The sequence below is a fragment of the Myodes glareolus genome, chromosome 10, assembly GCF_982192425.1.
Source record: "Myodes glareolus chromosome 10, mMyoGla1.1, whole genome shotgun sequence".
NCBI classification, from domain to species: domain Eukaryota; kingdom Metazoa; phylum Chordata; class Mammalia; order Rodentia; family Cricetidae; genus Myodes; species Myodes glareolus.
Window position 1 is genome coordinate 25,288,790 of NC_142035.1, and position 212,382 is coordinate 25,501,171.

General features: G+C 47.2%; 6 protein-coding genes across 11 annotated transcripts; 1 reads left to right on the forward strand and 5 right to left on the reverse strand.

Moving 5' to 3' along the window:
- Positions 1–5,280: 5,280 nt before the first annotated feature.
- Bpifb6 (BPI fold containing family B member 6) lies at positions 5,281–15,998 on the reverse strand. Its single transcript, XM_085696262.2, has 15 exons — positions 15,715–15,998; positions 14,419–14,518; positions 13,427–13,531; positions 12,817–12,966; positions 12,601–12,655; positions 12,139–12,199; positions 11,417–11,508; positions 11,113–11,286; positions 9,926–9,976; positions 9,399–9,572; positions 8,849–8,916; positions 7,229–7,274; positions 6,478–6,541; positions 6,094–6,170; positions 5,281–5,486 (listed from the first exon to the last, which is right to left on the reverse strand). The coding sequence occupies exons 1-15, from the start codon at positions 15,812–15,814 to the stop codon at positions 5,454–5,456; spliced, it is 1,350 nt and encodes a 449-aa protein (XP_085552388.1). The 5' UTR covers positions 15,815–15,998; the 3' UTR covers positions 5,281–5,453.
- A 5,887-nt stretch (positions 15,999–21,885) lies between these two features.
- Positions 21,886–39,307, reverse strand: Bpifb2 (BPI fold containing family B member 2). Its single transcript, XM_048445517.3, has 15 exons — positions 39,199–39,307; positions 36,614–36,707; positions 35,037–35,141; positions 33,848–33,994; positions 32,483–32,543; positions 31,557–31,617; positions 27,353–27,444; positions 26,955–27,143; positions 26,678–26,731; positions 25,992–26,162; positions 25,409–25,476; positions 25,257–25,302; positions 24,578–24,641; positions 24,183–24,259; positions 21,886–22,143 (listed from the first exon to the last, which is right to left on the reverse strand). The coding sequence occupies exons 1-15, from the start codon at positions 39,305–39,307 to the stop codon at positions 22,102–22,104; spliced, it is 1,380 nt and encodes a 459-aa protein (XP_048301474.3). The 3' UTR covers positions 21,886–22,101.
- A 5,050-nt stretch (positions 39,308–44,357) lies between these two features.
- Sun5 (Sad1 and UNC84 domain containing 5) lies at positions 44,358–59,556 on the forward strand. Its single transcript, XM_085697190.2, has 13 exons — positions 44,358–44,559; positions 46,081–46,136; positions 46,288–46,362; positions 47,793–47,859; positions 48,990–49,051; positions 49,544–49,593; positions 50,711–50,745; positions 51,306–51,414; positions 55,051–55,129; positions 56,008–56,123; positions 57,554–57,721; positions 58,183–58,269; positions 59,387–59,556. Exons 1-13 carry the CDS (start codon positions 44,486–44,488, stop codon positions 59,528–59,530), a joined length of 1,122 nt encoding a protein of 373 aa, XP_085553316.1. The 5' UTR covers positions 44,358–44,485; the 3' UTR covers positions 59,531–59,556.
- A 12,714-nt stretch (positions 59,557–72,270) lies between these two features.
- On the reverse strand, positions 72,271–135,357 carry Efcab8 (EF-hand calcium binding domain 8). Of its 4 annotated transcripts, XM_087911090.1 has the most exons (28): positions 135,239–135,357; positions 134,932–135,022; positions 133,329–133,380; positions 130,780–130,945; positions 127,062–127,180; positions 125,538–125,641; positions 121,319–121,454; positions 119,834–119,939; positions 117,025–117,109; positions 116,065–116,189; positions 113,498–113,571; positions 110,868–110,998; positions 106,087–106,154; positions 105,631–105,782; positions 104,991–105,125; positions 102,788–102,898; positions 100,935–101,162; positions 99,241–99,311; positions 95,444–95,648; positions 94,047–94,229; positions 92,241–92,387; positions 83,409–83,630; positions 82,721–82,879; positions 79,728–79,896; positions 75,450–75,586; positions 74,096–74,305; positions 73,929–74,027; positions 72,271–72,944 (listed from the first exon to the last, which is right to left on the reverse strand). In XM_087911090.1, exons 3-28 carry the CDS (start codon positions 133,368–133,370, stop codon positions 72,492–72,494), a joined length of 3,837 nt encoding a protein of 1,278 aa, XP_087767216.1. In that variant the 5' UTR covers positions 133,371–133,380; positions 134,932–135,022; positions 135,239–135,357; the 3' UTR covers positions 72,271–72,491. The 4 variants fall into 4 exon arrangements, with proteins under 4 accessions (XP_087767216.1, XP_087767214.1, XP_087767215.1 ...); XM_087911088.1 differs by lacking the exon at positions 135,239–135,357 and having other exon boundaries at positions 74,096–74,291; positions 75,454–75,586; positions 134,932–135,019; XM_087911089.1 differs by lacking the exons at positions 82,721–82,879; positions 135,239–135,357 and having other exon boundaries at positions 134,932–135,019.
- An 11,868-nt stretch (positions 135,358–147,225) lies between these two features.
- Mapre1 (microtubule associated protein RP/EB family member 1) lies at positions 147,226–174,030 on the reverse strand. 3 transcript variants are annotated; one of them, XM_085697192.2, is made up of 8 exons: positions 173,880–173,948; positions 172,467–172,523; positions 168,950–169,073; positions 161,480–161,625; positions 157,290–157,497; positions 153,770–153,891; positions 150,616–150,768; positions 147,226–148,903 (listed from the first exon to the last, which is right to left on the reverse strand). In XM_085697192.2, the coding sequence occupies exons 3-8, from the start codon at positions 169,068–169,070 to the stop codon at positions 148,847–148,849; spliced, it is 807 nt and encodes a 268-aa protein (XP_085553318.1). In that variant the 5' UTR covers positions 169,071–169,073; positions 172,467–172,523; positions 173,880–173,948; the 3' UTR covers positions 147,226–148,846. The 3 variants fall into 3 exon arrangements, with proteins under 3 accessions (XP_085553318.1, XP_085553317.1, XP_048301503.1); XM_085697191.2 differs by lacking the exon at positions 172,467–172,523 and having other exon boundaries at positions 173,880–174,030; XM_048445546.3 differs by lacking the exons at positions 172,467–172,523; positions 173,880–173,948 and adding an exon at positions 173,631–173,652.
- Positions 174,031–182,021: 7,991 nt separating this feature from the next.
- LOC146892790 (DNA (cytosine-5)-methyltransferase 3C-like) lies at positions 182,022–212,125 on the reverse strand. The gene is made up of 20 exons (XM_087910861.1): positions 211,969–212,125; positions 211,045–211,106; positions 204,595–204,714; positions 203,312–203,521; positions 202,242–202,321; positions 200,491–200,557; positions 198,948–199,092; positions 197,455–197,577; positions 197,274–197,318; positions 195,577–195,656; positions 195,222–195,334; positions 194,645–194,831; positions 193,809–193,893; positions 192,922–193,067; positions 192,256–192,346; positions 191,749–191,897; positions 188,100–188,185; positions 185,693–185,762; positions 184,948–185,066; positions 182,022–182,645 (listed from the first exon to the last, which is right to left on the reverse strand). Exons 1-20 carry the CDS (start codon positions 212,123–212,125, stop codon positions 182,504–182,506), a joined length of 2,277 nt encoding a protein of 758 aa, XP_087766987.1. The 3' UTR covers positions 182,022–182,503.
- Between the last annotated feature and the right edge of the window lie 257 nt (positions 212,126–212,382).

Sequence of the window (212,382 nt, forward strand, 5' to 3'; positions counted from 1 at the left end):
TCTCCTTGGCACAAAGGTGTCTCATGAGCACCGTGTGATCCAACAACAAACTTGACTGTACACCTTGTTTACTAAGACGTGGTCCTGAGTGGCCTTGTCACCCTAGAGTCTCTCGTGGAGGGAACACAGGATCGTAGGAGGCCAGTCGGGTCCCATCATTTAGAGAAAGAAAGGCTAGCCTGGAACTCTATCCATGGGCGACTTAGGCCCTTGTCCATCCAGCCTTGCCATGGTCTTAAATAGCAAGGACCCCAGACCTATATGGGGGGGAGGATTCCCTCCTGCTGCCCTCCAGGTGCTCCCAGGCCCCTCTTGCCTCTGAGAGAGATTCACTCTATACCCATTATTCAGATGGAACAGCAAGAGTCACTGGGTCTGTGGAGGGGATTAGGATGGGGCCAGGCCACCTGAGGCCACCTTACCAGCCTGTTCCTCCTGCTCTGCGGGTGGGTTTCCAGCCACCTGTCAACTCCTTCACTCTTGAGCCCAGGGGCAGCCCTTATATATCCACAGCCGTTCGGGGACACAAAGGGGACACAGCCGCCAGAAACCCGTCAATATGTCATGTCAGGAGCAAATTGCGGTTTTCCCCGAGGGCCTGAACTAAGCCTTCCTTCTGTGCAGAAAGCCAGGGGCTGGGGTCAGCGCCCAGGGGCAGGAAGAAATGCATAGAAGCCAGAGGGACCAGCCCCTCTCCCCAACTAGGGTGTGTGGGGCTCTGGCAGCCCCACGGAGTTCTCATTTGGTCCCTAACAGTCACCCCAATGGCACAAGGTCCACCTCGCTTCCCTTGCCCCCCGTTTAAAATGGCCAGGAGGGAAGAAGGAAGCTGCTTAAAGCAACTGGACCCTCTTGATCTGTAATCCAGCCGCAGGCCTAGCATGGAGAAATCCAGGCCTTGGGAAAGCAACTGGGGCTACTTGGGGAAGGGTCACCAACTCCAACCACCCCCAAGGCTTAAGGTGTCCAGTACTCCAGAGCAGGCAGTTTCGAGAGAATGGTGCAGAGACATTCATTCATTCAGTCAGTCAGTCAGTCAGTCCTTCTACAGCAGGTCTTTTGTGGGGTGCCTACTGTTTACCTGATGTGAGGTGTCCCTAGGAACAGAAGATCAGCCTTGATCCCCAGGGCTGCCACACCCTTTAGCATTTCAGCAGTCATGAATTAAAAATGACAGAGGTTGATAAAATTAATCTTCATAGTATGATCCATTTAACCACACACAGATAGCTAGCATGTTCCCATTTAATGTGTTCTCAGAATACTAGGATGAGTGGCTTTTCCTTTTTAAGGAATGGCAGCCTGTGGGCACACAGTTCTGAAGGGAACACACACACACACACACACACACACACACCAGTCAACAACCACGGGCAGAACTAAAACTTTGGTGGGCCATGATTCGGAGGGGACACTAGGGACCTTAGTTCTGCAGGGATCTGTCCCAGCATCACCTCCTCCAAGAAGTCTTCTGGAACTCTATACTGAATGAGGCACCACCTCTGAGCCCAGTTCTGTCCCCTGGACCTTCCAGTCTGAGAGCCTGTGACAGCCCAGGTGACCACCATGTGTCTGTGGTGTCTCCTTCAGGGCCCTCCAGGGAGATGAGCAAGAGCCACAGCCCTAACCTGGCTGCTCACAGCAATGCTAAGCCAGGATCCACCTTCTTTCTGATGCAGGCCTGGTCCATTTCCCCACCACAGCTCTCTGAACAGGAAGCATCTGGAAATATGGAACCCAAGCAGAAAGGGGCCCTGGGTTTCAAGTGGGTAGCTTGTTGAACTTTTAAACTGGGCACTTCCAAAGTCCCCTAGTGTCCCTCCAAATCACGGCCCACCAAAGCTGACCACTGTCCTGACACAGTGGATGGGGATAGCGTACAAATGGTGTCGGTGTCCTGTGAGCTCCCTCCTACTACGCTCCATGTCCACATAACTGCTTCACGTGGTCATGTGAGGAGCAGTGTTTCTTCACCAGGGGCTACTCCACACACGGATGCTCCATGGTTCGGTTGCTTTTGCCATCTTCCGTCTAGAAGCATTGATGAACTATATAGACAATAGGGGATGTGAGGGTCCAGGCAGCCTCAGAGAAGGACGCAGGCACTATTGCCTTGTAGGGCCCTTATTCACCATGTCACAATAATTGCTATGAATCTGAGGCCAACCTAGGCTGTCTAGAGAGACCTTGTCTCAAAAACAAAACAAAAATAAAAATCCTGGGAGAAAACAACAGCAACACACCTGACCTCTCTCACTCCACACTGACCCTGCTCACCTGCCTGGCTCAGGCACCTTGCCCTCTTGAAGGGCAAGAAAATGCTGCTGGTTCCTTGCTTGCTTTCTCTATTTTTCCTCCAGGTCTACATTCCCCTCCCAAGGTCTCCATCTCTACTTGCATCTCAGGCATCCCCCACCACCTCATGCAGGATCAGGGAGTGGATCTGTCCGTGGAGGAGACTCACGAAAATGCTATCTCAGGGTCCTACTTTTCACAGACCCCACCCAGACTAAGGACAGAGGGCTGTGACCTGCATGTTTAAGAAGGTGGTATGCAGGCCTGGTGGTAGTTATAGAAACCATGGAAGGGATCAGGGCAGAGGAGGTAAAAGATACCCCCCACACCCCGGCATTGACTCCTGTGCAGTCCTAGGTCCTAGGCCTTGTAGAGCCATTTTCACCATCTGCAATGGGCTCATCTCCTGTGATTGCTCCTACTTCAGACTGACGTCCGACAAGGACATTGGGGGATGGGGGACAAGGGTGCTAGAGAGGCTCTGATGATGGTAACATTCTGGGAGGCACCTGAGCAAACAGTGGACAGAGGATGGAGAGGCAGGGTGGGTGGGGAGACGCTGCTTTGAGGAGCATCACCGTGTCCTTTCCAGGCCGGCTACCCTGGCGTGTCCCTGGGGATTGATAGTCATGGATCTGCACTGAAGACCTAGCTCAGCTCCCTGCCTGCTCTGGGGCCTTGTATCTCAGGTTCTTTACATGATCTAGTCAGTGCTCAGTGCTCAGAGAGGAGTGAGAAGGAGACTGGATGAGACTCAGGCAGATGAGTTCAAGGCCAGCCTCATATATGTGTGTGGGCCATCAGGGAAGTTGCCTCATTCCTCTGAGCCTCCCTTACATCTGCTGGAGTTAGCAGAGTCTTGAAAGGCAAGAGAGTCCAGGGTCAGGGGACATCCGTTACGGAGCCAAGTGAGGGCACCAAGCTCCCTTGCCTGGTCTTGTCCTTCCCAGAGCCAACCTGAAAGGGTCTGAGCACACAGCAAGCATGCAGACCTTGCCCAAAGAAACAGAGACTCAGGCAGGAACTGCCAAGTGTGAGCAGCTACACTGTGTCTGGGGTCCCAGTGGACCCAGGACTTCCCTCTAACACACTGTGCCTTGGTTTCCCAGCTGCACACTGGGAAAACCTGGGAAGGTGACTATAAGTCTGTAAGCGGCTGTGAGTCTGTTCCTGAACACACAGGGACAGAGAAATCTCTAACACCGTGTCAAGTGTCACCGCCCATGGATTACCTAGACACCGGGACCTGCCAGTACGGCTTCAAGGTTGCTATTGTTCCACAGCCCAGGGGATGATGGCTGATGGGATTAGGTGACGGTGAGGGACAAGGGCATGGCCCTGGCATCCGGACCTTCCTCCTCTGTGGTATGGATCTATGCCAGGTTGGAAGAGAGCCACCTGTCAGGCTCCACGGGCTTGAGGAGCACTGGTATCCTAGCCAGTCTGTGGGCAGGTGCCAGACTTAGGCTCCTCACATTCACATCTGTCCCCAACTTACACCAGAGCCTTGCCCTGTGCAGACACAGTGTTGTGACACATGTACACACCAATGGATGCACAGATGCTCAGCCACCACCCTGATGCTCTCCAGGGCTGATCATAGGAAGAGTCCAACATACATATTTTTCAAAGATATGGCTGGTTTTGTATGAATTTTATATTCTAGCATGTCATACTTATTTTCAGCATTGACTTAAAACATACATATTTATTAGCTATGTGTAAATGGGCATATAGATTAAAAAGAGTCTATTTAAAGCTGGGCAGTGGTGGTTCATGCCTTTAATCCCAGCACTCAGGAGGCAGAGGCACACAGATTTCTGTGAGTTAGAGGCCAACCTGGTCTATAAGAGCTAGCTCCAGTATAGCTAGGACTGTAACACAGAAACCCTGTCTCAAAATATAAAAAAATAAAAAAAGACTCAGTTAAAAATCATGAAACTAGAAATTTGCTCAATGGTAGAACACTTGCCCAGCTTAGGTGAGGCCCTAGGTTCCAGCCCTAGGCCTATATATTAATTCCTAATATATATATTAGGAATCCCAAGAAAAGTGCAGGGGGCAGATGGGAGGCACAGGAACATTCTGGCCAGGTTATGTGTAAATGGAGGGCCATGTTCAGACACAGGCAAATACTGCAGACACTCAGGCCTCTCTTACACATGACCTTCTAGTGCTTATGGTGGCCCCAGATCCCAAACCTGCTATACATGACCAGAAGCTCATACACTCCATGGTGCTCAGTCATACCCTGGCTCAGAGACACCTGCTCACTTGAGGCCTCAGAACCTCATCTGAGCTAGCACTGTTTCCTCTGTCTGAGCACTACCCACGATGCCAGTCATATAAACTTTACAACGGCCCTGCTGGGATTGGCACTGGTAAAGATAAGGAAAAATGAGGTTCCCGTTGGTACCATAATTCACCCAAAACACACAGCAGAGAAAGAGGCAGGGTTGAGTCAAGCCAAGGCAGGCTAGCTGCAGAGCCCAAGTTCTAATCCCAGCCCTGTGCCCTGATGTGCCCTGATGAGCCAGTCAGGCCACTCTGAGCTTCAACTGTCTGTGAAATGTTGACAGTCACCTCCTCGGCCATAAGGACTAAAGGAGGTAACATGGAGAGATTCCTTGGGCACAGGCTCCATGTGAATAGAGACATCTTCAGATTACCAAGACTTGGGGCACAGAGTTGAAGCAGGAAGGCTCTAGACAGAAAGTGAGCCACTCCGGGCTTCCACCATCTGCTCAGTGAATAGGGGTGACCCCACTTGTCTTTCCCGTGGGTTCTGGATAATCGAAGGCAAAGAAAGAATGGAGAGTAACTATTAGCAGATGCTTGACACATACCTAACCCACCCGAAATCTGGGACGGCTTTCCTTCAGATCCCAGGCTGGTTTTAGACCCTAAACCCATCAAAGGCAACCAAAAACAAAAACAAAAAACCACACATGTTTGTTAGCTACAAAAAGAGACAGAAACACTGAATTGTGTGAGAGTCTCCTTCCTGTTTATTTCTGAGGCCCACCAGGCCTCTTACTTTCTCCTATTACAGGAAGTAACCACTGCTGTCAGGGCCAGGCACATCTGGCTCACATTTGGGTTCCTTTGCTGGTGCAGAACCACGGCAGTTGAAGGCAGCTGACAGAGTCTTGCCATGGTCATTCCATCTTCAAGCCCAACACCAGGGCACCCTGGTAGGAGAAGAGAGCTGAGTGCAGAGGGGTCAGGAGTGATGAAAAGAGACGCCAGGCTCAGGAACAGATGGAGCCAGCCATGGCCAGGAGATGAGAGGCAACACCTTATAAGCAAAGGCCTTGTGACCTGGAAGCTACCTTTGCCCCTCTGAACCTTCACTTTTTCAGCTGTCAAATAGGAATATACCCTGTCACCTCCTAGAGTAGAGAGACACCATGAGAGAAACGTCCATTTAACGCTCAAGGCTCAAAGCCCACACAATGAGAAGCTTGTATTTACTGAGAGCTTCTATATGCCTTCAGGTTCGTTGTATTAGGAAATCAGGATGGCTCTCTGAGGTTGATGTCCACATTCTCACCCCCATTTCAACCCAGAAATGGGGAGGGACATAGAGAGATTGAGGTGACAGAGCAAGAGAGTGGTAAAATGGAGAATCCTTCTGTGCAGTCCTGGCCAAGGCCCTTGTTCTGGGACTGGAGAGATTACAGGGATGGCCTTCCCCTTCCCCTACCCTTCCCCTTCAGTTGGCCAGAGACAGGCTCTTCCTGATCTCCCATTGGCCAAAGTGTTAATTGGCATGGCCTCCCCCAGCCCCTCCCTCACCTCTACTATGTCCAACTCAGCCAGGTTGTAATTGATAGCCAGAAGGTCTGGGAGTGGAAGCCCAACATGGAGGACGCCTGAGAAACAAACACAGGAAAACTGCTTGGCGATTAATAAGATGCTGCCTGGAGCTGCGTGGTGGGAGTCAGTGTCATGGTGGATTCCTGATATCTGCTGGTCACACAGGCAGAGAGCACCTATCTGCCTTGTCTTTATATCACATTCATGATAGGAGGTCAAGGGGTCAGAGCCCAAATTATGAAATGGGCTTTTGCCTCCAAGAAGGTAACATTAAGCCTACTTTGGCCTCTCCCAAAACTTTGAGACCACACAGGTGAAAGCTCCCTTTGGTGATGTGCATTCTCATTCTCGGAGAAACCTCACCGTTCACCACAGGGATGTAGGTCTTCTGGAGGTAATCAGTGATGAAATCAGTTAACTTCGTCTCCTAGAAGAGAAAGACAGGGAAACCCCCCAAGGCAGCTCAGCATCCCTCCTCAGCCTACTCTCACTGGGAAACACAAAAGAGGACATTACAGACAGCACACAGCTTGTCTAAGCAGCCTCAGGCCTGGGGGCTGAGCCCTGCCCTGCTCCTAATCCCTGTTCAGGTGACGTGTAGGGCCATGGGTCTCGGTGTAGGAATAGGGACACTCAGGAGGAAGGAGGGGTGCGTGGCCAGCACTTCTGATCTAACAGAAAACTCAGAGCTCATATTGGCCATGCTCCTTGGGCCCATGAGTGTGAGTTATGGCCATGCCTACTCCCAGGTTCCCAGGAAGGCTCACATGTCCACACGGATAGAGGCAGATGTCTATTAGTGCCTACTCAATTGGGTGCAGGCGGCCCTGTGACTAGAGACTAATTTGAAATAACAGCCTGGCCAATGAAGGCCAGTCAAGCCACTACCATAGTAATGCTTTTAGAATGAATCCACAGCATTGTCCAAGTTCTATATGGGAAAGGGAACAAGGACTCGGAAGGGTTACGGGCCTTCACTAAGGTCAGATAGTGTCAGGAACCCCAAAGAATGTGAGTGGCCTTGCTCTCTTTACTCTGCTTCCATTGTAGGGCCCATCCCATGTACACTCATGTTACCTTCAGAAGGCCAGGCGAAAGCACGTGGGACACTTACATTGAAGTTGCCAATTGAGGAAGACACTCGGGACAGGCTCAGTAAACTACAAAGCAGAGGGAAGGATATTGAGAAAGCATGGTCAGAGCGAGTCACCGAGAGAGGGGCTCTTCAGTGTCACAGCCGCCTGCAGGTGTTCCCTCTGCCGCCTGCTGACATGTAATCTGTGATGGGATGGTGACCACCACTCGTCCCCTCCCATTCTGTCCTCATGGCTCACAGTCCTCCTGAATGGCCTCTCATGAACCCTGCTCTTCCAAACTCTGGGTCCTTGATCATGTATGCAGCTCCATTTACAACCCAGCAGACCAGACCCAGATCCTTGAAGGACACAAGGGAAGTCCTTCCTTTCCCCTCCCCAGCATAGCTCCCAGGAGACACACACCAGCATCAGGACAGGACATTGGGCAGACATCTGGATTCTGCCTGGGCATGCCCCATCTTAGCAAAACACCCTACATCCCTACAGTCATTTTAAGGCAACCATGTGGGCAAACAATCCCCAGCAGAGACAACAGCCCAGGACCAGGCCACCCATGAGCACTCCATTTCTTGCTAACTGTGATTGTTCTAACCTTGTCCATGTGACCCAAACAAGACTCCAAGCTTTGGTGACTATGAGAACTACTAGACCAGGGCACCCTTTTCTGTTGGGGTCACCTCTTTCTGTTGGGGTCACCTCTTTCTGTTGGGGTCACCTCTTTCTGTTGGGGTCACCTCTTTCTGTTGGGGTCACCTCTTTCTGTTGGGGTCACCTCTTTCTGTTGGGGTCACCTCTTTCTGTTGGGGTGCCTTTACTACCTGCTGGTGGGGAGAGGCTGCCTGAGAATTTAGGCAACAAAGAGCTCAGCAGAGGGAGGGAAGGAGGGAGCCAGAGTCTTGAGAACTTTGAGTGCCTGGATCCCAATGGCTCGTGAGCCAAAAGATTCCCTATCAGGCCGCAAAGCAGCTCCAGCTGGACTCTGACTGAAAGATGAATTGCTGATGTGAGCAGAGGAGTCAGCAAGTGGCTGGGTGTAAAACCTGGTGTAAGGAATCCTTTCCCTGAGAGTATAAGAACCAAGCAGGATAGTGGGAATGAGGTGTGTGGCCAGTGCTTCACTAGAGGAAAGCATAGAGCGAAAGATGCCCTGGAGGAAGTAGCAATTGAGATGGGCCCCGGTTCATTTGGAAGAAATGGCAAAGGCCTATGAATGAAGGAGGCTAAAAGACCAAATCCAAACTCACTACAGAAGAGCAAAGTGGAAGAGTAAGGGCGGAAGGAGATTTTAGAAAGCTTCGGAGTGGCGAGCTAAGATTTAAGATAAGACCGCGTAGGCAATGCGGAGCTAGTGTGGGTTCTAAAGCAGGCTAAATGACTAGAGCATCCTGGTAGTGTGGGTTATGGTGGACGGATCTGGGTGAGTGAGTAAGAACCTGGAGTTGAAAGCCAAGAGGTGTCACCGGAAGGGACAAGAGCAAGAGTAGACAATGGCCGGAAGCACGTGGTGACAGTGGCATAGAGATGCACTTGTCCACCAGTCTGTGGTAGGTAATGGTGACGGCGAGATAGAAGGGTGTGAAGTGGGGAATAGAGCCAGGGCTGCTACAGGGATGTCACCATGGTACCAGAGCTCCTACCTGTCCATAGAGGTGGCCATCTGCAGCCGATTCTCATTCACTGAGTAGTGGGTTTCCAGACCAAGGTGCTGGCATAGGGGAGGGAGCAGAGAAGGCAGTGGGTCCTCCATTGGCATCTTGGACAGGCTTCCTGTCCTGTCCTGGGACTGAACCCAGAAGCCTCTCCACACCCCTCTCCCAGGATCCTTCTCTCTCCTCATCCTGAATCAGCATGAACTTTCTTAAGCACCTGACCCATGGCTAATGTCTGCACATGGTGGTAATAGATGTTTCTCAACATCAGCTCCTCCCCTGCACAGCTCCTGCTCAACCCTTCAAACATCTCCCAGCAAGCACTGGGTGTGGGGTTTCTTTAGCCTTCCACAGTTCTGGAGCAGGCTTTACTATCCTTGGGGGTTGAGGAGCATTGGAGGGAGAGAGGAGACACTAAACCACCATGTAGCAGGTTGTAATGCCTAAGGTCAGGTCACTCCATCTGTGTCTTGACTCCTAACTAAAATCCTAGCACCCCCAGCCTGGGTGAGAGTAGCTACCGATGGACCCCACTCACAGTCTCCAGGAGGAAGAGGGATTTCGGGTGTTTGCCGTGTCGACGTGCTACAAACATCTCCAGGCTGCCATGAAGGTGCACCAGGCTCTTTCCAGCCTTCATGGTGACCTTGGGGGCTTTGTTTATCTTGACTTTGATCAGCAAGGGCTTTGGTTTGTGGTAGGTCTTGGCCACCTGCAAAGTCCAAGGCATACTCTCAAAGCCAACCCTTGGACTTCAGCCCAAAGGTGTCTCAGGAAGTAGCTGGTTTCTGTTGGAAGCTCAGCATGCAAAGGCCCGGCTGTGCCTCTTAGGAAAGGAAAGAGGCAAAACATGACATTTTAACTATTTCTGTGATGAACGCATGACTCACAAGATACTAGAGCTGAGCTGTCTGTAGGCTGAGCCCAGAGAGTGCTCTGTGGAAAGGTTGGGCTGTTTCCACATTGGGCAAAGGGCAGGCACATTGAGCAGCTGCCTCCCAAGTCAGTCTCCTTTGCCTGGAGGACAAAATGAGCGTAGTGGCCACAGGGAACTGGGGCACTCACCTTCGGAATGAAGCCAGCCAGTGTCCTAGTGGTGTGTGACAGCTTACCAACCTACAGATCAAAGTCAAAGTGGGCACTGTGTAAAGTCATTATCCGATAGCCACCACTCTGCTTCAGGAAGCTGGGGCCTCAGAGCCTCTTCCTTCATCTCACATACAACTCTGTGCTCAACCTCAGGAGTACCCTCCGGCCCCCAACCATTACTTACACACCCCAACTCCCATTACTCCTGACCCAAGGTCAAATACTGAGAAAATGTTGAATGGGAAAGCAGGGAGATCGATGGGAGAATGGCCAGGTGTGAGGGACGAGAGGGCAAGGCAAGTATATAGACAGACAGGCAAATGAAAGGGGCAGAGAACAACATGAGCGATGGGTTGGAATGGGGGCCGGTGGGTAGATGAGTAGATGGAAGTGGGGGGAAGGGCCCAGTGTGGGTGGTAAGGGGTGGGATGGATGCTGAGTAGCTGGGTGGAAAACAGATGGTGCCTGGGAAGAAAATAGATGGACCAATTGATGAAAAGACGGATGGGTGGCGGTAAGATGGGTGGTAAGATGGTGTGTTGGAGCAACAGAGGAGGGGGAAAGATGTGCAGGTGGTTACCCAGCTGGATGAACAGGTGGGTGACAGAAAGGACAATAGTGAGACATGTTTGGTAATATGACGTAGAGGCGCACTTATCCACAGTCTGTGGTGTGGATGGTGTGCAGTGACAGAAGAATGTGAGGTGGGGAATAGAACCAGGTCATGAAGACACAGCGGGTGGATGATGATTTGGGTCAAAGGAGATAGTGGTTGCCAGGGTATGAGAAATGTAGGGAGAAGGGTGCTGGGGTGGCACAGAGGATGAAACCTCCTGCCACACAAGCCTTGACCTGATCCCAGTGCATGGAACCCACCGCAGAAGGAGAGAACCAACTTCAGAAAGTTGCCCTCTGACCTCCACATGTACATTTATTTTTTTCCTTTAAAAAAATTGTAGGTAGGTCGCTAAATGGTTGGTTGTGAGGACAGTCAGATGTGCAGACGGGTAGACACAGGTCACATGGGCAGAGGAGTGAGCAGTAGGCAGGGACAACTGCCTTCGGAGTCCCAATCAGCCTCACTTCTATGCTGGTCCTGCATCTGACCCTGGACCATTTCCAGGTACAGGGGCGAAAGCAGTGGCAGTGAGATGGTGGCTCACCCTCTTGTCATTGAGGTTCACTTCCAAGGACTTCTGCAGAAGGGCCAGCTCGGCTGTGAGGAAGGAGGCTGAGAGCAGCAGCTGTGACCCCTTGGCTGCGTCCTCGGGGAACTCCGGGGCTGACCCATTGGTGGCGAGCTGGATAACTTGGCTTTCCTGAAGCTGCACTACAGGCTGGGGTACAGCAGGAGGGACACTCAGCCATGTGGGAATGAGACCAGGGGAGTCTTGGTCCTCCAAGCACTGGGACTCGGGTCAGACCTCCAAGCCTGAGCTCAGCACCCTGGGGACCCTCACGACTTACACTAAAGTCCACCTGGATGTGGCTAGCTGTGGTGACTGGTGGGGCTGTCAAGGCATATTTGACAGTGCCCATCTGGTCCACGGGCATGGGTTCTGTGGAGAAGAGCTTCCGTTCAGTTGGGCACCAGCCCCAGGAGCAGATTAAAAAAACCAGAAGCAGCCACCACTCCTGAGCCAGCCTGTCCCTCTGTGTGACCCAGGAAGTAGCTTAGATCTTGGTAACCTGTTGTCCTGCTGGCCCAGGGCTCTTGCAATCATGATAATACATCTGAGGTTGGAATCATGGGCTGTTCACATGTGGGGAAACTGAGGCTGAGGGAAAAGAAATGAGTTCTCCCAGACCTCACTGCTGAGGACATGAAGGCAGGGAGAGATCTTCAGGCTCAGTCATTGGATTTCCTTTCTCCCTCCTTGGGGGACACTGTGGACCCCAAATGGTAGAGACAGCAGACCTCTTTAACAAAATATTCAGGAACGTCCAGTCAAGACAACTCATTAGGTCTTGAGTCATTAGAGGTTTTCTGCAGAGCAGCTGCCATGGAATTCAGGTAGAGAAATGAAAGGACCCAGGCACCCTGTGGGGTTTCAGACTTCTCATCTAGACAGTATGGGAACACCATGGCCTCAGCCCTCCTCTTGTCCTAGAGACAGGCTGGAAAGAGAGGGCATGGGCATTGAAATCCGGCTAATGTGACATCCTGTGTGGACGAGGGATGTGCTCACCTGTCAACTTGGTCCATTTCTTGTTCACATACACCAGGACAGCATCGATGGCCGGACACATCTACAAGTAAAGAAGGCACCAGCTTGAGTGAGCTAAACACACAAAAGCTGGGTGGGGGGAGAGGCACTGAGGCCCCGGTTATGAGACTATCAACAGCAGAGCCTGGACTAGAATCCAGATGATTGCACACCATGCAGAACTACCAAGGATTCCTTTTGCTGGGGCTGGTCATCTGAGCAGGGTGGTCAAGCTAGAACATGCCCTGGTGCTGCCTCTACCTGTGCTCATGGCAGACATCACTAGGTGATCACTGCACTTCCCTCCAGAGCCGGTCACAGACTCTGAACACTTCTTAGCCACTATCCACCCATCAAGGTTCCCGCCTAAGGGCAAATTCCCTGGCTGCCCTGGCCACAGGCATCGCACCGAGAAGGGCTGGAGACTTGTTCAGGGTCACTCACCAGGCCAGGAAGGACCTTGCGCAGGGTGCTGTCCACAAACTTGCTGATGGCCTTGCTGAGACACAGGCATGGGGGAGCGCGTGAACAGAGCACCAATGACATCAGGTTGGACAGAGGACACAGAGGGACATGGTTAGAGTTCAGCGGCTCAGGAAGAGGAATGAGGGGGAGGAACAGCACGGTCCACCATGCTTCCCAGACACAGGACCCCCTTACTTGTTAGGCAGATTGGTTTTCACGCTGACCAGGATGACCTCACAGCCCTCGCTCCTGAACATGGGAGTTCCCGTCTCCTCATCCTGCAGAAGCCGATTGGTGGCTGTGATGTTCTGGACCACATTGATCTCCATGTTCCCTCCTGTGAAGCTGGAAGAGCAGGCAGGCAGGCAGGCACTGTTGGTGTCTCTGCTACTGGGGCTACTATCCCTACCTTCTTTGCCCACAACCTCAGCATCTGAGGATGGAGAGGGCAGGATCTAACCCTACATGATGAAACACAGGATGGGGCCTTCTCACAGTCCCACAACTGGCCCTCCCACTCCTCTCTTACTTTGACGAACCCTGACGCACCTGAAACACTGCTCCACTGTAATCACCTCCACAGAGCCTCCCTGACCTCTCTGACACTGCTCAGTTCTTTCCCCGTCTACCAATGATTCTGTCTGTGGCTCTGCTTCACCTGGTTCCCAACAAAATAGCAGCCAAGTCTACAGTCACCTCAGATCCCAGCAGCCACATAATGAACAGTCAATCCACCGTGCATGAGCATGGGAGAGTGAGGCCAGAGGACAGTCTCCTTCCCCCACTTCTCCCTTCCCACACCAACCTCTTGCCGGTGATGGTCATGCCTGTGGACACACACTGGAAGATGCCCACTCCAGGTACAAAGTTCAGTGTGATGACAGGTTCTAAGACATCCTTTACCTTCATACTGAGAGGGAACAGACACAGGCGAAGATGAGAAAAGAGAAGACAAGACCCACACCCTCCACTTGTTCCGCCACCACCTCACTGGGAGGTCTTAGGAAACCTCTATCCCAAGTCTACTAGGGCCATCCAAAATGTAAACCATAGACTTGGACAGGAACTAATCTATGTACAGAAAACCCTCATGTGTGAAGGGAGGCACACGTCTGGTTCTATGTGATCTTGGGCTAGTCTCTTTCCCTCTTTTGTCCCCAAATTCTCCAACAACAAATTAGGGAGGTTAGATTGGAAGCAGGTTTTCCAGCAATGTCACCTTTGATATTTGGGGCTTAGTACTAGCTCTGATCTCAGCCCATGTATACTAATAGCACCGTCCCGTTCCTTCGCAAGTTGAGACAACCTAAAGTGACTCTAGGCAAATATGCCCCCTGGAGATACTGCCACCTCTGGCTCAGAAACAATCATTTGAGAATCAGGTTTACAAGGATGTGGTACACATACCTCCGCCTGCCCATCCTGAGCTCTTGATAGACATTGCTAATCTACCCAATTCTGCTATTCCAGATAGTACCCTACAACCAGATAGTGCCTCAGAACACTCCCCAGGACAGCAGTCCGGACAGCCCCAACCAGCCACGATGGGGCTTGCACGGAGCCCTTTCCTCCCGTTACTGGAAGACTGCCAATACCTTTCCAGCCCCACCATTTGAAGACTGGCTTCCATTTGATTTTATGTATACTTAGTAAGCTCACTTTCTCCTCTAAATGACTTCGGGAAGGAATGGTTCTCAGGGTATGACTGAGAAGTCCCAGGCCAAAGCAGGAAAACACCTGCCTGCACCAGGTTCCTACCCACCGCATTCCTTGTTTCCACATAGACCCCCTGCTTACTTGCTGAGGCCTTTAATGGCCTTTGCCCCTGGCTGTGGATTGCTAGCCTCAGCAGCCATCTTCTCCAGGATGTGACTCTCTTCCATGGCACTCTGGACCTCTGGAGAGGAAAAGATATCAACTGACTCTCAACCAGAAGGGGATAGTTGCCAGGAGGAGGGGGCAAATATCACCTGGTCCTTAGAGCAAGACTGGGACTTTCCACTGGAAGTGAGGAGACAGGGCAAACAGGTCAGGCAGAGGAAAAGATGGGGGAAGTGGGTGGGTATTGAGGCAGGGCTGGGTGAGGAGAGAAAGGAAGGAAGGGAAAAAAAGAAGAAGGAGGAGGGGGAAGAAGGAAGAAGAAGGAGGAGGAGGAGGGGGAAGAAGGAAGAAGAAGGAGGAGGAGGAAGAAGAGAAGGAAGGAAGGAAGGCAGGCAGGCAGGAAGGAAGGAAGGGAGGAAGGAAGGAAGGAGAGAGAGGGGCTGAGAATATTCCAGGGGTAAGGGCAGCAAGAGTGCAGTTAGGAATCTAGCTAACAGGTGAAGAAGCATATACAGAATACAGTCATGGGGACCCGGACCAACATCATGGTAAGTGACCAAAGCACTCCTCTGGGAACTGGTTACAGCTTTGAGCTCAGCACCAAGAGGGACTGATTTCCCAGGACTGGGGTGTCCAACCCTCAGATGATACCCTGTTAGACAGGAGTGGGGTGTCCAACTCTCAGATGATAACCCTGTTAGAAACCCAGGGAGAGCCACCAGCTAATTACCAGAGAAGAGGCAAATACTGAGTAAGATGCCACTGACCTCTCGCACCTGACCTCAACTGTTTTGTGGAGCTGGGCATGGGGTGGAAAATGAGGCACGATTCCTAGAGGAGGTTGCTCCCACATATCACTCAACCCTGCCAGGGAAGAGCTGGTCACATTGTTTGTATTTCTCTACACAAACAATACAGACAGGGCACAGGACTTACCCAGGGTCACAAAGCAAGTTGACAGAGCTGGGATTTGACCCCCACTTGTCACCTCCACAGCCCACACAATAGCACCAGCCCCTTCCGTTAGAGAGGAGGAGGAACTGGAAGGGAGCAGGATTTCTGACTACATCCACTTGAGGGAGTTTGGGAGGTTGGCTCATTTTCTCTGGGCCTCCACTTCCCCTTCTGTAGAATGGAAGGGCTAAGAGGAGCTTGATGCTTCTAGACCGGCTTTGCAGACTGGAGATGCTCAAGGCCTGCACACTTGGGAAATCATTACCTATCCATCTACTCCATGTCCCCCTGACGCCAGCCCAGGGCCTACCCACTCACCGTGGTTCATAATGTCCATGCCCAACCTCAGAAGAGCCCCAGGGTCAGCTCGAGTGCCAGCCAGCAGGCCGCAGAGGACCAGGCACAGGATCCACAGCATGCCTGAACCTGTACAGAGGGCATGGAGTCACACCAGGGAGCGTACTCTCCAGAAATCCCCTTTTCCCATGGGCACAAAGCAATGCCCAGCTTGCCATACAGGCAGTGTGGGGGGATAAGCTGTAGTTCTGCAAGAGTTCAAATGCAGCTCAGTGCCCACGGTGCTGGACTCACAGGGGAGCTCCAACCCATCTGCATCCAGGAGCTCGACCTGCAGTGTGCACATGTCCACCAGGTCCCTCACTTACTCCAGCCCAGCCTCACTTACCGCTGGAATCCAGCACTCCAACTCAGCCCCTGGAGGTTCCCTGAAACATAGTCTTGCCAATGGGGGAACTGAGAGACATAAGAGGCCTGATAGCCAGAGAATGGCAAATTGAGCAATGAGCTCCTATCTCGGACTCTCACTTCCCAAGAAAGCCATGCTCTACCCTGGCCCTCCAGGAATCCTGTCCTCTACTTACCAACTCCTGAAGTTCTCCCAGAAGAGGCCAAGTGCGTAGTTCTGGCTTGAGCTATGACTGAAAGGAATCAAGGAGGGGCCACGCAGCTAGCCTGTGTCTGCCTGGAGAGGGAGTACCAGTCGGACTCACTACAGCACCCTCAACCCACGACTCTTCAACCCCGAGTCAAACCTCCCTGTGCATACCTTCCCAGTCCAGATATGAGCTTGTATCCATTCACTCATTCATTTGTTCACTTGTTTGTTCATTAATTCATCCATCCATTCATCAGTTCATCTTTTCACTCCTATGCTCATTTGCTTACTCATCCATTCATTCATACATTTATTCATAGATTTATTTGCTTATCTAGCCACTCATCAACTCATTCACTCCTCTATCTATTCCTTTATTCACCCGTGAGCTCACACATTCACTCATTTATTCATCCACCCCCTCATCTGTTCACCCATTCATCCATCCAGTTATTCATCTGCCCATTCATCTGTTCATTCATACCTTCGTTCAGACATTCACTCATGCAGCTCCTGCTTAATACTGCCGGAGATGACCCCAGAAGACAGACCTACCACTCCCGGATCTGAAAGCCAGGAGGGCAAGCTGATATAAAGAGTTAGAATGACAAAGTGATCAGAAGGGCAACTAAAGAGCCTGGGCCCTAGGGGATGAAAAGAAGCAGTTCCAAAGAGCAGCCCTATAGTCACAAAGTGAACGTGAGATCTATCAAGCTCTCAAACCAAGGAGTTCCCCGGCCCCTGTGAATCGCATGTGTGTGCTCCAAGCAAGCGCTCGTGGTTGGAACTCCTGGCAAAGCTCTCTGAAAGTTGCCACAAGGCTCTGTGCAAGGACAAAGGAGTCCAAAAGGTCCCTTCCAATGTTACCCATCCCACAGATGGCCAGACAGCCCTGCCAGAAGACTTCCCATGCCCAGGTGAAAGCCGATGGCATATTTCACTGCTGGCTCAGGCAGTTTTTACCATTTAAACTAAAAGGCCATGCTGTGTTCCCAGGAGACATGGAGATACCCGGATTCTGGTGGCACTTTTGTCTGAGTTCTGCCTCCCTTCTACAGGCCCTGCCCTCCATCTACCTACCCTCTGGCCGCCAGCCCTCACTCCACCATCAGCAAGCTTCCTCTCCTACTCGCAGTCTCAAAGACCTCAAAACCAGTAGGAACTAACCACCATGCTTCCCCTGCTCCCCACCCTAGCCCTTGAGGCCCAGGTGAGCTCTCAGCTCCCATAGCTAACACTAGACTTCCCTGGTTCCTCTCCCAGGGCCCCAGGATTGAGCCACAGAGACCTGACGATTCTGCTGTCCACTTGGTTACCCTAAGCCCTGTGTTTGAAGACAGCAGTGTTCAGGGGTTACCTGTGAATGAGAACATCGGACAGGGGACAAGGACAGACACACCCCCTCTTCACTGAACAACTGCATATAAGTTCCTTCTCCTTCTGCTGCCTCGGCTTTCTCGTTTATAAAATGTCAGTTCTGGGTGAGGCACTCAGAAAAGCCACAGGTGGGAGACTGTCCTTACCTTGCCAAGCTTGGGGAAGTTCTACAGCTGACTGCCCCCTGCCTCCAATCCTATGAGGAGGAAACCCTTATATTCTGGAGCCTGATTAGCTGCTTGGATAATTAAGGGCTTAATAAGGGGCAGATAATTATCTAGAGTCACAGAGAACAGGAGACCCAGAGCTCACATGAGCATTTACTTTGTTCCAACATAAATAGCACAGAAGATGAGGGTGGCTGGGGAACCCAAGGGCTATATTAGGACCAGTATCAGAGACAGATGTGAGTGTCCAGAGGACATCAGTGCCCCTGGTGGTCCCTCTCTCTAACTCATACCTTCCCCAAGGCTAAACACACACTAGGTACTTTAGCCAACACTTATTGAGCACCTACCGTGTTCCAGGCCTAAGCAGGGCATTGGGATGACCACAGTGAACAAGACAGCTGGGGTTCCTGTCCCAAAATCGGCACTGTGTAAGTTACCTGTACAAGTTCACATCATTTCTGGGGGGAGGTAAGGCAGGTAGGAGCCACTAAGCCAGGGAGATAGGACAGATGGAACTACAGGATACAGCAAACATGTCTCTGTCCCCCACCACATACACAGAGGTCAGCTGGGAAACACCCACTGTCCCTTGGCCAGACTGGGCACTTGGGAAGGTAGAGGAGGGCAAAGGAAGGACGTCGGTGTGGGAAGACACAAGAAGCCCCTTAGAGGGTTGAGGGATCTGAAGGTCAATCCCAGCCACTGTCCTCCCAAGTCATGTTGCCCTGGCAGCTCTCCCATCTCCTTAAGTTATGATTTCCTCCAGTCTAAGTGCAGAATTATATAATTCGGACAATGATAAGTGACTGTCTGCTGTTCAGCTGAGCTGGACAAGAGTCAAAACGACCCAGGGAGATAAACATTTTGACAATCTCCCCCTTTTCGCACATGGAGAAACTGGGCCTCAGATAGGACAAGCCATTTGCCCAAAATCACACAGGAAGTGAGTGTCCTGGCTAGGGTTCGCCTCTACATCCAAGAGCTCCAGAACCCAGCCAAGACACACCCAGTGGGCTCCTGCCCACCTTTCCAACACCCTTCACTGTGTTCTCTGCCAGGAACCTTACAACTTGTCCATCACTGCTCCAAGTTCAGTCACCCTTCTCAGTCAGAGGGACTTCCTCCTCCAGAGAGCTTTCTGTAGCTTACCCTCCCTCCTCTCAGACTTCTGAGGCTCCGGACCCTCTTTCCTTCCCCTCAGGCCCTCACGGACCCAGCAAGGGCGGTTCAAGCCCAGCAGCCTCCATCCACCCTAGATGACTCCCATACATGACTCCAGCGTGACACATACAAGCAATTCACCCCTTGGAAACTTATGATGCACCTGCTGTATGCTGAGCTCTGGGAGGGGTCAGAGTGGAGAATCAAGTGTGAAAGAAGCTCCTGCTATCTAGCTCAGCTTCTCCAGTGACCACAGACTGCAGATGAAGGACGTCAGAATGACCTGGAAAGAAGCCTGAGGACTAACGAACAATGCACTTCAGGACCCATCCTCTGTGGCTAGGTGAGGCCATATTAGAGCTGGTGACCAGATAGCCACAGAGGGCACAGAGACAGCAAAGGCCTCAGAGGAGCTGTGCAGGCTCCAGGTTGAAAGCTGAAAGCGGACCATGCAGGGGGACAATGCTGGCCAAGGAGCCACCTGAGCTGCCCTCTGCTCCATGGTATCATGCAGCGATTTGCCACTACTCCGCTCTGAGGCACCCATCTGCTCGCAGCTGTGGACCCCTCAGTCTCCACACTGTGGTGAGGCTCTCACTGCGGGGAGTGCCTATTGCTGTGCTCTGCGGTTCTCTCTTCCACCTGGCTCCTCACCACCACACTCACCACACCTCTCAGAAGCCAGTGCCCAGTAGGCACCTGCGGAATGCTTTGATGGGGCCACTTGGAGATCAGGCCAGTTCCTTTCGGGGAGGTCATGAGCATCTTTCTGGGTGGGAGAGTTTGACTAGTTTTATCTTACTCCTCTCAAAAGAACATGGTATAGAACTAGGTGCACCATGACTACAAAGTCTGGTGGGGAGGAAGGATAAATGGATAAATGGATTGATAAATTGATAAGAAGGAAGATGATGGATAGGGAAGGGAGGAAAGGGTATCTAGGTGGATGGATTATGGGCAGTGTGTGGATGGATGGATGGATGGATGGACGGACAGATGGACAGACGGACGGACAAATTAATGTAAGCATATATGAATTGATAGGTGAATGAATGGACAAATGAATGGGAGTGCGTATGAACTGAAAGGTGGGAAAGACGGATGGATAGTTGTATTAGTGGATTGATTGGACTGGGCAAGGTGGCATGCACCTGTAATGCCAGCACTTGGGAAGGTAAGGCAAGAGGAAGCTCGTAAATTCAGTGCCAACCTAGACTAAATATCATTTTAAGACCCTTTCTTTAAAACAACAAAAATACAGGCAGGTGGATAGACAAAAGGATAAATAAATGAGAGGAAGAGAAAAGAATGGTGGGCAGGTTGGAGCCTGCGTGTTGGGTGCATGATCTTTCTCTATGTCATTAGCTTCCTTATGGGCTTGGCCTATGTTGTGGCTTGACTGTGAACTTCCTAATTGTTCCCCACTCTCAACACCCATAGGCCCTTGTGTTTGAACACTTGTCCCCAACTGGTGCTGTTTGGGAGGGTATGCAACCTTTGGGTCACGGTGCCTGAGTCACTAGGAGAATGCCTTGAAGATTACGCCTGCCTTCAGCTCCGATTAGCTCTCTGTTCCTTCTCAGCCACATTGTAAAGAAGTGACAGCTCCAAGCTTTTGTCAAAACAGGAGCTGTGTCCCTGCCATGATGGACAAAGTCCCATGAAAGCAGAAGCAGAAACAAACCCTCTTCCTGTAAGTTGCCTTTGTCACTTCCTGCCTTGCAGTGAGGAGAAGAGTCATCAACACAGTCAGATCTCAGAGTTTTGTCTCTCTAAACCCCAAACACCTAGCATAAGGTGGAGCCTACACAGTAAATGTAAATTGATCAATCAATTAACTGAGCAACCCCCAAAACTAAAAGGCACGCTGTCCTGGGTGAAATCGCAAGAAGGATTTTCTAACCTGTCCTTTTTACTCTTTCATCCTGACTTCCTCTCATTACCAAGGTGGAGCAGAGTCTGCTCGCTCCCTGCCACAGGTGACCTTGCAAGAGGCAGGTGGGTGGAGTGGCACCACCCTGTCCTGAGGCTTTGCTGGCTGAGGTGGTTGAAAATCCAGGCACCTTCTACTTCCCCTAAAGAAACACAGCGAATGTGAGCCCTGTGTTCAGCCAGGAAGCAGTCCGTGGCTTAGAGATTAGCCTATCAGGGAGAAAGATCACCAGGCTTTAGCTCACTGAGCCCCCTTGCTTGGCCCAGCCCACGCTGTGAGGTGTCACTACTAGTCTCAGAAGCTCTCCACTGAAGGAGAGTTAGACACGTGCCTGAGGGCAGAGCCCAGGAGCAGTTCTTGTTCCTAGAACAAAAACAGTTGCTTGTGATGAGAAGCTAAAGACGCAAAAGGGTACCTGAAAAGGTCATGGAAATGTCACCTGAAAGTTTGGAAACAGGGACAAAAATGGGCATAGGGGAGGCAAATAAATGGGGGCAGGAACTGACCAAACTCTTCAGATGCTAGAAGTCCTGGATCTGTTCAGCTCTGGGACTCTGGGTGTGTCCCTCTCTTCACTGGACATTAGTAGCTGCATCCCTCAGAAGAAACTCAGAGCCTGCCTGCCTGCCTGCCTGCCTGCCTGCCTGTCTCACAGGGCTCGTCTGACCTAATTACAAGGCAGGGAATGCCACCAGGCAGAGGGCGTAGTACCTGAACGTGTGCTACTCATAACCTTAGCTCATCCTTGCCACCCTCCAGGGTCCTCTTTCAGAATAGGAACTTCCTGGGCAAGGAGTGAAAGCCGACAGGCATGGTCAGCAGAAATGGGCTCCCACCCTCCTCCTCTCTGGAGCAGTTTGGGTGGCTCAGGACCCAGGGGCTGCACAGAGAGCTGGCTCAGGTACACAGAGTCAGTTGGGAGTTGCAACTCAAGAAAAACATTTAATGCTGAAGTGAGCAGGTCTTCACAGCTTGCAGCCAGCAGCCTCCTTTCCAGGAGGGACCCAAGAAGGAGGAAGGAAGCAAGAGACAGACTCAGGTGTCTTAAGATTAAGGAGCCCAGACAGGAATCTGGCTTGCTGATGATGACTCTACACGGCTCTGCCTCAGTGTCCCCAGGCTTGGGGAAAGAAAGTTCCTGAATAGCCGGCTCTCTTCATGATCCTGGCTCAGCGTTGGTAGGCGAGTCCACTGGATATCACAACATAACCCTGGAAGACCAAAACAAGCTATGGCTAACTCAGAGGCCTATGGGGGAACCCCTGGTTGCCACCTTCAACCTGTTTTTGGGTAGTGTTCTTATCAGGAGTGGCCATCAATTCACTGGCCTTCAATCTCCTACTCTGTCACTTAAGTAGTAGCACTTGCAGGGAGGGCAGTGGTGGTGCCTGCCTTTAATCCCAGTACTCATAAGGCAGAGTCAGGCAGATCTCTGTGAGTTCAAGGCCAGCCTGGTCTACAGAGAGAGTTCCAGGACAGTCAAGGCTATTACATAGAGAAACCCTGTCTCAAAAAAAAAAAAATGTAGCAGCACTCACCTTACAAAGCTATGGAGGTGCCCTCAAAAGGGGGAGCCTAACAAAGGGGGAGCCCTCAAAAGGTGAGTCAGCATGAGACCGGCACATGCTCTATGCTCCAGGCATAGGAGTGCAGAACCACTTGGCTCCTTCTCCAAGCTTCAGCTTCCTTAGCAGAGCCAGGCACTCCCTGTCCCTCACATGCTCCACACTGCGCTACTGAAGTGAACACTCCTGAGGGCTGCTAACCATTCACCATCGTTTATCATCCAGCCGTTTGTTTATTTGTCAAGCCTCTACTGAGCCTCTAGCACTTGCCAAACCCTATGGAAGATGCTGAGGACTCAACAGAGAACAAATGAGACCCGGTCCCTGTCCATAGGTAGCTCAGAGTCGAGAATAGTCTAGTCTAGCAACCATTAGCTTCGTGTGACTAATGCGACTATTTATTTTTAATTAAAAGAGGGGCGAAGAGGCCTCAGATTAGCCTCCAGCTCTCTACATAGCCAAGGATGACCTTCCTGAGTCCTCTGTGTTTTGAATGTCCCTCCTTTTTAGCCTTTATTTATATCCATGTGCGTGTGATATACACAATTGCCTACATTCATGTTCACATGTACGGAGGCTGGAGGTTCACATCTGATGTCTTCTTCAATTGCTCTCTGTTTCATTTACCATGCAGGGCTTCTCGTTGAACCTGGAGTTCACATCCGATTAGTCTTGCTAGTCAACTCACCCTAGAAAGCCCTGCCTCTGACGCCTGGGTGCTGGGATTACAACTGGGCACCACATCTAACCAGTGTGAATCCTGGGACTCTAAACCTGAGTCTTCTCACTTGTAAGCACGTATCTACTGAGCCATTTCTTCTGCACCTAAACTATCCATCTTCATGAGAGTGGTCATCAGAGCCTTGAGGCCAGCATTCTTAAAGAACCAAGGTGAGCATCCTCCCTGAACTGTTAAGCCCCACTTTGGACTGTTGTCCCATTTCCTATCCTTGCTCAGCCTGCTGAAGGAATTTGTTCTGAGTTCCCAGATGAGACAGGAAGAGATCATAGGGAGTCATTCTCTCTAAGTCAGAATGAATTTCATCCTGGGCCTATGATTCCTGACCCAGGGGCAGTAATCACAGAAAGTTCAGGAAGTTACCCACCCAGCTGCAGAGTTATCTGCCAGGCTGCAAAAAAAAAAAAAAAAAAAAAAAAAAAAATCCCTCTACCATTTGCTGCGGGAGTATCTCCCACTGCCTCAGCCAATAGTCGCTGAAGCACGAGCCCACAGTGCGGCGGGGAGCGCCTTCCACTCCGTCAGCCAATAGCCGCTGAAATACCAGCCCACTGGGGCGTAGTATATCTCTCTTTTAAAAAGAGACACAGATCCCGGATCAGGCCTCTTGGTTCCGGCGCTTGGTCCCGGCTCCTGCTCCAGCGACTAGGCTCCCTTCCTGACGGTTTATGGTGTATGTAAGTTTTACCCCCCAAAATAAATAACCCCTTAAAACATAACTGGTGTGGGATTGATTCGCCGATAACCATTCACCTTAGACACCAAGAGGCCAAGCCCGTCTCAGGACTCAGAATCCTGAAACAGTTGAAGACCTGAAGTCTCTGGTGTGAGGTGTGGTGAGAAGGGAGGGTTTTCTGTGTGGTCTTGGAAGATGTAGGATGAGCTCCCAGAGGGGTGACACTTCCCCCTCTATAAAGAGGCTCCCCAGTCACTCAACAGCTCTCACCTCACAGATGGAGACCTCAGAGTGGACATAATGGAGATTGAGCACGCTTGGGAGAGCAATTCCCATGCCCAGGAGAGCTGCAGCGAGACAGAAGTGTCCAAGTTAGTCAGAAGGGAGAGTACACCTGCAGCCAGCCCTCTGCTGGCAGTTTGGGGACACCGTGTGACCTAGAGTGGGAGGTGGGATCATCCTCACAGCACAGAAGGGAAATTGAGACAGGATAGGAGACCATCTATTGGTTATACAAATATGTACCAAGAGGCAGAGGCAGCTGGCCTCTGAAAACCACCCCCTTAATCTTTGAGCCTGAGAGGGCTTGGGGACTTGGACAGGCACTGAGGGTGTGGGCTCAAGAGGGCACCAGAGGGGCCAGAGCAGTGGAGAGTAGGACTCACCATTGAGATGATCCAGCAGGGGCTTCTGGAATACAGTGCTTATGAGTGTGTACACTTGATCCATCTGCAGCAACACCCAAGGGTTGGGTGGGGTGGAGGGACCAGCCCCAGGAAAGACCAAGAGAATGCAGTTAAACATACAGATGGACAGGCATCCGAGACACAGGATGAGGGGGAGGGTAGCTCTCCCACCTCAGCTGACCCTAATCAACTCCCCAGCCGGATCAGCCTTGAGGTCAGGCAGCCCAGGGATAACTCTAACCCTCATCCCAGAGTTACCAATAGGAGGACTAGCCAACAGATGCCTGATGACAGATGGAAGTTAGGCTGGCAGACTGGCAACTGGATGGACGACTTATGTATACTAACTCACATCCCATGAATGCATGGGGATAAAGGAATGTGTGCATGGTGGCAAGCGCCTGATCACGTGACATGATGAAGGACCAGCCGGTGCCAGATGTTCCACTGATCAATGAGCTCTGACTGAGGGCTGAGCTGATGAATCAATCCTTGCCCACAGGCAAAGAAACAGGCAAAGAAGTGAGGACAAAGGGAGGCAAGTAGGTCCCTGTCCCCAGCCATCCCAGGGAAGCTATGGTGGCACTGAGATGTGTGTGTCAGTCTCACACTCCCACAGCCCTTCCCAAGGCTTAAGGCAGCCCAGTGCTCCACTCACATCAATGGAGCCCACATTGGAGGTGACCACAGAGAGCTGGAGCCCCCTGAAAGAAAAGCAGGGGTGGGCTCAGCATATGCCAGCTTCCCCTGAAGCGCGCATTATTACATCCGAGAGCACACTGGGGGTCCAAGGTTAGAGGGGTCACTTACCCTAGCATAGACGTGGTCCCACGAAGCTTCGCCTTAAACACGGAGAGCTGAAGGTTCAGGTTCACCATCTGGGTGTAGGAGGGGAGCAAGTCAGAAGGTGCGTTGTAGAGCCTTCCGACCCTCCCTGACCAAGGCAGACCACACATGTCTATGGAGCTGGCTAAATGTCAGGTTGTAGCCTGCACTTTATGAGCAACAACAATATAAAGAACACAGGTGGGGTCCCTTCCCTTCCCTGTGGGGACCTTCCAGAAGCAACCAGACAGGGGCTTTCACAAAAGCAGAGGCTGTCACAAAGGCTGAGAGTGATGGGGACCTTCTTACGCAGGGTGGCCCAAGAAGGCTGCTCTGAGCAAGGCTTCAACACTTAAGCTAAGAACTGAAAAATGAAGAAAAAGCAGCCAAAAGGAAAGGGAAAGGGTGCCAGGCAGAGGGTTCCACGTGAACCGCAGTCCGGAGGCAGAATGTCCTGGCATGTTCAGGAGAGAGACGTGAATCAAAGCAAATGAGAAGAGCACAGAGCATGTAAGGTCCCAAGGAGCATCACCCCAGCTCCACCTGTCCCGTGTGGCCTGTCACTCACCACATCCAGGGAGAAAAGGAACTGCAGGGCTGAGCTGGAGGACACAGCAAGGACCTCTACAACGGGCCGCAGCTGCAGAGCGGAGGAGTTGGTGCGGAGTGTGACCATGGGTGTGGCCCCCAGCTGCACCTTGAGGACCACGGGCATGGGTTCAGGGAACTGGCTGGCCACCTGGGACATCGGAGAAGGAGAAGGAGAGGGTTGAACACGCTCCTGACTGGCAGTCTTCCGTCTTGGAGGTTGATAAGCCATCACCCTCTATTCCTAACTGAGCTCAGAAGTGGGTCCAGCCCAGGCTTCTGGGCCAGACTTGAGCTCCTCGGAGGGGATTCTTGTGTTGCTGCTTTGCTTTCATGTTAAGGCAAGATTTTGCTGTACACCCCAGCTGGCTTTGAGCTGGTGATCTTCCCGCCTCCCAAGTGCTAGGAGTACAGGTGTGTGTCACCCACTCTGAGCTAGATCTTACAGGCAGGCAGGGATTAGAAAAGAGAGGGAAATGGACCATCAGACTCATAACAGGCAGAGACAGAGAGAAGAAAGTGCAGCTGTCTGGGATGGGCAGTCCCTAAGCTCAGGAGAGAGGGCTAAAGACAGGTGCTGACCCCCCACTTGGGGTAGAGAAAGACCATAAAGGCCCCACCCAATCCCTGAGCCTCTGGCTTGCTATGAGCAGAAGTGTCACTCACCTCAGGGATGAGCTGGCCCAGCGTGGAGGTGTTCAGAGGGTTGTTCTTTGAATTCTGAAATCAGTCCCCATCATAACAGAGTTTAAGGAAGTTTCACTGTCAAGGCCACCGCTTGGCCTCACGGGTAAAGTTCCTTATCCACGGGTTCCTTCCAAGGGCCATCCTGTAACCCCAACTCTAGCTGCCCACTGCCCACGACTCCACATCTACAGGCTATCACCAGAATGGGCCACGAGGCACCCTGCCACAGGACCTGGGTGACAGATCTAGCCCTCACCAGCTGCCCCGTGATCTCCAGGTTGAGGGATCCAGCCTTCTGCAGCATCAGGAGGGCACAGTCGAACAGGTGCTGGGAGAGCCCCACTGTTGCCATGGCATCTTCGTCACCCAAAGGCCGTGGCAACACAAAGGGGTGAGCACCATGCAGAGGCAGGAGGATGGGCTTGCCGAGCAGGAAGAGAATGGCCTGAATAAAGGCAGGGGCACACATGCAGGACAACAGGAACGGTAGGCCTGTAACAGACCCAGGACCTCCAGGGACTAGCCCAGCCATGAAGACGTGGCCCACACTCCCACCTGGAGTACCAGCCACCTCCTTCCCTTTACCCTCTACCCTCTTAGGCCACTTCCAGGACACCAAGGATGCCAGTACCAGAATGACTGGGAGGTACTCACTCTGACATCCATAGACATATAGTTACTGGTGATAGTGGGTGTGCTGGTCACCGAGTAGCGGATCTGGGACTCAGGGCCCACAGGACTGAGTCCTTCATGAAAACAGAAAAACATTGAGCACCAGGCCCTCACGGAGCCAGCAAACAGTTACCAAAGGCCTTTCTGAGCTCCAGCCAGGTCACAAACTCAGCAGCCCAGCTAGGCCTCCTTTGAAGGTGGGCACCCAAACTGCTACATGCACCCAGCTTGTTGACTGACTGGGATGCAATGCTAACAGGTCTGTTTGCTAACATTCCCCACCAGCTAAAGACTACTGAGCTCAGATTACAGAAGGAGAAGGCTCAGTCCAGGCCCAATCCATCTAATGGAGGCAAGAAGGACACACGGGAAGAAGAGGGTTCCCACTGGTCAGCCAGACCAGTGACTTCCTCTGTCTCTTCTCATCACCACAGAGTAAGTCTCTCTGCACGCAGTGTGGTCAGTTTATTCTTGCCCAAGGCGGCACACACAAGTCAGTCTGCTCCCAAAGCTTTGGCCTCTCTTCCTGACCAGAATCTCCTTCAGGAATTCAAACACCAGAGCAAGGACCCCCAGATCTCACTTCATCCGAAGCCTCAAGCAGCTCTCAGGAAGCACAGCACAGAGGCCTGGGTGTGAGTGGACTCCCAGGTTAGAATAGTCTGCCTATGAAGATTGCACAGGTGAAGGTCAGCGGATCCCCAGAGATGACAACAGGTGCGACAGGCCAGAATTCAGGGCTTAGGAAGGCCTAGCTCAGCCCACAGTTCTATCGTCAAAGCCCCAGATAGCCCAGAGTTTTTCATTGTTTTATTTTTTATATGTATGGGTGTTTTGCCTGCTTATATATCTGTGTGCCACATGTTTGCCTGGTGCCTGTAGAGGCCAGAAGAGGGTGTCGTGTTGAATTCCCTGGAACTGAAGTTGCAGACAATTATAAACTTCCATGTGATTGCTGGTCACTGAACCCACATCCTCTAGAAGGGCAGTCAGTGCTCTTAACTGCTAAGCCATTCCTCTGGTCCCAGTAGCCTGGTGATGGATGATGTACTTATATGTGGTCATATTTTGAATACCTATTCATATATATTTATCTATCCATTCATTTTAAAATATCAGTTATGGGTCTATCTTATGTGCTTTGCATAATTTTGTTATATTTAAGCATGTAAATATTTATTTAATATTGTATATGAAAATAGATTATGTATTAAAGTATATAAAAGCATATTGGTAAGTATATATCTCCTTTCAGCTTTCTGTTTTTCTGTTGGCTCAGCTGGATTTAATTTCATTTTCTCTAATACTTTTAAGATTTTTCTTTTGTAAAAGCAACACAGTGTGATTCCCTTCCTTGTATGTCAGTCACATGGTTTGGAGGCAGGAGGAAGGGATGGCAGGAAGGGATGTGGAGATTGGTAGACTGCCCTGTCTCCTGAGTCACCTATTGCTGCACTTGTCAACACTCTGGACACTACAAAGGTGAAATTGCTGCATGTTTAAAAATGAATAAAACTTTAATGTCGTGTCGTGGTGTATATTTAAAAAAATATAGCCAGGTGATGGTGGCACATGCCTTTAGCACTAGCACTCCAGAGGCAGAGACAGGTGGAGGATTTCTGTGAGTTCAAGGTCAGCCTGGCCTACAAAGTGAATTCTAGGACAACCAGGGCTACACGGAGAAACCCTGTATCAAAAAAAAAAAAAAAAAAAGCCAAAAGAAAACAAAAAAAAGGAAGGAAGGAAGGAAGAAAGGAAGGAAGGAAATATAAGAGAGGTGGAAGATAGAGCCCTGGATCCCAGATGAACTCCTTTTTCAATGTTTTCTTACATCACAGTAAAAGACATGTGGCTAGCTGACACACCCCTTTGATCTGTGCTTTTTAATGGACTCTAAATATTTGAGATGATGGAAATGTTAATGTACTTGATTTAACTCTTCCACTTTATATCCATTCTATTAGGAATATATATATATGTGTGTGTATATATATACATTATATATAGGACATTACTTTATATACTGTAAGTACATACAGTCCTACATCACCAATTTACAATACAAATCTTTTGTCAATAGAGTAAAGAAATCCCACTTCTCCTATTTCACACTCTGGTTGTGCAAGACTCACATAATCGTCCTCCAGGGCTGGTGCCATGGAGTCCCTTTATTAGATTTTTTTTTATTATTATTCCTCAAGACAAAGACAAGAGCTGATCTTTGGGATAAACCCAAACCCGGGGCACCCTGCTGAAGGTAAGCTCGCTGAGGAAGGAGGAATGCACACTTGCTTCTTAAGCCTGCCAGGCCCCAGGCCCTTAACCCATGCTGTTTCATAAAACCAACAAATTCAAGAAGTGGGAATTTTCATCCCTAATTTCTGGATAGAATGGTGTGGATGAGTGACTTCCCTAAGGTCACACAGCATGGGAACAATGTTACTATAATTCCAATGTGTGCCCTTTCATTCCAGTCCAGTGGCCTCAGCTTATTGCCACCTCCTATTTAAGGTCATATGGAGATTGAGTGGAGAAGGGAACCAGGAAATCAAGAAGACAAGATAATCCGGAACTGGCCAGAGTGGGGGAGTGGATGCGTGAGGAGGGAAAAGCAATATGGGCCTGTCCCTACATAGCTCCAGTCCTCTGCCTTCCCGTGGTAACCTGGGACTGATGGCCGCAGAGCCTGGCTACTGAAGAACCCACTGCGGGTAAAGTCAGGCTCTGCCCTGTCCCTGGGATAAGCCCAGGCTCTGGGTCTTCGTCCTCTGATCTCCCCACACCCACCCCTCACACTGTCCCAGCTTGGCTCTAATCATTAGCATCCCCGGGGCAGGTCCAGACAGACAAGGCCAGTCGCAGTACCCTGAAAAGGACACCAGTGACAAGACAAAGCTAGTAGGCCCCAAGCAAGTGTAGTTTCAAAATTGCTGGTAAGGAATGTGAAAAAGTCCTTGGTAAACCTCAGACCAAATGGATTCCATGACAGGAGAGGCTGTGTGGGATCTGAGGCAAATAAGATGGCCCCGAGGTATCATGTAATGTCTTCTGAACTAGTCCTTAGGTACTGAGGCCTATGGCTAAGAAGATGCGACAGGCCTGCTCTCCAGCCTTCAGCTACTACCACAGCTAGTCTAGGAAGACACATGGATACTTCCCAGTGTTCTCAAACAATAGTGCAGATCAGTGTGGGGACAGCGGAGAATATTGGGACATGACCCATGACAATTGGGGTTTGTGGGTGAGCACTCAGCTTCTTGCATGCCAAGGCATTTCCACCCAGTCTCAAAAAGTGCCCCAGTGAGAGAGAGACTGGGTCCCAGCTGTACAGAGTTCAGCAACAACAATAATAGCAACATCGTCGTTGTCATCGTCTCCTTCTCCTCCTCCTCCTCCTCCTCCTCCTCCTTCTACTCCTTCTCCTTCTCCTCCTCCTCTCCTCCTCCTTCTTTCTCTTCCTCCTCCTCTTCTTCTCTTTTCTTCTTTTTTTATTCCTCTTCCTTCTCTTCCTCTCTCTCCTTCCCTTACTTCTTCCTTTCTCCTTCTTCCTTTCTGTCATTGTCAAGACTCAGAAACCAGAACTAATGATCATGCGGTCCCGGGGGGAATGGACATTTATGTGTCCTTTTTGAGAGGGCTGCAGAGCCATTGTCCCCATATCCAGGTAAGGAGCATACATCTTCACACCCACAGCCACCACATGATAGCCAAAGCAAGCCTTAGGCCCAGCACCTCCAGTGATATACACACCCCTCACCATAGTGGCCAGCCTCCCTGTGATGGTACAGGAGTTCCCTGACTCTGAGGATCTGTTTCCAAAACCTCCGAGACTCTAGATCCTAACAGCCAATACAGCTTAGTTTTTCCAACAGTAACATTCGTTGCTTAAACATTCAGCTTTATTTTGATTCTTGGCAATTTGACCTAAAATAGGTAGATTTTAGGATCAAAGAATTCATTCTGGAATCTAGAGATTGCCAGGTTCTGTAAACAGCCATGTGCTTTGGGGAGTCCTGGGTGACCTTCCCAAGGGCCTCCTTTTTCTCAGGTTAATTGAAAAGAGAACACTATTTATAAATCAGAAGCCAGCAATGAAGACCATACCACCAGGTCCAAGGGAGACATCTTTACAGGTTCTTAAGACCCACAGGCCCCACCCTCCCATCCACTGGGCTCCAGGTCTTACCAATTAAAGTGCCCAAATGGACATTGAGGTCCTGAACCAGGCCAGAGACTTGCAAGCACAGCTGTAGCAAAAGAGAGGCAGCTGTGGTGAGGGCGGTTTGGAGTTGTGGGTGAGGGACAGTCAGGCTGCAGGCCCCCAAAGCCTCCCAGGCACATAGCAAGCCTGGAGTTCTTTCCTTTTCCACCTGGAAATGGTTGGCGTCCACCCCTCTTAGGGTGCTGAGGAGGCAAAAGAAGCTGCCAAAGGATGGAGAGGAGGACACAGGTACTTGGCAAGGAGGGGACTGCAAGGCCAGGGTGCTCCTAGCCTGTGGATATTGCCATCACCTCTGGGGAGGAGATGACACACACTAGGTAGACACATAAATTTTTGCTGGCTCTGCAGTCCCCAGTTCTGAATTCCTTTCCTACCTTAGTACCCTCACCCCAGGCTGGCCTGTCCATTGCGCAGCCTGGGAGAGGGGGCATCAGGTTTGCCTTACTTTGTTCATTCCGAATTTATCTCCCCCAAAACGTTTCCCCTACCCCCACCTTCTGACATGGGATCAGGACTACTCTGGGAAGATTTGTCACTGTCTCCCAAGTTCCTGAAAGTCCACCCGTGCCTGAGTGTCCCCACTCCTCCTCAGCACTGAACATGAGCCTCTTTCTTGTTCTCATGAAGAAATTGGAAGCATCCCATGAAGGGCCTTCTATTTAAAATAATATAATATCACAGACTGAGTAAAGTCTTAGTGAAAGATTATATATATATCACATTACATGGGCACACATGCACACAACACACATGTACAGTACACCTACATGCATTGAAGCCCGTGCACATACATACGCACATCAAGATACAATGCCCCTCCCCCAAGGCTTGCAGCCCACTGCTCATGCCTCAGGCCTTCTAAGCTACGCCATCTGCCGAAAGCCCCTTACCGTATTGCTCAGGTCAGCTCGAATGTGCTCCTGCACCAGGTCCAGCAGCTCCTGGGAGGTGCTGAGGAAGTGGTACAGAAAGTGGCCCTGAGTTCCCTGGGTGGGGCTCTTAGCAGAACCACACAGACAGCTGGGACAGAAGTCTATCCTCAGCCAGCAACCCAGAGATCCCATCTGAGGCCTCACCAGGTTCCTGACAGTGTTAGAACGGTGGTCTCGCCTCCACAGAGGAGGAGCTTGAGTCTCAGAGAAAGGACCCTGCCTCTCAAGGTTTGGAAGTAGCCAAGATGGTGGTAGTGGGGGCCCGGCTCAGGAGAGACAGATACGAACACTGGACCTTGGAAAAGCCCCACGTGGCCATGTTCTCAGCCAGCTGGTTCTAGAGCTACTAGGGTGAGAAGGCATGGGGAGTGGAGCTGGGGTCCCCGGTCCCCTTGTCACTTTGGCTTCAGTGCCCTGTGATGCTCAGCAGAGTGTCTGCGTAGCACTGGACTTCAGGCTCCCCTCTGAACTAGGGTGTAAATCGGTATTTCTCAACAGCGGCCCAGAGGAATTCACACATCTTCTGTTTGATCTCAGCCACAGCCTGCTTCACTCTGGGAGGAAAAGCTATATCTGTGCATTTATAGCTCCTGGCTGCTCCTGCAGCCAGGAGGGGTCCAGCATGGCTGGATTTCTGCACGCTCACAGCTCTCTGGGGAAAAGGTCAAGCATTGTGGGACACTTCTTTTAGGGCTTCCTGGTGCTCAGCCACCTCAGAGTGGACAAAGCCAAGGAAAGAGCAGGCATAGTAAGGAGGCTCCCAGGCAATGGGATGGTGAAGTCTGCCTTGAGTCTCCTGTACTCTGGGGCCTCCAATTTCTTCCTGTGGTACGGGGACCCACCCTGGCACGCCCCGTCAGACATTGTGAAGCTCAAGGAGAAGACTCCTGTGAAGAGCCAAGAGTGGCATCCACGGAGCAGGTGCCAGGGGCAGCTGCTGCTAGCCTTGCATGTTGACTTGAACAGCCACCTGCTATAGAGCTTGACTGGTCCTACCCCACCTCCCATCCCTGGACTGTCCACCTCTGCAGAGCGGGATGGCCTGTAAGGGCCCCAGCACCTAGACTGATTGGCTTTATCCTTACTAGTAAGTGTGCCCTGGTAGCTGACAGAGGGAAGTGGTCAAGACACAGGCTGTGTGGCATCAGCCAGGTCCCTAGTCCTCTCTGGGCCTCTCTGGGCTAAGTGATAGAACAGGTGTGATTATGGAGCCTCCTTGATCCTTTGTGGCCACTGGATGCAGACTTGAGTGAGAAACTTGAGTAGTGGTCCCATAGCCTTGGTTTCGGGAACCCCTGAGACCCAGTGCCCTCAGGAACCCACCTGTTGCTGCCGTCCAGCGTGCTGGCTGGGCTGAAGAGTGAAGAGCAGGCGGAGATGCTGAGCACAAGGGTCCCAATGGAATCCCGGGCCACGTGCACATCAGCCAGCAAGGCCACAGGCAGCACCAGCTCCGTGGGCTCTGGGACTCTGCAGGAGGTCAGACCTTAGCCCATCCTGGTATATGAAGACCGTGCAGACCCCAGGCCTGGGCCAGACTCCACAGTACAGCTGTCAAGTATGACTCGGGCTTCCTGTGGCTCCTGCGACAGGGCTCTGGGCCACACACTGGCTAGAGTGAGTCTCAGCTCTCCCTTCTGTTAAACTGACATGAGAATGGATGGATGTGCCTGCTTCTTAGCTCTGTGCTGAGCTCTCCAAGACCTCACCCTGTGAGAACGTCAGCTCTATGTCCAGTCACAGAGAGCACCCATAAAACAATATCTCAGCACTCACCATCACAGCACTAAGGAGCACTCACCACCACAGCACTAAGGAGCACTTGCCATTAGAGCACTAAGGAGCACTCATCATCACACACTAAAGAACACTCACCACTAGCACTAAGGAGCACTCATCATCAGCACTAAGGAGCACTCACTATCACAGCACTAAGGAGCACTCACCATCAGCACTAAGGAGCACTCACCATTGGCACTAAGGAGCACTCACCATCACAGCACTAAGGAGCACTCGCCACCAGCACTAAGGCGCACTCATCATCACAGCACTAAGGAGTACCCATAACATCACAGTGCTAGGGCAAAGCAATAAAGATAGTGGATTTCTTGAAATGTCAACATACAACTTGAACATTAAATGCAGTTACACAGGAAACTGCCTGACATAGAGAAATAATGATGATAACACAATTTATTAAGCATCTACTCTGTGCTTTGTACTGTAGAAGAGGCAGATGCCATAATCAAAACACCAAATCCATTCAATTCAACCCTCACAGATCCCTGCAAGGTTCATCTCACCTCAGATAAAGACCCTGAGGGTTGGAGACGTTGAAGCAACTCCACCGGCTGCACAGTTATTGGGGCTGGACTAAGGTCTCCAAGGTTCTCCCCTGTCTCACTCCCCCAGGGGGTAGGAAGGGGCATGGAGATATTGTTAGCCCCCTCCCCTCACTCTTCCCTGGGAGAGACCCTGGAACTCCTGCCCTCCAACAAGGACTCTCACTCACCGAAAGACTTTGATCGTGAAATTGGCTGCTGCTGATAAGTGTATCCCAAAACCAGCAATGAATTTCAAGTGGAGGCTGGGCAAGTGGACATCCAGAATCTGGACTCTGTTGGGTTGGAATCCAAGGGACAAGGGAACTCCCATTAAACACAGAATCAGCTCCGGGGAGGCTTCCCTGAGCCACCCCCACATGCTGATGTTATAAAGAAGGGCTTTCTGGTGGGTGAGAGAGGTGGTAAGCACTCCAACACAGGAGGCTTGTGACACACCCAGCTGGTACAAAGGCAAACAGAGGGGCCTGGCTTCAGCAAGATAATCGTGTGGGGTTCTAACAGCTTCTGACGATTTCCCAGGAAGGCAAAGAAAAGACACTGAAATCCCCCACAATATTCTAGCATCACCTTTGGCCCCAGCAACAGGAAACACCCAGTGAGTACTCCGTGACTTCCTTTTTGCCTAAGTGAAAAGTCATTTTCTCCCTGGTAGGGGTAGGCTTGGGACAATTCAGACATCCGTAAATGGCCCCACTTTCAAATGCCTCATTTTAGCCTGGGGTGACATGGACCCACGACTCATCACTACACAAGCCAATCTTAAGCCTACAGCATTCAGCCACATCCATCCTGGATACTCTCCTGCTGAAAGCAGGGGTCTTCAGGTCCAGGTGGTTCTGTACTTACCTAGAGCATTGTTAAGGTCATTCATAGCCATTACCATATAAACAGCACTCACACCAGCCCTGCCTCAGAGGTCTCAAACTGTTGGCCCCAAGCTGCCTGTCCATCGACCTATACACTGTTCTGGTGTCTAAGTTTTTGTATTAGTTTCCACCATTTAAGATTCTAGATAAGTTAGGCCCAGTATTTCAAGGCCCTGATCACCATGTTTTAGGAAGCTGAGACAGGAAGATTTCAAGTGTAAGGCTAACCTCAGCTACTTAGTGAGGCCCCATCTCAAACAAAACAGGAACAAAAAAAAAAAAGAAAATTATAGCTGACAGATAGGTGAGTAGGTAGGTAAGCACATAGAAAGCAGCAGATTTTTCGAGTGTCCAAAACTCTGACAGTAGCCAGTTGGTATTCCTGTAGGGATAGGTACAATGGCTACTGTATTTGTTTGGGTATCTCCATCCCTTTGTGTCTTTATGAATTAATGGACAATCATGTAGTTAAGATTGTCCTTGTGTCTAAATTTGGTGTCCAACATTTGGAGAAAGAAACTGACAGCCTTACCAGATCTGTGGACCCCAGGGCCAGTCTGAGCCCCTTAGTGCAGGCTTACCAAGTAACTCAATCAACCAAGACTCCTTATAACCTCACCTGCTGGTGGGAGCCTCTAACCTGGGGAGTTTTATTCACCTATGGACCCGTATGCCCATCTGATAGTCCAGAGCACTACGTCCAGTAGATGGGAGCACTTTATTAGGCAGAGTATCTATCTACCTGACGGTTGGAGCATTCTTGAAAGACTCAGGATCTCCCTCCTACTGAGTCAAAGCACCACTCCCTTGGCCATCAGAACATTCCAGCTAGCAGCAGGAGGACTACAACACTCTCTCTGGAGGATGGAAACACTCACCTGATAGGCTGAAGCACCGCATCACTCCGATCCGGGAAGTCAGAGACAGTGACCTGCAGGGCCCGCTGGAGAGGGACTTTCCCGATGTCTGACACTGTGGGTCCAGGGCATGGTGAGTTCAAGTGCTTGGATCCACCAAGCATGATGAATACACCACCTGTCACTTGTCCTGCCCTTTGGGTGAAGGCACTCAGATACCAGATGGAGCATGGGGAGAATGCTGCTCCAGGCAAGCCCATGAGGTGTGCCCTACTATCATGCCCTCCATTTCCCGACTCTTCTTTATCCCATTCCTCCAAGACCATACAATCCTTAGCCCTCTCACAAATCTCCATCTGAGCCCCAATTGTCCCTAGTGCTTTCCCAAGTCACCAAGCTGAAGGAGCCACCCACCAATCCTGGTTTCTGAAAAAGCATCCCCTGGGAGGAGAGAGGAGGAGGTAGCTTCATCCTGATCACAAGTGCCCCAGGTGCTGGACCCAAATCCCAACTCTGCTGTCCACAGCCTGTGTGGCTGCTGCAGCCATGCTTTCTCCATCTCTCTATGTGCACTAACTACAACGCTCATCTCTCAGGGCCATTGTAAACAATCAGTGCACAGGCACGCTCTTCGTGCTGAGGCTGTGGACCTTTTCACTAACACACTAGCGGTAGCTGTCACCACAGAGTCCTCCGGGTGTGCCACGTGCTGTTTTGAGCATTTTCTTCTATTCTTATGCCTACTTTACAAGTGGGTGAAGACACCTGACTGAGAGAAAGGCAGACCTGGATAAAGCAGCACAGCTGTGAACCTGCTGATTTTCCCTTCGCCTGTACTATCAGGCCCCAGCTAAGTAGATAGTGAAATCAAAAAGAGAGACAATGGTTCTAGAAGGAAGCCTGAATTTAAGCCAAGAGGCTAGAACTTGACTCAGACTCACTAGCATAGTAAATGTTTTTGACCCTATCTGAGCCTCAGTTTCCCCGAGCAAGAAGAAAGGTCACGGTCTCTGTGTTCCTGATGCCCACCCATGTCTGGCCATCTGTGGCTGAACTGAGACTCCATCCACAGTGCTCCCCGACACAGGGCCTGCACTCTGGGGAGGGAGGACTCCAGAAGCCACTCCTCCAGACTTGGAAGCACTGCATAAGCCTCCTGCCAGGTTTCCACCCACAGAGAATAAACACAGGAGGATGAGCCAGGGAGGCCTGGGACAAAGGAGCCCTGCACAGAACAAGCAGAGGGCAGGGCAGACACCTCAGGGGGCCATCCTCAGGACTCTTTCCCAGGGAACCATTCCTGCTGTGTGTGAATCGTCCTTCTACACGGATCACTGACCACTTTCCTTGTCTGTCCATCTGCCCTGATGCAAGGTCCTAAAGAGTTGTGTGCCCTGGGGGAAGCTGCTGACTGATAGCCTCGTGTTCTGGCCATTAAGTCCTTTCTCTGGTCTGGACAGAGTCCCTCACATGCTAATCGAGTTGAATTTGACCTTTGGGAAAGCATCTCCAGACCCCATTTTGGTGGAACAGTTTCCTGAGAGGCAGCTGAGGGGAAATGAAGGACTCCATGCTGGGACCTCGGGTTTTTGTGACCTTGTTCTTCCCTGTGGGGCCTCAGTTTCCTCATTGGGCCTTTCCTGTGGGAGAGGGCAGGACTCAAAAGTACCTAGCAGTAAAGCCACAGGGAGAGACCTGTGCCCCCTCCCTTACTTCCCACCTCTCCCCAACCCCCACCACTACCTCCCAAGCAGCACAGAGCAACTGGCTCTCTGCCGCTGAGCCCTGCAGAGATACAACTCCAGGATGCTTCCTGCCTTGCTGTCCTTGATGCCCGTCTCCTGGGTCCCTGTGTGAGCACAGACACTACACATGTACATGTGTGCACTTTGGGTGCAAGGCACACCTGTGCACACACACGTTCAGACACATGCCTCAGACACACACCCTCCCTGGTGTTCAAATCACATCTCCTTGACACTCCAAACTCACAAAAACTCTTAGGTACAAAGTCAGTCACTCAAGTTAGTTAGCCCAGGTCCAGGGGTAGCTCATACCTGTAATCCCAGCAATTAGGGAGACTGGGGCAGGAGGATCGAGAGTTTGAGAATAGTCTAGGCTACCTACGGAGACTCTGCCTCACATACACATCAAAAAAAAAGTTTAATGATTAAAAATAAGTCCTTTTGTTTGGGAGGCTTTTGTTTGCTTATGTGTTGGGGAACATGTTTTTGTTTTTAAGAATATGCCTACCTACACAAGGCACAAGGGCACAGCTGTGTGTGCGCCTGTGCATGGTCACACTACTTGCTCACCCCAGACTCCCTAATTAGTCACTGAGCAGCAGGACACAGTGACACATACAAACCCAGATCCTCTGCTGGTACACACCTCAATCCTAGCATCACAGGTTCTAGGCCAGCTGGGATGCAGTTCTAGGCTGGGATTCCACTCAATGGTGGAGCAGTTGCCCAGCATGCATTGGGTTCTGGGTCCCATCCCAAGCACCACAAAAATAAGCAACATATGGGTCCTCTGAGACACCTGTGTCCATTCAGATCCGATTCTCGCCTACACACTGGGTGGCAAGTTGGCAGGTCTCTTACCATAATCCAGCATTGCCTTGTTGAGTCGGACCACAGTGACAGGCAAGGAGACACTGACCACGGCCCACAGCAGCACCAGCAGTGGTCCCAGACTGCGCGCCCCAGCCATAATTCTTCCAGCCACTACACCAGGATCTGTGGGCCAGGGTAGGGACAAGCATCAGGGAGCCTGAGCAGATATCCATCCACCCTTGGGCACTCATGTCTCATCCCAGCTTGTATTCAGGCTGAATGGTGGTCAGAGCCCTGCTCCAAACCTCAATACATCCATTTTTACATTTCTATGTTAGGAATTACCTACTTTGTAAGACACCACAAGAGTGTCTAAAAATAGCCAAGACCCTCAAGTAAATGTGCCCTTTCCTGAAGTGACACAGCAGGCAGGGTTTGGGGGAGCAGTGCAGAGGGTCAAGACCCGAGACCGGCAAGGTCGCTGATGGGGATGCAGAAGGCAGTTGCCTGTCCTGTGAAGAGCACTCGGCCCTAGCATCCTACAGCCCAGTCACTTGGAGTCAGGTGCCCGGTCCATTTGTGCCAGATTAGCCTGGTGTTCAGTTGTCTAGATCTTACCAGGGATGACCCATCTCCATGAGCCAATTGAGGAATATCTTAAGAGTGGCCCAAGACCCCCAAGAAAACCCAGCTCTGAAAGAGGGGGTCTCGCCCCGGCTGCAGAAATAAGAAGCCAATGCTCTAATGAGCTACCTGAAACCCAGCAAGATGGCACTTGCCAATGTTCTTTGCAAGGCCAGGGACAGGTGGTGCCTGTTGCGAGGAGATGACTGGAGGTAGCACCCCCACGGACCAGAGGGAGAAGTGGCCACCCAGCTCATTCCTACCTCAGAGGTTCTCAGAGCAGATGGACACTCCGTCTTGGGATGCTTCGCCTGGAGAACAAGGGCGCAGGCTGCTTTTTGAGGCTCCCCCACTGCAGCCTGCAGACCACAAGGAAGTGGCAGGTTTGTGTGTGGTTGCAAGTGTTTTCTCTGCAAACACGGCCTTGTCAAGTGTCTCCCGTCCCCATGTGATGGGTCTGCCACGTACGCAAGCATGGCTTCCAGCTGCTGGCTATCTGCACATAGAACTGTTCAACTGTGTCTGGAGCTGGGCCGTTTCAGCTCAAGGATATGTAGCTCTCTGAAGGAGGACTCTTCCCTGGAGTGTTCCCAGCTATCCCAGGCAAGCCCAATCAAGGTTCAGAAGCAAGGGTGCCCAGAGGGCAGAGGGATAGCCTTGTGTCTCATGCTCTTCCAGAAATATGATTCTTGGAAGGAGGGCAGGAGGCTGTCTGAGCCCTGATCCCCAACAATGAGCCCTGATCTTGGTCACACGTTGGTCCTTCATGCAAAAGGGAACAGAAGACAGTGAGGCTGACCCAGTGTCCCCTGTCACACCCATCACTCTCCAAACACACATCTGTCACAGTGGTCAGGAGAGTCCCATCGTGTGTGGGAGAAGAGAGGGCATGTATGTGAGCATGAGGTTGCATATGCACCATTACATATACACACACACAAGGTCACAGGGACTGGTGTCAGAGGGAAATGGGTGTCTGAGGATGAAGAGATGGCATGGCATGGTGACATCTTGGTTAATGTTGTCACTTCTTGGACACAGGTATGAACAGTTCTATGCACAGATATGCTGAGCTACCAGATGATAGGACTGTGGGCCTAGGATAGTGATTTGAGGTACGTTCATATACACATGTTCAATAGCCTGGCTGCAGGAACACCCATCCATCCTGAGTGATTCACCTGGGCCACAGACACAAATGACCGGGAGGATATTCTACTCTGGAGCCTCATGTGACTCCTGCTGCCCTCACCAGCTCAAATACCAGGCTTAGAGCCCAGAGCCTCCTGGGGCTAGATCCTCACTGGCACCTATGGAATTAACTGCAGACACCATCAAGTGTTCCTGGAATAGCCCTGCCTCCCAGCCAGGGCTCCCAGCCTGGTTCTCCAAGGTAAAAAGAACAAAGCATCAAAGGTAGCTAACATCCCACTCCCGGCAGCGGTTTGCCCCCCCCCCAGTTGCCCAAACCAGCTCCTTTTGCTCACTCATCAGACACAGTGAAGAGATGTACTAATATTGACCAGTGCCCTTCTCCGTGTTTGCTTTTGACATGAATACTTCCTCTTCTTCAGTTCTTTGAGCACAAGGGACACTTGGGTAACATCCAGGTGACATAAAGGGAGAGTCTTCACCAGCACCTTCTCCAGAACCTGCAGACTCGATGCAGCAACCCAAGTCCTGTTCACCAAACACTTCCTACCTGCAAGGTACTCTGCCCACAGATCCAACCCTATGCCCTATGCTGGAACATACTGAGGGCTAAATTACGTTAAAAGGCCTTGTAAGAATTAGTACCAGGATTTGAGTTTCCCCTTCACTGGGCATTCTCAAGGGCTTGCTATGACAAATCACCACACATTTAGAAACTCAAAGATTTATCACCTTCTTTTAAGATGATGTCTCATTATAGCCCAGGTTAGCCTCCAATTGGCCAATAGTCAAGAATAACCTTGAACGTCTGATCATCCTGCCTCCACACCTCCCAAGTGCTGCAGTTACAGGCACACATCCCATTTTGTTGGGCACTGAGGATAGAAGCCAGAGCTTCATGAGTGTCAAACAAGCAGTTTACCAACTGGGCTGCATTCTCGACACCCAGTATACAGCTCTGGAGGTCAGGAGTTCAAGCAATTCTTCCTAGGAGACATCACTGAGGTGCTGGCAGAGCTGTTGTCCTTTGCTAAGTCTTCTGGAGAGGGCTGTTTCTTGCCCCGGGTTCTGAAGAGAAAACACAGCCCTGCCCAGTGCCATGTTCAATTACCCACATGCATGCCTGGGGCAGTCCACCCTGGGTGCTGAGGACAAAACCGAGGTACCTCTGGCACCTTCTGGCACCAGGCAGTCAAGCCCCATTATAGTGAGCAAAAGTATGGTGTTGTGTGGGAGAGAGAGACAGAATGGTTCGTGTCCTGTGGACAGAGGTGAAAGCAGTGAGGAGAGGACTGAGGTGGATGCCTTTATTGCCACCCAGGGCCATGGTGATGTCTAGGCCTGGGGCTGCTGCCAGTGCCCATGTCTGGGTTCATAGCCCTATTGCAGTTGTGGTCCATGTTGCTGTCCACCGAAGGACGAGAAGACAGGGCTGTACAGAGCTGACCCTGCCCCTCACTGAGTGTAGCACTAGGGGGACGGTCCTGCCCCTCACCAGCTGCAGCACTCAGGAGAGCGGGTCCTGCACCGCACCTGGGCAGCACAGTAGCGCTGTCGCTGTAGACAGGGGCAGGGGTGGGCAGGCCCTGAGGGCTAGAGAGTGAGACAGCTGGTACCGCCCTCCTTGTCAGCGGTGTGGTGGTGAGGGCAAGGGAAAGATGTTGGTCCGCCGCTTTACCAGCCGCGGCACTCAAGAACGCAGGTCCCGCATCTTGTCTGGGCAACACAGTAGAGCTGACCCTGTCCATGGGGGCACAGGGAAGCCGGGACCATCAACATGAGGGCGTTAGCCCCTTTGCTCACGATATCATTCCTCCTTCTTTATGGCTGGACTCCTGGAGTTCGGCCCAGTGCTCAGCTGTGGATCTCTGCATCTGCTTCCAGAAGGTTCTATGATGATAATCAAGGTAGTCATCAATCTGATTACAGAAACAGCTGACTCAAGCTCATGGAAGCTCACTGGCCTGGGACTGACAGCTGGGGAACCAGCATAAGACCAAAGTAGGCCCTCGAATGTGGGTGACAGTTGTGTGGCATGGGGCAGTGGAACCAATATGTATCCCTCGTGCATGAACTGGCTCTTTGGAGCCGATTCCCTATGGAGAAATACCTTGCTCAGTCTAGATACAGGGGGGAGGGCATTGGTCCTGCCTCAAGTGATGTGACAGACTTTGTTGACTCCCCATGGGAGACCTCACCCTTTCTGAGGAGTGGATGGGAGTGGGGTGGGGGGAAGGAGGAGGGAGTGGGAAGATGGGAGGGAGAGGAAACTGGGATTGGTATATAAAATAAGGCTGTTTTAAAAAATTTAAAAAAGAACATGAGGGTGGGAAATCTGGCTCTGCCCTACACATGCCATATGGTGGCATGGGCAAGGGAGAGATCCCCCCCCCGGCCCTCGCCACCTGTGTCAGGTAGGAGAGCTGACCCTGGGGTCATAAGAGGAGGAGAGTTGTCCCTATCCCTTAACAGCTGCAGCACTCGGGAGAGTGGCCCTTGCACCTCGCTTGGACAACACAGTAGAGCTGACCCTGGTGGTGTAGGTGTTGGTGAGCTGGTCCTGAGGGCGTGAAACTGGTCCAGGCCTTTTTCACTGCTACATAGGGTGAACTGGTCAGGGCAATGACCAGAGAGAACTCACCCTGGTGGTGAGGACGGAAGAGAGCTGGCGGGCTGACCAAGTTGAAACTACCCAGGCCTGGAACGAGGGTTATGAGTTGGTCTACCCCAATACCCACTCCATCTACGACCTTCTGGAGCACACGAAAGGATATGTCCTGTAGATCTAAAGCTGCAGGATCTCCACAACACAGGGCAACAATAGGCTATCCAAGAAGAGTCTCAGTGAGGGCCCAGTATTGGCGGTGTAGCCGAAACCAGATGCTGTTATACCAGACCAATGACTCTTTGCAATGGACACTTGCAAGAAAAATACATGAACTAAAGGATATACTATACTGTATGAGTCACTGAGCCACAGCACAGCTTCCACAACAAAAGTTTTCTCTTTATTTTCTCTTAAAATTTATTTTAAGAGGGGGTTGCAAGGTCAGGGGGGTGGTTACGAAGGGGCGGGGAGACGAATGGGATCAAGATGCATGATGTGAAAGACACAAAGAATACATGAAAAGAACATTTAAAAAAGCAAAGAAAATCAACTCACATGCAGCCTGAAAAGGCAGTAAGCCCAGGAAGCTTAGGGCAGCAAAAAGTCTTAAGAGCAGGGAGGGAGACTTGATAATGGGCACCTGCATTCTTACCTCTGCCCAACCTCTGCCCTGGCATGGCCCTCCCTGGCTTACAGCTTCAACCTTCACATCTTCAAAATGGAAAGCCAGTCACTATGGAGTCCTCTGAGGGGAAGTTCTGGAGCTGGAGGATGGGTCCTCCATCCAAGCGGTCTGTGAAGTCACAGAGCTGACAGTTCCACCTGACCCAATAAATTCCATGTCGCCTTCCAGGGGATACTCAGAGGTGGTGGTGGCAGTGGTAGCCACTTCTTCCTCATTGACTCCCTTAGATCTCCATCCTCATACTTCATCCTTAAAAAAGGAAATCAATGCCCCGGTCAAGGAACACTGGGGACTCATGTACCCAACCTGAAGACACGAGCCGCTGCACCAGGCCCAGGAGGTGAGGCCAATAACTCCTGCCTTTTCCCAGCCCATTCATTCTTGGGGATAAGCAGATCTTGTCAACCTGTCCTTACAGAAGTCGCTGCTGAGGACAGAGAGGCTCAAAGTAGCTTCCCAAGGTCTCCTGGCTACAGCGGAGCACAAAGCACTTATTTCAACATGTATTTACTGAGGAGTGTTTGCAAGCTCACTGTCCTAATGCACCTCAGGCTAGTGTTGAGGACAAGGAGACAAATATCTCTACCTCCCTTGTCAAGAGTCATCTGGTCGCAGGTGACAGGAATTCCAACTTGAAATTATGCCTAGGACATACAAAACAACCCATGAAGGAAGGAAGGCATTCTTTAAAACTACAGCATTTTAGTTCATTATTCTGTGTAATTATCTCATCCCTTGAGTTTAAGTTGGCACATAGTAATGGTGTGTTTATCGGGTGCAATATGGTAATGTGGTACGTGTAGCGCATGTGTGATGGTGAAGTCAGGGTAATGAGTTGGCCTTTGTATTGGGAACCTTTAAACTCCTGTCTTCTGGTTATTTTGTGATACACTGGTCACCCTGCCAAGGCCACGTAGACCTCAGGAATGTGTGTATCTTGTATTTTTGGGAGGGCCAATAATATGTCCACACAAGCAGCCACTGTGTGAGACTACATTCTCTCACTCTACCAAAGCGCCAGTGATAGCTGTAAGGAGAAGAGGTTTGACTCATGGTTTGGAAATTCTAGCCCAGTGGTCTTTGTGGCAAGAGAACACAACGAGAGAGCGGGAAGAAGGACAGTCACTTCATGAGTCAAGAAGCAGAGAGGGGAGGGGGAGAGATTGGGAACCCACAATCCCTTTCCAGGCTATATGTTCTCCCACGATAAAAAACCTCCTACTAGGCCCCATCCCTTAAAGGCCCACAGCACCTCTAAAAACCAACACTCTGGAAACCAATTCTTTAACCTAGCTGGAGACATTTAGTATCCAAAATACAACAGCTTGATGTGTGATTTCTTAGTAAATACACACAAATAGAGAGAGTGTTCAATAAAAAAATGTTTAGGAATTTCTATCTTACAGAATAAAAATGTTTCTATTTTCCCTAACCAAGAGGAGCCAAGGTGGGGATAGTGTCAGAGTGAGTGATCTTGAGAGTTCACTGATGCTCCCCAATTTCAGGCTCCCTCCTGTGGTGGGTCACCAGGCTACCTGGGTCCAGTGTCATGGAGAAGCATGGCTGTCTAGGGAGGCAGGAGAGTGGCCCTGGCCTCCTATGGGGCTCATTTCAGCAAAGAGAAGGTTTTATCATTCCCACAGCCTCAGAGCCACCCACCCCCCTTCCCCATGGGAAGACCATGACAGGCTTTGATCAGTACTATGATGGCCACAGTACCCACACACCTTGTCTCAAAAGAGACCCAGATTTGAGGTCAATCAGACCTCATCTGTCCCTGATTCATGGCTTCTCAATCTGAAACGTGTTGGCACCATGAACCTTGTAGGATGTAAAATGTGGTGAACCTTGTCATCCTCAGGGTCGTCCAAAGAGGCCACATCAGCAGAACGACAGAGGCATCCTCAGCAAACATGAGTGAGCAAGAACAGAGTCCTGGGGCTTCACTGGCACCTGGCGCAGAGTTGGGGGTAGATCAACCAAGAGGCACACACCAAGCCCGGGACCCCCAGGTCTCTGCAAGCCCATGTCTTGAGGTCTATGTTCTTGTGGTCTGTCTTCTCTGCAGATGACGCTTCCCTGTTGCTTTCCGGCATCAACACCCCAGGTCCCAGTCTAACCCAGTTCATACTGGGATATATGTGTATGTATATATATATATGGGATATATATGTATGTATATATATGGAATATATGCGTATGTGTATATATGGGATATATGCATTTGTAAATATATGGGATATGTGCGTGTGTATATATATGGGATATGTGTGTATGTATATATATGGGATATGTATATATATACGGGATATATGCATATGTATGTATATGGGATATGTGTGTATGTATATATATGGGATATGTGCGTGTGTATACATATAGGATATATGTGTATGTATATATATGGGATATGTGTGTATATATGGGATATGTGTGTGTGTATATATGGGATATATATGTGTGTGTATATATGGGATATGTGTGTGTGTATATATGGGATATATGTGTATGTATATATATGGGATATGTGTGTGTATATATGGGATATATGTGTGTGTATATATGGGATATATGTGTGTGTATATATGGGATATATGTGTGTGCATATATGGGATATGTGTGTATGCATATGTATGGGATATATGCATATGTATATATATGGAATATATGCATATGTATATATGGGATATATGCGTGTGTATATATGGTATATATGTGTGTATATATATGGGATATATGCGTATGTATATATATATGAGATATATGTGTATGTGTATATATATATGGAAGAACTAGCTTGAGTAGCAGTAGCCAGGGAAGGGGAGCAGCTTCAGACCACCCTGGGGTGGCAGTGTATGCAAGGAGCTACAGGATGACCGACCCATTCCAGGCAGGGTCTCCCTGGACGGGAAAGTAAAAGGAAAGCTTGCTGGCATAGGAGGAACTGTCCCCAAGTCCTTCTCTACTTTGGCTCCATTAATCCACCCACCAATCATCCAATATCCATCAACACACCCATCCATGCATCCACTATCTGTCTACCCGCTCACCATTGGGCCATTCATCACTTGCCCCTTATTTTCATTTGTTAATACAGTCATCCCTCTGTCCAGTCATCAGCCCTCTGGCGCTCCACGGTCCCATTCTACTATCTTCCAATCTTCCAACCCAAGAATTCACCCTCTTTTTCCTTCTCCCTTCCCCCATGCATACACCCACCTTCTCGTCTATCCTGAACCCCTACTTACTAACCTAAGCCATGTTATACTCCAGAGATGAACCCCAGAAGGACACAGCCCTGGCCAGGCTCCTGGCGTCCAGGGATGGCATTAGCACACACCATCCTTTGTGCTGCCAAGTGTCGACAGTGCCAGGCTCTGTTAATTGCCATCTCCAAGTAAGGCTTGCCCGTAGGCCTTGAACTTACAGCTATTTACATAAGCTGAGATGGGCTATCCTGGGCTCAACCATCAAATCAAGAGGGTCTTGCAGCTCCAAGGACAGTCAGTGAGTACTTCCAATGGGACCGAGATGAGGGTACAAATCCTTGTTGCTATCCTGTCTCCTCTTCAGCCTGGCTCACCTGCCTGGCCTGCTTCCTGAGGACTCAGGCCCAGCAAGTTCTACTTAACACCTGCAGGTAAACAGGAGAGGGGGAGGATGGCAGGGAGGGGGGGACAGTGACAGCGCCCTCATTAGTTTGGTTCTCCCCCTGCTGTCAGACCAGATGAGCCATCCTCAATCTGGCTTGTCACATCCCCCATCTCAGACCTTCTGTGGCTTCCCATTGCTCAGCTCCCCAGCATGTACCTTGCCTGACCCTTCTTTTCCTAGAATGCCCTCATTCTGCTTCGCTCTATGGAACCACAGGGCCTGCGAGGTTGCGGTGCTCACTCCCTGAACATCCTACCCAGTTTCCCACGTCTCTCTTTTGCCAGTGTTCTTCCTGGCCAGAATAACCTCACCCCACACCCACTTCTCTCCCTATGCTTACTTAGTCTATCTATATACATCCCCCTTCTGAGGTGCCCACCTCATTCATTAATTTAAACTTTACATTTTAAATATTACCTAAAGGCTAAGTATTACCCAGCCTTGCACCGCCTCTACCACCACCACGGGCTTCCAGCCAGGTGGGAAAACAATACCAGGCTAAGATTGCAGGGTGGCACAGAGACAGCTGACCTGAGCTCGTGGGAGCTCACGGACTCGGGACTGACAGCTAAGGAGCCTACATGGGGCCAACCCAGGGCTTCTGCATGTGGGTTACAGTTGTGTAACATGGTCTGTTTGTCGGGTTCCTAGCAGTGAGATCAAGAGCTGTCCCTGATACAAGCTGGCTTTTGGGAACCTATTCCCTACACTGGGATGTCTCGCCCAGTCTTGATGCAGGGCAAGGAGTTTGGTCCTGCCACAGGTTGATTTGCCAGGCTTTTTAGTCTCCCATTAGAGGCCTTCCCCTTTCAGAATGGAGGAGTGGATGAGGGGGTAGATGGGAGGTGGGGGAAGGGAACAGGAGAAGAAGAGGGAGGAGAAACTGTGATTGGTATGTAAAACAAACGAAAAAATTTTAATAAAAAAAAAAAAGATTGCAGGGTGAGGTGACTTTGGGGGTTCTAGAAGGAGGGAGCATTAGAGATGGTCCCTGAAGGACAAATTCGATAAGGAGGGGAATAGAAAGGGACAAGGGACAGATGGAACAATGGAGCGAGGGCAAGGGGAGCCTGCCAGACTGCAGCTGACCTTGACAGCGGCCTCTCTGCTTCTCAGGTGCAAGCTGCTCTGCCAGAAACTCATGGAGAAGATGGGTCTTCTGGTCCTCTGTGCTTTTGGTGCGTCTCCAGGGCCCTGCCTAGGGGAGGCAACCCCAGACTCAGGCCCATTTTGGGAGAGGGAGAGGTGACCCTGTCTTTGATGCTATCAGTGGGTGCTGCCCTGCAGCGCAAGAGCAATGGACAGTCGTAGAAGCCAGCCAGTGCTTTGAAAACATTTTAGAGTCAAGAACAGTGACTGTGTTTTAAGTACTTTTAAATAATAGTTTCAAACCAGCCTGGAGCTCATAAAATGCAGGAGAGTGCATGTTACCTTCTCTCAGTCCACTATGCAGCAGAAGGAGGTGTGTCATTTAGCTTATGTGGCAGACATCTCACAGAGGACTTGGTTTGAGCATGAGGTAGAAATCTCTCTATTCCCATCTTATAGAGGGGGACCCTAAGCTCCAGAAAGATGAAGTTACACAACCCTAACTTAAATGCCTTAATTCCAGAATCCAAGCTTTCAGCCTTTTGAGTTAAGTGGGTCATTCTTGTTCTCCTGGCCCACAGGCTTCTGGATGTTTTCCATGCATTTACCATCAAAAATGGAAGTCTGGCAGGTGAGTGTGAGCCCCCCACAGGCCCCATGGCTGACGGACCTACCCAAGCCATCAATATCCCTCTGTAGTTCCTCCTCCTCTCACCGAATCTGAATGATGCTCCGTTCTTGACTCATCCCAGATCCAAATCCCTACCTTTGTCACCCCACCCACCCGAACCCCCTCTCCTGTAAGTGACTCTCACAGACCACACAGTCATCCCTCCACCATCATGGGGCTTTCCTGTCATTCACCCTGCAGTGGCCCATCTCCTTCCTCTAGACCACGCCTAAAATAAGGCATGAGGAGGAACCACACTGCTCTTTCTGCCCTCTCCGCTTCAGTTAGTTGAGACTCACCACCAGGTTTGGTTTTCTGAGGAAGAAGAAAGAGGAACCCGGTGACAAGAGCTACTAATAAGGTCACAGAGACCCATAGAGAGCGGATGGAGGGCGTTGGAGGACAGGTCTCTTTTCTGCCTCTCACCCTGTGCAAACCGTTGTATTCTTCGAGGTCTAGTTGAAGGATCACAGCCTCTAGGCACACCAAAGCAAAGGAAGTCACATTTTTCCTTTTCCTCCAACTTCTGTAACCATGACCACCTCTCCAACTGTACCGGCCACCCCTTATTGGAAGCAGGCAGGTCTGATTCATATAAGCAACAGCCATTTCAGTGCTAAGCACAGGGGACCGACTTTATCAGCGCTGGGTGGCTGGTTACCAGGCGGGAGTGTGAACAGAGAAAGCATGGATAGAAGATAGGATGGACAGATGGATGGATAATCATGGAGGGGAAGAAAAGCTCTGAATTTGGATAGATGGCATTCAGGTGGCTAGATGGGAGATTAAATATGAAGGCAGAAGACTGGGCAGTGGTGGCACTCGCCTTTAATCCCAACACGCAGAGAGAGGCATGCAGATCTCTGTGAGTTCAAGGCCAGTCTGGTCTACAGCTAGCTCCAGGACAGCCAAGGATACATAGAAAAACTCCTGTCTCAAAAAAATTTAAAAAAAATTAAATATGAAAGTAGATGAATGAATGGATTAACGGCTATGAGAGAGCAGAGAGATGAAGCTCTTATCGGGCTCAGATTAGGTCACCTGACAGAGATCCCTGCTTTCTTCAACTCTCCATCAGGATGACAGCATAAGCAGCCCACTGCAGAGCCTGAGGTAAGCAAACTACTCATTAGTCCTATAGCTGGAATCTGGGGTATATCCTTAGCCAAAACTATGGGCCCACACTCAGACCACCCTGGACGTGAATCCTAGCTCCTGTGAATTCTATGTGACTGAGCGTATACAAGTCATCTCTTTTTTTCTGGACTTTTGATTTCTCATTTGTGAGATGAGACATAGCTTTCATGTTGTTCCGGGTAAATAAGCATTTAAAAAAAGGCATCAAACATCCTGAATAGTTACTGACTCATAACCGGTGCTCAGCAAATGATAGCTGAGAAGAAATAAGTCACTGCCGGTGACAGCAGTACACAGACAAAAAATACTCATGAACATTTTGGGAGGGTTGAGCTGGACTTACAGATGTTCCAAGCAGAAGGAAGAGAAGGAGTAAAGCTTTAGGGTTAAGAACCTGAGGGTGATGTGTGAGAGGCAGACCCAGGAGAGTGGAAGGTTTTAAAGGTCATTCATTAAGACTCACTCACAGAAAGATAGCAAGGGCAGCATCCACACCATAAAGCAGTCAATTCTTGCTTTACCTCCTTGTTGATAAGGATGTACCAGGAGAAGGTACGACATCACACTGGGGAAATCCAGGACCTACGAGGTAGCATGAACCAGCTCATTGCCAAACTCCAGGAGATGGAAGCCATGTCCGATGAGGTGAGATGCTGCCTTTGGACCCTTCACCACCCAGGGTCTTCTTGATGCCCTGTTTTTTTATATCTTCTATAAAAATAAGCTATCTTCTCCCTTTGTCTCACCCTCATTTTGGTGGAGCATATCTTCCCCCAACCCTCGCCAATAACTTCATGAAAAAGAGTGAAAGAAGAGAGTTATATGGCTTTTCCGAGCCTTTTTAGAATGTGCATGCTTTAAAATATCCACATCCTATACTTAGCATCTAATTGATAGTTTTGCTAGGTATAGAAGTCTAGAAAGTCTCTCCTGAAAATTGTGAAGGAAGCCCATCATATTCTAGTTTTACCATTGCTACTGAAAATTGCACCATTTTGAACTTTCACCCTTGGGGTCTAATCTGGTGTTTGTTTTGGCTTTATTTTTATTCTCAGAAACTATAATGTTCCTTTTGTGTCCAGCATAACCTGTCTGGGAGTTTGATATTATTGAATATATACATTGGTGTTCTTCAAAACTTCTTAAAAGTCTTCATTTTTAATCTCTGAAAATATTCTTTCTTATCCATAAACTCTTTGCTCTCTTGTATTCTGATTATATCTATGCTAGACCTATGAAGTGGGTTCCAAGTTTTTCCCACCTGATTTATTTCTTGTTCTTCATTCTTTTTCTCTATGACCTAAGTTTTGACAGTTTTGTCTCAGTTTTCTTCAGACTCACTTGCAATCCTGTATTCTGTATATAAACTCAACCATTCATTTCATATATTGCATTATTTCATTTTATAATTTATATTCAATATGTTTTCATTTCATAGACTTAATTCTACCATCACTTCAACATTTGTCTGTGTTTTCTTTTCTCCTTTAAGATATTAGTCATGGTTATTTTTTAAATCTTTGCCGGCTAACTTCAATATTGTTCCTGTTTTACTTTTCTCACTTTGCATTATCTTTTGATCTTACCTATTAATGTCTACTAATTTGGCGTGTTTTGGGACATGATATAAAAGAATTTACATAATTGCAAATATCACTGTGGAAATATTCTTTGCTTCATAGGAAAGATGAAGTAACCATGCCACTTCTTCCTTGGTGAGTACTAAGCTGGCTTAGATAAATAGACACAGACTGAAATTTTTATAAGATTTTTTAGGGGTTTTTGACTGATTTGAATTCCTGCCCAGTTATCTTCAAAACTTTGTCAAATGCCTAACCACACGCTTGAGGGTTCTTAAGCTTTCTGGTTTGTCTTTTAGCCCCACATGAATATAAAATCCCTGGCCCCAGTGGCACCTTCCTTACCAGTGGCAAATTCCATCCTCCTGGCACGTCTGTCTTCCGAGGCTCTTCACTGCTGCCCAAGCTTCCATCTTACAGCTTCACACATCAGCCTGGGGATTCTGATCCCTATTTACCTAGTCTCCAGGTCCTTCTTTAAAATCAGGGTGAAACCTCTGTGATTCTGTAATTCTTGCATTCTTTACAAAATCAGCATCATATGGGTGGTGCCAAGGTCTGCTACAAGCTCAAGGAGAAGCTAGGTCTCCCTGGACCAGGGCTGTTGTGGCTTCTGAATGCCTAAGTGGCTGACACGGTGAAACCAATCTTGGATAAACACTGTCTTACACAATCCTTTGCGAGCAGGGTACCCAGAGGCACTTTCTTCTCAAGGATAAATCTTGAAAATGAATTTGTTCTTTCATACCCTTGTACCTGCTGTGGTGGGGTATGGACAGGTCTTGAGATACCATTAAGACCCCACTCCTCTTGTCCTGATGAAAAGCACTTGGTTTCTTTTTAAGAACCAGAACCACCCTTCCTCACTACTTTAAGTGTGCCCTTTTTCTGGCCAAATCAAGTATTTCTGCTCTGTTTTTTGCTCCCAATTCTTGCTGTAACCCTAGCTGAAAAGCAGCCAGTAATAGTTATGTCATTGACTATATACTCTACTGTCTTAGAACTTCCCCCGAATAAGTTGGGTAGCCCATCACATTTAAACTCAGCCTTCCATAAAGAGGAAGGAAGTTCCATACAGTGGAACATGGAAAAGGTAATAGATACATTCTTTACCAGAACATAACAAGAATACTCCTTGGTCCGAATCCTGGTAGAGTCCTCAGTCTCATCTGAAACTCCATGACCGTGACCTGAACTTCCCAGATGCTTGTCTTCAATATGATTAAGCTCTGTAAGCCTTAGAACATTCTAGGACTTCTCTAGCCCATTTTGACAAACTCTTCCAAATTCCTCCCACAAATCGATTTCAAAAGCTTAAGAACCGCATGGTCAGGTTTAGCCACAACATCAACCTCATTCTTCTGGTACCAATTTTCTGTGTTTATTTTATTGTCATTGTGACTAAAATATAGTGTAACAACTTAAAGGGAGGGACCATTATTTTTGGCTCAGGGTTTCAGAGAACTCCATCAATTCTCGCTTGGCACAGTGTACTAGACAGAACATTATGGTAGTTGGAGTGTATGACATAGGCTGTTTAATTACCTCATGGCCAACAGGAAACAGAGCAGAGCAGCAACAGGAAGGGGACAGAGCAAAACAAAGTCCCCAGGGACACATCTCAGTGACTTATTTTTTCCAGTTAGACTCAACTCCTGAAGTTTCTAGAACCTCCAAAAACAGTGTCACCGCTTATGAACCTTGTGTGGAGAACACATAGTCAAATCATAAACACCATTAATCAAAGCACCCGCAAATGACCTGTCACATGACCTGGCTCCCTCACAACGTGACTTTGAGACCCCAGAGGTACAAGCAACACTATTGGAAGCCCTTTGGACCCAGTCACAAAGCATCTTTTCTGCCCTAGTCCACACTGATGGGCAGGGGACCCTGGACAACTCCCCACAACACATACCTCTTTGAGAAGCTATCAGTGTCAGATTGAAAAATTAGAGCGTGGAACAGGGAACCTTGTTGCAGCCATTGTTGGACAACAGAACTGGCCTCCACTGGAGGTGTTTACGCAGAATAGCTGACTGTAACTGAGCATTGGCTGTGCACAGAGCTTTGCAGTCTTCCTCTGCCAGGCCAGGGGGGAGCGTAGGAGCCCAGAACCTGCAAGATGCTGGCTCTGCTCTTACAGCTGGGTGAGTACCAAAGCTTTATTCCTGTAGGCTACAGTATTCTTACCTCAAAGGTGGTGTGACAATTGCCCAAATCTCCCAGGAAGGCCATAGGGGATGACAGAGAACAGGATGGATGGAGAACAGGTCTGCACATAGTGGGGCTTCACACAGCTCTCTAATACCTAACAACATTCCACAGCCATGGTGGCAGACAGGAATTTTGCCCCATCTTACAGACTTAGAAAATCTAGATTCAGAGGCACCATATTGCCCAAGACCCACAGCGGTAAGGTCTGTCTTCTTCCCAAGGCCCTACCTTTGACCTCCCTAAGTCTCTAGGACCTCCATGTGACATCTTGCAAAATGAACTTGAAAGGTCATAAGAGACCCAGAGAATAAGGGTGACTTCGTTTCTCAGAGTTTCCTCACAGTATTGCAATTGGATCATCCTACTAGGGGTCATCCCCAGCCTCTGAAGGTGGGAGAGGTGTCCATCTGTCAAGGACACACAGATGAGGCTCGCAATTCTTAAGAATATAACAGGACATGGCCTTCGTTTTCTGCCTTCTCAGCAAAAAATGGCACAGAAGATAATGAAGATGATACACGGTGACTACATTGAAAAGCCAGACTTTGCCCTGAAGTCCATAGGTACGTGACCTGCCTCCCCCATCAGCCCACCACAGACCTGCCTCCCCCATCAGCCCACCACAGACCTACCTCAGAAACCCTTTATGAGGTGCCTGCCCGTGCTGCTGCTACCGTGAGGTCCAGCCTCGGAGCTATGCTCTGCTCCCACCTGGATTCTTGCTGCAGTTTCCCTTCTCTGATAAGGGTGGGCAACAGAAACCCACGGCCCTCAACTCTACCCACACCCCTCCACCACCCCTTACCCCTTGTATTCCCCAAACCTGGGGCTTGGTGCATGGAGACCCTGTGGTAGAAAGGCTGACTTTGGAAACAAGCAAGTGGACCCAAGGGCAGTCAGGGAGTGAACTTAGGGAGACGAGAGCAGCTGTCTAGGGAAGAGGAAACCCCTCACCTTGGGAGACATTTGGCTTGAGACCTAGAGAGGAAGGAAGGACATTCCAGCCAGGAGGATTAATGTATAAGTTGTCCATGGGATGAGGCCACAAGAGAGAGTTCAGGTTGCTTGAAGGTGGGAGTGGGGCCCCACCAGCCAATACCAGTTGATCCAGGCACCTCAGACCTCAAGGAAATGTGGGATCAGATGCAAGAGCCCCTCTCCAGAACCAGCCCAGGCCTCCCTCCACTTTTCAAGCCCAGCCCCCTCTGTACCCTGCACATACATGCAGTTGTTTCCAGCACACCCAACCAATAGCTGGGAAACACCAATGCATTCGTTCCTTTGGCACACAGCCTGGGCAAGCCACTCTTATACTACTAACTACAGTGTTCATCCCATCGCCTAGAGGGTCACACTGAGCTCCAGGGATGGCAGGGATCCAGCCCAAGCAGAAGCATACCAGCCAACAGAGGCTAAGACACACACACACCCCTCCATACAGGAGCCAGCATCGACTTTGAGCACACGTCAGCCACATACAACCACGACAAGGCCCGCTCCTACTGGAACTGGATCCGGCTGTGGAACTACGCGCAGCCCCCGGACGTGATCCTTGAGGCAGGGAGCAGGGTGGGGGAAGCAGGAGGGCCAGGGGAGGGCTAACAACAGAAGCCGGCAGCAGAGGGAGGGCAAAATTGAGGGCAACAGCAGGAAGGAGAGATGAGGCAAAGACAAGGGAGGGGGCAAGGGACATGATGAACGCTGTGGGGGGGGGAGGACAAGAATGGAGTCACAGGGAGGCTTCTGGCAGGAGGACACAGTGACCCCCACCCAGTCCTGACACTCTGGGGTTTGAGAACTCTCGAGCCATCTTGGGGGTAGGGGACACGAGATGTACTTCCTTTGCAAAGAAGCCAGATCACTTGCTCATGCGGTATGAAACAGAGTCAACATTCAAACACTCAGCCCTCTGAAAATTCTGCCTTACAGATGGGGGACCTGAAGCCCAGAGAGGGAAATGGGCCTGTCCAAGTCCAAGAGCAACTACAAACCACTGAGATCTCATCAGCTTGGGGCAGCACCACAACCACAGGCCACCTGTCTATGGGTCTCACCCTGAAGGAACTCTCAGAGTCCACTTAGGACAGTGGCCTCCCAGGGGTAGAGAAGCCTCCTGTTGGGGTGGATGGAGACAGAAGGTCCATTGTGCAATGAGTTGCTAGTGAGGACCTGGGACATGGGGAAGGAACCACAGAACATAGCAAGCACTGACCAGGGAGACAGGTGGTGCAGCCCAGGCAATAGAGGAGCCAAATCTGGCTGCAAAACACTGGCTTCGGTCAGGTCTGGGGCAAAGTCTCTGCCACCCAGGCTTCTGCACCTCCAAGCCTGGCTAACCAGCACCAGTGTCCCAAGCCACCAGACATACTTGACTTCCCTTGGGTTGGCATGCCTCTCCCTTGTCCCAGCTCCTGCAGGAATCCTTCCTAGATTCCCCTCCCCCAACCTAACCCCACAGCTCCAGATTAGGATGGAGCATACTGTGTCTTCAAAAAGCCCAGCACCTACTGGATGAGCAGCTTCCCTGTGTGCTGTGAGGCCAACCCTCTTTCCATCCTGGGCTTCTAGGTGTCATTTTATGGGTCAGACCATGGTGGTTACCAGCAAGCCAGTTCCAGGGCCCAATTGTCAGGTTACACTTACAGCTCTGACAATCCTGGGCCATTCACTTCCCTGCTCTGAGCCTCAGTTTCCTCCTCTGCATAGGGAGAACACGTTCATGTCTGAGCCCCAGGGTGACAGTGGAAAAAGCATGCAAAGAATGTTGGGAGTGTGGGATGGCTGGATGAGGAAGTGAATGGACAGATGGGCAGGACCGGAGAACAGGACTGGGAGGACCCAAGCAGGCCCTGCTCTCCCTGAACTGCTCGAGCCAAGCTCTGTAGGCAGAGAGGATGGTCACCTTCAGGAGGTCAAGGAAATGCTAGGAGTAGGGAAAGAGGGATTCCATCCATCCAACCCAGGCCCCTCACACCTGCCTCTTCCAGCCCAACGTGACACCTGGCAACTGCTGGGCCTTCGCTGGCGACCGTGGCCAGGTGACCATCCGTTTGGCCCAGAAAGTCTACCTGTCCAATCTTACACTGCAGCACATCCCTAAGACCATCTCACTGTCGGGTAGCCTGGACACCGCGCCGAAGGACTTTGTCATCTATGTGAGCACACGACAGAGGGCCAGGCTGGGCTGAAGGGACCACCTTGGAAGGTGGTAGTCCAAACCTTGAGAGAACCCATCCACATAGCCGAGGGGATGTGGCTTAGCTAGGTTGGGAATGGCCAGAGTGGGGCACGTCTCAGTCTTCCAGGACCAACAGGGACACCTGTCTAATTCACTCAAGGCTTCCCTGAGTTGAGAGAGACCATTGGGCTTTATTCTTGCTGAGCCAGCCCATAGAGTTATCAGTAGAATCCAGAGAAGGACTCAGAAGCAACCTGACCCTTACTTTACAGAAGCTGGAAGTAGACCTCAGCGTCTGACTCCTCATGCAGTGTTCCTTCCTGTCCCAGACACCAGGCTGTAACACTGCCTGCATTGATGAGGAGACCCCTCCCCAACCCCAGGAGTTGCGCAAGTCTTAGCCTGCTGGATTTCACACCTCATTATCTGCTTCCACAGGGCATGGAGAGCCCCCCCAGGGAGGAAGTGTTCCTGGGGGCATTCCAGTTTCAGCCAGAAAACACCATCCAGATGTTCCCACTCCAGGTACCTGGGGAAACCACAAAAGGGCATCTGCAGAGTGTACCCCATGTGCAGCTCTCCCCGGTCCCCTACAGCCCTGAGAGGTGCATAGTCATGCTAGCCCACTTGACACATGAGGAGACTGAAGAGACATGGAGCTGCTGCCTGGGGCCCCGAGTAGCACCCAAGGGGAGCCCTCTGGCTCCGGTTAGTCTTCCCCAGGAAGTCTCTTGCTGCATCTTTTTCCTGGATAACAAATGCTGAACACAAAGTGCCCATCAAGTATGACTCCTGGCTCCAAACTTAAAGCCTCTATGCTAGGAGCCCCTAGTCGGCACCTGATCTGGCTATAAGAGAGGAAACTGAGGCCTGGAGAGGAGGAAGTTGGGGACAGACAGAAGCAGGACTGGATGAGCTGGCAATGTGACTGTCCAAGTTTGGGATTTGCTGATCCAAATCTAAACCTCATCAGACCTGGGCTCCAGGCTTCAGGATCTCTTCTGCAAATCCCTAGGAGGCTAAAACACGTACTGAGTGTTAGTTTGAGTTTTATAGCTGAACTGAGTGGTGAACCTAGGGTCTCACAAGTGTTCTGCCGCTCAACTACATCCCCAACCCTCTTTTTTAACTTTGAGACAGAATCTCACTATGTGGCTCAGGCTGGCCTCACTAGCAGTTGGGATTAATGGCCTGAGCCACCAGTCCTGCTTTGCCTTTTCCACAGTGGGCAGGGGGCTTGATAGGCATCATCTCCAACCACTGTAGGCACTGGGAACGGAGGGGCTAAGTTTGCAGAGAAGCCATGACATGGCAGGCGCTGATGAGTCAAGAGCTCCTTTCATGTCCACAGTAATCCTGGAGAATAACTATTAGAAACTGAGGCCTAGAGAGGCACAGTAGCTTGGTGAGGACCCCACAGCATCATACTGCCAAGTTCCATGACTGAGCATCTTCCCTACGGCGCTGAGTCTGTGCTTCTGGCCTCAGCACCTTCCATCCTAGCCCCCAAGTGCTGAGTCCATTCCCCTCTCGAACTCCATTGTCACACCTGTAAAATGGGAAAGTTCCCTTCTTCCAAGGCTCTTCTGCCGGGTGGAGCAGAGGCCTATGGGGGAGCTACCACTGTCTGTCTCTGTTCCAGAACCAGCCGCCCAGGGGCTTTGCTGCAGTCAAAGTGAAGATCTCCAGCAACTGGGGGAACCCCCGCTTCACCTGCCTGTACCGTGTGCGTGTGCACGGCTCCGTTACCCCTCCCAGAGACTCGCACCTAGGACCGCTGTCCTAGACAGTAAAGTATCTCCTTTGGTCCCAGCCAAGTCTGAGTGTCTTTGAGCCATGATGTAGTACAGTAGACTGGCTTGGGAACACCGTGGGTCACTGCCTGCCAGGCATCTGGGTATCTTCCTAACAGTCCCAACTGTCCCCTTTCCACATCGGAGGACAATGACAGCTCTGAGTAATCAGGTGACTTATGAGAATTCACAGCCAGCAAATGGCAGTCCCTGGAACACACCCTAAGCAATCTAACTCCTGCACAAAGACACTTCTCTAGACTCAAATAGACCTCTGTCTCCCTCTATGGGTTACCTTCAACAAGAGCCCACCCTCCTAGGGCCTCAGTCTCCACATCTGTACAATAGGAACAGTATGAAGGAAGGCTATTACAACATAGTAACAGATGAGCAGTCCCAACTCTGCCCACCCTGTGGTGTTTCAACATCTTTTAAACTATTTGCTGTGAAATGCTGGGTAAAATACATACCCACTCTGAACCTCACTTTTTCCAGGTACACATCCACCTGAACCTCAGGCTCCATATTTTGCCCATATCCTTGCCATGGCTGTTTAATCTGCGCCTGTGCTAATATTTACTTGAGAGCACACAGAAGTACTAGAATCAGTGCCTGCTATTGCTGTCAACTGTAGCTCGGGCCATACGAGTCCCAGCCCGCACCACAGCACACAGCAGATGCTAGGTGGTCACTGAAATTACCATCAACTTCTGGCTACAGTGATTCTCTCAGAAGGACCCTGTCCTAGATAGAACAGGGCCTCAGCAGGATAGGAGCCATGGCAACTGGAGCCTGCGGGCAAGGACAGGGAGGAAAAGGCTGCAAGGGCCCAACTGGGCATTGGAAGGGTAAAGAAACCGGAAATGGGTTTGTCTCCAGGGAAGGCGCCCTGGGCAGCCCTGCCCTGCTGTAGAATCTGCCCTTGGGTCATGTCCCAGACCTCCAGACAATCTGGTTCCTCCAGCACCAGCTTTGGGGCCCTTTGGGTCTCCACAGTGGAAGGGGCTTCTAGAGAAAACTCAACTCCCACTGCCCTGCCCAGCAGTCAGCCTAGAAGCCAAACTTTGTGGAACGTTTCTCTGACTCTTCTGTGTTTTCCTGAGGCAAGAAGTTCTGATGCCCTTAGTGCTGTCTCTTGAGTTCTGAGGTTACAGGCACTCCTGGTTTATGTGGTTCTGGGAATAGAACCCAGAGCTGTGTGTGTGTGTGTGTGTGTGTGTGTGTGTGTGTGTGTGTGTGTGTGCTGGGCAAGCACTCTAATAACTGAGCTACAGCCTCAGCCTGTGTAAACTGCTCTTGTACGACAAACACCCCACTCTGAGCGGCTGTCACCTAGAAATGTGTCCCACCCGTGCTCTAGTGAGCAGCCCAATCCTTCTAGCATCTTCTTGGCTGTCCCCTTGTGCCCTTTCCAGACAAAACAGTGTTGGCTTGCAGCACTGCTCACTGGATTTTCAGCATCTTCTAGTGAGGGTCACCTCTTTCTCCATATGTACTCTGCGCTTTTCTTGGCAGGTTGAGTCCTGGCTGTCTTAGACATTCAGGACTGTCGCAAGCGGGGTCTTTACCCTCGGGGACATATCCCATGGATCAATTCCTGCTGCTTGTCACTCCTGCATTTGGCTCACCTTGGTTTCCACCCTCCTGGGGTTCAAGTTCATGCTCTGAGACACTCACATGATCCACAAAGAAGCATAATTCACTGTGTGCTCACATCCTGACGAGGCACTTGTCAGGGTCCAGAGAGTTGAGGTGCAGGTATCAGTCAGCTGGGCCCTGCCCTGGCCTGGGGTACCTGGGGACACTTCCATAGCCACTCATAGTTACAGAAGATTCCGGGGCAATTGTGCATGGGGATGACAGTGGCTTTGCCTGCTCTACCCTGGAGAAGAGTGCTTTGACCCCTCCCACAATGGGAGGACACAGGTCATGGCTGGCAGACCCTCTGCAAATGCGATTCCCACTACACCTGTGAGAAGCACCCAGCACTGCCCTCAGCCCTGCCAAACCTGCTGATTTGTCACCCTCTGAATCACTCCCTATCATCTGCCAAGACTAATGGCCCTAGGGCAGAAGATACAGGTCCCGGTGCACCTGGTGTGCCCAGCAAGGCACAGAGATCAACTTATTTTGGGAAAAGTCTCTGTCAGAAACCAAAGGTGGTCCCTAAGGTGCCTCCTGCCCACCTCATCCCAGGTCCTCACCACTCAGCCCCATCAGCATGAATCAGACCTGTGGGCTATGAGCCAAGGTAGGAGTCAAGTGTCCCAAGCCACTGAGACAGACCCGGAGGTATAGGATGCCAAGGCACCCCAAGGCCCCCAGAGTGGCGCCTCTGATAAACCCAGCTCGAGTGCCAGGATTTAGCTAATCCCCTTAATCTCTGAAGCCAAGGCAGCATGGCAAACTGAGAAGCAGACTTCTGGAGAGAGAGGAGGCCCCTGGTTCCACCCTTGCCCTGTCCTCCCTCACTGGGTCACCCTGTGATCTTCAATTTCTCTGGCTGAACCAGGAGACGCTAGCTTTCTCCACTTTGAGAAGTGAGGCCCTGGGTATGGTGTGAAAGGTCCCTGACAACTGAGGTGGTGAGCGAGCCGCCTGGCAAGCACACCTATAATCCCAGAATTTGGGAGGTGGAGGGAGGATTAGAGAGTTCAAGGTCATCATCAGCTACGTAGATCGAGGTCATCCTGGATTGCAGGAGACTATGTTGAGAGAGAGAGACAGAGAGAGAGAGAGGCAGGGAAAGAGAGAGAGAGAGAGAATGAACTGCTTGGAGCACAGTGAGGAAGAATCTTGTTCCTCCAAATGAAGTCTGCATCTGAGCCTGTACACACCAGCAACAGCAGGAAGCCCCATTGTCACCATTTCCCAGGTCTCTGGCCCCTCCCATGTCAGCTCTGGACAGTAACCCTGAGACTCTGGTTATTTATCCATCATTCTAAGATGGTCTCCACGCTCCCCTTTCTCAACATGGGGCCCCAAGGTTCACAGGAAACTCTAAGCTCCAAGCTCCCCCAGGGCCTGTGGTCACATGGGACAACAGCTCCTGCTCCCAGCAGTCTGTGGGATCTGCCCTGTTCTGGGGAGGAGACAACTGTGACCAAGAGAGGGAATTAGACAAGCTTTCTGTCTCTGAGGCCTTCCGTAGGAGAGGCCAAAGAATCCCCCAGTTTAAGTGCCCTTCTAGCAGAGCTGGCCTAGACAGGGAAACAGAATAGGGTGGCACCTAAGAAAGGACATTGTGATTATGCTACTGTGGGGGGCTGGGGCCCCCATCCCAGAAATGTGTGTGCCCAGGAAGACAAGCCACTTAAGAATGTGGGGGTCTGTGGATATTCTTTCCTGGTTCTGAGCTAGCCACCTCTCCTTTTGGAGGGATTCTGGGCCCAAGTCTGGCTAAGAGTATCACCCTTGGAGGGTGATGTTTCTGAACCACTAGGAGGGGCTGCCTCATTTTCTAGATGAAACTGGGAGAGATAAAAAAAAACACCAGCCCAGTGTTACCCAGCTAGTGTGGAGAGCCAGGAGGACACCTGGTGAGTATAACGGCAGAGATGAGACAAGTTCAAAGACATGCCTGGCCTGGAAGGTCATCTGCTCTGGGTTCTGCATGTGTAGCCTTAGATATGTTCCTTTTTCTATGTGAGCCTCTCTGTTTCTCTCCTATAGAACAAAAGAGAGTCAGGCCACCCTCTGATATCCACAGCAGAATAACAATATCCCACCAGACACCACAGACTAACAAATATAAAATGCAGAACCAGGAATGGGTTACCTCTTTGGGAAGTCATTGGCCAATGAGGTCCCATAGAACCCTAACACTACAGGCTATTGCCAGTGCTCTTGGTTACCCTCCAAGAGTTGACCTAAGACCCTATTGCTTAAGACAAAGCTTACATAAGTTGTAGAACACAGAGAAATCAAGTTGGTATTCGCCCAGAAGCTTCATTCCCACTGGCTTTATAGTGGAATCTCTGTACACACTACCAGAGGTGAAAAGCAATCACCAGTCTTACCCCATCTAGAAACCTTGTAAGCTATCATAATGACTGGCTAGCCAAGACACGCCCACTGGTACAAAAGTAGTATGAATGTCATAAGAGTAGCCAACCACTTTCAGATCGGATTTAAGGTCCACTCTATATGTTGAAATCCACATGGAGTCAAAAATCCACATGTAGCTAGACAAGTTATAAACCCTAAGGGAGAGCCTGATAATATTACTCTGCTAAATGTGCCTAGTACTGACTAATGATTTCCCATCAAACACATAGATTGGTGCATCTCTCAGCTTTCATTAGAGAACATTTTTTTTTGTAGTAGATGGTGATTAACAGAACCACAGCTGAACAACATTCAGAGAATAAGAAACTACAAAGTGCTTAATCCTATATCACACACCTTCTCCAAAGCTCAGGGATCCTTGCAAAATAGAGGGCAGAAAGATTGTAAGAGCCGCCAATAGGGGGCTGGAGAGATGGCTCAGTGGTTAAGAGCACTGACTGCTCTTCCAAAGGTCCCTAGTTCAATTCCCAGCAACCACATGGTGGCTCACAACCATCTGTAATGGGGTCTGGTGCCCTCTTCGGGCCTGCAGGCATACACACAGACAGAATATTGTATACTAAATAAATAAATATTTAAAAAAAAAGAGCTGCCAATAGCAGATGACTACAAGGAAATGGTGCTTTCAGGACACAGCAGTACAAGAACACATAGGTACTCACAGTGGTTGTGTGTGCATAACTCATGCCAAGCCATAGAATGATCCAGAGCTTCCCAGCCCCCCAACAAAGAGTATCAAGTCATGACCCTCTATCCCCACAAAGGTTGTGCCTTTCTGTACATGGAGAACCCTTATCCCAGAGAAGTCTCCTCCCACCCCTCTCTCAAGTAGTGAACATCAGAGCTATTTTTAAAGAAACATGGCTGAGGAGATAGTGCTTGTTGTGCAAACATGGAAGACTTGAGTTTGATCCCCAGATCCAGCCAGGTGTTGTAGTGTGTGCTTGTAATTCTGACGGTTGGAAAGTGGACACAGATAGATCCTTAAGGTGGTTTCCAAGCCAATCTAGACTATTTGGTAAGTTCCAGACCAATAAGAGATCATGTCTCACAAAACAAGGTGAACATCATCTGAGGAACATCAAATGTTTACCTCTAGCCTGTACAATTATGCATACACATGCATGTGTCACCTGAACACACACACACACACACACACACACACACACACACACACACAATTATCAGCACCAAACAGAATTTCTCTTTGGTTTCATCAGAAGAATTTTTAGAAAATTGAGCATTGATGATTCTAGCTTTTATGATCAAAAAAGATGCAATTACTAATAACAAATTAAAAGGGAACATCACTACAGATCCTACAGACAGCAACTAAAGATGAAAATTTGTGCAGAGCTTTATGCCAATAAATTAAAATGTTTCTTAGTGAAATAAATAGATTTTTTTAAAAGCGTGAATGACACAGCTGACTGTAGAAGAGCCAGCAGCTAAGCAGACATGGCAGTGTAGCCATCATCCCAGCCACTCAGGAGTCTGAAGCAGGAGAATGGCAAGATTAATGCTCAGCTAGATAACTGTCTTAGGGTTCCCATGGCTATGAAGAGACACCATGACCATGCCAACTCTTTTTTTTTTGCCAACTCTTACAAAGGAAAACATTCCATTGAGGTGGCTTACTTACAGTTCAGAGGTTCATCATCGTGGGAAGCATGGCAGCTGGGAGTATGGCAGCATGCAGGCAGACATGGTGCTGACTATATCTTGATCAGAAAGCAACAGGAAGTACACTAAAACACTGGGCAGTCTCTTGAGCATAGGAAACCTCAAAACTCACCCCCACAGTAATACACTTCCTCCACAAGACCATACTTACTCCAATGAAGTCACACCTCCTAATAGTGCCACTCCCTATGAGTTTATGGGGACCAATTACATTCAAACTACCACAATTACATAGAGTCTGTCTCATTAAAAAAATGTAAAAATGACAAAATAGAGACTATTAAAACAAATTTCAAGGCCAGATTTTTTTCACTTATAGAAGCTATGGAGACCTCCTTGAGACTCCTTTTCATGCAATACCACTGCTCAGCGAAGTTGAGTATACCACAGTGGGTTACTGCAAAGGGCATGTTTGACCTCTCAGCATCCCTGATATCTGAATCCAGAGTGAGCTGTGGATCTCAGCATCCCTGACATCTGAATCCAGAGTGAGCTGTGGATCTCAGCATCCCTGACGTCTGAATCCAGAGTGAGCTGTGGATCTCAGCATCCCTGACATCTGAATCCAGAGTGAGCTGCGGATCTCAGCATCCCTGATGTCTAAATCCAGAGTGAGCTGTGGATCTCAGAATCCCTGACATCTAAATCCAGAGTGAGCTGTGGATCTCAGAATCCCTGACATCTGAATCCAGAGTGAGCTATGGATCTCAGCATCCCTGACATCTGAATCCAGAGTAAGCTGTGGATCTCAGCATCCCTTACATCTGAATCCAGAGTGAGCTGTGTGCTGAATCACAGGTGTCCTCTGAGCTTGTTTCCTAAATCAAAAAAATGATCTATTGGGAAAGTAGCCCAACAGTGACTGAGCCCTCACCTACCTTGGAATCCATGGGGGTGAAATGTTCTCAGAGGGGTAGCAGGACATTGCCCTACAGAGCAGAACAGCCACCAGATGACCTGAGACTGACCCACTCCTCCAGGATGAACCACGAATGAGGCTAAGGGAACTCCAGGAGTGCCCTACTCTCACATACAGCTGCAGTGTCCCATGGGGCCTTGAGCCTAACACATCAACTCCCAGTCAGCTTGGGTTTGTTTCCCAGCACCATAAAAAAAAATGTAGTTGCCATCCTGCCTGTCAGAGGGCATTTTAAGGTAGGAGAGGTCACAATGATTTGGCTATGCAAAGAGGCACAGAACCATCAGTAGACACCAGAAAGCTACCGTAGGCAACCCTGTGTGGTACTTGTCTCATCTCTGGTCTGACTTACTATAATTCTTCCAGAAAGAATATAGCTCCCTCTTTTGGCCATGGGGAAGAACTGCAAAAGTCTTGACCTGTTGATCACAGAGCATCAACCTTGGCATCAAAGTTCTGTCCTGAGTGCAACTGCTCCCAGAAGTCATGTGCCCTTCCCTGCTGCTTGTTACCTGTTAGAATGTCATCGCAACAGCCCACAGATGCTGGAGATCTGTTCGTCCATCTCCTCACCCCGCCCCCAGTCAGACAAGACAAAGACATGAACTGTTTGGGAGTTGTATGTTTTTGTTTTGTTTTGTTTAAGACTCAGAGGGCTTGAGAGATGGTTCATTGGTTAAAAGCACTGTCTGCTCCTCCAGAGGATTGGGGTTTGATTCCCAGCACCCACATGGCAGCTAACAACTGTCTGTAACTCCTGTTCCAAAGGATCCATTGCCCTCTTCTGACCTTTGCAGCACTACAGACATATGGTATGTAGACATATAGGCAAAACATCCATACACATAACATTTTGAAGATTATTTTTTCAGACAGGGTTTCTCTGTAGTGTGACCCTAACTGTCCTGGAACTCTATGTAGACCAGGCTGACCTTGAGCTCGGAGATCTATCTGCCTACCTCTGCCTCCCAAGTGCTAGAACTAAATGCATACACTACCACACCTGGCTAAGAATTTTTTAATAGGTTCTGCAATCACTCTCCTTCCTGAGTTCAAATCCCAGGTTTACCTAGAACCAGTTATGTGACCTTAGGGCAAGAAACTTGACCTCTCTATGCCTTGGTTTCATCATCTGGTAGAGTTAAATAACAGAACTTATGTCTTAGAATGGTTTCACAGTAAGCACCATTATCATCATTACAGGCTAAGACCATTGCTTCTTCCCAGCTGCATGAGAGCAGGGTGGCAAGGGGCTCAGTGTCCCCCAGGTCCTATGTCTCAGAGCCATACCCTAATCTGGGTCAGGAGAAGCCTAACATGGGAAAGAGATCCCACACTCCCCAGTCCAACCCAGGTATAAGTGGGGGCTCAGAAACAGCAAAGATAGAGGCCAGCATTTCCACAGAGGAGTCAGGAGGGGCCAAGATCCAAAGACCTGGGTCAGAATCATCCACCCCTGAGTCTAATTGTGCCTGATTCTCAGTATCTCTGCCAGGGCAGATGCAAAACACTGGAGCTCAAGGAACAGTGGCTGTCGCCCACAAAAGAGACCTGATTTGGACCCCACAGGGAGGACTTCTTCACCTCCCATGACAGTTGGTTCTAAATGTCAGCTTGCCACAATTTAGAATCACCTGATTAGAGAGCCTCAACTGAGAAATTTCCTACAACCTTAAATGTGGGTGGTACCTTCCCTTCGCAACCCAGATGAGAAAGGAGAGATTCTTAGTCACTGTACTATTGATGTGAACAGACACCATGACCAAAGCAACCCTTATAAAAGAAAGCATTTAATTGGGGGCTTGCTTACAGATTCAGAGGTTTAATCTAAGACCATTGTTGTGAGAAGCAGAAAGGTGTGGCCCTGGAGCAGTAGCTGAGATCTGCAGGTAACAGGCAGAGAGCCTGGCCTGGGCTTTTGAAACCTCTAAACCCAACCCCATGACATGACTTATCTAACAAAGCCACACCTCCCAATCCTTCCTAAACAGTGCCACTAACTAGGGTCAAGCATTCAAAGGGGTGAGCCTATGGAGGCCATTCTCAAGCATCACAAAGGGAAAAGGAAGGGCATTCACTGTTTACTCACTTGGCCTTCCCTCTTGCCAGTGAGATAATTCACCCCATTCCTGCCACTGCTGACTTCTTTGCTGATATTTCTGGTCAGCTTCCAATACGGACTAAGGACCAGTGGCTCTACAGGAACACTTAAGAACTTTGGTAACAGAACTGGACTGCTGAGATACTTAACTTCATGTACTGAACAACTACTAGGCTCTTGGCCTTCCAGGTGTGAGACAGATGTTGTTGACTATTTTGACTATTACATAAGCTGATTTAATAAATCTTTTTTAAATCTCTCTCTCTCTCTCTCTCTCTCTCTCTCTCTGTGTGTGTGTGTGTGTGTGTGTGTGTGTGTGTGTGTGTTGGTTCTGTTCCTCCAGAGAACTCTAATACAAATTGTGGAACCAGAAGTGGGATATAGTCCACCTCCTCCTGATCCACACTTTCTACCTCACCTTTGGAGCTTACTTAGTCATTAGTCTAGGCAAATGGCTGGACCCTGAGGATTGTACTCATTGACCTGATGTCTCCTTCAGGGAAAGTCATTGCTGGCTCTATAGAGACATAGGATTAATTCTCCTAGGCAAGGGCAGAAAGGGCAATACTGCAGAAGGTAGGAACGGGTGGGGGTGGGAACGCATCCTGTGCTAGGAGTAGGGAGAACATTTCCTTCAGCAGAGTGAACACATCAAACCCACTTCAAGCTTCATAGGGTTTTCCCACACATCTCCATCCAGGACATAGGATTCATTTTAGCTGCAAGCATCCTTCACTGCTGGTCATTAGTTTGCATCATAAGTCATCCAATCACATATTGTGTGATGAGGGCTTGGGCTTGGTTTTCTGAAACTTGAAATCTATAGCTTCTGGAAATATGACTCTCTTACAGGGCACACTTTAAAGCATTCAAGCCAGGAGGTGGTGGTGGCGCACACCTTTAATCCCAGCACTCAGAAGGCAGAGGCAGGTGGATCTCTGAGTTCGAGGCCCGCCTGGTCTACACAGTGTGTTCCAGGACAGCCAGGGCTACGCAGAGAAATCCTGTTCTGAAAAACACTCCCCGCCAAAGATTAGATCACTTAAGAACATTTAGATTACTTGTGCCTGTTTGGAGTCAGTCAATTTTATCACTGAACTCGTTTCACTTTTCCTTACACACTTCGTCCAGGGGTGCGAAAAGGAGCCAGGACTGAACTCATTTCTCTTTTCCTTACACACTTCGTCCAGAGGTGCGAAAAGGAGCCAGGCGGTGACCTAGTGGCAGTTTGACTACACCAGACCATTTCCATCTTGGAAGGGGCAACATTTTGTCCTTAGTGGAATAGACTTCTACTCTGGCTATGGATTTGCCTTTCCTGTACATAATGCTTCCACTAGGAGGGACAGTAAACACCCTTTGAAGTGGAAGCTAAGCCTGCCCCCCAGACACGCTGGCTCACAACGCCCTCAAGTCAGCGTGGTAGGAGGTGTGGTTGATCAAGAACCACTTCTCCACAGTGGAAGGAAGAGTATGTCTTAGATGTCCGAAATATGACTAAGGTCAGTGAAAACTACGACAGCCCAGTCCAGGAAGGACGGCAGATGTCCTAGAGCACCGGATGCTGCAAACCTTTCGTATAGCTCCCCATGTTGTGGTGACCCCCAACCATTATTTTTGTTACTACTTCAAAACTATAATTTTGCTACTGTTATGAAATGTACATAGCTGTGGCTTCCCCATGGTCTTAAGTAAAAGAGGCATTCGACTTCCCCACAAAGGGTCACTACCTACAAGTTGAGACCCAGCGGCTTAGACCCCTGAGAAATGAAGATAGGAGTAATTTCTCCAGGTAACGAACCAACACCGACTGAGGTGCTTACTGGGAGTGGAGGAAATACAGAATAGGTAGTATGAAATGGAGTCATAAATACCAGCTAAGGTCACAAGACCAGTTACAGAAATGATTGTCATCGGCATGAATGTTTTTGTCTTATTTGTTGAGAATGTGCTTACACATATATTAAGTAGATGGTTATGTTTTCTTCTATTTCTTTGCCATGTGATGTGGATTGAGACATGAGTGCTTATGTTGTAAAAAAAATATAATAATATTTAAGTTATGGGATGCTAAAGGATAAAGCATTGCTCGAGGGAATTAGAACATTATAGTTCAAGCACCAGATGTTGGTCACTGGAGCTACAAACTTTGATCTTTTCCCTACTGGATTTTACTTTTGCTTTGGTGTGTTTGTTCATTTGCTATGACCTTCATTTTCTCTTCTGTAATAAAGAATGTTTACTTGGTAACATAATATGTTGGAAGAACGTAATTTGTTTATTATATTCATAGGAGCTTATAGTCAAGAGATTTGGAACTTTTAAAGTATTGGGATTTTAAGAAGATTTGGGGGACCTTTCAAACTATATTTGGGCTGGAGAGATGCCTTTGCAGTTAGGAGCACTGACTGCTCTTCCCGAGGACCTAGGTTTGATTCCCAGCACCCACATGGTTGGTGGTTCACAACTGTCTGTAACTCCAGTCCTGGGGTATAGAGGTCTTCTGACCTCTATAGGTGCTGCATACACATGTTGCACATGTATGCAAAACACCCAGCTACATAAAATAAGCAATTTTTAAAAGCTAGACTATATATTATAAAATAAACATGAGACTTTGGGACAAGGCATGAAAGGTTGCGGTTTTTAAAGCGGTGTGTTTCTGTGTCAAGCTGACAAGGGGTAGGCTTCAATAGTTGGTTTTAAATGTCAACTGTCCCATGGAGAATCACCTCAGTAGGGAGCTCAGTTTAGTCATCGGCTGTGCTAGGTTACCCCATGGGTTCATCTCTGTTGAGACATGAGCCACCAAGGCCCTGGGCCTCATTTTAAGGATCTCTTACTGTAGATTTATCTTTGTGAGGAATGACAGACAGTATAAACTTGAAGCTGGTGTGCCTTGGAGGGCTGCTACCCCCAGTCTGCTCAGAAGGTCCCAAGACTTCCTGGTACACTAGCCAGAAGTGGGTCTCAAACACTCCGCTTCCCACAACACCTGACCCAGGACTTGGTACATTCCACACATAGACATATGAGGGGCCGGGAGACGGCTCAGTGGGTAAAGCACTTGCCAGGCAAGCTTGAGGACCCATATATCAGTGAGTTCTGGATTCAGTTAGCAACCTTGCTTCAATATAAAGGAGAAAAAAACATCGTATATCAACCTTGGACCCTGCACAAGTTCATGCACACATGAAAAGGCAACTGCAGATGTGTGTGTGACTACACACATGAGAACACACACACATACCACACAAACACATACAAAAATTTAAGAGAACATAAAGAGGTTCTCTGTGAGGAACTTGCTAGCCCTGATGCTTGGGGCTATTGGGGGGTGACTCGGTGCCACATCCATGGCAAGGATGGGCCTAAGGACTCTGCTCTGCCCAGAGCCACAAGACAGGCTCCTGAAAAAGCCCCCTGTTCAAGACAGTAAAACTTCATGCTCCATGGCCTCTAAATAGAATCTTCTGTGTCCAGAAGTCTACACATGCCCCAGACTTGACCTTCTGAGAGGGCCAGGGCCCAGGCAGAGGTTGGGACAGGTGCTTCTGGCCAAGAAGGATGCTCTAAGTCCAGAGGAGGGGCCATTTGATACATACTCAGATATCCTTAACACAAGGCACAGAACAGCTTCCAAATACTATGCCTGGAACTGAAGTGCCTGGTAGCCAAGGAGGACAGGAAAGCAGAGACAAGGGACAAGCAGACACTGTCAACACAGAATGACTTCTATGAGGCTGAATCAGGCTGCTGAGCCATCCAGCATCCCTACCATATGATATACCTGCCATGCCACACAAAGCCTGGTGGGTGGGCCTGCTGCATGGCAGCCAAACACCCAGGGATCCTGAGGTACAGCTCCCTCTGTGTCTGCCCAAGGCCTTGCCAAGCATTATGACTTGTCCCAGCAGAGCAGGGACCTAAGCAGGTGAGAAACATAGCCCAGCCTTGTCATCTGTAGGACACAGGAGAATATTTATTTTCTTCTTCAGAATTGTACAGAGCCAGAAGATAGCTGGACTTATTCAGAGAGAGGCAGTGTGGGGCCCCTGGAGAAAAGGCTGCATCCCCTGGGTCTGGCAGGGAGTGAGCCAGGAACATGCAGGACCCTGTGGATCCCCTGCTACAGAATAGAGAGAAGAATGGATACCTCAAAACACGAGGTGGGAGCCCCACTTCACAGAGAACATGAGGGTGGCTCCCCCAGGCTTCGGATGCTGCACGAGGCAGGGAGACCCTGGCATGTCAGTTTCTGGCCTTTGCGGGACAGACACAGGGTCTGGGGTGATGTGGACGAGCTAGACTGTCCTGGAGAGGCTGACCAGGGCCTCAGCAAGGAGACTGAGGAATGGGGTCTCACGGAGGTAGACCAGTTGGAGTCCAGAACCCTGGAAGCTGATGCTCCCAGGGAAAGCATGGAGAGGGAGGAAGGGGTCGCAGCAGGTGTGCAGCTGGCCGCCAAGTCCACGAAGATCTGGCCCCGGAGAGACTCCAGCTCATTCCGGATATCGCTGGTCACCCAGCGGATGTGCCGGCCCTGCGGGTCCAGGACCTTATGCATCAGGAAGTCAGGTTGTTGGATTGGCGTAAGGTCAGTGAAATACAGGCTTTGGTAGATCTGAGGGGAAATCTGGGAACAGAACAGAAGGTGAGTGCCTGCTGGAGCTGGTGGTACCAGGGACTGAGGACAAGCTTGCAGCAAGGGGGAGCCCTCAGGTCTTCCCGCGCCATGTAAATCTCCAGGACTGGGACTGGTCCTACAAACCTCAGCTATGAAACCCACACAGGCTAAGCAGGCCCACCTTCCCACTCTCTCCTCCCTACACTTGTCTGTGAGCTGAGCCTGCACCGAGACTCTTCTCCTTTGAAGCGTGGTCATGAGTTGGACCTCAAATGGGGCCTAATAGAAAAGAGTCCCTGGATATACCTCAGGTCTCCCATTAGCATTCCCCAAGCTGGGCTCTGAGGAGCCTCCAGAACCCTCTCACACCAACCTCCCCAGTAGGGTGGTAGCCTTTGGCATCATGGGAGCTCCCATAATGCCCTAAGGCAGATAGGAGAGAGAGTCAGGCAGGGTTTGCACAGGCAAGGGACAGACTGGCTTTTAGAGGTCAGTCACCTGACTGGATTAAAAGGGAAAGGGAGATTATGGAGTTGATTCTGATGTAATTTCAAGGTACCCAAGGAATCTTTACAGCTCCTGTAGTCCCATCAAGGTATACTGGCTTGGAGTCAGACTGTCTTTTATAAGTCTCTGATTCCCCTTTCCACACTGAAAGGAGAGCCACCCCTTCTGTGTGTCCCCACCTGTGCACTCAGTACCCACACACCCCTCATCTCCTCTTGATTACCTACACTCATGGCTACAGGGGCAGTTAATATGCTAAAGAGTAGCCAGAGACTATAACGGTGCTCTGGGGGCTACAGACAGGAAAGGCCAGAGGAGACCCACCCCTCCATAAGCCCAGTGGCCTGTGTTCCCAGAGACGAGATTTCTGCCGACTGAAAACATGCCAGCCTGGCCAGTTTATGCCATAGACAGAGAACATGGACCAGATAGGGTCTACTGGCCTCAGATGGCCCTAACATCTCAGATGCAATCTTGTTCCCTCACCTGCTGCCTCATACAGCTATACTGGACTCTGGTGGCCAGGAGTCTGGGGTTCCGAACATGCTCCTTGGGCTTGAAAGCTGCTCCCACGATTTTGCTTGCCTGCAAGTGTCACAGGTGAGAACAGTAGCCAGAAGCTGGGTTCCCTCCTCGCCCCCAACTGTGCCCACCTGCTTGTCCTTAGCCCATTGATTCCAGCTCTCCTCGATGTCTTCCGAAGAATGCTCTTTGGTCCATGGGGCTATGCGTGACATCTGCTTCAGCCGGTCCCGTGCCTTAGCTTCCTTCTCAGCTTTCCCATGCAGGAAGGCCATCAGTACTGCCTGCTCACGCCGCTGGTACACCAGGGCTTGGGCCAGTTCCTTGCTGTGAGAGGCTTCCTTCAAAACACAGGCCTCCTATTTCCCTAACAGCCCCCCACATACACCCTGATGCCAGATGGCCTCCCCTTTCTGGGTCTCCTGCCAGGGCCCAGCTCTGAGCAAGTACTGTCTAGCATGAGCAAGACCCAGATACACTAGCCCAAGATCTGCTGTGTTTTCTTTCATTCGGGCCTCAACTAGACCTCCCTGGCAGGATATGCAAACATCCCCACCCCAGGGAAGTTCTGCCTTGCCTTGTTCTATAAACCCCCACAAGACTGTCCCTTGAAAGAAGAGTATGCCTTGATGGGACAACAGGAGCCATAAAGATTCCATAGGTAGCTGAAAATTACATCAAAATTGACTCCACAGTCTCTACCATGAAGCCTTTCGCATTTAATCTGGTGGGGGGATGACCTCTCAATAACCTCTCTTCTTGCTATTCCCAACAGCTGCCAGATGAACCTCAGCCATGAGTTTGCATATCCATCTCCCCATGTAGACTGTAACTTCTCTAGGTTAGACCAGGTGTGATGGTCCTGGGTGAAACCCAAGGCCTTGTCACTAGAGGCACTCCAGCCATCAGTAAAGAACAAAGAAAAACAGATTTCCTTTTTCTTTCTGAAAAAAAAAAAAAAACCCAGGGTCTAAGTAGCCCTGGCTGTCCTGAAACTCACTATGTAAACCAGGCTGGCCCTCAACTCACATGCCTCTGCCTCCTAACTGCTGGAACTAAAAGTATGAGCCACCATGCCCAGCCCAGCAATAATAATAATAAAAAAAAAATTTGAAGGAACTGAAATCGTTTGAAATTTAGGAATAAGGATGGCGTGGGGATGTGCGTGGGAAGGAACCCAGAGGAAAAGCAGCAGCTCGAGGAACAAGCCTCTCCTTCTCCCAAGTATCACACAGCTGTCTGCTCTGGACCGCCACCCTGGGCACTGGCATGGGCAGCCCTCTGCCACATGGTAATGACCTCTATAGGTGCCACGGCCACCCTGCAGATCTCAATCTAACTTAGGAGCAGGGCTCTTCCTGACTGCTGGGTCTTGCCTTTGAGATGGTTAAATGGGGCCACAGGTTGGCTGCAGATCCTAAGCTTCTCGCCCCACCCTAGTGAGAGACTTCTGGGAGCCAGGGGGCCCTAGGTGGCTATACTAACGCACTGCAGCTCCAAGAAGGATTTCTTGAGGGTGGTGCCGGCGAAGTCGGGCTTTTCGTCTGAAGTGGCTGCCTGCTCCTGACCATCGACCATTGTGGCCTCCTGCAGCTTCTTCCAAATGTTCAGGCCGAACGTTCCTGTGATATGACCAGACCCTGTTCAGAACCAGGACTCTCTGAATCCACTGTTCTGCCCCTCTGCTCCAAGAGTTGGTAAGTGGCCCTGTGCTCCGCCCCACCCACTCACCCAAACACTGAGCGCCTGCTGTGTGCCAGGCACTATAGCGGCTATACTACAAATCTCTAGATTTGTCAGACTTCAGCCCTAGGAGGTACTGGAGCTTAGGTCTCAGGCATCCTGCACCGTGTGTAGCTTGACATGGGGAGACTAGTGTGACAAAGGCCCAGTGACCCCCATTCAGGCTCCCAGCACTCACGCATGAAATGACAAGGGCATAGAATGGCCAGGATCTGTCTAGGTGAGATCTGGAGCGGAGCAGAAGACCGAGGAGTCAGTTCCTGCTCTGGCTCTGGTATGGATGACCTGAGATGACCTGAATTCAGTCCCAGACAGAACTGACGTGGTAGAGTTCTGTGAATTCTGACCTCCACATGTATATAGTGGCACACGCATGCCATGCCATGTGTGAAACCATCGCTCCCTGACACATACACAATAAATAAATAAAAGTAGGCCATTCTCCTGCTATGGAACTATGAAACTAAGAAAGAGAAAAGATACAGACTGTAAAGTCCCATTTTGGAGAAATCACCAAAGATCTCCAGCAGCAAATAAGAGAGCCACTAAACTGACAGACAGGGACGTCTCTGCAAGAAACCCTAGTCTAGGGGTCACTGGCTTCTCCAGGAGTTCCTGGTGTGGGTCGAAACTGTGTGAGAGTCAAGCTTGGCCTAGACAGAAGGATGCAGCCGTGGGAGTCTTGTCCTAAAAGCATGAGACTCCTTTGAGGCATGTGCTGAGCACTAGGGGTGGGAGGGTTGGGTTAGGATGGGATCAAGAGAGAGGCCCTCACAAGAAGAAGCCTCGCAATCTCTGTTTTGACATACTCAAAGACAAGGTAAACTGAGTCTACCCAAATCTGCTTCCCAGCCCCTCAAGCTCAGACCCAGGTGAATGAGGTGAGACAACACACACTCGGGGAAATTAAAACCAACTTCAGTCTTCACAGATCAGTTACGCGACGTCCAGAAAAATCTCCTTGTGCTCTGTATTTGAAATGTATATTGGTAAACTGTCATCCTGGGTTCCCTAAGAAGTTGGCTCCCGAAGCAGGGTGACCCACCCCCAGTTGTGTAACTCCCTACCCAGTGGTAACTCAAGCATGTTTATCTCAAAGTCTCCTCCAAGACCCCTGTCCTAAATCGTCTGAACAGCAAAACAGCAAAATAGTTCAAGACACTTATGTAGCCAGCATCACTCTGATACCAAAGTCAGACAATTACACACACACACACACACACACACACACACACACACCAAAAAAAACAAAAACAAAAAAAAAACCACTACTGGCCAATATCCTTGGTGAACAGAAATGAAAAACCCCTCCTCATGGAGGTGGCATCATCAATAAAGTCAGCATGAGGACCTGAGTTCAGTTCCCAAAGTCAATGCAGAAAGGTAGGTACTAAATCCCCCAGCACTAGTGAGGCTGGGGCAGGCAGACCCCTTGGATTAGCTGGCCTGCTCACCTCGCCCAGCTGACAAACACCAGGCTAATGAGAGGATTTGATTCAAAAGACATCTCCACATGCATGCACTCACGTGTGCACACTCACAAGCACACGTAGCACATGAAAATACATCGTAGCAAGCCCAGAAAACAACCAGGGAAAGTCTCTAAACATTGTCCTTAGCAATGATTCCTTAAAAAAAAAAAAGAAAAAAAAACAGCAAAGCTAGAAGCAGAGCTCTCCAAAAGCAAGACAGAAACGCCTTACCACAGACTAACACAGGCCAAGCTAGCCACTAAAGTATGTAAGACTGTGTAAAATATGTAAAATATGAAGACTAATAGCAGAAAGACCTGATTTTAAAATAGATAAAAGACTTGAATAGATATTTATCCAAATGAGCTCTGCAGAGGGCCAGCAGGCTGTGTTAAGATGCTCAGCACCGCTACACGGGAACAGAAGTCCACCCCCCACTCACTAGCGGAGTGTTAGCAGAAGAGCAGGAAATGGGCATCTCTGTAGCAGTCAGCATGCAGAAATGGAAACCTGGGTAACGACTCTAGGAAGTGGTGTAGCATTTCTCAAAATTGAAATGGGGACCTTCATTTGATCCAGTCACCCACTCCTGGTGATTTTTCTCAAAAGAACTGAAAGCATGTGGCTAACCCCTCTGAGAGGCAGACAGGAGAATTGTAAATTTGGGGGTCAATCTGGCCTACACAGTGAGGCCCTCCCCACCGCTTTACACATGTACACACATCCTGAAAACAGGATCGTTTGCCCTCCACTCTCAGATGTCAGTGCAGCATTGTTGCCTGTGACCAAGATCTGTAAACCACATCTATGACGGAATGCTCTTCAGCCTTAGAAAAGAAGGGACTGTGACAATGGGGATGAACCGTGAAAACACAAGGTCCAATGAAATGAACCAGACACAAGGCAACTGCGGATACCAAACTGAAATGCGTATATTTGTTTATTTAAAAAAAATTTACAAGAGTGTTTATAGGAGTATTATTCTCAATCATGTAAAATAGCTAGAAAAAGTAACATAGGATTATCATGCTATTTATTGTGGATAAACTTCACAGCTAGCCTGTTTAGAGAACGAAAACAAAAACAAAGAAAAGATCATCACATGATCCCATATGTACAAAGTGAAGAAACAATCTGAGTTTAGAAACCTCACCAGGGATAAAGGCCCCTACCTGGGACCCAGCTTTGAAGAAGACAAGAGAATTTAGTATCCAAGATCAGCCTGGGCTATCATAGTGAAATGCTGTCAAAAAAAAAAAAAAAAAAAAAAGCCAGGCAGTGGTGGCATATGCCTTTAATCCCAGCACACTCGGGAGAGGCAGGAGAATCTCTTTGAGTTCAAGGCCAGCCTGGTCTACAAGAGCTAGTTCCAGGACAGGCTCCAAAGCTACAGAGAAACACTGTCTCAAAAGAAAAAAAGAAAAAAAAAAACAAAACAGGTACAGATAGATGGCTCAGCTGGTAAAGGGCCTGCTACAGAAGCCTGAAGACTGCGTTCACACCCCCACCACTCACACTGAAGGCAGGACAGCTGTGTACACCTCCACCACTAGAACTCACTGCCCAGCCAGCCTAACCAAATCAGTGCACTACAGGTTCAGTGAGAAACCCTGTCTCAAAAAATGAGGTGGTGAGTGAGTACAAAGACACCCAACGTTGACCTCTGGCCTACACAAACGAGTTCACACGTGCACATGTGCTCACACCTGGCTGTACATATACCATACCTACACATATACAAGAAAAACCATCAGGGCCTGGAGGGTTGTCTCAGTGGGTGAAGGCACTTTCCACCAAGCCTGCCCATCTGAGCTCCACCTCAGGGACAGAACAGGAGAGAACCCCCTCCCACAGTTGACATCTGACCTCTGCATGCATTCCATGGCCTGTGCCTCTCCCAAAAAATAAAAAATTGTGAAATGCTATAAGAAATCCTATAAGCCTTTAAGTTACCCGCCCACTGGGGTGTGGCCTCTTATACTATTTATGCCCATGTAAAGCGTTTGCCCAGTCTCTTTTCTGGCTGCAGGATTCAGTTGCTGTTCTCCGTTCCAGCAGAGGATATTGATTTGTGAGTCCTACCCCTAATAAATAACCCTCTACTATTCTCAACTCTGAGCTAGTGTAGGATTTCTTTTAAGTGTCCTTTTTCAGTAGAACACACCCAGCAGCAGCAAAAGTAGGGGTTGGAAGAGGCTATTGGGTGTCTGCTTCCCAATGTGAGTGTATGTACATCTCTCTGTCTGTACACTCTAGAAATTAAAAGTGGAACACTTTGAGTTTCTGAGCTTTTCTTCACGTAACACCAGAATTGTGCTTATTTTCTTAAGAGAAAAGAACAGAACTTACCAGTTAGACAAGTTTCTAAAACTCACCAAGACATGCAAGAATGAAAAGAAAGCTGCTGGGTAAGGGGACAGCCAGACAGATTCACACCTTGCAATGTTCTCTGAGCAGCTCTAAGGCCCTTCTCCCCATGGGACATAGGCCAGGGTGTGTTCTGTCAAGGACAAGGACAGGAAAGGCCATACTTTGGCAGCACCCATACCTATGTTATCACCAGAGAGTTTCCAAGCCTTGACGTCCCCGTCCAAGCTAGCACTGACAACCAGTTGAAAGATGTCCACGTATAGGATATCTGTCACGCTCTCCAGGTGGCTACTCCAGGTAATCAGAAGGGGTGGGGGAACCAGAGAAATGGTCTGGCCATCCACAACCTGTAGGGGGCAGTAGAGGGTGACTGACATCAGGCTCTCACAGATAGCACCCTAGCACTTACCTAGGGCCCAGAGGAGCAGAGTCCAGGGAAGAGCACCTGCACACCAGCCAATGAACTACCTCTGGGCACCTTACGTTAACTGGCTGCTGCTGACCTTTGGTAGGTCTCAGCACTTCTCTGGCCTCATGAGCCCCTTTGTTAAAAGCCTCACAGACTATCTCATTGGAACCCACAAAGTCATATGCCATAGAACATGTTCACCACTTTACTGAGAAGAGAGAATCAAAGATATTCAGAAATCAGCCTGAAGCCAGAGAGCTGGAAAGTGATGGGACAAGAATATAAGCCCACACATCTTCTAACTCTTCTCAGCTGAGCACTAGAAGAATAGACTGCATGGGGTGGCTGGTGACACAGGTGACATCACACTAGGAAAAGCGGAAAAACATGTGAGAGAAAAGAACTCTATATAACTGGGAAGTGACCAGTACTGTGTGTGTGTGTGTGTGTGTGTGTGTGTGTGTGTGTTTGTAAGAAAGGGGGTGCATATGTATATTCATGTTTGCCTGTATTCAGCCCACATGTATACATGTGTACATGCATGTATATGATGCAGGTGGAGGCATGAAGTTGACTTCAGGTATCCTCCTTCATCTCTCAGGATCTCTTGTTGAACTCAGAGTTTGCCAATTCCAGCTTATCTTGCTAATCATCCTGCTCAGGGATACCCAGTCTCTGACCCATGCCATACCTGTTCAGCTGTTAGATGGGTTCTGGGATTCAAACTCCAGTCCCCACACTTGGGCAGCAAGTGCTGCATCCACTGAGCCAATCGTTTTGAAATCAAAGAAGACTGAGGAAGGAACGTTTATTCTGCTATAGTCAGGCATAGTAAGTCAGACTACTGCAAACCATAGCCCAAGAGTGGAAGACATCAGCGAGCACAGAAACCATGCGAAGCATGTAGGAAACCCTTGGGTTTGAGAATAGTGTCAGAAAGTGTGGTTCAAGCACCAACACAGTGGGTGTCAAAAGAAAACTAAACTATCACGTCTGAAACTAAAATACACACTAAGAGGTTTGATTTTTTTATTGGCTTTGATTTGGGGGCATTGTTTGGTTTGGTTGGTTGGTCTTTTGGTTTTGGTTTTTAGTTTTTTGAGATGGTCTCATAAGGCCTGCGCTGGCTGGCATCAAAGTTACTATCAAATTAATCCTGGCCTCACAGAAAACTCTTGGAAGAGTTGTGCAGACCTATCATTGGTGTCTTCAGTGTTCAGCGGACTACACCAGCAAAGGCATCTGGGCCTCAGCATCCCTCTGGTATTGAAGGTGCGGCAGGACTTCCCTTGTGTTCCTCACTCCATAATGCATCTTAGGAATCTTTCTAGAGCTGAATAGTAAGCCATAGGCTATGCTATTAATACAATCCTCTCAGGGGGAGAATTGCTGTGTTTTATTCTTAAAAGTGAATCTTAGTAGCAAGTGCTATTTCACATGTGTGTTAGTACGTCTGAAAGGTACATTTCCAGAAGAGGGGAACTAGGTCAAAGGGCTCCATATATTTGCAATTTTGTTATCCATCCTGCAAACGTAAGTATTCGAGACGTGGTCTAGCTATGTATCGCAGGCTGGCCTCAAAGTCACCATCCTCCTGCCTAAGCCTCATAGTTCTGGGATTACAGGTCTGCATTGCATGCTGGCTGCTCATGTGCTGTCCACATGCACACTCATGTAAATCAATACCAGAATAGCCAGAAATCCCTTAACAGTGGCCACTTCAGGGAAGAATTGTGCTTCACAAGGGACCAGGGCCTCTCTACATTGCCTGGGCACTTGTAAAACAAATTAAACACAAATGTATAATCAGACCCACATAATGAGGCATAATACTGTCAGTCTGACAACCTCGAGAGTTCTCCCAGCCACTCCCCACCCCAACAAGAATTATCACTTCTGACAGACAGGCTCAGTTTTTCTATTGTTATGCTCCATATAAACAGAACAAACATATACAATGTACATGCTTCAGGGCCTGACTTGGCTTAATTTTCTGAAGAGTCAGTGATTAGATTTTTTTTGAGTAGATGTTACTGCTCTGTCTACGAAATCTACATTGTGGGTTCAGCCAAGACTGATGAGTGTGTGGGTATTTCCAGTGTGGAACTATTATCAATAGGAAATCTCTCAAACTTCTTCCCATGTTTTACACAAACTTCTGGGTGTAAGCCTACAGTGGAACTGCCGGGTGGAAGGGCAGACATGCTCAGGTTAGGTACCTATTGTCAAATAATCCCCCAAAGTAAACATACTAATCGCCAACGCTTGCCCAAGGTGGCTGTTTCACTTGGTCTGAATCTCTGCAGACTTTACGTGGGCCTTTTTTATTTCAGTCATCCTAGTGAGGATGTAATGACATCACTCCACCGCTTCCATTTATTTTTTTCTTGATAACTAAAGAAAAGACTCTTGATTTCATGAGGCCCTGGGCCAACACCAATTACTTTGAACCATGTAAAAGTGTTGACTACTTGAGAGAGTGTATAATATTTCAATTTTAAACTCAGGACACTAGGGTCCTACTGCAAAGATCAACATGCGTGGGGAGGGGATAGTGAGTGTGTATCTGTGTACATGTGTGATGAATACCTGTGGGCATACTTGGCCCTTGTCACCTATGGTAATGATGACCTCTGACTAACAGATTTTTTCACATAGGCCAGAAATCATGAAGGGAGCATGAAGACTCATAATGTTCACTGAAAACCACAGTCCTCGCTCTTTAGTGGAACTTTCCCAAGCAACCCCCACCATCTACCTACCTCCTTCTCTTTCTCGGGGATGTAGTGCAGGGAGTGGGCCTGGTCTCGTTTAGGAATTAAGAATCGGAACTTATTCTCCACTTCAGTGGAGATCTTGGCCCCACTGGGTTGGGGTGGTCTCTGGCCAACAAACAAGCAGTAATCCTTGATGTCCCAGATCTAGATACAAAGTGTGAGTTAGTGGCCCTGGCCCTAACCACCGCAGAGCATGCTGTGGGTTCCTCCCACACTCTTCTGCTCTGAGCTTTAGGAGTGGTTTGTTCTTACACCTCTGAGGTAAATACAGAGTGGGTGTAGGGTCTTCTAAACCAGACCCCTTGGTTGGCAGGCAGAGTGGTTTGGAGTGGCTTAGATGGACAAGGCACTCATGCCTCATGTCTCACCAAAGAGCACAAAATCAACTATGAGACAGTTGTTCACAGATGAGACACATGGCTGGCAGGTGTGGAAACTGTGGGGCGACAGTGATGGATAATAGGGTCCACTGACAGGGGCAGCTTAAAGAGACCCTTCCACAAGCCACGGTTCATTTTGCTTACCATGGCAGATCAGCAGACTCCTAAGTAATTTACCTTGCTCCCACTACCTTCTCCAGTGACATCAGCACCCAACGGGAGTAGGAGGCAGACAAGGGCCACATGCAGCACAAAGATGTTCAAAAGCTGAACTGGCTCCAGTCCTTCCTCACCTTGATCATTCCTTTACTGTCCCCTGTGATGAGGATCCAGTCATTTTCATCGGTGGCCATGGCACCCACAACAATACTCCCATTCGCTTCAACATCCACAGGGAACTTCCCCAGCAGACCTCCATTCCCGTGGATGGACCAGGCATAGATGAAGCCGTTGATGCCGCTGCTCAGCATGGCAGCTGTGTGCTGCAGACGAGGCCTGGTCTGCAGAAAAATGATCTGCACAAGAGAGTGGGCCTGGCTCAGCAGTGGCTACTGTTACACATTACACATGACTTAGACAAACCACTACACCCAATTAGTGCCCCCGTCTCCTAAGATTCTCCTTTCTTCCTGAGGAATTGAGGGACAGCATACTGGTCTATGAGTTATTTGAAGGCAGGGAATGGTATCTTTTGATGCTGTTAATCACTGCCCTCAGTATCCACAGGGACTCCTGTTTTCACGGTATAGGACCAGCAAATGCTAAGTGAAAGAAGATACATAAGTTTGCCTCACTCATCTCAAGTCTTCCAAGTCCTATTACCCTCTCAGTGTGACATGGAAAAAGAACTCATTCTCTCTCAACTGTAGTCACAGCAAAGTGTCCGTGTGAATGTCAGAGGACAAGCACATTTAACCACGGAGCCATCTCACCAACTCAGCACCTTGAATTTTTTATCTTACCTTAGAAACTAGCAATATCTTCTTACTATAGTGGGAACTTTATTAAGTCATCTAAGGAGAAACTTAGCTAAGAATTAGTTTCTAGCTGGGCATGGTGGCGCACCCCTTTAACCCCATCACTTGGGAGGCAGAGGCAGGCAGATCTCCATGAGTATTAAGTCAGCCTGGTCTACAGAATAACTTTCAGGACAGTCAGAGCTATATAGTGAGACCCTATCTCCAAGAAAGGAAGGAAGAAAGGAGGAAGGAAGAGAGGGAGGGAGGGAGGGAGGGAAGGAGGGAGGAAGGGAGGGGGAGAGAGAAAGAAAGAATTAGCTTCTAGAAGAAGGTAATAGTAATTATTATTCTGAGCTGACCTTTTATGGAAAATGCTTTATTTATTCTTTGACAATTCCATACATGAATATAGTGTATTTTGATCACATTCATACACACCCCAATTCCTCTCTCTTATGCTCCTCCTACTCCTTCTGGACTCCTTCTACTTCCCAACAATCCTCCCTCCTACTTTTCTATTTTTTATAGGAAAACTATTTTATTAGAGATGGAATTTCCACTTTAGACTTTCCTGACGTTATGCTTGAAAACATTGATCTTTAATTACCCACAATAGAGGACAGGTAATCAATAATTTCCTTGAACAGCAATTCACAGTTGATATATATATATATTTCCTTCTTACAAGCTTCATGCAGTTTTTTTTTTCTTTTTTATGCTCAATAGCTAGAAACAACCTCCTCCAGCAGGATCCTGTTACTTTTTTATTGTTTTTATTGAGCTATTTATTTTTCTCTGCTCCCCTTCCCCTCCCCATCCCCATCTACTCTCTCCCATGGGCCCCACACTTCCAATTCACTCAGATCTTGTCTTTTTCTATTTCCCATGTAGATTAGATCCATACATGTCTCTCTTATAGTCCTCATTGTTGTCTAGGTTCTCTGGGATTGTGAATCATAGGCTGGTTTTTCTTTGCTTTATGTCTAAAACCAACCTGTGAGTGCGTACATATATTAGTCTTTCTGGGTCTAGGTTACCTCACTCAGTATGATGTTTCTAGATCCATCCAGTTGCCTGCAAATTTCAAGACATCATTTTTTTCCACTGTGTATTACTCCATTGTGTAAATGTGCCACATTTTCTTTATCCATTCTTTGGTAGAGGGGCATGTAGGTTATTTCCAGGTTATAGCTATTAAAAATAATGCTGCTATGAACATAGTTGAGCACATGTCCTTGTGGTATGATTGAGCATCCTTTCGGTATATACCCAACAGCAGCATTGCTGGGTCTTGAGGTAGGTTGTTTTCTAATTATCTGAGAAATTGTCATACTGATTTCCAAAACAGCTGTACCAGTTTGTATTCCCACCAGCAATGGGAATAAGCTGTCATTTGTGTTTTTGATCTTGGCCATTCTGAAAGGTGTAAGATGGAATCTCAGAGTTGTTGTTCTGATTTGCATTTCTCTGATGGTTAAGGATGTTGAGTATTTCCTTAAGTATCTTTCAGCCATTTTAGATTAATCTGTTGAGAGTTCTCTGTTTAGGTCTGTACTCCATTTTTTATTGGATTATTTGTTCTTTTGATGTCAAGTTTCTTGAGTTCTTTGTATATTTTGGAGATTAACCCTCTGTCTGATGTGGGGTTGGTGAAGATCTTTTCCCATTCTGTAGGCTACTGTTATGTTTTGCTGATTGTGTCCTTTGCTTTACAGAAGCTTCTCGATTTCAGGAGGTCCCATTTATTAATTGTTTCTCTCAGTGTCTATGCTACTGGGGTTATATTTAGGAAATGGTCTCTTATGCCAATGTGTTCAAGTGTACTTCCCACTTTCTCTTTTATAAGGTTCAGTGTGGGTAACTTTATGTTAAGGTCTTTTTGATCCATTTGGACTTGAGTTTTGTGCATGGTGATAGATATGGATCTATTTTCATTCTTCTACATGTTGATATCCAGTTATGCCTGCACCATTTGTTGAATATGCTCTTTTCTTCCATTTTATATTTTTTGTTTCTTTGTCAAAAATCAAGTGTTCGTAGGTGTGTAGACTGGTATCCATTGGCCCTCCTGTCTGTATTTATGCCAATACCAGACTGTTTTCAGTACTGTAGCTCTGTAGTAGAATTTGAAGTCAGGAGTTGTGATACCTCCAGAAGTTCCTTTATTGTACAAAATTGTTTTAGCTATCCTGGGTTTTTTGCTTTTTCATATGAAGTTGATTATTGTTCTTTCGAGGTCTGTGAAGAATTTTGCTGGTATTTTGATGGGTACTACATTGAATATGTAGATTGATTTTGATAAGATTGCCATTTTTACCATGTTAAATTTACCTACCCAAGAGCACGGGAGATCTTTCCATTTTCTGGTGTCTTCTTCAATTTATTTCTCAAAGGCTTGTTTTGTTAGAGTTACTTCAAGATATTTTATTTGTGGCTACTCATTTTATTTGTGTTGTTGTGTTGCTATTGTGAAGGGTGATGTTTCTCTGATTTCTTTCTCAGCCCATTTATCATCTGTATAAAGGACAGCTACTGATTTTTTTTTTAGTTAATCTTGTATCTTGCTACATTGCTGAAGATATTTATAAGTTGTAGAAGTTCCTTGGTAGAATTTTGGGGGTCCCTTTTGTAAACTATCATATTATAAGCAAATAGTGAAAGTTTGACTTTTTCTTTTCTGATTTGTATCCCCTTGATCTCCTTTTGTTGTCTTATTGCTCTAGCTAGAACTTCAAGTACTATATTGAATAGATATGGAGAAAGTGGACAACCTTGTCTTGTTCCTGATTTCAGTGGAATCACTTCGAGTTTCTCTCCATTTAGTTTGATGTTGGCTGTTGACTTGCTGTGTATTGTCTTTATTATGTTTAGGTATGTTCCTTGTATCCCTGCTTTCTCAAAGACCGTTATCATGAAGAAATGTTGTATTTTGTTGAAGGCTTTTTCAGCATCTAATGAGATGATTATGTGGGGTTTTTTTCAGTTTGTTTATATAGTGGATTACATTGACAGATTTTCATATGTTGAACCATCCCTGCATCTCTGGGATGAAGTCTACTTGGTCGTGGTGGAAGATTTTTTTAATGTGTTCTTGGATTCGGTTTGCCAGTATTTTATTGATAATTTTGCATCAATGTTCATGAGTGAGATTGGTCTGTAATTCTCTTTCTTGGTAGTGTCTTTGTATGGTTTGGGTATCAGGGTAATTGTAGCCTCGTAAAAAGAGTTTGGCAATGTTCCTTCTGTTTCTATTGTGTGGAATAATTTGAGGAGTATTGGTAATATTTCTTCTTTGAAAATCTTGTAGAATTCTGCACTGAAACCATCTAGTCCTAGGCTTTCTTTGGTTGGGAGACTTTTAATGACTGTTTCTATTTCTTTAGTAGCTATAGATCTATTTAATTTGCTTATCTGGTCTTGATTTAATTTTGGTAAGTGATATTTATCCAGAAAGTTGTTGATTTCCTTTAAGTTTTCCAATTTTGTGAAGTACAGGTTTTCAAAGTATGACCTGATGCTTCTCTGGATTTTCTCCATGTCTCTTGTTATGTCCCCCTTTTCATTTCTGATTTTGTTAATTTGGATATTCTCTCTCTTTGCTTTTTGGTTAATTTGGATAAAGGTTTGTCTATTTTGCTGATTTTTCTCAAAGAACCAACTCTTTGTCTCATTGATTCTTTGTATTGTTTTCTTTGTTTCTATTTTGTAGATTTCAGCTCTCAATATGATTATTTCCTGCCATCTAGTCCTCCTGGGTGAGTTTGCTTTTTTTTTGTTCTAGAGTTTTCAGGTGTTCTGTTAACTCACTAGTGTGGGATTTTTCCAGCTACTTTATGTAGGCATTGAGTGCTATGCATTTTTTTCTTAACACTGTTTTCATTGTAGCCCATAAATTTGGGTATGCTGTGTGGTCATTTTCACTGAATTTTAGGAAATCTTTAATTTCTTTATTTCTTTCAGGACTCATTGGTGATTCAGGTGAGCACATGTGATTATGGGCTTTCTGAACTTAGTGTTGCTGTTGAATTCTAATTTTAAGCCATGGTGATCTGATAATGTTGGAAGGAGGGGCCCACTTGTTTGACACAGCCACCCAGCTAGCTTAGTCCCAAAAGAACCACACAGAAACTGTATTAATTAAATCACTACTTGGCCCATTAGCTCTAGTTTCTTATTGGCTAATTCTTACATTTTAATTTAACCCATTTTTATTAATCTGTGTATTGCCATGTGGCAGTGGCTTACCTGGTAAAATTCCCAGTGTCTGTCTCTGACGGATCCATGGAGTATCTCTTACTCTGCCTTCTTGATAAGAAATGTGGGTTATTCCAAATTTTATCTGTTGAGGTTTGCTTTACTTTTAAGAAGATTCCATGAGGTGCTAAGAAGAAGATATATTCTTTTATGTTTGGGTGGAATGTTCTATAAATGTCTGTTAAGTCCATTTGAGTCATAACATCTGTTATTTCCTTTATTTCTCTGCTAAGTTTCTGTCTGGCAGACCTGTCCAGTGGTGAGAATGGGGTGTTGAAGTTTCCCACTATTAGTGTGTGAGGTTTAATGTATGATTTAAGCTTTAGAAGTGTTTCTTTTACATATGAGGGTGCCCCATATATTTGGGGCATAGATGTTCAGTATTAAGATTTCCTCTTGATGGATTTTTCCTGTGACTAATATGAAATGTCCTTCTTTGTCTCTTTTGATTGATTTTAGTTTGAAGTCTATTTTGTTTCTTAGGTCAATTTGATTGGAAATTTTTTCCAACCCTTTACTCTGAGGTGATGTCTGTCTTTGAGGCTGAGGTGTGTTTCTTGTATGCAGCAGAAGGATGGATTCTATTTTTGTATCCAATCTGTTAGCCTGTGTCTTTTTTATAGGTGAGTTGAGTCAATTTATATTAAGGGATATTAGTGACCAGTGACTGCTAGTTTCTGTTATTTTAGTTTTCATTCTTGGTAATGTTATTGTGTGTGTTTTTCTCTTCTTTGGGATTTGCTTCTGTGAAACCATCTATTGTCTGTATCTTTGACCACTGAGTCTATTTCCTCTATCTTACCTTCAATGCTTGAGATTCTCTCTTCCATGTCTTGTATTCTGTCGTTTATGCTTGTATTTGTGGTTCCTGATCATTTTTCCATATTTTCCACTTCCAGAATTTTCTCAGATTGTGTTTTCTTTATTGCCTCTATTTCAGGTTTCAAGTCTTGAATTGTTTCTTTCACCTGTTTGATTGCTTTTTCTTGGTTTTCTTTAATAGATTTGTTGATTTCTTACAATTTTTTGTCTTTTCCTCCATTTCTTTGAGAGAATTTTTCATTTCCTCTTTAAGGGCTTCAAACATTCTCCTAAGGTTATTTTTAGGTCATTTTCTTCTGCTTCATCTGTATTGGGGCATTCAGTACAGAGGTTGGAGAGTCACTAGTTTTTGTTGGTGTCGTGTTACTCTGTGTGGTGTTGTGTTCTTACCTTGTCTATCCCGCTTTTCCTCTGATTGGTGAATTGGGGGAGTTGGGCTGTGTCTCTGGTGATCACTCTACTCCCTCCTTCTCCTCCTCTTTCTCATTCTCATCCTCTTCTTCTATGAGGCTTGCGAAGAACTGGTATTGTAGTTTCTTAAATGCTGGGTAGAACTGAGCATTGCCCTCAGATTCAGGGTCTAAAGAATTCCTGTTTCTTTTGATCCTGACACCTGGATCAACAGGATGAGGGTTGAGCTTCTTGTTTAGGACTTCCTAAACAAACAGGATACTCAAGAATTTTGAAGCTGGCCAGTAAATAACCTCACATTCATGGACTTGCAAGCAACCTCAGTTCAACTCAATGGGTTATCTCTCCTTTTTTTTCTGAGACATTTCCCTATGTAGTTCTGGCTGTCCTGGAACTCACTAAGTAGACCAGGGCAACCTCAAACTAATAGAGATAAGCGTGCCTCTGGTGTAGGAGGTCCTTCTGTTTTTGTGTTGCTTTCATTGGTTAATAAAGAAACTGATTTGAACGTGTTGATAGGGCAGAACTTAGGTAGGTGGGGAGATGGAACTGAATGCTGGGAGAAAGAAGGGTGGAGTAAGAGAGATGTCATGGATTCACTGGATACAGACACTGGAAATTTTGCCTGGTAAGCCACTGCCACGTGGTGATACACAGATTAATAGAATGGGTTAAATTAAGATATAAAAATTAGCCAATAAGAAGTTAGAGCTAATGGACCAAGCAATGTTTTAATTAATATAGTTTCTGTGTGATTATTTCAGTTCTGGGCAGCCAAGCCGAACAAGCAGCCTCTGTCTCCTGAGAGCATCTGCTGCCACGCCTGGCTTCAGTGGGCTCTCTTAACTAAGACAAGATGAAAATCAAGATGTCAAGCAAATAAAAGCCCATCACATATAAAAATACTAGACTCCTATCTGAAAAGGTAGATTTCAATACAAAACCTGTTAGAAGAGACAAAAAGCTCACTTTATATTACTATTAAATGGGATAGCCTACCAAGAAAATATAATTGCAAATATATATGCAACAAACACTGAGACACCTAATTTCCATAAAACAAATACTACTGGATGTAAGAGGCAGACAGATCTAGATATAATCAAAGCTCTCATCAAGAGGTAGAGTAGACAAAAAAAAAAAACAAAGAAACTTCAGAGTTAATCTAAACCACAAGAGGCACCTAAAATATATTCCACCCAGCTGCTGTAGATCACATTTTAAGACATAAAGCAAGTCTTAACCAAGACCAAAAACACTCATTTACTTTTTGTATCAGATCATAGTAGAATAAACATGCCAATCAGTATCAAGAGAAAGGCTGCGCAGGGTGTGTACATCCCAGCACTCAGCAAACAGACACAGGTGGATGAGTTCAAGGTCAGACTGGTCTACAAAGCAAGTTGCAGGCCAGTCTGTTGACTGTATTTATGTTCTACTGATAGCTTCTTTGCCATGCAGGAGCTTTTTAATCTTATGTAATCCCATTTATCAATTCTTGGGGCTATTCCCTGTGCTGCAGGGCATTCATATAGCCTCTGTGGACATCTGTATGCATGTGCACATATAAACATGCAGACAAGCATATACATAGAAATAAAAATTAAATTATATTAAATTTTTAAAAGGTTAATGATCTAGGGCTGGGAATGTAGTTCAGTTGGCAAAGTACCTACCAAGCATGCCTGAAACCCTGGGTTCAATTCTAGCACTGAGGAAGCCAAGTGGTGGCAAACACCTTTAATCACAGCACTTAAGAGGTAGAAGCAGGGGATCTGAAGTTCAGGGTTATCCTCAACTTGTGAGTTCAATATCAGCCAGGTATATAGGTATCTGAGTGAGAAGCTCTGTTGCTGTGATAAAACACTATGGTCCAAAGCAACTTGGGGAGGAAAGGGCTTATTTCAGCTTACAGCTCCACATCACAGTCAGGACGTGGATCATAGTGAGGGGTCCAGGCCAGAAAGGGGACAGGAGGAAGAAATGAGTGCAGATGAACCAACCCAACTTGCAGCCCACTACCGTTGTGGAATATTTAACTATGTAAAGATGTGTTACATTTGTTTATGTGGTAGAATATTACTTTAACTATATAAGGGTTTGTTATGTTTGTTTCTGCTGCTTTTGTTAATGATGTAAAGATGTGTTACATTTGTGTATGCTACTTTTCTTTATGTCAAGATGTGTTGCTGTTTCACCTTCCCTGACTAAGGCACCTGATTAGTCTAATGAAGAGTTGAATGGCCAATAGCTAGGCAGAGAAAGGATAGGCAGAGATGATTGGCAGAGAGAATAAGTAGGGAAAAAATAAAACATACAGAAAAAAAGAAAGGTTAAAAAGCCCTGAGGCAAAAGGTAGATAAAGAGAAACAGGTTGATTTAAGTTAAAGATGCCAGAAACGAGTCTAAGATAGGCTGAGCATTTATAACTAACAAGAAGTCTCCATGTCATGATTTGGAGCTGGTTGGTGGCCCAAAAAAGAAAACCTGTTACACACTATAAAACACCATCTCAGGCAAAGAGAGAGACTTCCAACAGCGTGTTCTAGAAAAACCACTTCTCTCACAGCCCCACCCCTGCTCAAACCCTCAACGGCTCTGGAATTCCAAATTCCCCAGGTCCATGGCACACCCACCCCTGCCGGCCCAGCTCCCTCTCCCCCACTGAGCACAGCTCACCTTCTCTACTGACACACTCGAATGCAGCAGTCTCTTCTTCCAGAACTCCTCCTTTTTCTTTTGAGAGTCGTTGTGAGGAAGTTTGTGAACCGATGGTTTACTGAGGAGCATGCTAGACAGCCTGGAATTCTTAGCACTAGAAGATATCTAAAAGTAAAACATTGCCTCTTGAACCACATGGCATCCTCCCTCCTACAGACCATGGAGAAAAAGAGCAGTCATGGGGACCCCACCCTGAAAAAGATCAGTGGGACACCTACTTGGACCTTAGGATACTCTGAGACTGAGAGGTTTCTATTTTAAGTGATCAGCAATTTTGCTCTGTAGGACAGAGACTTGAGTCACCTTTAGGGTCCATCCTTCCTTTGTCCTGTGAAGCTAAAGGGATCTAACACCCATTTTTCTCAAGATATGAGTGCAGAGGCCTAAACTGCTCAGCCAAAGACCCAGTGTCTGACAGTAAAGTACGCTCATCTCACAGCACAGCATACCTCACAGGGCTCTCTCTCACAGCAGAACATCATCTCGGCAGACCCTACTGGAGCTGACCTACATTGCCCCATGCTCGGGCCTGGGACTGGAGCTGTCTGATGCTGTCCCCACGCCTGGGAGTTGGTAAGCTAGTGACTCTCATTCAAGCCTCAGATCTCAGAAATCAAAACTGGACTGCAGGAGCTACTGGACTGTTTCCTCACCCCTCTGCCCCACACCCCGAGAGACTCCTGTACACAGTGTTGAGGTACTATCATTCCTTGACATAGGAGGGTCTTCTATCTATCTGTTGCTTTCATTGGTTAATTAATAAAGAAAACTGCTTGGCCTGATAGGTCAGAACATAGGTAGGCGGGAAAGACAGAAAAGAATTGTGGGAGAAAGAAAGCAGAGGAGGGCATATGCCATGAAGCTCCAGCCCAAGATGGACATAGGTTAGAATCTTCCTGGTAAGCCACCACCTCGTGGTGCTACACACATTAATAGAAATGTGTTAATCAAGATGTAAGAGTTAGCCATTAAGAGGCTAGAGCTAATGGGCCAGGCTGTGTTTAAATGAATACAATTTGTGTGTTGTTATTTCGGGTGTAAAGCTAGCCATGAGGGAGCCGGGTGGGACGAAAAGCAGGCCTGCTTGCCTCATTACTACAATCCCTCCTACAAGACCAAGGTCAATTACCTTCCTTCAGACCTTGCTCCCTCCCCACACCCTACAAACCAGAGCTGTCAAGTCAATCCTGGGTCTTCAGGGCCTGGAGTTAAAGTCCATCTTACTGCATCTTCCCCTTTTGCACTGTGGCTCAGGCTTTGGAAAGGTGGCACTTGGTGCCCTGAACAACTCACTCCTGGGTCAGGGCCAGGGCTGGGGCTAAGAGGCTCCATCTTTAAGAATTGAAGCCATAGACCATGTTCTAACATCCAATTTAGGCTTTTAGAATCCTGTTCTCTACAGGTTCTATTCATAAGCTTTCGGCTCTCAGACTAGGTCTGGAGATGTACTAGGAAAGAACGATTCCCAGACTTGAGTAAGCAGAGTTTGTTAGCTACATCATGATCAGAATAGAAAGGCAGTGAATGGTGTGGCACACACTTTTAAACCCAGCACTTGGGAGGCAGAGGAAGGCAGATCTCTGTGAGTTTGAGGCCAGCTTGGTCTACAAAGCGAGTTCTAGGACAACCAGGACTGTTACACAGAGAAACCCTGTCTCAAAAAAAAAAATGGACCCTGTCCCCTGCCCCCCTCCACACACACACACACACACACACACACACACACACACACACGCTCAGAACATGTGAACTGGACACTCCCACCTGCTGAGACATATTCTTCTCTTGGTCCGTGTCCCTCCGATGTTTCATCACTGGAGGAGCTGACATCAATCTCCGCTTCACAGAAAAGCCAGAGAACTTTGTGGGAGACTTGTGTGCCCACTTTTGCACATTACTGACTGGGGAGGTATGGGTGTTGTCTCTGCACTCCTCTGCATCCTTTACCTGTGCAGAGAGAGAGGAGAGAGGGTAGCTCCAGAAACTCCCCCACAAGTGGGAAGCTCTGGATCTCCTCAGCCCAGTGCCAACGTCACTGGCCCTCCAGGAAACACAGCATAGCTTTACTTCCCAGAAACTTCGTGCCTTGACAGGTCTCAGACCAAGGCTTATAAACCCACCCCTGGACCTACTGATAATACCCTAGGCAGGACACAGCTCCTGAGAGGAACTGGGTTTCCCCACGGGAAAAAAAAAAATGGACAGTGGTTTCCAAATATTGACTTAGTCACTTTTAATCTTGGGCAAGCCAAGTACAAACTAGATAAAACTCTTGAGCTGTCTTGGAGGATGGAGTGCCTACCCATCAGCACACCGGCAAGGAGGTGACCTCTAGCAGCATTCCTGCTTTAGGTTACTACAATGTAGCAATTTAGAGACTGTGTGTGTTTCCTACACCTCTCTCATGAGCCTGGAGAGTGTTGTATGACACTATTGCCCAAGTGGGGAAGATGTGGGCAGGACCTACTGCCAACCTGATGGGACTGGGAAGGGCCTAGACGAGTAAAAACCATATCTGGGTGCGTCTTTGAAGGTGTTCTCAAGGAGAAAACAAAGGGGGAAGATCCACCCTGAATGTGGGCCCAGCTGTAACAAAAGAGGAAGACCATTTCTCTGGTACCCCTGTTTCTGCTTCCTAGTGGCCCAGATGTGAGCTACTCCAGTGACCTGGCCCTCCTGCCACGGTAGACTCGGAATCTGAAATTGCGAGCCCTTTTCAGCTGCTTCTGCTGGCTGCTTTGTTACAGCAGTGAAGAGTTACAGTGGGCTGTCTTCAGGAGGAAGTAATCTGTTGAAAGGACTGAAAAGGACAGCCTAGCACCCCCAGGCCCTGGAGTCGGACTGTCATGGTCTAGATCCACCTCTTCTTGGTCATAGACCTTGAGAAAGGTGACTGACCTCTTAGTGCCTCTGTGCCCTGAGAAAGGTGGCTAGCCTCTTCATGCCTCTGTTTTCTGTCACATGGAGATGTTCAAAGGAGCTACTATCTACTATCCTAGCTACCAGTCACCCCACACACACATTCCAATATGTCTCCATCTCTCCCTCTGCTCCCAGGATGCTCTCTCTGCCCTCCCTGATTCTGGCCCATAGCCCAGACAGAAATGAAAGGATTGGAGTGAAAGCCACCTGGGAAACTGGGAAAGCACAAGGCATTGTACCTTCTTCGGCTGTAAAGGCAAGGGGCTCTCGGAGGCATTGAAATTCAAGATGGGCTTCAACATGCTGACATTCCAGAAGAGGATGTCCCCATTGTAGGAAGCGGTCCCAAGGAACTGGTTCTGATACTTGGCCATGCTCAGGACATCCTCTGTGTGGTAGGTCTGCCAGTGGTAGCAGGAGAGTACCAGCTTGGTCTTCTGGAACCTGTGCACATGGCCATGGGCAAGAAGGGCAAGAGCTCACAGGCTGCAATGCTTTGGGGAAATCACAGCCTTTAGAATTCAGAAGCCAACTCAGAGTGGCCTTGTCTTGGGGATCCGGGAGCTTGTTTAAAATTCCCACTGATCTAGGTACCCACTATATGTCAAGCATAAAGGCTCTGCTCTTGGGGTTTACAATAATGAATCTTCATTCATCCCCGGAGTAAAGATTCAGGTTTAAACAAGAAGAAATGATAGTTGTGACCAGGCCTCCTGTAACAGAAGGGAACTTGTACATGTTGGTCCTTCCTCCTGGAATGTGTGTCCCATTCCAGGTACTTCCCTGGTACCCCCTCCAGCTCATAGCTCACCCTGGGCCTCCTTGGCTAAGCTGCTCTTGACTACTCCCCAATACCAAGGATCCTGCTCCTCCACAGGAAGCCTGCTCTTCCCCCCACAGCAGTCAACATGCTTTATAAAGCAAATTATTGCATTATCTAATAGAAACATACTCAAAATTCCTGTGTTAGAATCTAATAATCCTCAAGTGGAGAATGGACCTTGGGGAGGACATCTGGTCAAGAGGGCAGACGCTTTGTTGATGGTGTGATAAAGAGACCGAAGAGATCCTCCACCCTTCCTATCACAGAGACCACAGCAACACGACCCTTTATAAATAAGGAAAAGGGCCCCGCAAGACTCCACAATGCTTTTGCCTAGGACCTTTTAGCCTTTATAAGTGTAAGAAATAAACCTCCATTGTTTATAAGTCACCCGCTCCGTGGCATTACACTGGGGCAGCCTACATGGCTAAGGTAGAAACTACACAGAGATTGAGGCGCTGCCGTAACCGATAACTAAAACTATGCAGGTGACTTTGGAGGTGGCAGATGGATAGAGGTTGGAAGAATTCTAATGCACATTCTAGGTAAAGCCTACAGCGCCACGTATGGGTCATCGAGGATGGTTCCAGTGAGGGCATAGGAGGCTCAGGTGAGAGCATAGAAAAGGGGAGAGCTATAAAGAAAGGCATGCTGGAGATGTAGCTCAGCTGAGAGAGTACGCACCTAGCATGTGTGAAGCCCTGGGTTTGATCCCAAGCACCGAATAAACCAGACCTGGTGGTAACAGCTGTAATCCCACCGCCAGAGAGGCAAGAGGATCAGAACCTCAAAGTCATCTACATAGAGAGTTCAAGGTCAGTGGGGGCTTCAGGATAGAGAGGGAAACAGAGCGAGACAGAGAAACAAAGGTGGGGGGGAGCTGGAGATGGAACCCTGGCTCAGCATGCACTCTACCACAGAGTTACTCTCCCAGCCCCAATCTTTTTAAAGATGACCTAAGCCATCCTAAGTTGCTGGGAACAATATGGATGATAATGACCATTATGATATCTCAAGTAGAAATGAGGAACATGCTACTGAAAACCGGAGGCAAAGCCATTCTGGGTACAAAGTGACAGAGAACTTGGCTGGATTGTGTTCACATTCCAGTGTTGTGGCAAGTAGAGCTTGCAAGCCATGAGACTGGGTATTTATGTGGCTGGGGAAATTTCTAAGAAAGACATTCAAAGGTGTAGATAGTTTTCTCCTGTTTATAGTAAATTCTAGAAGAGAGAAATAATTTTAAAACAGAAATGTTAAGCAAAGGGGAACAAAGTCTGGGGCTGTGTCCAATGGCGGAGTTTTAGTCTAGCATTTATGAGGCCATGGTTCGGTTCATAGTACCAAAATGGGATGGGGGTCAGAACTTAAGATTTGAGATCTTCTCTTCTCAGCCCTTATCTATTGGAAGAAAAGATGAGCTATGGGGCGTGGTACGGACTGTGAGAATACCGAGGGTCAGTCATGTGACAGAAGCTGTGTGCTGGGCTCTAAGACAATGGATAAATGACTCTAAGAGCAATTCAGGCATTTGAACTATCCTTCGTATTGCACAAGGGTTTCATAAAGGAGACCACCAGTCCAAGTTAGACCTAAACACCCCTTCCATTCAGCACCTCACTTCATAGTCTCTCATCTCACACTCTGGTATCATGTTCTTTTTTTTAATTATTTATTTATTATGTATACAATATTCTGCCTGTGTGTATGCCTACAGGCCAGAAGGGGGCACCAGACCCCATTACAGATGTCTGTGAGCCACCATGTGGTTGCTGGGAATTGAACTCAGGACCTTTGGAAGAGCAGGCAATGCTCTTAACCTCTGAGCCATCTCTCCAGCCCCTGGTATCATGTTCTTTAGCCATGCCAGGCATAGTTCCTGAGGGCAATAGTATGATACAAGCTATACCAACAGAGATAGGAAAGCTTGGCTACATTCATCATCTAGATTCCAGTGGACAGAGCCATGGATTCAGGACAACAGTCCCAGACAGTCACAAGACCCATGCAGGGAATAAAACCATCACAGGGGCATGACCTGGACCCAGGGTCACCATGAGGGCATAGCATCCCAACGCTGTGGAAGCAGGTTATCTAAAGGTTTCAGCCCCTGCAAAACAGGACCTCCATCTCAGGAGCCTTGGAGGCAAGAAAGAGGATTATGTTGGTGTCTTAAGATAACTCAATGGATAAAGGCGCTTGCTGCCAATCATGATGACTTAAGTTCAATACCTGGAACCCACATGGTAGAAGTAATAGACTGACTCCCGTAAGTTATCCTCTGACCTCTGCCTATATGCCATGACATAGTTAGACAGACAGATGATTGAATGATAGATGTGAAATTTGTTCTAATGAGCTTTAGACTCATTTGGGATCTGCAGCTCATTTCTTCCCTCCTGCACCCGTTCGTCTGTCCTGTGCCCATCTCACTGCTGGACTTTGGAAGTGCATAACAAGTCCATGTCATGTGTTTAGAGCCAAGGGAGAATTTGTCTCAGGATAAGTGGTACACTGGATCTCATCCAAATGTGACTTAAATATTTAGATGAGATTTTGGGCTTAGACATTTCAGTTGATGCTAACCAAATATCCTCAATGCCACCCTCAGCTCCCACCACTAGTTGGTGGCCTTGTCCCTCCGCCTTAGTTCTGTTTCTTGGGAAAGGCTTCAGCTCTGAGATAATTGTGTAACTCAACCATTTCAGGGACCAGTGTGAGCACATTAGGAGGTCAAGCCTTTAGAAGGTGGTGAGGTCATGTGCGTGGAGCCCTTGATGGTGGGATTATAGTCCTCAACCCTTCTGTCAGGTAAGTTTATAGGAAGGAAAGCTTTCTAGGAGCCAGGAAGCAGGCCTTCACCAGAAGCCAAACTGGCTAGAACCTTGGACTTAGACTACCCAGCTTCTAGTACTGTGGGAAATAAAACCCTGTGTCTTGTAAGCTGCCAATCAATGGCATCTTGTTATAAGAGACTGAAGTGATTCCTCCATGGAATGAGAATATACACGGGGGCAGAGACTGTCACTTTTTCCATGACCACCACCAGCAGAAGGCACCTTACTACATGCTGTGTGAATGGATGGGTAGGTGCACAGTGGGAGCAATGACTTAGTCACTACTGCAGTTGCTGGGAAAGCTCAGGATGAGAAAAGCCCAAAATGAGGGAAGCCACCCGAAAGCCCAAGCCTCCCACTCACACTTGGTGCTCACACGAAATTGGTGATTCTCTTACTCCACCCTGTCACGTAGAATGCTTTGTTCATGTGGACAATTCCACTAATCTGTTGGAGATAAAGAAAACAGAGCGCTAGACTCCTCAGAGAGAACGCCTTTGGGTCCCTGATGCTTTCCTAAATGTACCCACCAGAAAGTCAAAACTCAATGAAGGCGAGAATTCCGAGTCAATGCCACATCAAGCTTTCAGAGTGTCTGCTAATTACCCAACTGAAGGGAGCCAGAGACCATCAAACCTGATGTATCTGAAAGAAGCAGATAATGTGGGTACCTATGTTCATTTACAGAAGAGATAACTGGGCAACATGTGACCTGGCTATGGTCCAAATACTGCTGAGAGGTCTAGACCAGTATTCAACCCCTTGCTCTGTGTGTGTGTGTGTGTGTGTGTGTGTGTGTGTGTGTGTGTGTGTGTAAACGGAGGCCAGACCAACCTCCACTGTAGTTTCTCAGTTAGCACCCACTTTGTTTGAAGGGAAGGACTCTCTCACTGAGAACTGTAGCTCATCCATTAGACTAGTCTGATAGACAGCAAACTTCAGGAATCTGCCTATCTCCACCTGCCTGGTGTTAGGATTAGAAACCCATGCCACCAACCCAAGTTTCCTATGTGGATACTGGGGGGTCAAACTTTTCCACAGCTGAGCTCTCTCCAACACCCTCACCTCTGGCTCCTTCTGCACAGGTTAAAGGAAGGTGGGTCAAGTTCCAAAGTGGCACTTACAGTTGACTCCAACCTACGCTATATCCGGGGGCTGTTTCTAGAGCCCTAGCAAGCACTTTCTAAATGTCCAGAAATGAGCTAACCTGGGCTACAGGAGGATTTCTGGTGGTTAGACAAAAGCCAGAATTCCTCAGGAACTTGCAAAACCATTTCCCATCTTCCCAAAGGAGACATTTCCCTGACCTCTGGCAGAAGAGAAATGTGAGTGCCTGTAGCACCTACCAACATACCAAATGCTGCCTCCAGGCTCCCCCAGTATCTCAGAGTCCCTGCTCTGCTCACATCCTAGCCCTTCTTGCTTCTCCAGGCTTCCCTCCTCCCAGATACCCATTTGCTGTCTATATAACAGCAACTTTCCCCTGCCTCCACTGTTCTCACTACATCCTCTTTCTCTTACTGTCTCTTACGCTCTAGCTATGCTCTGTGCTCTATCTCTCGCTATCTCATTATCTCTGCTATTCTCTCCCGCTTCCCTAGCCCTGACCGTGTCCAGTCTGCTGGCCGTGTTCAGTCTACTTCTTTCTCTCTCTGCTCCGGATTCAATGGCCCTGGCTGTTCTCTCTCACACATCTATAATAAAACCCTTAACCGTATCACGGAACCATCACATCAGCAGTTCCTTTACTGTACCCTTACATACACTTTCAAATAAGAATGAACACAGGAGCCTCCGAATCAAACACCCACACACACACCACTAAAAACACACCCCAAAGCTCCAAGGCACAGAAGAACAATATGTCCTTGCACATTTTAAATGCAACTGACATCTCTGGAACCCTCCCTAGAGACACTGCCTAGCTTTTTTTCATGCAGGAGGACCCAAGGGCCCAGGCAAGTTTGAAGCAGGCAGTATCACCATGCTGTACAGCCTCTTAGACACACAGAAAACTACATCCTAGAGCTCCCAGGAACTTGCTGGCTCCACCTGTCGGGCCCCACTAACCTCCACTTTGTCGTCGTTAGGAAAGGTCAACAGGCACTCCCCAGTATTGTAATTCCACATCTGCATCACGCCATCACGCAAGCCCGTGATCAGACACCGCTCCGACTCATCCAGGGCCATGGCAGTCAGCTCAGTTTGCTGGGCAACAGACACAGAGAACTCCATCCTCTTCTTACCCATGGTGATGTCCCACACACTCACCGTGCCCTGTAGGCAGCCACTCACCACCTGTAATTGGAGCACACAGGTGTCCCAACTCACTGCAGGGCAGTCCCAAGTATATCATGGGGCTCCTCCCTTTCACAATCCCACCCTGGCAACCTGTGCAGCACAGGCAATGCCTTAAAACAGACCTTCCTGGGCTCTGTGTCAAATGCTACTACTCTTTTTAAATGAGTCACTTTCACAAGTCTCTCTTAGGAACTCAAGCTCCCAGAAGAGACAAGAAAGTCACACATATAGTAAAGTTTGTGCAACACTGAAAAACTGGTTAGAACTTGGTGACTATGGAGGGTTAGACGGCTACAGATCTAGACCCAAGTGATCTTAAAATAGACCCTAGGCTATCTTTAGTTCCCTTAACAGCCACTCACCTCTTAATCCACCTCTGTGTCTGACAGAGCACCCTTTGACCTCTGAGGAAATACCCAGCAGACCACCAGCTTTTGCCGACCTGCAGCTGAGAACACCATCTGACAACAGTTTCCCCTGCTTTACGGCCACTCACCTAACTGAGGCTCTCACTAATGTACTGGGGAAATGCCTCAGGGCATGGCTGTCTTTTGTCCCATGATGATAAAAGCTCATGTAACTGCTTCAACATCAGAACACATAATTTGGGGGAACCTGAATCCCTGTTCCCAGACCACCATGATTCATATTTGACTCCAGACAAACTCTTCTTCCTATGAGGTGAGAACCATGATTTGCACCAACTCACTCATCACTCTCTCCAGAGAAGAGAATCTGTGGTATAGAGAAGGTGCTTGCCAAAGCACCTTTAGTGGGAACCAAAATGGGAGCAAAAAGGCCAAGCAGGCAACAGGTTCCTGGTGCCTCAGCAGAGAAGCACTGAAGACACAGCATGGCCGTGCACTCACTGCCTTCATCCTGTGAAGCTGCTTTAGAGTAGCAACCACATTCCCGCTGAGAAGAGCTGGGTGTGCTTACAAACAAAGACAATAAAACGCTGTTCTGCAACCCCAAAGAGCCCTAAGCCAGCTAGAGCCTGAGACAGTGGTGCTAAGAGCCAGAACCGGAGGAGAGCTCTGGCCAAGGCCACTCCTGCACAGACAGTCGCCCTGTCCACAGCCCAGGTCTGACAAGAGATGCCACTAGGAGTGGGCAGGAACCAGCAGCCCTTTCTGTTCATGTTCCTTATAAACATTCTCTGTGTCCAGAGGCCCTCCCCACAGTGAGGCATCTCCTCAGCACCAGAGGGCGCTGGCTGTGGTACCTTTCCCATAAGACACAGAATGCAGCTTCCACAAAACAGTACTCTGGGGGAGCTCACAGAGTGGGAATCTTGAGGGACACCTGCAGCAGCATCTGTTTCCGTGCTAAGAGACGACCTGAGTGACAGCACAAGGCAGGGGTACTCAGAGGGGTCAGCAATCCAGTGACCAGATGGGGAGTTCAGTCAGTTCCCATGACAACCAGTCTTCAGGCCACTTTAGGCCTACATTTTGGTGAAACCAGCGCTACAACCAAAGGTGGCACTAATGATTTCCAAAGTGCCGCATGAGCTGACTGCTGTTTGAACGCTGTGCCGACTCGGGCACATGGAGAGGTCTGGGTCCTGGACCTGTTACTGGCACTCTTCCCTGCTGCCGAGGCCAGCCTTGCCCACGCACCTGCTTGAAGATCTTGCTGTAGAGGACAGCACACAGGCCTGAGTTGTGAGTCGCCATCTTCCCTGTTTTCATGGGCCCCTGGGATTCCAGGTACCCTCTGAGGATCCCAATCTGTAGACAGGGAGGGGCAGACAGCTGAGCAGTCAGATGAGCTCTCCCTCTGTGACTAAGGCCTTGAGGAGAAACCTCCAACATCAAGACATCCTGTACCCCCATGAGGCTCCTCAGAAATTCAGAATTCCATTCCTTCTCTTACCCTGCTCCAAGGCCCTATTTCCAGGACTTGGAGTCCCAGTCCCTCTTGTTCCAAAAATCCCCTTGAGATCCAAATCCATGGTCCTCTCACCCTCTGAGTAGCTGAGAAGTCTCACTCAGGTGTTTCCTTTGTAACCAGCCTGGCAGACATGAAACTATTCTGAAGAGACACTTGTGGTTTCCACTCTGACTATGAGACTGTTGAAACGGTAGACTCAGAGAAGTGGGAATTTCCCCAGGACCTCATTCTGATAGAAGGACAGGTGCTAAGTGTGGAGGTGGGGGATTACTTAACTCCCAGAAAGTTAGTTCACATGGTTCTACATCAGACTATCTTACAGGAGGATACTGAAACCAGACAGTAATGGGCCAATGAGCAGTCTTCCTGGGACTGTTCAGATATGCACACCCTTGGCTCTCTATTTAAACTTGAATCTCACTTCAGGACCCCAAAGATGGACCTGAGGGGTTTGCTGAATCTTTGTTCCTCTTACCAATGTAACCATACTGAATAAATCTTCTTTTTCTGATTTTCTCTATCAATTTGACTTTTTGTTTGTTTTGTTTTTTGAGATAGGGTTTCTTTGTATAGCCTTGGCTGTCCTGGAACCCACTCCATAGACCAGGCTGGCTTCAAACTCAGAGACCCACCTGCTTCTGCCTCCTGGGTGCTGGGATTAAAGGTGTGTGCCTGGTTTTAATTTGGCTCTTTTAATTGGCTTGTTAAAGACCTGACTTGGGGCCAAGGTTGTGACCTCCAAGTCCAAAAACACCTTTAGGAAGCCTTCTGTGATCAGTCCAGCCTCAGGCTCAGTGGAGACTTCCCTGTGGTCATGAACCCTTAGAATCCAACACTTTCATATGGTCTTGTACTTTCTACTGAATTAATGCTACCTTAGTAATATACTCTCACGTCCCAACAAAGCTGGGGGTTAAATACTGTCATAGCCTCACTCAGAGAGTCTATGCTAATGCCCAGAATGATTGGAAACAAATTTCAAAGATCTGTTTAATTTTAAAACTACCAACAGTAAGTCCAGCACCCATCAGAGATCAGAGATGTAAGCCCTTTCTCTCTCTCTCTTTCTCTCTCTCTCTCTCTCCATAAACCTGCTGCAAAGAAAAGAGCCAGCCATGTGCACAGAAAGACATCAATGTCCCTTGACAGGGTGGTCACATGTGGGAAGTTCTTCTGCATATGTGTTGATTTTATTGGTTAATGAATAAAGAAGATGCTTTGGCCTGTGATAGGACAGAGTAGAGGTAGGTAGGAAACCTAAACTGAATGTTGGGAGAAAGTAGTAATGTTGGGAGAAACCATGTAGCCACCATGGAGACAGACACGCCAGAACCTTGCTGGTAAACCATGAACCTCATGGTAAAATATAAAATAATGGAAATGGGTTACTTTAAGATATAAGAGCTAACTAGAAAGATGCTTAAGCTATTGACCAAACAGTATTGCAATTAATATAGTTTCTGTGTGGTTATTTTGAGTCTGGGCAGCCAGGAACAAATGAGCAGACTCCATCAACAAAGCAGAGGTTCCTGCCACTTGTCTGTCACTGGGCTCCCACATGGTACCAGGTCTCACCATGGCTCTAGTTAGTCCTCCCCTCCTGCCATCCTTAAGGTCAGGCAGACCCATGGGTACCAGGCAAGTCATAGCTCACAGGCACTCTCCCTGACAGTTTTCTCCAGGGCCTTCCTGTCTTCCTGAAGCTGATGGTTACAACTGATGGGGCCAAAGGAGCATGGAGGAATGATGGGGAGTCTGAGGGGCGCATGTGTGTGGATAGGGTAGGAGCAGTGAGGGTGGAAAAAAGCAAGGCTGAGAGTTAGAACCTGCTCTCAAGGAAGCGCAAGAACCAGAGCCTCCCAGACTCCAGAGCCAGGCCAGCACAGGGCAGCCCCTGTTAGCTGGGCCTGTCCCTTGGACAGCACTCACGTTGTAGGTGGTACAGATGAGGCTTCTGTCTCTGTGGAAGTAGGCGCTGGTGACGGGGCAGTTGCCCAGGGTGAAGAGCTTCCCGCAGAAGGACTGGAGGCAGACATAGTCCTGCAGGTCCCACACGCGAATGTTCTGTAGAGAACAGGCAAGAGGCAGGAGGGTCTGCAGAAGCAGCCAGCACCCTAGGCCCTGGGGATGCCCTATGAGCAAGGTCACCCACGTATAAAATATCTGCTGCTATCACAGCCCCTTCCAAGAGGCTAAACTAATGGTCAGATAATCCATGTTCTCAGGGAGAGAGGGAGAACAGGACCTCCTTCCTCAGTTTTCCTAGGTATCTCTGTCCTGCCTGAACTTCTAAGCTCAGCAAGCTAAAGGCAAAGACAGCAGGCAGCCTGCACCCTACCTCAGACCTTCCCTTGTTCCCCCACTTCAGGCCACCTGTACAGTGACTCTCTTAGGGCTCCTCCCTGTGGGCCTTTGACACAGTGCGAGACCAGGGGCAGAAAGGTTACCTCTGTGTCTCGGACTCCTCCCAACACTAGCTGAGCTTTGTTAGCACCCCAGGGTCAGTGTCTCTCCTGGGGAACAGAGCTGGAGGAATGGGGGACAAAGGTATGCTCCATGAGGGTGACACCTTGTCCCTGGAGATGCTAATCAGGATGCTGGAGTTCTTGCTGTCCACGAGGAGGTGAGTCACTGATGTCTGATGTCCCTTCATCACCCACACAGGCTTTTTTGAGACCAGGGGGTTCCACAGGCGGATGTTGGGGTCATAACCACCAGTTGCTGGGGTCAAGAAATGAGTTATCAGCTACCAGGGCCTGCACTGGGACCTCCTTCCAGGGCCAGGCCTCAGGCTCCAGCCAGCGTTAGCAATTGAGAAGCGATCTGTCACTGGCCCTCTTGCCCTTTCCTCCCTACGTCCGTCTCTGACAGCCTGAGTCACATCCCACCTCCCAGCGATGTAGCTCAGCAGTGGAAGAAGCCAGAGGCTTGGGACTATATAGAGCCATGGCCTTGGCTCTGATCATCCCCAGGCTGTGCAGCCCCCACCCCAGCACTGCTTGTGGGGAACACAAAGATGACTTACCCAGGAAGTTCCTGTCTGGACAGTAATCAAAGCAGAGAATTCCTTTTTTTAAATTCAATGTTGATAACCTAGAGCAAAAAGTCAAGTGGCGGGACTAAGAGCAGCAGACTGGACTTACTTCAGGAGGGGAAGAGCTAGGTGCTTGATGGGGAGGGGTCAGTATCTCTTTGCCCATGAAGAAGAGAGGCCCCAGACCTGCCCAGTGCTCACCCAGCACTCAAAGCATAGCCCAGTGAAGTAGCAGATGCCCAAATCAGTAGCACCCACCCTTTAGGAAGAAAAAAACCCAAACATGAGAAAGTCTTTGCATTTGTAAAACATTTTATGTTGTTCCAAGAACAAACTTAACATGATTTTACACCCACCACCTTCAGGCAGGTATCCTTCAGGCCAAGATACAAATGAAAAACATTACAAAATAAACTATAAAAAAAGCAGGCCAGAGTCATTGGTGCTGTGCCCTCACTCTGTGCTGGATGTCATCTCATGGCCACCATATGCAGGCCTTGGGAGTGGCGTTGCCATGGTGTGTGAGAACACCACGATCAAGAGCTGACCTATGGGTCAGAAACCTGCCTGTGGGATGAAGGATGAGGACTCCACCCTGGTGGGCACAACAGGAAACGGCTCAAGACATCCAGGAAGATAAGGCAGGATGGCAGGGCTGCCAGGTCCACTCGCCGTCACACCACACCACATCTAGTCTAGGACCCCTTCGTTTCCATATCAGCCTTCCAGCTGTTTCCTAATCTCCAGTCTTGCTTTAGATTTTCAAGAACACATCCCACCCACCGGCAAGCCAGAGATGTGGGCCAATGAGAGGGCTTAGTTGATAATGATACTCGCTGCCAAGACTGATGATGGGGTTCAACTCCTGGAACCCACTCCATGGCAGAAGAGAACCAACTCCTACAAGTTGTCCTCTGAGCTCCACGTGAGTGCAGTATGTGTGCCACCATCCCTATAACAAATACATGTTTAAAAAAACAAACAGATGTCTCCATCTACACACTCATGTGAGAGAAACGTCCTAGAACACCAAGAGGACAGAAGGAATTACTTCAGACTGACTCACTCCTCTATGCACAGTCATGCCAGGACTCGGGAACCACTATGCTCCCTGCCTTACAGACCTTGTCTCACAAGAACAAGGAAATGGATAGGGACAGGAGGGACAGCGATCAGCTATGAGGAAGCCTGCAGGTGGAAGCCTGCAGGGGAAGCAATGGATGGCTTAGCAGAGGGAAACGGAGTGACTTATTTGGGACAGCCTCTCTGAGAAGGGGGCTGGAAGGCAGACACCTACAGAAGAATTAGAAACAGCCCGGGGGAGCATGCAGAGAGGGGCAAGGCTTCAGCCCCAGGGAGCAGTTAGTACAAGGTTATAGGGCTGGCGGAAGTGGTCAGAGGCAAGGTAGTGGGGAAGTGGACTGTAAAGGATGAGGTCTGCAGATAATTGTGTCTAGGGACAGCAGCCAGAGGGGATCTGGTGAGCACTGACAACGACTTCAAATAAGAGTCGATGGACAAATGAGGAGCAGAAGGAGGAAGAAAATGAAAAAGGAAATCAGGACTGCGAGGGATGCGATCACCCACTGATACAAGGGAACGGATCTAATGAGAGTTTACCAAGGCCAGTTGGACTGGGACTGAACGAGGACGCAATCCAACCAGATTCTCTGAATGTGGCCGGATTCTCTGAATGTGGCTGGCCCGGAGTCTTTCTGAAAAGCCATTGACAATGGCACTGGGACTTGTTTCCTCTGCATATACTGGATTTTGCGGATCCAGTCCGTCTGGATACTCACCTTCCTGGACCTGGAGGGAGGCGGGAGGAACTTGAACTTCCCACTGGGCAGGAAACCCTGACTGCTCTTAGGGATGGAGAGGGAGGAGGAGAGGGAGTTGAGGGAGTGGGAGGGTGGTGGGAGGAGGGGCGGAAATGGAAACTTTTATAATTTAATAAAATTACTAAAAAAAAAAAAAAAAGAGTCGATGGAAGAAAGGGAGAAATGAGAAAAGAGAAAGAAGGGGAGGCACGGTGGGTCAGTTACATACTCCACACCAGTTCTAACAGCCCCTGTCCCTGATCCTCTGCCAGCTCTGCTCCTGATTCAACCAACCACCTGAAGAGACCAGGAAAGGCCAACTATAATGAAGCTGAACCCTAGGGGTCCTGAGAGGCTGAGGGTGACTCTACAGGAGTCAGGTTCGGCTCTTCGAGTTTCACCTACCATAGTATTCCACAAGAGGCCATCAGATACCAGAGGCCAGCAGGCAACCAATAGTGCCATCTCCTGACCTGAGGTGGTACTGCATCAAGACAGAAGAGGCACGTGTGCCTCCAACCTATCCCCAAATTAAATAGTCCAACCTCTCCACCTCCACCCATGGCCGCCTTCAGGTAACTACCATGCATAGCCTGAACTATTGGGATAGCCTTCTCCATGGTGGCCCCACCTCTTCCTGGCCCTTAGACTTGAAGATATCAGTCAGACCCCACCATCCCTCTGCTTCAAACCATCTGCATTCTGATTCTAGAGGGTTAGAACACAGCATTCTAAGCACTTGGACTAGTGCCCAGGTGACAATAAGGAGTTGTGGATTTCTTTTATGTTCTTATGCATATATTTGAGATTTTTCAAAATTAAAATGTTAAGAAAATGAGATGCACTGGGCAGTGGTGGTGCACACCTTTAATCTCAGCACTCAGGAGGCAGAGACAGGCAGCTCTCTGTGAGTTCAAGGCCCGCCTGGTCTACAGAACAAGTTCCAGGACAGGTCCCAAAAGCTACAGAGAAACCCTGTCTCAAAAAATTTAAAAAAAAAGAAAAGGAAGAAAGGAAGGAAATGAGGGAAGGAAGGAAGGAGGGAGAGAGGGAGGGAGGGAGGGAGAAAAGAAAAGCAGAGCAGAGAATGATGGTACACGCCTTTAATCCCAACACTCAGCAAGCAGACACATCTCTATAAGTTAGAGGCTAGCTTAGCCTATATAATGAGTTCCGGATCAGCTAGGGCTATACAGTGAGACTCTGACTCAAAAACAAATTTATTAAAAAAAAAAAAAAGAAAGAAAGAAAATAAAGAAAAAATAAAACAAGAGAGAGCTTGGGTTTAAGCTCAGTGATGGAGTATTTGCCTCACAAGCACAAGACCTTGGATTTGGTCCCCTGGCACAGGGGTAAAACAAAACAAGAAAACCAGATATGGTAGCTCATGCCTAAAATCCCAGCACTCAGGTGACAGAAGCAGGAGGATGGCAAATTCAAGGCCAACCTGAGCTACACAGCAAGATTTTTGTCTCAAAATCAAAACAAACAAACAAAAAACATGGAGAGAGAGAAAAAAAAAAGAAAGATGAGAACACAAGTGAGCAGAAAGGAGCGGAGGGCCTGGGGCACAGTGGGCCTCTGGGCCTGCGCATCGAGAATGGGAAGATGAGGAAGGAAAGGAGGGCAAGGCATCAGAAGCAGCCTCCCGAGACCACAGTGAGGTGACCCTCTGGCCTCCTGCCATCAAATGCAATGAAATAAAACACTCCTAGAAAGAAGGAAACAAAGCGTGTTGGAGCTGTGTCTAAGAACAATGCACGCGCTAGTGGGGGGTGTCCTGCTTCTGTATTGTGGCTTGTCATAGGAGGAGAAGACAAACCTTTCTGTACTGTGGCTTGTCATAGGAGGAGAAGACATACCTTTCTGTATTGTGGCTTGTCATAGGAGGAGAAGACAAACCTTTCTGTATTGTGGCTTGTCACAGGAGGAGAAGACAAACCTTTGTGTATTGTGGCTTGTCATAGGAGGAGAAGACATACCTTTCTGTATTGTGGCTTGTCATAGGAGGAGAAGACAAACCTTTCTGTATTGTGGCTTGTCATAGGAGGAGAAGACATACCTTTCTGTATTGTGGCTTGTCACAGGAGGAGAAGACAAACCTTTTGCCACCTAAATAACTTATTTTGCAGTTGACGAGTTGGTTTTTTTCATTTGTCTTTACTGTGTGGTATAAAATATGTCACACAGAACATTCTCCACTCAAGGACTCCCTGAGGTCTGGGGGAAACTGAGGCTCCCAAGGTAAAGCCACTCACTTTCACTACTCCATTTACAAATGTATTTTGAGCCCAGCTAGTGGCAAAGGCCTGTAATCCTGGACCTTGCAGGGTGGAGGCAGGAGGATCAGAAGTTCAAGACCAGCTTCAGTTAAATGAGACCTTGCCTCACTTGTTCCCTTCAAAACACAGAGACAAAAGACAAGACAAGCCTTTCATCTGTCTACTTAACATAGCCTGGGGTTGATGTGGTTTTGTTGCTTGTTTTTAATAAATTTGTCAGTAAAGCAGGTCTGCTGGAGCTGGGCAGGCAGTTCAGGGGGCAGAGGACTTGCCACACAAGCATGATGGCCTGAGTTTGAATTCCCAGACACCACAGAAAGTTGGGCATTGTAGTACACATCTGTAGTCCCATCTTTCTATAGCAAGCTATGATACAAAACCAGGAAACCCTTCAGGAACTCACAGGCCAGTCAGTCTGGTGGACACAGTGGTCATGGTCAACAACAGAGAGACCCTGTCTCCAACATTGGAGGCTGTCCTCTGGCCTCCACATGTGCACCAAGGCATGTGTTCCGTCCCCCAGACCACACACACAGAGCCCACGTGCTAGGTCCTACATCCACTGTCAGCCTACGTGACCCAGCTCAAGCCCCAGGACAGTGTATCCTCTCTCATCAGGGCTATCCAGGGCACACCTGCTGCCCACCTCCCTTCATCAGGTACTCCTTACCTGGGTTTCTCAGGGTCTTTGACTGGCAGGATTGTCAGCACCAGTGAGGACCTCTCAGAGGCTGAACATGAGACCACCACATTCAGCTGGGGGACAAATCTGATCTGGTGACACCAGTTGGGGTGGAGACTCTGGGAGAAAGAATGGGTGTAGCAGGAGACTTCACAGGGACACTTGAGTTCTATATCCTACCCCTGGAACTTAGCCAAGGCCAGTGCGGAATGGGACTGAAGATCACAAAATCTAAGGCCCTTGTCTTAGCAACCACAGCTTGGACAAAGTGATGTGGCCCATAGTCCTAACCAGGTCCCATGATCAGGGTGTCTAGTCCATCCCTGTCACCAAACCTACCATCACCTGGACTCCTGTGTCCAAAGAGTCTCTTAGGTTTAGAAGCCACAGACTAGGCTCATGATAATGTCATTCCTTCAAGCAGGGAGAAAGGTTGTACTCAAGGGTGCCTAAGCCCTATTCTGTCCTCTACTAGCTGCCTCCTCTACAAGAAGTCTGCATTTCTGGGCCCACTGCCACCCTCTGCATTGGTCAGAACACAATAGCTTCCAGGATCAGGAGGGGCAGAATACACTCTCTACCAGGACTGCAGCAAGAGGGAGATAGCACCCAGAGGGCAGAGAAGGCGGGCTGGCCCAGGCTCTGACTGGCAAGATTTTGTCAATGTGACACAAACTAGAGTCAGCTGGTAAGAAGGAGCCTCAGCTGAAGAGTTGCCTCCATCAGACTGGCCTGTAGTGATGTCTATGGGTCGTTTTCTTGATTAATGACTGATCTGAGAGGGTTCAGCCCACGGCGGGTGGTGTTAGCCCTGGGTAGGTGGTCCCGGGCTGTATAAGAAAACAGGCTAAGGAAGCCACGGAGAACTAGCAGCCCTCCTCCATGGTTCCTGCTTCAGCTCATGCTTGAGTTCCTACCCCGACTTCCCTCAGTGGTGGTCTATGATGGGTACGTGTCAGCCAAGGAAACCCTTTCCTCCCCAAGTTGCTTTTTCTCAGTGTTTTACCACAGCAACAGAGAGTGAACTAACACATCGTCACTGTGGACCTAGCTGGTACCTGTGCTTAGCCTCCCAGCCTGGAGATTTCCCTCCTGAGGACAAGAAGAGCAAGGATGGGCAAACAGATACGATTATCAAACATGCCTTAAACGTGCAAGCCCCTGGGTTGGGTCTAACGCCTCTATTTCCTCTAATTTCTGTCTAACGCCTCTATTTCCTCTAATTTCTGTCACAATAATGGTATCTAAGCCAAGGCACTGAATGAGGCCTGGGATGCTTAGTAACTTCAAGGGCAAGCTTCATCCTAATGAGATAACCACAGAAGAAAAGAGGGGAAGGAGCCAAGTGTGGTGGTACACGTGGCAATCTCAGCACTTGGGAAATGGAGGTGGGAGGATCAGGTGTTCAAGGACAACAATCTTGAATCCAGACTTGAGAAAAAGAAAAAGAAAAAGAAAAGAGGGGGAGTAATGTGGGTACTGCTTCCTGTGACATCATGTGCCTGTTCCTAAGATGTATCCAACTCAGATCTGCACTGAGAGCCTCATTCATTCATCTGTTCCACCAATGTCCCAGAAGTCACTGGACCCTGTTTTGGGAACAACTGGAGACTTTGTCTCCAGAGACCACAACCCACGAAGCCCCTGTCCTTGAGGTGCTGTCGCTGTGGTGAGGCTAACAGGACCAGACCAATAGGTTGATAATTCAAAGTCGGGAATAACCTCTTCCAGGGACAGGGCTAATAGAGGCAGCCTCCAGGCATTCGGAGAAAGCTACTTAGAACCTGAAGTGTAGGGGTGAGAGATGAACCAAACAGATCTCTGCAGCATGAAGGAACATGTGCCAAGGCCCTGTGGTAAGAAGGAGTTTGGGGAGTTCTAGGGTGAGCAAGGGAGCCTGTCTCAGCAACAAATGAGAAGAACGGGGGAGCAGCAGGACATGGGGATGTAGCTCTGTTGAGATAATGTTGGCCTAGCATGCTCAAAGCCCTGGGGTCAATCCCCACCACACATGTGATGGCATATGCCTGTAATGCCAGAACTTGGAAGGTAGAGGCGAGAAGATCAGATACTCAAAGTCAAATTTGGCTACACAGAAAGTCCAAGGCTAGCTTTGAATACATGAGACTCTAGCTCAGTTGCAGGGAGTGGGGTGCTAGCAATGGAGTAAGCCAGAGGCTTATCAGCTTGTGTTTGATGCTCAAGTCAAAGATTTGAGATTGCTTCAAGTATGATGAAAAGCTGCCGGGGTGACATGACTATATTCTAAAGTAGATTCCCTCTGGTTGCTGAACTAAACAAACACTTCATGGAGAGAGAGGGGGCGGAGAGAAAGTAGGGAAACCAAACAGAAAGCCAGTGACTGTTCAGAATAAAGGTGATGTTTTCACTAACTCAGAGAAGCCAAGGAGGCTGTGAGAGAGACGGGGCTAGCCTTGGGACACACCTGTATCAGGAGCTGTTCAAGAAGTGGATGGGATCCAACAGCTTCCTGCACTCTGTCCTCAGAGGCCAAGGCCCCAGGGGCTGAGGCTGAGCTGAGAAGGTAAATCCATTTGTGACATTGGTTTTTGAGTAGAGTATGTGGATAATGGCAGACTAAGGAAAGACACACTTACCTTCATTCGGAAGCTCCTATACAGAGGGGACTTCTCATTTAAGAGTTTCCGCAAGGAAATATTGATCCGGTGATCTGGCAGGGAAACAGACTCCACATTAGCAACCTCTCCTCTGCCAACTTAGAGGACATTTTCACATTGTGCATCCATGCTTCCCAGAACGCCAACCAGACAGCCACTCATTGGAGCCTCATGTGACTTCATGAGCTCGACAGAGCTTCCAGCTGTTTCCCTTCTGCCCAGCATGGCCCTGCAAGCCCAGAGTACAACATTGACCAGCTTCCAGGGGCTATGCACTCCCAGGCGCTGCCATCCAAACAAGAAGGCTCCCCATTCATGTGTTCCAAAGAATGAACAGAGACTTTAGGTTGTATTCACTCTGAAAAGTGATGCACTGGGGGCTTGCATCATGCCTCAAGACACATGGTCTCCTTGGCCAGAAAGCAAAAGTCCCAAGAAGTACAGGGTGCAAGTATGTACCATGAGCAAGCAACTGCTACATGCTAGGCACTGCCCACACCCACTGCCCTGCCCTTGTAAAACCACCCAGGCAGCAGCAAATGAACACCCAGGGAGAGCAAACTGATAGAGATGGATGATGAGTCAGGGGTGCCATGTGATGCCTGCAGTAGGGTCAGGAGCTGTTCAAGGAAGTAGGTCAGAAATGCTGGTCAGTTTGGCTTATGTCTGAAAGCAACTCCAAGGACTCATGGAAGAAAAACACTATGCGGGATGTGGAGGCAGTCTGCTCAGGAGTAAAAGGAAACTTGCAAAAAAGAAAAGAAAAGCCCTCAGGCTGAAGAGATAACTTGTTCCCGAAGCTGGAGACAGGATTTCTGGAGCTTGGTGAGTCCCAGGTCCTACTAACAGACCCTGTGTCAAAACACCAGGTGGACAGTTCCTGAGGAATGAAGCCTGTTGTTGGACTCCACATACATGTTCACATGTGCATAAGCATCCATAAAATACATATCCACATATATACATGAACACACACATGCAAAGGAAGTCCTGAGCCAGATGGCATGTTACTTGTGGCTGATAACAGGGAAGCTGCAGCACAAAGAGTCTACTGCGTGTCTTTCTCACTAGACTCTGAGGTCCCGGGAGGGTAGAAAGATGCAGCCTCTAAACACTTCTACGTACCTAATGCTCCCTCATTCTAAGCATCTTATAGCAGAGCCAAAAATTAAGCATGGTTGTCCCTCTCCCCATTTGAATAGGAGACTGAGGCTCAGAAGGGATAAGCAACTGGCTTCAGGTCACCCAGAGCTAGGTGCATACTATTTAGCTTTGTCCGTCTCCTCTCGCATCCCACCATCTCTTGATATTTGCTCCCAGGCTTCCATCTAGTGGGTGGCCCTGAAGGACTCACGCCCACTAATCCCCTGCCTTGCTTCATTCACCACTCATCACAGAGACCACCATGACACAAACATGACCAGGGTGGGGCAGCACCAGGGACTGATGGGACAAGGACAAAGTAGAGTACTGGCTGGACGTGTAGCTCAGTGCTACAAAGCTTGTCTGACACACTCAAGGCTCTGGGTTCAGTCCCCAGCACACACACATGTGCACACACATACACACAACCCTTCCAGAACATCATCAAGCCAGTTTAGTAGGGGTCCTTGCCAAGGCTTGTGAACCCTTGGAGACCTCCACAGCTAGAAGTCCCAGCAAGGGCTGCTCTGGCATCCTGGATAGAAAGGAGGTCAGTTCCCTTGCAGGCAGGGCCCCAGGGTCCAGTACCACACCTAAGGTTCCATCCTGGATCTGATCCATCACCAGTGAGTCTCTCTGGAAGTCCCAGGTCCACGGCCTCTGCTGACCTTGTACCCTTTGTCAAAGAAGCTCTAACTTAAACTGACTTCCTGGGTCAATTTAGGGCATATCCCAGCAAGTGGTGGGAACTGGAGACTCTGGACGGGCAGCTAGGCTTAAGACCCCAGTCACACTCCCCAGCCTCGGGGCATATACGAGTAGCTTCAGCTCACTAAACCTCTTAATGGGCAGTAACAAGTCCCTGGGTCCTAGTTGGGGCTGGTGACAGGAGATGATGCATCAAGAGCTCAGGGTACAGCTGCTTACTGATGCCAGGTGCAGTTATTCACGTTGCTGCCAAGCCGGGTGGTCCCCTAGGTTCCACCACAGCCCACCTTATGACCTTGCCAATCTATTCTCACCCATCCTAAGATAGCACAAAACCAGGAAGAGCAGAAGCCCTCACAGTCATCAGATAGGGTCGCTTATTCTGAACCTCAGAGGATGCGTGACAGATCCCAGGGTCACAGTCAAGCACTTCACTCTCCCTGAGCAGAGGAAAATCTGCAGCCTTCGGTCCTCACCTGCAAAAGTTCCCACCTCAAAAGACTGTCCCTCACCTTGGACCCTCTGACCTTTCCTGTCACCATGGCTCTACCTCACCCAGTAGGCAGGGCACCTCCCCTCCAGAAGCTCAGAGTAGGGAGACAGGGAAGTAAGAATGCCTCAGAGTTGGGGGCCAACTCAGCACCCACAGCTACCCACTCCCGAGGCCTCAGCCCATTCTTGTGTCTTTTAGCTACCCCATTTGGAGGTCCGGGGAAGGATGTGTGGGTTGAACAGCCCACCAGCCACATTGTCAGACATGAAGATGACGACGTTGCCCTTGGTGTCCCCATAGCAGAACACACCTTTGTGATAGTCGGACCTGGGGAAGATGAAGATAAAATGCGCTGTGTCAGATCAGGACTGATGGAGCTGACGTAAGAATAAAGAGGAGACTGACCTCTACAGAAGCAGGCTGCCTTTAATCAGAACAACAAAGGGCAGCCTCTCCATCATGACAGTAGTAGCTATGTGCCAGGGCACCAGGGACTTTGGGTTTTTTAAGGTAGAAAAGGAGACTTTTGGGTAGGAAGGTTTTTGACTACAGATCTATATGCTGCTTTCCCAGGCCCATAAAGGAGTCCTTATCACTCTGGCATCCTTACCAGAAGTTCTCTTGGGAGGTCCTAATAACATGTTGACCCCTGGCCACTGGCCTCCCTCCTTCTGACTAACTGCCCACTGCTATCTCTGATATTATCAGGGTATCAAATCTTCCTGCATAGAGTTTCCCAGGCTGTTTGGGGCTGTTAGGCTATTAACTCTTCACTATGGAGCCTTCTACCCTACTACCCCTGTCCACCTTAGGGACAAGGACAGTTCCAACAGACTTCCAGCCTTGCTCTGGGCCTCTGGCCAGCAACCGGTTACGGCCCAGTCATCAGGCTCTGTGTTGACCACTTTTACTTCCCAGAGACCTCGGTGCGACAGGGCAGGTCTCTGCCAGCACTGAGTGGCGGGCAGGGTAAGAAGGGGAAGGCGGAGGAAAATAAGGAGAACTCTAAGGGTGGAGTGACTGAGCAAGACCCAAGAGAAGCAGTGAGGAACAATATGGCAATGAGCTCAGAGCCAGCTCCCAAGGTGCCTCTGGGGTCCCAGCCCCCTTCCCAGTGATGTGGTAGCTCCCAAGACCCTGTCTCAATTCCTGTGAGACTTACCAATAGTCCATGACCATGACACAGCTATCCAGGTCAATAAAGGTGAAGGCCCGAACACATTTGTGGTTACTGATATCAAAGAACTCTGGAAGAGAAAAGAGTGACATACAGAGCTGAGAGCCATGGCTCAGGCTTGAGAGATTCTGGTGGTAGCAAGCAGCCTCCCAAGCACTCCCTGCCACCTCTCTGGACCTGTAGTTCCACCCCTACAGCAACCAAAAACAGTAGACCCAAGCACAGCCACTCACCAAGCCAAGATCCAGCTACAAGATCATCCGGTCCCTACTGCAGCCAGAACAAAAGCCTAGTGTAGACCTAACCTGTAAAGTCATGTAGGATCAGACCCTCCACAGTGCAGTATATCTTATCTATCTGGAAGAGCACCTCTATGCCTCCTCCTGCCTGGCCTGTGGCCCCTGTCCAGCCACTAGGCTCCAAGCATGCCAGCTTTTTACCTCTCTAGATGCATCAACCTCGTGCACTTTTGGGTCCTGCCTCTCCCTGCTCTGTCCACCTTGAATACACTCAGAGCTCTTCCAGACCAGCTCCATGACCCCTTCTTAGAAAGGCTTCCCCCTCTTCACCTAGGCCCACTGGCATTCTTCCACCTGGCTGGCTTCCTGTCAATCTCCCTCACCACCTGATCTCTGTCTCAGGAGCTGCCTGGCTTGAGAGCTGCGTGAGGACAGGGAGCATGTGGGCTCCTCAGCCTCTGGCATGGCGCCCAGGGTCTGCTCCGCTGAGTGACTGTGGCTGTGATGCACAGATGAAGGGAATGTGGCCCCCGGGGCCTCCAGCAGTCCGGCCATGTGTGTGTCCCTGGAGGTGTTTGAAGCCCATCACTCACCACCCTCATCAGGGCTAGAGCTGGGAACCCAAGCAGATCAGAGACCAGGAGAGCTCACGGCATGCAGGTGCCTATGAAGAACAGATGTAGGGTGGCTTTGTGCAGGCTCACCCATCCCTCAGTGTCTGGAACCAGCCTGCCAGACTGATCTTCTGAAACATTACTTCCATCCTGCCCAAGAGCCTTCCTTGGGGCCCTGACACACAGCTGCTACTGACTTAGGAAGCCTGGCTCCTTCTGGCAGCTCTGGCCGCAAATCACTCAAGCTAAGGAGCAGTTTCCCACATTTGAATGACAGGCCCTTAAGTGTCTGCTTCCTACAGGCCCAGCCATCCCAGAAGGGTTGGGTTATGGGTCACAGAGCAGGGCTATCTGGGTCAAGTCTCATAGGTCAAGGTTCATGCTGACAGCCTACCATGTCAGTTCAATCAGCAGAGTTCAATGGTATGAGGAGCTGGGGTCAGGCTCTTGGGACTGCGGGTGAAGAGAGAGCTCCTACCTGCTCACACCCTTGCTGTTTTCCTGGCTGTGTCACAGTCTGTCCTCCTAATAAGGACAGCACTGGCTAACATATACCAAGCACCTCCCCTATCCAATCACTAACCCACACTCACCTAGAGATACAGAGCACTGACCCTGTTTTTCCTCTGGGTTGACTAAGGCCCTCAAAGGTAAAGTAGCTGCTCAAAGTCACACACCTGCTGAGTGTCAGGACCAGAGTTGAAACCTGGGCAGTTTCAGAACAGCTGCTCTCCAGCCTCCTGTCTAGATCTGCACCATGGACCATGGGGACACACATGAAGTCCTCTCCTTCATGATCTGGGACACATGACTACTTGGACCCTTTACCCATCTATCCACCTACCCAGTACCACCAAGCCTCTAGATGGCACCAAGCACTGAGTGCTTGGTGAGTGAAGCAGATGCCGTCCCCACTGCCCGAGCTCCAGGACAGAGAAGAAGGTAGACACCACAAACTCTAGCTGACAAGCATAAGATCACACTCCAAGGGGCTTGACAGGGATTTTTTTAAATATTTATTTATTTATTATGTATATTAATATATATTCTGTCTGTGTGTATGCCTGCAGGCCAGAAGAGGGCACCAGACCCCATTACAGATGGTTGTAAGCCACCATGTGGTTGCTGGGAATTGAACTCAGTACCTTTGGAAGAGCAGGCAATGTTTTCAACCTCTGAGCCATCTCTCCAGCCCATTGATGGGGGTTTTTTTGAGAGGCACCTGACTTGGACTAGGTGGTCATGGAAGGGTCTCTGGAGGAAGTAACACTGCTCTGGATCAAAGGAAGAGTAGAAGCTCTGGGGTGGGGAGAGGTGTGGGAGGGAAGATGGAGCACACAAATTGACCCACGGTACTCATTAGAGATGGCAAGAGAAGGTCACAGCATCCTCAGCACAACAAGAGGAGGGTCCAGTCCAAGGAAACCTATGGGCAGTAGGGGCCAGCTCTTCCTTGCCTCATGGGTCACACTAAGGTTCCTCCCCCAGTCTGAGCTTTGTGAAGGTTTTCTGCAGGGAGACATTTCAAAAGTCCATTTGTAGCCACTATAGTGACCTCCAGAGGAAGTGTGCTAAGCAAGAGGAGGCTTCAGTGCTACCCCAGTGACAACTAAAGGTGGCCTGGGCTAGAGGCAGCAGGACACAAGGGTAGAATCAAGCTGGAGAGACTGGTATGGGCTGTGATCTATAATTAGAACTGTTCAATACTTGTAAACATTGAGCATTCACTGAGTACATCTGCCTACAAAGAAACCACCAACACAAATGACCAACAACCAGTGCCTTTTACAGCACACAACACTTGGCAGGCCCTCACTACCCAACATTTCCCAGAAGACTCCTATTCATACTCACAGTTGCTCAGCCAACAAGTCTGTCCCAAGCGCAAATCTGTCACTTGCTAAAAGCTAAGGGCAGACCTGGAGAGCCCCAGGGACTCACCTATCTTCTGCTCAGTTGAGGCAACTGCAATGAGGTTCATGTTGTGTATATATACCATGTCGACAACCCATATCTTCTGGCGGGAGGACTGCTGGATCTGGGAGAGCTGGCAGAAAAAGAACAGAGACTCAGACCATGGACGATTGCTACCAGAGTGCAGAGGTACAAGGAGCTTTCCTGTCACACAAGACCCTGGGAACAAGCACAGTCCAGGCATGCCTCATGTCAGCTCTAAAAACAGGGCCTTGGCTAAATTCTTTATATGTAAAATGGTTCTAATAGTCACCCATCTTCATGACCCCAAAGACTTAAGGTCAGGCCTACCTCCAAAGCCTCCTATTTGCATGACAGTGAGTCCCCAGTGGGTCCTGGCTGATGGACCTGAGAGGTCCACAATTTAACCCAAACCAGCTCCTTCAGGTAGAACTTCCAGAACTCTCAAGACTTCCCAGGAAGGTTTCCTCTGTCTTGTCAGCCTCCCAAGCTCTGCCCCCTGAGGTGGCCATAGAGCAGTCACTGTCAAGAGATCAGGCTACCAACCCCTGAATCCACACACATGTGGAAAAAGGAAGGCAGAGTATGCCAGATACCATAGACTCAGAAATGCAGATGTGAGCGCGCGCGCACGCACACACATGTACCGTATCCCCATATAGGTCTCTCCTCTCATAAGGACTGATCCCTGCTGCAAGTGTAAAAGCACTATGTGGCTACAGAGGCATAAAACCCTTCACACTGCTGACCGTGTTCTCCAAAGCCTTGCTGGGGAGCCCTGGAGGGTAGGTCTTTCTTTGTTTGCTGCAGGATCCTCCACTAGTCTGGCAGCACCAAGTGCATAGCTAATTTGTCTGACTGTGTCATCCCTTACTACACTAGGCCATGAGCTGATAGCAGAAAGCTCATGATGATGTTGGCTTCTATTCATCTGTGCTTGCTGAATGCCTGACATGCTCCAGCATGATCCATGACCCATACTATTAAGTACTCCCCCAATCCTGAGAGGGGCTACTACTCCAAGAGGAGTACATACCAGGAATCAGAGATAGCTCGGCCAGCATCCCACAGCTGTTGGGTGGTATAGTTGGGACACTAACCCTGGTAGTTGGACTCCAGAGCCCAAATACCATAATTTCTTGTCTGAACCAGACAAAGGTTTCAATCAGCAGGACTTAGGGACAGTGTGGGTATGACAAAGCAAGGAGAGAAGGCCAGGCACTGGCACAGAGGCTGGAGGATAACACTCACTGAGATGGGGACTCCAGGGACACACTCCCTGGACAAACAGCTTTGTAGGTGCCTAGTAGACATCCCAGCAGTGTTCTGCTTAGTAGGAGACAAGTGTGAGACTCCAGTAGTTGAGTCCTAATCTTAACTCAAGCCCTGTGACTTCAAGGCTAGGCTGCTCAGATAATAAGTGCCAAAGGCAAGTCCACCCAGGGAACCACAACAGAGGCTCTCCACTAACCCCGTGAATGTCCGACTCACCCGAAAGGAGTTCATTATTGAGAAAGTCTCGGACCAGAACTTCAAGATCCCGTCTTTGGTGACAGTCATGAAACTCCCCATCTTTTTGAACCGTTGGACTATAAATGCCACTTTCACAATCTCGCTCCCATGGTGCCTACAAATTGCAAGAAACAAACATACAACTCAGAAAGTATCTGCATGAACCGAGAGTCACAGAAGAGGCAGGACAGAGGCCAGGGGGACAGCCACACCAGTATGCATGTGTACCCACACATACACACACACACACACACACACACACACACACACACACACACCAAGAAACTGTAGGAGGCTCCAGAGGACAAGGGACTCTGCCCCTTCTCTAAGTAGACTTCAACTGGATCAACAAAGATCACAAGAAAGTGAATCCCAATGGAGGATAGGGTGTGGTTCAGTGGTAGAGTATTTGCCTAGTATATGTGAGGTCCTGGGTTCCATTCAGAAAAATAACCAACTCTGATATGGTATGAGCTAGAATCCAAAGCTGATCCCTAGAAATAACCAGGCAGGTCCCTCACGTTGTAGTGGGAGAGCAGAGATGGAGAGTGGAGATCTCCAGAGCTTCTTTCACAGGAGAAACAGCCCACAGATGGCGAGCAGGGCATAACTTACGACAGAAACCTGAGAAATGACACTTCCTAACCATTGCTCCCATGCTCTGGGGTGAAGAGAAGAGTACAACAAGGGGTAATGAGGAGTTGGGCCCTGTGCACCCAACTCCTCACAGCCAGGACAGAGTACAGCAAACAGGTCCTGGGCAGACCTGGCTTTGCAAGCTGTTACCTCACACCCATCCCAGGAAGCCTCCATGCTACTTGCCAGTGGATGCTTTCCTGCCCCAGTGTCAACAACATCAGCTCTCTGGTTATTAAGGCTCACACTTCCCCATGTCATCTGCTCATCTGGGGTCATGGTAGGCTGGGGCAGTGGTGTGGGAGAATTGTCTGTATTCTGGCAATGATATTTTAATAAAACGCTGATTGGCCAGGCAGGCAGTATAGGCAGGTCAACCAGACAGGAAGTAGAGGTGGGGCAATGAGAATAGAATAAGGCTACGAAGGAGGAAGATCCCTTTGGCATTCCTGCACAGACCACTGAAGAGGCAACATGTAAGCTGACAGCTGAAAAAGGTACCAAGCCATATGGCTAACATAGATAATAATAATGGATTAATATAAGTTACAAGGACTAATAAGAAGCCTGACCTAATGGGCCAATCAGTTTAAAATCTTATGGAGTCCTGTGTGTGATTTTCTTTGGGCTTGCCGGTTGTGGGGTACCAGGCAGGATGGAAACCCCAACAAGCCGGCCCCCTCATACTACAGGGCAGGTCACATCACTTAGAGGGAGCTGCATCCCACCCATTCCCAGCAGAGCTAGAACTTAGTGCCTAGAGCTTTCATTCCTCCTCCAGAGCCTTTTCCAAAGCTTGAAAGTAGGTATGAACTGATGTGAGGTTTAGGGGGAATCCATGGGCAGTTTCACAGAGGACCAGGGACATGTATGTCTAGCTGTGAGTCTCCCTGTCTCCTGCCATCAGCTTATTTCTAGGTGATCAACATTCCCAGCTGTCTCTCTCTCTCTCCATTACTTCATTCCCTTTCTATCAGGACCAAAGACTGTGGGGAATAGAGATGTGAGGCCTTTGGTTAACGCTGCCCTGGGAATAAAATCTTGGGGAGGTCTGTTTCCTCATCAGTGTAGTGACTGTGCCTCTCTCTTTCTGGACAGTGAAGGGATCAAAGAGGGTGGTGTTTTGGGTATGTGCTCAATCCAGACTCAGTAATGGCAGACTCGGTAATTGTGAACCGACTTTTAGAGTCCCCTCCTCATAAAATTAACTAGCCAGGCGGTGGTGGTACGCGCCTTTAATCCCAGCACTCAGGAGGCAGAGACAGGCAGATCTCTGTGAGTTCAAGGCCAGTCTGGTCTACAAGAGCTAGTTCCAGGGCAAATTCCAAAGCTATAGAGAAAACCTGTCTCAAAAAAACAAAAGCAAAAAGATTTTTAAAAATAATTAGCTAAACAGTGTTTAGCTATTCTGGCTACTTTCTCTACCAGATCAGATCCCTCTTGAGCTGCAAGCTGTGGAAATAAATTAGAGCAAATAAGGGGAAAAGCTTCCTGAGAATTTAGTGTCCCAGATTTTAAACATTCTTGAGATCTGAAGAAACAAAGACCAGCAAAGGAGAAGCTACATCAAGCCAAATGTTCATGTCAAAATTACAGTTATAAAATCTCTCGTTATTCATTTTTAATTGGCTGCTCCCCAATTAACTCCCAACCAGAATTTTTTACAAGCTACTCTTCTATGATCTCCATTAAACTGCCCTCTCCACTAAGCTCCAGGCTGCCCAAGGCAGAGACAACCTCTAGGTCTTGCTCCCCCACAGCCTGCATCAGGTGTGGCTCTCTGAGAACAGGCCCACCTACAGCTTGCTCTCACCAGACTACAAATGTGGCTCACCAAACTGCTCCACAGGAGCGAGTGCCCTGGCCACACAGCCAAGGCTGCTGGTGCTCCAGCCCAGGGTGGATCCAGGAAAGGAGAAAGGGTCCATAGACAGCCCAGTTCAAGGACCCTGGTGGCAGAGGGGCATGTTCTAAGCTAATGGTTCTCAACCTGTGAATTGCAGCCATTTGGGGGTCAAACAATCCTTTCACAAGGGTCACAGACATCCTGCATATCATATGTTTACATGATTCGTAATAGTAGCAAAATAACAGTTATGCAGTAGTAACAAAAATAATTTCATGGTTAGGGATCACACAACATGAGGAACTGTTTTAAAGGGTCGTGTATCAGGAAGGTTGAGAACCACTGCAAGCCAACAAACTACCCCTTGTCCTTAGGATGCTAGAGGGAGGAACATCAAAAAGGGAGACAAGGCCACAGCATAGAAAGGAAAAGGTTGATGAAATTTGAGACACTCCACCCAAAGCATGGCACTTTGGACTATTGAATATTTTCAGCTAAATGCATTTGAGAAGTAGTATATTGCCACCATAAGATCCCAGGTGGGAGCAATCTTATCTTTTTTTTTGTTTGTTTTTTCTTCTGAAACAGTGTGTCCTGTAAACTAGGCCAGTCTCCAGCTAATCCTGTAGCTGAAGCGGACCCTGAATTTATGATCCTCCTGCCTTAGCACCTAGTGCTGGTTACACACCTCCACGTACAGCTACAACTTTACTTCTGAAAAGTCAAGGACACAGGGAGGAATGGGCATGGATAGGCAGGCCAAGTCTCCTCCAGTTATTACACCGACTCCTCCAAATTTTAATCCAATTTCCCCGAGGCACTCAGTTGAATGAGTGCTTAGCTAGTATGCATCAAACCCTGGATCTGATCCCTAGCACTGCATAAAACTAGATGCATACCTATAATCCAAGCACTCAGCAGTCAGAAGTAGGAGGATCAAAAGTTCAAGCTACATGTTGAGTTGGAAGCCAAACTGGGATACATAAGACCCATCTCTGAAATCAAATAAGCAGTTGCCCCATAACTTTCCACTCTTCCTCAAACCTAGCACACAAACACCCAGGACATACAGCTTCTAGCACTTTCACTTCCCTATGAAGGTCCCCATGAAGATGTAAAACTTGTATTAAATAAAGCTGTATGGTCTACCCTTATGGTTCATCTGCTAGAGAAGTCCTCCAAGGCCAAGCTCCAGTGGATACCATGGGTAGAGGGGCCACAAGCAGAGTAAGTAGAAGGTCAGGCAGAGACAAGCCAGAGTCACTAAGTTCTAGCCACCCCCCTCTCCTGAGGCTCAGCAAGACCTCTGCAGCTTGGCCAGCATCCTCGCTGTTACCTCACAGGAGAATCCTAGCTGCACATATGTGAGCCATCTGTGGCTCCGAGGATAAAATTGCCAGACTCACTCAGCACTGGTCATATAGGGTAACAAGAGAAACTGCAGTGTGCAGGAAAGGTGGTGAAGAGAACATAGAACAGCCTGGGCAAGCCATCAGACTGGCCTCTCTGAGCCTTGACTTCCTTATCTGTGAAAGGGGGACAAGCCACCTACCTTTAACATCATGACCACCTACAGAATGTGAAGGACAAGCTGGAAGGACAAGAGGCCAGCCAGCACCTTGGTTGGGCCGGTGACTCATGGACTGAGGAGGGGCTCCCTGGAGGGCAGCACCAGCACTTTTCCATCACACTCAGCAGTAGGGAAGAGGCTCTTACAGGGGGATGACGGTCATGGGAAGGTGGAAGCGCAGGCGGTACTGGCTCTTCCTCATCTCCTCCTTGCCCTGGAACTCACGCATCATATAATCCACATACTTTTGCTGTCTCAGAAAGACAAAGCAAGGGAAAAAAAGCATTGGCAGTGGTCTTAATGTTTGCCTTTAGGGACCCAAACCTGGCATACCGTGTCTTCCCTCCTCTCTCTACAGCCCCCTCCAAGTGGCTCTGAATGCTGTCCTCTGAGTACCCCCCCAGGAAAGTAGCCAACCAACAAGCCTGTGCTTGAATCTCAATGGGACAAGCACCCCTAGGCCACAGTCACATCACCTGGCTGCCTATAGAAAGTTTCCGGTCACCTCTGTTCAAACAGAATATAATCTGATTGAGGCACTGTGTCTGATTTGTTCATGTCCATGACCAAGTTATCAGTAGGGAGGGTTCACAGCTATGCGGGTACACCTACCCTACAAATATCTGCCACTCTGGGCTCCAGTGACCAACCTCACTAAAACATGGTCAAGGTTCAAACCTACGAAGCTATAATAAGAAATAGGAACCAGGGATGGTGACACATCTTAGTCCCAGGTACTCAGAAGGCTGACACAGAAGGATCATCTGAGCCCAAGAGTTCAAGACCAACATGGACAACAAAGCAGCCATCTCAATGAGAAAGGGGGTAGGAAAGAAGGGATAGATGGAGGAGGGTGGAGGATGAACTCAGTGAAAGAATGCTTGCCTAGCATGCACAAGACCTCTAGTACTACAAAAAGGAAGAGGTGGCAAGAATCATCATGTAGACAGAGAATGCTGGGAACCTTATATCCAAACCATGAAGAGGTGTTCATAGGCAGTTACCCATAGACCTTTGCGGCACACTCAGGTCTGAACATGAAGTCTGATGGTAGTCAACTCTGCAACACTGAAACCAAGTTCCTAATGACTCTGAGCCTCAAGCTTCCCAGCCTCTACCCTTCTGCATCCTGTGAGACTTCAACAGAGGACTACACCAAGTGCCTCAACATCATCTTCCCATCAGTCTCTCCAATCTCCCACAAGGCTCTGCACATTTCTGCAGACTCAATGCCAAATGTGCTGTTCAACATTGCAAGGTGTTTAAAGTCAGCATTATTACTACACTATGAAGACCTGACAGTCTCAGAGTCAACAGCCACAAGCTTGCCTGTACCTGAGTGACAAGAAAGGGCCATAATACCATCACAGTACTGACAAAGATCCCCTACACCAGGAGGGAATGGCTCTGAAGTACAGGAAAGTTAGGTGTACCTCAGGGGTCTCAATGTGAGAGCTAATGAGCCCACCTCCCAGAAGCCTGAAGGGAGACCCCTCAGAGATACGCAGCTTACCTCTACCTAGTAAGTGCCCTAACTGTACCAGAGTCTGTTTTGACTTTCTGATACTTGCTGCCACCCATCTTCAAGTCTCTGCTTGTTCCACAGAGAGGTCCAGGCTGGACCTTCTAGCCTTCCCCGATTTCTTGTGGCAGCAGGGCACCCTCCTTACCCAGGTGACGAAGCCATTGCAGTCTGAGTCCACCTTGAGGAACAGCACCTCCAGCATCTCCTCCGACATGCTGCTTAGCATCTTCTTCATGATCCTGATGAAACCTTCCTTGTTCAGGGCTTCAGGAGAGAAAAACACCGGTGCTTACTCACAGCTGCCTGGCCCTCACAGGCCACAGGGAACAGGCACCCTACTCTAGACACTCTGTCTGCTACCTGCCTATGATTGTCAGTTGGGCCCTCTCAAGGGAAGCAGATGGGAGAACTCCAGCCAGAGGTGCAGTGCCTTAAGAAGCAGCCCCTCCCCTACCCCTCACACCAGTCACGAACTTGGCCCTGTTTACCCTTCCCTCAAGGCCCCAGCATCCACCTTAGCACAGGCCGGCTGATTCCTGATGCTTCTGCCATCACCCAGTGATCTTTCCCATCTCATTGGCACACACTCAGGCATTCCTCATGAACACCTGCCACTGTGCTGACCCCATAGCAGGAGGGAGGGTGGACAGACCAGGTCCCAATTCTAAACAAGGAATACAGACTACAGCATCAACTCTCCACAGACAATAAGCAGTGAACTCTGGTGCAAGTGATGAGCAGCAACCCCTGCATGGGGAGCCAGGTATAAACAACCACACGGGGAGAGAGATACAGAGCAGTTCGGGGCCATGGATCCTAATCTAGGGCCTCACACATGCTGACAGGTTCTCTACCACAGTACATTAAATATATCTTTCAAAAACCATTTATAAAAATATCAGTTTTTAGTCAGATATAATAGTGTATGCCTATAATTCCAGCATGGTGGGGGGAGCGGAGATAGAAAGTTCAGAGTTCAAGGCCAACCTGGGCTACAGAGGTCCTGTTTCAGAAAGACATAATAATAACAACAATAGCATACTTTACCTAGAGGGGAAGAAGGTGAAGAAAGGAGAAAAGCAAGGCCAGCATAAAATACTTTCTCCCTGAGCTGGGTGTCAGTTGGCCCTGTCTAATTTTTTTTAATGTAATTATTGCCTTCAAAAATCACTTCTAAAACCCCTTCAAAAACTGGGCCCCCTGCCGTGGCGCGAAGGCCATGCACTATCTGGCTCCACTCAGCAAGACTCATCTCCCAGCATACCCTCTGTAGTCGGCTCCAGTTATCAGGACCCCCATGCCCACCACAGGGCCTTTCACAGCCTGATGCCCCGGGCTCTGCAGTTTAAGTACGCCTTTCTTCCTAAGGGCCATCTGAGGAGGCTGCCATCCCTGCTGCCTGGCTTCTTAGTTGTCTGCCACATGCACTGTCTCCCACTCCGCCATGACCTCTGGAAGCACACAAGAGCCCTTCTGTCACTTGGTTCTGGGCACTCAACAAACACTAGTCCCTGAGAAGTGACAGCTCTGCATTCTAGGAATGCTGGCCACTTATGGGAGGACTCTGAGGAAACTGAGGCTGCCTGCCCGAGGTCAAGGTCACACAGCCAGTAGGTTGGTAGTGACAGGTAGGAACTTCAGAGCTCACGGTATTCACACCGCCCTGTCCTATTCATATAGAGTAGCCCGGTGCTGCTGCAGTCATCAGTCTCTCCTACTAGGCTGATGGTCAAACGGAAGCCTGAGCAACATGTGCTGACTTAGAGAAAGGCCCATCTCAAGTATGTAATGCTAGGGCCAAGAGGCTTACATATTGCAAGTAGTGCTCCATGGTCCTTCCAGGCCCGGATGGTGACACAGACGGTGTCTGAGTGCTGCTGGGAGACAGGTAAAGTAAAACTGCCTCTGCACTTAACAGATCCTCAGGTGAGGATTAGGAGGTCTCCTCAGAGTCATGGGCCTCCCATGCTGTAAGAACTCCCGGGTCTGGAGGACACACAGTGAACAGGAAGGCACTGATATGACCTTGCTCATCTGTCCACCAGTGCTGGTGTCCAGGTGCCTAGGAAATGGTATGTACCCCCCGCCCCGTGTTCTCAATAGCCTTGTTGAAGGTGTCTAAAGAGAAAAAACAGCCTTATTTCCTAACCTTCCATCAATGTGGAGGGAATTCTCCTCCCCCAAGCTAACACCATGGCCAGATGTTTAAAAATAAGAAAGCTCAGACTGGGAAGTTGGTTCAGTAGTGAAGCACTTGCAAGTATGAGTTCAGTCCTAGGAACACACATGCAAAGCCAGACATGGCAGCACATGCCTATAATCCCAGTTCTAGGCAAAGACTGCTGGGTCCTGGGGACTTGCTGTCCATCAGCCTTGCCAAAGCTACAGGGCTCAGATCCAGTGAAGAGACCTTGTCTCAAATAAGGCAAAAGCAATAGAAGACATCCTGATGTCAACTTCCAGCCTCCACATGTGCACACACTGTCTCTCTCTGTGCTTCTGTCTCTCTGTCTTGTGTTCTCTCTCTCTCTCTCTCTCTCTCTCTCTCTCTCTCTCTCTCTCTCTCTCTCCCTCTCTCTCCAAACAGCATAATGTGGCTATGATACTCAAATGAACAGAAAAATAGATGGACCCAGCACTAGCAACCATAGTCAACTCTAAAGACGCCTTTACTCCTATTTGATTTCCAGGAGTATCATTCCAAAGGGCAGAAATCAAGTTGCCAGAAGGAGAAAGGTCTGGTATGCAGAAGGTGTCCCCAAGACATCATTTATAGCCCATGGAATGTAAATAAGCAAATCAGAGGGATGACTCCAGTCATAGAACACTTGGACCCATTAATAAGGTTTGCATAGGAGGCTTCAGGGCACCATGCCAAGTCCCTCAGATATTAAAACGATGTGAAAAAGAAGGGTCTGTAATAACATACACAGTCCCCAGCTTAGAGTTTTTTCACTTCACAGTGGTATAAATGCAAACACATATCAATACTATTTCTTGATTTCATGAGATATTACACACTTTATTTTAAAATGTGCATTGTGTTGATTTTACCCAGCCTGAGGCTAAGTACGTGTTCTCAACACATCTGGTAAAGGAGGTCTCGACTCAGAATAGTTTCTACTACAAATTAGTATCTGAAGAGAAGATTAGATATACTTACAGAGGTCCCCAGGAGGGTGGGCCCTGCTGTTCGCCCCCTCCTACAGTTCCCTCGCTTTTGGACAACAGGGATCACATCATGGCTCCACAGTCCCAGGACCATAAGATTGTGACACCTGTGAGTGTTGCTCTACCTTGCTAGCTGCCATGTTGGTGAATCTCACATGGCCAGGCTTCTAAGAGTGGAGGGCAACCTCCATGCAACAGTCAGAAAGAAATGAAAGGCCTCCATACTACAGCTGCAAGGATCTGAATTCTGGAACAACATATCTGAGCTTAGACCTAAGGCCTTCCCAAGTCCAGCCCCAGATGACTACAAAACTGAGGTTTTTGGGGCTCCTGAGCAGGAAGGCAGCTCAGCCCTGTCCTTGCTCAGGAAATTCGGAGATCACAAGCACAAGTTGGGGTAAGACACTAAGACGTGGGACTGTTGCTGTACAACAATTGATAACAAACAAACCACAGACTGAAAATGTTTGGAAAACACATCAAAACGCAGCAGGATAGACTTGGGTATCTGGGCTAGTGGAATTTTAAAAACGTCCAAGATCTCAAAAAGCATTCACTATCCCCGCACCACTTACCCAGATTTAAAGAGGATAGCAGATACAAAAGTGCTGACCAGGTCTGATCCCTGCACACAGCCCAGATACCAGGTCCAGGGCAGGAGTCACCGAGATCATCCTACGGTATTTCTGTACCTCCAGTCTCATCTGTCTCCTTCTCAAACAACTTCTGTAGGTCGGCCAGGTGCATCTCAGTAAACTGCTGAGTCCTTTGATGGATTTCGCTGTTCTGGCTAAGACTGTTTGTCAGTTGCAGGGAGTCAGAAATCTCCTTGTCCTGGGATCCATCTGGAGGGGCCAACTGGGACAAATATGATCACAACTTGGCCCTCAGACAGTCCTCTGAGTCAAATATTTGAGCCACATCTTGTTTACAAGGTAAATCTCTGTGGATATTGCTTACTAGTTCTTACATATTTTAATCCTATGAAGATGAAAAAGGGTCCTAGAGTCTTTCTTGTGACAATGGAGAGGTAACAGGTAACCATTGTTCTCTTATGGGTGCCATGTTTGGGTCAGCAAGGTTAGAGGACACAGGCTCCTTTTTTTGTTTTGTTTCTAACTTTTTGTTTGTTTTGGTTATTGAGACAGGAAATCACATGTAGCCCAAGGTGGCTTTGACATACTCCTGTCTCAGCCTCACAAGTGCTAGGATTACAGGAGTATACACCCCTCGTAGCTTAGAACTCTAATGGACTTCAGTCCCACCAAAGGGGCAAACATGGCTGGGCTTCCATGAATGGCCACAAACTCCTGTTTACTGAGCACCAGGCACTGTGGATCCAAACAACAAGGAACAAAGCAGAGAACCCTGCCTTCACAAGCCAGATGGAGTTGACCCTCTCCCCATGCACTTAAGGCCCATTAGGAATGCCAACACTGCCTCAGCCCTTCCCTCGCCTCCTTCTTTCTGATCCTCTTGTTCATTCTCCTTGGTATTCATCTCCCAAGCCCTGTCCCACCCCAAACTCTGGCTATGGCAAGCACAAACACAATGATCTCCTCCCCAAAACCAAAGAGTCTGCCCTTCCTTTGCAGTCCATCTTTCAACATTGATACCAGTCACCTTCCTACGAGGCAAATATGGTCATGCCTTTACCCAGCTCTGACACACTCCATGTCTGCTCTCTCCACTTCCCATTCCTAAGTCTAGCATTCTGCACCCTTCACAACCTAGCTTTAATGGGCTTCCTCCTTTCAAGGCACACCCTATGTCCCAGGCACCCCATCTCACCCCACTAGTCCAACACAGCCTGTGTTCCACTTCCCACCTTGTATGCTGTGCATAGTGCTGCCTGCCTACCCCACAGCTAAACCCCATTATCAGCATTTTCTCTAAGGAGATTTTTCTTAACATTCACTTGAGAGCCACCACTGCCACCCCTAATACTCCTCAGACTCTGATCGTTTCTACCACTCTGGTGCATCTCCGTCTATACATGTCAACAGTAGGCATGAGAGGAAACACATGGTTGCAGAGTCCTGAGATGTGGGTTAGAATTACATCAGGCTCTCCCACTTACAAGCTATTTTATCTTGGGCATTTCTCATCTCTCTGAGCCACTGATTTCTTCACTTGAGAAACAGAAATCCACAGCACTCAGCCTGCAGAGTTCTGAAGACCTAAATGGCACATGAAGCTACATGAAACCCCAGAAAAGTGGCTTTACAAAAAATGATGATGGTTCTTGTGATATATCTCGAAATGAGATTTAAGAAGATGAGGACATATTCAATTAAATTAATTGTAATTTGCATTATCTCTATATTTCCCAGTCCCATGCACTGAACAGATAATACGATATATATCTGGCTTGAGATAATGCGATATACATCCAACTTGAGATAATGCGTATACATCCAGCTTGAAATAATGCAATATACATCTGGCCTGAGGTAGATAATGTGATATACATCTGGTTTGAGATAGATAATGTGATATACATCTGGCTTGATGAAATTTCTCACCTCACCACTATCACCGCTTTGCTAGACAAAATTAAGTATAGGCCCCGAACAGACTATGACTTGATATCTTCATGTACGTCACGTTTGGCCCATATTGTGCTCTCAGAGAAGAAGCCAAGCTAAATATGTGACTATGAAAGCACATACCTGCAGCCCCAGACAGCACGTGTGACGCTGAGGCAGGACTGCCACACATATGAGGTCAGCCAGGCTACAAAAAGGAGCCCTGTCTCAAATAATAATGATGATAATAAGCAAATAAAAAATTTTAAAGTAGGGCTTGGCATGGTTGTGTGTACCTTTAATCCCAGCGCTCTGAGGGCAGAGGCGGGCAGACCTCTGTGAGTTTGAGGTCAGCCTGGTCTACACAGTGAGTTCCAGGCAAGTAAGAGATACATATTGAGACACTATCTCAAAAACAAAACAAAATAGTAGGGCTAGGGATATAGGTCAATGCTACACTTGCCGAGCTTACTGGAAGCCCTGGGCTCAGTCCTCAGTGTGGGAGTAGGGAGGAAAGCAAAGAGGGAAGAGGAGCCTGTTTGTTAGGCATACCTAAGTGACCGCTTGGCCCAAAAATATTTATGTTTGCAAGCCTGGTGCAGTAGCTAGTGGATTTGTATGCTGGTGACATTTTGGAAGCCAGTGAATTTGTATTCTGGCAAGTGACACTTTGTGTGACTTCCAAATGCCTTCTCCCTTTGTTGCTTTCTTACCTTTTGAGGTCGAGGGTTCTCTCCAAACTTCTCAGAAGACATTAGTCTTGACCTAAAATGGGTAATCACAGTTTCTTTAAAATAAGTCTACAGGAATGACCTAGTCCTAGCTCTACAGGAAGTGAGAAAGGTCCAAGGAGATGATGACTGGCCCTTGTCCACGAGCATCCCCTTTCCCACGATACCTTCTCTAAGTTTACAGTGGAGCCTTCCTGAATTGATGGAAAGGGGCTGACCCACGGAAACCCCCTGAAGTTTCTCAGGTTACTTCACTCCTAGCTAAAATCTAGGATCTGTAGAATTTAGAGGGACTTAGCCAGTCGTGTGCCAGTCCCAAGAGCCATTCAACAAGGAGAAGGAGATCCAGAGGTAGCAGACACACATCTAAAGTCAAAGACATGGCCTTCAAGTACATAACCCTCCAAAACCTTCCAGGGAGCTTGGGGACAGGACCTTCTCCAGTGACATCCGGTGAGAGCACATGGAGAGGGTGCATTCTTCTCATCAAGGGCATGTTTCTAATGAGAGGTTAGTGCTATGCTAAGATATTGGGGTACCAGACCAGCAGGGTTCCCAGCCCTGATGAGAGTTGGGGGGGCATTCTCAGAGAGCAGATAGCCAGCTAGGAAAGAGAAGAGACTGTCATACCCAGGGGACTGACCAAATGGCTATAGGATTACTAGGAAGCATCAGGAAGAGAGGGAAGAGTGGAGAGAACACAGTGAGGAAAAAAGCAAGGAGAATGCAAGCCCGTAGGTGTCTGGCTTAGGAGACTGAATTCCCAGGATGAAGGGCAGCCGTGAAGGCTCTCAGCACGAAAAGGAAGGAGATGGGGAGGAACGCTGAAGACCTGCCAAGAAAGTCCTCTCCAGTGGTTTCTTGACAGCCAACAAGGAAGGACAGGAGAAGGGAAGAGCCAAGGGGCAGGGAGGGAAGGGGCACGAAGTAAGTCCTGATGACAACTCAGCTAGAAATAAGCTCAAATATCTGGAAATTGGGGGACTGATAAGCTTAGAGCATTTAGGGACCAGAAAAGAAAAACACAAATGACAACTAGGGTGTGTTACTGGGTGGGGGGCGACCTGTAAAAGCGTATTTGTTTATGAGTACAGTTCTGTGAAATATGTGAATGTTGTTGGCGAGTACATTAAAAAAAAAAAAAACTAAAACTAAAAGCACTGACTGCTCCCGCAGAGGACCTGGGTTCAATTTCTAGCACACAACATGGCATGGCAACTCACAACTGTCTGAAACTACAGTTCTAAAGGATCTAAAGCCGTCTTCTGACCTCCCTGGACACTGCACACATGGCGAACAGACAGACATGCAGATAAAACACTCATACACATAAAATAAAAATATTTTTTTAAAAAAATAAAAAAGGTCTTAAATTCAATGGCAGTTATCCGTGGCAGATGAGATCGTGGGGATGAGGTACATGCTAGACATGCATTCCTCTAACACACACAGATAGGGAGAGAGAGGAAAAAAAAATTTTTTTCAGTCTGGGACAAACCACTAGGGATAAGGTAGCCCCTACACCCTTGGCCATCAACATCGGCCCTCCCTCCCACTGTATAGAGCCCCCCTTCCTCACAAGTACCTTGGGGAGGCAAAGGCTGACAGAATCAGATGGTTGTGGATGAATATTTGGTGCTGGCAGCAGTAGCAGTGGTTGGGGTCTAAGCATGAACCTGAAGGGAAAAACAACACAACTGCCCAGAAGGAGTTTCTGAGTAAAGCCGGTGAGGGGGGTGGGAGTGGAGCACACAAATTTGGGGAGGTGAAAGAGAAGGGGCAAGGCTAGCCCCTAGCTAAGAGTGTCCCACTGAATGAAGGAAAACAGCACAGCAGGAAGTGGGGATGGGCGAATGAGTGCCCCAGCACTCAGTGAGAAAATAGGGCCTCACCTGGTAATGGGTACTGTCTGTGTGCACCTGTCACTGCACTAAGTTCCAGAGCCCGGGTGAAGGCAAGGCGGATGGGCCCCAACCCTGCCCTGTTTCCTGTACCCCGCAGCACTTGCCCAACTTAGTTTAAGGTAAGGTGGGGCAGCAGTGGCTGAGAGCTCCAGCTGGTGACAGTTTGGCAGGGGACAGCCTGGGGTCTAAGAATTATCTGCACTAGCTCTCCCTGCTGCTGCTGCTGCTGTTGCTGCTGCCAGTTCAGGAAAAAGGGCCTTGTCAGAACGGAGATGAGGTTTATTAGACCTCTTTTAGGGACAGGGGTGCACTCCCAAGCTACTCTGTGAGTAGAGGGTAGAGCAGAGCAGTAGCAAATGGGGGCCCAGATCAGGAAGCCCAGAGAACAGTGTCTCCCAAGGGAGGAGATAGGAAGCACCGGCTGGGGCTATGTGGGGCAGGACGTTAACCTTCTGGGAAGGCGGGCAAACGTGCGCGTGGGTAGGAAAGGCGCTGGGATTGAGGTTGGAGGAAAACTGCTCCCTCCCCACGCGACCAGAGACTCGCAGTGGAGCCCAGCAGCTGGTGGGTGGCGGGAGGTGGGAGGGGCGGGGCTATGGGAGGCGGGGCCGGGGTAGGTAGCACTAAACGGGTCTCTCCTGACCCTTAGCCCAGGACCTCCAGCGGGATGGTTTCTTCTCACTGCTCCAATTTGGAGGGTTTGCCCTTTAGTCTTCTCCCTGGAGCCGAGGTAGTTTTCCAGGTCTTGACAGAGACCGTATTTTTGAGCCTGTTTGGATGGCCAGGGTGTTGGCACTTGCTGGGCTCCGTGACTCCCATCAGCAGGTTGCCAGGCTCCCCCAAGGCTGCAGTGGCCTGCCTTCTCAGTTCCAGCCTTCTCCTGTTCGGTGGCCAAGAGCTGGCTGGGCTTCAATTTCTACTTCCACTTGCTCATCTTTTCTGTGAGGGATGAGGACTGTCCTGTTTCCACATTTGGAAGGTGCTTTCTGGAGCTCCACCAGTAAGAGAAGTAGACCGATTAGATCTAGGCTTTTGGTTTACTTGGTTTTAGTTTTTTAAGACAAGGTCTCGTGTAACCCAGACTTTGAGCTCCCTATGCGGCCAAGGGTGGCATTATATATGACTTGAACTGATCTTCTTGCCTCCAACTCCAAGGTGCTGGGACTACACATATGCACCATCACACCCACCATCTAATTTTTTACTTGAAAAAAAAAAAAAGACAGCAATCTTTAAGATTTACATGGCATGGGCAGGGTGGTTGGTATTGAGTGCTGTGTTCAGAAAAATGGACTGGGGGTTGATCCTTAGCTTCTGGAATCCTCACCTAGTCAAGGACACAGCCAGCGATAAGACAAAGCAGAACTTCCCCAAAGTTCTGGGCCAGGGCAGGTCCTTTCTGCCTAAATTTAACAGAATATTATACAAATAATGAGTATGGGGAGAGGGGTGATGAATGGGAGACTTTCTCCCCAGACGAGGACCTTGTCAGAATGGAGACAAAGTTTGGACCCCTTTTAGGGATGGGGCATACTCCCAAGCAAAGGTGTTAATTTGGATTCCCAGGAGTCAAAGGCTAACAGGGACTGGAGACTATCAAGAAACAAAAGTTCTACAAAAAGTCTGCATTCAAAAGCAGATGAATCGTTATACTTGCATGAAGCTGGCAAGTGTGTGTATGCTTGTAAATGTTAAGCTGTGAATCATCCTAAAGTCTTAGTTAATCTCTAGGGAATGGAAATGGAAGTTGGTACTTACCTAGCACATAGGAAACCAATAGGTTCAGTCCCTAGGCTTGGAGGTTTGAGTGAGAATGGCCCCCATAGGCTCATATATTTCAACGTCTGGTTCCTAGTTGATAGACTGTTTAGGAAGGATTAAGAAGTGTGGCCTTGTTAGAAGAGGTGTGTCACTGTGGGTGTGCTTTGAGGTTTCAAAACTACCACACCAAGCCCCAAGCCCTCTCTCTTCCCCTTTCTCCCTCCCCCACTCCCTCCCTTCAGTAACTTGTGGATAAGATGTGGGCTCTTAAATTGTTCTGTTCTGTGGTGTCTAAACCTATTACTATTATTTATAATGGATTTTCAAAAATTAAAATGCAAGGAGACAACAACAACAAAAAGATGTAGGCTCTTAGCTGCAGCTTCAGCACCAGGCTTCCTGCCATAAGGAAATGGACTAACCCTAAAACTGTAAGCAAGCCCTCAATTAAATACTTTTCCTTATAAGCTGCCTTGGTCATGGTGTCTCTTCACAGCAAAAGAACAGTGACTGTGATGTCTGTAACCTCAGCATTCAAGAGGTAAAGAGGCAGCAAGATAATAAGCTCAAGGTCATCCGTCAAGAACTAGCTACTCTTGGGCATATACCCAAAGGATACTTCGTCCTACCACACGGATACTTCCTCAACCATATTGACTGCTGTCCTATTTATAATAGTCAGAAATTGGAAATGACCTAGATGTCCCTCAATAGAAGAACGGACAATGAAAATATGGTACATTTACACAATAGAGTATTACTCAGCTGTTTAAAAAATGACATATGAAATATGTAGTAAAATGAATAGAACTAGAAAAAATCATCCTGAGTGAGGTAACCTAGAGCCAGAAAGATAAATATGGTATGTATTCAATTATATTTGGATATTAGCCATTAGATAAATTATAACCAAGCTAACCCATAGACCCAGAGAACACAGGCATAGGAGGAGGGGATCAGGGGGGACACATCAATTTCCCTGGGAGGGGAAATAGATTTTATGGGTGGATGGAAGGGGTGGGGTGAGAATAGGATGATTAGGTAGGAAGGGAGAGGGGAGCTGGGAATGAGGGGAGAGACAGCTAGAATTGAAGGGCATTTGAGGGTCAGTATGGAATGACTCCTAAAGATATGTTGCTATATTCATAGACTGATACCTTATTCAGCCATCATCAGAGAGGCTTCTTCCTCCTGCAGCAGAGGGACACGACACTAAGACCCAAAGCCAGGCATGACAGAGACCTGGGAACTCAAAGCTCTAAATGAGATGTCTCCATCAAATCCCTCCTCTCAGAGCTCGAGGAACCCTGCAGAAAAGGAGGCAGGAGGAGGGGAGAGAGAAGGGATGGAGGACACCAGCACAAGGTGCTCTAAAACTGAGCAAAGCTCTTTATGAACTCAGAGACGGAAGCAGCAAGCACAGGGCCTACAGCGGTCTACACCAAGTCCCCTGTATATATACTATCATCCTCAGTTTAGTACTTTTATGAGACTGACTCCTAATTGCATGAAAAATTAGGTCTCTGGTTCTTGTGCCTGCTCTTGGGGCTCTTCTATTTTTCTGTTGGCTTGATTTGTCCAACTTTGATATGATGGTTTTTGTTTTAACTTATATTTTATTTTGTTAGAAAAAAAGGAGTATGTCTTTAATTAGAAGAGAGGGCATAAACCTGCGGTCATGAACCAAGGCAAAGCATCAGGTGGGATTAAAAGTATTGTTCAATGGCTACAGAGACCACTCAAAAGAAATGGTCAAGGGTTGGAGGCATAGCTCAGTGGAGCACGTGGCATAGCTCAGTGGAGACCATGTTGCCTATCATGCATGATGCTTTGAAGTTCATCCACAGAACCAAAGAGAAAAGAACGAAGAAGAAATAGAGGTGAAACTGAAAAGAACTTGGAAGTCCAGAGGGAAGGAGAAAACACAATTCAATTTATATTTAGAATCCAAGAGCAAGTAAGATCCCAAGTCACACCCACTGCTTTAACACACCCGAGAGTTCTGTTCATAACAAACTGCAGAGGGGAGAGAAAGGAGGGTACAGATCCAGAAGTAGGGAGATGATAGCACAGGGAGAAACTGACATGATCCATTGCAATTGGTTGCCATGCAGTTGTAGGGCAGATGACTCTAAGGGTATTTGTCCCAGAAATGAAAAGATGCTTCTGGTTCCCATTCAGCCCCTGGAGTCAAGCAAATGACCCTTAATGCCAAGGTGTCCAATTTTCAGAGGACATTCACCCTGAGTCAATTTGATCTCCACAGCTAAACTTGATGGATGGCAGATAGCTAAACAGTTTTCAACACTCACTTCCTTTATAACCTCTTGGCAGAGAACCCTGAGTTTGAGGCAGAGAAGGCTTTACCTGATTGCAGAGTCAGCTGATCAAATTTGTAAGCAGAGAACTGATGAAATTCCACACAAAGAACACGAAGGGAAAATCAGAATCTAATCCATAAACCAAAACAGCCATTTACACTCAGTTTGAGACCTTTTATTGGCAAAACTGACTCACGAAGGGCAAGAACAGCACCAAGAGCCAGGACAAATATGAATATAAAGCAATCCATAGGACAAACACTGGTTCAGAGAGCTTCCCTCTCAAGGGAACCATGGGAAATGCCAGGGAGTCCTATGGTAAAGCAGGTTCACCAAACCAAAAAGGTCACTGGTTCCCCCAGTTCAGAGAATAAACCTCTGACTCCCCACTTCTGCATCAGTCCCAATTATTTAAGAAGAGGCAGGCAACAAGACTACTACATACAAGAGAGGGGACAACCTGGACTTGTTATCTTCACCAATCTTCATCATGGCATAAAAGCCAGAGCCAGTGCAGCTGTGAAAGGTCTCGCGTGAGAAGAATCACGGTAGGACCTGGATTCCAGATCTCTAAATTTGACTGTAAAGAGCTGGATAGTACCAAACTGCCAAGACACCATCACCAGTTGTAGAAAGGAGCTGCGGGCAGGCCTGCTTTTCATCCTGCCCGGCTCCCGCACAGCTAGCTTAGCCCCAGAAATAATAACACATAAGTTGTATTCATTTAAATACTGCCTGGCCCATTATCTCTAGAGAGTTAGTTACTGACTCTCATATCTTGATATTAACCCATTTCTAATAATCTTGTGGTAGCACCACGAGGTAGTGGCTTACCGGAAAAGATTCAGCATGTCTGACCTGGTGGCTGGCTCCATGGCGTCTGACTCATAGCCCTCTTCCCAGCATTTTGTTCTGTTTACTCCGCCTACCTAATTTTCTGTCCTATCAAGGGGCCAAGGCAGTCTCTTTATTGACCAATGAAAATAACACAATAGACAGATAACCCTCCTCCATCATTTTCCCTTTTTCTGTTTAAACAAAAAAGAAAGGCTTTTATTTTAACATAGTAAAATTACATATAACAAAACAGTTATCAAGCAAGAATTATAGTCATAATATTTATAACTATATCTTTATCATAATAATGGAAAACTATAACTATTATTATCCATTCTTTAACTCCATCAAAGACTCCAGAAGGATATATTACCTAAGTAATCATGAAGTAAGCAACACTTACTTCAGTGTTGCTGAAAGTACAGTGTTGAAGAAAGGGAGATATAGGGTGTGGTGGTACACACTTTTAATCCCAATGCCTGGGAGGCAGAGGCACATTGACCTCTGAGACTTTAAGGGGCAGAGGTAGTTGACCTCTGTGACTTCAAGGTGTGGTAGCACACACCTTTAATCCCATTGCCTGGGAGGAAGAGACAGACAGATCTCTGAGTTCAAGGTGTGGTAGCAAACACCTTTGAGCCCAGTACTGGGGAGGCAGAGACAGTAGGATCTCTGTGAGTTCAAGGACAGCCTGGTCTACAGAGTTATTCCAGGACAAAGATATACAGAGAACCTGTCTCAAAAAGTAAAAGTAAAAATAAAAAAAATAGAAGTTAAAATAAAGATAAAAAATATACAGAGAATCTTGATACCGTATGTTATTATGCTCTCTTTAAATTATTTGAATGCTGAGGAAGGAGCAACAGCTGCTAAAAGACTTTTGTTTATAAATGCTGCTAAATTAATCCAATATAGATATTTTGAAAATACCTTGGCTTCAAAACTAAAGTCAAAAGGTATGTTACTTTGGAGAAGAGATTCTGCTTTTGTTTCCACAGAAAATGAGAGGCTATGGATTTATTCAGAGTTAAAAAAAATCATCTTTGACCAAGGGAGGCCACCTAAAAAATCGACAGGAACAGATGGCCCAGATGACAGAGTTCTACATCCAAAACTGATTCAAGACTACTGCCTAAGATGATCAAGACTCACAGGATACTTCAGTCCAAACTTGATTATAACTCTAAATTTTCTTTAGGTCCCCATAAGATTATCAGCGCCCCCAAACAACAGAAAGTAGCCTGAAATACTACGCCCACATTCCCAACAAACAGACTATGGGTATTTTCCTTTGTTTAAAAAAAAAAAAAAAGAGGAAAATGATGCGGGAGAATTGTCTGTATTATGTCAATTATATTTTAATAAAACGCTGATTGGCCAGGCAGGCAATATAGGCGGGAAAGCCAGACAGGAAGTAGGGATGGAACAAAAAGACCGGGGATATTCTGGAAGCAAAAGCTCTCTCAGTCACTCCTGTGCAGACCACCAAAGAGGCAACATGTAAGCTGTCACATTGAAAAAGGTACTGAGCCCATGTGGCTAACATAGATCAAAATAATGGGTTAAGATAAGTCATAAAAATTAATAAGTAGCCTGACCTAATGGGCCAATCAATTTATAACCTTATGGAGTCTTATGTATGATTTTCTTTGTTGCTTGCCAACTGTTGGGGTACTTGGAGGGATGGAAACCCCAACAAGCCGGCCCCCTCATGTTACAACCAGTCAAAACTTCCTCTCCTCCCTGGGCCTAAATAGAGAACATCAACACACCAAAAGTAATTTGACCTATTTCACCCTAAAGGGTCAAAGGTCACACTGATGGATAGAAAAGGTCAAGTAGATGAATAAGCTATGAAAAAAAACCACAAAAATCTTTTCAAGTAATTTGGCTAAATATAAAAAACTAAAAATTTTTATTTATTAAAGGAGAGATGAATCAGTGGTTAAGAGCACTAATTGCTCTTCCAGGTGGTCCAAGTTTGATTCCCAGCACCCACATGATTGCTCATAAACATCTCTTAATTCCAATCTCAAGGAATCCCATGTCCTACTCTATTCCATCTCTTTGGACACAACATGTACATGGTGCAGACATATATGCAAGCAAAACACCCACTCACATAAAATAAGAACTGTGAGACCTGCATTTGGGTGGAGAGGGGGGGGGCTGAGTGGGATGGAAGTACAAGTGGAAGACAGAGAATAACTTTCAGTAGTTGGTTTTTCCCCTCCACCGTGGGCTCCTGGGTTTGAACTCAGGTTATCAGTTTTGTACGACACACATCTTTACCTGCTGAGCTAACTCATTGGCCTGAAACTAGAGATTTTCACAGTAAAAACACACAAGGTTGATGTTTTTCATTGGTTTTTGATTTTGTCCCTATCTATAGAAAGCTGATTCTTATGAGTTTCTACATTTTTCCAATGACACACATTTGCTAAATGAAATAGTGTTTTGTTTTTATTGTGTTTTATAGATCCTATTTTCAATGACTAATCTATCAGTATTTATATAGCTAAAATATGCTGGGAGATAATTTTCCCCCTTCTCTGGAAGAAAAATGGGGTGGGAGAGACATGGACTGGGTTACAGTGAATTTCTTTCTTTATGGAAAAGTTCAAAAGAGTCAAAATACAATCAATAATTCAAGTTTTTAAAATGTGGGAAGGCATTTAGAAGGGAAATCTAGATATATCTCAGTACAATGATTCAGGAACAGTTCAAGTTCGACTTGAGATGAATTCAGCATTACGACCAAGAGACTCTCTTTGAAACTACCATCTATTCAAGGACATGCAGATCACCAAAAGGGCTGCAACAGAGCCCCCAGGCAGACACAAGCATAGAACCAGAGCAGACACAGGCCCTCAGAGTCTGTCTCTCTGAGGTCCTTCCTCACTCACATTAGGCAACACCAATGCTCTCCCCTCAATGTGAATTCCAAAGTGCCAAACCTCAATCTTTCAGCTATATGTAATAAGACAAATTTTTAATATGCAAGCCAGGCATGGTGGTACACACCTATAATCCCAGCACTTGGAAGGCAGAGGCAAAGGAATGAATCTCTGCGAGCTCAAGGCCAGCCTGGTCTACATAGCAAGTTCCAGGACAGCCTGGGCCAGCAACACAGTGATACCTTATTAAAAATAAAATAAATTACTGAGGTGTGAAGTGACACAAACCATGGATCTAAAAATGAACACAGAGGTTCCGTCCTCAAGGGTAGTTTAAACTTTGAAAATGAAACAGCACTAAGGAGGCTAAATATACAGTTTGGTTGGTGGAATGTTTGCCTAGCATGCAGGAAGCCCTGGGTTTGATTCTGCATATACTGGTCATGGCAGTACACACCTGCAATCCCAGCATAAGGAGGTGGAGGATCCAAAGATCAAAGTCACCATAGGCTACATAGTGGATTCAAGGCCTGTCTGGAACATGACCCTGCCTCAAAACAACAAAAAGATTTAAGGTTCTGGATAAAGGAGACTAGAAATGGGACTGACTCTAAGGCCAGACCCACTAACCTAGACAACCAAATTAATGAAGCTATCTGACAACAGTGTCAACAGAAAGCCCCTAAACACCAAGGAGGGAAAAGACTTACATTCAAAACTGCAACTAGGCAGCAACCTGGCTAAAGCCATATAGGTCGAGGGTTCTAGCTGCGGTCAGTTCAGTGAAAGCAAACCCCTCCTCATCTTTGAGAAAATTCTGCACACCTAATTATAACAAAATTCAAACATTACGAAAAGCCATAAGCATAATGAAGACCCATAAATATCATCTTGTTCAATTCTGAAATGTTATAGATGCTGTGGAATATTAATTTGTGTTAAATTTGTTTATGCTGTGGAACATTTGTTTTAATGATACAAAGATGTGTTGCATTCTTTTATGTTGCATTTGTTTAACTTTGTGAAGCTGTGTTACTTTGCCTGTTTAAAACACCTACTGGTCTAACAAAGAGTTGTACGGCCAATAGCAAGGCAGGAGAAAGGAAAGACCAAGGAACAAGAACAAGGAAAGAACACAAAGGGCTAGCCACCTAGTCACACAGTCAGCCAAGAGGTAAGAGTGAAAGCAAGATTACAGAAGCAAGAGAAGGAAAAAGCTCAGAGGCAAAAGGTAGATGGGATAATTTAAGTTAAGGAAAGCTGGCAAGAAATAAGCCAGGCTAGGACAGGGCATTTGTAAGAAAGAATAAACCTCTGTGAGTATTGGGGAGCTGGATCAAAAGAGTAAAAACAACCAACATAGAAAGTGTAAAAATTCAACAGCATGACATCACTCACAGCAAGTGACAAGAGAGAAAACAACCAGTGACTCTCGGACTGATCACAAGCGAAGGCTTAGTTTGGCTGAAAGCAGTCCCTTTCACTCTCCCTGCTACCCACAGTAAGATTTGGGCCATGCACACACTGGCAAGCTAATCTGGCCAGGCTGTTCAGGCTTAGAGCCCATGGCCTGATTTGTGAACTAAGCAAACCATGAGTTATGGGAAAATCACCCAAAGAGCTCCTCACACTAAGGACTTTAAAGGAGAGCTTCTCTGAGGAGTTCCAAGCTTATAGCAAAAGAAAACTGCCGTCCCACAAATCAAAATCCCAGAAAATCCAGACAACAATAAACCCTAAGAGAGATATACATGGAACTAATCTACATGGGAGGTAGAAAAAGACAAGATCTCAGGAGTAAATTGGGAGCATGGGGACCATGGGAGAGGGTTGAAGGGGAGGTGAGAGAAAAGAAGGGTAACAGAGAAAAACGTATAGCTCAATAAAATCAGTTTTTAAAAAAGCCGCTGTCTGTCCTCTCTAGGATGTAAGATCCTAGAGAACAACCCTGGAATCATGGAAGGTTGCCAATTCCTCATTTACTTGAAACATGAAATATGTTTAGTCCTTCATTCTGGCAGGGAAAACAGGATGAAGACAGGTCTGAAAACAAGGAACTTGACATCACCACCACCAAGCTGAGAAAGAACCACTAAGAGAACTCAGAACCCACTTTCTAAAATAACCCAAAGCCATGTCCTGAATTCTCAGGGTACGAGAATTTTTCTAATCTATAAACAACTTCTGACTATGAAATAACATCTCTGAAGAACTTTCCAACCCTGCAGCTTCCTTTGGTCCCAACAAACATGCAGCGTGGGAGGCCCTCCTGCCAACATCAGTGTCCTTGATTTGCAGGCAAAAAAAAAAAAAAAAAGGTGGGGTAGAACCCTCACACCTAATGTTCTCACTGAAACAAGAACATTGCCTGACACAGCTCTAGGCAAGTCCCACATGTAGGCCACCTGACGGGCATTTTCACTGTTTCAAATGTTCTACACCACAGTTCCCAAGAGACTGGGCAGTCATCAACTTAGCTTGAGGAACAAATCCTGAATGCCAATCATGTGGGTGTTCAGTACCCCGTTCCTCTATTACCACAGACCTTGCCAAGCAGCATATTCAAACTCACTGCACCACTGCCCTAACATGAATTAGTCACACTGAGGTTTTCCAGGGCTCAGTCAGGTCAATGAATAGTCTCCACTTGACTTCTTACCTAGTAACCTCTCAGGAGACAGCACCCACCATATATCCCTGCAGGTGTCTTCTCAGAGACAATGAATGCAGATGGTGCCTAATTCTTCCCGAAACTTGGTCTGTTTCCTGGATCATGCCATTAGCTTCCAGGGAAAGCAGTAAGTACTGTTGGGGATATGATTTAAGGTGTGTCGCTTTTGTTTATGCTGCATTTGTTTACCTCTGGGAAGCTGTGACTCTCTGCCCTATCTAAAATACCTCCTGATGGTCTAATAAAGAGCTCAACAGTCACTAGAAAGAAAAGAGCAAGAATAGGTGGGGCTGGCAGGCAGATAAATAAATAAATACATACATACATACATGGAGAAGCAAGGAAGAAGAGGGGCTGGCAGACAGATAATAAATAAACAATTAAATAAATAAATGGAGAAACAAGGAAGAAGAGCAAGAGAACAAGAAGAGGAGGACATCAGGGGCGAGCCAGCCAGCTACACAGCAAGCCACGGAGAAAAAGGTAAAGAAAGGTATATGGAAATAAGAGAAAGATAAAAGCCCACAGGCAAAACGTAGTCGGGATAATTTAAGAAAGCTGGCTAGAAACAAGTCAAAGCCAGGCATTTCTAAGAATAAGCCTCTGTGTGTGATTTATGCGGGAGCTGGGTGGTGGGCCCCCAAAAGCAAAAAGAGTAAAACATCGCACACGGAGTACAAACTTTATGAAATAATCAAGTTCTGCTTCCAGCAGCCATTACTACAGGCACTCTCAAGAGCAGATGAATTTACCTTCCCTCTATGTAACATTATTTCAAGATAAAAACAGGGGCAGATAACCTTTTAAACTCATTCTTAAAGGTGTAGGACTTTACAAAACAGGAAAAAGGCAACAACTTTATTTTCTAGTTTGAGACTGTGCTGTCTTTTAAAACCCATTTTCAGGAAAACGAATGTTATCTTCAACCATCTGTCAAACACTGGCCAGCTGCACTTCTCAAGAAAAAAGAGCCTTACACATCCAGAGCAAGCTCTATGCTTCTATGGGGAAAACCTCAGGGTAGCGGGAATTTAAAACAGCAGGGGACTGAGGAATGAAATGTCAATGAAAGAGAAAGGGACAGAGAAAAGGAGAGGCAAGGAAAACTAGGGAGAGAGAAGATATACATTTTAAGCCAGGCATGGCGGTACACACAGGAAGCTGAAGGAGGAGGCCAATCAGGACAATAACAGTAAAGCCCTGTCTCAAAAAAAAAAAAAAAAAAAAAAAAGGGAGGAAGGGAGATATACTAATTGGTTTGAAAAAAGTAAGGGATTCGAAAACATCAGTTCTATTTAAGAAAGCTGAAAGGAGTCAGCAGGAGTGAGGAGTGACTATGATCAAACACATGAAAAAAAGTTAAAAAAAAAAAAAGCAAGAATCACTTCTTAGCCTTCTGTCTAAAATCAGCTGAAGACCCTGGCCCTGACCCTGACCCCTAGAATTAAAAGCTGACACCCGAGGCAAAACACATTCCAGAAGACCGGACACTCTTGAAATACAGAATTTTATTTAGAAACTGTTTAAAGTAGAAAAAAACCCTGTCAAGAAAGACCAGGTGGAAAAATGGGTTCCCAATAAAATGGAATTTGGGGGCAACAGAAGTCTAAAAGGCCACAGAGGAGAAATAGCACCACTGTCTTCTCAACAATGGCTAGTTACTTGCATTTTTTTTTTTGGCATTGTTAATCACTAAATTGGATTTTCCTCTGAATTCCACACAGAGCATGCACTACATAACAATCTGTCATAAAATACCTGTTTTCTACACACAGCATAAGACAAGCTACCACCAGAAACAAACCAACACAAACACATCAAGGGCTGAACAACCTCAGTAGTGGGTAACATACATTTTGCAGAATTCTGCCAAACGAACTGAATAGGTCATGGGCAAAGCAAATGAGGGAGAGTTAAGGAATGAAAGTATTTTAAATATTAATATTTCAGTCATGGTACTGTATATTCTAAAAAAAAAAAATTTAACATTTAGTAACACACTAGAGAATTTTATCTCCAAAGAGATTAGTGCACTGGCAAAATATTTGGGTGGCAATGGAGAGCTGTGGACAGCAGACACGGAACACCCCAGCCTCACAGAGCCCAAGGTGACACTGGCCTTCACTGATCACTCCTTTGCCAGAGGTCCAGAAAGAACTTGCAGCACACGATCACCAGCCTGCTGTATTTACAACGCTCAGCAGCAAACTTAAGGAGTCAGAGGCGTCCCCAGAGGTCAAAGGGAGCAGAGAAGAGAACATGCTAAATGTAAACTTAGAAGACAGTACAATGGGACTCAGTGCCCATTCAAATCCCAGAGCTATGGGCAGGTCCCAGAATCACAATACACAGGAACTTGGTGGACTGTTTGAAAAATTCTCAGGGGAAAGCTCAGCAAAAACTGAGCTCTGCCTCAGGCACTGCAGGGCTGAGACACCCTCTATTCATCCAAGCTACCATGTTGCTTGTTTATTTTATAGTAGGGATGCAACTGGTCAATGACACCGAATGGCTTTACAGAACAACTTTTCAAACTTTCCTTCTGGGCCAAAGACTACATCTATGAGATGTAGTCTGGAAAGGCCTGTGTCAGCAGGTTCCAAAGGGTCTAAAGTCTGGCCCTTCCTTCCCAGACACAACATAGGACACACAAAATCTCCTGTCATGTTATATTTTATATTTTGAAATATGGAAGCATATTTTAAATACTCTTAAGGCATTATTTATTAAAACGTTCTCTGCCAGAATTTCACTTAAAATTCATATCAGTCTTTACATTTCTCTGAGTATTCGTAATACCTCAATGTATTACAAAATCCCCTTCTCCATCAGTCAGTGTGACCAGCATCCATATGAAGAGCCCCATGGTTGGCCTCTCTGTCCCCTAGTGAACCAACTAGATGTTAATACTGCTCTGCTACAAGGCAACAGCTCCTAACTCAAACTCATCGGAAAGAGACTTCTGCAAAGTGCACTTTGAAGAGGAGGTACTTTTTGCTTATGAAAAGAAACCAGTGAATTCTCTAAGAATAACAAAAGGGTGTATTTAACAGTTAAGCACATGATTTGGAGTGAAGAATTCGGATGTTGCTCTGCTGGTCCAGGCTGCTTAATACTCTTCTTGTTCCTCCTGTGGGCCCCCTTCATCAGGTATCACAAAGCCTTCCTGAAATGGGAAATGAAAGTTGGGGAAAGCTGTTACTCAATACCTAATGCCAGTTCTTCCTTCTACTCATTGACCTCACAATTTAAACCTCTCCATGTAGGTAGTTCTTCCTGTCTCCCACACAGCTGGCACTTCAACACATAAACCAGGTATATATAATTTATAATAACTTATAATATAAACTATTATATTTTTTTAGACAATGGCATCATTTCCTTTTTTGTTTTGATTTTTGATATAAGGTCTCCCTATGTAGCCTTGTCTAGCCTGGAGCTTGCTTAAATATAGATCAAGCTGGCTTCAAATTCAAATTGTTCTACCTTTGCCTCCTGAGTTCTACATTTAAATGTGTCTACCACACCCAACAATAGCACCATTTCTTAATGCCAAAAACTACACACAAATTCATCGTCAAAGCATTAGGATAATGAATATTTATGTGTCTAAATATATCTTTAAAATGTGCATTCCCTCAAAAGTCTTTAACTCCAAATTCACTACTACAGGGAATGAGACCCTGCCTCAAAAATCTCCTGTCAGAGCTCCAATGACAGGGCACTTAACTCTACACAAGACAAAAGTGGGTTCAATCCCAAATTGTATAACAAAACAAAACCAAATTCAATGACATTTAAGCAGGCAGAACAGTACACACACATAATCCCAAAATTCAGGACACACAAACAGGAATTCAAGGTCATCCTTAGCTAGTACTGAGTTCAAGTCCAAGCAAGGTTATGAAACCCTGATTTGATCAAAAACAAACAAAAAAAAACCTGAAGATGATTATCAAGTTCAGTATCCTAACTGGGTGTGGCAGCTCACACCTGTAATCCTAGCACTTCAAGAGGCTGAAGCAGGAGGACTGCTAAATTACAGTACAGAATGGCCACACTGCTCGACCATAAAAACACACCTTGACTTTTCTTTTTACCTAAATCTCTATAGCTTAAAGTAGTAAAGATGTACTTTCACCAAAAAAACAAAGATTTATTCATCTATCTTCATATTTCACTACTGAACATGATGCAAACATTAACGATTTATTGGACAAATTAGCAGCTTTTCAGTCACCTGTCTTAATCCTTCAAAATTCTAACAGTATGTTTAGAAAGCTACTAGTTAATTTGTATAGTATTACACAGACCTTGTGAGGTATTCGCAATTACAAATACTGTTAAACAGTAGGCATGGCCAGGTATCATATCCTAAATCCAGGAGGAAGAGAAGCAGTCTTCTCTAATGAATGAGTATGTCATGATTAAAGGCTATGTAATAAAGATGGATCCAAAGAAAATCACACAGGGAGTCAGGCAAGCTCCTGGGAGGGAGGAGCAAAGGCATACCCTGGCAGCTATGAGTGCAAACATCAAGGACCAAGGACATGCCTGGGGTCCTGATAATGGCCAACAACAACACATTCAGCTGGAGTGGTCAAACTGCAATGATGGGATGGCCAATAAACTACAGAAGTGGACAAGCCAGTCATTTCTATAATCTATTGCTTCCTTAAGCAAAGACACAGGGACGTCAAGAAGCTAGCTACTAGGCAAGATGCTCTTTGGTTGACTTGGAGAAAATCAAAGGTAAAATTTTCTAGTGAACCCTACCCTGGAACAGAGGTGCCAGCACAAAATGAGCTGAAATCAACAATGTTAAACTTTTTCTTAGTTGACAGAATGGAAAGAAAATATCTCCAGGTAAACACGTACATCTGTGGCATAAAGAATATCTACAATCCTCTGCAGTACAGGGTCATTTTCCCCCTCATTCTCCTGGCAAATCAATTCAATGTTCCTTAGCTTTCCAAAGTAGAAGTCTCTCTCTTTCTCCAAGTCTTCAACAGTAAGCTTCAAAACTTTGACCTGTAAAAGATATTGAAAACAGTAAGCATTGATGTACTAATATCAAACCCAAAAATGATGTATCCTTTTATCAAAATAAAACATAAGCAAATATCCAGTTCAGTTTAATGTCAATTTTCTTCAGTCTCAGATATATAATGTATAGTAAGTAGCTCACAGCAATCTTGACTATGAGTTCTCAAGAAACGGAAAACTATAAGACTACACCTTAAATCTAGGCATGGTGGCATATGCCTTGAATACCAGCACTCAGTAGGCAGAGGCAGGTTGATCTCTGTGAATAAGACCAGCCTGGTCCACACAGTGAGTTCTAGGACAACCAGGGCTACACAGATAAACCCTGTCTCAAAAAAGAGAGGGAAAACTACACCTTAAATTATTAGAAAGCTTTTCACTGAGATGGGATCAAAAATGGAAAAGTTAAGGCTGACTGAGATGGGAGTAGAACCCACAATCCAGCTTAGCAAGATGACCAACAATCATCACTATGTCATTACCAGGAGAATGGTCAATTTAGTCCAAGACTAGCTGCATATATCATCCAAAAGATTAGGTGGTCCTCTAAGTCCCACTAGAGGGCTTTGGTTTCCACAAATAAGCTACTGAGAAATTAAATTAAGAAATAAATCTTGCCATGGTGACACATACCTTTAACCCCAGCACTCAGGATGTAGAGGCAGTTAGATCTCTGAGTTCAAGGCCAGTTTGGTCCACATAATGAATTAGTTCCAGGCCAACAAGAGTTATATTCTGAGACCCTGTCTCTAATAATAATAATAATAATAATAACAACAACAACAACAAATTTCGTGGCTCAAGAGATGGGTCACTGGCTAGGACTGCTCTTACAAAGGACATTGACTTAGTTACAGCTCACAACCACCTGTAACTCCAATTCCAGGGAATAGTATGTAGCACTTCTGGCCTCCAGGAGCTCCTGCATGCAGGTGGTGAACAGAAATTCACACAGGCACACACAAATCTGGTGTGGGACTACAAGCGGATTTGACAATACATATCCACAGGGTTTTTTGTTTTTTGCTTTTTTTTAAGTACAAATCCTGGCAGAGTTTGACACACAGCTGTAATCCCAGAACTTAGGAGTCAGGAAAGAGGATGGCTAGTTCCAAGACAATTTAGGCCACACATAAGACACTCAAAAGACTAAGTAACTATCTCCATGATGACTTACGGTGGGATCCCTGCATGTCAACCAAGGATGTGCAAGTACTACAAAGTAATCGACACAGAATACAGTGCTGCTCTCTGCCTAGCCAACCTATCTGCTTCATGTCTCCCATTTATCTAGGGCTACAAATCCAAAAGCTTTCAGGGAGACCACCAGACAGAACATGTAACAGAATGGGTTTGGACTTTGGTAACCTGAGAAAAGCATACAGTCCTTCATATTAACTTTTTTTTAAAAAATTTATTCGGGTCAAAAGCCAGGTATATTGGTTCACACCTATAAATCCAGCATTTAGAAGGTGAGGTCTGGACAAGCCAGGACTAAATGAAACTAGCAAAAACAAAAGGGATTTCAAAAGAGAGAGAGAGAGATAGCAGGCCAATGGGTTTCTGTGGTAAGTACAGACCAGCTGGGTATGAGAATCTGACCCTAACTTTCCAGGGTAAAAGAAGAAACTGGTTCGTACAAAGTAAATTTTCTGACCTCCCACATCATCATCAGAAGTCCACAATACCCAGAGCTCCAAGTCTTCAAAACCACAGTCTACCCAATCTCAACTATTGAAACCTATTCTGAAATTCTCTCCAATGTTTACCATCAATTTTCCCACAGCAATGATGATAAATACCAATCTCTAAAGCAGGGAAGTCTCCCTTTTCTGATCCATTTCTTATTTTTCGCACAAGTCAAGTAGCTCTAATCCATGTGAACTTTTAAAGAACACTGCAGCATCTACTCCATTCTATCCAGACTATAAAAACAATCATCAGAACTGTCTTTTGTCCACTATCATTTAACCCAATGGAGTCTGTACCAAACACCATTCGAGATATCTGATTTCTGTGAGCAAGTGTTAGCTCCCTCCAGGCATAGTGGTACACATATGTAATCTCGGTATTTAGGAAGCAGAGGTTACAGCACAGTCACAAGTTCAAGGCCAGTCTAGTCTACATAGTAAAACCCTGTCTCAAAAGAAAAAAGTGAACAACAAAAAAACCTACCCAAGCCCCCACCTCACACATGAAGTATTTAGTCCAGAGAGGCTAGCTGAAAAGCGTAAGTGAAATAATGGCAGAGCGGTTCTCATTTCCTCCTTGGGCTCATCATGAAAAAACTGTCTATTCCTGCAGAATGAAGCATCAACTTGCCTCAGCTGAACACTCTTTACGCTCTTGTATCTTTTTTTCTGTATAGGGAGGTCTCCTTTTTCTCCACAATTCTGTATTTTACAACAGTGACTAGGAGATGACTGAATCAAAATAATCACTCAAAAGCATTAAACAAGGTAGGAAAAATACAAAGAGGATCAAGAGTCCCCATTCTGTTTTTCTGATCTACCTCCAGTCACTGAACCGTACAGAAGAGAACCAGAAAGGCAACAGGCCTTTCCTAGCACTGCCACTCTCAATCTCCAGAAAGCCAGTCTTCGTGATCTTTTCTCTCTTAATCCCAGAGAATCAAGGGCATTCCAACAAGGTTCAAGACTAACTATGATCCATAGTGTGGATCATAACTGTCTATAACTCCAGTACCAGGGATCTACTGACTTCTTCTGGTCTTTATACATAGACACATAGACACACATGAATAAAAATAAATAAATCTTTTCTTTTTAAGTTGATTTCCAGACAGACATAGGTTTCTGTGGTACTAGGAAAGCCTGAACCCTGTTCTACTCTACGGCTCACGGAAAACTCTGCAGCCAAAGCCTCACATATATCAAGACAACTTCAGGTAAGCAGAGAAGCCCTGCCCTCATGAGTGAAGCAAGGAACGCACAATAACAATGTCAACAACACAAGAGAGGCATACCTGCTGCACCAATTCAGCTGCTTCATCATCCCCATTACCCACACCAGGATTCTTTCGCACCATCCCTGGACCAGCCTTAGGAGCTGCAGTAGTTCTCTGTGTTGCAATGGGTCTCTGTGGAGCTGAGAAAAGACTAACCATGTTAGGAGAAATTTCAAAAACAGACAGAAACACACAAAAAGCAAGAAGTCTATATAACTGCTTTCCACAGACAGTCAGTGAAGGAACTGATACTAGAGAGCCCAAATACAACAGCACAACACCCCCAACACCAAGTGGTTCTTATCCTGGCAGTAGACTTAAGTAACAATTTTAGCAAGCTCCTTCATGCTGGGGAGAGCATCTAACAAGATCTTCACTCTGTCAGCTCTCTCATCTAACATCTTCACTCTGCTGCAGCCAACTGTCAGCTCAAAGGTGCAATCACACTGGTACATACCATGATGAACCTTAACCCAAAAGCAAGGCAGTTTCATGGATCAAAGGCAAATCTTGTATAAAGAACAGCTCACAATCCCAGCTGGTACTGGAGTACTCTGTGCTCCACCGGGAAACTAGCACTCTCTAACTTACTGCCTCAGACTCCCTGGGTTAGGTAAGGGAAGGAGCTCACAAAGGCTAGGAGCAGAGCCCGCCTTTACCACTGTAGCTTCAGAGCTCACCTTTTAGATGTTATGGGGTCAAGAGAGAAAAACGACCTCCATAACCAAGATTTACAGATCTCTTAGTGTTTATAACCAAAAGGCAGATGATGCAGTGACAGAAAATGATCTGCAAGTTTACATAACTAAGAATGGGTTACTTCACGATAAATGCAACACTCCTCACTTTAGTTATTCATCTAGCAAATATTCTGTAAAACACAGATATTAAGCCAGGCTCAGAAATATTCTTCTTCCCAGTACCCCAAAAATCTATAATCACAGGCCTTTTGTCCAGTCATAGGCATTTCGTCTGGATGGCATTTCGTCTGGACGGCACTCTTTGGTACTTGCTTAACCTGAACACTAAATGTTTACTGCAAGTCATCTGAAATATGCTATGTCTAAGATTATGTATGTAGTCGCCATTCTCAACAGCTAAGGAATAAAAAGGTCACAGTTCTGAGGGCAATCAGAACCTCCTTTCTACACCATTGATGGTTGATGTGGGCTTCCCCTCTGTATGCTGTGAATACCAGGGTTAATAAAGGAACTGCTTTGGGCCTATAGCAGAGCTGTGAGGGACCAGAGCTAGTCGGGGAAAACTAAACTGAATGCTGGGAGAAAGGAGGCAGAGTCAGAGAGAGAAGCTATGTAGCCCCGCCAGAGACAGATGCTGCTGGTAAGCCACAGTCATGTGGCAATACACATATTAATGGAGATAGGTTAAATTAATATGTAAGAGTTAGCCAATAAGAAGCTAGAGCTAATGGGTCAAGCAGTGATTTAATTAATACAATTTCAGTGTGATTATTTTAGAAGTCTGGGCAGCTGGGAACCATCAAGCGGCCTTCCGTCCACAAATGGTAAGACACTGCTGATGGTATGGCAGTGGGCAGTGGCGGTGCAAACAGGCAGCTCTACAAACACTTTAATGTAGCCCAGGAATTCAGCTTCAAAATACACTCTTGGGTACACACCCAAGAGAAATAAAAATGTGTTCTACACAGAAAACTACATAAACCTCACAGCAGGATACTCAGACAGTCAACACCAGCAACAACTCCACGACCAACAGACAAATGAGGTGCTCCACACAATGGAGAATTATGCTGCAGTAAAAACAATCAAGTACTAAGCCAGGCTGTTAGGAGGATAAGGCAAGAATATCACAAGTTCAAGGACCGACTGGACAACCTTGCAAGAGTCTGTCTCAAAATTTTGAAAAGAAGGTATGGATTTGGGGGAGGGTACACTGATATGTTCAGAAGTACACAGCTTGCCTAGCATGTGTGAGATGGGGCTGGGAAGAGGGGGAGACAGAAAAAAAGAACCAGCTGGGGGTACTGACACACACCTTTAAACCAAACACTTGGGAGGCAGAGACAGACAGGTCTCTGTGAGTTTGAGGTCAGCCTGGTCTACATAATGAGTGGCAGAAGAGCCAGAGCTACACAGTGAGACCTGCCTAAATAAATAGCAAAACATAAACTAACAAAAAAGGTGAGAGTTCTCCTAAGCTTTACTGGCTTTCAGTCATTAAAATGCTTGCCTTAAAAACCTCAAGACCTGAGTTGTAGTCCCAGAACCCATGTAACGGTGCATGCTTATAATCCCAGTGATAGAGAGGCTCCTTGGCAGGTCAGCTTAGCCTATTAAACAAGTTCCAGGTCAATGAAGTATCTCAAAGAAACAGGTGAATGGTACCTGAGAAATATCTAAGATTGTCCTTGATCTCCAAATGCACCTTCACACACATGAATATATGCACGTGTGCATGTGTACATATACATATACACACACACTAAGAAGTTGGAAAGACGGTTCAGAAGAGCACTTGCTTATCTTCCAGAGGAACTAGTTCAATTTCCAACACCCACATAGTGGTTCACAACCATCTATAATTACAGTTCCTGGGAATTCAACACCCTCTTCTGAACTCTGAGGGCACCAGGCACATATGTAATACAGACATACATGCAAACAAAGCACCCATAAACATAAAAATAAATTGCAAATTTTTTTTGGTTTAAACATTTTAAGAAGATAAAAACGTATGGTGTGTGTATTCTTTCTCAATAAAGTTATTAAAACAAAACTCCAATAGGTGGAGCAGGAAGAACAAAGTTCAAAGTCATCCTTAGTTACACAGTGAGTTCAAGGACAACCTGGGCCAGAGACCCTGTCTCAACAACAATAAAGCAACACTCCATCTTTAGCAGGGAGTGGTGGTCCAGAACATATATGGACATGTTCTATGAATATACTACTAAAAAGACATCTTGGGAAACCAAAGCCCAAACATTCTCAAGACACTCTTTACCATCCACTTGCCCCTCCCTCCTTGGCCCTGCTAGCAGCAAAGCAAGCCACAGCAGTTCTCCCATTTAATCTCCATGGAAGAAGCCACAAGCAGGCACATAAGGCTGGCCTACAGACTGACAGCTACAAGAATCCCTGAGATCTAGAAAACTCTTGAAGTCCTAAACCTCAGACGACTGAAACTTACTCTCGGATATTTACAAAATGCCCTAATTTCCCATGGAAATAAAGCTATTATGTGAACTAGCAGAAGTAAATTCTATTACATCCAACAAAAAAGTCCTTAGGTAACGCAGCATACAGGCCAGAGCAAGTGTTATCTTTCCACTTTAAAGAGAAGGAAAACCCAGGGGCAAGAGTGAAGAGGTTTCCTCAGAGCTGCACAGCACAGGCACATATCTGCCACACGCAGAATCATGTTCCTGCCAACGGCACAGGGCATGCCTATGGCTACTCAACTCTCCTGATCCAGGGCTACAGCACAGTTCTATGCAGAGTCCCTATGCCCAATGTTGAATGAATGCAATTACTGGAACCAGGCTAACAATTCTCTTTACCTGCATTACCGGAGCTGAGAGGTTTCTTCGGTTTACTCAGAGCTGGGGCGACAAGAGAAGGAGCCACCGCCGTTTCTTGACCTTGTCTGGCAGCTACAGGGTCATACTCTTTTCCATCATAATTTGCATCAAAAAACTTCTTGAACCATTGAACGAATTCAAAATTGTCCTGAAATTTTCCTTTTACTAATTTATCCACAGGAATTATCTGCAGAGAAAAATCAAGACCATTTAGACCAAACCAGAGGCTTTGTTTGGCAAACATCAAACCTGCCCACAAATCAGAACAACCCAAGTTCTGCCAAATTAAGAAAATGTTTTAGAGATCTTACTGCTAAGTTCAGTTTGCCTTCAATACAGTACCAATCCCTAGTCAGTCTTCCAAACTCCTGAGAAGAAACATCAAGAAAACAGAGACCTGGATATGGTTCAGTGCCTGCCCAGCTGCACAAGGCCTTGTACTGCATCCTTAGCACTACAGGGGAACCAGCATCACCAAAGTCATAACCACACATCAAGACACCTAAAAGGCAGCAGAAATTTCACTGTACCATAAAGAGAAATACCCTAGTTGAGTGCAGTGGCACACATCTGTGAACACTCTGAGAGCTGAGACAGCAGCATGTCAAATTTGAGGTCAACCTAGTAAAACTCTAGAAAGGGAGGGGAGGGAGAGAGGGAGGGAGGAAGGAAGGAAAGAAGGAAGGATGGGTGGATAAAAAGGCAAAATGCAGAATCAAATACAGTATATTTTATAGAAGTAAATCTAAAAAAATAATAAAAAAAAATAAAAATCCAGGCAATGGTGGAGTTTACCTTTATTCCCAGTACTCGGTAGGCAGAGGCAGGTGGACCTTTGTGAGTTCCAGGACAGCTAGGGTTATTACACAGAAAAATCCTGTCTTGAAAAACCAAAAATCAGAGTTGGAAGACCGGTTTTACAGTCCTGGCTCCATGGACTCTGGGGAGCTTGCTTGGTCCAGAGCCTTCTCAGAGGGAGCTATGAAGACATCTTGGAACAGGCTGTTTAGTAATGTACAGAAGTTTCTGTGCAAACATCTATCATAAGCCGTGAAATGATTCAAGTGCTGTCCCCGGTATAGGTCCGTCTCTGCAGAAACCTTTTCAGGAGTACCTGGAGGCGCAGCAGCAGAAGCTCCACCACCAAAGTGAAGTGGGCAGCCCACAGGGAGAAAACTGGTTGTCCTGGATATTGAGAAGCTGGTCGTGGTCATGGTGTGTTACTCTATCCTGTCTATCATTAACTCCATGGCACAAAGTTACGCCAAACGAGTCCAGCAGCACTTGAACTCAGAGGAGAAAACTAAATAAGCAGAGAAAGTTTTTATCTCCATAAGTTAGCATGGACGGGTCCTGCTTCACATTGGGAGAGCTTTAACCGGGAAGGAAGATCCCCTTTTCCAGCCTGTATTGATTTTTAAAACATTCTTCCCAAAGCAGTTTGGTTCGTATTTTACACTGACATACTTTTCCTTATGTGTTAAAGTAAGGTCTCCACCCTCTGTCCAATCCACATTGTATTTCCTTAGGGTGGATGCGATGCTATGCTGCAGACTCAACAAAAATTGCCCTTCTGTTACTTTCAAAGGGCCCACATGGTACAATTGGAGAATTCCTGCCACGCTAAACGTTCTAAAGTATGTTAAATATGACAGGCTTTTTAGGCTTGTCACAAATGATTGTTTTTTTCTAAGTCATCAAATGTATATAAGTTATATATATTGGATAGCAGCTTTGCATGTCTATCATGGAACAAATTAATATGCCGTCCTTTCCCACCCCCAAAAAAGGCCATTTTATGATGCACTGCACACCCTCTGGGGAAATTGATCTTTAAATTTTGAGACAGGTATAAGTTAAGTCTGGTTGGTGTCTCACAAATGAGTACACTATTTTTTATTCTGTATATTTAGAATGAAGTCGTAAAAAACTTTATAAAGACATCTTTGATCATTCCGGAAAAAAAAAGAAAAGAAAAGAAAAGAAAAACCAAAAATCAAACAAAAAAAGCTGAATGACCCATAGCTAGGCAGGATTTTTGAGGGCAGAGAGAATGCTAGGAAGAAGGCAGAGTTGCCAGTGGACACAGAGGGAACAGACATGCAGGAAAAGAGGTAAAAGCCACGAGTCACGTGGCAATACACAGATGAACAGAAATGGGTTAATTTAAGTTATAAGAGCTAGTTAAGAGTAAGCCTGAGCTATCATAATTAATAAGTCTCTATGTCATTTATTTAGAGCTGGTTAGTGGGTCAGAGAAAGACTCCCAAGTATGAAATGGGGTCAGTGAGATGGTTCGGTGAGTACAGCTACAGCCACGCATCACATATACACATGCACTCATAAACTCTCTCCTCTCTCTCTTTCTCTCAATAAAATGGAATGAAAGAAAAGTTTTAGGGGCTAGAGGGACCATTGAATGAGTGACAGTACTTGTTGCTCTTGCAGAAGACCCAGGTTTGGTCCCTTACCTAAATGGTGGCACACAGCCACTTCCAACTCCAAGGGATGCAAACCCCTCTTCTGACCTATACAGACATCAGGCACACACAATACAATACATACAACCAAGCAAAACACTCATACACATAGAATAAATCTTTTAAATTTTAATTAAAAAAAAATCACTGGTTTAGTGTTGAGATTTAGTGTTGAGATTTAGTGTTGACAGAAGTTTCTGTCCTGCCCAGTCCCAAAGTCGTTCAATGCCAAAGCAACACACAGTCGCCTACATTAACTATCCCAAAGAAATGCACAGAGGCCTACATTAATTATAAACTAGTTGGCCTATTAACTCAGGATTCTTATTAAGTAATTCTTACATCTTAACCCATAATTCTTGTCTGTGTTAGCCATGTGGCTTGGTACCTTTTATTAGTGAGGCGTTCTCATCTTGCTTCCTCTGCATCTGTAAACTGAGCCTTTCCTCTTCCCAGAATTTTCCTATTCTGGCCACCCTGCCTATACTTCCTGCTTGGCTACTGGCCAATGAGTGTTTTATAAAACCAATACAAGTGACAAATCTTTACAAGGTATAAGATCATTGTCCCACAGTAGTTCAGGTTTACAGGTTGATGGTGTGGGACAATTGTATTCTGTCAATTATATTTTAAATAAACGGTGATTGGTCAGTAGCCAGGCAGGAAGTATAGGCGGGACAACCAGACAGGAAGTAGAGGCAGGTCAATGAGAACAGGAGAATTCTGAGAAGGACGCTCTTTCCACAGTCCTGTCCAGACACCAAAGAAGCAGGATGTGACCTGCGCCGCTGAAAAAAGTACCGAGCCACGTGGCAAACATAGGCAAGAATAATGGGTTAATATAAGTTGTAAGAGTTAATAAGAAGCCTGAGCTAATGGGCCAAGCAGTGTTTTAATGATTTTCTGTATTATTATTTTGGGGCTAAGCTAGCTGGGCGGCTGGGGCGAAAAGCAGGCCCTCATGTTACAGGTTGACTACTCTAAACTGTTATTAAATTCAGACAATAAAAAAGACAGTGAAGGAAGCAAGGGCAGGAGGGTAGAAGAAAACCTGGTTCCCTGTAAATCCTGTTAACTAGAAACAAAGGTAACATAAACTAGAAAGAGAAAATGTCCAGCCCACAGAGTGCTTCTCACTCCTATCACTCAGGAGACTGAAGAAGGAAGACAACCATGAGTTCAAAGTCAGCCTGGGCTACACAGTGAGTTCAAGGCCAGCCTGTTGTAAACAAACTTTAAAAAAAAATAAATTTTAAAAGAGCCAGCAAGACTGGGTGTGGTGGCGGCACATGCCTTTAACCCCAGTACTTGAGAGGAAGAAGCAGACAGAGCTCTGTGAATTTGAGAGCAGCCAGGTCTACATACTGAATTCCAGTACAGTAAGGACTATAGAGAAAGACCCTGTCTCAAAAACAAAAAACAAAACAAAACAAAACAAACAAACAAACAAAAACCACAACAACAAAGAGGGTGGGGAGCAGAGAGATGGCTCAATTGGTAAAGGCAAGTACTGTCAAGCCTGATGACCTCATTTCCCCTGAGATGTCCTCTTGCATATGCACATATGTATGTATACATACATACATACACACACACACACAAACACACACTCCTTTTGTTAAGATATCTAAAATTTAAATAAAAAACCAAAACATAAGAAACCTAAACAAAGGAATAAAGCTTACTTACTTTGTCAACACCCATCCTCTTGAAACCTGCTTGTAGTATTTTGAAGTTCTGGATATATTCATGTTCTAACTTAGCTTGGAATTTCACTTTCTTCAAAGCAATGGAACCAGGAAAGAGCATGTCCATAAACTGACAGTATGCAGCCCCTGAATCAATAACATAAAAGAAAAAGTCAATTAACTGAGTCACTGAATGCCACACTTTCCCCCTAGACAGAATCTCACTCACTGTGTAGCCTTGGTTGGCCTGAAACTTCCAATATAGATCAGGCTGGCATTGGATTCAGAGAGATCTGCTTGCCTCTGCCTCCTGAGTGCTGGGATTAAAGGTGTGCAACACTATAGCCCACTCTAAATGCTACGAGTAAAAAATCGTGGTCATTCACATCACTTAACCCAAATACAATTTGTTAAAAGATATGTCTCATGTAGTTAGACCAGGTTCAAACTCAAAGAAGCAAAGATAACCTGGAATTTCTGATCCTCCTGCCTCCACTTTCTTAGTGCTGAAAATTTTAACCACAAGACAACACAAGCTATTATATGTGTGGAGCTCAGGGTGAAATTCAGGGGCTTATGTATAGTAGCCGAGTATTCTACATTTCCAGGCCCCAAATACAATTTTCAAATTTGTACAGTGGCCCACAGACAACTAAAAAGATGGGGCTACAAAGACAGTTCAATGGTTAAGCCCTTGCAGTGGACCCCAGTTTAGTTCCCAACAACCATATCAGGTGGTTCTTAATCACCTGTAACTTCAGCTCTAGGGAAATCTCACACCTCTGTGGGCAACAGCATACATATGCACAAACACACAAGCACACAAGCACACAAGCACGCACACACACACACACACACACACATATATAATATATATAATTTTTAATATATATAAATAAATATCTTGGGGGAGAATATATATAAATGCAAAATCAATTTTAAAAAAAATCTATTAACAAAGGGCTAGAGATGGCTCAGCAGTTAAGAGCACTCCTGCAGAAGGCCTGAGTTTGATTCCCTGCACCCATACAACTCACAATTGTCTGTAATGCTATTTTCCAGGGGATCCAATTCCCTCTTCTGGCGCCAAGGGTATCTGACGCACATGTGGCGTGCAGACATACATGCAGGTTAAACATTCATACACATAATAATTTTTTAAATCTATTAACAAAATGACAAGGGGTCTTAAAGTTTACTTTTAGAAATATGTATCTCTGTCAGACCTGGAACTTTACTGCAGAGCCCAGGCTAGCTATGAACTCATAGTAATCCCACTGCCTCAACCTCTGGAGTGCTAACTCAAAGCTGGTTTTATCTAACAAATTCTTTAACATACTTTCAATTTGGAAAACAGACAGAAAATAAAGGTTACTATGAAAGTCTAACTCTTGTTAGAAATTGCCATAAATAGCCACTAGAAAGAAAAATGAATGCCCAGAACAGTAAAAAGGAAAAAAGAGGAAAAAACATTTTCTAAATCTTCACAAAGATATAGACTTATTTCTCTCCACAGGAGCACAGGGGATTTAAAAGATCTCTCTTCTGAATTAGGTTAGAAGAAAGCTGGAGGAGCTGGGTGTAATGGTACACACCTGTAATCCCAGCACTCAGGGAAGCTGAGGAAAACAGCTTGGTTCAATGAAATGGCTCAGTACCTAAAGGTGTTGGCTATGCAAGCCTGGAGATCTGAGTTCTATTCCTGGAACCCAGGTACACATAGAAAGAGAGAACAAATTGAACAAAGGTGTTCTCTGGCACATGCATGTCCACACATATACCATACACATACATAGTTTTTGTTTTGTTTTGAGACTGAGCTTACAACGTAGACCAGGCTGACCTTGAACCCAGAAATATGCCTGCTTTTGCCTCTTAAGTGCTGAGATTAAAGCCATGCACCACTACACCCAGCACATATTTTTCTTAGAACTAAGTAGCAACCAAACAGACTAACCAACCACCAACTCAGCAGCAAAAACAATCTGCTTCTTAGTCATTTGCTCAAAGAATCATTAGATTTTAGTTTAAAACTCAAAGAGTCCCTTGAGACATTATAACTTTTAAAAACTAAATAGAGGAGTTGGGGATGTAGTACAGTGATAGAGAACTTGCCAAGTACAAGGACTCTTGAGTTCAAGTCCCAATATGCACATACATGCACAAAGAAATTTAAAAACAAGGACCAAAATATGTGGCTCAATAAATACCACAGAGGTCAGAGTACAACCCTAGCATTACATTCAGCTCCTGATTCCCATGAATGGCTGTTATCACATTAGAAGCCCATAGGACAGATACAGTTGTCACAGTTGGGGAAAGAAGCATTTTCTAGAAGGGGAGTATACCATGTGACTAACACTCTCACTGACCAAAAATGTGTTAATAAAGAAATGTGTTAATAAAGGAAAAAGAAATGTGTTAATAAAGGAAAAAAGAAAGAAAGAAAGAAAGAAAAGAAAAGAAAAGAAAAGAAAAGAAAAGAAAAGAAAAGGTAATGCCCACTAAAAGAGCTGGGGATAGAGCCCAATAGTAGAGTTCCCCAGCTGTGTACAAGGAGCCAGAGGATTTTGGTTGGTTGGTTGGTTGGTTGGTTGGTTGGTTACAGAGACAGGATCTTGCAACGCAGTCCAGACTAGTCTGAAACTCTCAAATGCTGGGATTACAAAGATGTACCACCATAGCCAATCCTCATACCCTTTTCATACATGTTTCAGCTAGAAAAAAAAATCAGGTGGGGGGGTGTCCTTTCCACTCTGCCTGAATGAGACTAGGGCAAAGGTTGACAACTCAAGCAGAGCTTCAAAACAGGCCAACAATCTTCAACAAGAAGAACCCATCAGTCTCTAGCTTGACAGTGTGAAGTAATGGGAGGAGAATAAGGCAGTGTCAGGGTGTCCACTGGCTGTCACAAACTCCACTCTAAGGCTCTGCTTGGAAACAGAGACCATAAAATACAAGGCCAGGACACAATCCAATACCAGACAATTTCTTATCTCCAGCACATTGATGCTCAACCTGGTTCAGTTCAGGGTACTCTTAGAAAGCTTAATGAAAACCCTAGCCAATATTCCCTTACTAACAACACTAGGCATGATGGTATACACATCTGTAACCCCAAAACTCAGAAAGCTAAAAAAAGGTGGATCAGAGCCGGAGAGATGGCTCAGGGGGCAGAGCGCCCGACTGCTCCGCCCGAGGACCGGAGTTTGAGTCCCGGCCCAGCACTGCATGTAGTTCCATGACGACCCGCACATGACCTCCCACTGTCCACTGTAGATCGCATATAGTGGGCAAAAAAAGGGCGGGGGGATCAGGAATTCAAGATCAGCCCAAACCCAGAAAAGGACAGATACAATATAATCTGTAATCCCAGCATTCCTAAAGCAGACAGGAAGGGGTCACAGGGAATTGCCTGGAGGTTGTGGGCCTAGAAAGCCTGGAGTGCATAGGTTGGCAGAAAATGAGAAATCCCTGCCTCAACAAGATAGAAGACAATCAACTCAAGACCTGTTCTCTGACCTCCGCATGTACTCCACAGCACACTAGATCCCTCACACCCATGTATCACACAAAATAAATAACGCCAGTGCTTTAATATTAACATACACAAAACACACATGACTACTAAGAGTGAGTATTTAGGCTTCAAAGAGCATATGCATCTTAAATGATGAATAAAAAAAATCTGCAGAGAGGGCTGAAGGGTCGTTAATTCAAGCTCAAAATATTTTAACAAGGGGAATACTATTTTGACGTAACAGAACTGTATAACCAGCATTTGCTTTGGCTTGTATGTTACTCACTACGAACAGTCTGAGGGGCAAGAAACTGGAAACAAATACACAGACAATCCACTAACAGAAGAGTCATACAAAGAAATTATTAGTGCTGCCCACCAGACACAGGGTGGCAAAAAGCAACTCCTGGCTCCTTGTGGACAAAAGCAAGTTTGCTGTCAAAATCACTGCGTGATGTCAAAATCATTCTGTGATCGGAGTTCCTTCTTTGATGGTATCTGCAACAGACTTGACTGGCTAGCACGCCAAAGATGATCCCTGACAACACAGGAAGCCTCTTGAATCAGTCTGCCAGTATCACCAAGGTCTTCTCACCCTTTCTCACTTCCAGAGTTAATAAAGGGCTCCTGACTCTGTGGGTGGGTGGGGAGCTAAGGATACTGAAAACACTCAGTCACATCACAGCCAGCAGCACATGACCAGGGAAGAATCCCTACTTTGTACTTCTAGAGAAAAACCGGATATTACCTCCTAAAGACTGTGCATGGTAGAAATTTCTGGTCTTCTGATCCACTGCTTATTAGACGTTTGATAAGGAAGAACCAGACCTGGTGCTGAAGGCCTCAGACAAACAAGGAGCTGAGAAGTTTCCCCTCCTCTGACTCCCAGCAAGGAGTTGAGAAGGACCCTGGCCCGTACTCTTCAAGAACAGTCTGCAGCTTATCCTGTGTGGTCTCAGACTACAAGTGAAAGCTGCCTTTGAAAGGCAAAATAAAAAACACAATGCAACCACCTACATATTCCAAGAGCCATCCAAAGCAGCTTTCAAGAGGACAACTAGCAATGGACAAAAGCTACTCACATATCAGCTAAATGTCTTACACTCAACACTTTCTCCTAAGGAAAACACCTTATCTGGGATAAGAAAAGTGGCAGAAGCCAGAAAAGCCGAAATACTTCACAGAGTTTATGATAAGGTGTCATTATAACTAATTATAGACAGTTGTATTTGCTCAATTCTCTTCTACATGCCTCTTTAAAAATGTAACACGTTGGGAAGTGGCGCACGCCTTTAATCCCAACACTTGGGAGGCAGAGGCAGGCAGATCTCTGTGAGTTCGTGCCAGCCTGGTCTATGGAGCTAGTTGGAGAGCTAAGGCCGTTACACAGAAAAATTCTGTCTTTAAAAGTAATAATAAAATAAAATAAATAAAATAAATATCCAACACATGCCATATGTAATCAATCTCATATGTGTACTACCATACAGGTAATCCTAACGTGTGAGAAGCAGAGGAAGGAGAATGGTCACAAGTTAGACACCAACTAGCCCTTGACTACAGAATAAAATTTTGTCTCAAAAAAAAAAATGGTAGGGTGGAGGACAAGGTAATTAAGAGCACTGGCTGCTCTTTCAGACGACTCATTTCCCAGCACCCACATCAGGCAGCTCATGAGGGTCTGTCAGGGTCTGACAGACAATCAGCAATGTTACAGGGGACCCTGGCAAAAGCCAAGCTGGTAAGCCAGGACTGCTGCCCCAGTTCACAGCTGAGGAAAACAGAACTAGAAGACCACCAAAGAATTCATCCAAGGTCACAAGGTTCAGAGCAGACTAAAGGCTTCTTCATGACATGACATGTCTAAGATAGCTCCCTGCCTAAATCAGAGCAGCCTGGGGCCAGATAGGGACATGTACAACTATCTATACAGGAAGAGATGCATCTTTTAATTAAGTGAGAAATATTCTGGGGTGTATTTATAGACAGAAGGAAATTTTAGGGAAAACCTGCTGGTGAGCAAGCGGTCTCCAATGAAGATGACCTCACCCCACATTACTCATAGCACAGGGCAAACAAGTGCTTTAAAAAGCCTTCAACAGACTGTGGCACAGAAATAAAAAGCTGAGAAAATGACTAGAAGATAGAGGACAGCAGCACAGATCTGAAGCAACCCACTTTACAACAAAATAAGGTTAGTAAAGGCCACTCATTGTTGGGAACCACTAGAATTCTTCATGTACCATCTCCCTCTGGACAATGAAAAACAGACTGGACCCCGCAGCAAATGAAGCAAACAAATGAAACCAAGACCAAGAGTAGGAGTCACTCCCCACTCAAAACAAAAAAAAGGAAGTACAAAAGCTGAGCACCACAGGAAGCAGCTAAGGAATGGCAGTCTCTTTAAATCAATCCAAATGGTACCAGTCAGTTAAGAAAAAGTCCAGAGCAAATAACATGTAGGGACTGAAGAATATAGGCTCTTGATTTGAAGAAAGGTTCAAGTCCCCACTGTGCTTTTAGTTCTCTATGCCTAGATTCAATACTCAAATTCTCTAAGCCATCTTTCCCATGTGAAACTGGAAGTACCTGTACCTTTCCCTTGGAGATATACTGAGCTAAATGGGGACGCTTGAGAAGCATTTACATAGCTGAGCCTGGTTGTCCAGGCTGTCTGTAATCTAGCTTCTTAGGAGGCTAAGAAAAAAGGATCGTAAATTCTAGGCTCCAGGGTGAAATAAAGTCAGGCTGAGACATTTAGGAAGACACTGCCTCAAAGTTAGTAAGAGGCTGGGGCTCAGGGGCAGTACACTTGCATAGCACGTTTAAGTCCTGTTTTTAACCACTAGTACCAAAAAGAAGTTATTTACTAGAAGAAGCAGGATTCTGATTCTATGTCACTAATAAGACGCCCCCCCCACACCAAGTTCTGGGAACTAAACCCAGACTTGGGCATGTTGCCCAAGTCCTTTTCTACTGCTTTACATCCATGCCCATTAAGACAGAATTTCAGTAGTTAGAGGAAAATATCCCCACCCCACCCCACCCCTATCTGTGTGGGGGGCTGTTGCTTTTGAGAAAGGGTTTCACCATGTAGCCTTAGTGGGTCTGGTACTTGCTATGTAGACTATATAGACTAGACTGGCCTCAAACTCAGAAGTCTCTGTCTCCCAAATGCTGGGATTAAAAATATGTACCATCACACCCAGCTCTGGTATATATATTCTTGAAATCATCCACTAACTAGGAAGATCCAGTTTTACAGCCCTGACATGCAAGGCTGAGGAGATGGCTCAGTGGGTAAAAGCACTTGCTCTACAAGCACAATGGAGAATATCTAGATTTGAATCTCAACACCCATGCGAAGAGCCAGGCATGGTGTGTATACCTACAATCCCAGCACTGGAGGATAGATTGGCAGATCTCAAAACCTCACTAGTCAGCCTACTCTGGACCGAAAGCGCAGCCAAAATAGCAAGCTTCTGCTTCCAGTCCTCCAGTTCAGTGACAGAGCTGTCTCTAGGCAATTAAGGTAGAGAGCAACAGACAAGACAATGATGTCTTGGTCTCCACAGGTATTTATACACACTCCTTGGCAATCAAACTCAGTGCTCTGTGAATACCAGGCAAGTATTCTATTGACTGAGCCTCCCAGCACTCAGCATGGATAAAGCTGAAAGAAGGAAACTATAATCTCTTTGTGGCTCTATATAGAGGCCAGTACAAACCCTAAGGCCATATGTGCTTTTAAAAGGTGGTCTAGTAAGCCAAGTGGGGTGGTGCAATCTTTAATCTCAGCACTCAGGAGGCACAAGCAGGTGGATCTTTGAATTCAAGGACAGCCTGGTCTAAAGTTCCAGACCAGCCAAGGCTACACAGGGAAACATTGTCTTAAAAAGCCAAAAAAATAAAATAAAATAAAAGTGGGGGGGTCTAGTGGATTCCTCTTACCTGAGCACAACTGTTCTATCTTTGTCAGATTCAACTGCAGAGATTCATTGATCCAAGCCAGCATGTCATGTCGACTCAGGTTATCACTGGTGACTGACGTCGAGTACACATTCACTGCCATCTTCTACAACATGAAACCAAAGAGAGAAGGCACCTGTTAGGATGAGCATGAAAGTGAGGGCGCACAATTCCGAGGGTCGCCCAGAGCAAATCTGTACAAATACTCAATTTTAAGCTCAGCCTTCTTCCCTGAAAGGTGAAATCAGACACTAAGATCCCAGTCATAAGCCAGAGTTCCATGCAAAAAATGACCTGAAATAAATGCCCCATGTTAATAAGATTGATACATGATTACAAGTCACAAAAGGCACTAAGAGATCAGCACAGACTTTGTGAAGGGAGGCTGCTACACAATCAAGAACATTCTGTTCAAAAACAATAGTACAAGAGCTGTAGGGTAATTCAGAGTAATAGAATATGTGTCCTGCATCCCTGATGCCTACGTTCAGAGTAATAGAACATGCATTCTGCATCCATGATGCCTGCGTTCAATCATCAGCACCAAAAAAACAAGAAACAGGTGGGTGTGGTGGTGCATACCTGAGCTCAGGCCGAGGCAGAACAACCTCAAGTTCCAGGCCGACACAGACTACAAAGTAAGACCTTATCTCGAGTCATCATCAACAACAACACACACACCAAGGGCTAAGGGCACTGCTCATCAGTAGACTGTTGTGCGTCAAGCCCTGGGCCAATCCCTAGCAATACCTATCTACTTTCACAGTTTCCAATAACTTAGGTACTGTACATAGGTGAGGTCAAGTGGTAACCTCTCAAAGTCCTTGACACCTACTCTTCTCTGCTGCACACTCCCTGGGGACTTGGAGGTACCTGAACTCTGAGGAAGTATGAGGTCTCTCAAAGACACTTGTTACTGAACTGGCAATCCTCTTCAAGGCCCTCTTCACTCTCTTCATTTCAGGAGTGAAGAAAAGGAGGCCCTGAATATTACAGCCAAGTCTACCCGGCCTCATTTTCCCATTTCTCAGAAAATGCTGCCCCTCACCTTTCAGGCAGATTTCTGAAATAGCCTTTCTATTTTGGGATACAGATATGCCATGTTGTACAGGCAAACCTCAAACTTCTAGGCTTATGTTATCCTCTTGCCTCAAGCTTGGGAGCAGCTGGGACTACATGTACCAATCATTATAGTCAACTATAAATCTCATTTAAAACACTGGTAAATGTGGGTGCCACACTCTGAGAATATCTGTTCAATCATCCTTCATTCTTTGTAATTTTTATTTACTCTGTTCTTGTGTGCACATATATGCATGTGTGTGGAGGTCTAAGGAAAACTTCCAGGAGTTGGTTCTCTCCTTCTACCATGTGGTTCCAAAACTCAAAGTCAGCTGGTTAGGCTTGGTGGGAAGCACCTTTACCTGCTGAGCCATCTCACTGCACAAACAGTAGACTTTACAGTGACTCTGACACTAGAATTGTCCTAATTCCCTGACACGGTTTTGTCAATGGAATAAGGAATGGAATTCACAGCAATTTACAACCATAAGACCCCAGCCCTTGGCTCTCCTGACATGCTTCACTCCCTCCACCTAGTAATGTGGGCTCTGCCCACATTCATCTCCTACATGGAGCTGCTGCAAGCCCTGAGTCACACGCTCTAGCCTGAGAACCAAAGACAGGGTTCCCTCTCCCAGTGCAGTAACTTATGAGCAGTGGTGACGAGGTGTACAGACACAGATGACTTAGCAGTCTCTGCCTGATATCCCTGCCCTCGCCTCCACCCCACATTTCACACACACAGAGTGTTAGGTAAATGTTACTTGTTTCAGACTGTGGAGGAGGAAAGGGTGTCGACACAAACTCTTTTCAGAAAGCTAACTACCAACACTCTCTACACTCCCTAAAAACAGCTGACAGAACCAGCAAGAAAACAGCACAATTTAGTCCTCATTCCACAGGTAAATCCTTCCTCACACTCCCAGAGCACTTCATTCAAACCTCCGGGACTTTAATTATCACACTAAATTGTCACTATTCCTCCATTTCTCAGCTTCCCAGACCAGATTTAGGCCAGGAGGTAACTGGTGGAACTGGGCTTGAACCTGAGTCCAACCCATTAGCCATGTGACTTGGGGCAAGGTACTGAATCAAGGTACCTCAACTCTAAATTAATACAACCATCTGAAAAAGAGCTCAGAGAGAGCTATATGAAATAGAGAACATAACATAGCTGGCATTATATCAAACGCAAGTCACAGGAACAAATGGGGTCCCGGGTAGGGACTGTCTCTCTTTTATGCTATCTTGGTGCTGAGAACTGTGCCTGGTATCTGCTGCCAACACCTCTCAAGATCCCCTGCAAGCCCTCAAATTAGTCTGTCTCAATCTGTTCCTACACGGCAGCCAGAAAGAATTTTCTGAATCACAAATCGCATGAGGTATTTCTCTCCTGCTTAAAAATCCCTCAACAAGAAAAATGCACACTGTGTGCAGAAGGCTATCATCGTGTCCCAAGGAGAGCCATTCAAACAAGATGGCATGATCCCTGGCTGAGCCTTACAATCTATCTTGGGTATACATGTATACATTGGGTATTGTGTGTCTCATGCTACCATAAAATGAAAGCAGCTGGTAAAGCCACATGTGTCTCCTGACCACACCCCAGCTCTGAAAAGGTTAATGGCCCTTGACGATCATGTCATGTCATTTCAAACTCTTTCATTAGCAGTACATTAATACCAAGTCCCATGTGCTCCACAAACTCTGTGGTCACTAAAAACATGGGATTAGGCACCCTGTGGATGTGCAATAAACATCCACTCACTCGACCAATTAATTGGCTCTTCCAGGCAGTCAAAACAGAGACTAGCGCAAGCGTGCGAGCGTTCTCTCTCGCACGCGTGCTCTCTCTCTCTGTCTGTCTGTCTGTCTCTCTCTGTCTGTCTGTCTGTCTCTCTCTGTCTGTCTGTCTGTCTGTCTCTCTCTCTCTGTCTGTCTCTCTCTCTTTCTCTCTCTCTCTCTTTCTCCTTCTGGTAAGAATGTATGAGCCAGAAGTGAGGGCCCATGCCTATAAACCTAGCACTCAAAAAGCTGAGGCAGAGAGATCACTCCACTTCAGGACCAGCAGGCCTCACTGTGCATTCTAGGTCAGCCTGGGCTAAGAGTTAAGATCCTATCTCCAGAAAGTAAGGAAAATGTCCACTGCTAAGGCTTGGTACAAGTCCGCTGAGAACAACACACCCACCCCACTGTTTCAGGGCTCTCTGAGCTGCACAGAACCACAATGAAAAACCCCCTTCCACCTACTCAAGTGTCTCCCTCCCTTCAGCCACTCTCTTGGGAACCTCCCTAACTCATTCTGCTCTGCTCTTCCACACAGTAGCTCCTCAAGTAGCTCTGAAGCTAGATGACCTTGAATTCCTCATTCTCCAGCCTCTACCACCCAAGTATAAGGACTGCGGGCATGTGCCACCACACTTGGCTCCCAACTCACTTCAATTCAGCACAGGCTAAAGTACATGACCTTCCTCTCCAAGTACCATCCCGAGTCCTATGGAAAGATAGGAAGATGGCACTATAAATAAATAAATAAATACATAAATAAATAACTCTGTGACCCTGAATGAAACACTTCTGCTTTCCTCAGAAATGGCCCGCCTGCAAAATGGCTAAGATCCTACCTATTACACTGTTGCGGTAAGGATTAAGTAGAATCCTAGTTGACTAACACTCTAACTGAAAAGAACACCTCCCAAGCATCCATGTGCGGGTCCTTTGACACAAGAGGCATGTCTGTATAAAATACCCTTTCTAGATGGGGGAGAAGGGCTAACACAGAGGTTATATGAACCTGGAATTAAGTTACGTGTTAGGCAACACAAGGCAAGTCACTTCACCACCTAAAATCTCAGACTTGCCTCTGCAAAATGTCAGTGAGGGAGAGAGTAGCTCAGCCACACAGCGCTTGCCCAATGCAGAGGGTGGGGGAACCGGAGTAAACTCCCAGCACCACAAAGAAAATAAAATGAACAAAATACAACAGAGGGGAAAGAATAAAAATGAAGATAACATATCTCCAAGACAATGTGCCTATTAAATGACACAATGCTAAATCAAGCTTTAATGGGCACTACACACAGCAAGTGCCCATTAAGGAGCTATCTTGATTAATGCTCTCCAAGACATCCAGCCTATCATGGGCAGACATCAGGCCTAGCTTAACTTCCCTCAATGGGCCATGTCTCTGGATCCTCATCTCCAAGGGGCAGAGGTCAGGCTGCACCCTGCAGTACTAGTATCACCCTTTTATAGTAATTACAGAAATTATCTTGGCCATGTATTCATTTTCTTGCTTTCCAGCTCTTTGCCCACAAAGCAGACTCCTAGAAAGCATGTCTTTGCCTGTCTACTTGCTGATGGAAACGGGCCTGGCATTTACAGGCACTCAACAAACCCCGGCTGACCGCCTTGCTTTTGCCAAGCACCGTGCTGAGACCTTTCTGTGCTTAATCCTACTGTCCCCATTTTACAGATGAGGAAACTGTGGCACCGGGCGGCTGAAGCGTCAGCCTAAGGTCGTATTCTGGGGTCCAACTCCGCAGACCAACTCCCACCCTTTATGCAACGACGCCTCCTACACCGAGGGTCCCCACCTCACCCCTCGAGCACACCCTCCGGGCTCAGCCACACAGCCAGGACCTCGCCGGTCACCACCAAGCAGCCCCCACTTCCGGCCCACGCCCCGCCCCCGGGACAACGGAGCGCGCGCCCCCGGCCCAGGCCGCGCGCCGGGTCACGGCCCCGCCCTTCTTCCCCCCACCGCCCACGCAGCGCCGCGCAGCTCACGAGGGCCGCACCCCGTGAGTTCTCGACCGCTGCCGCCGCCCGGGCCCACCAGCCGCCTCACCGGCTCTCGGGGAACCCGCGTCCTCTGACCGCGCGCCCGGCTCCGATTCCGTCTTCGTCTCGTTCAAACCGTCGGACCCCGCCCGCCCGCGCGCAATGACCTCACACGCACCCCGCCGTGACGCGCCGACGCACGGGCTCGTCAGCGCCCGCCCGTCCTTTTATAGAGACGGACCGGCCCGCGCGCCGGAGGAGGGGCCGAGCCCTTGATCGACAGCTGGGATGCCCGGGGGCCGTGAGCAAGCCTGTTGGGCACGTGGTCAGTTGTGGCCAATGAGATGTGAATCCTCTTAGGAGGCGGGGTGCAGTTGCACATTTTGGTTCGCTGGATCCCAGAACATTGATTTTACCAAAGTGGATTATTGAATGGGCTCGGGAGGAAGCTTGGTTGATGCTCGCCTAGCATGCATGAATGCCTGGATTCGGTCTCCAAGACCGCAGAAACCGGCTGTGGTGGAGCACACTTGTCATTCCAGCAATACATGAGACCCTGCCTCAGAAAAAAAAAAAAGAAGAAACCGGGCGTGATGGGCCACTCCTTCACACTTGGACCGGAAGTAGAATCGCTGCAAATTCAAGGCCAGCCTGGGCTACGTAGTAACGGGCCACCCGGCTACACAGCGAGATCCGGTCTCAAAACTAAAAGAAAAGGGGGCCATCAAAATGGTTCAACACGTAAATGCCCCCAAACCTGAGTTTGATCCCCAGAACCCACTGACAGAAGGTGAGAACTGAATCCTGCGAGTTGTCCTCTGACTCCTACATATGTGTGGTGGCTCTCACATGCCTACACACACAGAAAGAGAGACACAAATATGCACACAAATAAATGTAAAAAAAATTAAAAATGGATTAACCTGATGTGGTGGTGTAAACCTTTAATTCCAGTACGCAATAGGTAGAGACAAATGAATCTGTGTGAATCCAAAGTCAGCCATAGAGCTATGCCACAGTCAGACTTTGTCTAAAAAACAAAAAACAAAACTTATGTGATAGACATCTGTATTCGTGTTACTATTACTGTGATGAAACATGACCAAAAGCAATTTAGGGAGGAAACTTTATTTGGCTTACACTTATCACTGTTCGTCATGGAGGGAAATCAGGACAGGAACTCAAACAGGGCAGGAACCTAAACTAGAGGCAGGGGGAGATGCAGAGACTATCAAGGGGTTCTGCTTACTGGCTTGCTCACCATGACTTCTATAGCCTGCCTTCTTCTAGAACCCAGGACCACTAGCCCAGCAGTGGCCCCACCCACAATGGACTGCATCCTCTCCATCAATGACTAATTAAGAAAATGCCCTACACCAGGTGGTGGTGGCACACACCTTTAATCCCAGTACTTGGGAGGCAGAGGCAGGCAGATCTCTGTGAGTTCAAGGCCAGCCTGGTCTACAGAGTAAGTTTCAGGACTGGCTCCAAAGAGACAGAGAAATCCTGTCTCGAAAAACCAGAAAAAGAAAAAAGAAAGAAAGAAAGAAGGAAGGAAGAAAGGAAGGAAGGAAGGAAGAAAGAAAAGAAAAGAAAAGAAAAGAAAAGAAAAGAAAAGAAAAGAAAAGAAAAGAAAATGTCCTATAAGCTTGTCTACAGGCCAATCTTATGGAAGCATTTTCTCAGTTGAGGAAGCATCTCCTCTCAGATGGCTTTAACTTATAGCAAGTTGACCTAAAACTATCCAGCACAGGACCTTAATAACAAACTTAAGTTACCTCGTAGGAGTGCCTGCACTATCATGCGGTTTATTCCTAGCACTTCAGAAGAAGTTTCTTTGCTTTTCATGCCTTTATCTTCTGCCTTCCTGCAGTGAAGTTTTCCTATTCTAGTTCCAGGCTGTGTCTCAGTGTTTGTATGTTTGATGGAAGGATGAACTATACCACTTCACAGCACAGGAAGCAGCCTCAGAAGCCAGTTCACTTGCCTAGAATCACAGAGCTGGATCTAGGTCTCAGAAAGGTTTCTTTGTCTCAATATCACTTATTTATATACTTCACACTTTTTTTGAGAAGGGTCTAATATAGCCCAGACTAGTCTTCCACTTCCTACATAACTGAGACTAACCTTGAACTCCTGTCCCTCCCGTTGTTTCTTTCCAATTGCTGGGATTACAGGCCTATACCACCAAGCCTGGCTACAAGCATTTGTTTTCTCTGACCAAACCAGCCCTAGGCACTTGATGGTGAGCTAAAGCCAAACATAGCCTCTGACTTCCTAAAGTTTCTACTGTGGCAAAGAAGGCAGAGTGGACACTTGAGTGCCCTGAACCTTGGTCTAATAACAGATCAGTTGAGGGCTAGGCAAAGGCAATACATAGCAAGGTGCTTGCATTGTGAGCACAGGCTCCCAGAAAGTCTGGGCCTCATCTCAATTGTCAAATCCCAAGGATTTTTTCTCAGAATGACTAGAAATCTGGCAAGGTAACAGTGACTGACTTACTGATGATCCTCCTGCCTACACCTCCTGAGAGCTGGGATTACACTTGTGTACCCCCACATGCGTTTTATGTGATGCCGGGGTCAAACCCAGGCTTTCGGCATACTAGGTGAGCACTCAACCAGCTACATCCCAGGCTGCACACTGCTAGTCCCCATGGTGGGTAGAACTCCAAGCATATCACAACAAGAGACTCAACTTCACTTTGCAGCATGGGAAGACATCCCAGAGTTGACATTGATCCCAAAAGATGTGCTATTACCATTATAAAAGGGTTAATATGGGGGAAAAATAGCAAGAGGGAACAGCAGAGTATGGTGTAATACCAGAAATTAGGAGGTCATAGGAGGTCAAGAGTACCAGGAACTCTAAGCACAGCCTACATGAGAGTCTCTCTTAAAAAAAAATTAAAAATTTTAAAAAAGACAATGAATCATATCATTAAACTCAATAACAATGATCCATCTAAAGAACTTGTGAATGTTTTGGGGAAACACTGAAAATGTCATTTTACATGTGAAGACATTCCTAAATAGCAAAGCAAGTATATCTGGGTTTAAACCCTGCCTCTGCTAGGAGTTGCAATTAAGTGAGATACGTACTGCCCAGGATCATAGCTTAACAGTAGCTATCTAACATGTACAAGGCCCTGGGTTCCATCTCTAGTACCACTGGGAGAAAACAGATCTAGATAAAGTTTTTCTTCTTTTAGGTATTTGTTTTTATGCGTGTGTATATGTGTATAGCATGTGTGTGGACATGCATGTTTTGAATGTGTGCCAGTGTGCATGCCTGTGTACCTATACGTGTGGAGGCCCAGGGTTAGCATCCAGTGTCTTTCTCTATCACCCTTCACCTCATATACTGAAACAGGGTCTCTCACTCAAGCCCAGAGCTCACCATCTCTTTAATCTAGCCAGCTTGCTCTGGAGATCCCCATCTCTGCTTCCCGTGTGCTGAGATTACAGAGAGGCAACAGTGCCCACCTGGCTTTTTTGTGGATGCCGAGGATCCAAACTCTAGGCCTTGTGCACGGGCAGCAAGGGCTTTGCCCTAGCCGTGTGTAAAGTCCTTAGCACCTAGCGCATAGTCATCACTCAGTGGTAGTGAGGTCTGAGTTCTTTCACTTCATGTCAATTATCGAATTGTGCAACTTCATCATTCCATTCTTTACAGGTTATTTCGCTTGGGATGTGAGGACATTAATGAGAAAATGAGATCAATGGACCAGGTCACTAGTGCTTTGAGATGAGTGTAATGGTGCACACCTGGAATCCTAGCCCTTGGGAGTCTGAGTTCTGTGCCAGCCTAGGCTACACAGCAATACCCTCTTATCTGGGTGTTTGGGGTGCTTCTAGTACAGGAGTGAGGTATAGACTCAGTTCTAGAAGCACAGGGAGTCTTGGGGGGTGCCTGAATCAGAGTTTCTGAAATAAAGCTCACCTACAATCCATGACAGTTGCCATAGAGGAGAGAGAAGCCCGTGGCCCAGTCAGTCCACCATTAATCCTTAGTGACAATTTGATTATATTTAGAGTCAACTAGGAGAGTCTGGGCATGGCTGTGAGGGCAGGATATTTTCCAGGCGGTTTAACTGAGGAAAGAAGACCCATGCTGAGCATGGTGGGGACCTTCCCATGGCCTGGGGTCCTGGTCTGAATAGAAAAGGGGGGCAGGAAGAAGCCCACTGAGTGCTGGCATTCCCCTTCTCTGCTTCTCAGCCACTAGGATGTAGACACACTGCCACACACTCACAGCTCCACAGAGAGGCCTGTCGCCGTGCTCTGCTGACATGCCTGATGGACCTGCTCACAATGACAAGAAAAGTAACCAAGCTTATCTTCATCTCAGTACATCTGGATCAGAAAATAAGCGGAAAAGAGAAACAGTTTGGGAAACCGGGTATGGTGGACCCAGCCTCTAATCCCAGCGCTTGGGAGCTGAAGGCAAGAGAAGCATAGGTGCAAGGCTAATCTGGGCTCCATACCATTCTATCACACACACACACACACACACACACACACCATTTTTGTTCCTGTCGCTGCTTCTAGAGTCAGAGTCCCACTATGTAGCCCAGACAGGAACTCGGTCTGTAGATCATGCTGTCTTCCATCTTGCACAAACATTCCTGCCTCTGCCTCCCAAGTGCCAAGATTACAGGCTATCATGATGCATCACGGATAGAGACTTCAAGACCCACACTCAATCAAAAACAGGGACTAGGGACATGGCTCCATCAGCAAAGTGCTTGGTGTGCAAGCATGAGGACCTGAGTTCAAATCCCCAGCATGCACATAAGAGCCTGGCATGACAGTAAGTACCTATAATCCCAGCACTGGGGCAATAGAGACAGGACCCACATCATAGAAGGAGAAAACTGACTCCCACAAGTTGTCTTTTGACCTCCACACACAGGCTATGGAGCGTGTGGACGTGCACGGCACACATATACACACATTAATACGTATAAAAATTTAATTCCAAGTTTTTTGAACTCAATACATTTTGACAGAAGAAGAAAAAAGGGGGGAAGCAAGATAGGCAGTGAGAAAGGAGGGCAGTGGGACTGGAAGGTAGGAAGGCAGCTTGAAGGCAACAGATTGTACAAGGGCCAAAGGCTGCAGGGAATTTTAAGTTCCACCAAAGCAAAGCAAAACAAGATGCAGGCAGGATCAAGGAGCAAAGACAGACTGGCTTCAGAGATCAGGCTTCTATTTGCTACAATAAACCTGATAGCTGTGTGACCCTGTGAAGGGGCCACTCCCAACTCTCTTCCCCTATAGCTGCAGTGGTCAGGCCTCCCAGAAGTTTCTAAGAGGGCTCAACTGCAGGAAATAGCATTCCCAGCCATGCTTCCCAAACACTCAATCATTTGAGCCACATATCAGCCCATGTGAGGCTGAAGGTTCATAACTGGGGAGTGGAGAGACCCAATGAAGATACCAAAACACCCACATTCACAAGAAGAAATAGGCCACCAATATGGGACCCTAGATAATCTGGCTCCAGAGAAAAATAAAGGACCAAGAACATCCTATTACCTACACTTCATCACTTAGCTAGAAAACACGAGAGATGGAAGAATGGGAGAGTTATGTGCCTGGTGCTCACCGTGCTCCTCCACACGGCCAGAGCCAGGTTCTGAAACTCGGACAAGATCCCCACCTCGCCCCCAAAGCCACCTTGTTCCTTCCCTAACAAGGGACACTAAGAACTCAGATAGTATAGGACAGTGAGGACACAACACCAGATGCTGCTGTTGCCAACATTGGTATCAGTGGGCAGCTGTTGCACATCTGGGCAATACTGCCCCATCTTTTTTTTTTAAGGATTTTGTGATTCATAAACGTTGTTTGTTGCTTTCATTACCACATCTTCACTGCCATTAACACCAGGATGACAGATGGCTTTCATTTTCTTAATGCTGTCTGTTTCAAGTGTAAGGCCTGCTGCCTTAGGGGCACCAAGCAAAGCATTTTCTCCAGATCACGCCCATGGAATTCACTAACCTATAAAGTGTATAGGATGTATCCATCTTGCCTTTTAAATGTGAAATTAAACGCTCCAGAACTCAAGGCATCTGCTCGAGGCAACACAGCAGCGTGACAGACCCCAGACACAAACCCACAAGAGCATTCCAAGAGACCTCCATCGGATGCCAACTCCAACACTTGTCCCAATATGTCCGTCCTCTCCCACAGTCACACAGCCTGGGTCACTCAGATTCAAGCCTAGCCTAGCCTGAGAAAAGTTACAGATTACAACAGCCCCCCTCGAGGTCTCCACCAGCTGCCTCACAAGCAGGCCGGGACACCCCAGAGCCCCTCACCTGGAGGGCCCGTCGGTTCCTTCTTTTGAGGTTCTGAGGAGGGAGCTGCTTATTCCGCTTCATCTTGTCCTGGCATTTGGTGCAGAGCTGTACACAAGATGGCTTAATTGGGCAGCAGCCATCCCTCTGGTCCCAAGTCCTCAGAGAGTAGAGTATACAGGCCCCTTCTTTTGCTAATTGCCAGTTGTGTCACCATGGCAAATCTCACCAGGGACTCTCTAGCCAGAGGCAACTTTCTAACAACCTGTATGGTTTCCCATCCTTCCAGTTGCGAAGCTTCTTCACACCCTACCTGCTACTAGTTAACGCTGATCCAGACCCTGTGAGGCCCTGACCTATGAAGGTCAAGCCATGTCACACCATGATGCAGAGAGGGATCAGTGTGAGGTTGATGTAGGGTCACATGCCCCCATTCACATCTTACCCACATGCTAGTAACTAAAATATGGCCTCTCCTTTGCCCCTACTTCTTAATTAAAGGCAGGAGCATGTCATGTTGGGCTCTGGGTGTTGAACACCTTGGTTGCTAGCTGTCTCTGACTAAACTAAGGAGGAGTCACTGGAGACAATTACAGTTTTGAGTGCAAAGAAACAAGTACATCTTTAAATGGCCGATAGATATGATGTTAGTCTGGGCATCCAACTCACTGTAAACCAGTCTAGATAAAAGATCACGTTAAGTGCCTGTGAAATGTTTCATGGTGAGGGAGGCTGCTGCCCAAGTCTGATGACTTGAATATGATACCCAGGGCCTATGTAAAGAAGGAAGTAGAACCCATTCTACAAAGTTGTCCTGTGACCTCCACACATATGTTGTGCTAAACACTCATCATCATCATCACAATAATAATAATAATAATAGATAAAATCAAAAACTTAAAAAGCTTGTTAGAATCACAAGAGCCATTCCCAGCCAGCCTGGTCTTTAAAGATAAAATTGTCAACTGGACAATAGGGAAGTGGGATTCAGTAGGCTCCCACGGAAGCTGTAAGGAACCGTAGACATCAGGACTCATGTTCTTCTGCTTGGGTACCAATCATCTTAGCTTCCTAAGAAGTCTGGAGACAGGTGACACAGCCAAGCCTTTGCCAGGTGTCCTAGTTAGTTGGTTTTGTCAACTCGACACAACCTAGAGTCACCTGAGAAAAGGAAGTCTCATTCAAGGACTACCCAGGTCAGATTGGCCTGGGGCGAGGTCTCTGAAAGATTGTCTTGATTGATGATTGATGTGGGAGGGTCCAGGCCACTTTGGACAGGTGCTATTCATAGGCTGTGTAAGAAGCTAGCTGAGCAAATCAGTGAGTCAGCCAGTAAGCAGCCTTTCTTCATGGTTTTGCTTTCAGTTCCTGCTGGAGTTCCTGCCCTAACTTCTCTCGATGATGGTCTGGGACCTGGAAATGCAAGCCAAATAAATGCTGGGTTGCTTTGGGTTAGAGTGTGGGGTTTTGCGTTGGTTTTCGCTTTTGTTTTCTCTGGGCAGAGGGGATGTTTTGTTTCATACAGGGTCTCACTGTGTGGCCCTGGCTAGCCTGGAACTTCATGTGTAGACTGGGCTGTCCTGACCTCCTGAAGATCCACCTGCTTCTGCTTTCCCTATGCTTAGATTAAAGATGTGCCACTAGGTTCATCAGCTCAGAGAAACAGAAAATAACTAGAATCTAGGGCTTAAATGTCCTAGCCCGCTGTCCTCCCTGGAGCAGTCACAGATGAAGTGATACTGCCAATAGGGCTAGAGAAGGACTGACTGTCGGAAGTCCCCAGGGCACGGTAGTGCAGGGCTTTGAGAGCACCATGAGTCCCTGTGGACCCCAGGCATCCCTGTGCTTAATGCATGGATGACCAACAGCACACTTCCACAGAAGAACAAAGTGCAGATGAGATTATTGCTGAGAAACACTGGTTTTAATGAAACAAAAGGGAAAACTCTATGCATCTGTTATCTTTCAGCCTAAAAATCAGCAGAAACAAAGCACAGTTTCTCCCATGTTGTCACATGACTCTGGTCTTTCAATGCAGGGTTTCTCTGTGTAGTCTTGACTGTCCTGGAACTTGTTCTGTAGACCAGGCTGGTCTCGAACTCACAGTGATCGACTGCCTCTGCCTCCCAAGCACTGGGAGTAAAGACGTGCACCACCACCACTCAGCTTGGTTTTAAAGTTTTAAACTTGGAAAACATGAGGACCATGTTGGGCCACTGTAAGATGTGCACAGAGAGGTTCTGAGCTGTGCACAGAGAGGTGCCCCGTAGGGACAGGAGGCTCTGCTACCACTGAGCAGAAGAGAGCTGAGGATATAGTGAGACCCCAAGAGGTAAACTAAGGAAGGGTGCTTCGAGGATCAATATGACCCCAAGACTCCAGAACTATTCACATGCAAAATAGTCCTTCAAGGGGGCAAAGAGGTGTCTGATGACTGGCACACTCCAGGACTTCCCCAGCAGCTTCTGGCGGGCACCACGGCCCATGTTGGACACGTCTGTGTAGTGTGCAGGAAAGCCGAAGATCCTGGGAAGAACAGAGTGAAAAGGCACCAGGTTAGAAAGACCCAGGTCCCTAGTACACAAGAACAACTGTTCTGGAAGTCAGGCCTAGGAAGGCTACCAGGCTTCACTCAGGACTATTAGGCTTAAAGGAACCTTCTAGACCCCACTGGTTCCTCAGAATACTTGCTGACAGCTGATACAACTATAACAGTCACAGGGCACTGATGCTGTCTTGTGTCACCCTCACAGGGACTGTGCTTCTGGTCCTTAGGTGCTCTACAGGGACCATTTTTAAATGCCTAGTGTGAATTAATCCATGAATGACTGTCAATCAGCCCACCCACTTGTATTTGACTCTAAAACACAATAAGAGAAGTTTAGCGACTTCTTGGGGTGAAGAGATGTATGTGTGCACATGTCTGTGTCCATGTGGCCAGCGGTCATCCTAAGTCCTCAGGTGTCATTCCTCAAGGACCATGCATTCACCTCTCTTGTTTCTTGAGACAGGGTCTCTTGGAATCTACATATTAGGCTAGGCTGGCCGGTCAGCAATGCCAGGGATCCTCCTGTTCTGCTTGCCTTACTTATCTTGAACTCAAAACCCCATGCTTGCCTGACAAGTACTTTAATGCCTAAGCCCTCTCCTCAGTCCTGCACATTCTTTAAGAAGGAACAAAGCTACTCCGAAAAGAGCAGAGCAGATTTTTCAGCCCCAGTTCAGTTTACTACAGTTTAGAGTCTGCCAACGGCATTTGTCCAAGCACAGACATAGATTCAGGCAAAACAACAATCCACATGCAATAATATTTTAAAGAAATAAATTTTTAAAATCCAGTTCTAGAAACAGCACCAATAGGCCAATGGCTGTCCCCAGGGTTGCTTTCCTTTGCTTTGAAAGCTCCACTGTGTCATCCTTCTGCCCAGGCCTCTGAATCACAACTCTGAACGCCTTATGCTAGCGTTTCCAGAAGGTTCTCTTCGTAGATAGACTGAGCAATGTTATCTACAGTTTTTCTACTAATGAGAAATTACTATTTTTCAATTATTTGAATTTTGTTTGTGCATATACATGCGTATATGTGTTTGGGCAGAGGGCAACTTTCTTAGGTCAAATTAAGGTCATCTGGCTTGAGCAGCAAATATCTTTACCTGCTGATCCCTCTCTCCAACCCAGAAATTAACTTTCTAGGCTGTGCGTGGTAGATCATGCCTGTCGTGCAGCACTTGGGAGACCAAAGCAAGAGTTTGTGACCATGAGTTTGCCATGAGTTTGTGGCCAGCCTAGCTACATACTGAGTTCCAAGCTGGCTACAGAGTGAGACTTTGCCTTACCCCTAAAAAGCAGTTATATTTTTATTAACACTATTTGTTAAAGAAAAAAATAAAACCAGGACTGAGATTTGTGTTGAAAATATTCAATACAAAAGTCTTAAAGTCTTCAGAATAGAGGTACAACATAAAAAAGAAAAAGAAGAAAAAAACTTGAAATCCAAGAGACGGATCTTCACATGACAATGGACCACTTAGCCCAATAAAGTGTGAGAGATCAAAGACATCCATGATCAAGGAGGAATCAGCTGCCCCATGAGGAGTGTGGCTGAAATTGCAGAGGTGTTTCCCATTTTCCAAAGAACCCAGAAAGTTGGGACAGGGAAATGTCAGGGCAGTGCAGGTGACCGAGAGGCAGTACTATCAAATAACCTTGTTTATCCCTGAGATTTCTCATTACCACATGCCACCATTTCTGCGGGAAAATAAGGGCTAGTTCTGAAAAGCTGTTATCACGCAGACCCCACTACATAGGCCAGTGGGCCCTGGAGGAACCAAGGCAGCTAAAGCTAAGGAACTAATGTTGTGTGTACTGCTGGCTCAGACTACACATTCTCCTTCCTGTTTCTGTCCCCACAGATTGCCCTTCCAAGTGCAGCCTTGTTCACTGTGGTAATGAGTAATAAGCACCCCATAGTCTCAGACATTTGAATACAGTTCCCAGTTGATAATGACATTTGAACAGTCCCCAGTTGGTAATGCTTTTGGGGTAGGTTGAGAAGATGCGACCTTGCTGTAGTAAGCATGTCACTGGGGGAGACCTTTGTGAGTTTAAAGAGTCCACCATTTTTAGTTCACTTTCTCTCTCTCTGTATTCACGCTTGCAGATGGAAGTTCTAGCTTTCCTCTGGAGCCACCGTGCTTACTGCCACATTTCCTACTTCCCTGATATCATGGACTCTAATTCCTCTGGAACCATAAACACAAATAAACCCTTTGTTTTATAAATGTCCTTGTGTCCTATCACAGCAATAGCAAAGTAACTATGCGCTCACCTTTCGAGCTCAGTGCACCACAAATCATCGTCCTTGCCATTCATCACTACAGGGAAAAGCTGGTTTTTCCCCTGTCTGATGGAGTTCGACTTGGTGGTTATTGTCTGTACTTTCTTTAACTGGAGAACAAAACAATATCGCGGGGTGAGCACAGAAGGCTTATAAGTGGGGTCAGGCTCAGAAGCATCAGAGGGCAGAGGACTGAAGGCATGGGTCTGGAGAGCTGGCAGGGACAGGCAGACACAGGGAGAGGACAGAGACTGGAGAAATTCTTTATGCTTCCACAAATGCTACATAGATTTTAGTGACCATGAAGGATCACATGGGGGCCAAGACACCAGTTATTGATCGATGAGGTCATTAAGAGCAGAAACCATCTAGACTCAGAATGGCCAACCAGCGCTTGAGCAACAGGCCTCTGCTTTTCGCAGACACGGAGGAGAAGGCGCTGAGGCCTCGCTGTGCATCTGTGACTTCACAGCACAGCCTTTGGCAACAGCATCTGCCACTGTCCTTACTGCAAAGAGCACCTGCAGCACAGCCTCCCTGCCTCCAACATTACCGCTGCAGAGCGCGGTTGTGTCTTCCTGCTGGGGTTGTCACTCTGAACTTGAAGAAGAGACAGAAGAGTGTGTGGGGAAAGAGGCCCAGCACCAGGGGTCTGTGCGGGAATAAGCAGGAGCCGCGTGCAGAGAGCCCAGGTCAGTGTTCCAGAAGGTGCAGCACAGCCCGCTCAGCATCTTACCTTTGCTGTCCTACTGAACTCCAGGCAGTCCTGCAGCTCGAGCTTATCATTCTTGGAAGCTATCACGGGCCTGGGAACAGCCAAAACCCGTTATTCTCCAGCATCTGCCTGCGGGTCCACGCTAGAGACCTCACAAGTCGGGCGAGGAGAGAATCTGCCCAGGTGTACTCTGGCAGTGACCATGTTCAGCCCCAGGGTGAGAACCAACAAGTCTGTATGGTGAGACCGAGAGTCCACCAGTCCCTGAAGAGTATGGCCCAGCGCCCAGAGGGAGTGTTTCTGTGGATTTTAGGTTTTAGTATCGGGCAAAGTGAGGCTCGCACAGAGGGCTGGGTGCACTACAGGGGAACACTGCAAACCAGACAAACGTAATCGAGGAGTTTGGTCTAGATCAGCAGTTCTCAATCTGTGAATCTCAACCCCTTTAGGGGTGGGCAACCCTTTTACAGGAGTTGCCTAAGACCATCAAAAAACACAGATATTTACATTATAATTCGCTCCCTGCTTTCCACACCTGGATGTTGAATTCCTTGCCTGTGTCCCGTTGTGATCTGTGAGTGTCCCTTTAATAAGGAACCCCTTATTACGCCCCATTTGGAGCTAGCGTTGGATTCCTTTACTTGCGTTCCCCCCATCTGACTCGTTCCCCTTCACCACTCTGTCACCCATCTGAGCTCTTAGCCTTGAAGCCACCAAATGCGTAAACAAATGTGCAGATATCCTGCCATCCTACAATCTCCACTAATCTCATCTGCCTTCTCACTGGATGACCCCTTCCGGGACACAGCGTAATAGTTGATCATCTCACCTCCTTCTGCAATGTGCCCATCTCTGCTCTCTTTCTCTTTTCCTTTTACTAGACACAGTATATCTTAATTGCTTAAATTCATTAAAATTAATCTCTTCTAATATCATATTGAATGGCACCGTATATTGCGCCCATAGTATCCAGCCAGAGATACTTGCGTTGGTCTTTTCAAGCCACTCTTGACTTAAGAACACTGCTCTGCAAGCTGGTCTGGGGATGCCTGCCCACCATCTACCCAGAGCCCTCCCTCTCTTCTGCCTCGATTGGCTCTGTTCCTTTAGCTCTGCTGGATGAGGCCTCTCCCTTTCCCCCACCCTACTTTCCAATGCCACCTCCCCAGCCCTGAATATACAATTACTCCCTGTGTTCTCTACTCTCCCACTAATGTCTACCCTACAAGAGCCCCTGACATCATCGTGTCCCCCATTGAATTGGCAGCAATACAGTGCTTGGCAGGGAGCGCTTGAATGTTGAATGGATCAGCCCATGTGATTCCAAACAAGAACATGGTACCTTCTGATTAGGTGGTTAGCTGCATAAATATTAACTGTCCGAGGGGTGGAAACAATATTAAAAACGTGAACTAAAAAAAGCTACACTATCTGAGAGAAATCTCCAAGCTGTTTCAGGATGCTCTAACTTCTGTCCACACTCTGCCAGACTCCCAGAATTTAGGCTTCTAGCACATTCTTCAGAAAGTGTTTCCCAGTGTGACTCTTGCACATTTGGATGGTCACTACAGTGGCATTTCCCGGCTTAGCCGACAAGCTGTTCCTGAAATCACAAAGGACGGCACAAAGCGGCCTCTGCAGAGCTGCTTAGGACTGAGCACTGGCTATAACTACACAAACGTGAGATGAACAAAGATGACACCAACAAACACGCCAAAGTGGATGAGGAAAGCCCACGAAGCCTCAACCTACACAGAGAACTATAAGCAACTGAGGAAAGCAACGGGAAGGGTGGCCTTCCCCAGGGAAGAGCTCACCAAATGGTTGTCTAGTGCCAAACAGCCCTGAAAACATACGTACCAGTAGCATATGGATGTGAAAGGGTTATATTTAGGAATATATATGTATATACAAATACATATATGTATACATTAACAGTTGATTAAAAAGTAAGGCCATGAGTTTAAAGGAGAACAGGGAGGAGTACACAGAAGGATTTGGAGGAAGCAATGTTATAATTAAATTATAATCTCAAAAAAAATTTTAAGGGTGGAAAATGATCCTGACTGAGAAAAGTAGAGGTACCTAGTGTCTGTGCTACTGTTTGACACCTCAGCTCTGCCCCCTTGTTGGTCACTAGTCACTAGACCAGGCCCTACTTCATCCTAGTGGCAGAAGGTATGGTTTCTTTAACATTTGCAATGGAAGCCTTAACACAACAGGAAGAATAGGGTGGTGTCAGGGTTCTCAGTCCTCAAGGGGACCTTGAGAAACACCTACCTTGCAGCTAGAACAAGGCAGTTGCCGAAGCAATTCTGCCCAGTGCTCCAGTTCAGAGCATCCTAAAGCCAGGACTTTCTAGAAGATTGAAATGTCAATAAGACTTGTATATAACTTTTCTGGTACCCGTCTCTCTCAGGGTTCTTACCTGTTCATCCCGGGCAGGTTGCCCCAGAAGTACCGGGCCCTGTGAGCGGCAGAAACCTTGATGGCATCAATCATCACTGGGTTACACTGCAGGAAGAGAAGGGGAGCTGCTGGAGACACCCCAAGACTCAGCTGTTAGTCAGCCCAGGTCTGATCTGTCAGGTGACAAGGTTTTCCTAGCTATGCAAGAGACAAGGAGACAGACAGTTCTCACCAGGAGGCTGGCTGGAGCAGAGCTAATGTGTGTTCACAGCAATAGAACAGTACCAAGACAGAAGTTCGTACCAGGAGTTGGGTATTGCTGTGAGAGAGCTGACTATGCTGTTTGTTGGCAGAATGTGGATAGAAAAGCATCTGAACACTAAAACTTGGAAGTGGGGCACACCGGTAGGAACACGGGCAGTGACACTTAGAGCAATGTGGGCCAGCTCAAGAAGTTTCAGAGGGGAAGAATATTAGTAAGTGGTCTAGAGACCATCCTTGTGATACCTTAGCAAAGAATGTGGCTGTTCTCTGCTCCTGTCCTAAATATCTGCCTGAGGCTAAACTGAAGAATTTTTGGATTAAGGGCTTTGACAGAGAAGATTTCAGGAAGATCATGTAGTGTGGTTATCAGTAATCATTCTTATGTCAAGCTGTAATGAAAAGAATCGAGCTGGATAAAAAAAAAATACATTTTGAGGGGGAAAGAAGCACCAGAAAGTGTAATAGAGCTAAATCCAATGTCCAAGGAGATATGAAGGTTTTCTTAAAAAAAAAAAAAAAAAAAAAAAGCCTGATGCAGGGCTGGAGAGATGGCTCAGAGGTTAAAAGCACTGCCTGCTCTTCCAGAGGTCTTGAGTTCAATTCCCAGCAACCACATGGTGGCTCACAACCATCTATAAGGAGATCTGGTGCCCTCTTCTGGCATGTAGGCCTGCATCCAGACAGAACACTGTATACATCATAAATAAATCTTAAAGAAAAGCCTGCTGCTAAATGGAATAAATGGAGTGGTGACCTCAGGGAAAGACTCCACCCAACTTTGTTTCCAACTTTTGAAAAAGAATTAAAGAAAAGTTTAGACAGTGAAGGAAACCATCAACAACAAAAAGTTGATGCAGAAGAACTGAAAAGGGGGCCCAAATTCCAGCCCCACCAAGCAGTAGAACTTGGTTCACATGGCTCTTGTTTTAGAGTCAAAAATGCAAGAAAGAGGGTCGGGCGGTGGTGGCGCACGCCTTTAATCCCAGCATTCGGGAGGCAGAGGCAGGCAGATCTCTGTGAGTTCGAGGCCAGCCTGGTCTACAAGAGCTAGTTCCAGGACAGGCACCAAAAACTACAGAGAAACCCTGTCTCAAAAATAAAAAAAAAATGCAAGAAAGGGGTTATGGAATCTTCCTCCTTGGCAAAGGAATGCAACTGAGGCCAGGAGTGTGTCAAGGGTGTCCCTGCCTAGAGGCCCAAAGAGGCCGTTAATGTGTCGGTCTGAAGGAAAAGCCTGGATTGTGTTGGCGATCCCAAGACGTTGGAGATGCCAGAGCTGTGGGATTCCTGCCACAGAGAGCTGTGGACCAAGTCTGAAACCAGCCCAAGGAAGAGAAGTGTGTTACATTCAACAAAGTTGAGGCAAATTGGAGATCTAAAGTGTGTTTTGACATCAGATGTGGAGATGTAGATTTGGAGTTTGCCCTGCTGGTTTTCAGTTTTCTATGGTCCAGTATTTTCTCATTATGTTCCCTCTCTTCTCTTTTGAAATAGTAATATATGTTCTGTGCCATTGCATATTGGAGGCATGTGATCTGCTTTTTTATTTTGATTTTTACAAGGGGTTACAGTTAAGAGACTACAATGAGTCTCTAAAGGGATTTTGAACCTTTGACTTTTAAACAGTGTTGAGGTTATGGTAGACTATGGGAACTTTTGAGATTAGACTGAATGTATTTTGCATTATGATATGACTACAGGGTTAGGGCAAAGAGTAGAATGTGGTAGTTTGTATAAGAATGGCTTCCATAGGCTCACATATTTGAATGTTTAGTCACCAGGAAGTGGAACTGTTTGGAAGGATTAGAAGAATTAGGAGGTGTGGCCTCATTGCAGGAAGTATGCCACTGGGGATGGATTTTGAGGTTTCAAAAGCCCATGCCAGGTCCAGGCTGCCTCTCTTCCTGCTGCCTATAGATCAGGATGTAGAACTTGCAGCTTCTTCTCCAGCTGCATGCCTATCTGCATGCAATCATGCTCCCCACTATGATGATAATGGAGTACATCTCTGAAACTATAACCAAGCACCTAATTAGTTTATTTTGTAAGAGTTGCCTGTATCATGGTGTCTCCGCACAGCAATTAGGACAATGACTAACACAGCTGATCTCTGCCTGTGAATGGTGGGTGACTAGTCAGATCAGACCTGCCCACTCTGAGTCATGCCAGTGACAGAATGTGCCAGAGGTAGAGGTTCTTCACATCTGAATCTACTAAGTCAAATCCCAGCTACAGAAAGACAGTGTGGGCAATGCATGGCTTGGGACGCTCAGCCACAGGTAACATATGACAGTTGGAAAATAGCCAATTCTATCACACCTGAGGCCAAAATTGTAAAATTCTAAAGAAAACTAAGGTACAGTCCAGGTGTGGTACACACCTCTAATCCTGGCTCTTTAGAGGTACAGAGAAGAAGATCAACGATAGTTGAAGGAGAGCCTGGGTTACAAGAGACTCTGTCTTAAAAAACAAACAAAAATGGGGCTGGAGAGATGGTTCAGTGGTTAAGAGCACCAGCTACTGTTCCAGAGGACCTGAGTACAATTCCCAACACCCACATGGTGGTCCACAACCACCTATGATGGGACCCAATGCCCTCTTCTGGTATGTAAATGTACATGTTGACAGAGTACTCATATACATGAAATAATAAACCTTCAAGAAAGAAAGGAAGGAAGGAAGGAAGAAAGAAAGAATCCCAACACTAGAGAATCAGAGGCAGGCAGATCTCTGTGAGTTTGAGGCCAGCCTGGTCTACAGATCAAGTTCCAGGACAGATAGAGCTACACAAAAAAAGCCTGTCTTGAAAAACCAAGAAAGGGGGGCTGGAGAGATGGCTCAGTGGTTAAGAGCATTGCCTGCTCTTCCAAAGGTCCTGAGTTCAATTCCCAGCAACCACATGGTGGCTCACAACCATCTCTAATGAGGTCTGGTGCCCTCTTCTGGCCTGCAGACATACACACAGACAGAATATTGTATATGTAATAAATAAATTTAAAAAAAAAACCAAGAAAGAAAAGAAAAGAAAAAAGGAAGGAAGGAAAAGGAAGAAAGGAAGGAAGGAAGGAAGGAAGGAAATGAAATTCAAAGACCTACGACAGTGTTTGAGGTAATTTAAGTGGTAGACAATTAACTTCTCTGTAACTCTTAACACTACCATTTTCAGAAGAAAGAGGAAACAAGGAACTGTCTAAACTAAAAGTAGAGGTTGGTGTCATTATTGCTGTCTGGCAAGGGCAAGGTTAAGTTATGGATAAATGTCTCCCGTGCATTCAAAAGTGTGCTGTATCCTTCCCCCCAGATCCAGCGACAAACAGGGGAATCAGCCCCATCTGTCAAAACTCAGTAACCTTCAATGCCAATGTTTCCCTGACCCAAGTAGTCTTGACATTCAGGCCACTCACCTCCAGGAATTGTGAGATGTCCCGCTTGTCACCGACCTCCATGGTTACCACATTCTCAAACATCCAGAAGAATGGACGGTCATCACACTCCTCAGGGCGTGAGTGATTTAGCAATCGATAAAACTCAAAGAAGAGTCGGCCAGTGCCCTCTACATCCAAAACAGAACATCAGAGAACAGGATTTGATCGAAAGCTTCGATACAAGCCTCCACATTCCCTGAGACCAAGAGAATCCCAATAAGCCCCATCAGTAAAGTCAATGCCCTCACATGCCAACTCCCTTAGTCCCCTGGAATGACCAGGCAAGGACACAGGGAGCAGCAGAACACCATTCCCTGACACCTTTCTTTGAGGGCTGAGGATTTGCAAAAGGCACAGGCAGTGCTTAAGGACCAAGACACTAAACAAGGATGAACAGAAGCCAACAGCTTCTTATTGGGGATACCCCATATGGACCAGCAGTCAGATATGGTGGGATCTTTGTGAACCAGAACAACTGATGCTCACCAAACAGGCCTTTTCGGACAGGGTTCACACAAGAGAGGTCATTGCAAGGGCTTCCACCAATCACCAAGTCGAATGGGCCCCACTCATCAATCTGAGGGAAAACACAAAAGGCTGGGATGAGTCTTAGAGAGGAGGGACTGGAAGCCTTGATTCTGGGGCAGGCAAGATGGTCTGTAGGACTGAAGTACCTGCCATGCCAGCTTGGCAACCTGGCGTGATCACCAAAACTCATCTAAGTGTGGAAGAAAAGGATTGACTCCACCAAGCTGTCCTCTCGTCTCTGCACATGGACCACGGTACTGGCACCCTCATCCATGTGCATGAGCGCACGCACACACACACACACACACACGATGATGATGATAAATTATTTTTAATTTAAAATAAAGAAAGCTTAAATTCTTAGAGAAGTTGCTAAGAAAACTCAGAAACTTGCTCAGTCAGCAACCCCAGTCCCAGTGCATGGAGCCTCAGGCAATGCCCATATTCCACTAAAAGTCCTGAATTATTCCTATTACGTCACTTTTTCAGAAATGTCTCTGATTCTCTTCTACCCAGAACCCTAGGCCTGAGGGAAGGAGATAGCATACCATGAGACTAAATTCCAGGGTACAAAAAAAAAAAAACAAGTAAAAGATGAACCCCAGGAAAATAGACCACCCTCACATTTCCCTTTGTGATGTTCCTGACGTCATCCACGTATTTGATTTGGCCTTCATGCTTAATGGTGCCCACGGTGATGGACTCTGCACAGATTTCGGAGGCAACGTACTTTTCTACTTTGATACCCAACTCTTTGAGCACCAAGTACCCTGTGGGGGATCAAACAGAAATGTGAGGCCAAGAGGTCAAGTGCAGAACCATCAGTCCCACAGTTGACGTCCTGAACCCGAATGAAGATCCCCTCACTCCATTACTGTCACTTCAAGATATCTGTAGTCGACTCCAGGACCTCACCGCATTGCCCATATAAGCTATGCCCATTCCACGTATGGGGCATCTCACAAAATGGAAAGGAACCAGGAGTGAGGAAGGTAAGTGTAAAAGTTAAAATGCAATAGCTAATAAGCATGTCCCTTTAAAAAGGCACCAAGAACCCTGCAGGAGCCACAGCAGACCTGAGAGGGCTGTGCGTGTTGACTGAATCCTGTGCGCATACACACTGAAAACTAGAAAGGAGCCAAAACTGAGGGTCACTGCCTCATTATCTATCACAACATTTGTGTGTGTAGCCAGGAAACTTCCAGATGCTTGAGCCAAGGGAAAACAAGTCAAACAAGAAACATAGAAAGGGGCCAAGGAGGGAATGTAGCAGGTAGAGGAACTTGTCACCAAGCCTGATACCTGGATAACCCACAAGGAGAGAAGTTGTCCTCTGATCTCACCATGTGTCTACAGGACAAATGCTGCTTAGTCACACATGCACATAGAACAGTGTGAGAAGGTGCAAAGGCCATGGAGTGGAACAAGAACAGGCACACGTGACATCCAGGTTGCTACTGTTCTCAACTGTCACGGGGGAGAGACACCTTCATCCTGCAGCCTCAACTCACCTGTTGCAATTCCATCAAACAGGGAGAGGACTCTAATGGGTCTCCTCCTGACTGCGGGAATTGCTGGGTACAACTTGGGCGGTTCCTGCCAGATAAGCAAAGAAAGTAATCCCTCAGAGTGTCCATCTTCCTCCTGTGCCCAGGCGCTTTCATGGGAACTGGTAAGAATGTATTTGGCACAGGCTGGCCTTTTTGTCCTCAGATAGGAGGCACAGCTGCCTCCCACAGACGCACAGGCCCAGATAGGGAGCATGAGCGGCAACTGCCAAGGCCTCTAAGAGCAGCAGATAAACTCCTACAGTGTGGGAGCAGCTGCCCTTGTCATCCACAGCTCAGACATCTCCTTCTTGTTCCCTGCGCAGAAGGCACTGGAAGGGAGAAGTGTCTGCTAGAGGTGTGGACTAGCAAGGGCTCTTAGCCTCTGGCAGGCACGGGCTCTCAGCCTCGGGCAGGCACCGGCTCTGCCAGGTGCAAATGGTACGGGGAGGTGGAATCTAGCTGTACCTTCCCGGCTGCCCTTGACCTCACTATTTAACACAGGCCGCCCTTAAACTCACCACAAGGCTCACGGCTCAGCTTTCTGTGCTGTGACCTTTGTCACTCTGCCTGCCTCTATCACCTTTATAGGCTGTTTTGACACAGGATCTCACTACATAGCCTTGACTGGCCAGGAACTCACTAAGTAGACCAGGCTGTCCTTGAAGAACTCAGAGATGTGACTGCCTCTGTCTCCTACATTCAGAAACCAAAGGCCTGAGTCTTGCTCTTAAAAATGTACAGAATTCAGACATCCGGGGACTGTAATTTCCTGAGACTGCACAGAGCCTCGGGCTTACAAATTCCTCGAGGTCAGGGTCAGTAGTGAAGAAGTCTTGCAGGCGCGTGTTCCAATCCTTCCTGCGCCTGAGGACCCCATGGCAGCGCTGTGGGAGGCACATATAGCAGCTCCAGGGTTCCTGCAGCTTGGCATCCTCAGCTGTCCCTGTACCCACCAGCACCTCCAGACACTCCACACAGAAGCACCTGTACCAGAGTATCCAGAGAGAATGGGCATCAAGGTTAACAGACCTTTGTCCTGCCGGCCTAGTCAGTTCCCCAGGACATGACCACTCTGCCTGATGCTCAGCCTCCTGCCGCCATGTGTTTTGAGCTATAGGGTAACAAATCACTTCCTGAATACGGGTCACTCAAACTCCCTTCAAATCTAGAGCCTTTCAACAGAAACCTCACAGGGCTGACCTCCCAGGGACATCTGTCCTCAGCCCAGCATTAAGCATCATTTCAGTTCATACTTGTGAAAACCAGATCCCACAGGATATTCTGTTTGTTTTTAGCTGCCTACAGGCTGCAGGACTGTGGGGTACAACCGGGGAGCCAAGGCCCTCTCGTCCAGCCCCACGAAACGACGCTCACCTGCAGCAGCTTGTGTTGCTGCACAGAAGCAGCTCGCGGCCCTCGCAGCACACAGTGCAGTAGGACTGATAGCCGTCCTCATCATACATGTAAAAGAGCTCCAGGAAGCGATCCTGACCGCCAGAGAGAAGCACGTGAGACCACAGACCTGACCTCGGCCAGGCCTGGCTAGCAAGCGACAGTACTGTGATTTGAGTTCCTCATGGAGGGTTTTCTCTGCTTGCAGTACCTTTCCCCCAAACAGGAAAGTGGGGGATGTGCCCTGGGAAAGTGTTCATTAGGGCCTGGAGCAGGGACTGTGCTGGGAGCCTGGGTGAGGAAGGAAGGGACAGGAGGAAGGGGCAGGCAGACTTACCCGGCAACTCTGACAGAGCCCACCCTCAAAGAGGGGGTGGAAGGACACAGGGTTCTTCCTACCGCAGGACAAACAGCGGTCTGCGAGAAAGACAGGGTGTCAGAGTTTGTGGCTACCAGGGGCCTAACATCAGCAGCTCAAGCCTTGAGCCTGACAGCTCTGAGCATCTGCGCTGGCCAGTCGTGTGCCGAGTACTCTGTGCCGTGTCTAGGGCTTAGCTCACCCTTTAGCAGCATTGCAGATGAGATACGGTATTTCGGGGTGGTTGGCCACAGACTTGACCTTGTTTAAAGTGCCATCCCCACTCCATAGTCTGGGGAAGACAAGTTCAAGCGAACAAGAAGCATAAGGCAAGCCAAGGCCTGGCCAGGCAAAACAAGAGGCTGAATATTGTTTGGATTTGGCATCTCCATCTTTCATAAACATTAAATCTCAGACACTGAGGCACAAGTTCTGATTGGCTTGGTGGCAGTTACAGAACCTCCCTGCAACTGCACTCTTTAAACACAGCACAGATTACCATCCCAGAGCTTGGTTTTGCTGTTTGTTTGTTTGTTTTTACTGTGAGGCTACTCTGTCTTGGCTCTATATTGATTCACTATTCAAGAACACAAAACCTTTAAAAGGCCAACACTGTCTCACCAGGGGGCAAGGACAAACGGTGGATGGCTCTTGGGATTCATGGAGGACCCTGGGTCAAAAGTTCCTAAATTAAGGCTGTAGAGATGGCTCAGAGGTTAAGAGCTTGGCTGCTCTTCCAGAGGTCCTGAGTTCAATTCCCAGCAACCACATGGTGGTTCACAACCTTCTATAATGAGATCTGGTGCCCTCTTCTGGTCTGCAGGCATACATGCAGGCAGAACACTTAAAAACAAAAACAAAAACAAAAACACAAACACAAAAAAAAAAGTTTCTAAATTACACCTGGGCAGTGGTGGTGCACATCTTTAATCCCAGCACTTGGGAGGCAGAAGCAGGTTGATATCTGTGAGTTAGAGGCCAGCCTCATCTTCAGAGTAAGTTCCAGGACAGGCTCCAAAGATACACAGAGAAAAGAGAAACCTTGTCTCGAAAAACCACATACACACACACACACCGTTTCTAAATTGTAGGCATTGCTCTAAACTGCAGCTTTTCCAGGGTACCCTGGATCCAGGTCTGTTTTCTAACCTGGATCTAATAATGAGTAAGTACTTGATAAATATTTAAGGCATATTGGGCCAAGAACGTAAATGAAGAGTACATTATATATTCAAACTCCATTAGGTCTGTTCTTGGAAGATTTCTGAATCCCAGTGTTACCCAGCTGGGGAAAGGATACCAGAGGTAGCTCAAGGAGGAGTCAACGGCAAAATGTATCTTATTTTAACCCTGAAGTTAGCAGTGCTTCTTGCATGGGAAGTTCAAGGTTCCATTGATCTGGAGTTTTCAGGCGTTGGCCAAAGTGCCACGGCTTCCATTCTTCCCCACTCCAGTCACACTGGTCAGTGGTCACATCAGATTCAGTTAAAACAGAAGGAAATCATATTATTTGACCTAATAAATTTAGAAACTAATACACACAGGAGTGTATTAGCAGGATTGGTGCTGATCTAGGTAAACACCCAGTGCTCCAGATTAAATCCACGCAGAAGGTCAAAGCCAGGCTAAGGTACCTCCCGGGGTACCCCAGAAGGGAGGGCAAAGAGACATAGTACCTTCCAGACTGCCTTCGTTGTTGATGACATCAGAAGCCATCCGTTCTGTGGAGGAAAGAGGGACAGGTGTGAAGTGAAGTGGGGATGTCTCCTTTCCCACGCAGCCATGCACCTCTGTACCTCAGAGCAGTGGTCCTGAGGACCTGCTGCTTCTGCTGCTGCACCCCCCCCCCCAAATCACCTCGGCTCTCATCATCCTCCCCTCGGTCTTTCCCGCCATAGCTATTTGTCTTGAGGCGCTTGGGTGGGGGACAGTACTCAGAAGAGGCAGAGTCGTTGGTTGTACGTCTTCGACTTTTGTTCTCTGGAAGGTAAGCAGACAGACTTGACCGAAGGCTGAGAGACCAGGCAGGCCTAGGACAAGACCCTGCTTTGCCTGGGATCCAGCTGCATCTAGAGCAGGGGACTGTGATGGGTGTAGAGAGCCCCAGAGGGGAACCTAGAGCAGAAGCCAGTTCCAAGTTCCTCCCACATGGGAAGCAGGCCAGACTCATGCTCCTGGGGCTTACACATCTGAGTGTGGAGGAGAATCCATCCTTCTAGGGCCAGCCCTGAGCACATGCTGGACCACAGCTGGGGCTGAGGTCCTACAGTGACACCCACCACAGTGCCCAACGGGAGCGTGGCACTACTGAGTATTGTTTTGTTTTGTTTTTCAAGACAGGTTTTCCCTATGTAGTCCTGGCTGTTCTGGAACTCATCCTGTAGACCAGGCTGGCTTCAAACTCAGATCTGCCTGCCTTTGACTCCCGAGTGCTGGGATTAAAGGTGTGTGCCACCACCTCCTGGCTTGCTACTGAGTATTTGAAATGTCAGGAGGAACATGATTTCACACTGAGGGTCAAGTCCAAATTGTCAAGTGATGCTACTGATTTGCTTAGTTTGGACTGACTTGAACCCTGGAATCTATTTGGCCAATTTATGAAATTAGTATGTATTCAGTAATCAATTTCAGTGTAACTTTTACCTAAAAATGGCACAATTTTCTTAGGACAGTACTAGAAAAAAGTGAAATAGTTCAATGTTTTATATAGACTAAAGTTTAAATGCTAAGTTTTTAAAATATTAGGTCAAAATTTATGAGTAGCATTAATTTCCCATGATGTTTTATAATGAAACTACCAGAAAATAATCAAGTCACATTCTGTGACCCCCATTCAATAATATTTATTTATACTTGTTTGGATCTATTGAATCACAGTGGACATGGTTGAATCCGACTCTTCCCCATTCCTACACACGAGGTAAGAAACTCAGACACCCTTCTAAAGTCATGAGGAGCCAGATGAGGTGACACACGGCTACAATTCCCCATGAGACCAGAAAGGACTGCAGAGTGAGACTGTTGTCTCAGAAAACAGAAACACTAGGAGTCTTTGGTGACAAAGTGACATCTGCCAATGCTTGCATATGTGCCATTAATATTAACCAACAAAAGAGAAGGGAGGAGTCCTAAGGTTTTAGGAGGCTGGATGTGCACCCAGGTTAGCCTGAGGGTCATAGGTGAGGGTGAGAGATTCAGCTCAGCTTAGAAGATTGGATTCTTCTTCACTGAGCACCGTGGACACCGAGAAACCGCAGGACAGAGCACAGAAAACAGAACACTCAAAGATGGTGAGGGAATACCGTATCTCCTGGGTTCTAAGTTCCTACGTCTGTGCCATTCATTCCCACCTGGTTGCTTGTTGTTCGGTTGGAGGCCCTCGATGCCAGGGGGCTTGAAGCCCCCGTGGGCCCACTCCAGCATGGGCTTCAGCTGATCTTCCAGTGAGTCTCCCGGGCTGCTGGGGAAGGTCTTGCCAGCTCGCACCCTGGCTCTCTGCCAAGACACAAATAAAGGCAAAGTCTGTCCATGAATGGGAGCAAGCGAATGAGGTATGTGCCAGGGTGAACCCAGGGATTCCTTCTGCTGGGGCCTGCATTCCCTGAACACTGGTGTCTTTCAGAGCTGGACAGCTGTCCTTGGCTTTGTTATGTGACAGGGGCCTGCTTTTGAGATACAAGTAAGGAAACAATAGACCATGGGTCAGGCACTACATATGACCTCTTCCCTGTAGAAGCAGAGAGCAGTCCACTCTCTCCCAACGGAACAGTTTCGACTCCGCTTTGTTACTTAAAATGCAGGAGCTTTAGGCAGCTGTTCCTGATCCTGTAGCTTGTCTCGGACAGCAGGCTTCTTGCTATGTCTTCCCTAAGAAGATGTAGACGTAGTCAAGTGGTCTTCATTTTAAGGGCAATGTCAATTTACATGCCTAATGAGGCACTTGGCCAAGTGGGGCAGGCTGGTAAGGGCTGTAGGGAAGTAGCGGGAAGCCTGGTGACTTAGAGGAGCTAAAGTGTCTACAGATTAGGGGAGGAGGCTACAGGCCTCAGCTACCTCCTCTAGGCCTTGAAGAAAGAAATCTCACCTGTCTCTGGGACAGCCTACTCTGCAGTATCACTACTGCCCCTGTGATAATTGTCATGTGCTGGTTAAAGTCACGGAAAGCTAACTCTGGAAGTGAAAGGCCCTCCCTTGTCTCCAACCCAAGCGTAATTATTTCAAGTGTCTTCCAAAACTCCAAAACTTCCAAAACTGGGCAAGCTGGGCCCATGACACAATGACAGAGACAAAAGAGAACAGCAAACGGCCGAAGGCATTAAACACATCACACCCTTGACAACAGCTATAAAGGGTAAAACCATTTTTAACAGAGATTATATGGGGTAAAGATGGCCGCAGTTGGGATGAAGGGGCAGAAGCTCGTCCATAAAGATTGCTGTGAGAAGGACTTCCTGCATCAATTCTTTGGCGAGTTGATGACATTTCTTCTGCTTGCTCTCCCAGCTGGGCTCCTCCCACTGGCTGGATACTGTGAGTCCCTGATATGCAGGTCTATGTCTGTCTGCTGCTTGCTATTTGCTCTGTGCCTGCTGCTCTCTTAGTAAACTTAGCCCTTTGAAACCGAAAGCACAGCTATCCAGATCATTTTCCAGATGACACATTCACGAGACATCTTTCCCAGTTCAGCTGGCAGTACCAGTAATTCTCTAGTGACCTTGGCACATCTCAAATTCCTTTCCCAAACACGCCCTCTGTCTTCGGCACTCACCACCTCCATGGTATCCCGTCTTCTCCAAGCCAACCTTGGCAACACAATGGTGTAAGCTCACGTTTAGTGATTCTCCCTTCCTCCCAGATCCTGAAGTAAAGACCTCACTCCGACACCTGTATGACCTGCAGAGTATGGTATACGGCCTTCCTATGAGAAACCAGCTCATAGCCAGGCCGTGGTGACGCACACCTTTAAACTCAGCACTGAAGAGGCAGAGGCAGGCAGATCTTTGTGAGTTCAAGGCCAGCCTGGTCTACAGAGTGAGTTCCAGGACAGCCAGGGCTACACAGAAAAATCTTATCTCGAAAAAAAGATGAAAAATTAAAAAATAAAATAGAAATCAGCTTATTGAAAGTGGCCAGGTTAAAATGCTGGCTGAACAACCAAGAGCCACCAGTTTGTCAGCAGAGGCCTAGGACAGAAAGACATCACCAATATGTACCCGCACCTGGGTGAACAATGGTACACTGGGTATACACATTCCCCCAGAGCCTACTCCTGGGGTGCTTCACAGATGTCAGTAACAAAATGGGGGGGACAGTATCTATCACATATCAAGGAACCTGAAACAGGAACCCGGGATACTCCAAATGTGAGGAAAAAATAAAGCTCAGAATGGGTACAATAAGACAGAACCCGTTTGTGTTCACATGGTACATGTGTGCATACATGTGTGTACAGTCAGTGTCACTGGTCCAGACATGAGACTCAGTCCTGAAATTGGCTTAAATGTGTTTTGTGCAAGCTCTTTGCCCTTCCTGAGTGTGAGGACAGCTATTGAGTCTTCAGATTCTCATTGAATAAGTTCCCATCATATATAGGTTCAGAGAACACGCTTGACACACAGTGAGCTCTTTCTATTCATGATGATTGTGAGTCTTGGTCATGACACACAGTGAGCTCTTTCTATTCATGATGATTGTGAGTCTTGGTCATGAAGGGCAAGTTGCATGTGCCAAGTTCCCAGACAATGCCGAAATGAATTGTGGGGCGGCACTCCAAGTGAGAGGGGAGATGAAGCAGGTGTTTCGGGCTTCTTATCACACTTGTAGGAAATACAGGATGTCCCAGGATGCAATGCTTGCTTTCACACTCAGCCCCATCTTATGCTCAGAGCCTCAACTCTCTGGTGTGGCCACCACGGGTGACAATGAAGTGCCAGCTGCTCTAGCCAACATGAGCAGAACACAGTGGATACTAGGTAGTCTCTGGACAGCCTTTGGCCAGGACCACAGCACATGGTAATCCATTCCAGAATCCTCTCTCACCATACTGAACCTTATTGTCATCTGACCTTGTCTAGAAATGAGTATATTATGCCTCGCTGCATACAGCAAGTGTCCTCTTCTACATCACACAAGTAACTGTGCACATATCCCTGAGTGTAATGCTTCAGTAGCCAGCATAGGTCCAGGATACTTATCCTTCTCCGCCCTCTGCTGGTCACTCAGCACAACTGCATGAAGTTTCTCGGAAATTGGATAACATTTTTTTTTCTCTGAAGAAATTTTACACGTGGAAATGGCCCCAAGGGAAAGTAACTCATGAGAAAACCATAACCTCAAATGAGGCTGCCCCCAACAATGTTCTTTTTGAAAGGACTTATAATTGTTTATGTGTATTTGTCCATGTGAGCGTATGCCACCTGTGTGCTACTGCATTCAAAAGTCAGTAGAGAGTGGAGCTAGAGTTGCAGGAGGTTGGTGAGACGCACAAAGTGAGTTCTGGACACGAAACTTCTGGAAGAGCAACTAGTGCTCTAAAGTGACAGTTGATTCGTCTCTCCAGCTTAGAGCTGGGAGTGGTGCTGCACGCTTCCAACCTAGCCCTTCCGGACAGCCAGGCTTAGGCAGTGAAGGAAACCATCGAGAACAGAAGGCTGGTGGAGAATGTACTTGAGCCATGGTCCAGCCACAGCAAGCAGCGGAACTTGGCAGCTTCGGTCACGTGGCTCTGGTTTTAGAGTTAAGGAGAGAAAACGGGGGTTGCAGAATCTTCCTCTGTGACTAAGGAAAGTCTCTGAGGCCAGACATGTGTTGGGGATGTCCCTGAATGGAGGCCTAGAGAGGCTATTGTGTGACGCTGAAAAGTTGAAGCCTGGATTGCCTTGAAGACCCCAAGTTGTTGGAGATTCCAGAATCGTGGGATTCCTGCCAAGAAAAGCTGCTAACGGAGTGGAACCGGCCCCAGAGGAAGAAGTGTGCTGCAGTCCACAGAGCTGAAAAGAGTTAGAGATCTGAAAAGTATTTTGACATCAGACATGGAGATGCAGAGTTTAGAGTTTGCCCCAGCTCATTTCAGTCTGCTTTGGTCCAGGATTGTCTCACTAGGCTCCCTTCCCTATGTTTGGAATGGTAAGGTATATCCTGTGCACTATATGTTGGAAGCATGTGATCTGCATTTTGATCTTGATTTGACAGGGGATTACAGTGAGTTCGTGAAGCTCAGAAGAGGCTCTGAACTTTAGACTTTAAAATAAGTTTGAGACTGTTATAGACTATGGGGACTTAGAAATTGAACTAAAGGCATTTTGTATTATGATACTGTTACAAGCTTTTGGGGGTCAGGGAATGAAATGTGGCAGTTTGAATGTAATTGGCCCCCATAAGCTCATAAAGAGTGGCACTATTAGGAGGTGTGACTTTGTTGGAGGAAATGTATCACTCTGTGAGGGTAGGCTTTGAGGTTTCCTATGCTCAAGCTACACCTAATGTCACAGTTCACTTCCTGTTACCTGTGGTTCAAGATATTGAACTCTCAGCTCCTTTTTCAGCAACACGTCTGCCTGCATGCCATGTCCCACCACGATGACAACGAACTAAAACCTCTAAAACTGTAAGCCTCTCCAATGAAATGACTTCCTTTATAAGAGCAGCCACAGTCATAGTGTCTCTTCACAGCAATAGAAACACTAAGACAGGCAGACTCCCTTCTCACTGGTACCTGATACTCGGTGCTGGCTCCATCTCTGCTTTCCACATTCGCCTGTGTGGTGTCCATGCCCTCCTGGTGGCTGTCCTGGTTCAGGTCAACCAATGGGGCACTGATGCTCCCGGGTATCACTTCTTCATCTGTGAGGTCAATGATGGGGTAAGGGCTGGCAGGGGACAGCCGTGGTGTGCTTGCTGAAGTGGTTGCTTGCCAACTCAGGGACTGTAGATCGAAAGAAAAGGTTGAGTCCCAGTAACAAAGCAGGTAGGGGGAGCAAACTAACAGCCTCCCTCCGTTAGATCCCAAGCAAGAGTGAAGAAGCAAACCAGGGCCCTTTTGATTTATAAGAACAGAGCTGGCAGTCATTGAGCCCAAGGCAGAGCAAAACCAGAATAGGGATGACAGTGCAGTGGCAGGGAAGGGCCAGAGGTTCTGAAGCTGAGCTCAGAGACAGTGGGGTCTCTGGGCAACTGGCCCCTGTGCACCTGGAAACAGAAGGAGAATGTTCCAGACCTGCTGGGGCTGCCTCAAGACAGCAGGAAAAGACACGGGGACAAGGGTGATGGACACCAGTGACTTTTAGCTGAGCTCCAAGGGGAGCCAGAACTGGGCCATGGGAATTCTTGTCTCCTCAACATAGTTCCAGCAAAAACAGGCCAAGAGTGAAGCTACAGGCTTAGGAGCTTACCTAACGCTCAGGAGAGAGCCAGACCTTAATTGTTTGTGTGTTGTTTTTAATGAAATAGAGCTGGAGCTAGTTAACAAAAAGATTGCAGGGCTAGAGCAATGGCTCAGAAGTTGAAGTCCTTACTGCTCTTCCAGCAGACTTGAGTTCAGTTCCGGCCCCCTCCTCGTGTGGCTCACACTGCCTGTAACTCCATCACCAGGGAATCGTATGCCCTCTTCTGGCCTCTGAGCATAGGCACGTGTGTGGCTTACATAGAGAGACACACGAGTACAAGTTAGACAACTTCTTAAAGATTTAATATAGGTTTTTTTGTTGTTGTTTTTGTTTTTGTTTTTCCTTCTTTTTGGTCTTCAAGACAGGGTTTCTCTGTATAACCCTGGCTGTCCTGGAACTCACTCTGTAAACCAGGCTGGCCTCAAACTCACAGGGATCTGCCTGCCTCTGCCTCCTGAGTGCTGGGATTAAAGGCGTGTGTCACCACCATCCAGCGATTAATATAAACTTAAACACAGGCATGAGGAAAGGCTTGCTGAACCGCCTAAGCCTTGTTTTCTATGCAGGTCTATGAGTGGTAGGAAGTCCCTGGGCTCAACAAAAGGGAGCTTACTGCTGAGGTATTAGAGGGTGCTCTGGTCTCCCAGCAGAGTGTGGGCGACACCGGAGAGCCAGAGCCACTGCTGTCCTCTACCTCACCATCTCTACCTTCATCTTCATCTTCTGTCAGGTCCTGTGAAAAGGAAACAGCATTCCCAAGTAACCAAGTCACACAAACAATCCAACTAAGGAAGGCAAATGGCATTGAAACACATAATGATGTCACGCTAAGGGTCCCTAAAATACTTCCACCCACCTCGCTTTGCACCCTCATCCACCACGGGGACCACAGCCCACTGACTTTAAGGAGATAAAAGACAGAGAGGGCTCATTCACCAGAACTTCTCCACCCTAGGGTCATGGCCATCATCTCAGAATGTCCAGCCAGTCCCCCTCAGAGACACCAGCGCAAACTGCAGTGAGCCCAAACCTGCCGAAATCCTACCAGATGATGGCAGGGAATACTTTAGCAAGGCCCCTGAATTTCTCTGGGCGGCCCAGAAAGAGAACCCATCCCTTTCCTCCAGCCACATCGGTTCCTTCTGCTGCAGGCATTGGTCCAAGAATTGAAACCAAAAGTATGTCTGCCCCTGTGACCTTCCATGGCTCCCAGGAAGACACTGGAGAAAAAGCAAATGGAGTTTGCTTTTCCTACAGAAATTGGGGCATCAGATTCACAGAATGCTGGTGACAGCGTGAATGCTTCTGTGGCAAACAGAGTAACAGAAACGTCTCTACCCATGTCCAGTCAGTGAGCTTTCTGGGCTAGAGCGATGGCTCAGTGGTTAGCACTGGCTACTCTCTGACCGCTCTTCCAGAGGACTGGGATTTGAAGCTTCACACTCACAAGACAACTAACATCTGTCTGTAGCTCCAGTTTTAGGGCATCTGAAACTTTTCTGCTCTCTGAAGGTAGCAGGCACAATGCGCAGACATACAGGCGGCAAAATACTTACCACGTTAAAAATCAATAAATAAAACAGGCGGCGGTGGCACACACCTTTAATCGTAGCACTTGGGAGTCAGAAGTGGGCAGATCTCTGTGAGTTTGAAGTTAACCTGGTCTACAAAAGACAAGTTCCAGGACAGCCAAAGCAATTACACAGAGAAACCCTGACAGAAAGAAAGAAAGGAAGGAAGGAAGGAAGGAAGGAAGGAAGGAAGGAAGGAAGGAAGGAAAAAAATCTTAATAGAAATTAAAAAATAAGTTCAAAAGATTCACCACTCCCCGAATTTGTGGGAAATGGGGGCCAGCTCTGGAAAGACATCTTCAGACAACGTGAAACAGCCCCCTCCGGATTCAGATTTCAATCAGTTCTTGGGAAGTTCATTGAGGCCACCAGCAGTGAACACAGGGGCCCTGAGTGGGGCAGGAATGTTGAGGACAGCCAAGAGGCTGTCAATAAAGCGACAGGCAAGGCTGGGGAGCCAGACGCATAGCCTGGGTCTCTGGGGTCTCAAGTAGCAGCACTTTGAGATTTGAACAGAAGCTTCAGAGTGGAAGCCTCAATGATTGTTGAAAAGAATTTGGAGCCAACATAGCTGCCTTTGCGAGTGCTGCCTGGCCCATGCTCTGGGGCATCAGCTGAGGGAACCCCATCCCAGCCTGCAGGGTTGGAAAAACATACCAGTCTTGGTTGCTTGTGTTTGTTTTCTGAACCATTTGGTGACTACATGTATCTTAGTGTCGCTGTTGAATGAAGTGCTGGCAGAAATGGGAAGACACTCAAATTGTTTTGTTTAATAAACACATGAAATTAAGGTTGAAACAATGGTCTCTAATAAACAGATAAAATACAAGAAGCTAAAAAACAAAAGGCACATGAAAGACAGATATAAGCAGAGAGCGATACTGAGCGGATCTCTAGAACAATTAAAAAGTGTCAGGATCTGAGAAACGCCTGAAAGAGTTTAACAGTGTTGCCACCCAGGGTGACGGCAACAACTTCGAAAGGGCCGGGAGGCAAAGACACAGCCTACCAAGGAAAATATTCCTGTCTCTCCTGGCACACACATCTAATCCCAGTGTTCAGGAAGCAGAGACTAGGGGTTCTCTGTCCATTCAAGGCTACCCTGGTCTACACAGAGCTATACCCAAGCCAGGGCTATGCAGTGAGACCCTGTCAAAAAAAGAAAACAAAAGCCAACAAACAAAAAAACCTATTCCTGTTAAGATATTTGTTACGGTCATGCATTACTCGTAGTAAAATAATTTAAAATAATCTAAAAAACCACTGTGTGTTTTCTGAATTGCACAAATATCTTATCATTGTTGTTAGTGCCGTTGTTGCTGTTATTACAAGCTGAAAGTCCTTACCCTCTTTGAATTTAGTGGATTATAGCATCACATTATCTTGCTGACTTGAACACGACTGTTAAATATTTGCACTAAAAAGTGCACAGTGTGGGATGCAGAAAAGACTCAGCAGTTAAGAACATGGACTGCCCTTCCAGAAGACTCCATTCCCAGCACCCACAAGAGTTACAGGCTCATAAAGACCTGTAACCCCAGTTCCAGAGGGATCTGATGCCCTCTTCTGGCCTCTGCGGGTACTGCATGTACGTGATGCATAGATAAACATGCAGACAAAACATCCATAGACATAAAAATATTAGTAATTTAAAAATAAATAACAGAAAAACCTGTTTTAAAAAATTAAATAAATAAAAATAAAAAGTACACTGCATTCAGGCATAGTGGAGCACATCTTTAATCCCAGCAGATCACTACAAGAGTGAGGACAGCCTGGTCTACAGAGTGAGTTTCAGGAAAGCCAGAGCTACACCGTGAGATTCTGTCTGGAAAATGGGGGAGGGGCATTACAAGGACAGAAAATTCTACAATCTTTTTTCTATATATTATACCCTTTAGTAAGGCCATCCTCTTCATTTTTTTAAGGGTGAACCCAAACACATTATCACAATTATATAGTTGAGTTTCCCCCACTTTAGGAAATCCCAGAGCTCAGCTCACCCAGCATACAATAAATAAGCATCATCCTGGGGACAACGTCTCCACCGTCATGGCATCTCTCCTCCCAGGAAGGCATCACTTGCCCTTTTTACAAAGTGAACTTGCAAATATGTTGACTAATGTCCACTTACACATCCCTGTACTGAAATTACGATTCTGAGCTTACAGCAACGAAACTATGTCCCCTGTGAAGTATTGGCAGTAAATTACTTCAGTGCATAAACGCTAAAAAGATTTTATGACAGCTAACCCCAGGGTCACAAATGAAAGACGGGACTGAAGGGCAAAACCCGGGGATCAGCAAGTGACAGAGATTGGACAAACACATAATGCTGCCTAGGAGGGGGGCCTGGTGATGTTTGCCATTCACAACATGTGTGAGGAGGACACAGACCAGTTGACCAAGGTGGACACCAGTTAATGAGATGACCAAGAAGCAATGTCATGAACTGTCCTTAGCCTCGCACTAAAGCCAGCACTCACAGAACACAGACTGAGAGTGAACTGGAAAGACCGGAGGCCCTGGTTAAAGCCTTAAGAACCTAACTTTTCATTTAGCAACCATGCAGCCTTGCTGGTTGACTCCTTCTAGATTAGATGAACAGTCCTTCCACCAGACCAGCGTAGGCATGTTTAGCTCAGTGCCAGGCTCAGATTGAAGGACTCTTAACTAACCACAGAAACACGAGAGCTATCCCAGCCCCCTGACCCGGCAGGCCACCTCTTTAGGCGTCTCTTTTATTTCTGAGACGTCTCACAACGAAGTCCGGGGCTGTCCTCGGTGTGCTGGGGTAACAGGTGTGTGCCACCTGCCTTGATTTTCTACTTGCACGCCTTTAATCCCAGCACTCGGGAGGCAGAGGCAGGTGGATCTCAGAGTTCAAGAGCAGCCTAGTCTACAGAATGAGTTTCAGGACAGCCAAGACTATACAGAGAAATCCTGTCTCAAAAAACAAAACAAACAAGCAAAACATGCAAGGAAAATGGGGGGGGATTTACCAGTAACTATGCTGAGTCTCTAAATAACTAGTTCTCACAAGCCTGGGGGGTTAATTTTTGCAGTTCTTTATGTACTCGGATTACCAAACTCCTGCCTAAAATTCAGTGGCAACAGTTTTCTCGCATTCTGTAGGCTGTCTGTGTCCTTTGCTGTGCAGAAAGGTTTTTTTGAAAAATATTTATTTATTTTTACCGCAAGTGCACTAGTGTTTTGCCTGCATGTGTGTCTATGTGAGGGTGTCGTGTACCCCGAATCCGGAGTGACAGAGAGTTGTGAACTACCAAGTGGGTGCTGGGAATTGAACTCAGGGCCTCTGGAAGAGCAGCCAGTGTTCTTAACCACTGAGCAGTCTCCCAAGCCATGCTGTGCAGAAATTTTTGACTTCGTGTGGTTGTGTGTCTTTATGCTTGGGGCTATTTCTGATGCTACTGGAGTCCTGTTCTGAAAGTCCCTGTCAGATACCTTTGTGTTGAAATATGTTCTGTGTGCTCTCCGCTTGCACTTTGAGCATTCCAGGTTTTAAATTAAGATCTTTGATCCACTTTGAATTTTTACAGGGTAAGAAATATGAATCCCATTTTACTCCTCTACAGGTGTGTCTTAATTAGGCTTTTTGTTGCTGGGACAAAACACTGTGACCAAGGCCACTTATAAAAGGAAGCATTTAAGTGAGATCATAGTTTCAGAGGGTTAAAAGTCCTTAATGACAGAACAGAGGCCTGATGGCAGGAACAGCCAAAAGCTCTTCCTGATTCACAAGTAAGAGCTAGAGAGAGCTCACTGGGAATGGCAAGAGCTTTGGGTTTGTTGTTGCTGTTGTTGTTTTGTTTGTTTGTTTGGGTTACGGTTTTGGTTTTTCGTGACAGAGTTTGGAGCCTGTCCTGGAAGACAAGGCTGGCCTCCAACTCACAGAGATCCACCTGCCTCTGCCTCCTGAGTGCTGGAATTAAAGGCATGCGCCACCACTGCCCGGCCGCAAGAGCTTTTGAAAACTCAAAAACCACTCACAGTGACACACTTCTTCCAACAAGGCCACACCTCCTCATCCTTCCCAAGCAGTTCCACCAACTGGGGACCAAGTATTCAAATATATGAGCCTATGGAGGCCATTCTTATTTAATTGGGTATAATATATATACCCAGTTTTGCCAGCACCATTTGTTGAATAAGTTATCCTTTTAGCAGGGTATGTTTTTGACATCTTTATCAAAAATTAGGTGACCAAACCTGTGTGAGTTTACCTCTAGGTCATCTATTCAATTTGTTCCTGCATAACTCAGAAACACAATCTGAGGTGGGGTATTGTGATGCCTCCAACAGTGTCCTTGCTGTTCAGGATCAATTTGGTTATCTGTGGTCTTTTGTATTTCTGTATGAAGTTTTCATTGCTTTTTTCTAGTTATCTGAAAAATGTCATTGGAACTTTGTTGTGGCATATTCCTTTACACTGTGTGAAGATGTGTCACTGTGGTTGGTTTATAAAGAGTTGAATGGCCAATAGCTCAGCAGGAAGAGGTTAGGTGGGACTTCTGGGGACAGAGAGGACTAGGGAAAGAAGAAAGGTGGGATCGCCAGCCAGACGTAGAGAAAGCAGCAAGAGCAGTGTGGAGAGATGAGGTTATGAGGCACACGACAGAATGTGGATTAAAATAAATGGGTTAATTTCAGTTATAAGAGTTAGTAGGACAAGCCTAAGCCAAGGCCAAGCTTTCATAATTAATAATAAGTCTCCGTGTTGTTATGTGGGAACTGATGGGACAAAGAAAGACTCATTATAGAACTTTGATGAGGATTGCATCAAAGCTGTAAATTACTTGTGTTTGTACAGCCGTTTTCACAATATTAATTCTGCTAAGCCAAGACCATGGAAGGTCTTTTTATCATCTAGTTTCATTTTTAATTTCTTTTTTCTATACCTTAAAGTTTTCTTTATAGAATTCTTTCATTTTCTTGGTTAGGGTCCTTCCCAAGTACTTTATGTTTGGAGGTTTCTTTGGTTTGGGTTTTTTGTTGGTTTATGTTGTGTCTTGTTTTTGAGATAAGAATGGAGGAACTTAAAAGCCAAACTTTAAGGACATAGTCCCATGTTAGACCATGTGTGAGGCTGTGGGTTTGATTCCCAGCAAGGAAAGGAAAGTCAGATGTGGCGAGATGACTGTAATCCTGGTCTGCACAGCAAAGGTTTCCAGGACCAGCAGGGCTACCAGACAGAGCCCTGTCTCAACATGAAACAAAATAAGAGAAAACGAAAAGTCCAAACATGGTATGACCATATTGGAACGAGTGAAGTTTGTCATATGAATTAACTTTTCAGCAATATTGATAAATTAAGAACTAATCTCAGAAACATACAAAAAGAACCCAATAACTCAAAATTTTCCAGTCTGGCAAAATAAACGAGTGTAGATCTTGATTTACCTTCTAGATTTTAAATTTTTGTGAGCCTCGGGACACCCATATGAAAGCTAGGAGAAAGGAGGAGCTGGTACCTGGATGTAAGCAACCGTGCTGGAGACCCTCCTCTTGGATGGTCGTGAGTTTGCTCTGCAGCCTGTGGAGGACAGAGTCAGAGCACACATTCAGAGGAAGGGGCGCCAGGCTTCTTGCTGACAGACCTTCTCTAGTGTCTCCCCCAAGCCAGTCATCAGCAGAGACCCTGCAACGTCCCTGTCTCCTCTATGTACTCATATACTCATAGAGAGGCAGGGCACAGGCTCATGCCTTTCTTCCTACAAGCTAAACAGTACCATCTGGGGTTCTAATATGGAGAGGAAACATCCAATTCCTCCCAGAAAGTCACTGCCCAATCCTATGATGATAATTTCATTTGAATGAAAACCTGGTTTCTGACAGTGGCTGCATTTTAAGTATTTCTATGTAGTCAAGAGGTTACAGGGGTGAACATGGAAACTGGCCACTTGTGCCCTTACAGAGAGCTCAGATCAGCACCATAGGTCTCAAGGACAGGAACAGACAACGCAGGAGGCTTCAAAGAGTGGGGGCTGATTACAGGTGTTCTGGGAGGTGCTAAGAGGAAGGGGCAGTAGGAAGCACCTCCCATCCATGATAATGTCAATGTCAGCACAATAGAGGACCCATGATCCAGTCCACGCTGAGACCAACCCTACCAGGAATGGCAAAGTAAGGGACCTGCCACCGTGGGTGCTTTTCCTCAGAGTCCCAAGGAGAAGAAAGAGGCAGGAGGCTGTGGGCAGAGAGAGAGAAGACAGAGCTTTGGTGTTGCCTGTGTTTTGTGGGAATAGACTGGTCCCCCTTTAAGGAGGCGTGTGAGGGTGCTCAGCATCCCCATCGCTTCAGGAGCCAGGGAGAAGCTCCTGGTCCCAGCCGAGATGTGCAGCCGTATCTGTTGAGTCCGAATATAATCCCACCTCAGCTCCACACAGCCCGCCTACCTTCGCGTCCCACTGTGCAGATCGCCTCCATGACTTGGGTCAAGGGAACGTTCCTGGCGTCTGAGGACTGGTCACTGCAGTTCCCACTGATGATGACACAATCCTCACATCCACCGACACCCTCGTCATCACTGAGCTGTCTGCTCTCCCCCTCCATTGTCATCTATAGGAGAAGACCAGAACAGATAGGAAGGAAGGAGACAGGGGCATGAGAGGGCATCTCACGCCACCTTTCCCACCATGAACTCTTTGTCCTTTGGCTCAGGAGAGATTTCCATGACCCAATCTCTGGGTGATATTGGGCTTCTAACCCCTACCCCAGACCCCTCATCAAACTCAGAGGCTCAGGGTTTGGGTCCATGTACCAAGTAGCCTAGAAGGCTCAGTTGTCAGCACCCAAGAGAGAGCTGGGGT

Bases quoted from the DNA above. Each gene is read 5' to 3' on its own strand.
- Sun5 (XM_085697190.2), top strand. From the start codon at position 44,486: ATGCCCCGGTCAAGGAACACTGGGGACTCATGTACCCAACCTGAAGAC. The intron at 46,363-47,792 runs GTATGTATATAT...TCTCCTCTTCAG, and splicing joins GTTCATACTGGGATATATGT to CCTGGCTCACCTGCCTGGCC. The intron at 47,860-48,989 runs GTAAACAGGAGA...TCTGCTTCTCAG, and splicing joins GTTCTACTTAACACCTGCAG to GTGCAAGCTGCTCTGCCAGA.
- Mapre1 (XM_085697191.2), bottom strand. From the start codon at position 169,070: ATGGCAGTGAATGTGTACTCGACGTCAGTCACCAGTGATAACCTGAGT. The intron at 150,769-153,769 runs GTATGCCTCTCT...TATCTTTTACAG, and splicing joins CAGCTGAATTGGTGCAGCAG to GTCAAAGTTTTGAAGCTTAC. The intron at 148,904-150,615 runs GTACGTGTTTAC...TTCCCATTTCAG, and splicing joins ATATTCTTTATGCCACAGAT to GAAGGCTTTGTGATACCTGA.
- Bpifb2 (XM_048445517.3), bottom strand. From the start codon at position 39,307: ATGGCTGGGGCGCGCAGTCTGGGACCACTGCTGGTGCTGCTGTGGGCC. The intron at 36,708-39,198 runs GTAAGAGACCTG...CTGGACCCACAG, and splicing joins CAAGGCAATGCTGGATTATG to TGTCAGACATCGGGAAAGTC. The intron at 32,544-33,847 runs GTGGGTTCCTGA...CCACTTCCTCAG, and splicing joins ACGCTGGACGGCAGCAACAG to CACCTCCCAGGAGCTGCTGG.
- LOC146892790 (XM_087910861.1), bottom strand. From the start codon at position 212,125: ATGGAGGGGGAGAGCAGACAGCTCAGTGATGACGAGGGTGTCGGTGGA. The intron at 204,715-211,044 runs GTACCAGCTCCT...TCCTTTTCACAG, and splicing joins GCACGGTTGCTTACATCCAG to GACCTGACAGAAGATGAAGA. The intron at 195,657-197,273 runs GTACTATGTCTC...TCTTTCTCGCAG, and splicing joins CAACGAAGGCAGTCTGGAAG to ACCGCTGTTTGTCCTGCGGT.
- Bpifb6 (XM_085696262.2), bottom strand. From the start codon at position 15,814: ATGCTGTGGATCCTGTGCCTGGTCCTCTGCGGCCTGCTGGCTGGCACT. The intron at 14,519-15,714 runs GTGAGTGGGTAG...TTTCCTCTCCAG, and splicing joins CATGGACATTATGAACCACG to AGGTCCAGAGTGCCATGGAA. The intron at 12,200-12,600 runs GTGAGTGACCCT...CTTTACTTGTAG, and splicing joins GCAAGGTCCTTCCTGGCCTG to ATGTGTCCGGCCATCGATGC.
- Efcab8 (XM_087911090.1), bottom strand. From the start codon at position 133,370: ATGTCTTCTGAGAAGTTTGGAGAGAACCCTCGACCTCAAAAG. The intron at 117,110-119,833 runs GTGAGTCCCTGG...TTTCTCTTCCAG, and splicing joins CTCAACTGAGCAGAAGATAG to AGTTCTTTGATATCAGTAAC. The intron at 101,163-102,787 runs GTGCGTGGGCAA...CTCCAATTACAG, and splicing joins ACAGCAAGATCTTCAAGCAG to GTGGTGAGTGGCTGCCTACA.